The sequence below is a fragment of the Bubalus kerabau genome, chromosome 1, assembly GCF_029407905.1.
Source record: "Bubalus kerabau isolate K-KA32 ecotype Philippines breed swamp buffalo chromosome 1, PCC_UOA_SB_1v2, whole genome shotgun sequence".
In the NCBI taxonomy this organism is placed as follows: domain Eukaryota; kingdom Metazoa; phylum Chordata; class Mammalia; order Artiodactyla; family Bovidae; genus Bubalus; species Bubalus kerabau.
Genome location: NC_073624.1, coordinates 12,276,213 through 12,517,220, shown reverse-complemented (window position 1 = coordinate 12,517,220; position 241,008 = coordinate 12,276,213). Strand labels below are relative to the sequence as shown.

At 42.5% G+C, this 241,008-nt stretch overlaps 2 protein-coding genes, 1 long non-coding RNA gene and 1 other non-coding gene across 23 annotated transcripts; 2 read left to right on the top strand and 2 right to left on the bottom strand.

The window, feature by feature from the left end:
• Positions 1-37,323: 37,323 nt before the first annotated feature.
• LOC129642476 (U6 spliceosomal RNA) lies at positions 37,324-37,430 on the bottom strand. The gene has a single exon (XR_008709746.1). It is a non-coding gene; the product is annotated as a U6 spliceosomal RNA (small nuclear RNA).
• Positions 37,431-55,532: 18,102 nt separating this feature from the next.
• Positions 55,533-68,301, top strand: LOC129643539 (uncharacterized). Its single transcript, XR_008710356.1, has 3 exons — positions 55,533-55,743; positions 65,881-66,340; positions 67,955-68,301. It is a non-coding gene; the product is annotated as an uncharacterized LOC129643539 (long non-coding RNA).
• Positions 68,302-70,561: 2,260 nt separating this feature from the next.
• Positions 70,562-199,199, top strand: WNK1 (WNK lysine deficient protein kinase 1). 16 transcript variants are annotated; one of them, XM_055568044.1, is made up of 30 exons: positions 70,562-72,099; positions 126,541-126,713; positions 134,370-134,590; positions 136,483-136,640; positions 154,802-154,890; positions 156,699-156,918; positions 158,195-158,528; positions 159,278-159,465; positions 167,409-167,492; positions 173,821-173,967; positions 175,149-175,625; positions 176,342-176,620; positions 177,294-177,391; positions 177,704-177,866; positions 178,381-178,497; positions 178,804-178,977; positions 179,208-179,265; positions 179,403-179,525; positions 180,012-181,414; positions 182,511-182,594; positions 184,056-184,139; positions 184,803-184,863; positions 187,172-187,254; positions 188,549-189,195; positions 189,926-190,125; positions 191,482-191,676; positions 192,530-192,622; positions 195,087-195,128; positions 197,452-197,639; positions 198,067-199,199. In XM_055568044.1, the coding sequence occupies exons 1-30, from the start codon at positions 71,338-71,340 to the stop codon at positions 198,382-198,384; spliced, it is 7,263 nt and encodes a 2,420-aa protein (XP_055424019.1). In that variant the 5' UTR covers positions 70,562-71,337; the 3' UTR covers positions 198,385-199,199. The 16 variants fall into 16 exon arrangements, with proteins under 16 accessions (XP_055424019.1, XP_055424003.1, XP_055424047.1 ...); XM_055568028.1 differs by having other exon boundaries at positions 173,818-173,967; XM_055568039.1 differs by having other exon boundaries at positions 70,563-72,099; positions 173,818-173,967; positions 179,406-179,525.
• Positions 199,200-201,353: 2,154 nt separating this feature from the next.
• Positions 201,354-227,928, bottom strand: RAD52 (RAD52 homolog, DNA repair protein). 5 transcript variants are annotated; one of them, XM_055568198.1, is made up of 15 exons: positions 227,789-227,926; positions 218,598-218,668; positions 217,817-217,968; positions 212,451-212,537; positions 211,511-211,608; positions 210,413-210,514; positions 210,220-210,313; positions 210,019-210,086; positions 207,812-207,930; positions 207,090-207,165; positions 203,907-204,103; positions 203,611-203,756; positions 202,793-202,882; positions 202,287-202,502; positions 201,354-201,860 (listed from the first exon to the last, which is right to left on the bottom strand). In XM_055568198.1, exons 5-15 carry the CDS (start codon positions 211,589-211,591, stop codon positions 201,799-201,801), a joined length of 1,251 nt encoding a protein of 416 aa, XP_055424173.1. In that variant the 5' UTR covers positions 211,592-211,608; positions 212,451-212,537; positions 217,817-217,968; positions 218,598-218,668; positions 227,789-227,926; the 3' UTR covers positions 201,354-201,798. The 5 variants fall into 5 exon arrangements, with proteins under 5 accessions (XP_055424173.1, XP_055424181.1, XP_055424165.1 ...); XM_055568206.1 differs by lacking the exon at positions 212,451-212,537; XM_055568190.1 differs by lacking the exons at positions 212,451-212,537; positions 217,817-217,968.
• Between the last annotated feature and the right edge of the window lie 13,080 nt (positions 227,929-241,008).

Genomic DNA, 241,008 nt, shown 5'->3' with positions numbered 1-241,008 from the left:
CAATTTCTCTGCTTGTATGAAGTGATATAATGTGTTTATAAGTCCCCTTCCTGCTGGACAGGTGCTGAGAGGGAGGGTGGACTGTGGGATGAGGGCTGTATTTCCACCTAATCTAACAGACACACTTGCATTTAATTTAAATAGCAAACAGTCCAGCCGAGATAGAATACACAGTCTTGGGACTTCCTTCGTGGTCCACTAGCTAAGACTCCGCGTTCCCAATGCAAAGGGCTCGGGTTCCATCCCTGGTCAGGGACCTAGATCCCACCTGCTGCAACTGCGTCTGCATGCCACAACTGAGACCTGGCACAACCACATAAATAACTATTTTAAAAAAGAGAAGGCACAGTCTTTCCAGTTTCCACTCCCGTCCCCCACAGGAGAGGGGTGTGGTTTCTGTATGCTTGTTGGCAGAGGGGTGATGGCCTGTCCATCTCTGCTAGTTTCTACGCTGGAGCTGCTAGGCAGAGCCCGACTCTGCTCCTGGCTCCTGCTGAACAGCCTTGGTGGCTGGTGTCTGTGGCCGGAGTACCTCCTGGTCCTTCTCTCTTTGCTCTTAAGGACTCCAGGGGCTCCCTTGCTGACTCTCCCCATCTGGACTCCGGTGGTGACTGGACCGCCTGAGACTTGCTATGACTCCCATGAGCTCCTCTCCGGGTGGTCTCAGATCAGTGGTCTCCTCGCCCCTCTCCCCACCCCCCAAGATGGTTCCCTCTGGAAACCCTCCTACCAGACACCTGGCTCTTGGTCCTGAGTTTCTGATGAAGGCCACGCCCATCCCCACTTCTGGTGAAGAATTTGCTTTGACAGAACTGCTCCAGGTTGGTGTGGGGGCAGTTTAGGGTGACTTCCTTCCAGACCCCAAAGTGAGAGTGAGAGACAGAGTCCACCATCTGCTGAGCCTTCCTTCCAAAATCTACAGCAACATCCACCCCCCACATCTCCACTACAATGCCACTAAGTGACCAACACTATTCTAAGCACTTTAGCATTCACGCAGTCACTCGGTTCTCATTACAGCTCTGCAGGGCAGGTGATCGGAGAAGGCAATGGCACCCGACTCCAGTACTCTCGCCTGGAAAATCCCATGGACAGAGGAGCCTGGTAGGCTGCAGTCCATGGGATCGCTAGAAGTCGGACACAACTGAACGACTTCACTTTGACTTTTCACTTTCATGCATTGGAGCAGGAAATGGCAGCCCACTCCAGTGTTCTTGCCTGGAGAATCCCATGGACAGAGGAGCCTGGTGGGCTGCCATCTATGGGGTTGCACAGAGTCGGACATGACTGAAGCGACTTAGCAGCAGCAGCAGCAGCAGCAGCAGGGCAGGTGATACCACAACCCCTGTTTCACATACAAGGAAACAGAAGCACAAAGAGGTTACGCTGCCCAGGGTCGAACCAAGATTTGAACCCAGGAGATCTGGATTCAGAGTCATGCTCCCACCCATGATTCAGCTCAGAGAGGGGAAATTGGGACTCACATCTGAACACCTGCCTTCTCTTTCTCTGCTTCCCTTCTTCCCATAACCCACATAACCTTGGGTCAGAGAAGGTGGACTTTCTCTTCTTTCTCTTTCTGTTTGATTGGGACTTGCCTTATGTGGAACACCTTGATAATAATTCAAAAAGGAAATAAAGACATTTAGACGATCCTCATTCTTGGGACTTCCCTGGAGGTCCAGTGGTTAAGAATCCCCTTTCTAATGGAGGGGACATGGATTCCATCCCTGGTCAGGGAACTAAATTCCATATGCCATGGGGCAACCACTGAGCCCGCATGCCACAACTAAGCCCTAATGTTGTATGTGTGTTCAGTCACTCAGTCATGTCCGACTCTTTGCGACCCCGTGGACTGTAGCCCGCCAGGCTCCTCTGTCCATGGAATTTTGCAGGCAAGAATTCTGGAGTGGGTTGCCACTGCCTCCTCCCAGGGATCTTCCCCACCCAGGGACTGAAACCATATCTCCTGGGGCTCCTGTATTGGCAGGCAGATTCTTTACTACTACCCCAACCTAGAAAGACCCAATGCAGCCAAATAAATTAATATTTAAAAAAAAATCCTTATTCTCAACAAAACCTGGCTATCAAAAATATAGTCTCAGTGGAAAACCTTATTTCGAATGTAAGAAGCAAAATATCAATTATTCCTTTTTTCCTTGCAGTTCTGTTTGTAACAACCTCAGTCATCCTTTAGACGATATGACACATCTGGCTAAATAGAGGGGAAATCAGAACAAAAAAATGCAAAAGAGAAAAGCACCTGAAGATATTTTCCCTCCAAACCCCTATTAAAAGCACATTGGTTTTAAAAGGAAACAGCTGTAATTGGCTACAATAATGGTTTCGGTTTGGCAAGATCTTCTTGGATTTGGACTTTCCCCACCTCATAAGCATCGTTTGGAAGTAAATAGCAAGCAGGATTTGGGAGATGGCTTATCTCTTCTGACTGGACCAGGGCTCAGCAAACTTTTTCTGTAAAATGATAGAAGGGACAGAGAACAAATATTTTTTACCCTTGTAGGCCCTCCAGTTTCTGTTACATCTAGTACATCTGTCTCAGCTCTGCTATTGCAGCCTGAAAGCAGCCATAGACAATATGTAAATGAAGAACTATTGCCATGTTCCAATAAAACTTTATTTACAAAAACAGAGTGGACCTGACTGGGTCCCTCGGGTTGTATAATCTGCTGACTTCTGTTTCTAAACAGAAAGAGGATCTAGAGTCTTCACTATCACAGCTAGGTCCAAGTTCCCAGACCATGTCTTTTTTTTTAAAAGAAAAATTTATTTATTTTCTATAACCTTAAGAATATTGAAACATAACTAATTTACAGTGTTGTGTTAGCTTCAGGGGTACAGGAAAGTGATTCAGTTATACTATATGTATATCCATTCCTTTTCAGATTCTTTTCCATTATGGGTTATCACAAGATATCGAATGCATGTATTCTATTTCAGATTCTTTCCAATTATAGGTCATTACAAGATGTTGAATATAGTTCCCTGTGCTAAACAGTAGGTCCTTATTGTTTATCTATTTTTATATAGTAGCCTGTATATATTAAATCTAAACTCCTCATTTATCTCTCCTTCCCCCCCGCCGGCCATCCCCCTTGGTTACTGTAAGTTTGTTTTCTATGCCAGACCAGGTCTTTCAAGTCTTAGTCCCACTGGAGAAGTGACAGCTGAGCCCCTACTGCAAAGATGTGAAACTGCTAGTCCCTCAGTCATGTCTGACTCTTTGCGACCCCATGGACTGTAGCCCACCAGGCTCCTCTGTCCATGAAATTCTCCAGGCAAGAATACCGGAGTGGATAACTGTTCCCTTCTCCAGGAGATCCTCCCCACCCAGGGATTGAACCTGGATCTCCCGCATTGCAGGCAAATTTTTTTTTTTTTTACCATATGAGTCACTGGGGAAGCCCTGGAAAGATAATATGATATCAAATAAAAATACATGCCCTTGTGAGACACACATGGCAAGTTAAGTTATAGTGAAGAGTGCTTCTGACCTTTGCTTGTAATACTGAAACTGTACCTACACAGAGGCTGTTCAGTCTGTTTCTCTTTACTGCCAGGGTGACTTCTGCAGTGGGAAGCCCATGGGACATTTTTAGGGAAACTGTCTCTTGGAAAGTATGTATTTTTTTTTTTTTAATGTGCTTAAACTTATATGTAAGTAAACACTCAGCAACTCAGAAAGTGGTCATGGAGTAGGAGGCCCACAGTGAGACCCTAGGGCTATCTTGCTATGTAGGAAGCACAGAGAGCTATTGGGTCCTGCAGTGAGGAGACCCCTTAATGCTGAGTTGGTGAGACAAACCCTGGGTGAAAACTGGGTGACCTGGGATCGTGTGTGCTGAGTCACCATGTGTTCTCAGGCACATCACTGAACCTCTCTGGATCTTACATTCTCCTTCATGAAAAGTAATGCTGTCACAAAAGAGGATTCCTAACATCCCTAAGGCAACGGCGACCCACTCCAGTATTCTTGCCTGGAAAATCCCATGGACGGAGGAGCCTGGTGGACTGCAGTCCATGGGGTCACTGAGAGTCAGGCACAACTGAGCGATTTCACTTTCACTTTTCACTTTCATGCATTGGAGAAGGAAATGGCAACCCACTCCAGTATTCTTGCCTGGAGAATCCCAGGGACAGAGGAGCCTAGTGGGCTGCTGTCTATGGGGTCGCACAGAGTCGGACACGACTGAAGCGACTTAGCAGCAGCAGCAACATCCCTAAAGCTCTTAAATTCTGTTTCTAAAGTGTGTTTATATCGAACACTTCCTGTGTAACAGTATATGATCTCAGATCACAGTCTGAATTTTAGTAAAAGTTAAGAATCTCTAAGGGCTTCCCCAGTGGCTCAGTGGTAAAGAATCTGCCTGCCAAATGCTGGAGATATAAGAGACCTAGTTTCAATCTCTGGGTTGGGAAGATCTCCCTGGAGAAGGAAATGGCAACCCACTCCAGTATTCTTGCCTGGAGAATCCCATGGACAGACAAACCTGGTGGGCTACAGTCCATGGGGTCACAAAGAGTTGGACACAACTGACCAATTGAGCAGGCACACACCAGTGCAGGGACTGATGAGGAGCCCAGCTGGCCAAAGGGGTCATTAAGAATGAAGTCGGGTTGCTCTGGCACCATCCAACAGAGCATTTCCATCTTCAGAGTTTGGTGAAAGCAGCCATTAGCCACATGTAGGGACTGAAATATGACTCGAAATATGAAATATACATGAAATGTGACTAGTGTGACTGAGAGTCTGAATTTTAAATTTTGTTTAATTTTAATGCACTTACATTTAAGTAGCTGGTAACTACCATATTGAACAACAGCCAGGAGCTTCTGAAGCAAAATTCACATATTCAAAGCATTACTGAGCAGTGGCCACTACTATTAAACATTCCCATCCTGGACACGCATCTCACAATGGATGTTCATTAGGTGAAGGCTGATTTGACATGAGTAGGAACCCAGGGCACGCAGGTCTCGAAGGAATGCCCCAGGAGGCCTGGGGATGCTCTTGATTGTGGTCAGTAAAATTCCCCTTTGTTCTTTTGCATTCAGAGTACGGGGATTTTAACTGTGACTCAGACCTCCATGAATGATTAATACCTGGTTCTCCTCGCACTGGCGCAAAACACCTCTCATCTCTGTGATGAAAAGGCTCCTGGCACTCTTTTGGTGGCTCAGGGGTGAGAATAGCTCATCTCTTCTTAGTCATAGGAGAGAGAGACTTCAGACTCTTCAGAGCAAGGGGATCTTTTCTTAAATGAAACCTTGTAGAGACATTACTGTCAAGCAGCTTAAAGGGAAGCTGTTGGGACCCTAGGATCACATCACTCCTGTCCCTGCTGACCCACCGTCTGTTTCTGAAGTTATCCCTAAGGTGCTTCCTGGGAACCACTCGAATTCCGGGCAGGTAGCGTGGTTTATACGCCTCTAAGCACCTCTGGGTATGTTGGGGCTGTGTAATCACAAGTCACATAGGATCACGTGGGGTTTTTCAAGTCTTGAAATGACACAATAGGAAAAAAAAAGAGAGAGAGAGATAAGGGGAAGAAGGTGAATGTAAAAGCACAAAGTTATGACTGCTTACCCCAGCAGCAGGTGGGACACTGGTCCACAGGGCCTCGTTGCTGACAGTGTCCCCAGACAGTGACATCTGCATGTTACTGTCATACCAGGACTTGGGTAGGGTGTGGGGAGGGTGAGGCCAGCAGGTGCCACAAGGGAACAGGGGTGAGGGTGCAAGGGCTGCGCACAGTGCCCCGAGACCAGCGGGAAGGGCAGGGGCGGGGGCTCAAACGGTACCACTTCGGGTTGTGAGTAGATTGGAGGTCAGAGCTCACAGACTGAGATGGAAGTGCCAGTCCAGCCACTCCGTGTTACAGGTGGCCGGCGGCTCAGTGGGGAAGGTGGAAGCAGAGGTTCCTGGTTACCCCTCAATCACATGGATGTGAACATGTGAGTGTGCGTGGGTATGTATGGGTGTGTATGTGGGGGGCACCAATATGGGGAGAGTTGCTTATGATTTCAGAGTACTCTGTACACACTTTATTTCACTTGAGCCTCCCAACGACCCAGTTGCAATTTACAGATGGAGAAATCAAAATCAGAGTGACCAACCCAGGATCACTCTACTTTCCTAATGGAGGCAGGACTCAGTTTAAGATTTCTCTTTTCCATTTCTTTCTCTTTTCTCCGTGGTGACTACTTAACATGCACACAGACATACCAATGTGATCTATAATAGGATGTCACACACACACACACACTATCATTATTTCTGCCTGTGCAATGTAGCTCAATGAGTTTTTGAAGATAGTATCTCACCATCACCTAAGGAGACAGACCTAGTTTTCTTTTGTTGCTTTTTTTTTAAACTTTTTATTTTGTAATGAGGTATAACTGATTAGCAAACAATGCCATGATGGTTTCCTATGAATAGTGAAGGGACTCAGCCATACATATACAGGTATCCATTCTCCCCTAACTCCCCTCCCATCCAGGCTGCCACATACCGTTGAGCAGAGTTCCCTGTGCTGTACAGCAGGAGACAGACCTAGTTTTAACTCCTGGTCCTTACTAGTTGTGTCTGTCTGTGTTTAATAGACTTTGTTTTTTAGAGCATCTTTAGGTTCACAGCATAATTGAGTGCACAGTGTGGAGAATCCCCATAGACCTCCCCGCCCCTCGCCCACACACACACAGAGCACAGTCTCCCCCATTGTCACATCCCTGCTGTTGGGGTGCATTTTTTACAAACAATGAACTTATGTCACGTGTCATGATCACCAACGTCCGAGGTGTGAAATCGGGTTCCGCGTTGGTGTTGCATGTTCTGTGGGTTTTGACTAGCTGTGTCTTGAACATGTTACTTTGCCTCTTTCATCTGGTAAGAATGGGGGCCTTAGTACCTAATTTATCAAGATCATGGTGAGGATTAAACTAAGTCAGATCATGGGTGTAAAGCCAACTACCTGCCTGGATGGTGTGAGAAGGACTCCATAATGGAGCTAATGTTAATTTTCATGTGACTCTCACCAGCGTGAGCCTGGCTGTCGAGCTCCCCTGAGTCTTTCCTTTATTCTCTTGATCTCAGCCCAAAGCCTCGAGTCTGAGCCTAGAAAATTCTACCAGAGATGAGTTCTTTTTTTTTTTTTTTTGGAGATGAGTTCTAATGGTTCGTAAAGATTGCTAGTCTGTGGAGATTCAGGGGGCTGTTGAGAGCAGGCTTGGTTCTTGGAGGAAGAAGGGTTGGGTGAAGTAGGAATGAACTGTGAGGACCTTCAAGAGGCCTTCATGGGGCGGGGGTGGGGAAGGGCACCAAAAATTCTGATTTGGATGCTTGCCAAGAGACATAGGAGGGGAAGAGAAAGTGCAGGAAGGAAAATCAGAGCACAGGGGAGGCTGGGCTTTTGTGAGCGTGAAATAAAGAAACCATCTTGGTGGGATTTTATTAGAGATGTTTAATACTGTGAACTGTGGGGAACACAGTGGGATTATCCCTTGTGTTCACACACCCTGCTCCTTCATACTGCTCACCTCTGGACACCTTCGGGGTGGGGAGGGAGGTTCAGAGGAGCCTTTATATTTTCCGTGTGAAGAACCTGACTGAAAAGACTGCTCAGTGCTCTCAGTTGCCCTTTTTTATTTTTTTTTAAATTATTTATTTGGCTGCACTGGTCTTGGTTGTGGCATGCGGGATCTCCATATTCACTGTGGCATGTGACATGTGGGATCTAGTTTCCCACCCACGGCTGGAACCTGGGGCCCCTGCATTGGGAGCACAGAGTTTTAGCCACTGGACCCCCAGGGAAGCCCCTCAGTTGCTCAACCAGGTCCTCCCTGCTCTTCTCACAGCATCTAGAGTGTGCACAGCCACCTCATGCACAACTCGGCTGGGAGCCCTCTGGGAGCAGAACCGTGGCATCTGCTTTCAAAGCTCTGAAAGCAGTCAGCCTGTGCGCATGCTCACAGGCCAGGGATCTGGGGCTCCCTCTGCAGAGTGTGGAGCTGGTTCCCCAGACCAGGTCAGACGCCCAGAGACATTCGTGCTGGAAACGCTGTGTAACTCAGACCATTGTGAGGGGAGCAGGACCAGAAGGGGTGCGCTTCCCCCATCCTTGTCTTAATGTGCCCTGGTGTGAGTCATTTCCTATCTATCTGCTACCTTGGTTTCACTCATCTGCAAAATGGGGAGAACTGTTTTATAAAAGAACATGTGTTCACTTTTTTTCTCTCGGAAACAAAGTAATATATATTCAAAATGGAAAATGTAGACTCTACAGAAGAATAAGTAATGAAATAGAAATCACCTTTAAAATAACCCGAAGATAAACTGTTAACATTTTGATGTATTCCTTTTCAGTCTTTTCCGTGTGTGTGTGTGTGTGTATGTATTTTCTCAGAACCAGTGATGTAATTTGCAAGTCCCAATGTGAAAATGTGGAGCCCCTTGTTAAAAAATTATTATGCATTTTAAGATGGCCGCAGCCCAGCTTTAAACCAAGTTCAGAGCGCTTGCCAGGTACCAGGCGTTGTGTGGCCCCAGTTGTATGCTCATGAATCTGGCTCTGTCTAGTCCCTCCTCAGAATAATAACAAGATCAGTTACTGAGTGCTTTCTATCGTCAAAGTGTTTTATTTAAATTAGTTCTGATTTAATTCAACTTTCCTGAAATAAATGTAGCTCTTTCCCCACACTGCCCATGTTGCAGATAAGACAACAGGGGAGCAAAGCGTTTATGCAGCTGGTAAGCAGCAGAGACCTTCTGACTGCAGGCCCATGCTTTCTCCAACTACAGCACACTGCTTCTCATACTAACTTATAAATTAGTAAAAAAAAGTTTTTTTCATAAAATTGAGAATATACTATATGTAAAACCTTGTATTCTTTCTGTTTTTGTACCACCAGTACCTTTTTCCTGAGTCTGTTTTGTCTGAGTCCGTTCCGGCTGCTATAAGAAAATACCACAGACCGGGTAGCTTATGAACAACGGAAATTTGTTGCTCTGTGTTCTGGCGGCTGCAGGTCTGAGATCAGGGCACCAGAGTGGTCGGGTGAGGGTGGACTTCCAGGGTGCAGAGACCTTGCTTCGTAACCTCACGTGGTGGAAGGGCCAGGGGCCTGTGTGCTTTTTTGGTTTGTTTCTGGCTGTGTCGGGTCTTAGTTGCCACACTCGGGATCTTGGTTGCATCGTGCAGGACCTTTCATTGGCGTGCAGGCTCTCTAGTTGCTCCAAGGTATTTGGGATCTAGTTCCCAGACCAGGAATCGAACCTCTGTCCCCTGCCTCGCAAGGCGGATTCTTAACTACTGGATCACCAGGGAAGACTCAGTGTTCTTTTATAAGAGCACTGATCCCACCCAGCAGGCCTCCGTCTTCATGCACTAATCACCTGCCAAAACTCCCCCTACTGGTATCCCCTTTGGGGGTTACAGTGATTTCAGCCTGTGAGTCTGGTAGGAGACACGGACATTCAGACCATAGATGGTGGCATTAGATGAAGGAGAAAAATAATGGCTATTGGTAGGCAATAGTTCCGGATGACACAATACTGAGAACAATTCCATTGCAAGATGCTGTGAAATACAAAGTGTGAGTGAGCCAGAGCAGGACCACGTGGCCAGTGGAGACGGCACCTACCCCCTCATCTGATAAACAAACCACGAACACCTCACTGTCTCTGCTCTGGATGCCCTCCATAGTAAGGAAGATGTCTTTGCACGTCCGCGAGAGCCAAGAAGAGTTCTATCAGACTTTATTTTCTACAGTTTGCAAAGGAAGTCAGTAGGGTTTGTTTTCCAAGCACTCATTAAATTATTATATTGAATATGATTTCAGCATTCCCCTTACACACACACACACACACACAAATATCCCTCTAGGGGGTGTGCACTCACCCTCCCACCGCTGGCAATCACGGAAATACATGTAAAAAGAACCAGTTCTGAAGCTCATATTAAAAGTCTCACCATATACCATTCCAGACTCTGGGGAATTCAGTCTGAGTCTCAGTAGCCACAGAGGTAACATGGGGCTCATATGAGCTACCCCACCAGTGTAATCAGCCTTTTCCCAAAGCAGGGGATTTCTAAGAGCGAAGCAGAGGTCACTGCAAATTAGAATTGCTTTGGAGGCCTTAACTCTTCATTGAAAACTGCCACCATATTTGTGGTCCCTGGGATTAGGAACTGGAGGTGGGGTGGCAAGTAAGGCCTGTTACTGTACACACTTCCTCTCACATGTTACAATTTGGGGTGTGTGTGCTGGTGAGCTGTGGTTTAAAGGAAGACAGTGTATTTCAGGGGAAAGAAAGATCACCCAGTGCAGCCTTAGGGGTGTGTGAGAGAGAGAACACAGGTCATCATGTCTGTCGCTGGGGTCAGTGGAATCTTGGGAGGCTGAGCAGCTGAGTGAGGGACACCAGCCTGAGGCCAGTTTCTTTGTTAACAATATCTGGTGGTGTCACCCCTCCCCTCCCGAAGCCGAGGGCATTGGGGTAGGAAAAAAGCCTTCCTCGTTTGGCTTTAAGTTTCCACCTGTCAAAATGCATCTTTCTAGATGACATGGTGCCCTTTTAACCCAGTGTCGCACAAAGAAATTTAATGAGGGGACTTCCCTGGCAGTCCAGTGGTTAAGACTTTGCCTTTCAATGCAGGGGGGTGCAGGTTCAGTCCCTGGTTGGGGAGCTAAGTTCCCACATGCTCAGGCCAAAGAACCAGACATAAAACAGTATTGTAACAAATTCAATAAAGACTATAATGGTCCGCTAAAGAAAAATCTTAAAAAAAGACTTAGGGAGGAATAGCATCATTAGACTTTAGACACAACACAAGAACAAAGTATTCTTACCCAAAGTGCCATGTCCTAAGGGTGTCCCCCAGGAGGATGGCCCTGGGTCAGTCACAGCGAAGAAGGTGGGACAGGCGTGGGTTGGTTCCTGGCCCTCTTTCCCTGTACCTGCTGCCCTGCTCAGGCAGGCGTAAAGACTCCTCCCGGACCCCCTGAACCTGGCCCCCTCGCTCCATTCTGATCCCCCTCCTCCATCACAGCACTTTTTCTCCGCGCTTTCTGTTATAGCATGTGCCCACTTCCGCCCCCATCCTGGGTGAGCCTGCAGGTTTCTAGCACTTTCAAATTGACTTTGAAAAACGTACAAATGGGAAAGGCCCTTAGACTTTTCTGCCTTTGATTTCTCCCTCCTCTTGAGGTGAACACCTACTTGAGAAACCAAGAATCCTTGTAATCACAGTGGGTCACATTTTGGTTTTGTTTCTCATGATTTTTTAATGATTAATATTATAGTATGTAGGTCTACTGTATCCACGCTCTAGGCTCAGACACTAAAGAATCTGCTTGCGATGCAGGAGATCTGGGTTTGATCCCTGGGTTGGGAAGGAACCCTGGAGAATGGAATGGCAACCCACTCCAGTATTCTTGTCTGGAGAATCCCATGGACAGAGGAGCCTGGTGAGCTACATACAGTCCATGGGGTCACAAAGATTCAGACAGGACTGAGTGACTGACACACACAGGTCTATTATTAGGATATTTGGAGACTAGAGAAAAGGACAAAAAATGCTGTAAAAACGTCATAATCCTAACATATGACTGCACAGAGTCAACTTTAATAATGATGTTTTAGGAAAAATTGAAACTCTTCTTAATCCTATAATTTTGTTGTTGTTGTTCAGTCACTAAGTCGTGTCCGACACTTTGCAACCCCATGGACTGCGGCATGCTCGCTTCCTCTGTCTTCCACTATCTCCTGCAGTTTGCTCAAAGCTGTGACCATTAAGTCAGTGATGCTATCTTAACTATCTCATCTTTTGCCGCCCCCTTCTTTTGCTTTCAATCTTAACCAGCATCAAGGTCTTTTCCAGTGAGTTGGCTGTTCACATCAGGTGGACAAAGTATTGGAGCTTCAGCTTCAGCATCAGTACTTCTAATGAATATTCAGGGTTGATATCCTTTAGGATTGACTGGTTTAATCTCCTTGCAGTCCAAAGGACTCTCAAGAGTCTTTTCCAGCACCACGATTAAAAAGCATAAATTCTTTGGCACTCAGCCTTCTTTATGGTCCAACTTTCACATCCATACCTGACTACTGGAAAACTCATAGCTTTGACTATATAGACCATTGTTGGCAAAGAGATGTCTCTGCTTTATAATACACTGTCTAGGTTTGTCATAACTTTTCTTTCAAGGAGCAATCATCTTTTAATTTCATGGCTGCAGTCACTGTCTGCAGTACTTTGGAGCCCAATAAAATAAAATATGTCACTATTTCCATGGTCCCATCTATTTGCCATGAAGTTATGGGACCATGATCTTTTTTCAATGTTGAGTTTCAAGCCAGCTTTTTCACTCTCTATAGTTTTACCACACTATTATTTGCTCTTAGAATGTCTTTGCAAGATACTATTGTTCCCTTTGCAAGATACTATTGCCAATGCATGAGCACAGGGCACTGTTGACTGCTCTGTTGGTCTGTTAGAGAGTAACCACAAATCAAGTTTCATTTAAAGGACTGTCACTCCAGTACTCTTGCCTGGAAAGTCCCATGGATGGAGGAGCCTGGTAAGCTGCAGTCCATGGGGTCGCTGAGGGTTGGACACGACTGAGCAACTTCACTTTCACTTTTGACTTTCATGCATTGGAGAAGGAAATGGCAACCCACTCCAGTGTTCTTGCCTGGAGAATCCCAGGGAAGGGGGAGCCAGGTGGGCTGCCGTCTATGGGGTCGCACAGAGTCGGACAAAACTGAAGCAACTTAGCAGCAGCAGCAGCAGCTCATTTTAAGCAGTTCTGTTGTCCAGTAGGGCAGAGAAAGCCTCTGTGAAGAGGGAATTTGCACTGGCTGATCTTCAGGTAACAATAACTGTAACAAACACAGCCATGTCCAGATCTGGCCATTCCAAAGTTCTTTGTAATTTAGGCAAATCTAGAATATGTCCTCTGTTGAGGAAAGAGGTTGCTTAAGGATGGAAGGAATATATATAAAATGCATTTGTGTATTTAGTAAAACTGTTTGCAACTTGGTTTAAAATAACTTAGCTTTGGGTGTATATATGTATCTGTATCAAGTCATGACATGGATACATAAAATGTTAGAGATGAAGATGACTTAAAAAAATGAAATAAATGACTTTAGTGGTGGTGGGTTATGTGTAGGCAGAGAATGTACTAGAATTGCCTCAAGATGCCACTTAGTAACAGACGAATCATTAGATTCAAAATGTACAACAAATACTACAAATCCACAGGAAAAACATAAACCACTCAAAAGAGAAATGGGCAAAGACCTTGAACAGTGATGCACAAGAAAGAAATGCAACTGCTAATTATTAAAAAATGCTCACTAAAAACAACAATGAAATGCCGTTTCCAACTCATGAGATTGGCCAAAAGTAGAATGTCTGACAATAGCAAGTGTTGACATAGGATCCAGCAATCCCACTCCTGGGCATAAATCCAGACAGCAACTATAATTTGGACCCGAGTGTTCATAGTAGCGCTAGTTACAGTAGCCAAGATATGGAGGCAACCTATCATCTATAGGTGAATGATAAAGATGTGGTGCTCACATACAATGGATATTACTCAGCCATACAAAGAATGAAAGAATGCCATTTGCAGCAGAGATTATCATGCTCTGTGTCTCAACCCCAGAGGATTTGATGAAGGGTGTTATAACACTTCAAATGTGGAGTCTGACAAGATCAGGGTGTGAGCAAGGCTTTCAGTCCCTTAATCTCAGGTGGTTGGTCTCCTTGTTTGTTCATTTGTTTTTTTTATTCAGTCTCCTAATCCTGATGAGCTTCTCTGGTTGCTTAAATTTTGCCTCAGGTGTTTCCTGGCTGCTCCTCCCTTTATTAGCAACTGTTGAAATCCAAACTGGGTTCTTCCTGTGAGCCACAGTGAGCACAGACAGTTATTTTGGTGACTTTTCTCAACTCTCCCAAGGATTATGCTGATCTGATATCATTCTAGATACTTGCTGTTGTCGTTCAGTTGTGAGAATCGTATGGACTCTTTTTGAAATCATGGCCTGCAGCACGCCAGGTTTCCCTGTCTTTCACCAACTCCTGGAACTTGCTCAAACTCGTGTCCATTGAATCAGTGATGCCATCCAACCATTTCATCCTCTGTCATTCCCTTCTCCTGCCTTCAGTCTTTCCCAGCATCAGGATCTTTTCCAGTGAGTCGGCTCTTTGCGTCGGTTAGCCAAAGTATGGGAGCTTCAGCCTGAGCATCAGTTCCTCCAGTGAATATTCAGGATGCTTAAGAGAGAACTTAACTCATTACACATAGCGATTGCATTTTGACATTTGTCTTGTTAAACCCAGCTGAGAAAGACTGCCAGGGGATGCCCCCAAGTATGTTTGCAATACACACTACCAGTAATTATAGAAAGTTAGAAACTGTGTGTTCCTGTGTAGGGGAGTGAATAAATAAATCCCAGTCTGTGATAACATGGAATTCAATGCAGCAGATTAAATAAATAAGCCAGATCTATATGACTCAGCAGAAATAAATCCTGAAAGCAAAATGTTGATTTTTAAAATTGTAGGGCTACATAAAGGTGTGATATCTTCAACCAGTGTTTTGTAAAATACCTAAAGTGGTGCTATACTATTTATAAATGCTTGTTTGTAATAAGAACGTAAATAGGATCTAGATATGCCCCTAGTTCATGGCAGTGACTGCCTCTGAATGGAGGGGGAAGCTTGATCTGGGGATATTCATCATTGGTCTGTCCATGAATATTCTGGCTTTCCTCCAAGGCGCAGGGGAGACCGTACTTGCTCACATTCTCAGCAGGTAGGCATTATCCTATGACTTACCTTAGCTAGAAAAATGTGAATAGAGGTGCTACTTCTGGGTGGAAGCTCTTTTTTTTTTGTCTTTTTGGCTGCATTGGGTCTTAGCTGTGGCACATGGGATCTAGTTCCCTGACCAGGGTTCAAACCTGGGCACCCTGCATTGGTAGCGCAGACACTTAGCCACTGGACCACCAGGGAAGTCCTCTGGTTGGAAGATTTGAGAAGCACATGGACATGACTTAGCGACTGAACAACAACTTCATCAAAGACCAGTCTGCTGCCATAGCCACTTGACTTTGATATAACAATCTTAACTCCAATCCAAACTTGTTATAGGAAACAGTCCTATGAAAACATTCTGCATTTATTGTAAACCTACTGTCCTGGACATTGTTCATTATATTGCATGCTGCTGCTACTGCTAAGTCGCTTCAGTCGTGTCTGACTCTGTGCGATCCCATAGATGGCAGCCCACCAGGCTCCACCGTCCCTGGGATTCTCCAGGCAAGAACACTGGAGTGGGTTGCCATTTCCTTCTCCAATATATGAAAGTGAAAAGTGAAAGTGAAGTTGCTCAGTCGTGTCCGACCCTCAGCGACCCCATGGACTGCAGCCCACCAGGCTCCTCCATCCATGGGATTCTCCAGGCAAGAGTACTGGAGTGGGGTGGCATTGCCTTCTCCATTGCATAGTAGTCCCTAAAATAAGGTCTTAGGTAAAAAGCACTGAGCCAGGCCTGTGGGCTCGCTCGGCCATCTTGGCCTTTGTCTGTGTCTGTCTGTCCGTCTCTCTGTTGACCTGGTGCCCTCCCACCTGGTATCCTGTCGCTGAGGGTTTGGTCAGGTGTATATAAACGTCCTTTGTGCCGCGGGTGAAGAGCGGCCCAGCCCCGCCTGGTCTGTTGACAGCACTCTGTAAATAGATTGTTAGAGTTCAGCTGAATTTTAGCCTCTAATGTTTGAGAGCTAGATTAATAAAGTCTATTCCTTTAAAAAAAAAAAGAATTTAATTCCAAGAAAATCTTTTTCTAATTAGTGGGTAATTAGTAGGCATCCACTTTTCTTTATTTTTTATTTATTTATATTATTGTTGTTATTTATTTTATCTTTAAAAAAAACACTTATTTTAGCCCACACCCCATGGCATGGCACGTGGGATCTAATTCTCTGACCAGGGATTGAATCCATACCCGCTTCATTGGGAGTGCAGAGCCTTAATCACTGGACTGCCAGGAAGCCCCACTATCCAACTATCCACCTTTGTTTATGACATGTTTCCCCTTTTGCTGTGGTTGCCAGGAAGCTCAAAGACAAGTGTATCCTCAGTAGGTATGGTGGCCTTCCTGCTTCGCTTCCTCTTACTTTCAGAAATCCTGATACTAACTTTATGGTGTGCATTGTCCTTTTTGAAAGCTGTCTCACACCTCTTGAGAAAACAGAAGTGCATGGAGCATGGATCCTCTGTCACACCACCTCCACCGCAGGCGCTGTCTGTTGACTATGCTCCTCTTCTCCTACAGGGCGGGAGCCTCAGCTGCGGGAGGCGGGGGCTGCTCACTGACCCTGAGCACAGCCACTAAGCTAAGGAAGAGGCTGACGCAGCCCCAGCAACTCTCTGTTGGGACTGGTGCTCACCTTTCACAGCAGTATAACAAGGCGGTTCCCCTGTGGAGATGTATTCTGGGGTCCATTCATATTTCTAAAGCAGATATTTCCTTGACTGTCTCTTTTTCCCTCCCCATGCAGTACTTCACACGAAACATCAGATGAGAGACACAGAGTCCACGTAATTCAGAGGGCTCTGTCATACCCCTGACCTGCACATTTAAGCTGAGGAATCACTTCAGTTGTATAAAGCAGCCTTGTGCCCAGAGATAGGATAGTTCACTTCTGTTTCTAGGAATGCTGTGGTCTTGCTGTGAGACTCGGTCTCCCTAGGATTTGGCTTCATGTCTTTGTAAAATGGCATATCTCCTATCTCTATCAATATTTTATTTTTTAAAACTAGAAATAATTTTTATTAAAATAATAAAATCATGCTTATAAACATTAATATACTATATAATTATATGTTATTATTAAATACTTTATTATATTATTTTAAGTTCTTAAAATAAAAAATATTAACAAAATTTTAAAGTTGGGGGACTTCTTTGGTTGTCTAGTGGCTAAAACTCTGTGCTCCCAATGCAGGGGGCCCGGGTTTAATCCCTGGCCAGGGAACTGGATCCCAAAAACCACAACTAAAGATCCTGTGTGCTGTAATTAAAGAACTGGCATGCCTCAACAAAGATTCCACGTGGTGCAACGAAGACCTGGTGCAGCCAGGTCTTATTTATTAAATAAGATCTGGTCTAATTTATTTTAAAAAATAACTTTTTTTAAAAAATGGAAAAAAAAATTTTTTATGTTGGTTTTTTTTTTTCCTTTTTCTTTTTAAATTTTTTTGGCCTTGCTGCACATCACGTGGAATCTTAGATCTCCCACCAGAGATACGACCCATGCCCCTTGCAGTGGAAGCTAGGAGTCTTAACCACTGGACTGCCAGGGAGGTACCTAAAGTTGGTTGTTTTTGATTTTAAAAAGGACCAAATAAAGAGTTGACATATTGCACACTAGCAAGCATGTGACCGAGGTGAGCTGTGGAAGGGACTCAGCTCCTGGGGTGTATAATGGGGTGTATAATGTATACAGAAATGAGACCATAGTCTCTGGGGTGCGACCAGGGGGATGTAGGGGTAGAATAACTTCAGACATGGCTATTTTTCAGTGTTCTAAGAGTAGCTTAATCATATAAGGGAATCAGATGAGTAGCATTCATGCCAGTATCATCAGCTCAAGCCCTGCTTCCAAACAAGAGCTCTGAGGATATGTATCATAAGAATTGCTAAATAGGTAGGGTTGTGGTCCGGAGAAGGCAATGGCACCCCACTCCAGTACTCTTGCCTGGAAAATCCAATGGATAGTGGAGCCTGGTGGGCTGCAGTCCAGGGGGTCACTAAGAGTTGGACACGACTGAGCGACTTCTCTTTCACTTTTCACTTTCATGCATTGGAGAAGGAAATGGCAACCCACTCCAGTGTTCTTGCCTGGAGAATCCCAGGGACGGGGGAATCTGGTGGGCTTCTGTCTATGGGGTCACACAGAGTCGGATACGACTGAAGCAACTTAGCAGCAGCAGCAGCAGCAGCAGCAGGGTCGTGGTCATTGGAAGGACTGATACTAAAGCTGAAGCTCCAATACTCTGGCCACCTGATGTGAAGAGTGTACTCATTGGAAAAGACCCTGATTCTGGAAAAGATTGAAGGCAAAAGGAGAAGAGGCTGACAGAAGATGAGATGATTAGATAGCATCAATCATGCTACCGATTCAATGGACATGAATTTGAGCAAGTTCTGGGAGATAGTGGAGGTCAGAGGAGGCTGGTGTGCTGCAGTCCACGGGTCACAAATAATCGGACACGACTTAGCGACTGAACAACAACAACAGGGTTGTGGTCACATGCACAAAAGTAAGTTCTCTCTGTCTCCCTGTTGAAGAATCATCATGCATATTAGCATATGAACAGTTGAAGTCTTGCAGAAAAGAAACCTGTCTTAACTGTGTTTGATTCAGCGTTCCTATATATTTTTAAAAATTTGGCTACATCAAGTCTTAGTGAGGCATTTGGGATCTAGTTCCCTGATCAGGGATTGAACCCAGGCTGCCTTGCACTGGGCATGTGGAGTCTTAACGACTGGACCACCAGGGAAGTCCCCAGTGTTCATATTTTATTTGTGCATGGAACCCCCTGCCTGCTCACTTCCAGAAGGCTCACAGGACCTTCCATGTCATGTGGGGAGGCGGTATGGCGGCCTCTGAAGGGGGTCCTGGACTCTTCTGTGAGGCTCTGCCACTGTTGCTGAGTAACCAGACCAGGCCCATTAGGGTCTTGATTCCCACGCCCGGTAAAGGAGGAAGTTAATGCTTGTCCACACTTACTGGGGATGCATTCAATAATGTCTGCGTGGCTTTGAAAACCTTCAGAACAAGGTTCTGTGGAGGCCATGTCATTATCTTGGCCACTGCATCAGGCAGAGTAATAAGTCATGTCATTAGCTGCCACCAATCTGGACCTCTCGGAGGCTGCGAACATAGCTTTCTATCCTGGCCTCTGGGAGGGATCTGTATAAATTCCCTATACTTCAGTAAACAAACCCACTTCATGCTGGTGCCTTGATTGAGATGAGAAGAAAGGGAGGAAAGAGGAGCTAACGTAGTGAAGAAGTGGGAGGGGCAGGGCCAACAGCCGTACCAGGCAACATCCCCCCAGCGTTTCCTGCGCGCTGGGTACCATCCCGCACAGCTGAATACACTGTACGTACCACTGCCCCATTGCATCCTCACCAAAACCCCAACGAGGACACATGCTTTTATTGTTGTTGTTGTTTTAATGTTTATTTGTTGTTTATTCACTTATTTTTTATTTGGCTGCGCTGGGTCTTAGTTGCAGCAAGTGAGATCTGTAGTTGCGGCCTGTGGGATCGGGTTCCCCAATGGGGGTTCCCTGTCCCCCTGTATTGGGAGTGCGGACTCTTAGCCATGGACCAGAGGGGAAGTCCCTAGACAGACTTATTGTGACAAAATTGAAGTTTACAGAGATTGAGTGACTGGTCCAAGGTCATGCAGGTATTAAATGGCAGAGCTAACACCTGAACCAAGCCTGGCTAATCCCAAACCCACATGATAACTAGTGTTTCCTAAGGTGGTACACACAAGATGATCTTAGGTGGTTAAAAAAAAATACCTTTTTTTTTTTGTAATAGTTTTGCATTTAGGTATTTATTAGAAAAAATATAATATACATTATAAGCCCATGGTTTTATTAATGAATATTACAGGTTAGGATAAACAAAAAAATATATATATATATATATTTTAAATAGTAAGGAAAGTATAGTACCAGTGGTATGTAGAAATATCAAAGATCAGAAAAGCAGTGCTGGTGACTGAAGGTGGAGAATCTCTGCTCCCAACAGAAGTTAGAGGCAAAAAGCCAAAACCAGTTGGATTCCCTTTTTTCTTTTTTTATGTTTATTTATTTATTTGGCTGTGTCAGGTCTTAATTGCAGCATGCAGGATCTTTTTTTTTTTCTTTCTTGTTTTAGTTGCAACATGTGGACTCTTTAAGTTGCAGCATGCTAACTTAAAGCATGCTAACTTTAGTTGTGCTTTGTGGGCTCTAGTTCCCCAACCAGGGATTGAACCCGGGGCCCCCCATATTGGGAGTGTGGACTCCCAGCCACCAGACCTCCAGGGAAGTCCCTGGATTCACTTTTATAAGGTTTTGGGCTTGCTTCTGTCCCTAAACAAGCAAAAGTGTCTTCTAGGTGCTTCAGAAGGAAGTTCATGAGGGGAAATTAAGTTCTGTGAATGCTGAGGGCTGGCGACCGCTGCTCTGTTTACCTGGATGGGGGTCAGGGTGGACAGAGGAAAATATCTCAGGTTGAGAGTCCCGATGCACAGAAAATCCAAGCTTGACCAGCACTACTGCCTACAGAGAAGGAAACAGTCACCACCTTCCAGTCCTTGGCCAGATGGCCCTGACCTCCCAGCCAGGGTCGGCTGCCCAGTTCACCTTTCAGCTCTGGAAGGGAAGGGTCTCAGTCCAGACTTCTTTGTTGCAGAGGAAACCCACTCGACTAGTTTAGGCCAAGCAGCAAAAAAAGAAAGAAAGGGGAATAAACAGGTTTGGTGGACTTACTGGGTTTCCTGCAAACCACAAACAGGCTTCCCAGGTGGCTCAGTGGTAAAGAATCTACCTACCAATGCAGGAGACACAGGAGATGCAGGTTTGATCTCTGGGTCAGGAAGATCCCTGGAGAAGGAAGTGGCAACCCACTCCAGAATCCCATGGATATAGGAGCCTGGTGGGCTGCAGTCCATGGGGTCACAAAGAGTTGGACACATCTGAGCATGCATGCATACAAGTCACAAAGAGGTGGAACCAGGAATGGGAATCCCAAGGTGCCTGTCTATTTCTTTGAGTGTCTCACCTCTGCTTCTCTGAGGTTCTGCTTCACTCCCTCGTTCACAGTATCATCAGGCAAGGCCACTTGGGCCCTAACTTTGCATCACTGCACAATTCTAGCCTCCAAAGGACACATACCAGTGTGTGAGGCCTCAATTCTAAATTGCCATAAGAGAGTCTGATTGGCCCAGCTTTCGGCCGGAGTCCTTTGCTCCCAGTGTGTTATAGCTGGGTCATAATGGCTCTTCTGAAGTCTGGCACTTTCACACTAGTGGGTATCGGGTCCTGTGAGTCCTATTAGAGGAGCCTTGAGTCAGAATCCACAATATGATGTCCCCTGTGAGCCCTATCTGTCAGGGTCTTCCAGTTCAGCTAGCTGTATTTTGATATTTCATGTTTCAGATAAAGGAGTGGATTTCCTGCATCAGTAGCAATGTTTCTTTTGTTGTACCAACTCTGGCCTCCTTGAGGCTTGAGGGGGCTGGACTCTCTTTGGAGGATAAAGCTAGAGTCATTTGGGACATAAGGAGAAAGAATTTAGGGAGTGGGCCATCCGCAGTAGTTCCGGGGTGCCACTGTGTGTTCCACATAGGGTACTCTGGGGAAATGCTGAGTCATGATGTCAACTGGGATTTATCATGTCACCAGTAATGATGACAAAGGAAATTTGAAGAAACAGCCTCATGTAAAGATATAAAAAGAAGAATATTTGGACTTCCCAGAGAAGGCAATGGCAACCCACTCCAGTGTTCTTGCCTGGAGAATCCCAGGGATGGCAGAGCCTGGTAGGCTGCCGTCTATGTGGTCGCACAGAGTTGGAATACGGAATGAAGCAGGGCAAAGACTAATAGAGTTTTGCCAAAAAAATGCACTGGTCATAACAAACACCCTCTTCCAACAACACAAGAGAAGACTCTATACATGGACATCACCAGATGGTCAACACTGAAATCAGATTGATTATATTCTTTGCAGACAAAGATGGAGAAGCTCTATACAGTCAGCAAAAACAAGACCAGGAGCTGACTGTGGCTCAGACCATGAACTCCTTATTGCCAAATTCAGACTTAAATTGAAGAAAGTAGGGAAAACCACTAGACCATTCAGCTATGACCTAAATCAAATCCCTTATGATTATACAGTGAAAGTGAGAAATAGATTTAAGGACCTAGATTTGATAGATAGAGTGCCCGATGAACTATGGAATGAGGTTTGTGACATTGTACAGGAGACAGGGATCAAGACCATCCCCACGGAAAAGAAATGCAAAAAAGCAAAATGGCTGTCTGGGGAGGCCTTACAAATAGCTGTGAAAAGAAGAGAAGCGAAAAGCAAAGGAGAAAAGGAAAGATATAAGCATCTGAATGCAGAGTTCCAAAGAATAGCAAGAAGGGATAAGAAAGCCTTCTTCAGCGATCAATGCAAAGAAATAGAGGAAAACAACAGAATGGGAAAGACTAGGGATCTCGTCAAGAAAATCAGAGATACCAAAGGAACATTTCATGCAAAGATGGGCTCGATAAAGGACAGAAATGGTATGGACCTAACAGAAGCAGAAGATATTAAGAAGAGATGGCTAGAATACACAGAAGAACTGTACAAAAAAGATCTTCACGACCCAGATAATCACGATGGTGTGATCACTGACCTAGAGCCAGACATCCTGGAATGTGAAGTCAAGTGGGCCTTAGAAAGCATCACTACGAACAAAGCTAGTGGAGGTGATGGAATTCCAGTTGAGCTATTTCAAATCCTAAAAGATGATGCTGTGAAAGTGCTGCACTCAATAGGTCAGCAAATATGGAAGACTCAGCAGTGGCCACAGGACTGGAAAAGGTCGGTTTTCATTCCAATCCCAAAGAAAGGCAATGCCAAAGAATGCTCAAACTACCGCACAATTGCACTCATCTCACATGCTAGTAAAGTAATGTTCAAAATTCTCCAAGCCAGGCTTCAGCAATACGTGAACCGTGAACTTCCTGATGTTCAAGCTGGTTTTAGAAAAGGCAGAGGAACCAGAGATCAAATTGCCAACATCTGCTGGATCATGGAAAAAGCAAGAGAGTTGCAGAAAAACATCTATTTCTGCTTTATTGACTATGCCAAAGCCTTGGACTGTGTGGCTCACAATAAACTGTGGAAAATTCTTCAAGAGATGGGAATACCAGACCACCTGATCTGCCTCTTGAGAAACCTGTATGCAGGTCAGGAAGCAACAGTTAGAACTGGACATGGAACAACAGACTGGTTCCAAATAGGAAAAGGAGTTCGTCAAGGCTGTATATTGTCACCCTGCTTATTTAACTTCTATGCAGAGTACATCATGAGAAACGCTGGGCTGGAGGAAGCACAAGCTGGAATCAAGATTGCCGGGAGAAATATCAATAACCTCAGATATGCAGATGACACCACCCTTATGGCAGAAAGTGAAGAGGAACTAAAAAGCCTCTTGATGAAAGTGAAAGTGGAGAGTGAAAAAGTTGGCTTAAAGCTCAACATTCAGAAAACGAAGATCATGGCATCCGGTCCCACCACTTCATGGGAAATAGATGGGGAAACAGTGGAAACAGTATCAGACTTTATTTTTCTGGGCTCCAAAATCACTGGAGATGGTGACTGCAGCCATGAAATTAAAAAACGCTTACTCTTTGGAAGGAAAGGTATGACCAACCTAGACAGCATATTAAAAAGCAGAGACATTACTTTGCCAACAAAGGTCCATCTAGTCAAGGCTATGGTTTTTCCTGTGGTCATGTATGGATGTGAGAGTTGGACTGTGAAGAAGGCTGAGCGCCAAAGAATGGATGCTTTTGAACTGTGGTGTTGGAGAAGACTCTTGAGAGTCCCTTGGACTGCAAGGAGATCCAACCAGTCCATTCTGAAGGAGATCAGCCCTGGGATTTCTTTGGAAGGAATGATGCTAAAGCTGAAACTCCAGTACTTTGGCCACCTCATGCGAAGAGTTGACTCATTGGAAAAGACTCTGATGCTGGGAGGGATTGGGGGCAGGAGGAGAAGGGGACGACAGAGGATGAGATGGCTGGATGGCATCACTGACTCGATGGACATGGGTCTGGGTGAACTCCGGGAGTTGGTGATGGACAGGGAGGCCTGGTGTGCTGTGATTCATGGGGTCGCAAAGAGTCGGACACGACTGAGCGACTGATCTGATCTGATCTGAATCGACTTAGCAGCAGCAGCAGCAGCAGTGGTCTGATGGCTAGGACTCGGTGCTCCCAATGCAGAGGGCCTGGGTTCAATCCCTGGTCAAGGGACTAGAAGATCCCATGTGCCACGACTAAACACAAACAAAAAAGATCCCACAGGGGGCAACAGAGATCCCAAATGCAGCAACTAAAACCTGACACAGGCAAGTAAACAAGTAGATAAAGAAAAAATTTAAAAAGACATTAGAATATTGATGGAGAAAAGAAACACAAATAGACACTTTCATGTAATGAAAACAAAATCCTGAACTGTGGACTCAGAGACGTGAATTTTAGACTTGACTTTGTTCCTTAACCAGCTTAGGGACCTCTGACTAATGACGTAGCTAGTTGGGGTCCTTATCTATTAAAAACTGGGATAATCCTCTAAGTCAGAAATTTCGATGGTCCTAGTGTATCATTCTTTGCTTGAAAGAGAAAGAGGATCTTGGAGTAAATGGGATGATCAGAGTCTGATGAGGATCAGAAAGGTCTGATTGCTCAGAGAAGCTGAATTTTCAAGAGATTTGAAAGGTTTGAGGACAGGTTTTGGTAGAAAGGAAAAAGCAAGGTTTGGGGTTTCAGGGTGGAGAAGGAAATGGCAACCCACTCCAGTATTCTTGCTGGGAAAATCTCATGGCGCCTGGCGGGCTACAATCCATGGGGTCACAGAGTCAGACATGACTGAGCAGCCGACCACACACAGGAAAGGTTACCGGGAAGGCCTAAGACAATGGTTTAGGGGTTGGGAAGAGAGGTATAATGCTGGAGAAGGAGTCCTCAACCCAAACATGATCAGGATCAGTCGCCTCTCTTTGTTGGGTCTGAGCTGCCTCCAGCTCTGTTTTCAGAGAAGAAAACTGCATCAGGAAGGAAATAGTAGTAGGCTTGTCTAGCTGAAGCAGAGCCTGAGTTGACGTATAAAACAGTTAAGGTGAGGAAGGCTGATGAGACATCTCAAAACCTGCATTCAGGAATCTCCCTGACTCAGAACAGGGCAGCTGGTTTTAAACCACTAAATTCCAAACCGTAACCTCTTCCTCACTGTAAACGTTGGTTAGTTTGCTGAGTGTTACCACTGCTCGGGGGCCAGGAATCAAGACTGTGACAAATTATTTTAGATACTGGCAGCAGCAGCAGCAGATCTCTAGAAAGATAGTGTATGGGAAGGCAGTCAAAGAAAGACTGCAGTCCTAGGAGGAACCAAAAAAAAAAAAAAAAAAAGTCAACTTTTGGGACTTCCCTTGTGGTCTAGTGGTTAAAAATATGCCTTCCAATGCAGGTGATGCCGGAGAAGGTGATGGCACCCCACTCCAGTAATTTTGCCTGGCAAATCTCACGGACAGAGGAGCCTGGTGGGCTGAGTCCATGGGGTCACTAGGAGTCAGACACAACTGATTGACTTCACTTTTCACTTTCATGCATTGGAGAAGGAAATGGCAACCCACTCCAGTATTCTTGCCTGGAGGATCCCAGGGACAGCGGAGCCTGGTGGGCTGCCGTCTATGGGGTCACACAGAGTGGGACATGACTGAAGTGACTTAGCAGCAGCGGCAGGTGATGCCGGTCTGACCCCTGGTCAGGAAACTAAGATCCTGCATGTCATGGGGCAGCTGAGCCTGCCTGAGCCTGTCTGTCGCAACTAAGACCCAGTGCAGCCAAATAAATAAATAATTAAAAAAATTTTTTTTCCAACATGCGGTATTAGAATCTCTGAATACAACACCTTGCTAGGCTTCTCTGATTTTGCGTGCTGAGTCGCTTCAGTTGTGTCCGACTCTTTGCGACCCCATGGACTGTAGATCCCAGATTCCTCTGTCCATGGGATTCTCCAGGCAAGAACACTGGAGTGGGTTATCATTTCCTCCTCCAGGGAATCTTCCTGACCTAGAGATCAAACCTGCGTCTCCTATGTCTCCTGCACTGGCAGGCGGGTTCTTTGCCACTAGCGCCTCCTGGGAAGCCCCTCCTTTGTTTTTAGTGACTTCAAACTCAGGATGAAGGAAGGGCTGGCGAGTTGAAACCTGGATTCTCCCTCAGCTCCATCTGGGGAGTCACAGGGGTGGTTGGCAGTAATCTGCAGTCACCCATTGTTCAAATAAAGTCTTTGAGGATCCTAGCAAGCCAGCTGAAAGGAGTTTCTAGTTCCTTAGGCTGAAGGAGAGAAGAATGAGGAATTGCCTGGTGGAGGCAGAAGACAGGACGGAAACAGGAAGGATGTAAGGAGTCTAGGGACTGGCTTTTTCACTGTTTATGAAGGTCAAGGAGCTCAGTAAAATAGTCTGAGTTCTCTTTAAAGGACCTCAGTGTGTTTTCCCCCCTCTAGCCGTACTGACACGGGAGTCTCAGCTTTCCAAACACACACACACACACACACACACACACACACACACACACACACGGGGTAGTGGGGGGAGTAGGGGAGAAGCGGAGTGGAGGGAGAGAGAGAAATGAACATTGTAATTGTTTTCTCTGAGATAAGCCCCAAGCTCTGTTCTATTCTAAAGAAATAACACTGTCTCTCTGTTTTTTTTTTTCTTTCTTTCTTTTTTTCCTTCACCCTTCATGTTTTGTTCAGGGATGAATACTGAAAGGGAGGGAAAGAAAAGAAAGCTAACATTTTCTGAGGGCCTCGTGTGTGCTGAGCACTTTTTCTCATCTACTATATTTCTTTTCATCTCCATGTTTTCATAAATGAAGAAGCTGCAGGGTCAGAGTATTTCAGTCCTTTCAGGTCTCCCCGTTGTAAAACGCAGAAGTGGGATGTGAACTCTGTTCTGACTTTTAAGCCATGACTCTTCCCACACGGAAGGAGAATGAGTCAGGCCCACTGCAGGCCAGGAGCCACTGGGGACCAGATGAAGCTGCATGACTTAGAGCAGTGTTCTCAAACTTCTGCACACAGCAGGGTCTCCTGGAGGGCTTCTTAAAACCCAGATTGCTGGGCCCATCTCCAGAGATTCTGATCCTGTAGATCTGAGTGGGGCCCGGGAATCTACATGTTCTTATTTAAAAAATGTTTTAGTTGGAGTAGAGTTGATTTTCAGTGTTGTATTTATTTCTCCTGTACTGCAAAGTGATTTAGTTATAGATATGTGTGTGTGTGTGTGTGTGTATATATATATATATTTTTTTTTTTTTAATTTACTTACTTGTTATTTTTGGCTGTGCTGGGTCTTCATTGCTTCCCAGGCTTTTCTCTAGTTGGGGAGCACAGGCTCCAGGGCATGTAGGCTTCAGTAGTTGTAGCTCTCCAGCTCTGGAGCACAGGCTTAGTCGTGGTGGGGCATGGGCTTAGTTGCTCTGATGCAGGTGAAATCTTCCTGGACCAGGAATTGAACCCGTGTCTCCTGCATTGGCAGGTGGATTCTTTACATGGGACCACCAGGGAAGCCATATTTTTGTTTCTTCATAGTCTTTTCCATTGTGGTATATCACGGCATATTGAATATAGTTCCCTTTGCTGTACAATATGGACTGTAGCCCGCCAGGCTCCTCTGTCCATGGGATTCTCTAGGCAAGAATACTGGAGTGGGTTGCCATTACCTTCTCCAGGGGATCTTGCTGACCCAGGGATCGAACCTGGCTCTCCTGCATCACAGGCGGATTCTTTACTGTCTGAGCCACCAAGGAAACCCATAGTAGGACATTGTGTTTATCTTATAATTGTTTGCATCTGAATTTCTAAAAGTTGCATCCAGGGCCATACTTTGAGAATCGTTGACTTTGAACCAGTACATGGCCAGTAACAGAAAAGTATCTCCCCATAGGTGGTCTAGTGACAGTGGAGTCGGAACATGGCAGTGTCACTTCTGTGCACAGAGGCCAGTGCATCCCAGGTGGCCCCGGAATAGAATTCTCCACATTCTGAAAGCTGATAGAACCAGGATTTCTTGATTTCAGTTTCCATACGGGTTCGCCCACAGGCTTCCCTGGTGGCGCAGAGGTTAAAGCATCTGCCTGCAATGTGGGAGACCTGGGTTCGATCCCTGGGTTGGGAAGATCCCCTGGAGAAGGAAATGGCAACCCACTCCAGTATTCTTGCCTGGAAAATCCCATAGATGGAGGAGCCTGGTGGGCTACAGTCCATGGGGTAGCAAAGAGTCGGACAGGACTGAGCGACTTCACTCATGGGTTCGCCCACAGGACATTCTCTACTCCATGCAGTTCCAGGATTCTGTACCTGTGAATTTGTCTCCTTGCTAAAATGTACTTGTGACCCCAGAGTCGCAGCACGCTGGCAGGGCTTCTGAGGATGTTTGCAGATGCGTACAAGTGCTGCCCGAACACGTGCGTGCTCCCAGTTGCAGTGGAGGGTGGTGGGGGCGATGCTCACCTTCTCGGTTCAGCCTCTTCTGGAGACAAGTGTCCTACTCCATGTCTACTTGGTGCCGTGTTTTCATAGTTGTATACTTGTCGTTGATGTTTCTGCTGTTGAGAATGGGTGTCATGGTAAAGTGCTGCCTGGTGTTCTCAAGTGCAGAAAGGCTGGGCCAGGCCTCTTGGAGAAAATCTGTGTACCTGGTAAACACCAGTTGTGTGCTGTGGGCCCTAGGTTCAGTGTTAATGACCCAACAACACGTGTCTAAGAAGATGTCTTTAAACAGAAATACACACAGATGGTCAGTTGACAGAAATGCCGTGGCAAGAGACTTGCAGGCCCCTCACCTGGAGTGACTTCACAGAGCACGCCGACCCCAGGAACTGCGGATTTACTAGGTATCTGAGGAATCCGAGGGGTAGGGGGCCACGAAAGTTAATTAGAGAAGGAGAAAAACTTAACCTTTGACTCAGAGACTACATAAGGCTTTGTGTGTGTGTGTGTTAGTTGCTCAGCCATGTCTGACTCTTTGCAACCCTCCAGATCCTGTGGAGCTCACCAGGCTCCTCTGTCCTTGGGATTTTACAGGCAAGAACACTGGAGTGGGTTGCTGTCCTCCAGGGGATCGTCCTGACCCAGGCATTGAACCCAGATCTCCTGTATTGCAAGCAGATTCTTTACCATCTGAGCCAGGCAGATGCAAATACACATATATAAATTATGCAAAACTATGTCGTTCCTCTAGTTACTGCATGTGCAGAATATAGGAAAATATTAGTGATGACGGCTGATGTAACTGCCCAGCCTTTCCCTGCAGACGATGTTCTGTGTTGAACAAGTGGTCTGATGTCCCCACCTCCTCAGCTCTCTTTGGAGAGCGGTCAGAACCGGCTGTACTAAGGCCAGGCTTCTCACATTCCATACCCGGGCCTCCGAGGAGGAAGGGCAGGGGCCTCGCAGCTGCTGTTTATCCCACTCTCGTTTGCAGCCGGAGGACAATGGACCTGCTGGTGGAGGGAGGAGAGGAGCGCTCCATTGTTGGCGCGGTGGAAAGCGGGGCTCTGGGCGTGGGGATCTCTGCGTGCTCCTCTCCTCCCATCCCGAGTTCTCTCAGGAGCTCAGCCGCTTTTCAGAGATGTGCTGTCATGCTGGGAAGTCAGGGGAGAAATCTGCTGTCAGTGAAATGCTGAACCACACAGGCGCTAGGGACACAGTCTAGAACTCAGAGCGCACTTAGCCCAGAGGAGCCCCTCTCGCAGGCCTGGGTGGGCTCGTTGTGCAGGGGTGAGGCGTCTGCAAGGAGAGGCCCTACTCACGTGGATGGGATGGAGCAGCAGGACTCCATCGAGTCAGGACAATGAAAGGTCATCTGTCAGTTCAGTGTATGTGAGCGCTCTCACTTCTTCCTTTTATTTTGTTTGTGTTCTATCTTGAAGGGTTTGTAACTTTTATACACATTGTCCATCTCTGATCCATCCCAGCAGCAAGGCTGACTGCGCTCCTGGCTGTTCCCTTACTCCCACCTTTAGGGGCATCTGATGGCCAGTGTGGAAGGGGCTGCATGTCATGCTCCTGGGTTTCACTCCCATGTGCTCGTTTTGCCTGGAGCCCCTACTTGACAGAATGATGTCTTAGTCTCTTCTTTTGTGCATTGATCTTCTCGTCCCATCTCTCCCTGACCTGCTGCATGGCATCATCCAAGTCCTACTACAACTTGTAATAGATGTGCCTACAAAGGTGGTCCCCCACTATGGATCCGTCGGGGTTGGGACTTGCAAAGCCAGGAGGAAGAAAGAGAAAAGCAGTGGTGTCACTGGAAAGAGGAGAGGGAGCCGGAGTAAGAAGAGATTTTGCTACGAGTAAGATCCCAGAAATATTCAGAGAACCAGCTCCCAGCTCATGTTTCCAAATTGTTTTGTTTGTTGCCCTTTGATTTTGAAGTTCAATCGGACACGGTCTTCCCAGCCATTTGTGTTATTTTCTCTGAGTGTCTCATTTCTTACCTCTGTGCTGCCTTGCTCATCTTTCATTGTTCATTTTAGCCTCCCTCTCTAAATCCTCACCCTCCTAGTTTCCCGCTGCTTCCACAGGTTCTAGAGCCCCATCTTCACTCACAGCATCTGCGGCGACAGTTACATGTACGGACCTGGTTATGGGTGTGATGCGACGGTGAGTGCCTATATGAGGCTGATTCTAGCATGACCCCGTCACAGGAGGAAGCTGGAGCACAGCGGGGTCAGTAACCTCACCAAGGTCACCCAGCTGAGGAGGACAAAGCCGAGGGTTCCTACCTAGCTGCTCTGTGCTCGTCACCAACCCACACAGACCCTCTTCCAGCAAATGACCTGCTTTGTACTAACATGGCCCCATTTTTTAAAAATTTATTGTACTGAAGTATAGTTGATTTACAATGTATCAATTTTTTCTGTACAGCAAAATGATTCAGTTATACATATATATTCTTTCTCTTTCATATTCTTTCCCATTATGGTTTATCACCGGATGTTGAATATGATTCCCTGTGCTATACAGTAGGACCTTGTTGTTTTTCCATTTTGTATGTAATAGTTTGCACCTGGTAATCCCAAATTCCCAATCCGTCCTTCCCCCAACCCCTGCCCCCACCCCCTGCTTGGCAATCACAAGTTTGCTGTCTGTATCTGTGAGTCTCTTTCGTTGTTGTACTGTCTGACTCTTTGTGACCCCCATGGACTGCAGCATGTCAGGCTCCTCTGTCTTCCACTATCTCCTGGAGTTTGCTCAAACTCATGTCCATTGAGTCAGGGATGCTGTCTAACCATCTCATCCTCTTTTGCCCCCTTCTCCTTTTGCCTTCAGTCTTTCCCAGCATCAGTGTCTTTTCCAGTGAGTCGGCTCTTTGCATGAGGTGGCCGCAGTACTGGAGCTTCAGCTTCAGCATCAGTCCTTTCCCCCGGCTTGGCACTCACACACCCACGCTGTGTCTGTGAGTCTGTGCCATAGACAAGTTCATTTGCGTCATGTTTTAGATTCCACATATAAATGATATCATATGGTAGCCTGGCCACCTTCTCGTTGGTGTTTGTGGTCAGCAGTCTTTCTCAGAAACTACTACAGTGGACATGGTGATCTGCCGCACAGACTCCCCTTCAAGGATGGAGATGTGGCCCCAGCTTCTGGTTTCAGAACCCATCTCAGCTGCAGAGGGTACCCAAGCTCAAGGTCATGTTCTTTCCAAGACAGCCCACATCCAGTGACCAAGGAGGCTGTGTAGACTGCTGTTCTGGCCCAGCACAGAATTATGTGACAAGACCTTTTGGTTCCTGAGTGTCCTGCCGGGCTGGGCGAGACTGCCATCAACGCCTGCATGGCAGCTCAACTCCTCCTTCTGCTCAATCCTGCTTCCTCCTCCACTATGGACCCCAGAGGCATTCTCCAATAAACTGAGACTGTTACCATGGGCCTCGGGCACTTGGAGAAGAGTACCATCTTCACTCTGTAGCCTAAATTAAAGGAAAGGGACAGATCTAAGGAAAAGCCAAGGCCAAAGAAAATATTGATGATGAGTTTTAAAGATGCCAGACTTATCACCTTGTATCACTTTAATCCAGTCTTCTCCACTGATCATTTCTGGGTGATTTTGTTATCCTCTGAAACTTTTATGTAACAGTATGGCAGTTCCTCAAAAAAATTAAAAATAGAATTACCTTATGATCCAGCAATCCTGCTTCTGGGTATGTACCCAAAGGAAGTGAAAAATATTTAATACACCCGTGTTCACAGCAGCATGATTCACTGTAGCCGAAAGGTGGAAGCAACCCCAAATCCATCAGCAGATGAATAGATAAGCAAAATGTGGTGTATGTGCATGCTGGAGTATTATTCAGCATTCAAAAGGAAGGAGATTCTGACACATGCTGCAACATGGATGGACTGTGAGAGTATTATGTCAAGTGAAATAGGCCAGACACAGAAAGACAACTATTGTATGATTGCCCTCAAATGAGGAAAACCAGTCAGATTCACAGAGACCAAAAGAAGAATGGTGGTGCCAGGGGCTGGGTGGGGGGAGGATAGTTGCTATTTAATGGGGGCAGAGCTTCAGTTTTACAAGACGCAGAGGGTTCTGGGGTTTGGTTGCACAATAGTGTGAATATACTTGATACTACTCAACTGCACACTTAAAGATGCTTAAGATGGCAGATTTTACGTTTGGTCTACTTTACCGCAATTCAAAAAAAAAAACAAAAACTTTCATGTGGCAAGATGTCAAAATTAAATTTCAGCAAAGGAGCATTTTAGAGAGCGTGTCTCAGACTTTTTCCTGTGTACACAGTTCTCTGAAAATGGTCACGATCTGAGATCCTGCCTGGCGTAAGCCTTTGAAGGAGAGAGATGAATCCCCCCACAGGATACAGCGGGAGAAAGACAAAGCCCTGAAGAATCACGGAAAAGAACAAGCAGGAAGTTCTCAGGGGAAACAGTGCCAAGTGCAGGAGGGCCTGCCACAGGGTTGGCCGTGCCGTGGCTGCAGGGACAGGCGCTTCTGGTGTCCAGCGAAGACGATCTGAAGGCAGGAATAGAGCGGGGAGAGCGCCTGGGTTCCTGGCTGCACTCCCCCTGGAGCAGGGGGTGCACCATGTTCAAAGGAAGTGGCCAGGAAGAGTCATTTTCCGTGCCCGTTGGAGGAGGGCAGTCACAACAGCAGGTGCTAAACAGGAAGAAGCAAAGCAATGGTTTTGAAGTCCATTCAGCACCTAGAAGGGCTCAAAGACTGAGGTTTCAAAGGCAGAGGTGACAGGAGGGTGGAGGTGGGATGAATGGAGAGGTTGGGATTGACATAGATACTCTACTATGTGTAAAATAGATAACTAACAAGAACCTTATTAGTTAACAGGAGTTGGTGATGGATAAGGAAGCCTGGCATGCTGCAGTCCATGGGGTCCCAGAGTTGGACCTGACTGAGTGACTCAAAATTCTCCAAACCAGGCTTCAGGAATATGTGAACCGTGAACTTGCAGATGTTCAAGCTGGTTTTAGAAAAGGCAGAGGAACCAGAGATCAAATTGCCAACATCCATTGGATCATTGAAAAAGCAAGAGAGTTGCAGAAAAACATCTATTTCTGCTTTATTGACTATGCCAAAGCCTTGGACTGTGTGGATCACAATAAACTGTGGAAAATTCTTCAAGAGATGGGAATACCAGACCACCTGATCTGCCTCTTGAGAAACCTGTATGCAGGTCAGGAAGCAACAGTTAGAACTGGACATGGAACAACAGACTGGTTCCAAATAGGAAAAGGAGTTCGTCAAGGCTGTATATTGTCACCCTGCTTATTTAACTTCTATGCAGAGTACATCATGAGAAACGCTGGGCTGGAAGAAGCACAGGCTGGACTCAAGATTGCCAGGAGAAATATCACTAACCTCAGATATGCAGATGACACCACCCTTATGGCAGAACTAAAGAGCCTTTTGATGAAAGTGAAAGAGGAGAGTGAAAAGTTGGCTTAAAGCTCAACATTCAGAAAACAAAGATCATGGCATTCGGTCCCATCACTTCATGGCAAATAGGTGGGGAAACAGTGGAAACAGTGTCAAACTTTATTTTGGGGGGCTCCAAAATCACTGCAGATGGTGACTGCAGCCATGAAATTAAAAGACGCTTACTCCTTGGAAGGAAAGTTATGACCAACCTAGACAGCATATTAAAAAGCAGAGACATTACTTTGCCAACAAAGGTCCGTCTAGTCAAGGCTATGGTTTTTCCAGTAGTCATGTATGGATGTGAGAGTTGGACTGTGAAGAAGGCTGAGCGCCAAAGAATTGATGCTTTTGAACTGTGGTGTTGGAGAAGACTCTTGAGAGTCCCTTGGACTGCAAGGCGATCCAACTAGTCCATCCCTAAAGGAGATCAGTCCTGGGTGTTCATTGGAAAGACTGATGCTAAAGCTGAAACTCCAATACTTTGGCCACCTGGTGCAAAGAGCTGATTCATTTGAAAAGACCCTGATGTTGGGGAAAATTGAGGGCAGGAGGAGAAGGGGACGACAGAGGATGAGATGGTTGGATGGCATCACCGACTCAATGGACATGAGTTTGGGTAATGCTCCAGGAGTTGGTAATGGTCATGGAGGCCTGGTGTGCTGCAGTTCATGGGGTTGCAAAGAGTCAGACACGACTGAGCGACTGAACTGAATTAAACTGAGCAACTGAACTGAACTAAATGAGAACCTGCTGTACAGCACAGGGAGCTCTACTCAGTGCTCTGTGGTGACCTAAATGGACTTAGTGTTATTTGCTCAGTCGTGTCTAACTCTTTGCGACTCCATGGACTGTAGCCCGCCAGGCTCCATGGAGTTCTCCAGGCAAGAATACTGGAGTGGGTTGCCAGTTCCTTCTCCAAGGGATCTTCCCAACCCAGGGATTGAACCAGGTCTCCTGGGGCTCCTTCATTGCAGGCAGATTCTTTACCATCTGAGCCAGGGAAGCCTGACCTAAATGGGACGAAAATCCAAAAAAGAAGGGAAATATGTATACATATAGCTGATTCACTTTGCTGCACAGCAAAAAACAATAACATTGTAAAGCAACCATACGCCAATAAAATTAGTAAAAGCAAACAAAATGATACAAATAAAATAATACAAAAATATACAAATAAAAGCAGAGATGACAGAGCAGGATGGGTAGTCAAGTATCAGATTGAGGATTCTAGCCGCCTGTGGTAGAAGCTGAAGAGACACCTGGGTGGTACGTCTGAGCGTGTCTCCTGAATCAGGCGGTAAGCTGGCCTTGGCCTTGGCTCATTACAACCAAAGAGCAGCCAAACAAGGAGGTCAAGAGGGGAGCTCAAGCTTGAAGGAGTTGGATTTCAGAGTAACCGGAGCCAACAATCCAGCCTGAAGCTGCTTTTCTCAAAGCATCATCACCACCAGGCACGGACGGCAGCTGCAGATGCCCCCACTTGACACACAGGTGTGTGCTCATCACACACCTGTCATTCTCATCACTTTGCCTTATCACGTATTCCAGAGGCCTGTAAAAAACTGCTTTATTAAAGATGTTATCTGGATGCCCTGGATGTTACTGAAGGGGTTCCTTTGAAGGGCTTTTAACATTATTCTCTTCCATCCTTCTTTCCTTCCTTTCTTTTGGCACTGTTTTCTTTTTTTTAAATTGTGACAAAATACATAAAACATAAAATTTGCCATTTTAGTCATTAAAAATATATATTTATTTATTTGGCTGCACTGTGTCTTAATTGAAGCATGCAGAATCTTACCTGCAGCATGTAGAATCTAATTCCCAGACCAGGAATTGAACCTGGGGACCCTGCATTGGGAGCACAGAGTCTTAGCCATTGGACCACCAGGGAAGTCCCTGTTTTAACCATTTTTAAGTATGTAATTCAGTGACATTAATTACCTTCAGCATGTTCTACAACCATCACCAATATCTATTTCCAAAACTTTTTTGTGACCCAGCATGGACACTCTGTACCCACTAAACGGTAACTACCTCTCTCCCTCCCCAGACCTTGGTATAACGTCTGGTCTACTTTCCGTCTCTAGGAATGTGTCTACTTCAAGTAACTTATACAAGCACATTTGTTCTTTTGCTTCTGGCTTAGTTTACACAGTCAACTTCTTCAAGGTTCATCCCTGTTGTTGCCAGCACCAGGATCTCCTTCCTATTTAGGACTGAATAATATTCCTGTGTTGGAGAAGGAAATGGCACCCCACTCCAGTACTCTTGCCTGGAAAATGCCATGGACGGAGGAGCCTGGTAGGCTGCAGTCCATGGGGTCGCTAGAGTCGGACATGACTGAGCAACTTCAGTTTCACTTTTCACTTTCATGCATTGGAGAAGGAAATGGCAACCCACTCCAGTGCTCTTGCCTGGAGAATCCCAGGGACGGGGGAGCCTGGTGGGTTGCCATCTCTGGGGTCACACAGAGTCAGACACGACTGAAGTGACTTAGCAGCAGCAGCAGCAATATTCCTGTGTATGGATGGACCACATTTTGTTTCTCCATCCGTCTGCAGAACTCCTTTTGACTACAGTGAATGATGCTGCCATGAACACGGGTGCAAAATATCTGTTTGAGTTCCTGCTTTCAATTCCTTTGGGTGTATACCCAGAAGTGGAATGACTGGATCATATGGTCGTACTATGTTTAGCTTTTGAGGAACTGTCAGACTGTTTTCCATGATGGCTGCACTATTTTACATTCCCATCAGCAATGCGCAAGTGTTTGAATTTCTCCACGTCCTTACCAACATTTGTTACTTTCGTTTTTTAAAAGAATACGTATAATAACCATTCCAGTGGCTGTGAAGTGATATCTGATTGTGGTCTTGATTTGTTTTTCCCTAATGACTAGTGATTTGATCATCTTTTTACGTGCTTACTAGTCATCTGAGTATATGCTTTGGAGAAATATCTACTCAAGCCTTCTGCTCATATTTATATTGAGTGGTATTTTTTTGTTTGTTTGTTATTGAATTGTAGTCATTCTTTATATCTTCTGGATACTGATTCCTTATCTGATATATGATGTGAAAATATCTCCCCCCGCCCCATGTTTTTTTAAATGTTTATTTGTTTGTCTGCACTGGATCTTAGTTGCGGTAAGTGAAATCTTTAGTAGGGCCATGAGACTCCTAGTTGCAGCATATGGAATATAGTTCCCTGACCAGTGTTCAAAGCCGGGGCCCCTGCACTGGGAGCGCAGAGTCTTAGCTACTGGACCCCCAGGGAAGTCCTTCCCCCCATTCTGTAGCCTGTCTTTTCATTCTCTTGATAGTATTCTTGGCTGCACAAATGTTCTTTTGTTTGTTTGTTTCTGAAAAATAACTTTTATTCTGAATCAGTGATAAGCTACATATTCATCTGCCACTATTTCAAGTCACAGTTATATTGACATCTGTCCTTTGAAACACTGAACCGTTTTTTTCTACAAAAAATATGGAACGCTTCACAAATTTGCCTGTCATCCTTGCGCAGGGGCCATGTTAATCTTCTCTATATCGTTCCAATTTTAGTATATGTGCTGCCGAAGCGAGCATGCACAAATGTTCTTAATTTTGATCAAGTCCAATTTATTAACTTCTTTTGTTGTTTCTGCTTTTGTTGTCAGGTGCCAAGTCACTGTCAGATCCAATGTCATGAGAACTTCCTCTATGTTTTCTTCTAAGAGGTTTACAGTTTCAGCACTTATGTTTAGGTCTTTCATCTATTTTGAGTTAGTTTTTGTGTATGGAGTAAGGAAAGGAGCCAATTTCAGGCATGTGAATATCTAGACTTCCAGCACCATTTGTTGGAAAGACTCTCCTTCCCATTTCTTATTTTCTTTTATGTTTACATATTTTTAAGATCCCTGCTAAGGTAAGGAAAGTGGGGATTACTTAAACTGTAAGCAGCTGATGAGCAAAATATATTACATTTAGGTAAATACAATATTGAAACCAGATAACTCTTCTGTGGATCTGTGTTAATATTACAGATCTAAGTCTCACCTCTTCCATGATGCCCTACTTCTTCAGCTTGAAACAATTCCATCCTGTATCAGACTCTTAGCTTTCATGGCCTATATTTTTTTGCATGAATTTTTATTTTTAAAAAAGTAGTCATTATTATTATTATTTTAATGTTTTATCTAGTTACTTACTTATTTGGCTGCACCAGGTCTTTGCTGCAGTTTGTGAGATCTTTTTTTAGTTGCAGCATGTGGATCTAGTTCCCCGACCAGGGGTTGAACCTGGGCCCCCTGCATTGGGAGTGTGGAGTATTAGCCACTGGACCCCTGGGGAAGTCCCTTGTGTGGATTTTTAAATTGGAATGTATTTGACATTAGCACTGTGTAAAGTTAAGGTGTTTTAATTTTTAAAAAATTATCAATTGGCACTTTTTACTCCAGGGCCCCAGTTATTTTTCTCACCAACTATAGAAGTTTATTTTTCACAGTGTTTGATGAGGACTCACTTCCTAGACTACACCTTCTCTGTAGCTGGCAGACTGATGCTGGCAGGAAACCTTAGCTCCTCTTCGGTTTTCTCTGTAAGGATTCTCAAGTGTCCTCATGATGTGGTACCCAGCTGTCCCCAGAGGAGTGATCTAGGAGACCACGGAAGAGGCTCCCATGATCTCTTGGACAGCTCATTATGACTCACTGAATGTCAGGCTAAGGATCCACGTTAGGCATGACTTTACACTGCAGCCCACCAGGCTCCTCCATCCATGGGATTTTCCAGGCAAGAGTACTGGAGTGGGGTGCCACTGCCTTCTCCAAGGATCCATGTTAGGCATGACTTTACCCTGCAGCCCACCAGGCTCCTCTGTCCATGGATTCTCCAGGCAAGAAGAGTACTGGAGTGGGGTGCCGTTGCCTTCTCCAAGGATCCACGTTAGGCATGACTTTGCACTGCAGCCCACCAGGCTCCTCTGTCCATGGATTTTCCAGGCAAGAGTACTGGAGTGGGCTGCCATTGCCTTCTCCGCACATGCATCCAATGTCCTCTAATGCAAGGTCAGGCTGAGAAGTCTCGCCGTCTGACGTCTGCAAGGCCCCGGAGAGCTGTGCAACAGCTCCATCCAAATCTGAAATCCCAAGAACCAGGGGGGCCAATGGTGTGAGTCCTGTGGAGAAGCCACTGGCTCTTCTTGGGCACAGTTCTTGGGGACTGAGATGGGGGATACCCCCAGAATCCCTTCGGTGCTCAGGCACACACTGCCTGGGAGTGCAGGTGAGTCGGTGCCCCGTGGGGCGAACCTTGACCCATGGGATCAGGAAGCAGTCCTTACTGAGCGAAGGCGGTGGATGATTCTGAGGCCCTTTAGCACAGCTCCTCGGAAAGTGCTAAGGACACGCAGCCTCAGTTCCCTACAACAGTCTTCCTGAAAACACACCTTTGTATTGGTTTTCCTCCTTTCCTGTCTCACCCTCCCCAGTTCCTGCCCACCTACCCCCACCCTCTACCACCAACGCTTCTACTCAGACTTTGGTCTCAATCCTTGCTTTTCAGGAAGAACACAAGCTAACACAGTAGCCCTAGTCTTCTGATAGGTCTTCTTCTTCTTCTTTTTTTTAAAATCAGAAACAAATGATTTCTTGTAAGCAGTGATACAAGACAAAAGGAAAGTAAATGTTAAGAGTCAGCAAGGAAGGGTATGGCTCTGTGATCAAGATAGAAATACTTGGTTTCTGTATCAGGCTCAGCAAAGGCGATAGCCTGAAAATAGCCGCTCTTATGGAATCAGCTGTTCTGAAGTCACTGTCAGTTGACCGGAAGCTGTAATTTCCCTGGTCTGTCCTTACAGCGCCTCCGCCCAGGGCATCATTCTGTGCAGAGGCCGCCGGTGTGATAACTCCTCCTGTGTAACTGGGTTACATGCCAGCCTTTTGGTGTTCTAATCAAAGGTTTATTTCCTTATTTATTTCTTGGTGGCCGCAGCATGTGGCATGCAGGATCTTAGTTCCCTGACCAAGGATCGAACCCATGCCCCTGAGCTGGAAGTTTGGAATCCTAACCACTGGACTTCCAGGGCAGTTCCATTCCTTATTTGTTTTTAAAATGTACAATTTAGTGGTTTTTCAGTATATTCACAAAGTTGTACAATCGTCTCCACCATCTAACTCCCAAATCTTCTCATCTCTCCAAACAGAAACCCGTGTCCATAACCCATCACTCTCAGATCCCCACCAACCACTAGTCCACTCTCTGTCTCATAAATTGGCCCATTCTGGACGCCTAATATTAATGGAACCGCACGTGACCTTTTGTGTCTGGATTCTTTCACTTAGCCTAATGGTTTCAGGGTTCATCTACATCATAGCCTGGGTCAGTACTTCTGAGTTCTTACTTCCTGACACCAGCCAATTCTTTGCCACCAGGTGGTTGCCCAACAATTTTATTCAGTTATTGCACTAACTCCTGGAGTTAGCTCAGACACCACAGATGAAGTACTCAGTCCCACAAGACTGCCCCCACATGAGAAACCAGCTGCACATTTCTGCCCAGGCAGCTGCAAATTCGGAGGGTCCTATGACCCCCTCCCCCACTTAAGTTTGATACCTCACTGGGATGACTCCAGCTCGCAAATCAGGAGACCGCTTGACTTACTAGTTTGTTGTTGGCACAGACATGGAAGAGGTGCAGGCGGTGAAGTGTGGTGAGGCCTCTCAGGGCACACCCCCTGCCAGCACTTTGATGTTTCCATCAACCCAGAAGCTCTCTAAACCCTATTATTTAGGGGGTTTGGGAGAGTTGATGATGCGATTGATTCAATCATTAGCCGTCGGTCATTGAACTCAATCTCCTGCCCTTCTTCCCTCACTGATGTTGGGCATGGACCTGAAAGCTCCAACCCTCTCACCATAGCTTGGTCTTGCCTGCTGTCAGCTCCCATCCTGAAGCCACCTAAGAGCCGCCAAGAGTCAGCTCATTAGCATAGACCCAGATATGATTGAAAGGGGATGGTTATCAATAACAGAAGACTCTCCTATCACTTAGGAAATCCCAAGGACTTTAGGAGCTCCATGCCAGGAATCAGGGACAGGGACCAGACATATATTTACTATTGTTCCATAATACTTTATTCCTTGTTGTGGCTGAATAGTATTCCATTTGTTTATCCATTCCTCAGTTGAGGGACATTTGGTTTGTTTCTACCTTTTGGCTATTGCAAATAGGGATGGCAGAGCCTGGTGGGCTGCTGTCTATGGGGTTGGACAGAGTCAGACATGACTGAAGCAACTTAGCAGCAGCAGCAGCAGAACAGAACATTTATATGTAAGTTTTATGTTTTCTTTTCTCTTGGGTAAATACCTAGGAATAGAATGGCAACTCCCATGTTTAACTTTTTCAGGAACTGCCAAATGGTTTCCCAAACACTTGTATTTTTTTTTTTTTAATAATAACTCTCTATGTACATTATTTTGGGCTTTCCCAGTGGCTTAGCAGTAAAGAATCTGTCTGCCATGCAGGAAATGAAGGAGATGTAGGTTCGATCCCCGATCAGGAAGATCTTCTGGAGAAGGAAATAGCAACCCGCTGCAGTATTCTTTCCTGGGAAATCCCATGGACAGAGGAGCCAGCGGGCTATGGGCCACAGAAGAGTCTGAAGCGACTGAGCGCACACTATTTAGGCTTTATCTCCCCATGAACCTTATAAACTCTCTGAAAGAAGGATCAGTGTTTTCCACTCTCCTGAAAGCACCACAGTTTTTCTCCTAATGCCTTACACCTCAGTATTTGTGTGTGATCATTTAATAGGACAGTGTGCCCTTTAACTTAGTTACTGTTGTGGCCTCCCTCAGTTGTGTCTGACTCTTTGCGACCCCCTGGACTGCAGCACACCAGGCTCGCCTGTCCTTCTCCATCTCCCGGAGCTTGCTCAGATTCAGGAGCAACACCAGTCTTACTATCAGCGGGTTGGTGGACGTATACACGGCTTTCTTTGCTTCCTTGCTCTCCTTGCTGGAGGTTGCAGGCAACGGTTGGTGTGTGTATGTTGTAGAAACAGTCAGAGTGTGGTGATGGTATTTGGGTGGTGGCTAAGAGGGAGTGGGCTTCCCTTGTAGCTCAGTCAGTAAAGAATCTGCCTGCAGTGCAGGAGACCTGGGTTTGATCCCTGGGTTGGGAAGATCCCCTGGGAGAAGTAAATGTCAGCCCACTCCAGTATCCTTGCCTGGAAAATCCCATGGACAGAGAAGCCTGGTAGGCTGCAGTCCATGGGATCACAAAGAGTCGGGTATGACTGAGCGACTAACTCTTACTTAAGAGGGAGTGGGATTAGAAGGAGTGGCTTCTTCAGTTCACGTGCTTGTTCAGACCCCGGAGAATGTTGATCAGTTCTCACTCAAAGCGATGTGTCCACTCACGTGAAATATGTGTACTTTGAGGGGATCTATTTATGTTCCACCGGGAGTCATCCTTTCCTGTTAGGAATCTCACCTGCTGCTTTGTCTGTTTGGTCAGATTCCTGGCACATTTTTGTTTCCTGTTGTTTAGTAAAGGTGCTTTTTCTGGGATGTACCAAACCTGGTGATTTTTTTTTTTTTCCTTTTGATTCAATATATTGAGAAAGAAATGGGAAGGTCAGATCCATTCTAGGAGTGCTTCGGGTTGAAACACAAGGACAGGATTGTAATAAAAGGACATGGAACAGTAAAAACAGAAACAAAAACCCAACAACAAAACAAACAACAAAAACCAAAGTGATGTGTCCGGTTTCTACTGTACTCATGTTTGGCAGTATGTTCCCTGTACCATCAGCTCATCTTAGCTCTCCATTCATGCACATCTCAGAGCCTCAGCCCAGGCGTTAATCAGGCAGGACTCTTTCATTGGCATGTGACAAAAAAACCAACTTCAGCTTCCTCGTGAGAAAAGACAAAAGCAGAGGAGCAGTTTCTTGGCTGTAGGTCTCAGAGTTATCATCTTCAGCAAACTGGGTCCACCGTTGTCAGACCGATTGCTCATGTGCACTGTCCCCCTGAGTCTGTGGGCTCTGTTTTCTTCTGTCTTGATTTTATTCTCAGAAAGATTCTTTCCCTGGCAGCATGTCATCCCCCGGAAGCTCCCTCTGCCGCTCACTGTGTCTTTGACATAAATCCTGGGAAGCGAGGCAGTGACCAGGAGCTCGGCTGGTCAGAGGAGCCCATGGAACTCACACTCCTTGTCCCACCACCCACCCGAGAGGGAAATGGGAGTGAATGAATGAAAGAAAGAGGGGGCTGGGAAGAAACGAGGAGAACCAGCAGGGCTTTACTTGGCAACCAAGCCAACATCTTGGAAACCACCCTCTCAAGAGAAACGTGGCTCCTTGTTGACCTCACTGTGTTAGAGACAGGAGGCTCCGTGTGCCAGGCCCGTGCTGGGCTTTGGCAGGGGCGGGCAGGACACTGGAGCTCTAGGGAGAAGGACAGCTGGTTGCTGGTGAGGCTGGAGGAAGGCCCGGAGCAACTCCTTTGTCTCTGGGAATCCGAGCCCCTCGGGATCAGTCACACGAGGATGGCCTTGGCTGGGGATGCGCAGAAACTGGCCAAGTTCACAGTCGGCCTCCCTCAGCCTGGACAACCTTTGAGAGAGGCGTGTCTCTCTTAAATTTGCAGAAATGAGCTGCAGCAGAGGGGAGAACCAACATTTCTCATGGTTGCAATGTGCAGACTGTGTCAAAACGTGTTGCTGCATCTATGTTGCACTAACCTTGAGAAAGCAAGGCTCAGCTCAGCCATGAACAGAAGACGTAATTTTGGGGTTGAGAACTTAAGGAGTTCCAGAATGGCTCCTCCAGATAAATTTATCTTTGCTAGTCATTGTTTACTCCACTGCGTTTTTTACTTTTTTTATTTGAGTGGAAATACAGATTTTCCTGGTCATTAAAAAAGTAAGATGTACAAGGTTTACAATTCAAGCAGTACAGAAGGGTCAATGCTAAGCAATGATATGGACATGGAGAGTCTCCATTATACAAACATGTACAGTCTTGCTCATTCATCTATATATTTGGTGTTTAGTTTAATAGCTAAGTCATGTCTGGCTATTTAATTTAATAGCCCACCAGGCTCCTCTGTCCATGGTATTTCTCAGGCAAGAAAACTGGAGTGGGTTGCCATTTTCTTCTCCCGGGGATCTTCCTGACCCAGGGATCAAACCCATGTCTCCTGTGTTGTAGGTGGATTCTTTACTGCTGAGCCACTGAATGCTATTCCAATGAAAATGCTTTCAGAACTTTTTTTACAGCGAAGATGTACAGAGAAGGTGATGCCAAAGTAAATGCTGAAAGGTAAAGGTGCAAAAATTGTAATAAAATTCTGAAAAAGAAAAATAGGGTAAAATTAGCCCTAGAAGATTGAAATATATTATAAAATTACCATTATTAAAAGTTTGCCAGTGACACAGATATAGACAGATTAGTGGTATAAACTAGCTATTCATAAATAGATTCAAACATACATGTGGGCTGTATGTGTTTAAGATAAAGGTAGATATTTATATCTAAAGATAGAATTTCAGGATTGGGGTGTGGGGAGATTACTAATAAATGGAATTGAAACATTTAACATACTATCTAGAAAAACAATGCCTCCCGCATTGCAGGCAGACTCTTTAGCCTCTGAGCCCCAGGGAAGCCCTAGAAAAACAAAACAAAACTGGATCCCTACCTCATTCCTCATATACCAAAACAAATTCCAGATGTGTCAAATGTGTTAGTGTTAAATTGCTTCAGTTGTGTCCGACTCTTTGCAACCCTGTCGACTATAGCTTGCCAGGGTCCTCTGTCCATGGGATTCTCCAGGCAAGAATACTGCAGTGGGTTGCCATTTCCTCCTTCAAATACTTAGATGCTAAAGTATCAAATACTTAGATGTTAAAAATAAAACTGTAAAAGCAAAACATTGGGAGAATTTAAGAAAATAATCTTGGGTGATATCATAGGCTGACCTGTATTTCCTCAGTATTCATATTTTGAAGTCCTAACCCCCAGGATCTCAGAACGTGACTGTTTGGGGAGATAGGGAAGGTAATTAAATTTAAAATAAGGTCGAGGTAGTGGGCTCTAATCCAATATGTTGCTGCTGCTCCTACTCAGTTGCTCAGTAATGTCCGACTCTGTGTGACCCTGTGGACTGTAGCCCACCAGGCCCCTCTGTCCATGGGGAGTCTCCAGGCAAGAGTACTGGAGTAGGTTGTCATTCCCTCCTCCAGGGGATCTTCCCAACCCAGGGATTGAATCCTGGTCTCCTGCATTGCAGGTAGACTCTTTACCACTGAGCCACCAGGGAAGCCCAATCTGATATAACTGGTGTCCATATAAGAAGAGATTAGGACATAGACACTCATAGAGACAAGACACGGGAAGAAGGCAGCTAGCTGTTTACAGCCAAGGAGAGAGGCCTTAGAAGAAACCGACCCTGACAATGCCTTGTTCTTGGACCTCCAGCCTCCAGAACTGCGAGGAGATAAATTTCTGTTGTTTAAGCCACCTTGTCCACGGTACTTTGTTACCGGAGGCTTGCAAGCTCATACAGGTGACTAAAATATTTTAAGCAGCGTATGACATTCAGAAGCTGTAGAAGAAATACTTGATAAATTTGATTACTTAACAATTTAAAATTTCTGCAGACGTCTCCAGAAGGGAAAGAGGAAACAGGAGAATTTGTGATCCCCAGGAATCCCCTTCCCTGAGCAAACATGAGGTGAGGGGAGGGGCAGTGTGCTGTCTGTGGGGGACAGGGAGGATGAGTGGGTAAAAAGGCACACTTCACACGGTTAACTGTGGTTAATCTCGGGCAGGGAAACTTGGAATGATTTTGATTTTCTTTTTAATTTTCTGTATTTTCTAGGGTAAAATTGGATTGCTTTTCTAAACATGATAAAGAACAATAAATGTTATAAAAATCATTTTGTATGTGAATCTTATCTTCCTAACTAGACCATATAAACTCTGTAAAGTCTTGACTGTTTCCCAGACTGAAGTCACTTGGGCAGAAGATGCTTTGCCTGGGGTCAGAATGACCCACGGAGCCATCTGGGCAGCAGGATCGGGGGACTGGGTGTGTGTTACCTGCATCTGATCTCAGAGGCATGTTATCGCCCCCAGTGTGCACCTGGCCTCACGGTGCAGTGTTCCAGGGCTCCGTTACTTGGTGGTGTTTTTTGTTTTATTTTATTATTTTTGTCTGTGCTGGGTCTTCGTTGCTATGTGCAGGCTTTCTCTAGTTGTGACAAGCGGGAGCGGGGGCTACTCTTTGTTGGGATGCACGGGCTCCTCATTGCAGTGGCTTCTCTTGTTGCTGAGTGTGGGCTTCAGTGGTTGAAGCACTATGGGCTCAGTAGTTGTGGCTGGAGGGCATTAGAGCATGGGCTCAGCAGCAGCATGCGGGCTCAGCAGTTGTGGTGCACAGGTGCAGTTTCCCTGCAGCATGTGGAATCTTCCTGGACCAAGGATCAAACCTGTGTCCCCTGCATTGACAGGTGGATTCATTACCACTGAGCCACCAGGGAAGTCTGGTGCTGTTTTAAACTTTGGGTGGTACTTCCTGGTCCATTAGAAGGTTGCCACTCACAGGTTTAACATTGGTTGGTGTGAATATCATCCATCATCTTGAATGTTATTTTATGCAAGACGTCTTCTCTGATTTCCTCACCGAGAAGTAATCATTCCTTCCTCTTAAGTTTCATCACATGTGATTCCTACCACCATAGCATCCATCACCTTCTAAGTTTGTGTCAAGTTGTGTATGCACACATCTTATCTCCTCTCCCAAATGATGTGTTTCCTGAATCAGGATCCATCCTTCTCTTTACAAGGACACCACCCTATGAGGTAGGCGTGTTATCTCCTCTTTACAAGTGAGAAACATGAGGACCCAGAAGGTTAACAACATCTAGTACAGTAGGTTAGTATCTAGTATAGTAGATCTTTGGGCTTCCCAGGTGGCACAGTGGTAAAGAATCCATCTGCTGATGCAGGAAATACAAGAGACACGAGTTTGATCCCTGGGTCAGGAAGAGCCCCTGGAGAAGGGCATGGCAACCCACTCCAACATTCTTGCCTGGAGAATCCCATGACAGAGGAGCCTGGTGGGCTACCGTCCATGGGGTCACAAGAGTTGGACTGAACACACACAGCACACACATAGATCTTCAGTAGGTCATGCTGCTGAGTGATGGAGGCTGGATTCACATTCAGGTTGTCTGACCCAAGTCTGCACCCTTCCTTCCTGGGCCTCAGCATCCCCCAGCCATGCTCCCTGCACACCGAAGGCAGCAACAGTGCAATAGATACTCATCAAATAAGTTCATTAATCTGTGATACAACAAGAAGGCTGGGCAGCTGGTGGGAGACCCTCCCAATTTCCCATGCCTCCTCTGATGGCCAGCATTAGGACAGTTTAGACAGTAAAGGATCTCAGAGTAAAGTCAGGGGGTACTAAAGGGCTAGATCTGCCTCCAGACCACCATCAGACCAAGTCTGACCAATGCGGACATGAGTTACATTAACCTAGGACACTGCTTCACAATCATATGGAAACCTAGCTAAGCCAGCAACTTCCTAAAGAGGAGAGGTTACACATCTCAGAGAACAAAATTATGTCACTCTTTGAACCTTGGTGTTGACTGTGTGTTGGGGGTGGGGAAGGGCATATATATTGTACATGTTATACACACATACTGGAGTAGAAAATATTCTTGCCTGGAGAGTCCCATGGACAAAGGAGCCTGGAAGGGGTTGCAAAGAGTCAGACACGACTGAGCACACACTATACACATGCACGCATGCACACACACACAAACACACACATACACACACATATATAGTGAGGTTTAATGAGAGCATGTGAAGGGCCCAGCACAGAGTGTGGTACACAGAGGAATTGCACACCTATGAGCCCTGCCCTCTGCTCCACCCTCATTTCCCAGCTAAGCCGCAGGAAGGCACAGAGCCCGGGGAGAGATGAGTGCCGGTGATAAAACAGACGAGGACAGCTGGTGATGAGAGAGATGCTGGTCCAGCTCTGCAGGACTTGGCGGATGTGAATCAGAGGTGATGAGGTCCACCGCCAAGACCCCAGAGAGCAGCTTTTATTCTTGTGAGAAAGGTCTGTCAGGAGACGGGTGAGGGAGAGATCTGCTGGAGGAAAGTGGAGGTAGTTTTCTCCCAGCAGAGGGTGAAATCAGTTCCTGGGATGTGTTCCCTGTAACAAGTGACTGGTTTGTTAGCCAGGACTGGATTAGGTCGGGGTATTTAGCCATCTACATCTCTCGCTGGGTCCTCGGCACCTTAGTGAGGAATAACAGGAAGATTAATTGCAGGCACCTGCCAGTCTGCTCATCCCACACAAAACAACCAACGCTGGATGGTTGCTCTGATTCCAGAAACTGCTTGGTCTTCAGCCTCTGTGAAGTGTGCCCATCTGTCTGGAAGAAGGCAGTCCAGGCCATGTTTTTCCCCAAGCAGTAGAAAAAGCCAGGCTGAACAAAGCAAGAAGTTTGTCCTAAGAAACTGGAAGTTTACTTAAGAGATATTTCAACAACCTATGTCTTTGGTAAGCCTCCCCTGAAACAGACTCCTAGGAGGAGACATGCATGCAGGGTGTTGGAGTTGTCTTTATTTTTGAAGTTTTATTTTGATATGGACTATTTTTAAAGTCTTCATTGAATATCTTACAATATTGCTTCTGTTTTATTTTATTTTTTGGCCGTGAGACATGTAGGATCTTAGTTCCCCAACCAGGGATTGAACCCGTACACTGAGTTGGAAGGTGAAGTCCCAGCCACTGGATCACCAGGGAAGTCCCAGTTATTTTTGTTGTTCTTGTTGTTGTTTGGGAGGTGGAGTGTCCTCTCAGGAACGACATGTGAACAGCGGTAAGGGAAGCAGGTTTGGGCAGAGGGAGGAGGTGAGTTTGCATGCTGCAGCACCAGGCCTCTGCTGAGCCCACGGTGGCTGGACAACAGTGCAGAGTTGTCTCCAGTAAAACACGGTGTGGTCTTGCATCCCCAGTGACCAGCCATTGCATGCTGGCCGCCCCAGAGACGGGTAGAACCTTGGGCGAGGCAGCTCCCTCACCCTCCCTGAGCCTTCGGAGGGGGCTCAGCTGTGAACCACCAGCAGCTAACACCTCGGTGGCTGGAAGCTTCTCTAACCCACCACGAGGTGGTGAGCCACGTTCAAAGTTCAAAATCTAGGGAAAGTGTCGGACTGTCATGATTTTAGAGAGTAGTCATGAAGGAAAAATGAAGAGAAGCCCACTTAGGAGTGGAGATTTGGGAAGGGCCATCGTGTAATTGGCAGCTTTCCAGAGTGCTGACGGGCTAGAGCCTGGCCCAGGTGGCCTGAGTACAGGCCAGCGAGGTCTGGGGTGTGATGGGGAAATTTGCATGTTCCTTGTCAATTAAGGAAGTAGAATCAATGGACTGCAATACCTGGGAACTTACCCCGTAGACCGGAATCAGAGTAGTCACTCAACAGATGTCTTTTTGAATTGAATAGTGATTCACTGGTTTGGAGTTGCTGTCTGAGGGATCCATTGGTGCTCTTTGTGGAAAGTGTGGGGGTTTTCCCCAGAGTGTGCATGCACCAGTATGCTCACCTTGATTTAACCGTATAGGGGTCTAAAAGTCCTATTCATAACACATGTCAAGTCCTAGGAAGAAAAGGTAAGAAGATGAGAGTTTGCTAGATCTTGACAAAGGAAAACAAAAAACCACAACTGAACAAACAACCTTATCCATCGAATGGCTCCCTCTGAGGCTGACCCTTTACATTCCCCAAAACAGGCACCAACCAAATCCAACGGACACACGTCTCGGCAATTGTACAGCTATACTGGTGCACATGGCTGAGTATCTCTTCTGCACACGGAAGGCTTCCAGTAAATGATTGTTGGATTGAATTTCATTGCTTTGGTAATCCTGGCCTTGGCATCTGATGGCTTTCTTTCAGAAGTCAGGTTACTTTTTCTTGCCAAAATATGACCATGACCATTTTTCCTCCTTAAAATAATCCAATGGGAGTTGTTGAGTAATTTTGAAGAAATTCAGGGCAGTCCATTCTTACCTGCATTGTCCAATGTCACTAGCCACACATTTAAGGTTGCTGGATAAAAAACAGGACACCAGTTAATTTGAATTTCTGATAATTAAAGACTAAATTTGTAGTTTAATTGTGCCCCATGCAATATATGGGTTATCCTTACACTACAAAATTATTGGTTGCCTACCTGAAATTAATAATTAACTCTGCATCCTATATTTTTATTTGCTTTTTCATTCCAATCCCAAAGAAAAGTAATGCCAAAGAATGCTCAAACTACTGCACAATTGCACTCATCTCACATGCTAGGAAAGTAATGCTCAAAATTCTCCAAGCCAGGCTTCAATAGTATGTGAACCGTGAACTTCCAGATGTTCAAGCTGGTTTTAGAAAAGGCAGAGGAACCAGAGATCAAATTGCCAACATCCGCTGGATCATAGAAAAAGCAAGGGAGTTCCAGAAATACATCTATTTCTGCTTTATTGACTATGCCAAAGCCTTTAACTGTGTGGATCAAAATAAACTGGAAAATTCTGAAAGAGATGGGAATACCAGACCACCTGACCTGCCTTATGAGAAATCTGTATGCAGGTCAGGAAACAACAGTGAGAACTGGATATGGAACAACAGACTGGTTCCAAATCGGAAAAGGAGTACATCAAGGCTGTATATTGTCCACCCTGCTTATTTAACTTATATGCAGAATACGTCATGAGAAATGCTGGACTGGATGAAGCAAAAGCTGGAATCAAGATTGCTGGGAGAAATATCAATAACCTCAGATATGCAGATGACACCACCCTTATGGTAGAAAGTGAAGAAGAACTGAAGAGCCTCCTGATGAAAGTGAAATAGGAGAGTGGAAAATGTTGGCTTAAAACTCAACATTCAGAAAACTAAGATCATGGCATCTGGTCCCATCACTTCATGGCAAATGGATAAGAAACAATGGAAACAGTGAGAGACTTTATTTTGGGGGGCTCCAAAATCACTGCAGATGGTGACTGCAGCCATGAAATTAATAAATGCTTGTGCCTTGGAAGGAAAGTTATGACCAACCTAGACAGCATATTAAAAAGCAGAGACATTATTTTGATGACAAAGGTCCATCTAGTCAAAGCTATGGTTTTTCCAGTAGTCATGTATGGATGTGAGAGTTGGACTATAAAGAAAGCTGAGCACCCAAGAATTGATGCTTTGGTGTTGAACTATGGTGTTGGAGAAGACGCTTGAGAGTGCCTTGGAGAGCAAGGAGATCCAACCAGTCCATCCTAAAGGAGATAGGTCCTGAGCATTCATTGGAAGGACCGATGCTGAAGATGAAGCTCCAGTAGTTTGGCCACCTGATGTGAAGAACTGACTCATTGGAAAAGACCCTGATGATGGGAAAGATTGAAGGCAGGAGGAGAAGGGGATGCAGAGGACAAGATGGTTGGATGGCATCACTGACTCAATGGACATGAGTTTGAGTAAACTCTGGGAGATGATGATGAACAGGGAAGCCTGGCATGCTGCAGTCCATGGGATCGCAAAGAGTCGGACATGACTGAGCAACTGAATTGAAGTCTGGTAACCCTACACATGTGGATAGCTAAACTTAAATTAATTGAAGTGCATAAACATTTTAAAATTTATTTTCTCAGCCTTGCTCACTATATTTCAAGAGCTCAATAGCCATCTTGAATAGCACAGATATGACATTTCTGTCATTGCAGAAGGTTTTATTGGACCCTAATCTGCCAAGCAAAAGATCACAGGAAAGGTTTCTTTTTACACACTTAAAAAAAGTTGTATTTGGAGCCTAGAGGACCCCTTGTAACATAGCCAAGAAGCCTCAGTCTCCGTCTGTTACTTTTCCTGAACATGCAGGGTATTTATTTATTCCCAACAAGTGGGTCTCTATGACGGAAGCAGTTCCTGAACACTGACTTTTGTGGAGGCAGGCATCCTGCTTTTCTCCTGGGGCTACCAAGAACTAAGTCATGTCTCTCAGATCAGAGCAGATCAAAATTTAAAGTGTCCTAAATGAAAAATTAATGTGTTGTTATTTGACTTATCAGTCTCCTCACTCACAGATTTTTCTTAAATTGATAATCAGATGACATTACCACCTAGATTATCTGTTTATAACCCAAGTCTGAGATGAGCTTGGAAAACACAGCAGAAGTCTTCCCTCCCTTAATTAGCCTTTTGGGAGAAAACCTGTTTTGCATCGCTGCCTGCAGTGCTGGGAGTCTTACAAGGACCAGGAACCAATTAAACTTCAGAAGAGACACTTGCCAAAAGTTGATTTTTTTACATATGACTCGGTGGATCTCAAGTAGAAACTGGCTAACATGCCAAATGTGACCAACTTAAAAGTGAGAAGACTATATCAACATAAAGGTCAGGAATCTAAAGGACTTTACATAGTCAACAGTTGTACACTAAAATATTATAAAAAACAAAATTAAAGACAAATGACTTAACTTTCAAAATATTGCTACGTGTGTGACAGAGTTGATGCCATCTATATATGAGAAATTCTCATGGATCAATAAGCAGAAGAAAGTTCCCCAGTAGAAAAATGACCAAATGATTGGAAAGTCAGAAAATAAATACAGAAGTCTAATAAACGATTAGTGTCTAGGATAGTGACTGTCACACAGTGGACATTCAGTAAATACCCACTGGATGAATGAATGTCTATGAAAAACACTTGATTTCAGGAAAAATAAAAAACTGCAAATTAAAATAACAGTGAAATATCATTGGTCGTTGCTTGTTGGGTCAGCCTTTTAATGTACCCTCCAGGACTTAGTGGTTGGTACCTAGACATGTGCATGCATTCTCAGTCACACAGTTGTGTCCAACTCTGTGACACCATAGACTGTAGTCCTCTGGCTCCTCTGTCCATGGGATTCTCCAGACAAGAAATACTGGAGTGGGTTGCCATTTCCTCCTCTAGGGGATCTTCCCGACCCAGGGATCGAACCCACATCTCCCACGTCTCCTGCCTTGGTGAGTGGGTTCTTTACTGCTAGCACCACCTGGGAAGCCATACACAGACATGGGATACATCCACATCAAGCCCTTTCTCACACTGGATTGTCCTAGTTGGAGAAGGAAAAGGAGGTCTGTCTTTGTCTTTGGCATGCTGGCTGTCAGGGTGGGCTCTAGAGCCAACAGTGGCTGTAACTCCCACTTGAATGCAGCCAAAATACAGAAGTAGAAATGAGACGGAAAGACCGAGGGAGAGAGAGAGAAAGTGCTCTGGTGAAACTTGAGTCCATATATCCAGTCAGCTTTAAGGCTAGTGTACTTTCTTCCTTTCTGTGGTTTTGTGAACCAGTTAATTCTACTTTTTTTTTTTTTTGCTAAATTTAGCATGAGCTTGGACTTCCACTTCCTATCAAGATGGTGGTCAAAGGGACCAAAATTACCCTCCTACCAGAAGCAACAAAAAAATCTAGAGAAAGTATTTTAAGTAGCCATTTTCAAGATATTGGATATCAACACACTGCTATATTCAAAATGGAAAAACAAGGACCTATTGTTTAACACATGGAGTTCTGCTCAGTGTTATGTGGCAGACTGGATGGGAGGCAGGTTTAAGGGAGAATGGATCCATGTATACTTATGGCTGAGTCCCTTCACTGTTCACCTGAAACTAGCACAACATCGTTAATCGGCTATACCCCAATATGAAACAGAAAGTCTAAAGTTTGAAAAAAAAAAAAAACAAGATATTGGACATCAGACCTGATTAAAGGGGAAAAGAATGAGGTAAGCCCTATGCGCGCCCAGCCTACTGCCTTGAGAGATTTTCCAGATGGTGACACGGAGACGTGGAATCTGGGTAGAGCCTGGAAGATTCCCTGAGTTGAGAAGTTGAGCTAGAGTCCAGGGAGACCAAGACAGCCAGAGTTTGCAGGGCAGAATATCAGAGAGGAGAGCACTACACACACACACAGAAAAAATGACAACAACAACCAAAGTCTAGAGATCTGCAAGGGGTCCCCCTCAGCTGTCAGCAAAATTGTCACCAGCACATGACTGCGAGGGAACTGTTCAAGACCAGGGAAAGAGCCACCTGAAGGTGCTGCAGGAACAAGAACTCATCCAGGGCCTGCAGAGTGCCTGTTCCCGCCAGCCAGACTGGAAATCTTATAACTCACAGATCATTAAGCAAAGTACTCAGAAGGATTCTGCCTCAGTTGTAGGGACAGAGTTGGCTCTCGATTAAATACAGGTCTGGTCCTGCCTAACAGATTTTTAAAAATAAGACGAAAGGATCAAATTGTTTCCAAGTAACTGTGCTGCAAAATCACTGCAGATGGTGATTGCAGCCATGAAATTTAAAAACGCTTACTCCTTAGAAGGAAAGTTATGACCAACCTAGATAGCATGTTAAAAAGCAGAGACATTACTTTGCCAACAAAGGTCCGTCTAGTCAAGGCTATGGTTTCTCCGGTGGTCATGTATGGATGTGAGAGTTGGACTGTGAAGAAAGCTGCTGCTGCTGCTAAGTCGCTTCAGTGAAGAGAGCTGAGCGTCGAAGAATTGATGCTTTTGAACTGTGGTGTTGGAGAAGACTCTTGAGAGTCCCTTGGACTGCAAGGAGATCTAACCAGTCCATCCTGAAGGAGATCAGTCCTGGGTGTTCATTGGATGGACTGATGCTGAAACGGAAACTCCAATACTTGGGCCACCTCATGCAAAGAGTTGACTCATTAGAAAAGACCCTGATGCTGGGAGGGATTAGGGGCAGGAGGAGAAGGGGACGACAGAGGATGAGATGGCTGGATGGCATCACCCACTCGATGGACATGAGTTTGGGTAAACTCTGGGAGTTGGTGATGGACAGGGAGGCCTGGTGTGCTGTGATTCATGGGGTCACAAAGAGTCGGACACGACTGAGTGACTGAACTGAACTGAACTGAACTGTGCTCCAGAACATACTCAAAAATTGAAACTACAAAACTATCCAGCACTCAACAAGGTAAGTTCATGATGAATGGCATTAATGAAAAATTATTGGGCATACACACAATAAGTGGAGAATATGACCCATAATGAGAAAAGTAAATAATCAAACTGACCCAGAACTGATGCAGATGTTAGAATTAGCAGGCAAGGATATTAAAATAGTTATTATAACTCTGTTCCATAGGTTCAAAAGGCTAGAGAAAAGGTTGAATATGTTAAGTCGAAACATGGATGATATTTTTAAAAGACCCAAATTCAACTTACAGAAGTACAAACAATAGTGTCTGAGATAATGGGTATATTGGGTGGGATTAATGGCAGATTATTCATAATGTTTTCAAAGTTTTTCCATGTTGTAGCATATATTAGTACTTCATTCATTTTTATGCCTGAATAATATTCCATTGTATGGATATACCACAATTTATTTATCGATTCATTAGTTGATGGACATTTGTTTCTACCTCTTGGCTGTTATGAACAACACTGCTATGAAAACTCATGTACAAGTTTTTGCATAGGCATGTTTTATTGCTCTTGGGGATATACCTTGGAGTGGAATTTTCCTAAGCTTCTTTATCCTCTTATCCCCATTTATGAAGTACATAAATAGTCCAGTTCCAGCTGGAATTGCTGGAATTACAGGGTAACCCTGTGTTTAACCTTTTGAGGGAGCAGCTGCACCACTTTACATTCCCGGCAGCGGTGAGGTCCAGGGAATCTATTTTTTGCTGTTGCTGCTTGTGCTTTTGGTGTCATATCTAAGAAACCAGTGCCCAGCTACAGCTCATGAAGATTCACGCCTAGGTTTTCTTTTGCATTTGGATCTATGATCCCTTCCAAGTTAATCTTTGTGTGTGGTATGAAGTAGGTATTCACTTTCTTTTTTGTTTGTTTGCCTGTGGCTAGTTGGTTGTCCCAGCACCATTTGCTGAAAAACCATTCTTCCCCATTGAGTGGTCTTGGCATTCTTGTTGAAAATAAACTGATCACAAATGGGAGGGATTATTTCTAGTCTCTCAATTCCATTGAGCTGTATGTTTATCTGTATGTCAGTTCCACCCTACCTTGGTTACTGTAGTTTTGTAGTATGTTTTTGAAATCAGAAAATGTGTTTTAATTTTACTCTTGTTTTTCAAGATAGCGTTTGCTATTCCCTTGAAATTCTGTACACGTTTTAGGATCAGCTTGTCAGTGTTTGCAAAGAAGCAAGCTGGGATATAATAAGGACTGTGATAATCTGTAGCTTAATTAGAGAGTATTGCCAGCTTAACAATATTAATTCTTCCAATCAATGAACACAGAACATCTTTCTGTTTATTGAGGTCTTCCTTAATTTCTTTTTGCAACATGAGTACAAGTTTTACAGTTCTTTTGCTAAATTCTAATTATTTTATTCTTTTTGATGCTATTGTAAATGGAGTTGTTTTCTGAATTCAGTTTGTTCATTGCTAGTATATAGAAATACAATTGATTTTTGTATGTTGTTTGTGTATCCTGTAAACTTGCTGAATTCAATGTTAGTTCTTATCATTTTTTACTAATTCCTTAGGATTATCTATATCATGTCACTTACAAATCAGCATAGTTTTCCTTTTTTCTAATCTGTTCTTATTTAACTGCCCTGGCTTGAACCTTTCATACAATGTTGAACAGAACTGATGAGAGCGGACATTTTTGTCTTGTTCCAGATCTTAGAGGAAAGCATTGTCTCTCACCGTTGAGTACAGTGTTCGCTGTGGATTAGAATTATGTTTACTTTTAATTAAGCATTTTTGTAAATTCATCCAATATTTTACACATAGTTTTGAAATTTACTAATCTCTCAATTATCTATTGAGAGTGAACAGAGCTAGTTTTATCTTCTGAATGTGACTTACAAACAAGTAAGCCCTGCTGCAAATTTGTTTCTATTTGGTGCTGGCAGTAACCAAAGAAAAAAGATATTTGGCCTTACATTAACGTTCCCTGAGGCTGTCTTAAGCCTGATGCTAATTTGATGGAGTTAATAGTTAATTTTTATAATCCCTCTAATGGCTCTGTGGATGATCACAATGCTCTGTGCACAATAGGTTCTCAATAAATATTGATATATTGTTGGGAGTTAATTGATCATAGGAGAAGGGATAACATGGAAAAATAAAACCCAAAGAAAATCCAACATTCAAATTTTAGCCACTAATTTTTATCCCAACATCACTCTCCAATTTCCCCTCTAAGCTTCTATATCCTTTTGTGCTCTTTATCGAATGTATACGTAGCCTAGACAATAGACACTCTGAGAAGAGAGGAGAAAGTTCTGATTAATCTGCAGACACTCCAATTCGAATCTGAGTTATGCAGTGGGGTTTGTACACAATTCTGTGATCTTAAAACAAATCTTTATCATCGGGAAAATTAATTCCCTATTGGCACTCAACAAATACTTGGCAGTTTAAAAAGTAATGTTCTAGATTTAACAAACCTGGCTAGTAGACGAATGTAAGATTCTTGGCATGATAGTTTCTTTAGGCCATAGTTTCTAAATCTATTTTTTAAAGTGGGGTGGGGTAGGGTAGGGTGTGGTGTGGTAGGGGATGGGTTTCCCAAGCGGCACCAGTGGTAAAGAACCGACCTGCCAATGCAGGAGCCACAAGAGATGTGGGTTCGATTCCTGGGTAGGGAAGATCCCCTGAAGGAGGGCATGGCAACCCACTCTGATACTCTTGCCTGGAGAATCCCATGGACAGAGGAGCCTGGTGGGCTACAGTCCATAGGATCACAAAGAGTTGAACAGGACTGAAGTGACTTGCCACACACACACAGGGTGGGGAATAGGACCAGATTATCCCTAAGGGTTTTTCAATTTTCTTCTAATACCCTATTTTATGATTCTATTTAAGTCATCTTTCTTTCTTGGAAGCTACTACTTTATATGCTCCATTAATTGTAACCAAAAAGCACCAGGTAGATAAAAACACTTCTCATTCTTATTTGGGGGTGGTGTAAAGGGGTGCTAAGGAAATCTGCCTGACATTGTCAAGGATCAGGGAGTGAAAAAATTATTAAGAGTTGAGAGTCCTTAATGGTCATCCAAATCAATCTACCATCCATTGTGGGAATTCCCTTCAATATCATGTACAGATCAGTCATCTAGCTTCTGTCTGAATGTTTCCTATAGTAGGGAGTTCACTGGCTCACAGGACAGTTGATCCCAATTTAGGGCAGTTTTAATTATTAGCAAATTCTTGCTTATATTAAGCTGAAATATGTCTCCTGGTATCGCCTACCAGTCTGGCCTTTGGAGACACCCAGTTTGTTTGCCTGGAGAATGCATGTGCTTAAACAACCTTGTGGACTTTTGTTGTTGTTTATGTATTTGGCTGCACCATGTGGCATGCAAGAGATTTGTCCCTGACCAGGGATCGAACCCATGCCCCCTGCAGTGGAAGCACAGAGTCTCAACCACTGTATGGCTGGGGAAGTCCCCCAGCCTCGTGTCTTAAAAATCCCAAATTCAGTGTTAAGGAAGTCTTGGATCATCATCTGCAGATGTAGTTTCCTCTCTCAGGATTTCAGCTCTGGTTCCAGATTGCATATCAGTAAAAGAGAATGAAAGAACAACCTTGGCACTTGCTATTTGCCCAGAAAAGTTTGTTTTCAGTTCTTTCTCACTAGCACGTACAAGGGGAAAAAAATATCCATAAGCTATACTAAGATCCAATGCCTTGGCCTAGCTAGATGTGATAATTTGGACTAAGAGAGCCCACTGGTCACTGGCTGGATGACCAGGGCATCACGCTTCCCTTTCTGTGTATTCATTTTCTCACCTGTTTTATCTGCACCCATCACCCCTCCTCAAAGGGAGTTCAGGAAAATGACAATAATAGTATGACTATGTGAAAAGCTTTGAGTTTGAAAGATTCTAGGGAAATACAGGATGCTATTAGAGTGGACCTGTCCTGAGAAATAACAACTAAAGGCCAATGAACACACTTAAAGAATTAAAACTACGGTAAAATAACTGTATGTCATTGCATCACCTTTCAAACACACAGACATGCAAACCCAGCTGGAAAACCATCTCATCCTAAATTAAATGTGAGGGTTAGGACTGTATTCAGGTTGAGTCACATGGATCACCCCTGCAAGTTCGGCGACTACTGTCAATCTTAGCTGTGCAGTGGACTCTTGTCAGGATTAGGCACGTCAGACTTCACTGGACACAACATTGACTGTTCCTGGTGCCTGTATTTTTACCTGAAAAAATAATCAAGGTCTTAAAAAAAAAAAACCTCCAGTTAATACTAAATAAATACTGAAAGATTACAGTGTGTTAGATGCTGACAAGATATCATAATATCTAAATGAATTTATTGACCTTTAAATGAAGCTTGGCCCACATGTCTGTCTGTCACAATTTCCTACTTATTTCCTTCCTCACTTTTCCCCATTGTCAACTCTTGTTATTCTCAGTGGTCATGGAAAAAGAAACATATTATTTTGAGTGATGAAAACAACACAGGCTGGCAGGTTCTTTCTCTTCCTTTACTGAACTATTTTCTTTCTTTTAAGATATAATTGACATACAACATTATATCAGCTTCAGGTGTCAACATAATGATGTGGTATCTGTATATATTTCAAAAGGATAAGGGTAGTAAGTCTAGCTAACATCTTTTAAGAGAGCTATTTCTAATCAGACTCATTACAGAGCTTCTAACAGTAAGAATCGAAGGCTCTGACACAAGCTTGTACTGACAAACACAATCTCACGAAGAAGTTCACTTTGGTTCTCTCCCCAACTCCTCTAGAGAATGTGCTAGTGATAATATCCAGTGAAATAATACCCAGATAATATCCAGTGAAAATATTACATATTTTCTATGTGTAATTACAATGCAACAGGACTATCAGATTGCATTAAGTTTGAAGTGTTCTTTTCATGAAGGAAATTGGCATTTGTATTATTGGAGAGAGAAACCAGTTTTGGGGAAGGAGGAATGAATATAAAGATGTAGGGCAAAGTGGACAAGTGAGGTTAGAGAGGTAAATAAATTGAAGCTTTATATCCTATAGGTAGTACTTAAATAATAATAATTTTAAATGCTGTCTTAAGGGAAGTCTATTGATGTGCTAGTCCTGGAAGAGAGGAAGGAGGTCTCTATTACAGCGGGGTCAGCTCACATTTTACCCTCTTTCTATTCCCCACCACAAGTAGCTTCCCCTATGGGCCTGGGGATAGTGACAGACCCTCCAAAGGCATCTTGTATGTGCTTGTATATGGGGGTGAAATGTTGGTAACAACTTCAAAGTCCAAAACTGAAGTTCAACCATGTGATGAAAGATTATTCTGACACTTAAAATAATATTGTGTATTTAAAAATTAATGATAATTTTGATGGAAATATGATTAGTGTTAGGTTAAAAATAAAACAACACATACATTAAAAAAAAAAGAAAGTAAGAAATATACCCACAAATAAAAGCACAGATAAAATATTGGAAGGGAATATACCAAAATATTAGTGTGGTTATTTCTCTATGGCAGAATTATGAGTGATTTTTACTTCCCCCCCCCTTATATCCTATTTTTTAAATTTTCTAAAAATAACATGTATACTCCTGGAATAATAAAACAGTGAAGGTTGGTTTTTAAAGAGTGTTAACAGATAAATAAAATGGTTTTCCATTCTTTAAAGAGATAAAATAATGTAATTTAAAAAAATATGTCCTTTGTTGTTCCGATGAATAGAATTTATTATAAACCTGGTTTGTTGTGTGTGTTTATAAATGTGAGTGTGTATAAATATGTGTGTGTATAAATGTGTACAAGTGTGTATAAATGTGTCTGTGTGTGTATAAATGTGTGTGAGTGTGTATAAATGTGTGTGTGTTGTGGGGGAGATCTTGGATACACAGAGTTAAATTTAACCTTTCAAATTAATCACACGGTTGACATCTGCTATGACCAGGGCCCCATCCCAGGTATTGTACAGGATACGGTTGTTATGGAGCACACACCTTGTTTACAGAAGGCCTACATCCGATGTGGAAAAAAAGGCTTAAATATGTGGAAAAGTCAGTAACAATCCCCATGACAAGCCGATGGGTTTTTCTGCCAGTTGTTACATGATGTTCTGTTCATGTAATTTGATGATCAGAAGACGCTGCTTCTTTTTTTTTTTTTTTTTTAGAAGCTGCTTCTTGAGAGGACCCGTCCACTTGAAAACATCTTAGTCAGTGTTTTTTGGGATGTTATCTGTCTTTAGGTAATAACCATGTGTCACAGGAATCTGCTGACTTAAGACATTTTCCCCCACTTATAAAAAGTTGAAATAAAATTGATTTGGCAATAAGATAGGGGCTAAGTCTTTACAAGGGTTTTAAATTTCTCTTCAGGCCAGGTTCAGCCTTTGGGCCTCCTTCTAATTACTACCTGTGACAATTTTTTTCTAACCAGGGCCTAGCACTTATGTCCCGATTCTTGGGTAGCTAATCCAACACTTCAATCTGTCCTGGTTTGTTATAGGCAGAGACAGGTGATAAGATTGCCCAATCGTGTTATGTCATAACTTAATACCTCTGTTGAAGCTCGGTGATCAGGGCTGTAGAGATGCGCGGACAGACAGCTAAATCAGCCTAGGAGTTGAAAAGGTCTGCTTTGACAAGCTGCTCCCAACATGTGCTAAGCTATGAAGCAATAGCAATACTGTCTTGTCTTTTTCTAGGAAACCCCTACATCCAAATTTAGATACCACATGCATATCCCTAACCCAGCCCTTAGTAGAATCATGACTTTTGTTACTGTTTAGCACCCTTATTCAAGAATTAAAATCATATTGCATATAAAGTATGAAATCAGACATACTCTTTCTCCAGTGGGAACCTAATCAGGAGATGCACATAAAAGAAACTGAGAAGTGCTTTAGGGGAGTGTGATGGAGGGGGAGTCTTGGAGAGGGAAAGAAAGAATCATTTTAGGATTTTCTTAGAGAAATTATAAAGAAACTTCACTGGAAGTCCCAAGGGGAATAGGCTGAAGTAACTTGCCACTCTGACAAAGGAAAACCAAGTTGTTATGAATGCAGTTAGAGGAAGAGTCCAGCTCTGCTCGAGTCTCATCCACTACAGCCCTAGGTGGTCCAGGTTCCTCTTCCTTCATCTTTCCCTATTGTTGCCTTGTGCGTGCGTGTGTGCTAAGTCGCTTCAGTTGTGTCTGATTCTGTGCGACCCTATGGACTATATATAGCCCGCCAGGCTTTTCTGTCCATGGAATTCTCTATGCAATAATACTGGAGTGGATCGCCATGCTCTCCTCCTGGGGATCTTCCTGACCGAGGGATCGAACCTGCATCTCTTGCACTGGCAGGTATGGTCTCTACCGCTAGCACCACCTGGGGATCCTTGTACTGTGTATAATTTTAGGAGCTTTGTGATTAAACTGGAGAAAGATGAGACTACTATTTAAGGACTACTAGTATTGTCTTAAAATAATGTATACTTCTGTCTACTGTAGATCATTACTCAGTGTAGAACTTGGAGCTCTTTTCCTAATTCTCAGCCATCCTAAGAGAGCAAATTTTACAACGTCTTCAATTGGTCTAAACGCATACAGACATTTGGAAGATGAACTATTATTGCTGTTGTTACTGAACTTGCTAAATATTCTTTCTAGTTACAGAGTTAATCTGACTGTGGAGATTAATAAGCAAATTATGTTCAGCAAAATCATCATCTTAAGAGAAATGTTATTAAATTATGAATGTTAAAGTAGCACATATACTTTTCCTTGATCATTAATGACTGGTTTGGCAGAATTATATGCCACTGAAAAAATCTTCTTTGTGTATTTTTTGTTGTTGTTCAGTCACTAAGTCATGTCTCATTCTTTGTGACCCCATGGACTGCAGTACTCCAGGCTTTCCTGTCCTTCACTATCTCCCTGAGTTTATTCAGGTTCATGTCCATTGAGTTGGTGATGCTATCTAACCATCTCATCCTCTGTTGTCCCTTTTTCCTCCTGCCTTCAGTCTTTTCCAGCATCAGGGTATTTTCCAGTGAGTCAGCTCTTCACATCAGGTGGCCAAAGGATTGGAGCTTCAGCTTCAGCATCAGTCCTTCCAATGAATATTCAGGATTGATTTCCTTTAGGATTGACTGGTTTGATCTCTTTGCACTCCAAAGGACACTCAAGAGTCTTCTCCAGCTCCACAATTCTTGATTCTAAGGCATCAATTCTTTGGTGCTCAGCTTTCTTTATGGTTCAACTCTTACCTCTGTACATGACTACAGGAAAAACCATAGCTTTGACTATGCACACCTTTGGTGGCAAAATGGTGTCTCTGCTTTTTAATACACTTTCTAGGTTTGTCATAACTTTCCTTCCAAAGAGCAAGTGTCTTTTAATTTCATGGCAACAGTCCCTGTCCAAAGTGATTTTGGAGCCCAGTAAAACAAAATCTGTCACTGCTTCCAGTTTTCCCCCATCTTTTTGCCATGAAGTTATGGGACCAAATGCCATGATCTTCGTTTTTTGAATGTCGAGTTTTAAGCCAGGTTTTTTTACTCTCTTTCACCCTTATCAAGAGGCTCTTTAGTTCCTCTTTACTTTCTGCCATTAGAGTGGTATCATCTGCGTATCTGAGGTTGTTGATATTTCTCCCAGCAGTCTTGATTCCACCTTGTGATTTGTTCATCCAGCCTGGCATTTCGCACAATGTACTCTGCATATAAGTTAAATCAGCAGGGTTTCAGTATACAGCCTTGACGTACTCCTTTTTCAATTTTGAACCCATAAGTTATTCCACGTCCAGTTCTCACTGTTACTTCTTGACCTGCATACAGGTTTCTTAGGAGACAGGTAAGGTGGTCTGGTATTCCTATCTCTTTAAGAATTTTCCACTTTCTTATTTATTTTCTGGCTTTTGAGGTATAATTTATGTACAGTTAAAATTCACCTATTTAAAGTGTACTGTTTAATGAGTTTTGAATGAATACAGCCCATACATACCACCAAAATCAAGATAGAAAATATTTCCTTTACTTTAAAAGTTCCATGTTCCTTTGCAGTCAGTCCCCTTTGCACCTTCTTACCCCTGCCCCAGGAATAGATCAGTTTCTATAATTTTACCTTTTCTAGATTCACATGTAAGTGAAATCAGTCACCTTTCACGTCTGACTTCTTTCAGCTAGCATCATGCTCTTGAGATTCATCCATATTACTGTACACATCAGTAGTTTGTTTGTATAGCATTCCAGTACATGGAAATACCAATTTACTTATCCATTCAATTGCCTGTCAATAGATATTTGTTGTATTTCCAGTTTGGGGCTATGGTGAATAAAATTGCTCTGAAATGTCTTTGTGTAGACACATATTTCCATTTCTCTTGGGTGGGTATCTAGCAGTGGATTTGTTGGATTATATAGTTAAGTGTATGTTCAACTTGATTACAAAGTCACACTATTTTCCATACTGGCTATACCATTGTATGTGTGATAGAAACAGATACTTTGCATTCTCGCCACCACTTGGTATTCTCTGTCTTTTTAATTTTAGCCATTCTAGTAAGTATGTGATGATATTACATTGTGATTTTAATTTTCACTTCATCAGTGACTATGATGCTATACATCTTTTCATGTGGTTATCTATCATCCATTTATCTTTTTTGGTAAAGTATCTGCTCAAATCTTTTGCACACTTTTATTGCACTCAGTGTTTATCTTAATGTTGAGTCATAAGAGTTCCCTACATATTCTGTTTACAAATATTTTTCCAGATATTTGTTTTGCAGTATTTACTCTAAGTCTGTGGCCTTTTCATTTTGGTAACACTTCTTTTGAATAACAAATTGTTTAAATTTTTATAAAGTCCAGTTTAACAATTTTTCCTTTATGTGCATTTTGTGTCTTAAGAATTCTTTGCCTAACCCAAGGTCACATTGATTTTCTCCTATGTTTTCTTTTGGAAGTTTTATAGTTTTAACTTATATTTAAGTGTATGATCCATCTCGAGTTAATTTTCAGTATTGTATGAGCAAAGGATTAAGACTCATTCTCTGGCATTGGGGTAGGCCTGGTCCTGGGACTTCAGTAAAGTTAAGTGTCATTTCATTCCCTTTCTCCAACGGGGAAGGTATCTCTCTTCACATTGGGCTGCCTGGGATTGGGGAAGGGGTGCTAAGGATGAGGTAAAACTGTTTTTCCTTCCCTCTTCAATGCATCTTATTTCTCTGCTTTACCTGGGTGCTCTAATTGCCACTTAAAATCCTTAGCTCTTGTGAAGGTATTTTGGCATGTGGATATTCGTTCAAGTTGATATTTCTGTGAGGGAGCAGTCATTGGAAACTTGCTGAAGTCTGAAAGCCAAATGATATGTTTTAAAATTTTTAAGTTTTAATTGTCCATTGCTTGTATATAGAAATGCAATTAATTGATTTTTGTATATTGACCTTGTATCCACTATCCATGTTAAATCATTTAGTTCTAGTAGGGCCTTTTTTTTTCTTTTTGCATTCCTTGGGTTGTTTCTTTACAGTCTGCATGTGTCTCATCTTTTTTCCTCTCTTAGTGCATTGGTTAGGACTGCTAGTACCATGTTATATAAAGTGGTGGGAATGAATATTCTTATTTGCCATCCTAGAAAGCATTTGTTCTACCGTTAAGCATGATGTTGGCTCTAGGTTTTTTGTAGATGTACTTTATCATGTTGAAAAAGTTCCCTTTTATTTATAGTCAGCTGAAGGGTTTTATATATATTTATATATATATATATATATATATATATATATATAAAATGAACAGTTGTTGAGTTTTTTGTTTCTTTATTTTGGCTATGCCATGTGGCTTGCAGGGCTCTTAGTTCCCCAGTTAGGGTTTAAACCCTCAAGCCATGGCAGTGAAAACCTGAGTCCTAACCACTGCACCGCCAGGAACTCCTAGTAGTTGAGTTTTGTCAAGTGATTTTTATGCATTTCTTGAGGTGATCGTATGATTTTTCTCTTTTTTGTTTGTTGATAGGGCTTCCCTGGTGGCTCAGTGATAAGAATACGCCTGCAATGCAGGAGACACCGGTTTGACTCCTGGATTGGGAAGATCCCCTGAAGGAAATGGCAGTCCATTCCAGTATTCTTGCCTGGAGAATCCCATTAACAGAGGAGCCTGGCAGGCTACAATCCATGGGGTTGCCAATGAGTCGGACATGACTTAGTGACTAAACAAAAAATTAAGTATTTTCATCCTTAAAGAAGAAGGAGATCCTGTTATATGCTACAAGATGGGTGAAACTTGAGGACATTATGCTAAGTTAAATAAACTAACCACAATAAAAAAAACAAAAAATGGCAAATCACATTGATTACTTTTATGTTTACTATTAAATCTTGAGATAAACCCAACTTGGACATGATGTATTACCCTTTTAGAAAAAAATCTCTAGATTTACTAAAATTTTGTTTAGGATTTTTGCCTCACGTTCATGGTAGGTATTGAACTGTAGTTTTCTTTTTGTGTCATATGTCTGGTTTTGCTAACTAGGTAATGCTAGCCTTATAGTATGAGTTGGGAATTGCTTCTACTCTTCTGTTTTTAGAAAAGTTTTTGTATAGAATTTGTATTATATGGCTATATTTCCTTATGTGCTTGGTATAATTCACCAATTAACTCATCAGGTCTGGAGTTTTCTTTGTGAGAAGATCAACTATAAATTCGGTTTCTTTGATACAGGGCCACTAAGGTTTCTTTTTTTTCCTAAGTGAACTTTGATAGTTTGTGCTCCAACATACTTGTTCATCTTATTTGTCGATATATCAGCATAAAGTAGTTCAGCATGTTCTTCAATTATCCTTTTAATTTCTGTAGGATTTAATATGATGGCCCCTCTTGTGGTCCTGATATTAGTCAGCTTAATCTTTTCTATTTAGGTATTGCACAGACTTTAATATTCATACATACAGAAACAATTTTAAAATATAATATATGATCTAATACCTATTATTCTGCAACTTGAGTTTTTTATTTACTATTGTTATGTGACTACATATTTACTTTGTGCTCTTCTATGGCTGTATGGTATCAAAATTTATACCATACTTTATTTTCTTGTCAACATACATGCAGATTGTTTCATTTCTTGGTTATAGACAAAGCTGTAGTGGACCTTCTTAGTTATTTTTAGTGCATATGTGCAAGCATTTCTCTAAGCTGGGTACCAAGAAGGGAGACTACTGGGTCGATGGCTATGCACACTGCACATTTTAATAAGTACTAACAAACGGCCCTCAAAAAAAGTTGTACTAATTTATGTTATCATTAGCAGCGCATGAGTTTCTCCACACCTCTGTCAACCCTTGATATTATAAATCCATAAAAATTTTGCCAATTTTTTTGAGGGAAAAATACGTATCTTATTTTAACTTGCAGTTCCCTAGTTACTGGATTCGTTTTTTTTTTTTTTTTTTTGCCATATGCATTTCTTCCTACCTCAGTTTTCTTTTCCTAATTTCTCCCCCTTTTCTATACAGCTGTCTTTCTTTTTCTTTATATTTAAGGTGTTATTTATGTATTTTGGCTATCAGGGTTCCGGTATACAGGTTCCAGGCTTTTCTGCCAGCTCATCCTTGTGCTTTATCGATCAGCATTGTCAATTCTAACATAGTCAAATGTTTTTCTTTATGGCTCTTGGCTTGTTCTTTGAAGTCCTTTCCTATCCCATGTTTCCCTATGTTTCAAAAATTCTTAGAGTTCTTAAAAAAAATTAGCTCCTTAAACTGTGTGCATATCAATTTGTAAATGGTGTGAGGTAGACATCTAATTTCTTTTTCAAAGGAATAACTAATTGTTCAAGCACTGTTTATTAACCTTTTCCCACTGACCTGAAGATTGCCATCTTCCTCATTTATGGACCTCCTATGCACACGTTTCTGTATTCTCTTCATTATCTATGCTTATCACAATAAGCAGATTTAATCTTATGATTTTCCAATATGCTCTGATATGGGGTAAGTCCCACCCCCCCTTTATTTCTTTTATAATAAAAAAGGTTTCAAAATCTGTTCTTCATTGTTTAACTGCCTGATTCTCTTTTCTTCCTCAGGTTGCAAGTGACAAAGAGGTGAAATAAGAATTACCATAGGCAAGACAAGGAGCATGAAGAATGGAGAAAGAGAAAATCTCTTAATATGGGTTTTTTTTTTCCCCCTCTACACTTCAAGATGCTATCCTATGAATATGCCAAATAAACATGAAATAAGTTTGTGTGTTCAGCCACTGTCTGAATCATTGGTGCCTTTCATTGCTGTCCAGTTACCAATGGCAGGGACCACGTAAACATCAAATGGGAATGGATGGGAGCTAGAAAGAAACATGAATCAGGGTGATAAAATGAACAGGGATCTAAATGAGTAAAGAACATGGTGAGAGAAAATAAAAACTTGTATTCTTATGGACCCACCTGCCAGGCAGTCCAGTCTCTGCTTAGAGCATCCACTGGGTTCTTTCTGCTACCTCTTGATGCTTTTTATATTTGGATTACAGAGAGGTCGGTTCTTTACTGGACACCTGACTTTACAGAGAAAGGAAAAGAACGATTTGGGATATAATAATAATGACTCATAGCAAATACCACTGAAAGTGGGTAGGTGTTAAAAAGGGAGCCCAACAAACAAGTGTGGTAGTGAAATTCACATACACAGTTTAATCTTCAAATCTAGCACTGTACCTGTTTTCCTGGTGAAGCTACCATTACACAAGTCGGAAAAGCCGTCACATGGGTTTTGAGTTAACAATGAAATTATTTACAATGAATTTAGCTGTTCCTGACTGTCGATAGGGCCTGGTGGTTGTCATGTGGCTTGTGTTCAATGCAGTGTGGCCAGAGCTTCATGGTCCAGTAAGTACGACCAGGTAGTAACAAAGGCTTTCAATGGCCGTTCACATAAACATCCTCATTTTTTATGTTCCCAAAACACGAACTTTGTGAGTTACTGATCTCCTTTCAACTCACCAATTTATAATCTATTGTCTCATTTTTAAAGTAGGCTATTTTCCCTAGTAAAAAGCAACAATTGCGTCAAGTTCTAAGGAGCTGCCTCAAGAAGTCCCATGTAAGAGGCCATTTCTCCCCTTTGCACCAAGTTTACAAATGAAGACAAACCACTTAATACACCGTAATGATATTTACCATTACTAAAGCAAATGAAGGAAGGGGATAGTCTCTAAAACAATGGAATGCGAACACTAAGACTTCAGTGGCCCCTACTGAACTGTTTTAAAATGTTCATAATCTGCTAGCTTCATGAAACCTAATAACCGCCGGCTTTACAACAAACTTTTTTGTATACCTAAAGGGTAGCTTTTGATTAAAAACATTAAAAAAAAATAGAGTAACTATTCTACGTATCAGATAAATCGCTCTGGATTGTAGAGCCAGACTTCTCTCTCTTAAGTGGAGCTCATGCAGCTAGCTTTGGGCATTTGCTAGGAAACGAAGCGCTAACCAATCTTCCATCCGGCTGCTTCCAACCGCTGCTCTTCCAGTGCGGCCGCACGGCCCGTGCGCTCCGGAGCCGGTCAGCCGCGGGCGCGGGGCCGGGGCCGGGGCCGGGGCCGGAGCCCTGGCGGAGCGCACGCGCGCTCGGAGCGGTTGCGCACGTTTCAGCGCTTCCCGCTCCTACCGTTGGGCTTAAGACTTTCAACCGCCGTCTGGGTCCGGCTTCCTGCTCCGTCGGGTGCCCCCTGGTGCTCATCACCTGCACCATCTTGAGTGGCGGCTGCTCGGAGCAAGGGGTCCAGGGAGCCCGAGGATGCTTTCGAGAAAGCCGCACGTCCAAAGCCGGGGTGTCGATCACACGGGCACACTCAGGCACCTCTAAAGGAAGAGGGAGGCTGTTTTTACTAAGCACCAAGAGAGACAGGAGCACATTAAGTTTCATCCAAGTCAACTCAGCTCCTTCAAGTTTGTGGTAAAAGCCGCAAAAATACGTAGACCTCGTTTCTTCTCGAATCCACCCCCTCCCGCGCGCTGTGCGCTTTTTCCGGGCGGAGTTCGCTGTGACCCTTGACTGCAGTGGGGCGGCCCGTCTCTGCGAGTCAGAGAATCTGTCCTGGGCTTGAAGCCCAGGATGCGGCCTTAAGTGCCATGGAAGGGAGCTTCCCCCCTCCCCCAGCCAATCAGTGTTATGCACAAAGTCTGTAGCCCGAGCCTAGGGGTCCGGCTCCTCCCGGCTCTCCGCCCACGCTCCGGTCGCGCCACCGTATTTAAATAGGAACAGCAGCTCGTTTTCCATCCATGGCAATCCCAAGAGCCTGTTCTCTCCTCAGCACAGCATGGTGGGAGCCTCTCCCCTCTTCCTGAGTCCTTCTCCTGTTTTCTCTTCCCTTCTTCCACAATTAATGCCCAAGTCATGCTTTTCCTAGCTAGCGCCCACTAAAGGATGAGGCTTAGCGACCCACGGTGACGCTCCCATCCGCCTTCCAGAAGAGGCGGTTTCAAAGGGAACTACAGCTCCCGTGGGGCCTCAGGCTAAGCCACCGCAGGGCATCACGGGAGTCGTAGGCGTCTTCCTGCTCTGTCACGTTCATTCCTCAAGGTGTCAACTACAAGTCCCAGAGCGTCTCGGGGCAAGACAGCCTGCGCGAGAGCCCCGCGAGCGGAGTGGGGGTGGGGCGCCCCGGGCGGCGGGGGGCGGGGCCCGAGCGGGCTGTGTGGAGGCTTCAGATTCCCGGCGCCATTTAGCGCGGAGTTTCGCCGGCGGACGCGGCTCTTCTTCCGCGGCCTCTCTGCACTCATCTCCGTGACAGAAGGCGCCCGACCGGGTGACTGCCCTTACTTCTCCCGGCCCTCCTCGGCCCGGAGGAGCACCGGGCTCGGGCCCTCCCACACCGGCTCTCCCTCCGTCAGCCCCCGGCCCCGGCCCGGAGAGGAAGGGGTCCGCCCGGCCCGGGGCGGGCGGTGAGGCCCGGGGCCGGGGGCCGCTCCTCCGTGTCGCGCTTCGGCCCCTCGCGTCTGGCAATGGGCGGCCTCTGAGGCCGTCCAGCAGGGCGGGGAGGAGGAGCGGCCGCCTGCCTGGCCGCGAGCCCTATCGCGGCCTCGTCCGCCTCCGCGCCGAGCGGCAGCAGCTGGGGGGTCCAGCCCGCCCCGGGCCTCAGCGGTGGAGAGCCGGCCGCCGCCTCCTTGACTCGGTGCGGGCCGCCGCGCCGCCCCCATGACCGCGCGCCCCCCGCGCTCCAGCCCGCCCGTCCGCCGCTCGCCGCACGATGGGTGCGGGCCGTGAGGCGCCAGCCCCCGTGCCTCCGCCCCGCCGCCGCCCCCGACAAGCGCGCCTCGAGAGCCGCAGCGGCCGCCGCAGCCGGGCCCGCGGGCCCGCCTCCCGCTCGGGCCGCCGAGTCAGTGCTGAGTGAGGGGCCGTCGCCCCGCCGCCCCGGGCCGGCCCCCTTCTTCCGCGAACTCGAGCACCCCGCCTCGCTCCCGCTCCCACCATGTCTGGCGGCGCCGCCGACCAGCAGAGCAGCGCGCCGGGCTCGCTGTTCCTCTCGCCCCCGGCGCCTGCCCCCAAGAATGGCTCCAGCTCGGACTCCTCGGTGGGGGAGAAACTGGGCGCCGCAGCGGCCGACGCCGCAGCCGGCCGGACGGAGGAGTACCGGCGTCGCCGCCATACCATGGACAAGGACAGCCGGGGGGCGGCCGCGACCACCACCACGGAGCACCGCTTCTTCCGCCGCAGCGTCATCTGCGACTCCAACGCTACGGCCCTGGAGCTGCCCGGCCTCCCTCTGCCGCTGCCTCAGCCCGGCGCGGCTGCCGTGGTCCCGCAGCGGAGCCCCCCGGAACCCCCGCGCGAGGAGACCCTGATCCCCGCCGCTGCCGCCCAGGTGGCCCAGCAGCCGCCCGCCCCCGCCGCCGCCGCCCCTGAGGAGCCGGTCGCCGCGGGCCCGGCCACCTCTTCGGCCCCGAGCAGCGCGGGTAGAGACCGCCAGGCTGTCCAGCCCGGCCCCGCGGGGAGCCGAGAGGAGCCTCCGACGTCGAGAAGTGGCAGCGGCGGCGGCAGCGCCAAGGAGCCCCAGGAGGAACGGAGCCAGCAGCAGGATGACATCGAGGAGCTGGAGACCAAGGCCGTGGGCATGTCCAACGACGGCCGCTTTCTCAAGTTTGACATCGAGATTGGCAGGGGCTCCTTTAAGACGGTCTACAAGGGTCTGGACACCGAGACCACCGTGGAGGTCGCCTGGTGTGAGCTGCAGGTATACCCCACCTTCTTTCTCTTACAGTGCTGTGGGTCCCACATTTGGCTCGGCCACTTGGCCGAATTTTCCCTTTACGTGTCTTCCTCTTAACTGTTCGCTGCGAGCGGGGGGAGGCCAACTTTCGAAAGAGTCACCAGGATTTGGGGTGTTGGCACAGGTGAGGCGTTAGTATTTGTAGCCAGAGATTCGCTCCTAGGGAAGGAGTGGTGAAAGTCATCCGGATACCAGCGCGTTGCCTCCTCGTCATTGTTTTAGTGTCTGGCAGGAAACGAAATGAGCGGGGAAGTTTTTGAGTTCGGAAAGTACAGTCCTCTTGCCTTGTGTTCATCAGAGGTCTGCAGTGATGAGCTGCTGGTGTGTTAGATGCGTGTTTCCATTCCTGAGAACAGGCGGTCTTCTTAAATTAAGAACGACCTTGCTCACGAATGACCTTCTTTTCGACGAATCTTAGTTGGTGGTCGCACCGGCATCTAATAAACTAAAAAAGGCTTCCTTCACTGGATAGTTTGAGATTAGAAAGTTACAGTTGGGTGTTTGATATCGTTCCACCTGATGATGTTTAAGCAAGTTTTGATAACCGTGAGCAGACGTTGTTATTAAAACTAGTGTGTCTTTAGCCCACTCGCTGTTCTGTGGGTAATACAGGAGCTTATGTAAATTGTGCTTTGAGAGTTGTAATGTCATTATCATTGTTTTAATCTTGTAAAAGATTTTTAAGGTGAACTTTCTCAAGGGTACAAATGAGTGACAAAGGCTTCATTTTTAACCTCTAGGAGGTTTTCATGGTGTAAATAATGGTGTGTCATCCTGGTTGACAAGGTTATAACGGGGTTTGGGCTACTTGTTGCTTGATCTGTAGCAGTTTGACTGAAGTTGTCCTCACCTATGTGTGTTCACATAGGTTATTGGAAGAAGCGGAGTTGAACTGAATAAAAAAACCACTGACATACGTGAAAAATGCCAGTATCCATATTCTTCTGGCAAAGGAAATGAACCAAGCTGAAATAGGATATGAAAGTACCTGAGTGATCTAGGAATTTATCTATTATCCGTGACCCAATATGTTAACATTTAACCTTTTGAATGTCACCTTCCAAATGACCAAGGTCATATCAAGTGTGAAGGAAAATTAACATGTGGAAGGAAGTAAACTTAAAAAGCTGACATATTTTTTAGGAATATAATTTCTTAAATTTTATAGTTAGTCATACAGAACTTCTAAAGGCATTGTGAAATAAAAACTACTCAATTTTGTAGTGTTTTAGAGTTGGGAAGGTGGTAGACCTCTTTTTTTTTTTTAATTGTCAAGTTATAACTTTATTCCTTGGTCATTCTTACTCAGAAACTTTGATCTGATTTGTTTTGGTTTACAGGCAGAGTATTAGTTACAAGCAAACAAACACCTGTTGCTTTTTTAATACCTAAGATGCTTATTGCTACTGATCCTGCATTGTATTCTTTTATTGTTTCATATTTGAATAGGTGCTTTTTAATAATTTTTTCCCCTCAATTTGTTACCTTACTCTCAAGACTAGACCCAAGTAAGTGTTGAGCACTTTATGGATTAATTTTGTTAGATTCAATTTTTAACTTTTAAGACTTCTCAGAATGTATGTTTTTTTTTTTTGTCACCTGGAATCTTCAGATAGTTTATTATCTTGAAACTAATGATACAGTGGGGGAAAAAACCTCAATTTGTCTAATGTCACGATTTTGTCTAAGCTCATTTTTTTTTCTAGAACTCATGAATTTTTGATTTTTGTTCTCTAGGCATGGTCATGGTTAAACAAAAGAATATCTTCTCTCTATGTATAACAGTGCCATATTATTTTTATGCTAGTTTGGAATTTGGCTGGAGAACCAAATGAAAATGCATTTGAGTGGTACCCTGCTTTGGAACCTTCCTTATATGATCCTACTTTGACACTTTTGCATTTTTGTTTTTAAAATGTGATTATCTTAGTCCCAAGATCCTTTATGGCAGTAGTTGGACAGTATTTATGATGTTTTGGCCGAAACACTTGACTGACTAACCTACTTAGTAGGTTAGTGTTTAAGTTATTGTCTTTGGATCTAAACTAAAGGACAAGCCAAAGGATTACTAAATCATTGGGGAAAAAATAAAACTTTTTCACTAAATGTATACTTACTACAAATTTTTCTGTAGGAAGACTGGAGAAATATTGTGTTGTTGAGTTAAAAATGTCATGTATTAAAACTGGAAGAAATCTTAGTCTATTCTGCCCAGCTTCGTATTTGATAAATGAAGAACCTGAAGTAGAGTAACTTATTTGTAAATGACTTGCTTGGGTTGATAAGGAATAAAATTAACTGGTTAGGATCTAATAATTTGAGAAATGTTAAAGCATTTGTAGTCTAGTAGATGGTTAATTAGTAAATCTCAAATGAAGCAGTTCTGTTATTGATGTGGGAGTTACTGTCAGATTTTTGGAGAAATCTGATCCTGTAACCCTGGCAGATTCCAGACTTATGATATGGGTAGCGATTTTATCACTTCAAATGGAGAAATAAATAGGCTTTTGGGGATGAAGGATGGATGGATGTGGTATGTGAGTCAAATTTGTTTCCATCAAGCCTATTTTTAGAGTCACAATATGCATAGTTATCTATTAAAACAAATACTGACTCTTAATATGTGGGTAGTACTTGGATACTACAGGATCTTAAGTGATAACTGAGATCCATTAAGATGCATATTTCCTTACCTGGTTTTACTAGGCAGGTCTTTTGGCTTCATCAGAAAATGTTGTTACTGCCGGACTTTACAGAATTTACATTGCCTTTTTTAGGGAGGATTTGTTTTTGTTTTAAAGAAACATAGCATAATTGCTTTGATAAAACATAATTATACACTGCGATTCATTTACTTTAAGCACTTTTCTGCCCATGCTGCTTCTAAATACAGAGTTCACTGAATATATTGATAAGATTGTTTCCAGATCTGCCTGAAAGGCAAAGTCAAATCATAAATTTTGATTAAACTCCAAAATACTTAGTGTATGCTTTTTTCTGGCTTTTAGCAAGTTAAGGCTCATGTCTCATCATGAGTATATGATATCAATGTTTTATGAAAAGTTTTTTGATGGTGTAGAAATTTGTTGTGGTTCTGTGATTAAGAAACCATAGCTTATTCTTTGTTCTTAATTCATTGAACTGTTATTCCCGTTTTGAATAGTGAGGATTTTTCTTACCTTAATGTTTTAAATTTGTGCCACATTCCTTGGTTTTTAGGAATCTGTACTAACTTTTAGTCTCAGAAACTTAATTTCAGAGAATAGTTTTCGGAGTGTTTTTGCTTTTAAATTTTCAGAGCCACTGATTTGTTGGCGTATGGGCCAAAATTCAGGTAGCTCAAGGGTAGCTGCTGTGCAAATTAAAGAATGGTGACTTGTTTAAAGTAATCCTTTGTCCCTTCTCAACAGGACAGAATAATAATTAAAGACAGAATAATTTTGGCTAGGTAAGAGTTAATTTAAAATATATGTAGACTTGTTGTTTGAAGAAATAACCTTTGTACAGGACAAAGATTATATTTAGGTTGATTTTTTTTTTTTTTTTTTTAAATATAGTTCTTTGTCTTAGGGGCTTAAATGTTTTCCATTTTTCTTACCTTTTTTCAGATCTTTAGTATTACAATTGTTTGTAGTGTAAGAACTTGGAAAGAGAGATTGTTTTTGTGTAAATCAAACTGGGAATCTATTGTTGCCTGGTGACTGAGTTCATTTCTTGACATTCAGATTCTAGTGCAAGATCCTGGTCATTTAGAGTCATCTTGGTTAATTCCTGTGGAAACATTCAGCTAAAACTGGGCTCTCATTTTCAGAAATCAGCTTGATTTCAGTAATCAAGTGTGTTATTTGTGTTTCCTGATAAGTTAGTATTTTAGATAAAGCTGTAAAAACTGCAAGAATGGTTATGTTCAAATTATAATTTCTGAAAATGTTCATATACTGTGAAAAATTCACAGTAATTGGTTACTAGGTTTTGCTATGCCAGTTCTTTATATTTACTTATTGTTCGCATTTTATATTTTTTTTGGTCCTGTATTAAAAATCAAGAGTGCAGGATTAGGTGAGACTTAGCATGACCTGCACTTGGATTTGGAAAAGGCACTCTTTTTCTGCAGCATAACACAGTTATTAAGAACTAAAATGCCTGACTTTCCATTCAAATCCTGGCTCAGCTAATGATTGTGTAACCTTGGGTAAACTTCTTTGTTAGTTCCTTACCTGTAAAGTGAAATGTAATGAGTGCCTATTTTACAGAGTTGTTGTGATGATTAAATGAATTAGGGTATATAAAAAACTTTTAGCACCGAGCGTGGCACATATATATATTAACTGTGATGATGCAGCATCTTTTTTTTAGGCTACCTTTTTGAGGGTACTGATGAAAATTTTGATTTGTTTACATTTATTCTTGAAAAATATAGCAAACCTCCATACTGTTGCTACCATTCTTACAGGAGAAATGTTGGAATTGAACATGGTGTCATCAGTGTTTTCACATCCCTTAGCTTTACCTGTCCTCTGCCTAACTTCCTCTTGTTAATTTCATAACTTGTTGCTCCCAAATGTCAGTCTTTCTGAATGACTAGTTTCCAGAATTGGCTGAGATCTTTGCTCTTGGGATCATTCTTTCTTCACATTGATTAAAAATCATTTACATTCTTTGTCTATTCCATTAGTCTTTGAGCTCTTTGAAGACGTAAGTAGATGCTCCATATACTTTGGTAAGTATTAAATTTTTTCTGTTACCAAGTTAGAAATAGCTGTAGATCTCCGGGTTTTTTCATCCATATTCCTTGCCTCATTGGTCCACAGCAGATTCTCTAATCTTGTATTTTGAGATTTCACTCTGGTATAATACAACACATATAGCAGAAACCAGCTCTGAGGCAGATAACTTGGATTCTGTGTTACCTAATTATCTGACCCTGAGTAAGGAACTTAACTCTGTAAGACTGATTTTTAGTAACATGTCTTATTGACTTCACAGGATTGCTGAGGAGCAACTGAAATACTATGTGAAGGTACTCTGAAAAATGTAAAGTATGATACTTCAGAGAAAAATCCATTTCGAAGGCTATTAATTATCACTTGTTACAGATTAATTATTTTAAACTTCGTAGTTGGGTTTTAGGAGCATTTTGTTCAGTTTAAGGGTTTTATTAATTCTTAAGTTGAGTTTAAGGGTTTTATTAAATCTTAAGACAGCTTTTAGACTTAACAGTTTTTGGACTGAAAGAAATTGCCAGAAGCTTTTCTTAAGAGTGTTTTTGTTTGGAAGAGGATTATGCCTTTGACAACTGGCAGGCTTAATTTTGTGTGTGGCTCTAAAAAGATTGGTTATTGATATGTTCTTCAGGAGAGAAGAAACTTTAGTATTTGCTTGGTTTTGTGGTTGACTTCATTGTAGACTATCTCTACCTTAATTTGTATTAATTTAGCTTTTCGAGTGGGCTTTCATAAAGAATTCAGTTTTTGATGTTCTGACTTGAGTCTTTGCATTGTTAAGTTTGACATATTAAATGTGCTGTGCTAAGTTAATGTGCTTAATGATTTTTAGAAAAGAATCGTCAGATAAGCTTTGTCATCACAAGCAAATACAGTTTTCCCTGAAATTTAAGAAATATTAAGAAATTAAGATTTTAAGAATAATTTAAGAAAATGTTTGGAAATCTGGTTGGTATAATCATATTCAGGTTAGTTAAAAAAATCCACTGTTTTTGTAGATGCCTTTTGAGCTGCTAGGTTGTAGTTTCTCAGACACAGATGATGTGTTTTGGTCATTAGGTACCTGGTGAATGGTGTTGAGTTAATCGAGCACTAATATATAAACCAAACAGTGAGAAGTGAAATGAAGTAGTGAAGCACATCATTACTGTTGTGCACATTGTCTCTATTAGTTGACAGAAGTTGTTTGAGGTAATGATAGGATTCTCTTCATGGCTAATGGTTTTGAGCCAGACAACATGATGTACAGTCACTCTCCATATCTGCAGGTTCCGCATTCACAGATTCAACTAATTGTAGATGGAAAATATACTGGAAGAGAGAAATACCAGAAAGTTCCAAAAAGCAAAAGTTGAATTTTCTGCACTTGTGGCAACTGTGTGTATTATATTGTGTTTACAACTATTTATGTAGCGTTTACATTGTGTTAGGTATTATAAGTGAGCTAGAGATTATTTAAAGTATACGGAATATATGTATAGATTAAATGCAAGTAATGCACCATTTTATAGACGGGACTTGTGCATCCTGGGTGGAGGCTGGGGAGCGTCCCTGGAACCAGCTCCCTGAGGACCTTGAGGGGTGACTATATTCATCTCTGTGGATTTTCTCTCTGCTTGGACTGGTCACTCATCCTCGGTTATGGTAGACTTGGGAAATGCAACATAACATCTCTTTAACATGCTAAAGAGTTCCTAGACATTATCATATTTACATGCTCTTTGAACTGTCCACACACCCTTCCCACACAAATACTCGGCTGTAGGCAGTGGAGAGAATTTGAAGCAGAGAAGTATAAAATTAATTGTGGAGAATTATTTAAGGAGTACGAACATGTAGAGTTTAGTTTTATGTGTGAGTGTGAGATTTCTAGGGCCTGAACTAAGACAATAGAAGAGGAGTGGAATTTTTAAATATTTAGTAGAGAAAATGGGCAGGGTTTATTGATGAAGTGGAATTTGGAGGAAAAATGAGGCACAGGCAAGAGGGTGGGAATAGAAAATGGTACTGTCAGCTGAGGGAGGGAATAGGAGAGAATGGAGGGGAAGCCTTTGAGGGGAAGGGGTGTGGAGGTATATTCAGTTAACATGATGAGTGTGAGGTGCTTGTGATACCTCCAGGAGGAAGTTCAACCAGGCCACTGGATACATTCCTGAAGTGCAAAAGAATGGGTCTGAGGTAGAAATAGAGGCTGTCTATATTAGTCATAGCTGAAATAATGGAAGTAAATGCAGTTATCTAAGGAAAGGATATATATGAAGAGAAACAGAGGAAAAGACAGGGAAGAATAATGGGCCTAGGGCAAAACAGCAATAATTAAAGGGTGGGCAAAGGAAAAAGGAGCCCAGGGAGACTAAACAAAACAGCAGAACAGAACAGAAAGAATAAAATTTCCAGGAAGGAATATAGCAGAGAAGTTCAATTAGCATAGTAGTAGTTGTGGAGAGTGGATGTTAGGAAATGTAGGAAAAAAGTGTGGAGATAAGTTTAGGCTGTTGAAATTGTTTATTGTTTTTTGCTGTTAAGTCATTTACAATATTCTGGATGGTACCTAAATGAGAGGGGAGGTTGCATAAGGCAGGGCGCACATACGTATCTCTAAGTCGCCGATAATGTCCAATAAAGTTCTTTATCCATAAAGCCTTATGTGGCTATTTAAATTTCAGTTCAGTTCAGTCGCTCAGTCATGTCCGACTCTTTGTGACCCCATGAACTGCAGCACGCCTGGCCTCCCTGTCCATCACCATCTCCCAGGGTTTACCCAAACTCATGTCCACTGAGTCGGTGATGCCATCCAACCATCTCATCATCTGTTGTCCCCTTCTCCTCCTGCCCTCAATCTTTCCCAGCATCGGGGTCTTTTCAGATGAGTCAGCTCTTGGCATCAGGTGGCCAAAGTATTGGCGTTTCAGCTTCAACATTAAATTTAAACTAATTAAAATGAAACAAAAACTTTAAACTTAGTTCTTCAGTTTTACTGGCCATATTTCAAGTGATCAAAGCCATGTGTGGCTACCATATTGGATGGCACATATAGAACATTTCTATCATGGCAGAAAAAATGTGGGTTAAGTTATGCTTTAAAAAGAACAATAGTTTTATTGAGATACAGTTCATAGCACAAAGACTATACAGTGTGATGCTTTTATAACTGAAGTTATACATTTAAAAAGCTGTATTCTATTAATAAATTCTAGAATAGTATTTCCTTTTTTGGAAAAGATATACAAAGGACATTACCACAAATTCACATACACATGCAGAATTAACAGTAACTAATGTTATGTCACATTCACTCTATATATTTGGTGATCTTACAGTTTCAGAGGAGTGGAAGACTTGCAGTGAGTTTAAAGAGTGGCTGAGGAAGAAGGGCATGGCAACCCACTCCAGTATTCTTGCCTGGGAAAATCCCATGAACAGAGAGAGGAACCTGGTGGGGCATGGTCCATGAGGTTGCAAAGAGCTGGACATGAATGAAGTGACTGAGCACACATGCACAAGGGAGGTTAAGAAGTAGAGATGGTAAGAGTAGGCCATTTCTTTAAACAAGTTTGAACAAATATGGGGCAAGAAAGATTGGGTAAGTAGAAGGCATGATCTTGGAGAACATGGATAGATGAGCAGGGAAAGGTCTTTAAAAGTTAAAACATTGAAATATAATAATTTGTCTGCTTTCTCTGCCTCAGATAAAAGTCTGTTCTAAGGCAGTTACTGTTTTAGTTTTGGTTATTCTTTATGGATAGTTAAGTCAATCCAAAATAGGTTTTCATACTTCATATGCTGTTTGTCAACTAGTTTCTACAATTCTCAATTGTTGGGCATGATATACTGATTCTTAAAACAGCTTGTTTCTCTCTGTAGTTAGTCTCTGGCATTAATGCTGCATTTGCGTGTTAATCTGGTGATACAGACTTTTTTAGTGGGGCATCTCTGAAATGACTGTCTTTGTGTGTCACCTGAGGAAGCAGATTTCACATGAAACTATTACAAGAAAGATTCTTAATTATTACACTGTTTTTAGAATGTGGTTGAAATGGACGTATCTACAACAAAAAGCCTAAATAACTTCTTTAAGCCCTTGTCTTTTTGAAGAGTGTTCCTTGCTAATTAAATTAATCTGGAAGTATTAATAATTACTAATACTTACCTAATAGGATTTTTTTGGTGATAAGCATAGTTTTATGCCCATAGCATATTATTTGTAATTCTCAGAGGAATAGTACAAGGCAGATTTTTAAACATTTTATATTTGAGGAAACAAACGCAGGTTTAATAACATGTTTAAGATCACATGGCATCTGAGTCCTTGTTTTTTTCCACTGCAAAATACTTCAGTTAAACTAGGAAGAAGTTTGAGTTATAGTGGAATTGAATTTTTTTTGTTCTGTTTAGCAATTACAATTTGTTATTGAGCAACTTACACCTTTTATACTTTCAGTTCATGAAGTAAATCTCCATTTCAGTAGCCTTTTAACCAGTTTACATTAGTAGATGCTATAAGGAGGGAGATGGTGTGTTTATTAACTTCCTGGTGTATCCTAAGTTACTTACATTGGTTATGATATACAGTGTCTGTTTATTTTTTATTACTTTTGTTTATTTTTAATTTTTTGGTGGCTCCCAGCAATATGCTGGATTCTAGTTTTCTAACCTCGTATCAAACCCACAGCCTTTGCAGTGGAAGTGTGGAGTCTTAAGCACTGCATCACCAGAGAAGTCCCTTGAACGTCTGTTTTAGACTTAAATTTTTGAGACGGGATATTATTTTTAGTGGCCACCATGTATCAAACTTCCACCTAATAGAGACAGATTGATGGTTACAGTGCTGGTGTGTCCGCAGTCATGCGGTCACCTCCAACTCTTAGTCGAGAATACTGGAGTGGATTGCCATTTCCTTCTCTAGGGGATCTTCTTGACCCAGGGATTGAATGCAAATCTCTTGCTTGGTAGGTGGGTTCTTTACCACTGAGCCACCTGGGAAACCCCTATAGTGTTGGTAAGATCTGTCTGTCTGTTGAAAGCCATGAGTTCACATTCATATCTCCAGTTCTAGAGTTCTTTCTAGCTTTCCCCTTTTCCATTTATATACACATCCTACTTCTGAGAGTGACAGACTTGCTTCTTATTATCCTAAATGTATGTATGAATTGGCATAATCTAGAAATACGTATGTGGTCTTTGTTCCTGATTCCTGACAGAGCTCCTAAAAGCCTTGAAAGTTTCAGGAGGATGGGAGTATCTTTAGTTCTAATGAGGTGACTCTTGACTGACTGGCTCAGATAGCTTCAGGGTAGGTGCTGGTCACCAGGAAGACCATGCCAAAATTAGAGGGCTGGAGCTTTCAGCCCTTCTCCCACCCTCAACTTCTGGGAGTGGAGGAGGAGAGGAGCTGGAGATTGAGCTACTCACCAATGGCCAGTGATTCACTCAACCATGCCTAAGTAGTAAAACCTCCACAAAACCCCCTGATTCACAGAGTTTAGAGAGCTTCTGGGTTCATGACCACTTCCAGGTGCCAGGAGGGTGGTACACTGTAGAGGGAGGGCATGGGAGCTGTGTGACCCTCCTCAGAGGCTATACCTTGCCCTGTGTATCTCTTGTGTTTGGTGGTTCCTGAGTTCTCTGAGCCACCCTGGCAAGTTCTCAAACCTGAGGAAGGGGTCATGGAAACCCTGGATTCATTGGTTGGTCAGAAGTGTAGGTGGCAACCTGGGACTTGCAGCTAAGCTAGTGTCTGAAGTGAAGGCAATGTTGTGGAACTTAGCATCTGCAGGGGTCCCTGCTGACTCCATGTAGTTAGTGTCAGAAATGAGTTGAATCAGTAGGACACCCAGTTGGTGACCAAAGAGCTGAACCATTTGTTGGTGGTGTGAAGAACACTGTACAGTTGGAGTCAGGGATTTGAGAATAACAGAGTTCAGAATAGCCAGTCTCTTGGCTCCTCTGGATGGAGGTCCCTTAGGCAGCCTTCTCACTCCAGCAAGGCTATTTGAAAATTAATTCACTTTCTGTCCTTTTATATTCTGTCTACTGCTGCTTTTGGGGATATGGTACAGCTTTTTTTTTTTTTTTTTTTTTTAAGCCTACAGTAAAACAGGTGACATAAATTGCTATGAATTTGCTTTAAGAATATTTCAGTAATCCAGGAGAGTTTTTCCCTCACCACATTCATAATCATTTCCTATAAATACAGATAATGTCTGTATTTAATTTCTACTAGGAATTAATTACATTAATTCCTATTAGGTTGGTGCAGTTTCAGACATGAATTTTAAGTCATTATAACTGGGCTCAAACACATCTTTATTAATCTAAATAGCAACCATTACAATCAGCACGTTTTTGTCAGTGAGAAGTAAGTTTATTCCTGTAGCATAAAAACAAAACAAGACCAGGAGCTGACTGTGGCTCAGATCATGAACTCCTTATTGCCAAATTCAGACTTCAATTGAATAAAGTGGGGAAAACCACTAGACCATTCAGGTATGACCTAAATCAAATCCCTTATGATTATACAATGGAAGTGAGAAATAGATCTAAGGGACTAGATTTGATAGAGTGCCTGATGAACTGTGGACGGAGGTTCGTGACATTGTACAGGAGGCAGGGATCAAGACCATCCCCAGGAAAAAGAAATGCAAAAAAGCAAAATGGCTGTCTGTGGAGGCCTTAACAAATAGCTGTGAAAAGAAGTGAAAAGCAAAGGAGAAAAGGAAAAATATACGCATTTGAATGCAGAGTTCCAGAGAATAGCAAGGAGAGATAAGAAAGCCTTGCTCAGCAATCAATGCAAAGAAACAGAGGAAAATAATAGAATGGGAAAGACTAGAGATCTCTTCAAGAAAATCAGAGATACCAAGGGAACATTTCATGCAAAGATGGGCTCGATAAAGGACAGAAATGGTTATGCACCTAACAGAAGCAGAAGATAGTAAGAAGAGGTGGCAAGAATACAGAGAAGAACTGTACAAAAAAGATCTTCACGACCCAGATAATCATGATGGTGTGATCACTCACCTAGAGCCAGACATCCTGGAATACGAAGTCAAGTGGGCCTTAGGAAGCATCACTATGAACAAAGCTAGTGGAGGTGATGGAATTCCAGTTGAGCTCTTTCAAATCCTGAAAGATGATGCTGTGAAAGTGCTGCACTCAATATGCCAGCAAATTTGGAAAACTCAGCAGTGGCCACAGTACTGGAAAAGGTCAGTTTTCATTCCAGTCCCAAAGAAAGACAATGCCAAAGAATGCTCAAACTGCCACAGAATTGCACTCCTCTCACACACTAGTAAAGTAATGTTCAAAATTCTCCAAGCCAGGCTTCAACAATACATGAACTGTGAACTTCCAGATGTTCAAGCTGGTTTTAGGAAAAGCAGAGGAACCAGAGATCAAATTGCCAACATCTGCTGGATCATCGAAAAAGCAAGAGAGTTCCAGAAAAACACCTATTTCTGCTTTATTGACTATGCCAAAGCCTTTGACTGTGTGGCTCACAATAAACTGTGGAAAATTCCGAAAGAGGTGAGAATACCAGACCACCTGACCTGCCTCCTGAGAAACCTGTATGCAGGTCAGGAAGCAACAGTTACAACTGGACATGGAACAACAGACTGGTTCCAAATAGGAAAAGGAGTACGTCAAGGCTGTATGTTGTCACCCTGCTTATTTAACTTCTATGCAGAGTACATCATGAGAAACACTGGGCTGGATGAAGCACAAGCTGGAATCAAGATTGCCAGGAGAAATATCAATAACCTCAGATATGCAGATGACATCACCCTTATGGCAGAAATTGAAGAAGAGCTAAAGAGCCTTTTGATGAAAGTGAAAGAGGAGAGTGAAAAAGTTGGCTTAAAGCTCAACATTTAGAAAACTAAGATCATGGCATCTGGTCCCATCACTTCATGGCAAATAGATGGGGAAACAGTGGCAGACTTTATTTTTGGGGGCTCCAAAATCACTGCAGATGGTGATTGCAGCCATGAAATTAAAAGATGCTTACTCCTTGGAAGGAAAGTTATGACCAACTTAGCATGTTAAAAAGCAGAGACATTACTTTGCCAACAAGAGTCCATCTAGTCAAGGTTTTTCCAGTAGTCATGTATGGATGTGAGAGTTGGACTATAAAGAAAGCTGAGTGCCAACAATTGATGCTTTTAAACTGTGGTGTTGGAGAAGACTCTTGAGAGTCCCTTGGTCGGCAAGGAGATCCAACCAGTCCATTCTGAAGGAGATCAGTCCTGGGTGTTCATTGGAAGGACAGATGTTGAAGCTGAAACTCCAGTACTTTGGCCACCTGATGCAAAGAGCTGACTCATTGGAAAAGACCCTGATGCTGGGAAAGATTGAGGGCAGGAGGAGAAGGGGACGACAGAGGATGAGATGGTTGGATGGCATCACTGACTCAATGGACATGAGTTTGGAGGAGTTGGTGATGGACAGGGAGGCCTGGTGTGCTGCGGTTCATGGGGTCACAGAGAGTCGGACATGGCTGAGCGAACTGAACACGGCGACTGAACTGAACTGTAGCATAAAAATCCATACTTCAGGATTCAGTTAATTCTTGGAAAGCATTTTTTGCCTCCTGCTGGTTGTGGAAGTGTTTTGCCTGAAGAAAGTTGTTGAGATGGTTGAAGAAGTGGTATGGTTAGCAAGAGGTCAGGTTAATATGGTGGATGGTAGCCCAGGTGATTCAACTTTTGAAGTGTTGTTGGTTGTGCCATGTTCGGTTGGTGGTGGTGTGGAGAAGAATTGGGCCTTTTCTGTTGACCAGTGTTGGCTATAGGTGTTGCAGTTTTCAGTGCATCTCATTAATTTCCTGAGCGTACGTCTCAGATGTTATGGTTTCACCAGGAATCAGAAAGCTATAGTGGATCAGTCAGGCAGCAGACCACCAAACAGTGACCACGACCTTTTTTTGGTGCACGTTTGGCTTTGGGAAGTGCTTTGGAGCTGCTGCTTTGTCCAGCCGCTGAGCTGGTCATCATGGATTGTCGTATACAATCCACTTTTTGTCACTTGTCACAATCCAATTGAGAAATGGTTCATTGTTGTGTAGAATAAGAGAAGATGACACTTCAGAATGCATCTTTCCAATTTGCTTCAAATGCCGAATGGCCATAGAATGGTTGAGTTCTTGGGCAACTTCTCTTGTAGTTGTAAGAGGATCAGCTTCAATGACAGCTCTTAATTGGTCATTGTCAACTTCCCATGGCCAGCCACTGTGCTTCTCATCTCCAAGGCTCTCGTTTCCTTTGCAAAACTTCTTGAACCACCACTGTACTGCACTTTTGTTAGCAGTTCCTGGGCCAAATGTGTTCTTAATGTTGTGAGTTGTCTCTGCTGCTTTATGACCTATTTTGAACTTGAGTAAGAAAATTGCTCGAAATCGCTTTTAGTTTAACATCATTTCCATAGTCTAAAATAAATGGCAAGTAAAAAGTCTGTCGCAAAAACAAAAAGAGAAATATGCATTGAAATAATGTATAACATAACCACATTTATTTAAGAATGTATTCCAATATCAAATGGTAAATTTCAACAATGCAAAAAATGGCAATGACGTTTGCACTGACTTAATAATTAGTGTTTTTTTTCAGTCTTTTTCTGATGAAAATTTAGCATCCAAATTAATATATTCTGAGTATAAAAAAGAGCTTCCCTGGTGGCTGTGTATAAAAAAAGACTCATTGGATTTTGAAGACTTTGTATTTTTTTTTTAAAGTTAAAATATTCCAATTTAAAAAATTGATTACATATTAAAATGATAACGTTTGGGTATATTGAGGAAATAAATATTAATTTTTTTTTTCTTTTTTAAGTGCGGCTACATGAAAATTTAAAATTGAAAAATTGCAGCATAGTTCACATTATATTTCTCTTGGCTACCACTGACCTGTACTGTTCTGTTAAAATGTTGTAAGAGAGCTGATGCTGCAGTAAATTAAGTTTACTACTTCCTTTAAAAAAAAATATCTTAGCACCTTCCTTTTTGTGGTTTCTTTCATTAGCACCCTTTGCAAAGCATAATTCTTTTGCTGTTGCTGAACACAGAAATTTGGGTTTTTAATGTCTTTTCTTTTGGGCTTGTGGTGCTTTTAATATCTGGTTATTATGAAAATTGGCATCCAGTTCATTAAAATTTTATCTTGTCTTTTGCTATTTACCAACATGTCTATATCAGAAATATTTCTTGTGATCTTACTCTTTGAGTACTTCATTTAGTTGTTGCAAGGAGAATGTTAGAAGTCAGTTTTTCAGCAAATATCTTGAAATATTTTCTGTAAATATTTTATTTCAAATAAAATGCATGTTTGGATGTATATTGAATGTGTAAACTTGCTGCTTTATTTATATTCTTTGATCATTAATAGCCACTGTGGTTTCTTAAAGTTGTTGGGTATTTAGTGTCCATATTCCTAGTTTAATGATATTGATAAATAGGTTACATTGATTTATTGGTATCTTTTGTTTATAAAAAGAGACATTATTTATAGTTCAACAACTTATTTGCATTAAGTTTCTCCAAAATACTTAATGTTTTGACAAACTGTTCCTGTACAGTAAAGAAGGTTGAAAAGATTAGTGAAGATATAGCTACCTGCTTTAATAAAGTTGTAAAATATTTGAGATAGCAAGACAAAGCTTTTCAAACTCTGTATGGTAGTTTAATGACCATGGAAACCAGTTTTCCTTTTTGTTTAAGGACGTTTTGGTAGTCATTTTTTAGAGCTACCTGTTAATTTGATTTTGACTTAGTTATCTGAATTATAAGCTTCATTTATTTCCACCATAGATTTTACAACCTTCCTTAAGTCACAGACAAAGGCTTACAAGAAAGTTTTATAAAAGTAATACATTCTCATAAAAATTAGTAAATTAGAGGGCAAAGAGGAAATATAAATTACCTGGAATGTGCCACTTCATCTACAGATAAGCATTGTTAGGATTTCTAACAGTCTAATTTCTGTGTGTTGGATTTTTGTTTTTATAGCGGTGATCATATTGTATGGTCCTACAGTTTGCTAGCTTCATTGCATAGCATAAACGTTTTCCTTAAACATTTGAGGTTTTTAGATCAACCAGCAAATTCTGTTCATAGTCATAATTGGTGTGTGTGTTAATGTCGCTGTTAATATACTGTTAAGGTCACATAATTTTCCTGATTTATATAGAAAAGAGCATTTCGTATGTTAAAAATTTAAATTTTAGATTAAAAAGTACTAAATATTTAGATAAAAATATTATTTGTGCACTGTTATAATTGTTTTTGATGCTTTTTAACCACTGTACCTGCAGTTATGACTTGAGTTTTGGAACTCATATTTTAATCATAAGTTAGCATGTAAAACACTTGAATTCCTACTTGAGTATGTATTAATTCTTCTTAATTCTCAATAAGAGAAAATCAGTTAGGATGTTTGGCTTACAAATACCTGCATTTAGTGATGGCTAAATCTTGGAAACCGATCACTGATGGATTTGATCACTCTGAACAGAAGTTTAAAAGTCACGATTGATATATTGCAAACCTGATTAGTTTTTCACCTTCAGCCTTTGTCAAGAGATTAGCAGAGAGTTCATTCACGGCCTCTTATGATTTTGGGCATGGTCAGAGTATTACTTTAAATCAGGCATTTGCTTCTAGAACAGTTACTATGGTTGAGAAGTTTGTAAAAGTTGAGTATTAGGGGCTTTAATAATAGTACATTGAAAGTTCTTTGAGGAAGTTTAGTTTTGTACATTGACTAAATTACAGGGGAAAAAGCCTTAGTGTGCTTTTTTTTTTTTTTTTACTTCCTACCCACTTCAGATAACTTAAATCTGCTTCCTTTATTTAAATTTTTAGCAAAGTCTACTCCCAAGCTACTGTAGAGCTCTACAGAGAAGTTTTTAAAGTACAGGAAATTCTTAATGCATTTAAAGTGCACTGCTTCCTAATTGCTTTTTCCATTATACAAGTTGTGTATGCTCAAAGACATCTTAGAGAACAGGGAAAAATTGAAACTAAAATAACCCTGCTGAAATTCCATCACTAAAAAAGTAATGCTTATGTATCATTTGGAATACTTTCCTTTTGTTTCTCCCTGCCCAAGGTGGGTTTTATATTTATTCAGCAAATATCTACTGATAAACTCTTATGTGCCAGGTACTTAGTTGGCAAATAGAGGAAAAATCCTGCCCTCATGGAACTTATGTTCTGCTGGGGTCATAGGTGTGTGTGTGTGTGAGCATCCTGTTCACTGGTATAATTGCTTTTGCTTCTTAGTACTGCTGCATATGCTTTTGTGATGTCAGTTTCAGAACTGACATTTTGATCTTAAGTTAGTATGTACAACACTTGAATGACATGCTCCTTTATGTTAAGCCTGGAAGGTTCTTTTGAAGGCCAGGTTACAGGGACTGTTGGGTAATAGGATCTTCTCTAGAATTTTCTGAAGCAACGTTACCATCATTTTCTCTCCCCTTACCAGCTCACCTCCCAGTCAGTGTAAGGGTACTGATAATGGTCTGGTGAATCCTCCTATCCCCTTCTTTCCCTCCCATCTCTACCTCCTCAAACTCCTTCTCAGTGCTTTCACCACCTCTGCTTCTGGTGTCTGTCTTTGGGGTGTGCTTTCTCAAACAGAACCCAGTTGAAGGGATTGTCTTCTAATTGCTGGTTCTAAAATAACACAAAAGACCTGGAGGCTAGGGACTTCAAAGGCTGGGAATTGAGGCAAAGAATTTACCTATTGGTTTGTAAGCAAAACACGAATTAATACCTCAGATTTCACTGTTCAGAGCTATTTTCTTAGTATTAAATTCAGAAATGGAATTACTGGTTCTGAGAGTATGAATGTTTATATACTTTCTACACATGGCGAGATTATTTTCCAAAAGAGATTTGGTGACCTCACTGAGACTTTCACTGCCCTTATTATCATGAAACTCTCATTGCTTTATATTTTTTGTCTTCAGAACTTGACTTTATTCTTTTGTTCTTCATTACTTTTTAATTGTAGCAAGTCTTCCCTCCAATGTTAGGTAACTATTTCTAATTTCTTATTTTTCTTTTCTTAGTATTAAAATTTGTTATGTTGTGGACATATTTATACTGTTGTATTAAGATTCAAATTTTAATTTATACAGATTTTTGACAAATGTATAGCTTCTCATCAGTGTTAAAAATTCTACTTTTGCAATCACATTAATGGTTATTTCCTCATTTCTATTTTCTTTCATATAGTATTTAGAGAGTAAATTAAGGCATTACTTAATGTGATGAGTTAAATGGCATGTCAGGTAATACTTTTGTGACACAATGATTTTTAATTCAGTTTGCTTTAGATTTCTGTGTTTTTATGACGAGTTGTGTTTTCATTAACAGTTCTTCTAGGGTCTACTTTTTATCGACCAGGCACTATGTTTTATATACACTCTCATTTAGTTCTTGTGACACATAGAGATCAATCACCATTTGCAGGTTAAAAGACTGGAAATTAAATAATTGGCCCAGATCACAACTGGTAAGTGATGGAAGTGGGAGTTAAGTCCAAGTCATTCTTATTTCTGTTTTTTTCTTTTTGTTCTTGTTTTAAAAGCCAGTATGCTTCTCTTCAAACTTTATAATTACCTAGTAGTGCACATTAAACTGGATACTACTATGTGTGACCCAAAAGCCAAATTGATAATTTTTCAGTTTTTAACCTGGCATTTGATGTTGTGTCTTAAGTACATGTGGTCAAAGTTGAATCTCAATGTATTGTTCTTGCTTTGTATGAAATTTGTAACAGGGCAGGTGCTTTGGGAGAGAAATTACTTACTTTCCAAGGACTTCCAAGAGGCAGTAAAAGAAAATGGGATTTAGAAAAGAATATGGACTATAGAAAATTAATTGGTAATCCTGTATATGAGAGTCGTAATTGTTGACTAGAATGCAAAGACCTAGTCATACAAAGTAGGTGCTCATTCAGAAGAAATGTGGAAGGTAAAGGCTTGGATTACATGACCAGAGATGGCTCAGCGGTAAAGAATTGGCTTGCCAATGCAGGACACAAGGGTTCGATCCCTGGGTCAGGAAGAGCCCCTGGAGGAGGAAGTGGCAACCCACTCCAGTATTCTTGCCTGGGAAATCCCATGCACAGAGGAACCTGATGGGCTACAGTCCGTTGGGTCACAAGAGTCAGACGTGGCTGAACAACTGAGCATGCATGCACACAAATATAAACCTAGAAAAGTTGACATATGTGACTAGATTATCATACCAGGTGAGTAATTTGTTAAAAAGTGATTTGTTGAAATTGGAAGGAAACACTCTATGTGATTAAGGTTTAGGATTATGAATGATTTAATAATATAGGATAGGACATACCCACTTTGTAAAGAGATTAACATAACCAAACTATGGAAAAATAAAAGATTTTAAGAAAAAACCCACTAGGAATATATATTCTAAACTGCAGAACAAAAATTTTAAATTCTTAGTAATACTGGTAGTAGTCTAGTAATAGGAGAAAGCAATGGCACCCCATTCCAGTATTCTTGCCTGGAAAATCCCGTGGACGGAGGAGCCTGGTAGGCTGCAGTCCTTAGGGTTGCTAAGAGTTGGACACGACTGAGCGGCTTCACTTTCCCTTTTCACTTTCATGCATTGGAGAAGGAAATGGCAACCCACTCCAGTGTTCTTTCCTGGAGAATCCCAGGGACAGCGGAGCCTGGTGGGCTGCTGTCTGTGGGGTCGCACAGAGTCGGACATGACTGAAGAGACTTAGCAGCACCAGCAGTCTAGTAACAGGTATAACTTCTCCCTGGTAACATGGCGAACCCCACCACAGGGCCAGGGTGGGGTTCAAAAAATATTACTATCAAAGTCACATATTGCCAGGAAATTAAAATTTAGGAAAATCTTGGAACTGAGGGAGGAATAAAAATGAGAGAGGAGTAAGCAACAGTGGGGAATACTGTTGGAGGACTGGAAATTGGCAGTTCTGCCGATTTTACTACTATAAAATGGAAAATGGATTGATTCCTCCTCCTCCTGCCCCACCCCCACATTCAGGAGGATAGCATTCTTTTCTGTTAAAACTGCCACTGATTATATATTTCTCCTGACAGTGATGATCATATTGTCAACTCTCTCAAAAGAGTTGAACACTATATTTATTTTTGTTATATTTTAGAAAAATTAGTATGTGAACTTTAGCAACTCTTATTTGCATATGAGGAATTCCCTGCTGGGAAAATAAAATATGTTGCTGTGAATATAATTTTAAAATATACACATACATATATTTATTTATAAATTCTCTTTCACTTGATATTCTAAGAAAAAATTCATATACAGTCTTGTGAATCGAATGGACTGGAATAAAAATACTGTTTTTAAAAATATCTCTACCACTACCCTGGAAGTTTGAGAAGTAGAGAATAACTAAGATATTTCCTTTTGTTTGAGTGTGAAGGACACTACATCAGTCAACTCCCATTTTCTCTTCCCTGCATTTGTTTGAAATAGTCTATGTACGACACTAATTTGACTACTCAGCGTAAGGCTCAGAAATCAGAAGAAATAACTTCCAGTCTCAACCATTCCCAGTGTTGAGCAGTTTTTTAAATCTGGAATTTTGATGTTAATCATTAATAGAATTGTTTAAGGGTGAGCAGTTAATATTCTTTAAAGAAATAATTTTGAGGTATCTTTTTTGGGGATTCCTTGTGGATGATATTATGACTTTATGGGTATTAGGAAGAAGGATGTGGAGACTAGTCATTGCTTGTGTGACCACTCCGATATGGAGTGATGATGATCTGCCCACCATGGGCAGGGTTTAGTGTTTCTTGCTCTTTCTAGAGAGATCACCCTTGTTTAGACTGCAGTCCTTGAATGTTTCTTTTCTTACTGACTCAGTTGATGAAGATTTGTTAGTAGATGGGAAGTCTTTTGTGTTTACATCCAGGTTTATTGTTCTGAATGAGACCACTTAAAATATTTATAATGTTTCATACTGAGTGAGATACACAGATTACCAAAAACCCCCATTTGAATTTTGTAGTACTTTGCTTCTAAAATTGGGACAGAATGTAGAAGTTCAGGAAATTTTCATTTGTATTGTTGCCCTGGCCATGCATTTTCCAAAGCAGTGGAGTTGCATTCCTAAACTTAGTGTGTTGCATGCACTGCTGAGCATAATGGGAAAAGGAAAGTGCCATAAAAAGCTAAGTACCAGGTAACTAGCTGGGAAAAACTCTTAATGGGAGAGCTGGTGTGGTCATTAATCCACTAGAAGAGTGCTTGAGGAAATGGCTGCATGTGTTAAACTGCAGTTTCTTTTGGTTATTAGAAACCAAAATAGGAAATTCAGAATTAGCACTTACATACTGATAACATTTTTTCTGCTGCCTAATACAGTGCAAAGAGAATTAAAATGGGAAATTTGGTTCTAATGCTAACTATAGAAGAATGACCTTGGGTGAGTATGTTGTCTTACTGATAAAATGAGTGGTGAAATTGTTTAAGGGTCCTTTCAGCTTTCGTTTGTTGCCTTAAATATGCTTCATTTCCGCGTGAACAATCAAGAAGGAAGATTTTTACTTTGAGCCTGATTTCCCCGACAGCTCCTCAAGTCACTTGATGCCTAGTAGATTTGCTATACACAGACTGCATTGCAGTGTTTTCAAACCTTTTTGTGTGTGAGTCGCTCAGTCATGTCTTACTCTTTGTGACCCCCATGGACTGTAGCCCTCCAGGCTCCTCTGTCCATGAGATTTTCCAGAGAAGAATACAGGATTGGGTTGCCCTTTCCTTCTCCAGAGGATCTTCCCAACCCAGGGATTGAACCCCCGGTCTCCCTCATTGGAGACAGACTCTTTACCGTCTGAGCTACCAGGGAAGATTCCTTTTTAACTTTAAAAGATTTCAAACCTTTTAAACTGAGCTCTATTCTAAGAAATACATTGTACATTTAGACCAGGCGCATACACATTTTAAAAGACAGAAGTTTGACAAATTACCTTACCAGTGAAGAGTTAACGTATCTCTTCAGTTTCATCTGTGTGTGTGTGTGTGTGATTTACAGTGTACTCTTTGAAAACACTTGATTTAAAGTATAAACTTGAAACTGGGTTCTTTTTTTTTTTTTTTTCTTAATAAACTGAATTAGTTAAATAAAGCAGTAAGTTGTTGATAAATATTTTCCCCAAAATGAAAAATACAGTGGCTGTATAAATTTCAGCTCCTGCCGGTAACACAAGCTCTGAATATAGTGTTCATTCTTAGGGAGGAACAGATAATGATTTTTCATAACAGTTGGAAGTTAGGCATATGTAAAATCTATAGTTGCTTAGTCTTCAGTGCAGATAATTTAATGATCTGTTAGTTTTATTTTGGCTTTTTCTTTAGTCCCTTATTAATAGATTGGCATTAGCTATGACACAAACTGGTGGCACGAAAACCCTTAAGCACCTTTTTGTGTTTGAGTTTTTAAAGGTATTTTGTAGAAGACATATATAATTTTAACGCATACATGTGCTGCTATTTTAAATAGGTTCTTTCTTTTTGGGTTCTAACCCTCAAGAGAGGTAGAGAGAGAGATTTAACTCAAACTTGCCAGTCTTTTAGTCCTGTCAGATTCCTTCTCTCCCTATCCTTCTGCTCCCAGGTTTGAGTTTTTATGGAATTTGTGGCTTGCTTTTTTAATGTAAGGATTAAAATGAAGTTCTCTTGGAATATACTTAATATTGGTGACTCTGGACCTCTCATTTCCTTAAATTCTAAGTCTTTTTCCTCATCTCAAAATGATAATTTGTATACTTGACTAGGTTTTTTTTTTTTTTTTTTGACTGGGTTATTTTAAATACTGAGGAAATAATGGCAGTATACTCATAGTACAGTGTGATATTTTATGTAATTAAAAGTCATTATCATATGCTTCTCTGGTGGCTCAGACAGTAAAGAATCTGCCTGCCTGTGGGAGCCCCCGGGTTGGGAAGATCCCCTGGAGAAAGGAATGGCAACCCCCTCCAGTATTCTTGCCTGGAGAATTCCATGGACAGAGGAGCCTGGCAAGTACAGTCCGTGGGGTCACAAGGAGTTGGACACAACTGAGAGACTAACACACACACAATATGGAAATTAACTTCTGAGGTTAGACTTTGGAAATTAACTTGAGGTTTTTGATTGGAAGTGACCCTGAAAGTTCATGACCTAGTTTTCATTTCACTGAGTCTTAGATTTGAATCCTGAGAGAAAATTGTATAGTAGCAGTTAACGCAGCTAACTAATCTAGTGGCTCTGTAACAGTACCACTTTACATGTTCTGTAGGGCATCATTTCATTCAGTTCTCTAAGTAGCCCTGTATGTAGTATCTTGTCATTTCTATTTTATAGATGAGAAAACCAAGGAAAATATTTGGTGGAATAACGTTTCTAAAATTGAGGATCCTTCTATGGGGCTTTGGTGTGTATCATTGAGTATATCACTGTGGGGTTCCTAAGTCAGTGAAATGGACTAGAATTTAGATGTGGAAGTGAAATTCAAGGAAAACAAGGTGGAAGTAAAATTGTAGTGAGAGACTTCATCTTAATTATATTTATGTATGACAAATTGCACTCATTTTACACTCTAGTAAAGTAATGCTCAAAATTCTCCAAGCCAGGCTTCAATAGCATGTGAACCATGAACTTCCAGATGTTTAAGCTGGTTTTAGAAAAGGCAGAGGAGCCAGAGATCAAATTGCCAACATCCATTGGATCATCGAAAAAGCAGTAGAGTTCCAGAAAACCATCTATTTCTGCTTTATTGACTATGCCAAAGCCTTTGACTGTGTGGATCACAACAAACTGTGGAAAATTCTGAAAGAGATGGGAATACCAGACCACCTGACCTGCCTTACGAGAAATCTGTATGCAGGTCAGGAAGCAACAGTTAGAACTGGACATGGAACAACAGACTGGTTCTAAATAGGAAAAGGAGTACATCAAGGCTGTATGTTGTCACCCTGCTTATTTAACTTCTATGCAGAGTACATCATGAGAAACGCTGGACTGGAAGAAACACAAGCTGGACTCAAGATTGCTGGGAGAAATATCAATATCCTCAGATATTCAGATGACACCACCCTTATGGCAGAAAGTGAAGAGGAACTAAAAAGCCTCTTGATGAAAGTGAAAGAGGAGAGTGAAAAAGTTGGCTTAAAGCTCAACATTCAGAAAACTAAGATCATGGCATCTGGTCCCAAAACTTCATGGCAAATAGATGGGGAAACATTGGAAACAGTGGCTGACTTTATTTTTGGGGGCTCCAAAATCACTGCAGATGGTGATTGTAGCCATGAAATTAAAAGACGCTTACTCCTTGGAAGGAAAGTCATGACCAACCTAGACAGCATATTAAAAAAGCAGAGACATGACTTTGCCGACAAAGGTCTGTCTAGTCAAAGCTATGGTTTTTCCAGTAGTCATATATGTGAGAGTTGGACCATAAAGAAAGCTGAGTGCCAAAGAATTGATGCTTTTGAACTGAGGTGTTGGCGAAGGCTCTTTTTTTATGTTTGTTTAAGAAATGGAATAATCCTGTTTATTTTTTTTTAATTTTATTTTTTATTTTAATTGAAGGCTACTTACTTAACAATATTGTGGTGGTTTTTGCCATACAGTCACATGAATCCGCCATGGGTGTACATGTGTTTCCCATCCTGATCCTTCCTCTCACCTCCCTCCCCATCCCATCCTTCAGAGTCATCCCAGTGCACCAGCCCTGAGCACCCTGTCTCATGCATCAAACCTGGACTGGCCATCTATTTCACATATGATAATATACATGTTTCAGTGCTACTCTCTCAAATCATCCCATCCTCGTCTTCTCCCACAGGGTCCAGAAGTCTGTTCTTTATATCTGTGTCTCTTTTGATGTCTTGCATATAGGGTCATCGTTACCATCTTTCTAAATTCCATATATATGCATTAATATACTGTATTGGTGTTTTTCTTTTTGACTTACTTCGCTTTGTATAATAGGCTCCAGTTTTATCCACCCAATTAGAACTGATTCAAAGGCATTCTTTTTAATACCTGAGTAATATTCCATTGTGTATATGTACCACAGCTTTCTTATCCATTTGTCTGCCATTGGACATCTAGGTTGCTTCCATGTCCTGGCTCTTGTAAACAGTGCTGCAATGAACATTGAGGTACACATGTCTTTTTCAGTTCTGGTTTCTTTGGTGTGTATGCCCAGCAGTGGGATTGCTGGGTTGTATGGCAGTTCTATTTCCAGTTTTTTAAGGACTCTCCACACTGTTTGGAGAAGACTCTTGAGAGTCCCTTGGATTGCAAGGAGATTCAACCAGTCCATCCTAAAGGAAATCAGTCCTAAATATTCATTGGAAGCTGAAATATTCATTCAGCTGAAGCTGAATCTCCAATACTTTAGCCACCTGATGCAAAAACTGACTCATTGGAAAAGACCTTGATGCTGGGAAAGATTGAAGGCAGGAGGAGAAGGGGATGACAGAGGATGAGATGGTTGGATGACATCACTGACTCAAGACATGAGTTTGAGTAAACTCCGGATGTTGGTGATGGACAGGGAGACCTGGCGTGCTGCAGTCCATGGCATCACAAAGAGTTGGACACGACTGAGTGAGTGAACTGAACTGATGACAAATTTAGATGTAAAAAATTAACGTCCTAAATCAGCACTGTCCAGTAGAAATACAGTGACTACCACATAATGTGGTTTAAATATTCTGGCGCATGTATGCTCAGTCGCTCAGTTGTGTCTGACTCTTTGTGAACTTGTGGACTGTAGCTCTCCAGCCTCAGGGTTTCCCAGGCAAAAATACTGAAGTGGGTTGCCATTTCCTACTCCAGGGGATCTTCCTGACCCAGGGATCAAACCTGCCCTCCTGTATTGGCAGGTGGAATCTTTACCACTGAGCCATCTGGGAAGTCCCACATTTTCTGGTAGCCACATTAAAAGAAAATAAGAGGTAGAATTAATTTTAACAATATATTTTATATAATCCTCTATATCAAAATTTCATTATAGCATTAGTCTATAAATTATATTTTGTATTCCTTTTTTCTATTAAATCTTCAGAATTCAGTGTATATTTTTTAGTATCTTGTGTATAGCAGAAGTGATTCAGTTGTGCATACACACACTAATCAGCTTCCCTGGTAGCTCTGCTGGTAAAGAATCCGCCTGCAATGCAGGAGACCCGGGTTCGATTTCCTGGGTTGGGAAGATCTCCTGGAGAAGGGATTGGCTACTCAGTCCAATATTCTTGGGCTTCCCTGGTGTCTCAGACAGTAAAGAATCCACCTGCAGTGTGGCAGACCTGGGTTTGATCCCTGGGTTGAGAAGTCCATGGAGGCGGGCATGGCAACCCACTCCAGTATTCTTGCCTGGAGAATCCTCATGGGCAGAGGAGCCTGGCGGGCTTCAGTCCTGGGATGACAAAGAGTTGGACACCACTGAGCGACTAAGCACAGCACACACATAGGTATATATTGTTTTTTTACATTTTCTTCCGTTATAGGTTATTATAAGATACTGAATATAATTCCCTGACAGCAGCATTTCAAAGTAGTATTTTACTAGCCATGTTTGGCTAGTGGCTACCATCACTGGACAACTCAGTTCTGATAGTTCAAAAATTTTTTTTTTATCTTCTGAATTAGGACCTCTTGTTAAACTGTTCTTGAGCAAACTTTCCCCACCATCTCAAGAAGTTAGTGATAAAAGTTTTAGATTATCCCAAATGATAGTGAGGCTGTGATTGCAAGCATAGATGAAATTTGATTCTCCCAAGTTCTCCTCAGTTTCAAGTTGAAGAAATAGTAATACTTTGTATACACATTTTGGAAGATCTAGAGATTAAAAGAAAAACACTTGTGTTATATAGAATGAAATATTGTTCATAAAAAAGCATGAAATCTTGCCATTTGTGGCACCATGGGTGGACCTTGCAGGCATTATACTAAATGAAATGAAGAGAGAAAGTGAAATACCATATGACCTCATTTACATGTTGAGTCTTAAAAAGAATAATGGAAATTGAACTTGTATATAGAACAGATTGGCAGTGATGACGAGAGTCAGGGTCGGGGGAGTGAGTGAAACAGATAAAGGGGATCAAAAGGTACTGACTTCCATGGTGACTATAATGAATAATATTGCATTGCATATTTGAGTATTACTAAGAAAGATCTTAAAAATTCTTGTCACAAGAAAAAAAATTTTCCTGTGTTTGATGATAGGTACTAAGTAGATTTACCGTAGTGAACATTTGTCAGTTTATACAAATATCAAATCATTATGTTGTTTACCTTTGTGAGCCACTTCCAGGTGGCTCAGTGGTAAAGAATCCACCTGCTAATACAGGAGACACGTGTTCGATCCGTGAGATTCTCTGGAGGAGGAAATGGCAACCCACTCCAGTGTTCTTGCCTGGGAAATCCCAGAGGAGCCTGGCGGACTAGAATCCATGGGGTCGAGAAAGAGTCGGACTCGACTTAACGAATAAACAGCATATTGTCTGTATGTCAGTTTTTCGTACAGTTTTGTTTGTGTTTGCTTTTCATGTGATTATGAGTGTCATATAATTCATCACTTTTTCTGTTACATTTTCATGTTAAAAGTTTTATGTGACATACAGTAAACTGCACATGCTTAAAGTGTATAATTTAATAACAAGCTTGGGTGTATGTGTAGATCCATGAGATCATCTCAGCATTCAGGATAAGGAATGTATGTATCATCTCCAAAAGTCTCCTTGTGCCTCTTTGTTTTTTTTTTTTTTCCACTCACTGTAACAGTTTAGAGTACCATCAATGTTGTGTGGATCTGTAGTTCATTCTTTTTTTATGACTGAGTAGTATTTTGAATGGCTGTATCACAGTTGGCTTATCCATTTACTTGTCGATGAATATTTGGGTTTCCACAGTCTTTGCTGTTTCACATAAAGCTGATATGTATATTTGTGTTCAAGTTTTTTGTACGGTTACGTGCCTTCATTTTCCTTGAATAAATACTGTTAATGGAAAGGTGGGATTATATGTTAGGTATATGTTTAATTTTTTGAAATATTGTCAAGCCATTTTTTTAAAGTGTGTTATTTTACATTTCTGCCTGCAGGATATAGGAATTCAGTTGATACAGCATTCTCCCTAATACATGGTATGGTCAGTCTTTAATTGTAGGTATTTTTATAGGTGTGTAGTGGTATGTCATGGTTTTTATTTGTGTTTCCCTAATGACTAATGTAGTTGAGCGTCTTTTTCTTGTGCTGCTTTGCCTTCTGTGTATTTTTGGTGACACGTCTGTTAAAATATTTTTCCCACCTTTTAAAAAATCGGTTTGTTTTTCGAGTCCTTTATGTATTCTAAATGCAAGTCTTTTAATAGGTGTAAGAATTTATAAGTGTTTTCTTACAGTCTGTGGCTTTTTTTTTTTTTTTTTTTTAATTTTCTTAACATGTCTGTATGGAGAAGGCAATGGCACCCCACTCCGGTACTCTTGCCTGGAAAATCTCACAGATGGAGGAGCCTGGGGGACTTCAGTCCATGGGGTCGCGAAGAGTTGGACATGACTGAGCGACTTCACTTTCACTTTTCACTTTCATGCATTGGAGAAGGAAATGGCAACCCACTCCAGTGTTCTTGCCTGGAGAATCCCAGGGACCGGAGCCTGGTGGGCTGCCATCTATGGGGTTGCACAGAGTTGGACACGACTGAAGTGACTTAGCAACATGTCTGTAAAGAATCAGTAGTTATTAATTTTGGTGAAGTCTTGTCAGTTTGGTTTTTTGGATTATCCTTTTGGTGGCATATCTAAGAAAGCTTCACTTAACCCAGTTTTAGAGATTTTGTAATTTTAGGTTTTGCATTTAGGTCTATTTGAATATGGTAAGAGGTATAGATTGAAGTTCATTATTTTGCACGTGGCTATCTAATTGTGATAGCACCATTTGGTGAAAAGACTGTCCTTCACTAAATTGTTTTTGTACCTGTGTTCCTCATTCATTTTTTCGGTAGCTTTACTGAGATACTCACATACCATAAATTCACCCATCCACAGTGTACGGCTTTGCTTTCAGTATATTCACAAGGTTGTGCTGCTTACACCACAAGCAATTTTACAACATTTTTATCACTCCAGAAAGAAACCCTGTACACATTATAGCAGTCACCAATGAATTTTTGTAGAAATTAACAACTTTTTGCAAAAGTTGAAATACTGTTACCACTTCTACCCCTTCCTGCTTAAATTTAAAACTTGATAATTTTCTGTATCACACTGACAATTTTGCAGCTTTCAAAGTATAATAGTATAACCATATCATAAATTACTTAATCATTTTGAGGGAACATTTAGTCCATGTATTCAGATTATACCATAGCAAACATATATAACTGGGGACGCACATTTAATTTTATGATAGGTTGCTTGCTTACATAACTGGTAGAGATAAATAGTTCTGTGAGGCTTATTGCCGAAAAAGCAGCCACCATTCTCTTTCCACCTTCCTCTTCCTATTTCCTAGTCCTCAGAGATACCTACTTAGAGGGTTCTTTTTTTTTTTTTTTTTTAGTTATTTCTTTAGATATTTACTCCATATATCTATTTAACATACTGCAGTTGTAGGTTGTTTTTTTTTTTCAATTTTTGATACCGTCTTTTTGATTCTCTCCGTGGGTTACTCCCACATCCGTCATGTATCCTTTTCTGTCATCTCCTGCAAAGAAGTTGAAATATTTAGTGTTTACATCCTTGTTCAGTTGCCCAGTTGTGTCTGACTCTTTGTTTACATCCTTATGACTATGTAAATGCTCTGCAAAGTTGAGCCTAGTAATATATGATTAGTTTTCATTTATTGTACAACTTTTTGCTTTCTCTGGAGTTAAAAGTCTGAGTTTTTGTTTAGTTTCTATGTATTTCATTTTCCCCCCTAAAGTTCTTCGCCTGGTTATTTAAATCTTCTGTCAGTGTGTTGAATCTTCTAGATATTCTTCCATTTTGGAGATTCCTCTTTTAGAGACTTAACAACGTTCACCAATCCATATTGCTTGCTTTCCAGGTTGATGCCCGGGTTAGGGGTCTCCTTTCGCTCATTCACTCAATTCTTTTATCTCTAGCTAATGGTGGGTCCTGTTTACAGAATTCCATTTCTTTCTCTTGGTCTCTTCCCTCATTTTTGAAGTGTACCTTAATATTTGAGAAAGGGTATTTGGGAGATATATATATTTTTGAAACCTTGCATTTCTGAGAGTATCTTCACTTTTCCTCCCTTCCTTAATTGGCAATTTAGATACCAAATTCTAGATTGGAAATAGTTTTCCTAAAGAATCTATAATTTGTTTTAACTTTAATGTTGCTGTGAAGTCTGCTGCTGGTAGGATTCTCTGTCCCTTGTAACATACTTTTTCTCTAGCAAAGACTTTAGGTCTCTCAGCTTGTCCTCAGTGATGTGCCTTGCTGCTGCTGCTGCTAAGTCGCTTCAGTCTTGTCTGACTCTGTGTGACCCCATAGACGGCAGCCCACTAGGCTCCCCCATCCCTAGGATTCTCCAGGCAAGAACACTGGAGTGGGTTGCCATTTCTTGGTGTGGGCCTAATTTTTCCATGTGGCTCTTTGTGTCTGAAAATTCCTTGGCCATCAGCAGATAATTTTTACTTTGTTGCTTTATTTATTACCCTTTATTTTCCATGAAGTTGGTAAAGGACAGGGAAGCCTGGCATGTTGCAGTTCATGGGGTTGCAAAGAGTCAGACATGACTGAGCAGCTGAACTGAACTGATTTTCCCTGTTGCTCCTTCTGAACTCCTGTTATTACATATGTATGTTGGTTCTTCTAAAACAATGGTCTGCTAATTTCCTTGTCTTTTTTTCTCTTGTATTTTAATTTTTTTTTCCTCTAGTTTGCGTCTTAGAAAATCTTGGCTTAACCATGCTATTGCATTTCATTTTTGCTGTCATATTTTTTAACTTCCAAGGGGTTTTATTTAAAAAAAATAATAAGTCATCTTGTATCGTGTATACAAGCTTTTCTCATTTGAGAATTTTCTCTCTTTTTTCCTTGAAGTTTTCAACTCTTTTCCTAGCTTCTACTTTTTCCCAGGTATTTTTTTAATTGAGTTTAGTTGCTCCTTAATTTTAAATGTTTTCTTCAAGTTGATGAGCCTTAAGGTGCTTGCTGGCATTGGAATTAGGCATTGAGAAACGGATAAGCAGTTTAATGGCTGGGGCTTGTTTACTCTGGGTCTCACTGTGATCTGACCGGGCTGTTGGGGAATCTTTTGGAACTTAGATGTTGGTATTTAGATGTTTTCATTTAGGCAAATCAGAATCCTAGGTTTATTGCATATGGCCAGAGAATAACTTATGGTTGGTTTCTGTCATCTCTCCTTTAGAGGAAGTTGAAGTTCTATGATCATGTGCTCTATTATTTATTAGAGGAAAATATTCTGCATTTGTTCATCGTGTTGCTTAAATCCATATATTCTTGCCTTGTTAGACTACTTGATTAGCTAATGTTTGAGGATCATGTATCAGCCCATTGCCTTCACGTGGGCCGCCATCTCATCCTGATGTTTGGATAATCTGACTGACTCCTGCATTTGGCTGCATTAACCCTTGCATGTACCCACCATATTTCCCCACCCAATCATACATAAAAATCTTCTGTTTCTGTGCTGCCACGAGTTGTTTTTATGAAACAAGTTGATATTCACTTTACTTTCCATTGCCTGAAATTGCTTTTTCCTAATATTTGGGAGTTGAGTGGATATTGTGTATTGTAGATTCATAAGAAGTCCTGCATTAAAGAAGCCTTTTTAATTTAGTTTTTACCAACATTTCCCAAATGTATTTGGTACTCTTTCTTGGTATGTTTTGTAATATGTCAGACGTACACCTTACACACATACACCAGCGCAGTTATTCACAGAACATGTATTGAGGTTATATTCTCAGCTCATACACTGAGAAAATCAAGGAGGCATTCTAAGTCGCAAATAGTCTGTGATAAGTCCTGTGATAGTGTTTTTAGATACATCTACTTTGATAAAAGTGTCTTCTGAAAGTGCTGAGAGTTTTCAGGATGTTTCTGGCAGCAAGTAGCCAAAAGGCCAGCTTTAGTGAATAAAGATTTATAATCTTTCATAAAAGGGCATTTCCAGATAGGTTGATTCAGTCATGTCATCAGCAGTATCTTTGCCGTTCTCGGGCCAGTGCCCCTCGGTGCCAGTCTCAGGCATCACATGTGTCCTGGACGGTATTCAGCAGCAGAAGAAACCATTTCTTTCAGATTGTCTCTTGTCTGACTGGCCAGAGTTGTGGTTATGTGCCCATGCCTAATTCAAGTCTTGGGAATGGGACTCTGCGACTGGTTTAGGCCAGTCGTGATTCCTTTCCATGGACTGGAGGTAGGACCTGCTTCTCTTCTGTTGCAAGATGGATGCTTGAACCAAGTAAGTGAACACTGTTAGCAAGGAGAAGGAGTTTGGGAATGGTGAGTAGGCAGTGGACAATGCCTGCTACTTAGTCTTGAGGGATGGGAAGGAACTTTAAGTAGGAGGAGACAGAACGCTTGTGGATAAAGTGGTTTCTAAACTGAAGTTTTGTGAACAGGGAAGGTTGGTAGGGAGACTTTCCCTTAGCCTTCTAAGCCATCCTCTTTGTTGTTTGTCTTTTCTTTGTTAAGAATAGTAAACATGTTTAATATATTTCCCTGTGAATCTGTCTTCACTTTCTCTGTCTAAAAGCTGTGTGGTGAGCTTTAAAAGGAACATGTAGCAGTTAGTTGAAGGAAATGTTTTCTGTGAGACAGAGGCCTTATAGGAAACTGCTAATCACTGTTTTAAAGTGACAAAAATCTTTCGATGTCCCATACCTTAGTATTAACATTTTTTTTTAAAACTTTGGGAGATTCCAGTTTAGGGCCTAAATGTTACTTTGTCTGTTTCTTTCTTCCTTCCCTCGCTCATTCCCTTCCTTCCCTCTTTCTCTTCCCTTCTGTTCATTTTCTTCCTTTCTCTCTCTCTTTTTTTGGAATGGAACTTTAGTACATCTTTGGCACTGGCTGATCTTGTCCTTCTAATTTTAGAGGTGAAGATTTAGAAATCCCTAAAGATTAAATTATTTGCTTGATATTATTTGGTGAGTAGAGCTAGGTTTCTACAGTCCATGGGGTCGCGAAGAGTCGGACATGACTGACGCGACTTAGCAGCAGCAGCAGAGCTAGGTTTACAAACTGTGGTGTTTAGGGTGATGAATTGCAGCTGCAGTGGAAAACTAAAGAAAATCTTCTGTTAAGATGTGAAACGTGATTATCTTTCAATCTTTTTAAATTATAGAGAGCTAATATTTTAAAAAGGGACATAAAATTGTTTCTGTTAGGCTTGGTGGGGTATTATAAATTTTGTGGATGGCATAATACCATAGTATATTGTTAATGAAGTTGCAAACTTGGAAAAGAAATCTAGAAATGTCGGTAATAGAGTTTTATTGTTTTTAATTATGAAACATATTAAAAAATGTTTCTTGTAACTAAGAAAAAGAGGCAATTACTACACAAATAGGCTTAAGTGGAAATTTTCATGTGTATACTCAAAATTTTAGCCATATCAGAATGCTGTTATAAACGTTGGTTGTTTGTAAAACTTATATGGTAAGAACTTTTTGTACAACACAGTCCTTAATTTACCCAAAATCTAGATCTGTGCTTTTCTGTAATTCTGGTTCAAGTTTATATTTGGCCAGGTGGTACTTTGCATGAAAGAGGTGTTTTGTTTTTGTTTTTGTTTTTAAAGAAAAAAGCAAAAGGAGGAGGGGGAGTACATTTCATGCATGCAGTGTTAGTCGCTCAATCGTGTCAGACTCTTTGCAACCCCATGGACTGTAGCCTGCCAGGTTCCTCTGTCCATGCAATTTCCCAGGCAAGAATCCTGGAGTGGGTAGCCATTCCCTTCTCCCAGGATTCCTCCAGCCCAGAGATTAACCCTGGGTCTCCTGCACTGCAGGCTGATTCTTCATTGTCTGAGCCATCGTGGTGGTGGTGTTCAGTCACTAAGTCATGTCCAACTTTTTGCCTCCCTGTGAACTATAGCATGCCAGACTTTTCTGTCCTTCACTCTTTCCCTGAATTTGCTCAAACTCATGTCATGATGCCATCCAGCCATCTCATCCTCTGTCACCCTCTTCTCCTCCTGCCTTCAGTCTTTGCCAGCATCAGGGTCTTTTCTAAGGAGTCAGCTCTTTGCATCAGGTAGTCAAAGTACTGGAGCTTCAGCATTAGTCCTTCCAATGAATATTCAGGGTTAATTTCTTTTAGGATTGACTGGTTTGATCTTGTTGTCCAAGGGACTCTCAAGAGTCTTCTCCAACACCACAGTTCGAAAGCGTCAGTTCTTTGGCACTCAGTCATCTTTATGGTCCAGCTCTCACATCCATACATGACTACTGGAAAAACCATAGCTTTGACTATACAGACTTTTGTTGGTAAAGTAGTGTCTCTGCATTTTAATACACTGTCTAGGTTTGTCATAGCTATTCTTCCAAGCATCTCTTAATTCCACATTTTCCCCATCTGTTTGCCATGAAGTGATAGAAATGGATACTATGATCTTAGTTTTTTGAATGTTGAGTTTTAGGCCAACTTTTTCACTCTCCTCTTTCACTTTGATCAAGAGGCTCTTTAGTTCTTTGCTTTCTGCCATATGGGTATTGTCATCTGCATATCTGGGGTTATTGATATTTATCCCAGCAATCTTGATTCCAGCTTGTGATTCATCCAGCCTGGCATTTCACATGATGTACTCTGCATAGAAGAGTACATAAATAAGCAGGATGACAGTATACAGCCTTGACATATTCTTTCCCAGTTTGGAACCACTCTGTTGTTCCATGTCCAGTTTTAACTGTTGCTTTTTGTCCTGCATACAGGTTTTTCAGGAGGAAAGCAATATGGTATGGTATTCTCATCTCTTGAAGAATATTCCACAGTTTGTTGTGATCCACACACTCAAAGGCTTTTAGCATAGTCAATGAAGCAGATATTTTTTTGGAATTCCCTTGCTTTTTCTGTGATGCAGCATATGTTGGCAATTTCATCTCTGATTCCTCTGCCTTTTCTAAAACCAGCTGGTACATCTGGAAGTTCTCGGTTCATGTACTGTTGAAGTCTGGCCTGAAGGATTTTGAGCATAATCTTGCTGACATGTGAAATGAGTGCAATTGTACATTCTTTGGCATTGCCTTTCTTTGGGATTGGAATGAAAACTGATCTTTTCCAGTCCTGTGGCCACTGCTGAGTTTTCCAAATTTGCTGGCATATTGAGTGCAGCACTTGAACAGCATCATCTTTTAAGATTTGAAATAGCTCAGCTGGAATTCCATCACCTCCACTAGTTTTGTTCGTAGTGATGCTTCCTAAAGCCCACGTGACTTCACACTCAAGGATGTCTGGCTGTAGGTGAGTGATCACACCATTGTGGTTAAGTGGATCATTAAGAGCTTTTTTGTATAGTTCTTTAGTGTATTCTTGCCATCTTTTCAAAATCTCTTCTACTTCTGTTAGATCCTTCTGTTTTTGTCCTTTGTTGCGCCTATCTTTGTATGAAATGTTTGTTCCCTTGGTATCTCCGATTTTCTTAAAGAGATCTCTAGTCTTTCTCATTCCATTGTTTTCTTTCTTTGTGTTGGTCACTTGAGAAGGCTTTCTTATCTCTCCTTGCTATTTGCTGGAATTCTGCCTTCAGTTGAGTATATCTTTCCCTTTCTCCTTTGCCTTTTGCTTCTCTTCTTAGCTCTTTTAAGACCTCCTCAGACAACCACTTTGTCTTCTTGCATTTCTTGATCACTCTGTCATCATAACTTGTCATAAAATGGTCAGCCATTTTAGTTTTTAGGTATTTATTATTTACTTTGTGAAAAATATTGAGTGGGGCAGATAAACTGGTCTGTAGCTTATTTAGCACAGAACACTGTACTAAAGTATATAACATTAACTATTAATATGATTGGGCTTCCCTGATGGCTCAGATGATAAAGAATCTGTCTGCAGTGCAGGAGACCCGGGTTGGATCCCTGGGTTGGGAAGAGCCCCTGGAGAAGGAAATGGCAATCCACTCCAGTATTCTTGCTTGGGAAATCCCATGGACAGAGGAGCCTGGCAGGCTACAGTCTTTGGCATTGCAAAGAGTTGTATACGACTGAGCAGCTAACACACATTAAAATGACTAATATGTCCTTTCCTGATAATTTTCTCTCCATTTCTAATTTTAAATTGCAAGAGTGTTGGCTGTTTTTAGTCTTTGTATTTTTATACGTGTGGTGATACAGGAATCATTTGTTCAGTTCAGTTCAGTTCAGTTGCTTAGTCGTGTCCTACTCTTTGCGACCCCATGAGTCGCAGCACGCCAGGCCTCCCTGTCCATCACCAACTCACAGAGTTCACTCAGACTCACGTCCATCGAGTCAGTGATGCCATCCAGCCATCTCATCCTCCCAGCATCAGAGTCTTTTCCAGTGAGTCAACTCTTCGCATCAGGTGGCCAAAGTACTGGAGTTTCAGCTTTAGCATCATTCCTTCCAAAGAAATCCCAGGGCTGATCTCCTTCAGAATGGACTGGTTGGATCTCCTTGCAGTCCAAGGGACTCTCAAGAGTCTTCTCCAACACCACAGTTCAAAAGCATCCATTCTTTGGCGCTCAGCCTTCTTCACAGTCCAACTCTCACATCCATACATGACTACTGGAAAAGCCATAGCTTTGTCTAGACAGACCTTTGTTGGCAAAGTAATGTCTCTGCTTTTGAATATGCTATCTAGGTTGGTCATAACTTTTCTTCCAAGGAGTAGGCGTCTTTTAATTTCATGGCTGCAGTCACCATCTGCAGTGATTTTGGAGGCTCTCCCCACCCCAAAAAAAAAACTCTGAATGCAGAGTTCCAGAGAATAGCAAGAAGAGATAAGAAAGCCTTCCTCAGCGATCAATGCAAAGAAATACAGGAAAACAACAGAATGGAAAAGACTATAGAGATCTCTTCAAGGTAATTAGAGATACCAAGGGAACATTTCATGCAAAGATGGGCTCAATAAAGGACAGAAATGGTATGGACCTAACAGAAGCAGTAGATATTAAGAAGAGGTGGCAGGAATACACAGAAGAACTGTACAAAAAAGGTCTTCATGACCAAGACAATCACAATGGTGTGATCACTCACCTAGAGCCAGACATCCTGGAATGTGAAGTCAAGTGGGCCTTAGAAAGCATCACTACAAACAAAGCTAGTGGAGGTGATGGAATTCCAGTTGAGCTATTTCAAATCCTAAAAGATGATGCTGTGAAAGTGCTGCACTCAATAGGTCAGCAAATTTGGAAGACTCAGCAGTGACCACAGGACTGGAAAAGGTCGGTTTTCATTCCAATCCCAAAGAAAGGCAATGCCAAAGAATGCTCAAACTACCGCACAATTGCACTCATCTCACACGCTAGTAAAGTAATGTTCAAAATTCTCCAAGCCAGGCTTCAGCAATATGTGAACCGTCAACTTCCAGATGTTCAAGCTGGTTTTAGAAAAGGCAGAGGAACCAGAGATCAAATTGCCAACATCTGCTGGATCATGGAAAAAGGAAGAGAGTTCCAGAAGAACATCTATTTCTGCTTTATTGACTATGCCAAAGCCTTTGACTGTGTGGCTCACAGTAAACTATGGAAAATTCTGAAAGAGATGGGAATACCAGACCACCTGACCTGCCTCTTGAGAAACCTATATGCAGGTCAGGAAGCAACAGTTAGAACTGGACATGGAACAACAGACTGGTTCCAAATAGGAAAAGGAATACGTCAAGGCTGTATATTGTCACCCTGCTTATTTAACTTCTATGCAGAGTACATCATGAGAAATGCTGGGCTGGATGAAGCACAAGCTGGACTCAAGATTGCTGGGAGAAATATCAATAACCTCAGATATACAGATGACACCCTCCTTATGGCAGAAAGTGAAGAGGAACTAAGAAGCCTCTTGATGAAAGTGAAAGTGGAGAGTGTAAAGGTTGGCTTAAAGCTCAACATTCAGAAAACGAAGATCATGGCATCTGGTCTTACCACTTCATGGGAAGTAGATGGGGAAACAGTGGAAACAGTGTCAGACTTTATTTTTTGGGGCTCAAAAATCGTTTGTTAGTCCAGGTTTAAATATGCGTCATAATATCCCACTTCTGGGCTTCAGTTGGGAATAGCAGTTTGATTTTACTCAGACTTGTAGCCAGAGTCCACACAATGGAAGAGAAGAACTGTGGGATTTCCCATTATACTGAACTGTCTGTCTTCCTAAGAACAGGAACTTTCTTAACCATCTGAGTAAATCCGAAGCACTGCTACTTCCTACCTCCCCGTCAAAGTGCAAGAGTTTGTCAAGGATGTTTTCTGGCGGAAGAAATTAGCCACGTGAAGGTGGGGAGGGAAATACACTTGTTACAGGCTGAGGAAGAGCAAAGATACAAAGGTGAAAGAGCTTAGCACAGAACCATAGTAATTTTACTTCTGGTTAATAAGACTTTTTTATTCTTATTATTTTTGTAATCTGTGATTCTTGTAAGAGAAAACCATGCAATTAGGAATAAATTTGAATTGTTTAATAATAAAGCTGTATGCACATGTTTACAACAGAACCTGAAAGTTTCTCCTTGTCTGTGTCGTCCTGCTTTCACTGCTTTTCCCGGAGGCAACCATGTATTTTTTGCATTTTCATGTGCTTCCAGTTCTCCAGACCTTTGCACAAATATATATTCATCTTTTAAAAATGGTAACCATTTTTCTGTGACTTTTCTGTCCTTGTGGAGTTTTTACGGAAGTCTGAGGAAAAGACTGGCTGGATGGCATCACTGACTCGATGGGTGCGAGTCTGAGTGAACTCCGGGAGTTGGGGATGGACAGGGAGGCCTGGCGTGCTGCGATTCATGGGGTCGCAAAGAGTAGGACACGACTGAGCGACTGAACTGAACTGAGGAAAAGAGACATGATTTGGATTCAGATTCCAGCTAGGTCATTAAAAGCCTCTGTTTTCTTCATTTGTAAGATGAAGATAATGATAGCATTTCCCTAAAAGGGTTGATACACAGAATAAATGGGACTACATATGGACTCTTTAGTATGGTAACTAGTTCTTGGTGAGTAATACATTGTAGCTACTGTAATTGAGAAATAAGGCCAAGACACTTTTGTGTCATCCTCCTACTGCTAAGGGATAAACTTGAAGCAGTGGAGCACAGCCAGCCCTCTCCATCTAAAGAATACAATCTCTGGGGTCTAGCAATGATGGCGGTTGCCAAGTGATTAAAGGGCTGTGTCATGAGGAACAAATCAGACCTTTTCTTTGTGGTTTTTAGAATCATTGAGGTACCAGATTGTCAGCTGTCTATGAAAGAACTATTTAAGGCAGAGCTTAGCAAAATTGGATGACCTGAAAAATCGATGAAATGAAGGACAATGTGTTATTATATTGGTCTCCCTGTTGTCTGTTAAAATGAGACATGTACAAGAGAACTAAATAGTAAATTTAGGATAAAAATAATTACTGTCATACTAAGAAAAAATGGTTGATTTCCTTTAGAAAAGATTATGGAAAGAATCCTAAAACCATAATATCACTCATGTAAATCCTTTAAAAATTTGTTATCAGCCTCTGTTAACTTGGAATAATTGGTTCTCATGAGCATCCTTTTTGTTTTTACCTTTTCTGTGCCATCCTTTGTGTTGGGCTGTTTGTTAATGGACCCTTGTAAATGTTTTCCTGCTTTGGGGAATGTGCTGATTTTTACTCCTGTTTTTTTTTTTTTCCTATTCTCTCTCTCTCTCTTTTTTTTTTCTGGGGCATATTTATTTGTATGGTGAAAGGACTGATGCTGAAGCTGAAACTCCAGTACTTTGGCCACCTGATGCGAAGAACTGACTCATTTGAAAAGTTACCCTGATGCTGGGAAAGATTAAAGGCGGAAGGAGAAAGGGACGACAGAGGATGAGATGGTTGGATGGCATCACCGACTCAATGGACATGAGTTTGAATAAACTCTGGGAGTTGGTGATGGACAGGGAGTCCTGGCGTGCTGCAGTCCATGGGGTCGGACACAACGACTAAGTGACTGAACTGAACTGACAGTTCTAAATCTTTTTCTCTCTCCCGCCTCTCCCCTCCCGCCCCACATTTTTGGCTTCATCTTTTTTGATCACCTTGTAATTTGGCAATGAGTTTTTAATATTTTAAAGAGAAAAAATATAAAATCATCGAGCTTTTCTCTAGCATTCAGGTTTCCTGCTGCATGGCTGTCAATTTTTTTTATCCCACCCAGTAACCTGCCTTCCATATGTGTGGCTCACAGTGGGGCTATAAACGCAAGTTTGGAAGATCGATCTTCGTTCAAGAAAGAGCCAAAAGAAAAAAGCATGGGTATAAGAAGAGAATTCGGAAGAATCATGCAGGATCCAAAAGTATAAATTAAAATGCTAATGTATTCAGTAAGATGCATGGAAACTTGGATTTCTGGCATGAGAGAAAGAAGATAAGACTACTTTAAGGAGGGTTTGAGAAGACAATTCAAGACAACAATAGCAGAATTTAAATCTACATTGAATATCATTTTAAAAAAAAAGCAGATGCCACAGAAAGTCAATAATAATGAGAAGTGAATTCAAAGAAGAGAGAAACAATTTATGGATAGTTTGAGTTTCTAAAGGGACCGATAATTGATACCCTAGAAGATGATTTTTCTGAGTTAAAAAAGTTCTTTGCATACAGAAAGAAAGAACTCATTACTTCATTCTCATCAAAAACCAACAAATACACATCTTAGACAAAGACTCTAGCAAAATAATTGAACTTTAAAGATTGGGAAAAAGGGCAGCTTATAAATGTCCATGTGGAGAAATATAGTTATTTATTAATACTAAAGATCCAAAGTCAGACTCCCAGAAGACCATGGCGTGTACTATTTAAAGGAACTAGAGTATTGAAATAGGACTTAAGGCATCAAGAATTGAAGCTATTTTATAATGACTGACAATATAAATGAAGTTGTTAAAAATGTAAGCATGGCTGTAAAGGAAATTTGTGATGAATAGTCTATGGAATCAAAAAGGAAGCACTAATCAATTTCCAGATAACTGTAGCAAGAAGAGGTAAGGAAGGTGGTAAACATGGTTTAAACTATTGTGAGGCACTCCAGAGAGCCTGACTCTAGATGTAAGGCAAAGAGTGTTGTTGGACAAGTAAAGGAAACTGATAGAATGAAATAAGGTACCTTCCACACTGCTGGGAGAAGACATGAAAAGGAAAATAATTCAGTCATACATAAGATTGACTCATACTACTGTATTCAGTCATTATGACTGACAAATATGACAGTTTTATTTGGTTCAATAGTATTCTACATATTTACCAGGTTTTGTTTTCCATTCATCTGTTGTTGGGCAGTTGGGTTGTTTCCACACTATGTCTACTGTGAATACTGTTGCAATGAACAGTGGTATAAAAGTTGTTATCTGTGTGAGGCTCAGCTTCAGTTTCTTTGGGTATAAACCTAGAGGTGGAATTGCTGGATTATATGCTAATTCTGTTTAGATTTTTGAGTAAATTTGCCAGACTTTTCCACAGTGGCTATACCATTTTATATTTCTATCAATAATGCCCAAAGGTTCCAGTTTCTCTGTATTTTTGCTAACATTTGAATTTCTAAGTTGTTTTTGTTTTTTGTTTTTATGGTAGCCTCCTAATGGGTTTGAAGTTAACTTAAATTGTTAACATATTATTTGTGTAAGTAGAAAACAATATATATTCCTTGTGTTTTATAGATCTTATACAACTATAAAATCAAAATATACTTTCAGTTTTGCAAATTAAACTGAAATCAAATTGTTTATTTTGCAGTTATAATGCAGTTTTCCTTTATAAATACTTTATTCCTATGAGAATGTCTTTTTAATTACAAATGATAACTGCAGAAATACTCCCTTTAGCTGCTAAAGGAATTCAGAGTAACTAATTGGGAAATTTGCTGACATTTTAGGGCATGCCAGCCTGCTTACAGCCAAACTTAATTTATTAACAAAATTAACAATGACTTGAATTTATAAACTGCCACTTAGGTTATCATCTGGTTGCTAATGTAGTTAATTAAAAAAGCAAACCGCCTTAAATCTTTTGTTCAACTAGTTGAACCAGAATATACATATATAACTTGGGAAACCCATGGCTCAGACAGTAAAGAATCTGCCTGCAATGCAGGAGACCTGGGTTTGATCCCTGGATCAGGAAGATCCCCTAGAGAAGGAAATGGCAACCCATTCCAGTATTTTTGTCTGGAGAATTCCATGGATAGGGGAGTCTGGTGGGCTACAGTTCATGGGGTCAGCAAGAGTCCAACACAACTGAATGACTAACATTTTCACTTTCATATGTATATAAATTTGTAATTCATTCTCTAAGTTGGAGCACAGAATTCTTTTCAGTTCACTTCAGTCGCTCAGTCGTGTCTTACTCTTCATGACCCCATGACTGCAGTATGCCAGGTTTCCCTGTCCTTCACCAACTCCTGGAGCTTGTTCAAACTCATGTCCATTGAGTCAGTGATGTCATCCAACCATCTCATCCTCTGTCATCCCCTTCTCCTCCTGCCATCAGTCTTTCCCAGCATCAGAGTCTTTTCCAATGAGTCAGTTCTTCACATCAGGTGGCCAAAATATTGGATGGAGTTTCGGCTTCAGCATCAGTCCTTCTAGTGAATATTCAGGACTGATTTCCTTTAGGATGGACTGGTTTGAACTCCTTGCAGTCCAAGGGACTGTCAAGAGTCTTCTCCAACGCTCCAGTTCAAAAGCATCAATTCTCCAACGCTCAGCTTTCTTTATAGTCCAACCTTCACATCATACATGACTACTGGAAAAACCATAGCTTTGACTAGACCTTTTAATATGCTGTCTAGGTTGGTCATAGCTTTTCTTCCAAGGAGCAAGCATCTTTTAATTTCATGGCTGCAGTCACCATCTGCAGTGATTTTGGAGCCCCCCAAAATAAAGTCTTTATCACTGTTTCCATTGTTTCCCCATCTGTTTGCTGTGAAGTGATGGGACCAGATGCCGTGATCTTAGTTTTCTGAATGTTAACTTTTTTTTTTTTTGAATGTTGACTTTTAAGCCAACTTTTTCACTCTCCTTTTTCACTTTCATCAAGAGACTCTTTAGTTCTCCTTACTTTTTGCCATAAGGGTGGTGTCATCTGCATATCTGAGGTTATTGATATTTCTTCTGGCAATCTTGATTCCAGCTTGTGCTTCATCCAGCCCGGCATTTCACATGACATACTCTGCATGTAAGTTAAATAAGCAGGTTGACATTATACAGCTTTAACATATTCCTTTCCCAATTTTGAACCAGTCTGTTGTTCCATGTCCACTTCTCACTGTTGCTTCTTGACCTGCATGTAGATTTCTCAGGAGGTAGGTCAGTTGGTCTGGTATTCCCATCTCTTGAAGAATAATCCACAGTTTGTTGTAATCCACAGTTTGTTGTGATCCACACAGCCAAAGGGTTTGGTGTAGTTAATAAAGCAGTAGTAGATATTTTTCTGAAACTCTCTTGCTTTTTTGATGATCCAGTGGATGTTGGCAATTTGATCTCTGGTTCCTCTGCCTTTTCTAAAACCAGCTTGAACCTCTGGAAGTTCACAGTTCATGTACTGTTGAAGCCTAGCTTGGAGAATTTTGAACATTATTTTGCTAGTGTGTGAGATGAGTGCAATTGTGTGGTAGTTGGAACATTCTTTGGCATTGCCTTTCTTTGGGATTGGAATGAAAACTGACTTTTTCCAGTCCTGTGGCCACTGCTGAGTTTTCCAAATTTGCTGGCATATTGACTGCAGCACTTGAACAGCATCATCTTTTAGGATTTGAAATAGCTCAACTGGAATTCAATTCCGTCGCCTCCACTAGCTTTGTTCATTGTGATGCTTCTTAAGGTCCACTTGACTTCAGATTCCAAAATTGTTTTACCCATTCTTGATATGTCTTGCAGTCCCAAATTAAGAAAATGCTAACTTGTCCGGATGACTTCTTCAGTAGTCTATTCCACTGCAGTGTAAAATTGTCCAACTGTGAATTGTATTCATGAATATATATCGAATAAATCCCTATGAATGGAGTATCTGACATAAAAATTCTGTTCTTTTGTGTAATGATTTTCACAGTTTTAAAAGTTTGCATGCAGTATGTCAATTCCTCAGAATAACTTAGTCAAGAAGGATGATGTTTGCATTTTACAGCAAGGAAACTCATGGCAGTTTCTTTAGTTACAGGAGTGCAGAAGAAGAGATGAGTATGCTGTGTGGATTACAGTATTCGTTCCTACCTGTATGGATTGTTTTGGAAAGTGTAGAAGAAAAGTTGGATCTGAGTGGCTTTGGAACATGGATTTGATGTACCCGAGGGTTTCCCAAACTTAGTGGTTGTAAGAAATTCTTTCCCCTGTTGATTGATTCACTAGGGTGAGGGCAGTGCCTGAGAATCCTTGGCTACCCCAGAGGATTCTTGTAATGAGGCAAAATTGACTGGCTAATTTTACACTCACTATTTCAGAGCAGGGGACTTGGTGTGATTAAAAAGTATTTTGGAGAACATATGAATCTGAAGGATAGAATGAGGTGATAAAAGCGTAAATAGGCGATAGATTTTTTGATAGGGCATAGTTATACCTTTTACTGGGTTGCAGTAATGTAAATGAAATGTGGAAAATGATGAAATTTCAGAGATTAAAGGAGATTCCACCTTTACTACTTGGAAAGACAAAGAGAAACAAGGAAATTGAAGTGGATAAGCTGATTTGTGGAAGAAACTTTGTAGAGTAGGAGATACATCGAATTTTTGACCGTAAAATGTCCAGTAGACATTTGTAAATAATAATTTGTATTCCAGAATTGGTAAAACAGTACATTAAAATAGTCCTGACCTTGATAAGCATGAGGATATCAAGTATTCCTTTTCAATATAAAGCTCTAAAGATGGATGTACTTGTGCAAATCAGGCTTTCTGGGTTTGTTTTTCATTCCTTACTCTTCAAATCTTACTGCTGTCTGTACTTTTGAGTTTCCTTGTAAAGTTAAGTATGTATTCACTGCCCCTGAAGTGGGTATGGTAAAGAGAGAGGTGAAGGCTGAGCTAATGAGAGGATTTTAGAAAAAAAGAGGGTATATAAGTATTTAAAGCTCATATAAATGGCTGTGTTAAAGAGTCTTCTCTCCTTTTTTTTAATGAAAAGTTTTTTGGCTTTGTTCTAATTTTCTTGGATTAATATCTTGTCAGGCACACAGAAAAGCTCATGCATTGTATTTTTACATGTGTAGTCGTGTCTGGCTCTTTGTGACCCCATGGACTGTACCAGGCTCCTCTGTCCATGGGATCTACCAGGTAATAATACTGGAGGGGGGTGACATTTCCTTCTCCAGGGGATCTTCCCAACGCAGGGATGGAACCCGAGTTTCCTGCATTGGCAGGTGGTTCTTCATCACTGAGCCATCAGGGAAGCCTATGTTCTTATATGCTGGACTTTACTTTATTGACTTCTTTCCTGAACAAAACAAAACAGTTCGGATATCAGACTCTGAATTCTGTGATGAAACTCTTGCGGTTTTGTGATGTGTACCCACCACATTTAAGTTCCCAATGCTGGCCAGTTCTTACCAGGATGACCCACTAAGTTTTGTTTCGTTGGTCTCTCCCTTGGTGACCATTCATCAACCCTATTTCATTTGGACTTTGTTTTCGGTATCCATTGCAGAGTAACTTTTGTCTCTGAAGTGTAAAATTTTCTTCCTGTAAATAATCAAGAGTTTTTTGATCTTTGCATCCACCTTCAACTCTCTTTGTCTCCCCTTGGCCTTCTTCTTTTCTTTGCTTAGAAAGTTTTAGAATAAGTTCCTACCCTATAACCATTGGAATTTAGCCCTCTCAGTTAACTGCATTCACATTCAGATAAATCTAATTTATCTCAATGAAACCTATTTATGAGACTAGGTAGTGTTCTGAATTTTGCTGTATTATAAACAATAGATATTGTAAGTCATTTAGTGAAAATAGCTATTTTCTGATAGGACTAAATATGTTTATTCTTTTGTGGTTCAGCTGTTACAAGTGTCTGCTACATTTTTTAGTCTTAACATAAAGCTTTCTATATGTACCAGGCTTTAGATATTTTTTATTTCCTTTTAGTTTTGTGCCTCTGAAAAGAGAAGGGTGGTGAGAATCTTAAGCCCCACGTTTACTTATTTGTGGCCCAGATTTGGGGTGACGTGGAGGATGCTTAATGGTAGAACTACTAAATAAATTAGCACAAGTCTGGTTTGAGAGAGCACTCTAGACTTTCTTGTGTAAGTGAATTATTTTTTCTTCCTGCTTTGAAACAGAGAACGTTTTGTAAGAAAATAAAATGCAAATAAAGATGAGCCAGAGGGAGAAGGGAACAGTGGAGGAGGAGTTAGATCTGCTAGGTTCTTTTTTGCTCTTCTTTTGATGACTTGACCTATTGAGGAAAATTGACCTATTGAGGAAAATTCAAATAGACTCTCTTCTCTACTGGATAGACCCTGTTCCTAAGGGTATCATATTGGAAGATCATAGTGAAACTTGTAGAAGGAATTTGTTGTTTAGTCGCTCAGTTGTGTCTGACTCTTGCGACTCCATGGACTATAGTCAGCCAGGCTCCTCTAGCCATGAGATTTTGTAGACAAGAATACTGGAGTAGGTTATCATTTCCTCCTCCAGGGGATCTTCCCGACCCAGGGATCAAACCCATGTCTCCTGCATTGCAGGCAGGCCACTGAGCCACCATGGCTTTACTCTGTAGATTTGGCCATGTAAAACTCAGGTTTAATTTTCACATGGTATTTCACAACACCTTAAAAGCCCTATTAATCTTTGTTGTTGTTGTTAACAGTTAAGAGTTTTTGCATGAGTATCATTATTTTACTTCTATTAGTTATTTTCCCCACCTTTCCTCAAGCCTCAAGTCTGATTATTTGGGGATTTTCAAGAAGAAGAAGATGTTACCTGTAGTTAAAAAGCAAAGTATTTAGTAGATAGAAGTCTTTAAGAGTACAAAATACTTTTCTTTGTTAAGTATTTCAATTCAAATGCTATCTTTGAATTGTTATTTTAGACCATGAAGGCCTGTGTGAGAGAGGAATCTGGACTTAGTCATTTACGTGATAACTTTATGTGATAACTTTCTTTCAAAATACAGAATAATAATTTAAATTTTTGGTAAATATTTACTGGAACCCGTGCTGCATGGGCCCAAACAGTGGTTCAAACTGCTGTTCTCTATGCCTGAAGACAAGTTTTTATTTCCATATTCCAACACCCAACAATTCGTATCACTGTAAAAGATGGAGTAGGTGCTCAGGGCTGTGCGAAGTCAGTGTGGTGCAGACAGTGATAAACAGGGAGGACTCCAGCATTGACCTCACATACTCTAATCAAGGAGCTCCAGACACTGCTCTCCACCCATATTTTGATGTGTAGACTTATCATATGTGTTCTTATTTTAGTAGTAAAATTTTGAATATTGCTAAAAATAAAATGCATAGAAGTTTAAATGTTAATAAGTCTCAAGTGTCAAATTTTCTGGGGGTACAGATGTTAATTAATAAAGGAAATATTTCTGATTTGATTTTATGAAAATCAAGCTCACTGTTTCAGTTAAGCAATTTGTTTGGAAGGTTTGTTTCTGGGGCTGATAAAATAATCAATAGGAAGGCATAGGATTGCTGTTTTAAAGAATACTGACATTTAGGGAATGAGAAAATGCTTCCAGAGGATGTTTAAAATATACAGAGCAAGGAACTGGAGAGTCAAATTGCTGTAGGTCATTCTACATTGCATTTCTCACCCAAGAAGAAATTGCATCAGCAAATAATCTCCTGAGCACTGTTATTTGGACGGCACTGAGATGAACGGTTGTTTGACTTGTTGTTAGGCTCCCCACCTCCACCCCCAGCTGCCTGGAACTGTGCATGTTATGGGAGGCCATGTGACAGTGATCCTTGGTTTTGTTCATTTAGCCTGTCAAAACAATTTTATGTAGGTGGAAAGAAATGAATGAAACGAATAGAGTGGGTTAGCTGCATCAGCTCTCATTTACACCGAAGGTAATGAGGGTTGCAGTAGGGATAGTGTAGCAAGCCCCCAGAAATACCCAGTTTGATAGTATTGGAGAAAAAGATGCCAAAAAGCAACAGCTGTGTTAATCTGCTCGAAATTTTCTTTGATACTTACAGTTAGAAATAAGGACTTCCCTGGTGGTTAAGACTCTGCTCCTAATGCAGGGGCCTTGAGTTCAGTCCCTGCTCAGGGAACTAAGATCTCACATGCTGCACGGTGTGGCCAAAAAATAAAATAAAAAATAAATTTTACCATTGACTTCATGATAATTTGATTGTCACTTAGCAGTGTTTTTTTTAAGTGTCCAAGTCTCTCTTTTTTATATAACTTTTAAAGGTTACAGTCCATTTACAGTTATTACAAAATATTGGCTGTATTTCCTGTGTTGTACAACACATCTGTATAGCCTGTCATATATGCAGCAGTTTGTACTTCCCACCCCACCCCCCACGCCGTACCGGCCCCCTCCCCCGGTGGTAACCACAAGTGTGTTCTCTGTATCTGTGAATTTACTTCTTTTTTGTTATATTTGACAAATGATAGTATTTAAACAATATATACTCCTTTTATTTTACCTTCAACTGTAGTTTTAATTTAGTAAAGTGCCTAGTTCTTTTCAATGATTCCTAGTTAATAACAAATATCAACATGGCTCTTCTGAGAAGAAAAATGTTCTAGGAGCTATATAAAAATTAAGATATGTTTGTCTAGTTTAGTGAATGGAACATGAGCTATGAATCAAATCTTCATTTAATTTGTGCTTTTGCTTCTCGTGAATTTGAGGGAGACTCTAAATTTCTGTATCTCATGAGTTTTCTGAGAATGGGAACAGAAGTAAAACAACCAGTTAGTGCAAATAGCAAACACTTGACAAATACTAATTAAGAAGCCCCAGGTGTGCTTATGGTCCGTGTGCTTCTGTTAGTTTTGATCTCTTTTACATTGTTTTACAAATTCTTGTGAGTGCTAAAATAGTGTAGTTCTCTGAGATGTGAAATTGTCCTAGATTAAGAAGTCTTATAGATAGAACAAGTTAACAGATTGTTTGAAATAAACACCAAATTACTTGGTTGGACTTTTCCCCTACTGAGTTGGTAATATGTATTCATAGTTTTTTTAAAATTTAATCTATATTAATTTGGGGGTGTGGTGAGTGTTACATTGCTGCACATGAGCTTTTTTCTAGTTGCAGCAGGTGGGGGCTACTTGATGGTGTGTGGGCTTCTCATCGTGGTGGCTTCTCGTGTTGCAGAGCACAGGCTCTAGGGCCTGAGGGCTTTAGTAGTTATCAGGTGCTGGCTCAGTAGTTGTTGCAGGTGCTCTCAGTAATTGTGGCTTATGGGCTTAGTTGCTTCTCAGGATGTAGAAATCTTCCTGAACCAGGAATCAAACCAATGTCCCCTGCATTCCAAGTTAACCTCTAGACCACCAGGGAAGTCCTGTACTCATATTTCTAATGTTAAAGAAGGTTCCCTTAAAATGAGTCATCAATAGCTTTCAGGGAGGATAAAAATCTATAATAGACACATAAAATAGTGTCCATTTACAGTATAGATGACTTTGAGGCAAAATTAGATAAAAGTTGCAATCAGTGTATTTATTCTGTAGAAGAAAATTGGTTGTAGATTTTTGTTGAGGAAGAAGTCCCTGTTTCGTTACTAGCACCCCCTCCCCCCTTTATATTTTCCTATAAATGAGTAGTTGGCAGACTTTTTACAATGGCTTTTAACAAATCCTTTTAAAAATCAAAATGGTGGCAGCCTTGACCTTTGCAGATTGGTCATAGTGTTTGAGTTGTGTTAAGTTACTGAGTCTCAAGAGGCCCAAATTTAATCCTTACCTTTCTTTTAAGTCATAAGAATTTCTTTTATTCCTGAGGAAATGCTAACTACTTGTGAAGAATGTACACACACTTTAGTTTTTGGAAAGCACATTCATGAATTCATTTAACACATGGCAGTGAACAATGCTAGGTTGTCAGATGCTAAAGATAGAACACTGAAAAGGCATTTTGTCACTGCTTTTAGAATAAGCCTCACTATAGTATTACTTGTGACTAAGCTCTGAAAGAGGCATATAGATAGTTCATGTCACTGTACAGATAGGCAGGAGGGGATGATTTAACCTAGAGTAGGGGGCAGTCAACAGTGCTGTCCCTGTGTGAATGACTGGACGTTAACCGGGCATAAAAGGCCCATGGGAGAGCATCCTGTATAGAAGGAAGCATGTGTGAGGGACCTGAATGGGAAGAGGCATGGCATGCTTGAGAAAGGAAGCATGAGAGTGACAAGAAAGAAGGCTCTGAGAGTGGGCAAGGGTTGTATTGTGTAGGACCTCGTAGGTAGTGGGGGTTTTCCACCTTTATCCTAAAGGCTGCAGAAAGCTAGTAGAGAGTTTTAAACAGGATTATGACATACACTACTTCACTGAGTCTAAGATTCCAGTTGTATGATGCACTCTAATTTCACAGATGTTAAAAATGTGGAAAATGACATTTCTAAGAATCAATGAAGTGGGCATACCATAGAATTGATTAAATTGATGTTAAAATATTCTGACTGTATTTGGACAGAGTGTAATACACATTGTACAGGGGTAATAAGATTAGATGTGTGGAAACAGCTAGTAGGTTTACTGCAGAAATCCAGAGGGAGATCGTGACAGCTTGAATGAAATAGGATGGAGGCAGTAGAGAAAGACATGAATAAATTACTTTGGTTTGAGTTTTCTGGAGAAAAGGTTTACAAGTCTTTTATACGTTAAAACACTTGTGGATATCATAGAAACAATCTTTATGTAGATTATAAATTAAAATTTAAGTAACAATGTAGAGTGATTATGCTACGGTCTTGGTTAACCTCTAGTGACAGTTTCTGGCTATACCAGTTGAGAGAAAACATTTTGTTTACTATTAAGTACTGTAAACTACCTTATCCTGTACAATGTAAATTCCAAGTTTCAGCTGCAGTGGTCTACTGTAAGTGATACACTTTCCAGAGGCTCTAAACTCTGGTTGAATAAACACATTTAAGTAAATAAGTTTAAATTTCGTAGCGCACTGTTATTAAAGTTCTGAGCCTCCTTGCCTCCAGTCTGTATCCTGCATTTCCAAGTTTGCCTTTAGCACTTTCTGTACACTCTTGCGGTCTTGAGCATTTCGGGTATTCTAACACTAGAGCTCCATGCCCATGATCTCAGTGCTCAGGGTAGCCTGCTATGGTGGGGGACAACACTAGCTTGTGCACACAGAATTGGGTCTTATATCGAGTACTTGCTCTGGAAGTACTCTCTTTATAAATACAAATAAAAATGTTTTCTCTTTTTAATATCTAGTAAGTTAATGCCTCTGCCTCTTACATTGGAAGGTCTAGACTAGCAGGAAACTTGTCTCTTACGTTTGTCGTATCCTATTGCCTGACATAGGGTACTCAAGTATTTAAAATTTAATTAACCATTTATGAAGAGAGACAATAATCGCTAAAACTGAAATGAATGTTGCATGCCTCAGAAAATAAGAGTACTTACCAAGACAAGTAGTAGACTATATATGAAAATATAAAAATTAAATATTACTTAATGGTAAGTAGAATATTATAATTCATTTGGCTCGTGTGTGATTAGTCTTCTGATTGTTCTGAGAGTAGATTAATGTACAGTTTCTTTAAGTTTTCATAATTCAGCAGTAATGTATGAGAGTTAACAGGTGATCTAGGTTTTCTTTTTGGAATAGTTTCCTGAAATGAGGACGTGTAAGAATATATGGTAAACAATATTTTTTTAATAAAACATACATTAATAAACACTATTGTCAGTAAATGGAAAATGAAACAAGCTGAAAATTCTTCCCACTGTATAATACCAGATACTTTGAAAATTTTAATGAGAAGAACTACAAAATCCTATCCTTTAAAATGCATAGTTGAGCTTGTGAGGATGTCAGGATGATTTCCAAGGTTTAAAAACTAAGAAGAAACTAGAAACCAGAGTAGAAAAAGTGAATTGACACTGGGGTTTTTCTGGGACAGTTGCCAGTCTTGTTGACTAAGAGGCATGGTTTAAAAGGAAAGATATACCCATTTGAATGCAGAGTTCCAAAGAATAGCAAGGAGAGATGAGAAAGCCTTCCTCGGTGATCAGTGCAAAGAAATAGAAGAAAACAGTAGAACGGGAAAGACTAGAGATCACTTCAAGAAAATTAGAGATACCAAATGCAAAGATGGGCTCAATAAAGGACAGAAATGGGATGGAACTAGCAGAAGCAGAAGCTGTTAAGAAGAGGTGGCAAGAATATACAGAAGAACTATACAAAAAAGATCTTCATGACCCAGGTAATCATGATGGTGTGATCACTCACCTAGAGCCAGACATCCTGGAATGTGAAGGCAAGTGGGCCTTAGGAAGCATCACTACAAACAAAGCTAGTGGAGGTGATGGAATTTCAGTTGAGTTATTTCAAATCCCAAAAGATGATGCTGTGAAAGTGCTGCAGTCAATATGCCAGCAAATTTGGAAAACTCTGCAGTGGCTGCAGGACTGGAAAAGGTCAGTTTTCATTCCAATCCCAAAGAAAAGTAATGCCAAAGAATGCTCAAATTACTACACAATGGCACTCATCTCACACACTAGCAAAGTAATGTTCAAAATTCTCCAAGCCAGGCTTCAACAGCACGTGAACCATGAACTTCCAGATGTTCAAGCTGGTTTTAGAAAAGGCAGAGGAACCAGAGATCAAATTGCCAACATCTGTTGGATCATTGAAAAGCAACAGAGTTCCAGAAAAACACCTATTTCTGCTTTATTGACTATTCCAAGACCTTTGACTGTGTGGATCACAACAAACTGTGGAAAATTCTGAAAGAGGTGGGAATACCAGACCACCTAACCTGCCTCTTGAGAAATCTGTGTGCAGGTCAGGAAGCAATTGTTAGAACTGGACATGGAACAACAGGCTGGTTCCAAATAGGAAAAGGAGTACGTCAAGGCTGTATATTGAAAACAAATTGTATTAAAATAGTTATTAAACCTTTTGAATTTGTGATATAGTATGCATTATTAATGTATATATTTATAATTATGCTCTCCTAGAAGATCTAACGACTAGTGTAATTTCCGAGAATGCCTAGTGTGGTATTTTAAGATAGGAATGGTATATCTAATCAGGGTAGTAGTAGTAGTAGTAGTCGTGGTGGAAGTGGGTACTAGTACTGGTGGATCAAACCCAGGTCTCCTAGATTGCAGTCAGATTCTTTACCAGCTGAGCCACAAAGAGAAGCCCAAGAATACTGGAATGGGTAGCCTATTGCTTTTCCAATGGATCTTCCCAATTCACGAATCAAACTGTGATCTCCTGCATTGCAGGCGGATTCTTTACCAAGAGTTATTCAAGGGCAGCAATGGGAAAGGCTATCTAGTTACACAGGAGAGTTTATATTACGTCTTTAGTGTTTAGACACATTATGTTATTGTATGCCTGGAATAGTTTGTTAAAATATGTATTACGTGCTTTGGTAGTTGACAGTTTCAACTTTAATTTACAGGGCAATGCAGAGTTTGTGTGTTTGATGCTTTGTCAAAGGAAGGACATCAGATTAAGTGCTTTTCTCCATTTATCTCAGATAAGAAGTGAATTAACCTGTAAAGTGCCAGGCACTTTAAATATGTGATAGAAACATGCCTAGTAGATTACTTCTTACAACAGTCCTATGAAGTGAAAGCATACAGTCATCCCTCAATTTCCTTGCGGGGGAGAGGGGAGAAATTAAGATCTCACTACTTCCAAATGCAATCTTGTTTCGTTATTAAATTGCATGTCTCTGTCAATAGGTGACTTACCTTGGAATTGGTAAATTAACTGTACCTAAAAACTGTGTATCTGAAGCACACATTAACCGTGAAGATAGTAAAATAATCTCAAGCGTGACCTTATAATCGAGAGTTTTCTTAAATACAGTTTAGCCTGTTCTCATACTCCCCGTAACAGGCTGATGAAGTTATTATTAGTAACTTCAGTGTTGCTGCGGCTGCTGCCAAGTCGCTTCAGTCATGTCCAACTCTGTGCGACCCCATGGACTGCAGCCTACCAGGCTCCTCCATCCATGGGATTTTTCAGGCAACAGTACTGGAGTGGGGTGCCATTGCCTTCTCCCAACTTCAGTGTTAGGATGTTTTATTTTAACATTGTTGGTCATTTTAATACATGTTTAGCATCTAAGTGTGACTATGTGGCTTGGTGTGTTTTTTTTATTTTAAACCATATTCTGTTTTTTTGTTGTTTTTTTTTAAGTTTCAGATATACAGCAAAGTGATTCAGTTATATATGTATCCATTTTCAAGTTCTTTTCCTTTTTGGTTTACTACAGAATATTGAGCAGAGTTCCCTGTGTTATACAGTAGGTCCTTTGGTTATCTGCTTTAAATATGGTAGTGTATACCTATTTTAGTCCCAAACTCCTAATGTTAAATCATATTCTTTTGCTTTTTGATTATAGGATCGAAAGTTAACAAAGTCTGAGAGGCAGCGATTTAAAGAAGAGGCTGAAATGTTAAAGGGTCTTCAGCATCCCAATATTGTTCGATTCTATGATTCCTGGGAATCCACAGTAAAGGGAAAGAAGTGCATTGTGTTGGTGACTGAACTGATGACATCTGGAACTCTTAAAACGTAAGTTTATCACTGTTAGAAAAGCTGACCAGGAAATAGAAGAGAACTTGAATCTCTTATTTCAGACCTTATCACTTCTTGTTGTTGCCCAACATGGTAAGGAGGAAATGTTAGTATGGGAGCACATTCCCTGCTCACAAGGTCCTCTGGTGTATAAAGTGGTCTGGTAATTATGTGTTGGTAAGTATTAACTGAGAAGTCGCAGAATAAGCCTAGTTACTTTTAAGTCATGGTGAATGCCGTTTCTAAAGTTGAGCGGCTGAGAGATCAGAAATCAAGTGACAAGGGAGCCCTCTAGTGGTTGAAATGAAGCTGAAGCTTATTGACAAGTTTTACCGATTTATTTTATCACTTCATATTGGGCAGTTTTTGCTATGTCCTTGCAAATTTTGTATTGAATGCCAATTGTATTGTGACATTTATACAGATAATTCAGTTTCCCACAGGAGCATCAGAAATTGAAGCCAAAACAGTTAGATCAATCACCTCTTCCAGGAATATGGATAGGTCAAGTGTGGATAGCCCTGTGTCTCCTGGATGTACCCCTGTGCCTGTGCTCGTGGATGCATAAAAGTGACATGTGAAAAGCCAACAGATTATCTCTTCCTGCAAATTCTAATTTCCCTTCCAGCTTTTCTAATATTTATGGCAACATACTAAGTTGTCCAGGATTCTTCTTATTCACATGTCTTTTTCTTTTCTTAGACTGTGCTCGCTGGTGCTGTACCTGAGACTTGATAAATATTTGAATGAATTAAGGAAATTTGTGAAATTAAGGAAAATTATGTGGTAATAGTTGTGTATATCTTCATCTTGAGATTCTTTTTCTGGTTTGAATACTTAGTGGGTTGTCATTCTGTCAGTACACAGTAGTTCTTTTAATTTTGATAAAATACATACAACATAAAATTATCCTGTTTAAGGTGTACAATTCATTGGTATTTATTACATTTACAGTGTTTTATAACCACATCTGTCAAGTTCCTAAACATTTTTGTCACCTTAAAAGAACACCCCATCCCCCTTCACACGCAATATGCTGCTACTGCTGCTAAGTCGCTTCAGTCGTGTCTGACTCTGTGCGACCCCATAGACGGCAGCCCACCAGGCTCCCCATCCCTGGGATTCTCCAGGCAAGAACACTGGAGTGGGTTGCCATTTCCTTCTCCAATGCATGAAAGTGAAAAGTGAAAGTGAAGTCGCTCAGTCATGTCCGACTCTAGCGACTCCATGGACTGCAGCCTACCAGGCTCCTCCGTCCATGGGATTTTCCAGGCAAGAGCACTGGAGTGGGGTGCTATTGCCTTCTCCCACACACAGTATATTTTCTCTTTAATTGCACATAATTAAGTTTTTAGGCATTTTTTCTTTTAAGTTTAACGTTCTCTTTTCCCATCCTCATCTGTATCAGTTTCTGAGCCTCATAGCAAAGGCAGCAAGAGGTAAAGTAGAAAGACCTCTGGACCGTAGTTGGTGTCTGCTCCCTGCTCTGACTTTGGCCAGCTGGGATTTAGGGCAATGAGAGCCCCTTCTCTGGGCCTCAGTTCTCCATGTGTGAAATGCATGGTTGGACTAGCTGATCTCTAGGATTTGTGGGTGGGAATTTTTTTTTTTTTTTTTTTTTACTGTGGTAAAAACACATAAAATTTACTGTCTTCATCATTTTTAAGTGTATATAGTTTAGTACTTTAAGATACATTCATGTTGCTATGTAAACAAATCTCAAGAATTCTTCATCTTCCGAAACTAAAACCCATCAAACAACTCTCCATTCTCCCTACCAACTATTTTTGTCTCTAAGGGTTTATCTGATCAAGATATTTCATATAAATGGAATATAAAATATGTGTCTGTCCTTGGCTACTTTCACTTACCATCTTTTCATGGTTCATGTTGTGGCATATATCTATGCTTTATTCCTTTTTATGACTAAATAATGTTTTGTGGATAAACCACAATCTGTTTATCCATTCACTTGCTGATAGATATTTGGGCTGATTGTACCTTTTGGCTATTGGGAATAATGCTGCTCTGAACATTTGTGTACAAGTGTTTGAGTACCTGGTTTTATTTCTTTTAGATCTATGTTCCTATGAGTAGAATTGCTGAGTCATATGGTAATTCTTTACCTTTCTGAGGAACCACCAAACTGTTTTCCACAATGGCTGACTCATTTTATGTTCCTGCTGACACTCAATTCAAAAATGGGCAAGTAATTTGAATAGATATTTCTCCAAAGAAGATACAAACATAGCTAATACACGCATGAAAAGATGCTCAATGTCCTGTCATTAAGGAAACACAAATCTAAACCACAATGAGGTAACCTGTTAGGATGGTTGTTATCAGGGCTTCCCTGAGGATCCAGTGGTTAAGAATCTCCCTTGCAATGCAAGGAATACTGGTTCAATACTGGTTCAGGAAAATCCCACCTGCCATTGGTGACTGACCCTGTGTGCCACAACTAATGAGCCAGTACTCTGGAGCCCACGCGCTGCAACTGCTGAGCCCACAAGCTGCAGTTAGTAAAGCCAGCATGCCCTAGAGCCTGTGCTTTGCAAAAGAGAAGCTACAGCAATGAGAAGCCTGTATGTATACTGCAACTAGAGTAACCCCTGCTCGCCACAGCTAGAGAAAGCCCATGTGCAGTAACAAAGACCCAGCAACCAAAAATAAATAAATAATTTCTTTTTTTAAAAAAAGAATGGCTGTTATCAAAAAGACAGATAACAAGTGCTATGGAGAAAAGAAAAAACTGTTGTGCATTGTTGGTGGGGATTAAATTGATGTAACCACTATGGAAAACAGTACAGAGGCTCCTCAAAAAATTAAAAACAGGACTACTATATGACCCCACAATTCAGTTTCTGAGTATTTACCAAAGAAACTGAAACACTGACTTAAAAAGATAATATGTACCCCCATGTTCATTGCAGCATTATTTACACTAGCTAAGTCAAGAAAGCAACCTACATGTCTATTGATGGATAAATGGATAAAGAAAATACGGTATGTATATCTATAATGAAATACTATTCAGCCATGAAGAAGAAAATCTTGCCAAAAACATCGATGGACTCTTGAGGGGGTTGTGCTAAGTGAAATGAGAAAGACAAATACCATATGAACAACACCAAAAAGCCAAACTCATAGATAACAGAGAACAGACTGGTGAGGCAGGGGCAAGTGCATGCGAGTATGAAATGGGTGGGTGGACAAAAGGTGCGAACTTTCAGTTGTAAATAAAAGTCTTAAGAATGTGATGTACAGCATGGTGACTACAGTTAATAATACTGTGCTGTATATTTGAAAGTTGCTAAGAGAGTAGATCTTAAAAGTTCTCATCACAGTAAAAAAAAAAGTTGGAGTTTTGTGATGGATTTTAACTAGACTTACTGTGGCGATCATTTCACAATATATACATATTTGAATCATCATATTGTATACCTTAAACCGATATATGTTAATTACATCTCAATAAAAGAATAAAAATGGAAAAGAATATGAAAAGGAATATATATATGTATAACTGAGTCACTTTGCTGTGTAGCAAAAATTAAAGCACGTTATCAACTATACAATTTATTCAGTAAAATAAAAAATATATAATTAGCATATGGTTCAACAATTCCACTTCTTGGTATTATGTACCCAGAAGAATTAAAAGCGGGGGCTTAAAGACATACTTGTACACCCGTGTTCATAGCAGCAGTATTCACAATGGACCCAAAGTCGAAGCAATCCACGTGTTCATCAGTGGAAGAATGGATAAGCAAAGTGTGGTGTATATGTACAATGGAATATTTTTCAGCCTTTTTAAAAGAAGGAAATTTATGGTATATGCTACAACAGGAATGAACTTTAAGGGCATTGTGCTACCTGATAGAAGCCAGTCACAGAAAAACAAATACTGTATGATTCCATTTACATGAGATACTTAGAGTAGGCTACTTCATAGAGACAGAAAGTTGGGTGATAGTTGCATGGCCTCAGGGGGAGGGGAAGTGGAGTGTCACTGTTTAAAGGGTATAGCGTTTCAGTTTCACAAGATGAGTTCTGGAGATGGATGGTGGTGATGATTGTGCATAATAATATGAACATGGCTCCGACAGTAAAGAATGCCCTAAATGTGGGAGACCCAGGTTCAATCACTGGATTGAGAAGATCCCCTGGAGAAGGGAACGACAACCCACTTTAGTATTCTTGCCTGGAGTATCCCATGGGCAGAGGAGCCTTGTGGGCTACAGTCCATGGGGTCTCAGAGTTGGACACAACTGAGTGACTAATACTTCAACAACTTCAGGTGGTACATTTTATGTTCTATGTATTTATCATACTTTATTTTAGTGGAGGGGGACCAAGTGTGTTGACTTTTCTCAAAAAACAGAGTGGAAGAATAGTGTCCAGTTCCTTTTTGAAGCCAGCATAACCCCAATGCCAAAATCCTAAGATACAGCAAAAGAACTTGATAGAGCAGTGTCCCCCGTGAATATAGGTACCAAATTCCTTTACAAAATAATAGCAAATTGGATTCTAGCCATCACACTGTTGTTGTTCAGTCGCTCAGTCATAGTAGACTCTGCAACCCCATGGACTGCAGTACGCCAGGCTTCCCTGTCCTTCACTGTCTCCCAGAGTTTGCTCAAACTCACGTCCTTTGAATCAGTGATGCCATCCAACCAATCTCATCCTCTGTTGCCCTCTTCTCGTCTTGCCCTCAGTCTTTCCCAGCATCAGAGTCTTTTCCAGTGAAACGTCTCTTCACATCAGGTGGCCAAAGTATTGGAGCTTCAGCTTCAGCATCAGTCCTTCCAATGAATATTCAGGATTGATTTACTTTAGGATTGACTGGTTTGATCTCCTTGCTATCCATGGGAATTTCAGTATGTCAGTGACAAATAGGGTTTATCCCTGGATCGCCAAGTTGGTTTAACATAGAACGGATTAATGTTTTTCAACACATAAACACCCCACTCCAGTACTTTTGCCTGGAAAATCCCATGGATGGAGGAGCCTGGTAGGCAGCAGTCCATGGGGTCGCTAAGAGTTGGACACGACTGAGCTACTTCACTTTCATGCATTAGAGAAGGAAATGGCAACCCACTCCAGTGTTCTTGCCTGGAGAATCCCAGGGACAGGGGAGCCTGGTGGGCTGCCGTCTATGGGGTCGCACAGAGTCAGACACGACTGAAGTGACTTAGCAGCAACAGAATAAAAACTGTATGATCATTTCAGTATATGTGGAAAAAGTATTTGACAAATCAGCATCTATTCCTTACTAACAACTCTTAGCAGACTTGGGGTGGTAGGAAACTTCCTCAGACTGCTAAGAGCATCCATGAAAAAGCTTTATACATCACTGCTTCCCGGGAGGTGAGGAACACAGCACAGATGCCTGCTTTCACTGCTTATATTCCGTATTGTTCTAAAGGGACCTGCCCAGAACAAGAATGGGGAAACCAGGAAAAAACAAAAAGATGGGAAAGGAAGAAATAAAACTGCTCCTGTTTGCAGATTATGTAATTGTTTACATAGAAAATTCCAGTGATTCTAAACAGATTTAATAAGGTTATAAGATATAAGGTTAATAGACAATCTATTATATTTTATCATTTTGTAGATGTGAAAGAGATACAAGCTAGCCTCATCTTTTCCCCAATATTTTTTCTCTTAAAAAGTCATAATTTTAATTCTTATTTTTCATTGTTTCTCATGCATATATAAGCTTAAATGTATATATTGATATATGTGTGTGTTCTGTGTTTTTTCTTCCAGTTGTAAGGAGAGATAATTGACATTTCCCAACATTTTATTCTAAAATTTTTCAATTATACATAAAAGTTGAAAGAATTATATAGTGAACACATACATAAGTCTCTCCCTAGATTCTTTAATTTGGTTAACCTCTGTTGTGTCTGCTTTACCAAATATGTTCATCTAGTCATCCCCCTTTTTTTCATTCCAGATTAAGTTGCAGACATCAGTAAACACTCGGGTACATACACATTTCATCGAAGTTCCATTATTTGTATGCTTGATTTTTCCTTATAATGAAATTTATAAGCAGTGAAAATATTAATCATAGTTCTGTCATTTGATGAGTTTTGATCAAAACTGTTTTAAAAAAAAAAAACAACTGTTAACATACAGAACACTTCCTTCATTTCAGTAAATGCCGTACTCTTCTTTGACAACCTTTTCCTCATCCTCCAGGATTAACTCTTTATATATTTTTAAACCATGAAACCAACTTTCATCCTAAGTTTTCTTTAATTATCTCTTATCCACCCCCCAAGTGAAGCAGAATTTCATTTTTAAATTTGTTTTTAAAATTTCATATTAAATTCTATATTAGCTTTTTAGTTAATCTTCCTTGTGTGTATGTGTACATTTTAGGTATTTTTTTAGCAGTTTAAATCCTTATTTAAACTTAAATCTTTAACTTTTCACAGCATGCTTATGGTTGATACTGTACAATTTCATGTAAAATAAAGAAAACTTGCACAAATACAGGCCCATTTATCTCTAGTACTTACAATTTATGCTATAAGCTTTATGTATGTCTGTTGTATAGATCCTGTAACACAGTGTTATAAATTTTCCTTTAGGTAGTCACATGTAACATAAAGATAATGCTAGGAAAGTGTATTCTTTTATATTTACCATTTGTGTGCTTCATTTTTTTCTCTATTTCCAGATGAAATAGCATCTGACCTCAGTTCGTCAGAAAACTCTGTTCTTTTAGCTTTAGCTGGGTTGCTTATAATCTGCTGCATACACACATATTTGAGAGGTTAGCCAGAGATTTGGGCAGAGTGAATATGCAGAACTTGGAGTGCCCCTTCTGTACCTCCTTTCTGGATTCCCCCACCCCTGCCACCTTTCAGGATCTCTGCTGTTCAGCAGAACTTTCTGTGGTGATGGAAATGTTCTGTAATCTGCACCGTCCAAAATGGTAGCCACTTGCCATGTGCAGTTGTTGAGCACGTGAAATGTGACTGGTGCAGCTGGGAGATGACCTTTTTAAGTTTAATGTATCTAATTCATTTAAATATAAATATTCTCATTGTCTAGTGGGTATTGTATTGGACGGACTTTTATTGTAGAAAGTTGTATTGAACACACTGTTTTAGGTGCTGCAGTCATCTTGAACTCTGTCCTTGTATTTATTCCTCAGCCAATAAAGCTACAGGGTTGTGTCCAGGTTTGAGCAACCTGCACAGACTAGTGCTTACCCTTTTTTCTCATGTGTCCTCCCTTCCAATTTGTGCCTGATTTTGATTGGTCTATAGAATCCTCAGGTGTGTGTGTGTGTGTTCGCTCGCGCACGTATATTCACTGGAGTTTATATCTGCATCCAGTAAGGGTTGCTCCACCATTTACCAGAAGTCAAACTCTACCTCTTGTCAATCATCTTGGCAGTGATCTAATTTTAAGGAATTTGCTTTTTGTGCTTTGTTATCAGAATTTGCTTGCCAACTACTTGTTATCCTATCCCCTTTAACCTTGCTAAAAGTAGTACTAACCTTAGGTTACTGAATCTTAATATTCTAAATTTGATATTCCCATCTCAGATATGCTAGAATTTAATGGAACTCTTCAAAGCAGTAAACGCATATCATCGATAACCTGTTTGGTATACCTTGCCTTCTCTAGGTACCTGAAAAGGTTTAAGGTGATGAAGATCAAAGTTTTGAGAAGCTGGTGCCGTCAGATTCTTAAAGGACTTCAGTTTCTTCATACTCGAACTCCACCTATTATTCACCGGGATCTTAAGTGTGACAACATCTTTATCACTGGCCCCACAGGCTCAGTCAAGATTGGAGACCTAGGTCTGGCCACCCTGAAGCGGGCTTCTTTTGCCAAGAGTGTGATAGGTATGTTTCACAGGTACCTTGTGAAAGTCTGACTGGCTTTCTGACATTCACTTTTATTTAGCAACCTGACTCTGTCAGAGCTTTTATAATGTGAAATAAACCTTCAGAAATTCATAGCTTGAACCCAGGAAGTGATATGGAGTTCTCTGCATTTATGCCTCTAGAAGCATCCTGAAGACAATTGTTTTGTGAAGTTACATGAAGAGAAGTAAGGTGAACTTGGTTGACAAAACCTTATGTAATAGCACTATCACCTTCTTGGGTCATTTTGTTGATGCTTAGTATCATACACTTATATATAAACTATGTTAACTTTCCCCATGAAAGAAACTGAATTTATATATAATTTAATTTCTGAAAAGGTCTGTTGTATATATTTGTATTCAAAAAATCTGCCTATTAAAACTATTTTAAAATGTAAAAAGATAATGGTTCGTTATCAACTTTTTCTTCTGCTCTTCAAAAGATCTGCTTAAAACAGTTTTCTGTCTCAGTGCTAGTTACACTTTGGTTTGGATGGTTCTTTGTCATGAGGACTGTCTTGTGCATTGTAAGATGACTTAACAGCATCCCTGGTCTCTGCTCTCTGGATGCTGGTAGCATGCCCATTTGTCCACCTCCCTCCAGTTGTGACAGCCACATATGTCCCCTGTGGGGCCAGTTGCCCTCCTCGACAGTCATTGATTTACAGGACAAGGCTGTGTGTCAGGACATTGCAGCTGGAAATATAGTTTAATGCCTATTGTTTTATAAGCTTTCCCTTCTGAAGAGGGTGCGACAGTTGGAAAGCTTGAAATCTTCATCAACTCTATTCTCTCAAAAGGTGACAATGACAACAGCAAGAAAACTGCTCATTTCAAGTGGGCTAGAATCCTATGTTTTAGTAAGATAGAACATAGAATACCAGTAATTTGCACATCCTGATAAAAAAATAGTGTTCTGGGGAGTTATTTAAAGCTGAATTTCCCTTCTGCCTTCCCTGTTGCCTATAAAGGAAACAGTTCTTTGATTGTCTCTGGTATGTTAATCTCTGGCCCAAGAGTTTTTTCTTCTTTCTTGTTTAAATTGTATTGTGCAAGCCTGTTCTTAGAAATGTTCTGTAATTTGAGGTATCTGGGCTTAATTTCTTTGGAAACATTGGAAACTTGGTGTGTGGAATCACACACTCCACACTCTTAATTCAGTATGAGAACACAAATGCAGACTGACTGGTGTGTGTGTGTCTGTAGGGTGTCCCTCACATTTCTTACACCTGCAGTAGATTTGCAGACTACGGGGAGGGTGAGTGGCCTCACAGACGTTTACACTGTATTATTTTAAAAATGCACTGAATGTCAGGTTTTTTTTTTTTGTTTTTTTTTTTACTGCAAAGCTGCCTTAAAAGTGAAGTTGATCAATGGACTGTTATTGGCAAGAGACTAGCTCTAAATGTTAACTTTACAGCTCTCATACAGTAGGGGGCAGACAAGTATTTTTATCTTCTTAACCTGTCATCCTGTCTTACAGATAGATGCCATTTTCTCTGCTTTACTCTTTGCTGTTCTCTTACCTTTTTCTTCCATTTGTTTTCATATGAGTTATATCAGTTTATCTTTTATGTGAGGCTCTATTTTGACATTGTGTAACAGTAATCCACTTGAAACAGTAAATAAACAGATGCATGGTCCTCTTCTTTTTATAAAGAAATTGCTGTGAGAGGTCTGTAACAGATTTGATGGAGCAGACTAAGGTGATTTCTCTCCTCTCCCCCCACTTCCTACCTGTCTTTCTTTCATCTTTACCCCTTCCACATACTTTTCTCTCACAGGTGAGCCCCTGTGCTGCCCCTCCCCCCCTTAAGTACATCTGCAGTTTCTCCTCACATTGAGTCTTAATCATTCTTTTAATTTAAGGTACCCCAGAGTTCATGGCCCCTGAGATGTATGAAGAGAAGTACGATGAATCCGTTGATGTTTATGCTTTTGGGATGTGCATGCTTGAGATGGCCACGTCTGAATACCCGTACTCAGAGTGTCAGAACGCTGCACAGATCTACCGTCGAGTGACCAGCGTAAGTCCTGTCAGAACTGACTGGTGATCTTAGGCCATATCTAAGAAGCTGGGTAACGTCAAACTATGCAGAAGGGAACAACAGTAGAAAGCATCACACGGTGTTCACCCCTCATCTCTCTGTGTCTCCTCTTTTTATAAGGACGCTGGTCAGATTGCGTTGTGTCCAGCCCACTCCAGATTGGGCTCTTCTAACTAATTGCACCTGCAGTGATCCTGTTTCCAAATAAGATCACATTCTGAGATACTGAGGGTTAGAATTTTAACATATCTTTTTGTGGGGGTGACACTGTTCAACCCATAATAGCTCATGGTTTCATCCAACAAATATTGAAATCTCTGTTATGTTCCAGACTTCTTTCTAGATCCTAGGTATTGAATATTATTGCTAAGTAAAAGACAAACCTGTCTATCAAGAGCTTACTACTCAGTGAAGGAGAACAAACAAGTAAACCAGACAGTTACCATAGGGTATAAAAACAGTTTTCCTAGGGTCAGTACGTAACAAAGCATGTAGTAATTGTGCCTGATGGAGTTTGAACAGGTGAGGGAAATTATGTGAAACAGGGAGCGACTAAAATAATACTGCATGTGAAAAAAATCTGTAATTTGTGTGTCTGCAGTTTGCAAATAGGAAAAAGAAGAGACAAGGGATAAGGGAGGAAAGGAAAGTTGAGACTCGCCTTGAGCACTGGGGGAACCATTGCAGCCACTGTAAGACGTGGTAGGTGTCATGGGACTCCGTGGTCCAGTGGTTAGGACGCTGCGTCTTCACTACTAAGAGCATAGGTTGATCCCTGGACTGGGTACTAAGATTCCACAAGCCACTTGGTACAGCGAAAAAAAGAAAACCCCACACTTGGTAGGTGTTATAATATCAGACCTAAATTTTTAAAAGATTATTTTGACTGCAGGATAGAGGATGGATATATTAGGAAACTAATAAAAGTTGAAAACCCAGTTAAGAAGTATTGCAGTAATCTGAAGGAATAACTAATAGGCTGAAATAAAGGATTAGAGGTGGCGACAGCAGATGGATGAGAAATCAGTTTTCTTTATAGATGAGAATTTGGTTAAGCTAAGGTGTTCTTTTCCACTTAATCTTTATGAAAACAAATAATAATATGAAAATACCCTTTGTAAATACATATCCTTTGAATGGAGATCAAACTGAATATTGAACTTGATTATGAGGTTAAATACCTTAGTTTTAGGACTATAAAATTTACAGTTTGTATGTAGAATGGTTTGTGTAATTTATTTACTCACTTAAACCATCTGTAACTTTTCTTCATTCCATTATACTCTAAACCAGGAATTAGCAAAGGTTCATGGGCCAAATCCATCCTGCTACCCATTTTTATACAGCCCATGAGCTAAGAATGTTTTTTGCATTCCTAAGTGGTTGAGGGGGGAATCAGAAGAAGAATAGTATGTGATGGCATGTGAAAATTATATGAAATTTAAATTTCAGTATCCATGAAGAAAGTAAAGACAGCCGCTCATTTGTTTCTGTATTTTCTATGTCTGTTTTCACATATTACAATAGTAGAGTCGAGTAATTGCAACAGACTGTTTAGTTCCAAAAGCCTAAAGTATGTACTGTTTGGCTCTTAACAGAAAGTTGTCAACTCCTAAACATATGCCACCAAAACTTAAAAAGTTCTCTGAAGAGTTCTGTAAATAATTACCGATCTGTCGAAGTAGCGGTGATGTTCTGTTAGAATGCCATTAGCCTCTATACTTGGAGTAGACAGGAGAATCTCAGTGTACACAAGTAGTTACTTCAGTAATCAGCTCTGATAATTTGTAAGCAGTCTTTTCTCTCTCTTAAGAGAAGAATTATCACTTCAGTGGTGAGAACATAAGAGATTTTAATGTAATAACCATTTTTCACTGGCCATATTTATTTTTTCTATTGCCAAAGAGTAGATAGCATGTTATACCTAGCATTATTGCTTGAGATGATAATTCTAGATTTTAAACACAAATACCTATTCACAGAAATACTTTGTTTACCTTCCAGCAATGCTGAATGTTTTGATAGTGAACAGACCAGAAGAATGAAGTACACATAAAGCTAGCCAAATAGTTAAACATTCTCTACTGTCTCTTTCAGCTACTGCCCTTCTTTGTGGATCTTGCAGTATTTCTAACTTGAAACTTGGTAGATTTTGTTAAGAATTATCAGATAGTGCTTTGCTGTCAGAGAGACTGCCCAGGCATTACTGGTGGTCTAGGGGTAGGGGTGTCTGATTAATCTTGTGAAGTCAACTCCTGATTATTTCTCTAAACAAATAAAGGTTGGTACTTAAAATATCTCAAAGGATCATGGAATTTTAGTTTCTTTTTGTTAAATGAAGTCCAAAAAATAACTCTGCTATGTAAAGAAATTAAGTTATAAATTACATGGTAGTACCAATTTTTTTTTAATGCAGAATGAAAGGGTGACCTGTATTAAATTCTACCCTGTTTCATACTTACCCACCAAATATGCTTACCTAGTTAAAATAATGACTAAGTAAGATGAGTACATGAAGGATGGAGTCAGCCCTATTGGGTAAAAAGCTATTCACCAGAGGCTCAGGGCTAAAACCAATGGTTTGAGTTCTTTGACTTCAGACTGTCAGGCACAGACAGCACTGCCATAAAATTAGGTAAAAGTTTATGTAAGCAGTTATTTGGTAAAAGTAAAGAAAACAAATTAATTTGATTTTAAGATAATGCATATGAAACACTGTAATCAATTAACAGATGAATCTTTATTTGCAAATGCGAGCTCTAGCTCAGTTGAGAGGAGAATCCCCTTCTCAAATAAAAAAGTCTGGTGTTAGCTTAATAGACCCTAAGAAGACCAACATCTCAGTTTCCATAGTCTTAGTATGGTATTTAACGTTTTTTTCAGTCTCTCAATGGGTTGTGTGGGGGTTTTTTTTAAGATAAAAATTTACATACCTTAAAATTAACTGTTTAAATCATTTTAAGGTGTAAAATTCAGTGGGTTTTAGTGTTTTCAGTGTTCTGCAGTTACCACCACTAATGCCAGAACCTTTCTGTCACCTCAAGAAAGAAGCCCTATACCCATTAGCAGTCGTTCCTCTGACAGCCACTAATGTGCTTTCTGTCTCTGTGGATTTGACCTGTATTGCACATTTCATACAAATAGAATCATTAAATATATGTCCTTTTGTGTTACACTTTGTTTTTGTGTTATGCTTTGATATAGCATAGTGTTTTCAGGGTTTATCCATGTTTTAGCATGAGTTGGTTCTTCAGTCCTTTTTATGGCTGAATAATATTGCATCGTATGAATGTCCTTTATATTTCTGTAGTTTCTTCCTTCTTTTCTCATTGTTTAAACTATTTGAACCTATAGCCACCCTCACCTGGAGAGGAGTTGGGAACAGAAGGGATGAAATATACAGTGTTTTAAAAGGTACTGTCCTATACAGTGTTTTAAAAGGTACTGTCCTAGAGCCTGATTTATTAAATCTTTGCTTACAGTGTTGTGTTTGTAGCATAGCATTCAGCGTGTTGTAGGTACTCAGTGATATTTTAAAGAATAAATGATTCAGTTAAAGGAATCCCAGATAATAGTCAAGTCGGACACTAGTAAGTTTCGAGGAGTTGAATTTACCCTGCGAATAAGATCACCTTAGAAATATTAACTTTATCCTACTGATGTGAAATCAAGTAGTGGCTTAGAAACTGATAAACTTTATATATGTACATACACAATATATTCTGTAAAATGGGGAAAACTACTTGGTATAAATCAAGCAGAAAACAGTAACTTTGACAGAGTCAGAATTCCAGGATTAGAAAGGCATTTGATAAAGTCATCTATTCATGTGTTCTTCCGTCAGTTCTCACATCACTATTTAGATATTTGCTGTGCAACATGCAGTCCCCAAAAATGTAAAATTTTGGCCCTATCCCAGACAGATTGGGTCAAAACCAGCATTTCACAAGATCCAAAGATACTTTGTGTGTATGTTAAAGTTTGAGAAGTGTAAGCTGGAACAGTGATCACCACAGGTCCCTTCCAGGTCTGTATACCTTATTTTTGGTTAAATTAAAAAAAAAAAAGACTATTGTAATAGCAAACATTATTTGAATAAATTTTTGTTCCATTGTTCATGGAACATTTTTACTAACATTATAAGTAAACAAACTGACTTCGAAATCTAACCCTATTTAATTGCCTTTTTTTTTTTTTTTTTTTTTGGTCTTATTCAGTAGTTGCTTTTTAAAAATGCAAAATAGTAAATAAGTCAAGCTGCAGAAAAGTTGGAATAAAAAGCTTGAGGTATTAAGTCAGTTGAACTGTTGGAATCCTTAATTTCTAAGAATACTGAAAGCATTTACTTGTTCTTTATTTTTCCTCTTAGCTTTGAGAATTGAGTTCCATATTATCCACAGTTCATTATTCTGTACTGTCAATTATTATATTTCTTATTTGGGAAGTGCTGTCTTGGTTTCACCAGCCTCCATTCCCATCTTCTGACTTCCATTGAAGAAATAAAAGGGGCAGTTTTTACTAGTCCTTTTTAAATTTTCTAGCCGCCCCCACCCCCCCCCCCTCCATGTTTTGGGTGCTGAGATAAATGTGTGGGGAGTTTTAAGCACCTAGGTTATACAGTGATTTATATGATTATATAAGCAATAGTGCTGACTCTACTGAAACGCACCTTGAAATAGTGTACTGCATGTCTGACCTTGCAGTGGCACAACTGCCACGTGAACAGCAGAGGTTAGCAGTGTGTTAACACATGTACATGCTAGTCTCAGACATTGCATTAAGCACTTTGCATATATTATGTAATTTAATTCTTCCAACAACCCTGGCCAGGAGCGATTTACTAGTAGTATTATCTACATTTTGTAAATAAATAGTCTGAAGCTCAGAATGGATAGCCTGTGATTACATACCTAGAATATAACAGGATTATTTGTTACTCTGTTATTCCAGGTCCCCTGCTCATATCAGAATTCTGTACTGAATCCATAAATGTCTAGTGCAGTGTCAGTGTGTGACCTGAGGGCCTTTAAACCTGTGTGTAACCGCCAACGTGAAGGGTGGGGATGTGTAATTTACCAGTTGAATAATTACATTCTGTGGTGCACTGATGATAAACTGTTGTGTGTCATTGTTGTACACATGCATTTCATTCAGGTTCTACTCTCTGTGCTTGCTCAGAGAGGCCTTCCCTGTCCATCCATCTAAAATGACCTTACAAGTGCACACACTTCTGTCTCCTTATGATTTTCTTTTTTTTCATGACTTTTGTCACAGCCTTACCGTTTTTACCTAAAGCCCCAATTAGAACATATTCTTGGGCTGGCGGTGTTATTTGGCTTATTCTGGGCTATATTCCTAGTGTTTAGACCCAGTGGATACAAGGCACTCAGTATTTGTGAGATGAATGCATGAATCCAGAACTATAGGGAGTGAAACACAGTGTTGCCATGGAGGAAGTGGGCTCTGGAGGTGGGTCTACCTGTGTTCAGATCCCGGCACTGTCATTTCCTGGCTGTGATACCTGGGGCAAGTTAATTAACTTCTCTGAGCCTAAACTAGTACTGAGGATAAATGAGAAAAGTGCCTAAATATAGTTAGCAGTCAGTACCTAACTCACATGCTAGTAAAGTAATGCTCAAAATTCTCCAAGCCAGGCTTTTAACAGTACGTGAATCATCAAGTTCCAGATGTTCAAGCTGGATTTAGAAAAGGTAGAGGAACCAGAGTTCAAATTGCCAACATCTGTTGGATCATCAGAAAAGCAAGAGAGTTCCAGAAAAACATCTACTTCTGCTTTATTGACTGTACCAAAGCCTTTGACTGTGTGGATCACCACAAACTGTAGAAAATTCTTAAAGAGATAGGAATACCAGACCACCTGACCTGCCTTTTGAGAAATCTGTGTGCAGGTCAGGAAGCAACAGTGAGAACTGGACATGGAACAACAGACTGGTTCCAAATAGGAAAGGGAGTACGTCAAGGCTGTAATTGTCACCCTGCTTATTCAGCTTATATGCAGAGGACATCATGAGAAATGCTGGCCTGGAGGAAGCACATGCTGGAATCAAGATTGCCAGGAGAAATATCAATAACCTCAGATATGCAGATGACACCACCCTTATAGCAGAAAGCAAAGAAGAACTGAAGAGCCTCTTGATGAACGTGAAAGAGGAGAGTGAAAAAGTTGGCTTAAAACTCAACATTCAAAAAACGAAGATCATGGCATCCGGTCCCATCACTTCATGGGAAATAGATGGGGAAACAATGGAAACAGTGACAGACTTTATTTTTTGGGGCTCCAAAATCACTGCAGATGGTGACTGCAGCCATGAAATTAAAAGATGCTTACTCCTTGGAAGAAAAGCTATGACCAGCCTAGACAGCATATTAAAAAGCAAAGAGACATTACTTTGCCAACAAAGGTCCATCTAGTCAAGGCTGTGGTTTTTCCAGTAGTCATGTATGGATGTGAGAGTTGGACTGTAAAGAAAGCTGAGCGCTGAAGAATTGATTTCTTTGAACTGTGGTGATGGAGAAGACTCTTGAGAGTCCCTTGGACTGCAAGGAGATCCAACCAGTCCGTTCTAAAGGAAATCAGTCCTGAATATTCATTGGAAGGACTGATGCTGAAGCTTATGCTCCAATACTTTGGCCACCTGATGTGAAGAGCTGACTCATTTAAAAAGACCTTGATGCTGGGAAAGATTGAAGTCAGGAGGAGAAGGGGACGACAGAGATGAGATGATTGGATGGCATCACCGACTCAATGGACATGAGTTTGGGTAAATTCCAGGAGTTGGTGATGGACAGGGAGGCCTAGCGAGTGAACTGAACTGAACTGAACTAAGTATTACCATTATTATTAGCATTAGCATCATTATGGCAGGTAGTAAAATAAGCTGTCTCTTGTTCAATTCTTTTATCTAGTGACATTCAACAAACAGCAGTGTTTAAAATGTGTTTAATGAACTTAACACTAAGTTTTAAATGAGTGCAAATGAGCTAGCATTTATTATCTTGCCTCTTGCCAATCACCTTGCAAAGTGCTTTACATATACTATCTTATTTTAATCTTTTGTATTCTGATAAGTAGATAATACTTTCATTTCACAGGTAAGAAAATAGATTCAGGGGTTAAGCATTTTGCCCAAGGACATGAAGGAGAAATACTAACTGTAGGATCAGAAATCCTTAATGTTATGCATGTTAAATGCATGCATAAAATCCATGTTAAATGGAATTTAATCCATTTAAGATTTAATCTTAAAATGCATTTTAAGCATCTCTTAACTAATACAAATCTTAGAATTTATTCCTTTGCTTGCCTTTGTTTTTAAACTTTTTCCCCCTAGATTTCAAGGGAGAAAACCTGAGAGTACATGGGTTCGGTTCAGTTCAGTCGCTTAGATGTGTCCAACTCTTTGTGACGCCATGGAGTGTAGCACGCCAGGCTTCCTTGTCCATCACCAACTCCCAGAGCTTGCTCAAACTCATGTCCATTGAGTCGGTGATGCCATCCAACCATCTCATCCTGTCGTGCCCTTCTTTTCCCACCTTTATTCTTTCTCAGCATCAGTGTCTTTTCCAGTGAGTCAGTGCCTCGCATCAGGTGGCCAGAGTATTGGAATTTCAGCTTCAACATCAGTCCTTCCAATGACTGTTCATGACTGATTTCCTTCAGGATTGACTGGTTTGATCTTCAGTCCAAGGGACTCTCAAGAGTCTTCTCCAACACCTCAGTTCAGAAGCATCAGTTCTTCGGCACTCAGCTTTCTTTATAGTCCAATTCTCATATCCATAGCAGACTTCTGGAAAAACCATAACTTTAACTAGACGGACCTTAGTCAGCAAAGTAATGTCTCTGCTTTTTATTACACTGTCTAGGTTTGTCATAGCTTTTCTTCCAAGGAGTAAGCATCTTTTAATTTCATGGCTGCAGTCACCATCTGCAGTGATTTTGGAGCCCAAGAAAATAAAGTCTGTCACTGTTTCCATTGTTTCCCCATCTATTTGCCATGAAGTGATGGGACCGGATGCCATGATCTTCGTTTTTTGAATGTTGAGTTTTAAGCCAACTTTTTCACTCTCCTCTTTCACGTTCATCAAGAGGCTCTTCAGTTCTTCTTTGCTTTCTGCTATAAGGGTGGTGTCATCTGCATATCTGAGGTTATTGATATTTCTCCCGGCAATCTTGATTCCAGTTTGTGCTTCATCCAGCCCAGCATTTCGCGTGATGTACTCTGCGTAGACATTAAATAAGCAGGGTGACAATATACAGCCTTGAGTCTAAGATTGGTAAGTCTAACATTGGTGTCATAGGTTTGAGCCCCTGTTCAAAAGAGAAAAACTTCAAGTGATCTTGAAATTTCCCACTGGCATTGAAAAGATCCAAATAAGAGCGCTCATGTACTTAGCACAATTTTTGTCTGCAAGTAAAGGAATCACAGTGGTATCAGTTTTTTATGTGGAGGATAGTGCATTTGTGTTTGGAGCAGTGCACAGGCTCCCATGGATCCAGAGAGTAATCAGCCTCAGGGAATCAGGAGGTCAGCTAGTTGCCTTGGATAGAGCCAGTCAGATTTGGTAGGGAGTTTGAAAAGGCTTGTTTTCCAGTGGGATCATAAGGTTTGTTCAAATTCCTGTAAACTAATGGTTCATACAGTAAGAATCTGGCTGAATCCAGCCTTCTGACAACCAAGGTAGAAATAATGGGGATTTTTAATTACTTTGTTTGTGTAATTTGACTTTGTCACTGATTCCATTAGCCTTTGGATTGCAAGGTTTGAACATTCTGTCTGGGAAAAACAGAATTAAAGCAGTTGGAGTGAAATTCCTTTTGGTCTTTATATAACAGATTGCATTTCAGCGTACTTTTTTTTACAGAAACACGTGAAGCTGATTCCTGATTAGATAGGGATTGAAAAGTTGAGAAAAACGTTGTATTTTTTTCATTAGCAGTTGGAATTTTTTGGTGATATCCCCAAGATCTAAATCCACTTGGAATTAGCTGAAATGATTGCTTTATAAATTTTATTCCTATTTCCATCTAGTAAATTTAGCTTACACACATAGGCAAAAACTTTGTGAATCATCTAATGTATCCTGGGAACATTTTGCATGATTTTCAAAGTCATTCTAGTACTCTCCTATGATTTGATTAATATTAAAGGATCTTAATATCCAGACATAATAAATCAGACCATTAATCTTAAACCACAGAGTTGGAAATCATTCCCAACATTTTAGATGCTAAACAATAGTCCTAAAATCCTTGTTAGAGAATTTCTCAGAAAAACTAATTTTCCTTATCCCAACTAAATGTTGTTCTGTAATTCTCACAGCATTAGACTACAAGTAAAAACTGTAGTTTTTACTACATCTACTTTCTACATCTATTTAGGATGTAGAAAGATGGTTGCTGCTGTTTTAAGGAGAAGGCAGTGGCACCCGACTCCAGTACTCTTGCCTGGAAAATCCCATGGATGGAGGAGCCTGGTGGGCTGCAGTCCATGGGGTCGCTAGGAGTCGGACACGACTGAGCGACTTCACTTTGACTTTTCACTTTCATGCATTGGAGGAGGAAATGGCAGCCCACTCCAGTGTTCTTGCCTGGAGAATCCCATGGACAGAGGAGCCTGGTGGGCTGCTGTCCATGGGGTCACACAGAGTCGGACACAACTGAAGCGACTTAGCAGCTGTGTTTCAAGTGCAGCATACAGTGTTGAGCTTCTTGGGATCTTGTAGATAATCTGTGTGCCAGAAGGTTGATACAGATACATTGTAGTTGTTCCTTGTCTCTGGGTGGTTTGAGGTGTACCTTGAATACTGAGGTAGGACTCAGTTGACTAAAAAAGGGGGCAGTAGAAAGAAAATGCTTGTGAAAATGTGTAGTATTCAGTGAAAAAGTAACCAGTTTCACTAGACTTACTTGGGGAGATAGGAATAAGTAGAAGTTGGCTTGTGAGGGCTTTCTGCCCCAGATTAAGTTAACTAAAAGTACTGTAATATGGACTGAAACATTGAACTAGACATTATTGAATTTGGATTCTCGTTTTTACTTTATCATTGACTAGGCCCTTACTTCCTAGAATATATTCTGTTGTATTCCAGGTGCTACTGATGATGCAGTATATCTAGTAGGTGTCTGATACATACCAGACTGGACTGGACATGACTCCTCATAGGTTCCATGAGGTATTGAATTCTGACCTTGACATGGCATTAATCTCTCTGGCGTACAGTTGTCTTGTGTAAGCAGGTAGGGACTCTAGCTCAGATTCTTTCTAGCTCTCTGATCCTATGGCCATCTTGTAAGGGTGGGGAATTATTAACCATATTTGAGTCGTGTGATACGAATTAAATGATATCAGACAATTGGAAATGGTTAAGTGTCAGATGATTGGATGAAGCTAGGTGATTGAACAGGCCGTGGTGTAAAATAAATACTGGAGAGAAAAGCAGCAGTGAGGCCCATCTTAACTTGGTCTTAGTTTAAGGAGGTGAGATGTTGACAGATATAGATGAAGACCTACAAGACCTTCTAGAACCAACACCAGAAAAGATGTCCCTTTCATCCTCGGGGACTGGAATGCAAAAGTAGAAAGTCAAGAGATACTTCTAACAGGCAAGTTTTGCCTTGGAGTAGAAAATGAAGCAGGGCAAAGGCTAACAGAGTTTTTCCAAGAGAAAGCACTGGTTATAGCAAACACCCTCTTCCAACAACACAAGAGATGACTACACATGGATATCACTGGAGAGTCAATAGTGAAATCACATTGATTATATTCTTTGCAGCCGAAGATGGAGGAGCTCTATACAGTCAGCAGAAACAAGACTGAGAGCTGACAGTGGCTCAAATTGTGAACTCCTTATTGCAAAAACCAGACTTAAATTGAAGAAAGTAGGCAAAACTACTAGACTGTTCATGTATGACCTAAATCAAATCCCTTAGGATTATACAGTGAAAGTGACAAATAGATTCAAGATATTAGATCTGATAGACAGAGTGCCTGAAGAACTATGAAGGTTCGTAACATTGTACAGAAGGCAGTGATCAAAACCATCCCCAAGAAAAAGAAATGCAAAAAGGCAAAATGGTTGTCTGAGGAGGCTTTACATATAGCTGAGAAAAGAAGAGAAGCTAAAGGCAAAAGAGAAAAGGAAAGATATATCCATCTGAATGCAGAGTTTCAAAGAATAGTAAGGAGAAATAAGAAAGCCTTCCTCAGCGATCAATGCAAAGAAATAGAGGAAAACAACAGAATGGGAAAGACTAGCGATCTCTTCAATAAAATTAGAGATACCAAGGGAACATTTCATGCAAAGATGGGCTCAATAAAGGACAGAAATGAGATGGAATACCAACAGAAGCAGAAGATGCTAAGAAGAGGTGGCAAGAATACACAGAAGAGCTATACAAGAAAGATCTCAATGACCCAGATAACCACGGTGGTGTGATCACTCATCTGGAGCCAGAAATCCTGGAGTGTGAAGTCAAGTGGGCCTTAGGATGCATCACTGTGAACAAAGCTAGTGGAGGTGATGAAATTCCAGCAGAGCTATTTCAGATCCTAAAAGATGCTACCGTGAAAGTGCTGCACTCAATATGCCAGCAAATTTGAGAAAACTCAGCAGTGGCCAGAGGACTGGAAAAGGTCAGTTTTCATTCCAATACCAAAGGAAGGCAATCCCAAAGAATGTTCAGACTACCACACAATTGCACTCATTCTCACATGCTAGCAAAGTAATGCTCAAAATTCTCCAAGCTAGGCTTCAACAGCATGTAAACCGAGAACTTCCTGGTGTTCAAGCTGGATTTAGAAAATGCAGAGGAACCAGAGATCAAATTGCCAACATCCATTGGATCATAGAAAAAGCAAGGGATTTCCAGAAAAGCATCTACTTCTGCTTCATTGACTATGCTAAAGCCTTTACTGTGTGTATCACCACAAACTGTGGAAAATCCTTCAAGAGATGGGAATACCAGACCACCTGACCTGCTTCCTGAGAAACCTGTATGCATGCAGGTCAGGAAGCAGCAGTTAGAACTGGACGTGGAACAATGGACTGTTTCAAAATTGGGAAAGAAGTACTTCAAGGCTGTATACTGTAAATGTGCCTGTTTAACTTATATGCAGAGTACATCATGCGAAATGCTGGGCTGGATGAAGCACAAGCTAGAATCAAGGTTGCCAGGAGAAATATCAGTAACCTCAGATATGCAGATGACACTACCCTTATGGCAGAAAGCAAAGAAGAACTGAAGAGCTAGGAAAGATTGAAGGCAGGAGGAGAAGGGGCGACAGAAGATGGGATGGTTGGATGGCATCACCAACTCTATGAACATGTGTTTGAGCAAGCTCTGGGAGTTGGTGATGGACAAGGAAGCCTGGCATGCTGCAGTCCATGGGGTTGCAACGAGTCAGACATGACTGAGTAGCTGAACTGAACCGATGTTATCAGTCTGAATTGGTGGTCACAGTTATGCAGAAAAAGCAATGATGTTGAGAAATAACAAAGAAGCCAGTAAAAATCTCACTTTTGTCCAGCCAGAGACCTTTAGCCATTGGAGGGGAAGTAGGAGTACTAGCAGCTCGCTGTTACCTGCTGTTTTAAATGTTTCTCTTTGTTTAAGGAGCTCCCAGAGAATAATAGTACTTAAATGTTGTGAAGACGCATCTGAGAATGAGTAAGGTTTCTATTCTGGATCATGGAAATAATGATGCCTTTAAAAGAAATTGGTGAAGTCCAGAGAAAGGCAGAGTTGAAGAGAAGGACGATTTAAACCTATAAACTGTTACACATATGTGAATGGTATTTTATTGTACATAGTGAAAACTCTTTTTTAATTTTGGTATGTTAAAAAGACTGGTCTTCACAGAGTTAGATATTTGTCCCTATATTTTACCTTTGTCCAAAAAAAGCTGCCTCAGTTTTGGTTTTGTTTGTTGCACAGTAAAGTTTAAAAACATTCTCACATACTTATATCTGATAAACCTGTGAAGCAGAGAACATGATACCTGTTTTCCTCTGTTTCGTTTTCATTATCTAATCATAGTCTTGAGCAGGCTTGCTCACACACCGAAGCTAAAGGTAGTGGTGGACTACCTGCTGTAGTTAGGACTAGTCTTGGCCTTCTGCACTACCTACTTGGTGTGCTTGGTAGTGATGAGTTATGTTGAGCAGGAAAATTGTTGGAATTAAGTCATTTCTAGCCTTTAGAATAGAGATATTCCTATCAAATAACTTCTAAGCCATTATGCTACTGTTGCTGAGTGATTGAAGCCTTAGTATGCACGGCCTTAATGGGGATTCAGGCCTACCACATTACAAGGGACAGCACTTTGTTATGTTACCCATCGTAACACTGCCAGGAGCAGTGCTTTTTCTGTCGTCTTTGTTAAATGCTATGAGGAGAAACCTTTCTTTAATCACCAGGATCAAAGCAGGAGTCATTTGGGTCCATGAGCTCTTCCTGGCAAATGGAGATGTCTTTAGGTAGATCTATATATTAAGGCTTTTAGGAAAGGAAAAGGAGAAGAATAAATTCTTGCCACTTCTGTGTACTAATTCGCAGCTGTTAAAATTTTTTTAATGTACCATGAGACTGTGGTAAGACAGTTTACCTTAATGTCACCACTTTCTAAATTAGGTAAACAGGAACTGTTACGCTCACTTTTCAAGTGAGTTTAAAGAATATGGCTGGTCACACAGACTTGGTATCTATAGGCTGAACTCTATATACTGGGAGCTCAACCCCAGTATTGGGGTTTTCTTGTCCAGTGTTCTTTAGGTTGTATATTCTGAGTTTACATTTTGGTCACTGAATTCATTCCGCATTTTCTTTTGAAGCTTAGTGTTAACAGGAGTAGGGGGAAGCAGGTGTTCAGATAAACAGATTTCTAGTGTAGGTGTTAGTGTCAAGGAGGTGGAACCTGTGGACATGGCGAGGGTGGAGCTTTGAGCAAGTGAAGAATTGTGTTTGTGTAGGGACCTGCTGCTGTTGAGGGAGAGGCAGGGGGAGGAGAAGCAGAATAAGTTTGCCTGCTGTTCAGCATGTAGTTGTGTTTAAAGGGCTGATCAGTAAGTAATAAGGAGATTGTTGGCTGAGCAGAGCAAACCCATGTTTGAGGGTCGCAGAAGCATGGCTAGTGTTAAACAGAAAATTAATCTTCAGCCTGATTTTGATGTCTGCCTTGCTTATGCTGTGGGCTAAGTTATCCTGTTAACTTATATCCTATACAATTCCCTCCCCCCCATTTTCCTCTAACAAGTCTGTTTTGCCTTTTCTGATGGATTCTACAAAGAGAGATTTTTGCTCAGTGTTTGTCTTCATAAATTCTCATTGCTGCTGCTGCTCTCAAAAGGATTGTATAAATGAGGTGGGTAAGAATTTCCAATATATAGCAAAGGTGTGTTGTGATATTTATGTATGGAAGGTTTCAGTTAAAGTATTGGGATTGTTAGTTCAGAATGCTTTTCAAAATAGATTAGTTCTGCAGTTAACTTACACAGCATTTTCTATGAGGAGGAAGGAGACTTTTCTCAATTCTGAGTGGTTAGGAGAATTTTCACTCTCAGGAAGAGAAAAATATTACCTTGACACACACTGCAGCTTAAGTTTTTAAGAAGCAAGTGCTGACAGTTTTTAAGAGTGAGAAGATTGAACTGGAGAATACTATATTATGACTCACTTTAATTTTTATTATGACTCACTTTTATTTTTTCAGCAGATTAGCTGCAAACTATAAGTATATAGAATTGACAGAAAAACTCAGTCTGTGAGATGCATATAAGTTTGGAGTTTTTCTTAGTTTAAATAAAGCAACATATTTTATAAAGATTTATGTCAGTTGTTTTTTTTTTTAAATATCAACTCTGATGTACCCTTGGAGAATCACATTTGTTTTTTTCTATTTGTTCCCCATTTAAGATTGCATAAAAGTTACCTTTTGGTTTCATTTATGAGAATATATAATTTTAATCTCAAAGGTGTCTTAAATGGATATACATTAGCTGTTGAAGAAGTACTTGTGTGTAATGCAGAATAACAAGCCACTGTTTCATGTCAAAGAAACATTTTACGGCACTTCTGCCTGAAGAGAGGTCTTGTGAATCACAGCAGTGAGGAAGAGTGTTTCTGGAGTTGGCAGGTTGCTAGCTCTGGAAGGGTGAAGGGACAGGGTGCCAGTCTTTAACTTAGGTTTTCTTATGTGTAAAACATTAGCTCAATTTATCTTCCTTAGTACTCTTTTCTCTTTTGTGTTCTTGAACCTCATTCAGAATAGATGAGCAAAACTTTGCTTGTGTTGGTCAGAACAGAACTGAAATAAGACTGTGTGGGGCTAAATCAGAGAGTATAGAAAAGAGGTGTCATTTGAAGGATTTTTAGACTCTTAAGTTAATCATCTTTTTTGAAATAAATTCAGGGAAAAAAGATGAAATATTATCATGAAAACATTTTCTTATTCTGTCTAGTGCTTAAATCATGTTTTGGAATAATCTTAAATCAACTTTTTAATTTAAAAAATTATCAGTTATTTAAAAAACAGTTCTCTTAGATAGAACAAGAAGCTTCTGAGTATGATGCATCTTGTGTATTGAAACATGTGCTTGTTGATTTTAAGTGGCTTTCCATCAGGTGCCCCAGATGACTTCAGTAGGTCACATTCAAGGTCCATTGACGTTTTATGCTTATTTTTCCTTTTTTGGGGGTCACTTTTAATATATAATTCCTATATGTCCTTGCTTCTTTCCACATGATTAAGAATACCTCTGTTAGATATTTTGATAGATATTTGGATAATCCTGATTTCTTGGTGCTTGGTGAAATTTCTTCTTGTCTTTTTCATTGTTCCAGTGGGTGATGTCTGAATACAAGCTGCTGGACTGTGTCTGTTGTATTGGCTGTCTTAGTGCCTGCAGTTTTCTTTAAGGCAGCAGTAGCAGCTGAATATGGCAGTGGCGGTGGCAGTTGTACAGCAGTGGTGCAGAGTTTTCTGTACCTCAATCTTGGCTATACTTTGAGAAAGCAGCTTACCCTAGTAGAGTCAGTGTGTTAATGATGCATAGTTGCTGGTTTTGCGACTGTGATCTGGTATCTCGGTTGTTCAACTCGCTTTTCTACCTGTAAATAGAAATTCCTGTTGTGAATGTGTTTGTCTGCATAGGTCGGGTTAACAAGAGGATTATTTTTAAGGATAACCAAAGCTGAAAGCATGTTCACTGTGGATCTTGGTGATTATTTTTCAAAGAGAATTGTATGCTTTCTTTTTAACTCTAAGCCTTATTACCTTTGGTGATTACTTTTGAAGTCAAAGGTGCCTTAGGTCAGCAAACTTAATAATCCAGAGCTTTCAGCTTGGATAGTCACATATGATTCTAGTTCCCGTGAATATAGTTAAACAGGTATTATCCCCCTTTGCTAGACAGGGAAACAAAGCTCAGAGCTGCTTCTGCTTGTCCAGCTCACACCTAATTCAAGTCTTATGCTCTATCCTTTCGTCTTTCCAGTATGCCTATGCTAAATTGAAATGGAGGAGTCTTGATATAGTCAGTATATGTGTGATTTATTAAGTCAATATGTAGAGTTGCCAGAAGGTCAGACTCATTCCTCTAAAATGCGTGTGTTTATGGAAGTGGGAACATGTCTTCTAATCCTGTTCTATATCCTCTTTAACGTCTTTCCTATAACATTTGAAGTGTCCTTACATGAAAGGCCAGCTGTGTATTAGTGTCTGATTTTACCAAAGAAGAATCTTTCAGATACTTTTCTGCCAGTAGTGAGTGTTCTAGGAACTTATAATATACAGTATCTTATTTTATTTTTTTAAAAGTATTTTAGACTGTTCTTCCCATTATATTTATAATTGACATCTTAAAAGTTTGCTTTTATACTTTCACATGTTTATTGTAAAAATTATAAGCAAATATAAAAGATCTCCAGTGTTTCTGCTGTCAGAGAACTTTTAGTGAGCATCATCCTTAAAAAAAAAAAAAAACAAAACACAGTTCCTGTTTTCTTTAGCTTTAATTTAAAAGACCATGCCATACCATACCAGCTTGCTCAATTAAAGCAGGCTTTTCCTTCAATGACATTGTTTTTTGTTTTTATTAGAATAATTATGTGAAGACAAGGACTGGTGGGGAAGACTTAGCTAGACTTGAAAAATAAGAAGATTGAGGAAAAATTCAAATAATATGTATTGTCACTGAGACATTAGATGATTAATTCTAGTCCCTCTCTCCTCCTTGCTGTGTGTTAGGTGGTCATAGACTTACCGTGCCTCTTGGAAAGTATATTGTGTTGCTCCTTCAGCTCAGTCTGTGTGACTTAGAAGAGGCAGGAATAGATAATGAGATGTTCTTCTCCACACCACCTCTCAGACAGGAGTAGGTTGTTATTCTTCTATCTTATATACATTTTCCACACACCGCTGAAATTTTTGTTGGCAAAGAATTTACCTTTTGTGAAAATTCTTTAACTATTACAATGGTGCTATTTAATATAATAGTGATATTAAATTTTTTCTGAAATTAATTAGAAAGTTTGTCTTTCCGATGTGTCTGATGTGTTGTCATTTTATGTTTTCATATGTACAAGACAATTTGCTCTTCAGTTACTATACCAAACCAGTCTTAATTCTTCCCTTCTTACTGAGTTTGTTAAGGAGTACTGTAATGATAGAATACCTGCCAGACTAAGCATGTGAATTCATGCCCACACATGGGTTCTCTGTTCAAAAGAGTTGCATGTTATGTTGATTAATGTGTTAGGGAACAAGGTTGAACAGAAGATCTTCTAACCAATTAGAACATTTGGGCTTTGTTTTAGCCAAAATTTCCATTACCTGAAACATAGCAAAAGATGCTAACGATTGTCCGCTTTTGTCACTAGCAGTGTCGTGGCCATGGAAGTAAGTGACTCCGCTGTCTTAACTATTCCCTATTGTTACCTTGGAGGGGCTAAATTGCTACTACCCAGCTTTGACCCTGCATGAACTAGATCCTGCAGGCAAACCAGGAAAAAGCCAGGATGGTGAGAAGGCAGTCTAGTAGAACCTTAGGAGGCAAGTTCAAATTCAAGTTCAAAGTCCCTGCCTTAGTTGATGTGTTCCTGTTGCCATTTTTATGATTTTCAGGGGGTGAAGCCAGCCAGTTTTGACAAAGTAGCAATTCCTGAAGTGAAGGAAATTATTGAAGGATGCATACGGCAAAACAAAGATGAAAGGTAAGTTGCCTCTTTTGACCTGGATATTGCTTAAACAGAAACTTCAAGTATAATGTGCTCTGAATAGAACCGTCAACCTAAGGTGTATGTAATACTTGACTTGTGCTTAGTTTCTCTGTTTATGTCTTGTAATATCTTTGAAAGTAAAGTTCTGTCCACTGGAGGTAGGTATTCAGATTTAGTATACTGAAATATCGTAAAAATGTGGTTGGTAGACTGAATAAACCAGAACCACTTTAAATGTAGCTTCTACATTCAATAAGAGCTACTTACTTATAGCATCTACCTGATTTGTAAAACTCACTAGGTTCTATCCTGATACAGCAGATCTCTTCCTTAGCTGTTTACCAGTTAAATTCTAAAGATGAAGTAAAATTTTGGCTCTTTAAAATCAACTCAGCTATGTTGGTCTTGATTTACTGTTGCTATGCCAGAATTGAAGAAGAGCAAAATGTCAAAATTCCTTTGAGTAAGAAGAGACAACTTCACCCAGAGCTTGGGAGGAGATCTGGCTTAGTCATTATGCTAACAGAGGGCTTTTCTCAGAGGAGTGGCAAGTACCTGATCTGCCATATAGCTGATTCATCACCCGTTAGGCATGGCAAAGGTCCAGTGTCTGTTTTTGAAAAATAATCTACCTTCACCATCCCCCCGTCACTCTCCACAGAAGAAAAAGTAGACCCACTAGTACAAAGTGTAAATTGAACATAATCTACCTCTTGAAGAATGTGAGTGATCAGGTATTTCAGCCAAATTAAAGAATTCCATATCTTCACTTCTCCAGTCTCATATTCTTTTCATAACTTTGTTATTTGGAAGAGCTTAATAAGATCTTGATCTTTAAGGCTTTTTAGTAGAAATTTAGTTTGGGTTTCTGTTTTTATATACACTGATTGAAAAGGAGACGCCTTAATCTCTTGAAGAACATTTTTTTAAAAAACTATAAAGGAATATTTGTCTCCAGTCATAGAATGTGGTACTCTTGTTTCTTGTCTGGATGGAACAGTTTACTAGATTACTGGTATTTTGAGACCATTTATCTAGAGAAAACTGTTCATAATCAGACTTCTGCTTGCCTAGTACACTAGGTGCTGAACCAAGAATTGAGAGGATTTATTGTGTAAAGAAAAATTGCTGTATTAGAAGGTAATGTACTATAGAAATAAAAGGTTTTTGAGTTTTGATTCCATGATTTATGACTTTTATAACTGAGCAGGATGGTCAGTCTTTCTCAGAATCCATCCATTTCCTGCTGATCAGGAAATGGTATCTCATTGGATACCAGAAATCAGATGAGATCATACATACAAGACTTTGGTTAACTATTAATATAAGCAGTATATAACACATTTAAAAGTATCACTTCCAGGGAGAGTAGCACTTACATATATACACTACCATGTGTGAAATAGGTACCTACTAGGAAGAGTGTATGGCACAGGGAATCCAGCTGGGTTCTCTGGGATGACCTAGAGGGGTAGGAGTCTCAAGAGGGAAGGGGCTGTATATGTACATATAGCTGATTCACTTTGTTGTACAGCAGAAACTAACACAATGTTTTAAGGCAATTATACTCCAGTAATAAAAAGTATCACTTTCAGCCCTTATTCATAAATGAGATTGTTTTGATCTTCCATAACTTGAATAAAACTATAATCAATGCTTAAATGAAGCAGTATAGAAATGAATTAGAAAATTCCTGTTCTTTTAGTAGTCCTTTTTCATTATTCTAAACATAACATATTTGAGAAGTATCTTTTAAATCTAATGGCATTTTGTTTTTTGTTTCTTTCCCTTCTCTTTTGAAGATACTCTATCAAAGACCTTTTGAACCATGCCTTCTTCCAGGAGGAAACAGGGGTACGGGTAGAATTAGCAGAAGAAGATGATGGAGAAAAGATAGCCATTAAATTATGGCTACGTATTGAAGATATTAAGAAACTAAAGGGGAAATACAAAGACAATGAAGCTATCGAGTTTTCCTTTGACTTGGAGAAAGATGTGCCAGAAGACGTTGCTCAAGAAATGGTAAATTAACACTGATCAAGCCGTTTAAGTTTTATGTTGATACTATTGATCAGAAAAGCAATTTATGAAGCAGTGTGTATGTCATATTCTATTGATATAAAATTAATGGTTAATGGTTCCAAGATTTATTCTTATTTTAGAAGACATGTATATTCATAGATATGTATAGTGATAGGTGGATGGACAGACAGGCAGGCAGGCAGATACACAGAGAGGGAATGAACTGGAGGACATTTTGAAGTCATTTTCAAAGTCTGTAAGGTTGACTGACTTCTAATTAGTGTAACCTATTTAGTTAGAATAAAAAATTGTTTTTGCATATTGATACATTAGCCTTTGGTCAGTCATCTGGGTAATAAACCCAATAAGCAGATCACACATTGTTTTTACGTCAAAGAAAATTTTCAGGATAGATCGTTAGTAGGCAGCTTTTGGCCAGTCGTTTTCAAGGAAACGTTTTGCCAAGCTTAGGCTTTCCATGGTGCCCTAATAGCCATTTACTGCGCAGAGATGCAGACAGTCTCTGCCCGAATGTGTCAGAGCCATTCAGTACTTACATCTGAGAAGCGGTCAGCATGAGAGAGGTACTTATTTTTAATTGTCAGGTTTTTATATTATTTGAGTTTTTATTTTTAACCTTCATATATTTACCACAGTTATTTTGTTTGGTTAAGTGGTTGTCTAGTGAAAAGATGGTAAAGCGTCTGCCCACAGTGCTGGAGACCTGGGTTTGATCCCTGCGTCAGGAAGATCCCCTGGAGAAGGAAATGGCAACCCACTCCAGTACTCTTGCCTAGAAAATTCCATGGATGGAGGAGCCTGGTGGGCTGCAGTCTGTGGGGTCGCAAAGAGTCAGGCATGACTGGGCGACTTCACTTTCTTTTCTTTTCTTTCTTTTCTAGTGAAAAGAAGTAAAAGCAACACAGGTTCATACTGATGGTTACGTGTGAGAGGGAAATTGAGTATAGTAAAATGAGCCTTTTGGTTTTACCACTTGGATGCTTAGGTTCCCTGTTGATTTGTTACGATTAGTGAAGGTACATGTACTTCATGAGTTTGTATAAAGATAACAGCATCCACTCCATGAGTATCTGCAAAAACGGTGGGCAAGTGCATAGTGCAGACCAGTGGTTTCACTGTTTGGTAAAGGTCAGTCCTCGGACAGTTCTTTCTCCCTCTCCTCCTCTGTTTTCCTTTCCCCAAAGGCTGTTGTTTGTGTTTGGTTTGTTTTCTTTTGCTATCCTGCTGCTTCCTGATGTACCCTTTCATCCTGTAGGTAGATTCTGGGTATGTCTGTGAAGGTGATCACAAGACCATGGCAAAAGCCATCAAAGATAGAGTGTCGTTAATTAAGAGAAAACGAGAACAGCGTCAATTAGTGCGGGAGGAGCAAGAAAAAAGAAAGCAGGAGGAGAGCAGCCTCAAGCAGCAGGTGGAGCAGCAGCCCAGCACTGCCCAGGCCGGAGTCCAGCAGCCCCCTGCCACCAGCACTGGTGGACCCGCTGCCTCTGCTGCGTCTGCGTCCGTCTCCACGCAGGTAGAGCCAGAAGAGCCTGAGGCCGACCAGCACCAGCAGCTGCAGTACCAGCAGCCTGGTGTGTCTGTGATATGTGAGTATCAGGGGCCCAGTGAGGTTGCTAGGCACGCTCTTAGCTGACGCTCTGTCTTCCTGGTCATCATTTTGCACTGGCCTCTTGGTTTTGAATTGTGAATCTAACATATAATTAAGAGGTTTGAAATGGTTTCTGTCTCCTTTTCCTTTTGGTTCTTACGTTCACAGCTAATAGCATAGAAGAATGGGACAGTGGAGAAATGGGATTAGGATGTGAGAAATTCTGCAGGTTCCAGCATCTTGGATGTTCTATTTGTAGATTCCTACCTTTTACAATTTCTTAATAGTGAAATGTGACAGGTTTATCTTAGCTACTTAATATTGAACCGCTTAAACTGATTTCAGCTCTTTTAGCAAAGCTGAATAACGTATAAACTAGAAATTAATGAGGCCACTAGTTAACTAATTAGAGCCCGCTGGTCTCCATGGTTCAGACTTTGGAAGCTGTGTCAAACTTCAGGCCTATTAACAACTGTTATGTTTTATTCCCCCTTGTTCATCAGGTGGTAAATTCTGTGAAGGCCAGGGGATTTTTTTTTTTTTTTTTTTAAGATGAAACTTTTCTATATGGATTCCTCCGTTAAACAAAGAAATCTACTTAGTAAAACTAGTCATTCTTTATTTAGTTCAGGTCTGTGCAAAGATAAGACCAATTAACTCTAAAATCAGGGGTTTGTGCTGGGAAAATGTGAATCTCCTTTTCATGATTTATCTCTCTGTCTTGTATCTTGGCAACTTCTCCTTCAGCTGACGGGACGGTTGACAGTGGTCAGGGGTCTTCTGTCTTCACGGAATCTCGAGTCAGCAGCCAACAGACAGTTTCGTACGGGTCCCAGCATGAGCAGGCACCTTCCACTGGCGCCCTCCCAGGGCACACAGCATCTGTTGTCCAAACGCAGGCTCAGCCCCATGCGGTATATCCACCCTCAAGTTTGGTGAGTAACTGCGCAAGAGCGCGCACGCCTGTAACATGCTCAGGGCACACTCTGCCACTGAATGAGCGACAGCATGAGTCCAAAGTGAAAAGTACAAGTGGTGCCTTTCCAGAAGAGGCAGGTTATTTATTATAGAGTGCCATCGGAGTGGTTCAGGCAGGGTGGGATACATGCATTACTCTGTGAAGATACCGTTCACAGGATTTAAACTAATCAGCATTTGATTAAAGATCATGCTCTCTAGCACTTTAAAGTTGAAACTGTTCAAAGCAATGTAAGTTAGACATACAAATGGTTTGGGGGTGGGGGGCAAGGAGAGTTTTTCAAGTTACTTGAAGGAATTACTATTTTCTGTAAGATGTCTTATTGTGTAAAACACAGGTAAGACCTTCAAACCATTATAGAATGCTGCATGTGAGTACACCAGAGAAAAGGAATGACCATTTAATTTAGCGCTTGTGTTTAATCATCAGTTGCTATGCGTGTTCTTGCCTTAAAGTCTGTGTTGGACACAAGTTCCTTCCCCAGTATATGTTCATTTGCTTCTCCCCTTTATTTTGGTATCTGTTTTATGACTGATTTATTTTCAGATTTAATTTGTAGCAATTATATCCTGATGTATATATTGTACATTTGTACCTATGCATATATACACATACACACACACATTACTACCCATGTTTTACGTTAGCCACTCTTGCTTCTCATACAGAGAATGTTCAAATAGACCAGTAGATAATACCCCATTTCTTTGGTCAACCTTCCATGAAGTCTTCAGAAGTGAACAAGATGCATCTTCTGCCTCAGGACAGAATTGAGAATAACTGGTCACTACAGTGCTCTTGTTTAGTGAGATCTTTAGGCAGATAGATTGCCCCTCTGTTTCAGAAACTTTTAATCTGAATTTGTGGAACTCTTGTTCTTCATTGAATGAAACTCTTTCTCTGGTAAGAAAATACTTCTGCTTGTTCTGGTCTCTTACCCTACAGCTGGAATAAAAGGTGTTTGCTTGTTTGAGAGTCAGTTAGTTAGTTCTGCATTGGCTACATCTTAAGATGAATGGCCACAATTACAGAAAGAAAACTTCCAGTTGTAATAGCAATCTACTTCTCTGACCTTTAAAATAAGTAGGTAGGGAAGAAGAGTTTTATACAGACTGTACAAGTGTATTTTTGTGGTGTAACAAATATTATTTGTCAGCATTTCTTATCAGTTTCTATTCTAGTTGATTTCTTCTGGATCATCATAACTATAGATTTTTTAAAAAACTTTTTAATCTCTTGGCTTCCTGCATCACAGGATATGAACTTTGGGTCTCTATTTAGAAATGGAAAAGGATTGACCATTTATGAAGATGCTAAATATTTAAGCCACAAATATAGCTATGTTTATTAACGTTCTAAAAACACACCATTAATGAAATGAAAAAAGGCAAACATTCCTGCCTTTTAATGATAATATTCTATGGAAGTGTCATGAAGAATTACTAAATATTGAGGATTTTTCAAAGCTTTTGTAATCAGTCCTAATTCCAGGAAGTATTTACCATGGCTTGCAATAGCATATTGATTACGAATAAAATTTAAAAATACAAGAGAAGCAAGAGTGGGGAAAAAATGTAATTAATTAAACAGTTCACAGTTTCTAAAAGGAAATAACAGACATGCTCAGGACAGCCTTAGAGCTTTAGATTTGCTGCTTTGTAGCTATATTGAAATCTTAAGATGCTTTAAACTTTTAAACCAAAGTTGAACCTCTGATATGCCTGAAAAAAATTTAACGTTATTCTTTAGAGATTCACAGTTTAGATATTTTTCCATTGACTACATTAGTAAAAATACAGAATATTTCCTGTACCTATTACGAATTATGTCTAGAAAACTAATGTTTTTCCTGGAATATGACTTTTAGCTTTATAGACAGGTAGGCAAATGTGATAAACTATTCTATCAGCCAGCAACTTTTTGTCTACTGTCTTCTAAAATCGGATTGAGAAATCTTGTATGTCTGAGGTTCCCAGAGCTCCAACAGAGCAATCCAGTCTTAAGATCTTCTGCATCTTATAATGTGCATTAAACTGATAGAATTTATTAACAAGTTTGCAGAGACTACAAGCCAGTACTCATCGTTTTCCCAGTCTGTTCTGCTGCCTCATTTGGTCATTCTTATTCATACACTCATAACAATTAATGTTATTTCAGAATGTTTAGAAAGATACTTGATCATTATTTTGGTGGTTAATTTTAAAAAACCTGTATTTGACCAACAGTGTAGAGAGAATAGTATGGTCTTCCAAGTGTGCTTTGTGGAATTCTGTCTCCTCAGAAAATGACTTCGTGGAATGGGGGGAGGATGGAACATTTCTTTATGTCAGCTGTGCCCTGTTACCATTGTACATTTTGTTGTTTTGTTTTCAGAGTGCTGTGTTTTTCATGTGTGTGTTTGTTTTCCGTTTAGCCTCGTCGTGGCCGTAGCATGTCGGTTTGTGTCCCCCATCTTCCTGCTGTCCCTTCTCTGTCCCGCATCTCTCCCAGTGCTCCTTCCACCCCACCACCAGTGCTGTCCGCACCTCTTTCTCCTTCCCTCCTCCGGACTGCCCCCGAGGAAACTTTTGCCGAAAAGCTTTCTAAAGCATTGGAGAGGGTCCTGCCTATGTACTCTGCCTCTCAGCGCAAGTGCCGACGCTCCAGCCTGCCTTCCCTCTTTGTCAGTGCTGTATGTAACATCAACTTCCTGACAGATGAACATTTATCACCAATGAATACATCCAGGCATCAGGAGTTGTAATAACGATTAAAAAGCAGGACTGAACTTAGTACACTTTTAGGAAATAGGTTTTTCCTGTAATTTGTTATAAGGCTGTAATGGGGAGAAAAGCAAGGAGGCAATCAGAGAGAATGCTTATAACACCCTTGGCACATAGCAGTTTGTGAGCAGCAAAATTTAGCCTTTATTATAATCTCCTATCCCCTACCAGTGTATTAAACTCCTTGCATTTTCATATTTTACCAAAGAGTATGTGTATTATTTAATTTTAAACTCGTTGGCTTTTTCGAAAGCAAACTTTCTCTTTATCAGAAATTACCGAAATATGTTTTCACTTTGTTCCAGAGAGATACCAATAATGCTGCATTTTTTCCCATAGTCAGTGAGGAATAATTGAAGAGAGAAAGTTGCTTTTAATTTGATACCTATTTAAAATGAGGGATCAACAAACTAAAAGGCCGCATAATGTTCCCTCTTGGCAAGTTTTTTTTTTTTTTTTTTTAGATTGAATAATGGACCTTGACTCTGGCAGTACGTTAGATGCACGTAAAATCCATGCAGTTTGCTTTGGCCCATTAATGTCTGTAGATGTGTTTATCTCTTAAGGTTATTTCAAACACTGTGGGACTTTGCTGCTGCTTTTCCAGATAGAGGGTTTGGTTAGCATTCTGATCTAGGAATCCCAAAACCTTCAGATTTGTACTTAGGAGAGTGATTAACTGTATAGTGTCTTGTGGCCTCGGAATACTCTTGAATAAACAACAATAAACCAGAGCATTCCGATTCAAAATAGAAACCTCATTTTAACTGTTGTGAAGAAGTAACAGTGGAGCCGTTTTCCGATTTTGATAGGATCTTTCCTATTGAAAGAGTGAAACTGATCTGCCCTTTAAAAAAGGGCCCATGAAAGTGAATTATTACAGTGTGTACCATTTGCATTTGACGGTACAATTCTCATTTTTAGAGTGTTTAACCTAGAACTGCTTCTATGACCAAAAAATGCTGTCAAATCAAGTTGGCTGTGTACATTACCCTTTTCACCTGATTTGAACAGCAAGTTAGTTGACCCTTAAACTGGTATCAGAAAAGTGGGCATTCAGTGGTTTGGCATCTGTGACATGTTTCATGTAATAAAACTAACTGCGTATGGTTTGGGGCAGACAGGGGAAAGACATGATGGTCACTAGCCAAGCTGTGTATCTTTCACTACCCACCAAAAATCTCTTCTGATTTCTAGTTAGAGGACATGACAGTAGTTAATCAGAAATGAACCCTGGAGCCTCTTAACATAGCAGAAGACAATAAGGCTTCAGGGTAGGAAGATTTGGTACAGTCATAGGTGAGCATGTTACTTGTGGGTAAAAGCAGAATAGTCACTAGGAAGGTTAAATTCTTCTTTTCCTTTGAGGAGGGGAGCGTTGTGGAAAAGCAGCTCTTATCTAATGCAAAGATCCCCACAGAATAGTTTTATTGACCCTGGATGTATTTAATGGGTTTTTACTATGCACATAATTTCCAAAAGCATTGTATTTCTTTATTAATTATAAATTTGGTGTAACCGTTTTGTAGGGTTACACAGAGCTGCCCAGTTGTGCATGTCTGATGTAATTTCACTTATGAATGTATGAATTACTTGTCTTATTCATGTTGATACAGCCTCAGTCCATGGCGCATCCGCGTGGGGGGACCCCAACATACCCAGAATCACAGATATTTTTCCCAACTATTCATGAACGTCCAGTTTCTTTTTCACCACCTCCCACCTGTCCACCGAAGGTGGCCATTGCCCAGCGGCGTAAGAGCACCTCCTTCTTGGAAGCCCAAACTCACCAGTTCCAACCCCTGCTGAGGACTGTCGGGCAGAGTCTTCTTCCACCTGGTGGCAGCCCACCTAACTGGACTCCAGAGACTGTAGTCATGTGGGGCACTGCAGCCAGTAGAGTTGCTGGAGAGCTGTGTGAGGTGCAGGCCCATCCTGTGTTCGAGCCAGCTCCAGTTTACAGTGACTACAGAGCTGGACTGGTGCTTCCAGAAGAAGCTCACTACTTCCTCCCTCCGGAAGCAGTGTATCTAGCCGGGGTACATTACCAGGCCCAGGTGGCAGAACAGTTTGAGGGTTTTCCATACAGCTCACCAGTCCTGTCAAGTCCTATGAAGCAGACACCTGAGCAGAAGCCAGTGCACGGGGGCCCCACCTCCAGTTCTGTCTTTGAATTTCCATCGGGACAGGCTTTCCTGGTAGGACACCTCCAGAATGTAAGATTAGATTCGGGACTGAGCCCAGGCTCTCCCCAGTCTAGCGTTTCTGCACCTATCAGTACAGATGCCACACGCTTGAAGTTTCACCCTGTCTTTGTTCCTCATTCTGCACCTGCTGTGTTAACTCATAACAACGAGAGCAGAAGCAGTTGTGTGTTTGAGTTTCACGTTCATACTCCAAGCTCCTCTTCAGGAGAAGGAGGGGGAGGAGTTTTACCTCAGCGCATTTACCGAAATTGGCAGGTTGCTGTGGACTCGAACCAGGAAGAACCACCTCCTCAACCTGCAGGATTACACAGCCGCCTGCAGCCTGTGACTGAAGAACAGCAGATGCCCCAGGCCCCAGAGTTGACCATCTCTGTGGTGGAGCCCACCGGACAGACCTGGCCCATAGGAAGCCCAGAGTACTCCAGTGATTCCTCCCAGGTCACTTCTTCAGACCCCAGTGAATTTCAGTCACCTCCCCCTACAGGGGGAGCAGCTGCTCCTTTTGGCTCTGACGTCTCATTACCCTTTATCCGCGTGCCTCAGACAGTGTTACAAGAATCCCCACTCTTCTTCTGTTTTCCCCAAGGAGCCACCTCTCCGCAGGTTTTATCCGCCTCATTTTCTTCAGGAGGATCTGCACTCCATCCACAGGTTATAGGAAAACTTCACGGTTCTTTTACACTACCCTGCTGTGACAGTTACATTTAAGTTTTCTGTCCCTCTTTTCCATTCATCAGGGATATTGTTTAATTTATTGTGGAGTTTCTCCATTGAGCGGGAAGGGTGATTTTAAACTACTTGTATTTAAGACCAAAATATGAAAATACAAGACCAAAATATGAGACCGAAGCAGCTTGATTGACCTATAATGTGTACAAACCCTTGGAAAAAAGAACACAAAAACTTAGAATTTTAATTACTTGTCAAAATCAGTTATTTCTGTCCATTAACGTATTGGGTTGGCCAGAAAGTTAATTCGAGTTTTTCTGTATGATGGTATGTGAAAACCCGAACAAACTTTTTGGCCAGCTCAATAGAATGGATGGAGTTTTTAACTAGTCGTGAGCGTGTTAGTGTCTATAAAGTTGATAGAGCATTGATTATTTACAAACAGTACCGTAAAATGTTTCTTTCTCCCTAGAAACAAACATGGCTAGTTTTTAAAACTTGGAGGAGATAATTTTTTTCTCCCTAAAATTAAAAGAATGGAAAATAGGGAATTTTTTTTTTTTTTTGAAGTAGTATTAGGAATATATAGAGTTTCCACTAATATGAAAGGATCTTAAAAGACAGGAAACACCTTAGGAATTTGTCTTAACAAATGAAGATGCCCTTTAAAAATGGCATCCAACAAGTCACCATGTATTATATGTTCAAATAAAATGTTAATCCATAAAATTGACTAATTCTAATTTTTAGTACCTAAATTAGAATCTAGTATGGGTAATGGGGCTTTTGTCTTAAGAATTTGTGATATATGTTGCAAGGTAAGGAGCATGAGATATCTCAGTTCTTAGATTTTTCCTCAACAGATTAAATGCTGTTTATGTATGTGAACGTATGCAGCCTCTTGCAACTAAAGACAAAGTGATGGACATAGTAGGATTCAAGAAGTGGAATCAGTATTGACTTTTATATATTGCCTTGATACATTTTGTCCAATGTATAAGTCTTATGTAGGAGACTATGCAGTTAATTAGGAAACTTTGCAGTTACGTATTCAGGATGTTATTTGGATGTTTTAAATGATCTCACTCTTATATAAATTACTGTATGTTCTTCATACTTTCTTCCTGTGTTCTTCCCTCATCTGAGGCAAAAGTATCCCCCAAAATATACATCACATACTAGTTACCTAGAGCAGTACTAAGAAGCAGAAAGATTCAGAGCTTGGAAATTTGTGCTGCGTGCACATGCAGTGTGATAAGCTCACGTTAACACACTGGTTGTCAGCTCTGCTCTAGATGTGCGCACTGCCACTTTCACTCTGAACTTCCAGAATGAAATTTTAAACATCAGGTACTCTACAGGAAAGGTGCAGCAGGAGTGGATGCTCAGGTGATTAAGATGCAGTTGGACTGGATGTCCTATCCAAGTAGGCTCCAAAGAAGTGCCTCTGAACTGAGATGAGACAGCAGAGGTGGGGCTTCTCGTCTTCATAACTCACCTCTGCCAAGTTCTTCTTTCACTCTCACCTTCTTCTTTAACTTAAGATCTCTTCTAGGTGAGAGTTTCTCAGATTCACCCTTATTGACATTTTAGATTAGGTGATTCTTAGTTGTGGGGGCTATTCTGTGCATTTGTTGGATGTTAACAGCATCTGTGGCCTCTACTCACTAAATACCAGGAGCAGCTTCCTCTCCCAGCTGTGCCAACCAAAAACACGTCCAGATGTTGCCGAATGTCCATGGGAAGGGTGTAGGGTACCCAAAGTGGCCCTGGTTGAGAACCATTGCTCTAGGTACTTGGCAGTTAATAGTAACAGGTTTTTGTTTTTTACATTTTTGACAAAAGTCATTATATAAGAAATAAATAGCAAAAGGAACCAAAGTCACATTATCTAAATACCCCCTTTTCTTTGTTCAGATAGGTTTTTCAAATTGATAGTCTGGTTACTTTTTTCCTGATTTTCAGTAACAATTTTATTATGAATCTTACTATTTTGATAAAAATTATAGCCTGAGCAGTGGGATAGGTTAAGTTTTAACCATCAGTGGTTTTTGCATGGTATGTTCTATAATATGATCCTTCTCTACCCTTCTCTTTAAAAACCTGCCCCAGCCATCTCTCCCTCCATACTTGATCAAGCTAATGTTTCATCTTGCTCAGGCAGACTCTCAGGAACTCATATGTTTATTGCAGAACCCTGACCTCTGTGCACGGGTACCTTTGGGCTGCTCTAATTTTTTGTATTCACTTCTTTCCTTCAGGCACAGGGGCAGAGCCAGGGTCAGCCATCTTCAAGTAGTTTAACAGGGGTTCCATCCTCCCAACCCATGCAGCATTCTCAGCAGGTGAGAGCAACTCATTGCTGCGCTTTATCCAGAACCCTGTTTACATCTTTCATGAATTGGGTTCCTGATGTAAGTGGCTTGCTAAGTTTTTGAAAGGAAAATCGAGAAACATAACATATCTTGTCTTCGGTAACATTTTAAAGAATCTTTTGTTTAATGTATTTTTGAACAGTCTATTAGATTAGACACATATTGAAATTCAAAAGAATTTTTCCTGAAATAATTTATGTGCCTTCTTAAACAGATGATTCTATGCTGTTTTAACAATGTGGTTGACCCTTGAGCAACACGGGGGGTTAGGGGCACAGGCCTTCTGTTCAGTTGAAAATCTGTGTAACTTTATAGTAGGTCTTCCCTATTCATGGTTACATATCCATGGATTCATTAATCTTGGATTGTATAGCACTGAAAGAAATTCACGTGTAAGTGAATCCGTGCCATTCCAATCCATGTTATTCAAGGATCAACTCTACAGAGAATATCAATTTTATTTCTGTATATTTCATGATTTGTTCTTTTATGAACGTTTTACCATTGCTTTCCTTGTGCTTGACTCCAATGATTCTACACACCTTTTTAATTATTTCTAATGTGTGGGATGGGGTATCAGATTTTATGCTAAAGTGAATGAAAGCCTAGGAACCGTTTTCAGAAACTTTTATAACATGTTCTAAACTTCTGATTGGGGGTGTTTGTTCCCCAAAGGTTCAGAGAGCTCAAGAGATTGGTACAGTGCTGAAGTATTCAACAGCAAAACTGCTGATTCTAAAATTAAGAATCTGTAGATCATCATTGCTATTAGTTAACAGTAGTTATTTATAAGGAAATAATGCTTTAGGGGCACAATTGAATATTTATTATCCGTTACAAATAAAATTTATAGTCACTACACGTGTCATAAAAACTTCCCAATGAATTATATTGTTGATAGTTCCCTACAAAGTGTGTTTTCAAACCACCAAATTCTGAATTGGCTTGTTTTTATTAATTTTTGAAACTTAAGTTTTTAATTCTTATTACAGATGGCCTGCTTATCATCCAGCATGTGATCATGTAGTCGTGATGCTGGCTTAAGATGAGGTGTTCTTTGTACAAGATTAACTTGGCTATATAGCCAAACCTTGTTTTATTGTGCTTCATAGGTACCACTTTTTTGTTTGTTTGTTTTAAACAAAAAATTGAAGGTTTGTGTTAATCGTGCGTCAGGCAAGTCTGTCGGCACCACCTTTTACAACAGCATTTGCTCACTTTGTGCCTCTGTGTCACATTTTGGTAATGCCCACAGTATTCCAAGCTTTTTCATTATTATTCTGTTATGGTGATCTGTGATCAGTGATCTTTGTTACTATTGCAAAAAGATTATGACTTGCTGAAGGCTCAGGTGATGGTGATCATCTGTTAGCAATAAAGTATTTTTAAGTTAAGGTACGTACATTGTCTTTTTAGCCATACTGCTATTTCACACTTAATAGACTACAGTAAGGTATAAACATAACTTATATGCACGAGGAATTCAGTCCAAAGAATTCATGAGACTCGCTTTATTGTAATATTCACTATATTGCAGTGATCTGTATTATCTCTGAGGTACCTACATAATCCATTTTCTCTGTGACCAACATCTCTGTCTTATAGAATGGAAGGGCTGGAAATAACTTGTTTTGTCTTGCTTCTGCCCTTTCTTCCAGACAAGTATCTTAATCTGTATGTAATTATAGTTAAATTCAAGTAGTCACATTTTTGCCACCCTTAACAGGTTTAATTATATTAACAACCTCTGATAAGAACACAGATTTAAAGTTCCATAAAGCTGGGTGAGAACAGACACTGTCGTTGGTACCAATTTCCTACCAATACCGGTAAAATGTACAGGTTTCAGTGTATGCTGTTTTTCCTTTTCAAAGGAATTGTTAGATGTCTCATATTCGGGCATGTAATGAAGCAGACAGCTCAGGAAGCCCTTGAGAGTAGCAGTGATAAGAGTGTGCGCAGTCGGGCGGGCAGCTCTGCAAACTCTCAGTTGAAAGGAATTAGGTGGCTGACTCTCTGGGAAAAGGTGTGACTAAATGGCTATCTCTGCGGTACAGACGAAAGTGCCTGTTTCAGTGATGCTTTCTTCAGACACTTTTATTTTAAACATAGGATGAATTAAGTAGAATCACAGTCTGCATGAATGTATGCAGTATGGACTGACTTTTCCAGGGTTGCATAGCCAATAGGCAGATAGAATGAAATGTTACCAGAACCTAAGATTTCTTCCAGTAGTTTTTTTTCCCCCCTATATTAAAGTTCTACGGGGACTCAGGATTATGCAGAGGTGCCCAAGAAGCTGCATTTAGTTAGTTTTATCTTCTGGGATTCCATATATAGAAAAGAAAGATGGTAAATCTTCTTTACTATTCAATTAGAGTCTCTTTTTAGATGTGATTTATGTTTTACATACTGTCAGGGCTCAGTGCCTCCTTAGGAAACCATCTCTAATTTTATTAGTGAAAGGAAAGAGATGAACTTTAGCTGAAATTTTCTTTATTTCTGTGTTTCTGAAATAAAATGAATAAGGCATTGCGTCTTTTCAGGTTTTCCTCAGGAATCTCTTCTAATGGTATGTTGTGTCTTAAAGTGGTACCAAAAATACCTTTTTCTTGGAAAACAGTATTTTGCCGCCAAGAAAGGTCATGAGCTACCCTACTGACTTAATTTCATCCAGCAGAACACATGTAGAGACTTAAGTATTTCTTACTTTCTGTTCAACTCAGGCTTAGGAGTATTTTTTTTTTTTTTCAAGCACCCTTGTCCAATAAATCGTACACAGTCTGTATAGGTTATGTGAACTGATTTCATGAGGCAGTTTTATGCAAAGCATGATATCAAGCTGTTATGCTAAAACAATATTTGTTTGGCTAAAGTGTTGATTATTAGCCATGGTGATTGTGCAAAAAAAGCACACCATATACTCCTGGCTTGTTCAGAGGTGCCACTTTTCTGTAAATTCTTTAAGGGTTAGCTGGCATACATGCCTCTCTATTACTTTAAGCAAGGAGTGAGGGTATGTCTATAAAACTGCTTATTTTTGACAGTCCACACACACACAGCAACTTATTAAACAGTTTTTTTCCAAACTGAGTTCGTGCTCTGAAGGACCATGTGCTGAGTGGGCAGTGATGGACAGCCCATCACTGGCCACAGGGCCAGATGGCCTGTGGAAGGCTAGTTTCAGGGAGCCTGAGTCATCTGGTAAACATGTATGTCAGCTGCTACAAAAGGAGTGAGGATAATAGTAACATTTTACACAATGTGCAAAGCACTCTACCTGGTTTTTTATTTGGTCCTTACATGAACCCTCCAAGTACCATCATTTCCATTGTACAGATGGGAAAGCTGAGATGAGAGCTGAAGAGGCTGATTGCTTTACCCAGATGTACACAGCTTCTCAGAGAGGGTATTTAAACCCAAGCAGTCTGACTCCATAAAAGGAGGAAATTATATCTCTTCTGAGCAGAGAGGGGGATATCAGTCGGTTTATGAAAGCCTTTGAACTGGACTGTGATTATGAGTTATATTCAAATGAAGGATAAGGAGTCTAGGGGGCAGTATAAGCAAGGTAGAAGGCAGAAAGGTAGACAGCTGTGAGACAGACAAACCAACCTTGGCTTCAGTGTAACCAGAATACAGATAAATCAGGACTTCCCTGGCAGTCCAGTGATTAGGACTCAGCACTCCCAACGCAGACTAGGATAGGGGTTCGATCCCCAGTCAGGGAACTAAGATCCCACATATGGCCTAAAACATAGCAGGGAAAAGTGAAGGTGTAAATTTTGAAAAGAGCTAATTAAGTCCAAACCTTGATGTAAGCGAGGTTCCACAATGATGGAGGTCAGGGGAGAAGTAAATCATATGTATAAATATAAGGTGGAAGTTTTCCTCAGATTTACCCCTTATAACAAAGGGGACCACTAGATAATCAGACCTTGATCCAGTGTTCATATCAGAGGGCTCTCACTGCTCTTTGCTTTGAACAATAACATAAAAAATACGAATGGACTAAAGTAAGACTGTTGAGAACAGATGTGCCTGTAAGGACCTCAAATGGTATGTGTATGGTTGAGAATGTTTGTAGGCAGTGTCTAACAGTTGGTTTTATATAAGCCGAGACATCATACATCTTATTCTTAGGGGAACAACCTCACTATTCCAGGTTCACTGTAAATAACTTAAAGGTTACATGAATATACTCCTGTGAAGCAATTGCAGAACACTACAGCTATCCTAATATTAACCAAACAGGTGTCAGACAAATCTACTATCACTGCAGATTTCACCTCAAGACACAACTTAAAGGTACTGTGTTGTGTGCCAGAAAAGTGAGACTGTTCCTGGTGTAGGTCTCTTCAAGATAAAGATGCTGATATATTGCATGTGAAGAACTGGAATGAGGCAAGGGAAGCTGTGTTTCTGAATTAGTCTGTTTATATAATGCGCAGTCTTACTTAGCTATGTAAATTAATGGCTTAGGTAACTTAGCCATTCCTTAGTGAATTCCTTAAAGTTTCAATATATTCAAGTTAACCAAAAGCATTTTCTACTATTTTAGTTTTTAGGGGGAAAATGGGCATAATTGTCTTATATTCAGAGTTGCCTTAAAGTTGGGTATTTATGATATATCTTAGTTGCTGAAAATAAATTTTTTATAATTCAGCCATTAGTCCCTAATTTTTTAAAGTTAATAAGGATACAGTATCGGAAATAAATAATAAAACGCAATTACTGTCACTTATTACATTTCAGAATTCTTTTGAAGGTTTTAATTGGTGTAATAAGAAATAAGAAATAAATATCATGGAGAACAGATATATTATTTACAGGTGATTACCTAACAAAATCTAGGATGCTTATTGAGGTGTCCAGATGCATAATAAATATTAAAACAAAAATCTTGGGAATGCAGTGTATAGCATCATGACTAAAGTTGATAATACTGTATTATATGTTTGAAGGCCACTAAGAGAAGATTGTAAAAGTTCTCATCACAAGAAAAAAAAATATGAATTATATGTGGTGATGAATGTTAACTAGACTTACTGTGGTGAGTGTTTTGCAGTATGTACATATATCAAATCTTTGTTACTTGTTAGTTGTATCTCAATTAGGTACATACACACAAACACATGCACACAGATAGCTTATCTTTGTACCAGCAATAACTACTTAGTTGTGTGGACCAGGACATATGTGGAAATCTGTTATTGTTTGTAGCATTATTTTAAGTAACAAAATTTTGAGTCAAGCAAATGTTCATCATTAAGATACTGGTACCATACTTAAATGAAAGTGGTAGGTCAGAGAATAGTATTTATAAAAATGGGCTTTTGTTTTGTTTTTCTTTTTAAATCAATGTGTGTAAGTGACCACTTACGCGTAGCAGAAAATCCATAAAGTAAGTGCACCAGACCACTAATTGTGGTTATATCTGGAGAAATGGGGTTGGGTGTTTTCATTTAACTCTATTAATGTAATGGTTAAAATTTTTATTACAAACAGGTGTTTGTTTTGTATTTAAAAATTAATTTTTAAATTACTGATAGGTATTAGAGAATCTTCAAAGTCAGCTGTGAAGTTCAGAGTTTCAACTAGAGGGGGCCATTAATTTTACTGCAAAATTTAGTATTTGGGTACAGTTACATGTCAGCTTTGAGTGTAGACGTATCATACCAGAGGGTTCAGCACATGCTGGATTCCCAGATGTCGTTCACTTTGCTGCACTTCAAATTGAGTGATTGTGCCCTTGTTTTCAAAGAAAGAAACCTCATTTTGGCAGTAAAATGAGCAATCACAAAGGTGTAAGAGCTAGTCTATGGTAGAGTTCAAAATTCAGTGGTTTTCTTCTATTTTGTAGCTATTGTCAGAGCTGTTCTTTAAGCAAATTAATTACACAGTTGAGAAACTAAGAAATAATATGAACCACATTGAGAGCTGCTATCAAGAAATGGGAGCAAAGAGGGGAGGGCATTTGGAGGAAAGAACATCTGTTTGAACCTGGATCTGAAGGTGTCTAAATATCTGAGCTGCTCCTGAGGCAAGAAGCATGTCAGGTGAAGAACCAGTGGTGACTCAGACTCGAAAACATGGGTTAGTTCTTGGTTGACCCATCACACAGAGCAGCAGAGGAAAAATGAAGATGTATAAAGGGGAATTGGTGAGTTTGACTTTGTGCATGTCTTGATTACTAAAATTGCCATCTCTTACAGACACTGATAAGCAGATGTACTGCCTTAGAAACATGCTGTTAATGACTTGAAATAAAACTGAGTGATGGTTTTCTTCTCAGCAGCAAGGAGTGCAGCCAACAGCCCCCTCTCAGCAGGCGGTGCAGTATCCGCTCCCTCAGACGTCGGCCCCCAGCGAGGCCGCGATTGCACAGCCTGTGAGTCAGCCTCCACCTCCACAGGCCTTGCCACACGTGTCCGCGGGAAAACAGGTGAGTGCCACACTTCTGGAAGGAGCACCGCATGACTTCTGCTTCCCTGGTGGTAAAACTGCAAAGTGGAATGAACATTACTTCTGTGCATTGTTCCCGTTCAGTCGCTCAGACTGCAGCCCGCCAGGTTCCTCTGTCTGTGGCGTGTCCTTTGTACATATGAATTGATTAATATAAATGGGTTTATAAAGCAGTGGTAATCCAAAAATGTTCAACTTTTAGGTTTATCAGCCTAAAATAAGTTTGACAGATGTAGAACTGATAAAGGGCTACAGTGATGACATTTTCTAGAATTGTCAGTTGTATCTGTTCTAGGTTTGCAGTTATGTCGTGTTTTCACATAGACTTACATGTTTTCCCTGCCCTCATTGTGACAGTCATAAAAAAACCCTATACGGAGTGATCCCCCCCCCGCCCCCCCCAAATAATCCTTCTAGTCACTTGAAAAGTAGCCCTGTTGAAGATACACCTTTCTGAGTGACATTTTTTCAACTTTAAGGTTGGGACTTGTGCTTGTATTTTGATACAATGTATTGTTCCTGTCATATTTTGTCACATCTGAGACTCTGTCAGTTGTAAAATGCACCGTTATTTTAGGTAACATTGAGAACTGACACACCATTAATTGTAAGTTATATCTTAATTTCATAAATGTTAAAATGACCATGTGGAAAGGCATGATTACATCCTGCAATTAGTGGAATATGGTCATAGACCTACTCTTACAGGCCTGGGTGGGACATGAGAACTGTGGAAGCAATATGGATGAGCTATAAGTCCACTGGGGAGAAAGTCCTTTGAATTTCAGCCATTACTATAATAGCAGTTGTAAGTTTAGCGACAGCAAACGTGCCAGTGGATTATGGCTTGTGAAACATGCCTCAGTCAGGATGTGCAGAAGACATTTCCTATGCAAGAGCTCTCTGTTGTTGATGGTGAAGTGTGAGTGGAATTTTCTAGCACAGATTTAGAACAGCAGCAGTCCATCAGCCGCCCGTCCGCAGCTGCCTCTCCCTCATCCTGTTGGCATGTTAACTTATTACTACTAATATATCCAGGGATTGGTGTTTGTTTTAATTTTCTTTCTTTTTGGCTAATAAACAAGTCTTGCTTTTGGCAGCCTTGCGCTTTTTTTTTTTTTTTTTTTTTTAAGTCTGTTTTGTTTTTCTTTACCTTCCCAGCTTCCAGTTTCCCAACCAGTACCAACTCTCCAAGGCGAACCTCAGATCCCAGTTGCAACACAGCCCTCAGTCGTTCCCGTCCATGCTGGTGCTCACTTCCTTCCTGTGGGACAGCCACTCCCACCCTCTTTACTGCCCCAGTACCCCGTCTCTCAGCTGCCCCCCGTCTCTCAGCTCCCCTCTGCTCCTCCTCACGTGTCTGTGGCTCAGCCAGGCTTCCCACCCCTGCCGGTCACGATGGCAGCTGGTGTTAGTCAGCCTCTGCTCACCTTGGCTTCATCTGCTGCGGCGGCGGCCGTCCCCGGGGCACCCACTGTGGTCCCTAGTCAGCTTCCTGCCCTCCTGCAGCCTGTGACCCAGCTGCCGAGTCAGGCTCACCCGCAGCTCCTGCAGCCAGCAGTTCAGTCCATGGGGATCCCCGCCAGCCTTGGACAGACTGCCGAGGTGCCACTTCCCCCTGGAGATATTCTCTACCAGGTATTGTGCTGGCTGGCAGATGAAGGGCCCCAGAGGGTTTGATCGTAATGACAGAACATCAGGGACTTAAAAACCGAGTAACTGAATATCATAATAACCAGCAATAACACAGGTTGTTGTTCTCAACCAGACATGCCAAAATAGTCCACATTTGAGAAAGGACCCAGTAGAGATGTCTGACTCATTTGCATCTTTTCCAAGACCCCTCCTTGAGAGAAAAATGGCTCTGTCCACATTCACTGTGAGCTGAGAGCTTGGTATGACTCAACAGTAGGTTGTATCAGGCTGCGTTTTTTTATGGGAGGAGTAATGGTGGGTAGCCAACATGGTGTAAATGGAAACCTTCAGGGTTTAGATTTAGAATACTAGCAAGTCGTTATGTGACTGGCATGACTGATACCTTCAAGAGTTTTTGCATTTTCATGTTGGACTGCCTGGAAAGTAGGTGGTTTTTTTTTGGAGGAATTATGTTTATTCTTCCTATTTAAAATGATCTCAGAAAAAGTAGCAGTTTAAAAGTTCAGTTAGGTACTGTCCTGTCCTCTAAATCGAAATCAATCATTTCATTTGAAAATCTTCTTTAAATTATTAGAGATTGGGCTACTTTTCTTTGCTGTGTGCTTTCCTTTCTTTTTCTTTTTCCCTTGCATGTCTTGCTGTTTTGCTCATTTGATGACCCAACCTGCACTAATTTCCCTTCCTCGTTTCTGTCACAGGGCTTCCCACCTCGACTGCCATCGCAGTACCCAGGAGACTCAAACATTGCTCCCTCCTCCAGCGCAGCTTCTGTGTGCCCGCCTTCTGCAGTCCTGTCCCCTCCCATGCCGACAGAGGCGCTGGCTGCCCCGGGTTACTTTCCTGCAATGGTGCAGCCCTATGTGGAATCCAGTCTCTTGGTTCCTGTGGGCAGTGTAGGAGGACAGGTCCAGGTGTCCCAGCCGGCAGTGAGCTTAGCACAAGTCCCCACCACATCCTCCCAGCAAGCAGCTCTGGAGGTAAATGGAGTTCCTGCATGTTTATATCTGAAGCATACACACAGTGGGATAGAAATGACAAAGAAGAAACATAGGTTCCCTGGCTTAGGATTCATTTGGAAACTATTTCAAACTAACTTGTGAATGACTTTTTCTTACAGCAGAATGAAATGCCAGTGTGGGGGCCTTGTTGCCACTGGCTGTTCTGTTGGGAAGTGAGTGTGCCTTGAGAAGAATAATGGTTGTTAGCACTTCACTTCTCTAGCTGGCCCTCTAGCCGTCGTTCTTAGCCCTTTCTTTCACAAGTTCCTGCCGTGGGCAGTCACCAGAATAGCTTCCCCCGCTATGCTCCCAGTGGCCCTTTCTGCCCCCTCCGAGAGAGCTCTGAGCGTCTTCTGCATTTGCTCTGCCTGCCCGGTTGCACATTGTGGTGAGATGCTGGCGCATGACAGGTTGTAGTTTCTTGCTACCTGGCCGCTCCTCTGGCTGATGACACCATGCAGTCTGTACCAGAGACTAGCTTTAGAAATTTCCTTCGCAATTTTAAGATGACTGTCTGTAGATGCTGAAATTGAGAGTTATAGTGCTTTTAGGACTTAGGGGAGGGATAAGGAAAAAAAAGACTAGCTAGTTGGGGATGGTCAGTAATAAACTGCTTTACGGCCGAGGTGTGAATTTCCCTTTCTGTTCACAGAGCACTCAGGTCGTCTCTCAGGTGGCTCCTCCAGAGCCAGCTCCCGGGGCTCAGCCACAGCCTGCCCAGCCTGCCGCGGTGGTCTCTTCTATAGACAGGTATGTGAAGGGCAGTTCTCCGTTCTTGGCAGGAGGATGGAATAGAAGGGAGGTTGAAGTGTGAAGGGCAGTTCTCCGCTCTTGACGGGAGGATGGAATAGAAGGGAGGTTGAAATGTGAAGGGCAGTTCTCCGCTCTTGACGGGAGGATGGAATAGAAGGGAGGTTGAAATGTGAAGGGCAGTTCTCTGCTCTTGACGGGAGGATGGAATAGAGGGAGGTTGAAATGTGAAGGGCAATTCTCCACTCTTGGCGGGAGGATGAATAGAAGGGAGGTTGAAGTCGCACCGTAAACTGCACGTTGTCTTTGCAGTGCACATTCAGATGTGGCTTCAGGCCTGAGTGATGGCAATGAGAATGTCCCCTCGTCCAGCGGGAGGCACGAGGGCAGGACCACGAAGCGGCTGCATCGGAAGTCTATAAGGAGCCGCTCTCGTCACGAGAAGCCTTCCCGCCCCAAACTGAGAATTCTCAATGTAAGTGTTGCTGACTTCTGGCCTCATGTAGTTGACTAATAACTTTTAAATATTTATAAAGCTTGGGTATATTGATGAAAGTTTGGGATCTTTTTTTTTAATCACCCAAATGATATTGTTACATTCGCTCTTTCTATGAGAAGGCACTGTCTTATCTTTTAGGGAAAAAATAGGGTTTTATTTGTAGAACAAAGACCTTACTTTCTTCCAGACCCTTTAGTGAAAGATGTATGCAAGTGCATGCTAAGTTGCTACAGTTGTATCCAACTCTTTGCGCCCCTATAGACTGTAGCCCAGTAGGCTCATCTGTCCATGGGATTCTCCAGGCAAGAATACTGGAGTGGGGTGCCATTTCCTTCTCCATAAGTATATAGCTGAAAGGCTGATACTTTCTTCAGGATTCCTTGCTAGTAGCATAAGAGGCAGTGCTTGGCCTGTGTTACCTGTCACATTCAGTCCCAGAGCTGAGTGTGGTGTTCTGAGATACGAAGTACCTTTCTTTTTTTCTTCTTAGGTTTCAAATAAGGGAGATCGGGTGGTAGAATGTCAGTTAGAGACTCACAATCGGAAGATGGTTACATTCAAATTCGATTTAGATGGTGACAACCCTGAGGAGATAGCCACAATTATGGTACGTCTCTGGAGTTCCAGACTTTTCCTATGTCCTTGATCTTTATATCCACTGCTGTAGGCGCATGTGCAGTATTCTGTGAACTATTTTGACAGTAACGTATTTATTTCAGTGTGAATTTAACTGGCACACCAAACCTGTGATTTAGAGGTGTTTTTTTCTAGGTCGTGTGTAACCAGGTTTTGAAGAACCGACTTATGTAGTAATCAGATCCAGCGTGGGTGTTACACAGATGGGCAGAAGTGGTGGTGGGATGACTAAAGCTCCAGCGCTGTACGGAAGGTTGACGCCGCGCTCCTCTTACAGGTGAACAATGACTTCATTCTGGCACTGGAGAGAGAGGCGTTTGTGGAGCAAGTGCGGGAGATCATTGAGAAAGCTGACGAGATGCTCAGTGAGGATGTCAGCGTGGAGCCAGAGGGTGACCAGAGCTTGGAGAGTCTCCATGGCAAGGATGACTATGGCTTCTCAGGCGCCCAAGTAGGTTCATCATTCCCATGGTGAAGCTCTGTTTATGGTAAAAGTATGCTGTATTTGCCTTGCAGAGTCTGAGCCGTCTAGTCTGACACTTTGCAAGTGTCCAGTGATACCACATCACACCTGTAACTACGATGATCAGCATTTATATTCTCTCTGCATGTGGCCATTTGCTTTGCTTGATCATTAAGATTGAGTTAGAGAACACATTTAATCCCTTTTGTTTGTTGTAGAAATTGGAAGGAGAGTTCAAACAACCAATTCCTGCATCTTCCATGCCACAACAGATAGGTGAATTTCTTTTCTTTTTATTGTTTATTCTTACCTTTTACCTAAGAAGGTGTGTGCTAATGATGAAAGTTTGAAGCTTTGTGTTGGTGACTGTGTATGTAATAATAGCACAGTTAAGTGGTTTGTTTCTTTTTAAGCAGGTGTTCCTGCCAGTTCTTTAACTCAAGTTGTTCATTCTGCTGGAAGACGGTTTATAGTAAGTCCTGTGCCAGAAAGTCGATTACGAGAATCAAAACTTTTCACTGAAATTTCAGATACGGGTAAGAAATTGTTTCTCCCACATATGTGTATAAATCCCATGTCTCTCCCTCCTAGATTGGAAGCTTGGTCAAATGATGACATAGACAGTAGAGAGGAGTAGAAAATTGAGATTAACCAACAGATAAACATATGGAGAAGGGAAATAGATGATGAATAGAGTGGATGTAAGCAAATGGGCATGGAAGGAGGGCCTCACTAGACATAGCCTGTATGACGGAAGCCGCATGGGTTCAGCACCATGTGTGTCTCCATGCCCACTACCACGGACAGCTTGCGGTCCCTCCGTGTCCCTTCAGAAGTACATATTCATACAAGTTGACCTACTCTGCTTGAGCTCCCCTGTCACATGCTGACTCCTGCTCAGGAGGGTTCACGTACCTTGTGGGTGTGTGGCACTGTTAAGAATCCCAAGGAATAGGTGAGGGCACCCTTCTGAACCGGCTTTTTACAACGGACTGAGTCTGAGTTTTCCTTTTCCTTTGCAGTTGCTGCTTCCACATCTGCTGGCCCTGGAATGAACTTGTCTCACTCTGCCTCATCCCTTAGTCTGCAGCAGGCCTTTTCTGAACTTAGACATGCTCGGATGGCAGAAGGGCCGAGTACGGCCCCTCCCCACTTTGGTCAGACAGGCCCTGTGTTTCCAGCAGTGCCTCCCACCCTGAGCAGTGCCCCTGGAGCCCCGGCCGCAGCAGCCGCAGCCTCGGTGTCAGCCCCTGCCCCGAGCCACCCTCTTAGTGACGTGACCACATCGGTCATTCAGACTGAGGTGACAGTGGCCCCTGGAACAGGTGTCATGCCTCCCAGTGGTCTCCCTGTACCCCCTGTGTCTGAGTCCCTGGCACCTTCCAGCGTGGCCCCCAGCGTCACCATCCCTGCAGTTCTCTCGGCACTACCAGCGCCCCAGGCAGCACAGGCTCCCACCCCTGGCAGCGGGGCCTCCAGTGCAGGCACTTTCCCCTCTGCACCCGCATCCCTGACACCAGCCTCTGCTGTGGGCAGCGCTGTTGCCTCGGCTGCTCAGCTTCCACCTGTGCCGTCTCAGCCCACGGTAGGCAGCTCGGCTGGGGTGGCCACACTGACAGCCGTGCCCGCTGCCGCTCTGGGCCCTAGCCTCACGGCACTGCCGTCCCTTGCTCTCAGCAGCAGTACCTCTGCCCCAGCTCTGGCAGAGACAGTGCTGGTCAGTGCCCACGCACTGGATAAGACGGCCCATAGCAGCACCACTGGCCTGGCTCTGTCCCTTCCTGCCACCTCATCCTCTCCCGCCCCTGGAGCAGGAGTGTCCAGTGCTGTTTCTCAGCCTACTGCTGCGGCTCACCCTTTGGTCCTCCCATCAGTCGTAACCTCTACTCCCGTACTCTCCCAGGCAGGACCCATGTCAACACCTCTACTGCCCCAGGTACCCGGTATTCCACCCCTGGTACAACCTGTTGTCAGCGTGCCTGCTGTGCAACAGACCCTGGTTCATAGTCAGCCTCAGCCCGCTCCACTCCCCAACCAGCCCCACACTCACTGTCCCGAGATAGACGCCGACACTCAACCCAAAGCTCCTGGGATCGACGACATCAAGACTTTGGAGGAAAAGCTGCGATCTCTCTTTAGTGAGCACAGTTCTTCTGGAGCCCAGCACGCCCCCATCTCGCTGGAGACCTCGCTCGCTGTAGAGACCGCTGTCACAGCAGGCCTCCCAGCCACTGCTGTTGCGCCAAGCAAGCCTCTGACTTCCACTGCCAGTACTTGCTTGCCACCAACCAGTCTGCCCTTAGGAACGGCTGGCTTGTCAGTTATACCAACGGTCACTCCTGGTCAAGTTTCCACCCCAGTCAGCTCTGCACCAGGAGTGAAACTTGAAACTGCTCCAGCAAAGCCACCTTTAACTAAGCCTCCAGTAAGATTCTTATTTTGAAATAGTTGGGAAAATATTGTTCTTCCCTACCCCCCTAAAGTACACTTTTTCAGTTCAGCCTTGTAGTATAGTTACAATGATGCTTGGCTTCCTTATAGTAGATGTTTATTAAATTAATTGAAGGTGATGTTAGAATACATGTTCATTGAACTTGGAGATTTTTCTCTTTTGAAATGTGGCAGGATTGGGGGTTAACTATAAGATTTTCTAAGAATGTATAGAAGGTAAAATACAGGCGTTGTTTCTGAACTGGTGCAGACTGAGACTGAAGAAGCCCGTACCCCGCAGGATGTGGGCGCTCCTGAGGCAGCTGTGCCTGGCCACAGCAGTTCACAGTCTTTGTTTCCGTGAGAATGAAGCAGGCTTTCTGCTTTGCTCAGATTCCATAGGCACACGATTTGGAGTTTATAAAAAGTTGGAAGTTGGTGGTAAATTTGATGGAAGGAGAAGTGAATCTAACGTTAAGGATACGATTACTAGAATGTGTTTGCTGGTTCTGCTGTGGAGCCTTCCTCTCATTCTGCCATCTTCAGTCTCTGCTCTTCTCCAGATAACAAGGCTGTGTTTCTCCTGTTGTGTGCTTCCCCCTCTTTCTGCCTTGCCTTCGGCGTGAGATCCCTTGTACAGTGGGGTAGTACAGTGGCTTCACTCAGACAGCATACAGATGACTTGATAGCATTAGATTTCTGATGCCTTTTGCTATCAGACCTGCCCCATAGTTATTTCTGAACTGGGCTGTGCCCTCAGACAGCCTGATGACACTGTGCCAGACAGGCTTGCGAGGGCCTGGCCTGTGCCTCATGTCCAACAGCCTTCATCTGCTCTGCTTCCTCTCGGGAACAGCCTTTTACTAAGTTCTGTTCATTGTATTGGTATATCATGGTAACCCTTCTAAGAGTGCCACGGTTATAACATCCTTTATTTACAGTAGGTACCACAGTGTAACCAAGGCAACAGAGTTCCCTTAACCAGATGCGTCCTGTTCCTACGCTTCTGCATTTGAATTTGTCGGTTTGCTCTCTCTATGCTGTCTCTGCTCAGCATCTCACGGACTTGAATTTCCCTTCATTGTCTGTAGGTGCTGCCCATGGGCACTGAACTTCCAGCTGGTACTCCACCCAGCGAGCAGCTGCCACCTTTTCCAGGACCTTCACTAACTCAGGTGCCCTGCAACTTGGCAAATTTCTGTTCGTGCCTCTCCTTTCTTTCTCAAAGCTTATTGCAGTTCTCCACTGCACGATCTTGCCTCTGGCTCCTGTTTGGTTTTAACTTAGTAACAACTTGCTTTTAAAACACTGTAGCTGATGATATAGGCCCTACTTAAAGTCAGAAGCAAATCATCTAGAAATCATTTACTGTTAATATTTTTTCATATCTTATGGAAAAAATAGCAAACGTGACATTTTGCCAAAAGATATAATTGCTTTGTCATTCATACTTGTGTAGAATACTGAAAGATTACACCATTGTGCAAGTGAAAAATTTTTATGTAATCAAAATTAATGATGAAAGTTCCTAAGAAAAGGGTGCCACCCTGATAACTGATAATGGCCTTTTTTTTCTTGAATGTTTGACATTTCTCTCAGTGACCTCCTAATGAAGTAAGTAATTGGGTATGAGAGGGTCATGGTTATGAAAAACAGGTATTAATCTTAAAATCCAAAACCCAACAGAGCTCAGCTAACATGAGATTGCTGAGACAAGTGAGACCAGTGACATAATAATGAGATCCCATCTCACACCCGTTCTGCTCACTCGGAGTCAGAATCACCTACAGTCTGTGAATTAATATGGCCTTTCCCAGTCTACCCCCAATACCATACATGAGTCAAATTCCTATAAAGTACTGGGCATGATCCCATTGTAGCTATGTAAGAGCTTGTGACACGGGACAAGCTAGTAAACAGTGAAAATAAATTAGGGACTTACTTTAGAATAAGATGTAAGAAAAAACATGGGAAATTGATCCCAGATACACAGTAAAACATAATTTAAGCAACTTGCTAAATAAAGTAATAACTCCAATGGAGAACCCACTCCATCAGCTGCTAAACTTTGGAAAAGAATGTGAAAGTCTTGAACCTATTTTCTCATTAAAAACATGTATTCCAGTTCCTCAGAAGGCCCAAAATGTGAAATGAGAAACTGCAAATTAGACCTATGGGAGTGAGGCTAAAGCAGAGGAAGGCTAGAGAGGCGCACGGTTGATAGAAGCCAAGGCAGTGATGGTGTGCTAATACCTACTGTTACTCACAAGGACAGGTCCTCAGGAAGAAGACCAAACTGAAGAAGAAAATAGGGAACGATACGGCTAATCTGCCAGTCAACCCTGTACATGTTTCAGAATATATTTTTATGGCGAGGACAGATATAAGAAAGAAGACCTCAAAACTGTAAAAACAAATGTAACTGGGTTTTTGTGTGGCTTGAGAACTTGATGATACTGTTTTGAGAGCTTGGTGAATCATTCAAGCAGGAAAGCTAAGATGAGTGTAGATTATTGGGTTTAGTACTGAGTGAGCAGAGAAGGACATGCCATGTGGTCTGAGCAGGAAGCAGTGTGTCCCGTGCGTGTTGGCACTGGCCGTGCCCAAGGCTGTGCTCACCATGCTGTGTCCTTCAGCCCCCGCAGCCCCTGGGAGACCTGGACGCTCAGCTGAGAAGAACCCTCAGTCCCGAGAGTGGCGTGCTGACGTCTGCCGTTGGAGTGAGTTCTGATGACCTTGATAAAATCTCCCCATAACCCTCATGTGTTATGTTCCTGGGATGTAAGCTGTGACCTTGACCACTTTGAATACCTTTAGCACCGAAGCAGAGTCTTTGCTTTTGTTCCAGTCAACAGAAATGAGATGGTTAATGAAGGAGTAACACTGACCTATCAGCGTAACCGAGCAAGACACTGGTTTTGATTTTCTCATCTTCCCTGTAGTTAGAGCTCTCCCACAGACCAGCCCTGTGGATTCTGTGTTTATGCCTGGGAGGAGGCCATACTTTTAAGTTTGAAGTCTTAACGTCTTCTTTTTAGGCTTGTGACAAAATAATGTTCTGATTTAAATTACCTTTCTGTGAATATCCACGTTTAAGCATTCCATGAGAAAAATTAAGAAAGGGATTTGGAAAGGTTAAGACTCAATTTCTTTTAAAAATCGCTAAAACATCTGTCTTTCTTTATATCAGACTAGTTTTTAGGTTACTATCCGTCTTTCTTTATATCAGACTAGTTCTTAGGTTATTAAAGAAAAATCACCTTAGACAAAAGCGTTTCTTCACACATCCTGTCTTTCTGGCCAGTGGAAAGGCAGCAGGGAAGAGACCCTCTTACTGAGCCTCTGACGCTAAAGCCGTGGTGGTGTCTGTGTGTGTCTTGCAGCCCGTGTCTGTGGTGGCTCCAACAGCAGTTGTGGAGACCGGAGCCCAGCTTCCGAAGGATGGTGAGAGCACCCTTCTTCCTCTCTGTTCCCACACCAGGCCTTCCTGTAGTTGATGGGGGGAGGCACACGTTCTTGAGAGTTTGCAGGTGTCCTTGAGACTGTCAGAGGACATTATTACGTATTTCCTGATTGACACGAACCGATACTAACATCTAGAGCAGTAGTAGGGTCATGAGGTTTTTACTTCTTTTTGAGTGGTGGCTTCCTAGGGGGTAATGATAGTTTCTTAGCATAAGACTCTTTGTTTTTAGCTAGGCCAGATCCTTGCTAAAACATAACAAGGAAATTCAAGCATATTGATAAAAGTTAATTTATTCACAGCCTCTTGGCTTTTGAGATGTATAGAAATATAGAAGCTTGAACAGCATGGATGGTGAAAATGCACATGGAAGAGTTCAGATTCTCAGTATTAAACGTTATTTGTCTATTTCTGAATTGTTTAGAATTGGCATGTCTATAAAATAATCTGTTTTTAAAAGACACATTTCCAAAAAAATTTAATTCTGTAAAAATTATCCATACCAACAGCTTAAATGTTTTATTAGAACTTTTATCATGATGTTAGTTGTAGGTTCATATCAACTATTGTTGTTACAAAGTTTTGTTGTAAATCTCTTTTCACCATCAGTCCCACCGAACATGGGAAATTTGACACTTTTTTTGTTGTTGCCTTTTCCCAGATAACCATCCTCCTCAACATCACCTGCCATAAGTATAATTCCCAGTATAACTATTAGTAAGATTGCCTGAATGCTCTTACTACTTCCTGTCTTCCTTAAAAGTGCTAAGTTTCACTTAAGACCTTTCTAAATTAAATTATTTTCAGGACAGTCACACTATGAATTGGCTCTTATTTTAAAAGAAGTGACTTGAAAATCAGTGGAATAGATTAGAAAGTCTAGAAATGGACAAACTAAAATGGAATGTAGAATATGAAAAAGGTGGCCTTTCAAATCAATGAGACATATGGGGTATTTCACTAAGTAGTTTGGACAACTGGACAGCCATCTGGAAAAAAGTAAAGATGTATCACTAGCCTAGGCCAAAATAAATTCAGAGTGGAACAGAGATGGAAAATGCTGCCATAAAGCAGGGCTGTAAGAAAACAAAAGGGATCTTTTTTTTTTTTTCCAACTATCTAGAGCAGAGTTGACAAACTTGTTCTGTAAGAGGCCAGAGAGGAAATGCTTCAGGTGTTGCTGGCCATCCAGTCTCTGTCACAACTACTCAAATATCTAACCTATTGTAGCTCCACAGAAGTAATAGATAATAAATGAATGAGCTATGTTCCAATAAAATTTATTTATAAAAACAATCTGTGGGCTAGATTTGGTTCACAGATCATAGTTTGTTACTCCCTGATACAGAGAAAGATGTTATTATTACATTTAATACCCAGCCCAGAAGCATTAATAGATTTTCAGTTTCTGCATGGGGGAAAAGTACTGTTACGTCCAAAGATAAAGATAAATGAAAACCTGGGCAATGTGTGTGTTGTATATGCCTGTCACAAAAAGGACTTTGTTTTGCCAGTATAAAGGATTTCTGTAAATTTGGCATAGACCAAAATTTAAAAAAAGATAACGGGGGAAAAAAAACCACAAAGATAGACGTGAAAATATTTAACTTCCTTTATGAAACAGAACAGTAGAATAAAACTACAAGTCATCATATTTTTCCCCTATCCTTGGTAAATTCAGAAGTTAATAGCCACTGGTGACTTGGTGTATATATATAGCCTTTTTGGAGATCAGTTTATGGTCTGTCAAAGTTTTAAATGGCAGTGATTCAGTACTCCCATTCTTAATTTACTGCACGGATTTTTAATATAAGAATATACATATTAGAGCAGTTGCTGCTATAAAAGTCTGCTATAGCTAGTACCCATTTAAAATGGGTCTTTAGTGTGCTCAACAGAATCTCATGATCTTTGAGTTACAGGGCAGAGCTATAGTGTCCCTGCCCGTCAGCCTTAGTATCTCTTCTCGTGTGAGCTAATCCAGGAAGCCGCGTTGCTGCTGTGTGGCTTTTATTCCTCCACGTAGTGTGCTGTCCTGTGTATGGTGTACAGGGGAGACAGAGGGTTTCACAGCCATGTAATCTTTACACAGAAGGTGTCTGGTAGGAAGGTGAGCAGTAACCGTTTCCCCTTGTTGGGCGCAGCGAGGGGGGACAGACAAAAGGAAGTGTTCCTCTCCTCTAACGAGTTTCTTCTTGGAATGCGCAGTTTCTGTTGACTATGCTTCTGGCTAGGGAAAGGAAGCTGCTAAAAAGATGCTGACATTCGTTCTCTTCCTCCTCCGTGTAGTTGTTTCAGTCTCTCAAGTCACAGAAGCTCCTGTCCTTGCGCCCACTTCCACAGCTGGTGTTCTGAAGATGGGGCGATTTCAGGTGAGACTCTCGCTTTTAAGGGGTAGTGTGTGTGTAACGAAGAAAGGATCCCCGATACGGTGAGTGGTGGTGTATGTATGATAAAAAAGGGATTTCCGATTCCGGGGTGGGAGTGTGTATATAAGAAACCTACATCTGTCTTTGGGGACCTAATTGCCATCAATGATATGTCTTTTTTAGGAGCACTTTAGAGCTGTTTATCATTTTCCTCTCTTAAAATAACACATGCTTATTCAGGAAAATGAAGAATACTCAGAGTGGTATTCTGAAGTACTCTGAAGAATACTTAGAGAAGCAGTGGACAGTTGTCCTCCCTGCCCATCCTCCTCTTTTCCTTTGGCCCTGTGCGTGTGTGGACCTGACGTTGACCCTGCTGCTTTTCTGATAGCTCTCTGTAGCTTTTCCCATTTAGGGGTAGGGTTACCTAGCCATTCTCCTATTTTCAGTCATTAGGCGGTTTCTAATTTTTTAATAAGTAACAGTAAACATCTTTGTATAAAAAAGTTTTCATGTTTAGGATAACTTAAGTTTGATTTCCATAGTGAAAATACTGAGTCAGCATCAAATGACACCATGTAATTATATTTTCCCAGTTGGGAAACAAGTGAATATTTTCTGGGTTAGTGATAGGGATATGGCAAAACCAATACAATATTGTAAAGTTAAAAAAAAAAAAAGTATGAGATAAAGATGCTTTGGGATTAAAAAATCTTTTTCTGTTTTCTTAGCTACTTTCTGGCTATTCTCAGTATAGCACTTGAAGCTGGGGGTATTGGATCACATTCTTCTCATTTGTAAGGTGTTCTCAGAGTTTGTGGCTTCCCTGACTTTATTTCTAATACATTGTTGAACTAGCACAGGAATCGGGATCCTTCCTTTAGCGCTAGCTAGTTGTCCTATTTCTTGAAGCTTAGCTGTCATTTAACATTTATTGGATGTAATCTTTGTAGTTTCTCTTGTTTACAAGCAATCGTCAATATTCTGTGACCTGTTGTTATTTATATTTTAACAAGATGTGATCTGAGTCCTGTGCACAACAGGAGATAATGGAAGTAGCAAATTTGCTTGGCTTAGCCAGCTGCTCAGAATCGGCATCTGACTGCACATCTCAGTGCAGACGTGTCATGCTCTGCAGTGCGGTTCCTTCTGTTTTCACAGTCTGAGGTGGAGGGCCTGTGTAAACAAATGATCAGCCTACTCAGACTGGGACTCGAAGTGCTTCACTGTTTTATCATCCGTTGTGAAAATGGAGTGTCTGGGAGTTCTTTAGTCTCACTTTGGTCTGTTGTGTCAGGTCTCAGTTGCAATGGATGACCCCCAGAAGGAGAGTAAAAGTAAGTCGGAGGATGCCAAGTCGGTCCACTTCGCATCCAGCACGTCAGAGTCCTCGGTGCTGTCAAGCAGCAGCCCCGAGAGCACCGTGGTGAAGGCAGAGCCCAACGGGCTGGCCGTCCGGGGCGCCTCTGCAGACATGCCTGACAGCGCCCACCAGCCACCTGCCTCAGAAGCTGGGCAGCCTAGCAAGGTTGGCCGTTTTCAGGTGACCACCACAGCGAGCAGAGTGGGTCGCTTCTCTGTGTCCAGAACCGAAGACAAGATGGCTGAGGTGAAGGGAGAGGAGCCAGTGGTCTCTCCTTTCATGGACTCGGAACACGACATTCCTCCCACCGTGACGCCAAAGAAAGAGAAACCCGAACTGTCTGAGCCTTCGCATCTGAACGGGCCGTCTTCCGACCTGGAGGCTGCCTTCCTCAGCCGGGACGTGGATGCTGGTTCAGGGAGCCCACACTCCCCTCCGCAGCTGAGCTCCAAGAGCCTTCCTGCCCAGAGCCTCAGTCAGAGCCTCAGCAATTCCTTCAACTCCTCCTACATGAGCAGTGACAATGAGTCAGACATTGAAGATGAGGACTTAAAGTTAGAGCTTCGCCGACTACGGGAAAAGTGAGTGTATTTCTCCCATGAGGGTGGCGGCAGAGCTGTGTGAGGACCCAGTTCCTGGTGCTGGAGAGGTGACGCAGGAGCGGGGCCTCTGGATGTAGTTCTCGGAAGGACTCAGGGCATCCCTAGTTACAGAACTGCCTCAGCACCTGTGCATGACTGCTACATGTGGTTTTTAACACTAGCACTTCAGCGTTATTAACCTAATCTTGACCATTTCTTAGCCTACTGAATGAATCTGGTAATGGCACTGGGGTGTAGAATACTTGAACAGGTTTTCTTGGTCACAGTTGACAAACTGGATTTGAGTTGCCAGTTCAGTATCCTGTGTAGAGCCTCAAAGTCAGGAAATCCTTCTGGAACATCATCAGCCATTTGTGGTTGGCTAGTAGCTTTTTCTGGAGAAGGAAATGGCAACCCACTTCAGTACTCCTGCCTAGAAAATTCCATGGATGGAGGAGCCTGGTGGGCTACAGTCCATGGGGTCGCAAAGAGTCGGACACGACTGAGTGACTTCACTTCACTTAGGAGCTATTTGGAATTGGCTTGGGTGGTAGAGGCCAGCAAGAAGAGCTGACAAACGAGAATCTCAAGCTGGTAAAAGTTAAATTAAGTGCATTTGAGGGACAGATTCATTAGTAAGTAAACCTGTGCGTGAAGGTGAAATCATGTTAATTCTTGTTGGAACAGAGGTGGTTATTCTATTTTTTAATTGTTTGGTTATCTTTTGTAGACATCTTAAAGAGATTCAGGACCTGCAGAGTCGCCAGAAGCACGAAATTGAGTCTTTATACACCAAACTGGGCAAGGTTCCTCCTGCTGTCATCATTCCCCCAGCAGCCCCCCTTGCAGGGAGAAGGAGGCGACCCACCAAAAGCAAAGGGAGCAAGTCCAGTCGCAGCAGCTCTTTGGGGAATAAAAGCCCTGGACCAGGTCAGCCGTGGCCGTCCTGTCTTGTGTTTCTGTCTCCATCTGTGTGTAGAAGCTGTTGAATATTGGCTACTTGAGTTGAATTAATTGTGAAGGAGTTTGACTTTCCCATAGTCTCACTTCCTTGCCTTCACTCCCCATGTTTATAGAACCTCTTTTTGAGCCTGGAAGACAGGGTAGTACTGTGGCCTTTTCCTGTGTTGCCTATATTGCTGTCTGGTGGTTTCCTTCATGTGTAGTTGTTCTTGACTCATAGAACTCACATGTCCCCAAACTCCTAGGCAGCTGGAAGAGAACACACTGTTCTCTCTTTAGTAAAGTCCAGGTCAGTTCTCTCTTTTTAATGAGTGGAGTGATCATAATCACAATTGGGATGAATGTAAATTTCATATAGGTATTTGGGTATGTCATGTGATAATGTCCTTGATTAAAGTTTTGTTTTATTTAGCTGTATGGGAATAAAGAACATGCTAGTATTTATAGTCAAAAAATAGTTAAATCATAATCTCTTATTTTTGTGGTTTGCCTATTTTTTCTCTATTATGTAGAGTTTTTCCCCTTCGGTGAGGTTATGGTAATGTTAGATAACTAGTTGTAAGTAAAAGCAGCTGGAACACACTTACATACTTACACTCCAGTACACTTGGCCCTTGCTCGTCAGCTCTCATGTTAACTGTATTGGACAGCACTTGCAGGCCTAACAGCTTCCCATTCCCTGCAAGTTTTCAGGGGCCCAAACCTTTTCTCTGGGATGTTAGAGCCAATTCATTATGAGATGTGAGATCATAAGTCACAGCAGCTAATTTAGATTCTGATCCCAATTTCAGCCTTCTTTTGGAGTGTACTTCTGTTCCACTAGTTATACTAAGGAATAGCCAGGTGTCCACTTCAGGACACCTGGCTAATGAGTGAAAGCCACCTATCAAAAATAACTCTAAATATGCATTACTCTATAATCCCTGTATCATTTTTTGACACCTCTTTGTACTTGATTTGACACATGGACCAGAAGGACTAAGGAGAGACTGCCTCTGGACCACTCTGAGCTATAAGAGGGTAAAAGGCAGGGCTGAGGTTACACAGTGGCGTTCCCATGTCTCCTGCACGTGCTGTCATCTTACCCAGCTTGGACTCCTGAGTCCCCCGGTTATCTGCAGCTCAGCAGCTTCAGGGACGGGGCCCTGCAGCCCTGTTGCCTCTCCTTCATCTCTTACTCCCCATCCCATCCAGAGGCTTTTGTCCTTTGGTCTGTAGCTTCTGACCCGTTATCACTCCCTTGGTGGGACAAACAGCAGACAGCGCTGTCCAGGGCAGGGGGAGAGCTGTGCCCCTGCCTCACACCCCTGTGTCTTCTGATAGGTACCCTGTCTGGCCAGAGTGCAGCTTCAGTCTTGCACCCTCAGCAGACCCTCCCCGCTCCTGGCAGCGTCCCGGAGACAGGGCCCAACCAGCTGTTACAGCCTGTGAAGCCATCTCCTTCCAGTGACAACCTATACTCGGCCTTTACCAGTGATGGTGCCATTTCAGTACCAAGCCTTTCTGCTCCAGGTCAAGGTGAGAGCCACGAGCAGCCACCATCCTCCAGGAGCCTTGAAATGGAGACACAGCCACACTCAGGACAGAAGCCTGGGGCAGGCGGGTGGCTTGGGGGAGCAGCTGACCTGGAACCTGCTGCCCACACGGTTCTTTGGGCTGCAAAGGGGGGTGGGTAGCAACTCGCTTGGGTGGGATCACTGCTCCCTTCTGGTGGAAGTAGGTTTTCTTCAAGGGATTACAGCAGAAAGTAGCCCTGTGACGCCTCAGTGCGGTGCAGGACTCCTTTGGGATTTGGAACTTACGATTTAATACTGGACTAGGGTTTCCTGAAACCAGATTCTTAGGTGTTTTAGCCCTTTCTGAAAGTTAATGCATTTGTTCAGCCAATGTAGACTTTAATAATTTCTAAGTGTGAGAGAGACATACTAAAGTGAATAGCCCTAAAATTCAAGTTGCTACCTTTAATCTACTTCCCAAGTATAGGTTGTTTAATAAACAGAGGTTTAATAAAATGATCACTCAGAACATTCCTGTAGAGGAAAGACCTTTTAGTAACATTAGACAAAACTTAAAAGCTGTTGGGCATCTGAGTGGAAAAGAATGAGGGGAATCTAGACGACAAACGGAGGTGCCTTTGCTGCAGCTTTGCGAAGGTTAGAGATTAGCCTGTCTCTGAGCGTGCTGGCGGGTGGCACAGTCTGGGCTGGTGGGGGACAGAACTGACCCCTGCCTCTGGCGTGCAGGCCTGTCCTGCAGGCTCGTCCCTCTGTGTGCCGTCCTAGCACATCTGGCTCTCAGCTCGGGTTCTAACGTCTCGTAGCTGTGTTCTGTCTCTTCTCTCCCTGTTCTCCCCGTTCTTCCCCTCTCACAGGCTGTGCCAAGTTTAACTGTGCGTCCGAGCAGGTGACGTTCAAAGCTGGCGGCAGGAGGACGCGATTTCTGAGTACGCCCTGCTTGGCTCTTTGTGTGTAACACCTTTACTCCTTCCTCGTCCTTGTGTCTGCCGCTGGGCTGTGGTTTCACGCAGTCCATCTTCATTTGTGTCTGCGCATCATCTCCGCAGTGGCTTGGCTGAACTAGTGTCGCCCTCAGAAGTTTGGGCCTCTGTTAATTACGATAAAAGATGGAGATCTGATCATAGGTTTCTGTAAACTTCAAAATGAATTTTCTGGTAGAACTGCCTCTTCCTCAGCCTGTGCCAGAGGGCAGCACGGTGTCCAGGGCAAGGGACTGCTGGGTCACTCAGCATAGTGATGTCTGCGCGCCCAGCCATGCATAGTGCTACCCCTTGCTCTGGCATTAGGAGTCACAGCAAGCTTCCTGACCACTGGTGCAGGGAAAAGTGAACCCCTGTTTTTGTATTATTTTTCAGAGTAGATTGAAAGTTGGGTGGGTTTTGGTTTTTGTTTTTTTTGTTTTTTTTTTTTTTTCATAATCTCAGTTAAGCATAACCACCTATCAATTGTAAAGATGCTGGAATCTCTTCACTGGATGTTTTCACCACCACTGCCCTCTAAGGGTTTCAAAGAGGGTTTCGGTATAGTTCGTCTTATAAATTATGCTCACTAAGACCGAGGGCCAGCACCTGCAAGCCAAGATGGGCTTTTTAACAAAATCGCTGGGACTTCTCAGCTTTCTTCCCCAAAACAAGGCTCCTGCCTCTCCAGTCCACCTCCCTGCATGTAGAGTGCGGGTGGTCCTGCACAGACCCCGTGAGATCACGGGCACAAGGCAGGAGCCCAGGGAATCACACATCTTTTCTCTCTGATCAGCCTGGCACATTCCGGTAGTTGATAAGCATATGTTGAAATGAGAATTTTAAAAACAAAACTGAGGTTTAAGTAAAAAACCTTTGTTAGAGCTTAAAACATCTTATCTGTTAAGGCCTCAAACTTCTGATGTGGCTGTTGACATACTTTTTAAGTGCATGTGCTCGGACTGTCATCGTCTCTTGAGTGTGGTTCAGAGATCCTTGGGCCTCATACAGCACTAGTCCAGGGCCGTGTAGCCCAGAGGGAGGTGGAAGGCATGCCCCGCTTGGTAGGGCAACGGCTTTCCTGGCAAGGCTTAGTGGGTGAGTGAAAGTCACTCAGTCGTGTCCGACTGTTTGTGACCCCATGGACTAAACACAGTCCATGGAATTCTCCAGCCAGAATACTGGAGTCGGTAGCCTTTCCCTTCTCCAGAGGATCTTCCCAACCCAGGGATGGAACCCAGGTCTCCCGCATTGCAGACAGATTCTTTACCAGCTGAGCCACAAGGGAAGCCGAAGAATACTGAAGTGGGTAGCCTATTCCTTCTCCAGGGGATCTTCTGGACCCAGGAATCAAACCGGGGTCTCCTGCATTGCAGGCAGATTCTTTACCATCTGAGCTGTCAGGGCCTGGCAAGGCTAGGCTGGACCAACAGTGTTAGCTCCTCGGCACTTAAAGTCCTGTGTCCAGTTAGATGACTGAAGAGACAGTAACAGCAGGGGACAAGTGTTTGGAGGTGTCGGTCCGGTGTTATGTGGCCTGTAGTCTCTCAGAGGGAAGGAGGAAGACCAGGGCATTTTTGTGAGGGAAGTATTGTGTGACAGGCACCTCTTCGGTTAGCTCAGAACATTCCCATTGCACTTGGAAAGGTAGGTGGTGTTACAGTGTCGTTCAGATGAATGAGAGATCCTGCCTCTGTTGAAGGCACGTCAGTGTCCATCATGTAAGCCTTTGTGAGCAGATGGCAAGATGCAGATTTAAAGCAAATAAACCCAGTGGTTTAGGACTGCCAAGCCCTGGTTCAGTCCCTGTCGGGGAACTAAAGGCCCACAAGCAGTGTGGTGTGGCCAAAAAGAAAAAAAAAGTTGAAAGAGCAAATATGGACAGAGATATTGGGCTCTCGGGTGTTGGGGTCTTAACTGGTCTGGGGTGCTTCACTCTGTGCTCAAAACAGATAATGGTTTGGAAGCACGGCTTGGCTTCATGCTTTATTTTTGTTTGAAAGTTGCTCGTTTTCCACATACTTTTAAAAGATTTTTCTAGGGGGGACGGGGTTAGTATGTATGTCCAGGGTTTGGAAATAGTGTGTTAGCCAGTTTAAATGAGAGCTGTAACGACGGTGCCACCTGTCAGCCTCCTGTGGTGGAACTGCGAATGCGTTTATGCAGTGCATCCTAACAGCCCAGCAGGAGAAGCAGGAGGGGCCAGGGCGTGGAGAGACTGCCTGGGTACTCGAGGTTCCAGCGGTGAGGCCAGAGCCCCAGAAGCCTGGTGCGGGGCTCGCTCCTCCAGACAGCGTGGGGTGGGGCCGTGGGCCGGGAGGGGCCCCCGCACAGCCCAGGCCCTCTCCCCTCCCTCTCTCCTGCTGGGCCCTGGTGTGCTGTTTGGAGAGTCTAATTATTTTATACTTCTGTTTCCTTATCTTTAACACACTGCTCTCTCTTTGTGCTTCAGGGAAGATGGTGAAAAAAGTCTGCCCTTGCAACCAGCTCTGTAGTAATTATCCTTTCTTTCTGTTACTTCTGGTCCCTGACTGTGAAGCCTGTCGCCCTGAGCTCTTTGCGCCCCGCAGCCTCTCGACTCCTGGACCCCAGCCCTGCACCCTTTTCTGGTGTCGTCTTCAACACACTCAGTGGTTGCCACTGGCTCTCCTTCCAGATTCCACGTCCCCTCACAGTCCATGCTCTCGGTGACAGCCCACACCCGGCTCTGTGACAGCTGTGGGTGGGGGCGCCCGTGGGTGTGTGTAGGGCGAGTGGGGCTGCCTCGCGCCCCCTGAGGAGTCAGCCAGCTGTGTAGACAGTGCGGACAATGGCAGCCGCCGCCAAGGGGCTCTTCCAGAAAACGGTGCTTGGGAGGCGGGCAGTAAGCGTGGCTCATAGTGGGCTCTTGTTACTAGAAGGGGGCAGGGGTGGGGGGCTGACTATGGCAGAACATTTTTGGCGAGAAAGCATGCACTCACTGCTTTTAGAATTTTTGAGCAGAACTGAGAAGGGTTTAAAGGACAGGGAGTGTCCTCTGAAGGCTGGCCGTGTTTCAGAAACGCCTGCTCTGCTGGTTTCGTCACCGCTTTCCTGCTGCCACCGACCACGTGCACCCCCATTCTCCTGGGTTTAGTAGCCAAGCCAGCTTTTCCTAGAATTAATTTCTGCTTGGAAAGCGGGGAGCGGGGGGTGTGTGTCACCCTCCTGTGGGAAGGCAGTTTGCAGAAGCCAGGATGAGAAGGTGGCCTGTGTGGCTGGCGCTCCCCCGTTGTCCACCCAGTGTCGAGGGGCCTCGGCACCCAGCTGAGCCGGCCTGTGGCAGCTGCGTCCCCTCCGTGGCTGCTGAGAGCTCTGCTCACTTGTGAGCTCTGTGTCGTCCTCATCGTCTCCCTCGCCACCAAGCTCACACCGCCGTGGTCACGCGCGCGGGGGGCGAGACGGTCCTCGTGCATGCGCTGACACCCACCCCCACCCCCGTCCCTGCCTGCGCTGTCTCCCTGCTGCCGTCCCGGAAGCCTGTGTCCTGTGTGTCCCACTGTTCCTCCTGGGTTCCGCCCTGTAAGGAACTCAGCCCCCGCCCCCCGCCCCCCACCTGCCGTGTTGCCTGGGTGCTGAGAAGCACGGGACCTCTGCGCTGGGCAGCCTCACCTCACGACAGCTGTTCCTCCCACACTCGGGCTTGGGTGCCCAGCCCAGGCGGGTGAGCCACCCCCGTCGTGGGGCCTGGGGGGTGGGGGCGAGTCGCTTCTGGCACTGCTGGACTGTGACAGCGGGCAGTGTCCGCATTTAGACATTCAGCCCTGGCCTTGACTGGGGATCTGAAGTCCTCTTGGCTCACGCCTTACAATGGCCGCTTACAGTTATTCTGCAGCACATGTGAGATCTGGTAAGAAAGTGGGGGTGCGGGGAATACACAAGACCCTGACTCTTCTTTCCCTCTTCCCTCAAACCTGCCTCTCGAATAATCGCCAGTGTGCCCTCCAGCAGAGCCGAAATCAGGCAGGACACAGACTCCTTTCTTCCTCATGAAACCATAGAGACCCTTCATCACAGCCCCAGAGCCTCTGCTCCCTGCACCCCCTGCCTCCCTGGGTGCACAGAGAGTGCCTGCTCTTTGGGGAGGGGCAGGGCGGGGAGAAGCCAGCCGCGGTGCAGCCGGTGCAGCCGTGTCTTCCTGGAGCCGAGAGGCTCGGGCGCAGCACAGACCTCCTCGTGCTTGCCTCACAGGGAGTTGGGAGAGGTTGAGCCTTCACTCTCCCAAGTTGATGTTTGCGTTCATGTTTATGGGCCCAGGCGAAGAAGCTTTCTGAACAGAGCACGCGTTCTCTCGTCTCCCTCTATGTGGAAGAACGGCTGAGCGTGTCCCGGACCCCATCCCCCCGCGGCTTGGGAGCCCAGCTCTCCTCAGGCCTGTGCTCGCAGTGCTTCGGCTCCCGCGGGGACCCTGCCCATGCTCGGGGGGGCCCTCGGCTCTTGCCCCGTCCTGCAGCATTCAGAGCAGCCAGGCTTGGTGGCTTCAGCACACAGCTCTCCTTAGCAGGCGCTGGGCACAGGCCCAGCACCAAGTGTCCGCACTCCCAACACCGCGGGGACGGGCGGAGCGAGGCCCCGGCCCTTCTCCCTCCCCGGCAGCTCCTGAGGAGAGCCTCCCCCAGCCCTGCTACGCGCCGCGGCATTTGGCTCCTGAGACCCTGAAACCTCCCTTCTGCATGGCTCCCTGGCTCATCCCCCCATCCTGGGCTTGCCGTTCATCATCGTGGGAGGTCTCTCCTCTCCCGAAGTCACCACCCAAGTCCCTTCTAACGGGTGTGCCTTGTTGCTTCTTCTGACCTCAGGGACCAGCAGCACCAACGCCGTCGGGGGAGCCGTGAGCAGCCAGGCCGCCCCGGCTCCGCCTCCTGCCGTGACGTCCAGCAGGAAGGGCATGTTCACGGATGACCTGCACAAGCTGGTGGACAACTGGGCCCGGGACGCCATGAGTCTCTCAGGCAGGCGGGGAAGCAAAGGACACGTGAGCTATGAGGTCAGCGCACCCCTCGTGCTTCCTCCTGCCTGTCCGAGTGTCGCTGAGCACGGGGACCCTGCCGTGACCACCTCCAGGGGCTCCTGAGTGCTAGCACTTCCAGGAAAAAAGACAGCAATCAGCTAGGTCCCTTTCTTAGTTTCTTTCCCTGGATTCCTTGCTCTGAACTGAGTCAGCCCCGTTTTTCTTCCCTTTTCCTTAACACTCTGAATGGTGTGTGCTTGCGCCACTCACGTGAGGCATGCGATGCCACCCACTTCCAGTCAGAACAGGTATGTGGTGAGTGTCAGGAGCCAGTGATGGTGATGAAAGGCTGTCTGGGAGTTGTTCTCCCGACCCTGTAAGGTCAGAGCAGCCCAGGCCTAGAACTCTCCCTCGCCCTGTACCCGTCCCACCCACACGGCTTCACCGCCTGTTCTCTCTCCAGGGCCCTGGCATGGCAAGGAAGTTCTCCGCGCCTGGTCAGCTGTGCGTCTCCATGACCTCAAACCTGGGCAGCTCTGCCCCCGGCTCTGCAGCGTCAGCTACCTCTCTAGGGCACTTCCCCAAGTCCATGTGCCCCCCTCAGCAGTACGGTTTCCCTGCCCCCCCGTTTGGCACGCAGTGGAGCGGGACAGGTGGCCCGGCACCCCAGCCGCTTAGCCAGTTCCAGCCTGTGGGAACAGCCTCCTTACAGAATTTCAACATCAGCAACTTGCAGAAATCCATCAGCAACCCCCCAGGTTCCAACCTGCGGACCACGTAGACCTGAGGCGATCCTGGGGCAGGTTTGGGGGCAGGAGATGGAATGTGGGGGGTCGGGGGCGTAGCCTATATGCTGACTACTAGTGCTGCATTTAACTGGTCATTTCTTGCCAGAAAGGAATGTTTTAACCCCGCTTAGAGCCCTTGGAGTGGAGGCCCCCTGCCCTCACTCGCCTGAGTGGGAGGCGAGAGGAGAGCTGTCTTGTGTGTGCTTTGTCGTCGCCCAGACCCAGCAGTGAGCCGCTGGGGAGTCGGGTTGGCCAGAAGGCTCCTAGAGAGCTCTGGAAAAGCAGAGCCGTCTGCATTTTCAGGTGGTGGGGCTCTTCATTTTGGTAGCCACCCCAACCCCTTACTCCCTCAAGAATATAAACCACAAGACAAAAAATTTAAACTATTGGGCTCTCTCCTACCCTGTCGCCCCCACTGTTTTTCTTTCTCCTGTCTCCCCCTACCCCCCCCCCCCCACCCCAATCCAGCCAATCTTTAGAACCCAGTGCAGACACCAGGGGAGGGATGGAGGTTTCAGCCCTTTCTTACAATAGGTCATTAGTGCTTTAAGCAAATGATATTCGCAGCTTTGACTGCAGCATTAGCAATTAGGAAAAAAATTAAGTTCCCTGCGGACATGTAACTTTGCCATCAGTTTTGATGTGGAAACACTGTGATGTATAAAAGTTGTTGGACAACAGTAGTTTAACAGTAAAATATGAAAGGCTTAAAAAGGCGAGCTCTGTCCTTTACTTACTGAGATTTCACTTTTCTCCTTTGTATTTCCATTGTATTAGATAAATAAATGTGAATGTAAAATTGTATAAATCACTCTACTTGAATACTTCCGTCCTCCCAGTACCGCTTGCTGGATGCTTAGTGCCTTGGACTTCTATCGCTTCTGCCGTTGCATCAACTTCTCGTCAGACCCTGGTCCAGCTGGTCAGCGAGGGTGTGTGGAAGGAGAGCGTGGGTCTGTGTGACCCAGCAGTGGACTGTGTTGTAAGGAAACTGGAAGGGTATTTTTTTCAAGTCATTTAACAGTTTTGTAAGATGAGCAGGGTGAGAAGTTAAGTTGACATCAGTGGTTAAAGCAGAAAACTGTTTCAGGACAAGTGAGGAGGGAGGCTGTCACCAAATCTGGCAGTTACCAGGCTGAGCGTGGCGTGCGATTGGTGCCGAGAGACTAGAGGCTGCAGAACAGACGTGTTTTGAAGACGTGGTGCTTGGCCAGCGGCTGCCCTAAGCCTTACTTTCCTGCGCTGGGCTTGAACTCAGAAGATTGAGAAGAAATGGCTGAAGAGAAAGGAAGGGGGTGGGGGGCTGGTTTTTAAGTTGGGAAATGTGATAGTGAAACGTCTCAGATGGAGAAAGTTGCTCTAAGAAAAATTGTTTGCCTTGCTTTCCTCTTGGGGCAAATGTACCGTGTATTTCTCAACGTGGGGTCCTGCAGTTGTGGCAAGTGGCCCCACATCTGAAATAAGCACTGTAGGAACGGCTGCTTGTTCCTCCTCACTTCTGTATAATGTCCAGAGGGTTGCAGGGTCATAATCTCCCGGCTACCTTTGTTTCTAGAGTGACAATGGATATTCTCATATAAAGAGACTCCCCTCAAGTAATAACTGCAACCAGCCAGTATTATTTAGTGCTATGCCTAGTTGTGATGGGCAGTTCTCTCTATTTTCAGAAACTTCAGGAAATACTCTCCCATTGCCTATTTTGGGGATCTCTATTCTCCCAGAAGATGGGGCAAGAAGCTAGGGCTCTTAATCTTGGGGTGCTTCTTCTCTTGACCCTGAGCCACCTCAGTGGCCCATCCCAGGAATCTCCATGACAGGAAGAGCCTGGCTGTCCTGTCCTTCGTTGCCCATTTTCTTTAAGTTAGCCAAGGCCCCAAAGATGCAAACGAAAGCTGAGGCTTTTAGGAAGGTAAGAGATGAGAAGGGCAGGTGCTCCAAGCTTTGCTTTGAAACTTTACTTTTTCTCTGCCTGTAATCCTTGAGAAATGGTAAGAGTAAGGACCGAACAAGAAGTGCCGAGGAAATGGGAAACGGACATGTGGACAGAGGGGACGGACTTTGTACCCAAGGAGGGAGCCAAGTGCAGCACGACTCTGGTCACTTTGGTTTAATGATGTTGAGGTCTCTTCACTCACATGGAAAGTAAGAACTGGTTTTACTTACTGTTGATTTTTTCCCCCTCCTGTGGATGAAATAACTGAAACCTAGAGGAATAAACCAGTGCTACTGAACTGTTTAAATTATTTTCGTGTTAATAGTACACTTTGAGTATCTTTTTCCACATTAAAAAAATCTTTCTGAATTATAAATGTTTTCCTTACATTATTTAACAATGTACACTGTTTAAAAAAAAATAAACTGAATTCAAACCTTGGGGATTCTTGGCAGCCGTCACTCCTGTTTGGCGCTGTGGGTTGCACTTCCTGCTTGTGGACATGTGATGAAGCCACGTGAATAAACCAAACTTGGTTTTGTTGAGCTGTGGGGATTCATTTTCAGCAGGTGCCTTTTCGTGATCGCATTAGCTGATATGACTTGTGTGCAATTTGTAACTGGATTCCTATCTCCAGAAACTTTTTCAAACAGTGATTCTGACTTTAACTAAGATGCTGCAGACAAGGAAGATAGCGGTAACAATAACCAAAACCAGAAAAAAATTTTCTGCAGCTCAGGTGAGGGGTCGGGGGTGCTGGGGTGGCCGAGGCCTGCCATGGGGCGCCTTGTCTCGGGCACCACGTCACAGGCAGGCCTGGGCTCCAGCTGCCACTGGACTGAAACTGTAAACAGCTGCTTCCATCAGATTTTTGGTTTTCGGATACGTATGAACACTGTTCACGTGACCCTGTAGTTGGAAGTGTGCACTAGCGCTGTATCTTAACAATCTTTACAATGCTCCCCACGGGGTGGCCAAAAACCTGTTTTTAAAAAACAATGTGAAGTGCAATAAGAAGAGGCATGCCTGTTATGTTGTTACAGGGTAGGATTTAATTTTGCTTTCTTAAAAATGTCTTTTCTTTGGTCTTAGGAGAAAAGGGAAGTAGTTTCATGAGCCAATGAACAATAGTGAGGAAGACTGCAATCTTGCGTGACAGCGTTAGAAAACGGGGGTCCCCGCAGCAACAGGTCAACGGTCACTGAGGGACGTACCACAGGCCGAGGTGATTTCTGTCTTCATTAACATAATAGCTTAGGAATAAAGAGTAAGGAGCCCAAGAAAAGGCACTGAGTCTCTACAGAGCGTCCCAAATGCCCGAGTTGATGTGAGCAGGTGCTGAGTCCTCAGGCAGAGTTCAGGATGAAGCTGGTGGAGCCCTGAAGCAGAGCGCACTCCTCAGGCAGGAGCAGTCATTTCATGACCAAAACGAAGTCCCATCAGGACAGAGTTCAGGAGGTGACCTGAGCCGTGGTTAAGGTGGATCCAGTTTCCTTTTCTTCATGTCCTGATTCTTCCTAGAGGAATCACAGTCGCCTGTGGAGGAGGAAACTGTTCAGACAGCTGCAGTGACTTTAAAATCAGGCGTAAACTAACAGCTGATGCAATCCAGAAGTCATTAGCTAACAGTCCTACTGGACCTACTTTAAACCACAAAAGCCCAAGAATGACAACTGTTAGGACAGATCCCTCCATTAACACAAGGCCAAGCTGCAGGAGAAATCGTGATGGGTCTGCATTTAACCACAGCTGTTAAATATAGCTGAAGAGTTAGCCCTCAGGTCGGGACCCCAGGGGAACTTCTGGCTTTTAAACTAGTTGTCCTCCACGTTCTTACACTGCTGCCCCTCTGACAGGAGTCCACCAGACTTCTTAAAATGGAATGTCATTCTGCTTTTACGACTCAGTGAATCACACACACCCAGGCTCCGTTTGGTGTTTGCTCCTAGAACACTCGGCTACCTGTGGTGTGTTGGTTAAGGCTGGGAGTTTGGAGGTGCCAGGGTCCAGACTGTGCCTGTGGATTCTGGTGGCAAAGGCTTGGTGGGATCCTGTTCTGGGTCTCCATGTGGTTCTTCAGGACCGAGATGGCAGGGGTCTGCGGTGGTTCTGGTTTCAACAAGGGCTTGAGCATGCTGCCCTCTGCATCCATAGCCATGTCCCACATTTCAAGACTGTCTGCAAGGGAAAATGTAACAGACAAAAGAGCAGGTCACGAGAAGGTTCTGCGTGGTGAGGGCCCCGTCCTGTGGAAGGACGGACACCAGGCCTCTCCAGGGTGCAGCAGAGGAGCTGCACATGCGAGAGCAGTCGACCCAGCATCGGGCCACTCACATCCCTTGGTGCAGAACCGACAGAAGTGAAGATCCCTGTGCCTCTTCTGAGGTGTGTGTGTGACGACCAGTGACTCACAGGCACCTGGTGTGTGTACTGACTGGGCCTTAGGTCACGCCTCTGGCTCCGCTTACCTGGGAGCAGGTCTCTCTGGGTGAGTGGCTCTGGAGGTGAGTGGGTCCTGGGGAGGCTGGGCTTGGCAGGAGGCACCGGTGGCGGCTGCGCTGCAGAGAGAGGGGCAGGCTGAGCTCCCGTTGTCATCGGGGGGCTCGGCAGCCTCGGGTGCGTGCAGAGCTGCCTGGTCACACCCCGCAGAGCCAGCATTGAGCTCAGGGCCCTGCGTCCAGTCCCACCTACTCATCTGTATAGACTAGGGCTGAAAACACCATATTCTTCTCATCAAACTAGAGAAAAAACTGAAAAGTCTGGGTTGGAAGCTAGAGACCAGAATAATTCTTACTAAGGACAGCCCCAGCACAATCCATTGTGGGCTTTTCCCTTCATTAATCTCAGCTGGCCAGTGCTGAGGGAGTTTTAAAGAACTAAACAGAAACCAAGGCCTCAGAACCTTAATTTTTAAGGAGAAGCTGGGAAAAATCCGTTTTGTCTTTGTTTCTAGTCTCTGGAAAAAGACTTCAAAACTACTACTCCCAGTGAATCTGGACTCAAAAAAACGCAAGTTCATGGAGAAAGAACTGCCAGAAGCCCCATCACCCGCACACCCAACTTTCTGCTTTACAAAGAGCTCATGTCCGTGTGGCCAGAGTAACTGAGGCCTGAAGCAGCTCTGGCACCGGAGAGGTCCAGCTCTGGTTACGTCAGGGGCTGTTTTCTTCACCCACAGGGAAACATGGGGCAGGACCCGGCGCTTGAAAGCCCTGGCCCCATGTGTGCCGAGCCCTGGTCTAGACCGAACCTGCCGCTCCAGGCAGAGGTGCCCCCAGCCTCTCACCCTGGTCGGTCCTTCCGGCAGACAGAGCAGAGGTGGCGGCCCGCTGCTGTCTCTCCATCTGTTCACGGAACTGCTGCTGCAGCTGCTTCTGCCGGAGCTTCCGCTGGAACGTGGCTTCGCTCTCTGTGGTACCGGGGGCCAGGCTTCTGCAACGGGAGACCAGTGAGGTGTGGGGGGGTGGGGTGGGTTCCGAGTTACCTGGTCAACAGCACACAGTTCCCAAGGGGGCTCAGGGACCCACGTGCTGCTGAGAAGGTGCAAGTGGGGGGAGGAGCAGAGAGGGCAGGCAGCCGTACCGGGAGCTGCTCTCCTTGTCCCCCTGCGTCACAGCGTGGGGGCCAGCTGAGTGGCTCAGTCTGCAAGGTGAGGTCACCTCCTGGGCTTTAGGGGGTTCCAGAGTCGCATTCTGTTGGCAGCTGCTGTATCTGGCTTGTTCAACAGATGGTTCAAAATCTTGTCTCTTTGCGTTAGTTAAATCCACTTCAAGAGGCGGCTAATAAGGAGAGAGAATGATTTCCTTCAGTTGCTCTTGCCCCTTGCTTGAACGCATTCCACAGTTCGCTGCCTCACTCCTTCGAGTCCTGAGAAGCTGAGCAAAGGATCCGCAAGTGCAAGTAACTTCAACTCGATGTGGAGTAAAACAGCTGCATTTTCCACCTGTGCCATTCTGTGTTAACGGAGTTTTCACTTCAGTTTTTATTTAGGGCAAAATGCTCTGTAAAATCTAACTTCAATCTTTCCTTGGCAACTGTGCCTGACACACTTTCCTATGGAAATGATCATGCATCATCAGTCACACTACAGAAACCCAGAGCCTGTGCTCCACAAGCGAAGCCTCACTCAGTAATGCAAGGCTCACAGAATAGCGGAGTATCAGGTTGAGATGACTACATTTGGGTAAAGATAACCTAAAAATGAAAATTACACTGTGAAATTTCTTATCTACATTGGGAAGTCAGTCAGTCAAAAAGAAATGAGCTTCTGCAGGGAGTTCCCTGGTTCCAGGCTTTCACGCCAAAGGCCCAGGTTCAATCCCTGGTCAGGGAACTGAGCCCCCACATGCCGCTGCCAAAAAAAGGGAAACTTTAGGGGAAATGAGCTTACGCTAGGAAACTTGAGGATGGTATGCGCAGTGAAACAGGCCAGGAACAAAGATGACTCCACTGACAAGAGGCACCAAGGGCAGCGAGAAGCAGAAACCAGGCAGGTGGTGCCGGGCTGTGTGGAGAGGGAGCTGGGGTCACTGTGCAGTGGGCAGAATTTGTTTTGTAACAGCAGAGAGTTACAGACACAGATGGCAGTGGTGAGCACCCCACATTAGCAGAGTGTTTTCTACAACTGAACTGCACCCTTAAAATGTCTGAGAAGGTAAATTTTATGTATATTTTACCACCACAAAAAAAATTGAAAATGAGCACTGAAAAAAATTTTAAGACAAAACTAAATGCTGTTGAATATACAGAATAATTGGAACTCACATACTGCTATGTGCTATACTGGACAACTGGAAGTAGAACCTACTAAAACCAAGCATATGCCCAACCCTCTGAGCTTCGCTAATAATTTCCACAGTAAATGCGTGTGTGCGCACCGAGGCATGCTCAAGAATGCTAACCGTGGCCCTATTCAACCAAAAGCTACGAAAATCTCCAGCGTCTATTAAGTCAGAATGGGAAAACCAACTGCAGACGCGTGTCACAGAAGGTGCCACTGCATTCAGCACAAATGAATCACACACGTGGAATGACAGCCAGACACAGAACAGTTCATAATGTGAGTCCCCAAAGCAAAGGACAATCAGAACTAGCCCGTGTTGAGCGTGGTTTCCTCAGCAGTGATGGGGGCACACCCGGAGACTCCGGGAAGCGGTGATGCTCGACCGGACTCAGGTGCTGGCTACGTGGGTGTGTTTGCCTTAAAATTCATCCAGCTGAACATTTATCACGTGCCCATTGTCTACATAGCTATGTTGTACTTTTTAACACTTTATATAAAGCACAAACCATACAATCCCATTTATATTAAGTTTAAAAGCAGGAATAAACCTGACTAAAAGACTAAAAAAAAAAGTTGCTTTAAAAAGAAAGTCAGCCTTCCCTGGTGGTTCAGTAGTTAAACTATGGACTATTGCAATGCAGGGGACCCAGGTTCAATCCCTGGTCCAGGAAGACCCCACATGCTAAGCCTGTGCTCCACAAGAGAAGCTACCACAGTGAGAAAGAAGCCTGTGCACAAAAAGCATGGGGTCCCGTGTTCGCCGCAACCGGAGAAATACTGACACAGCAACGAAGCTGCAGCACAGCCAAAAGTTTAAAAAAAAACTGCGTGGAGTGGGGGGAGCAGAAGATTTCTAGAGAGTTGTTATGTCCTGTTTCCCTAATCTGAGGTGTAGACAGCTGTGTTCACTTCCAAAAATTCACCAGGCTGTGCCATTATGACTTTCGCAGCTTTCTGTGTATATGTTGTACTTCATTTTAAAAAAAGTGAAAAAATACAGTCATGTCAACAAAATGGCTGCCTAGGAGGCTCCAGGCCCTCCCTCCCAGCGACACCAAGGTATCCGTAAACAGACGGAACTCCCCTGTAGGAGCTGCAGTGACCAGCTAAGAGGTGCCAGCACTCAGGCCACCGTGAAACCCAAGCGGGGTCACAGCAGCGGAGCTCGGCTGCTCGGGCCCTGGCCGGCAGCGGCCTGGCGCAGGGCAGCAGTGCAGCGGGCTGCCATCCGTCTCTCCAGGGCCCGCCTGCACTGGCGGGCAGATTCTTTACTGCCGCACCACTGGGGGCACCTATTTGTTTCTTACTATGACTACAAAACAAAACTACAATATCCCTCATGAAAAAGATGCAGAAGTCCTACACAATATTATTAATAGCAAACTGAGTCCAATAATAGTTTAAAAAGATTTTAAAAAAGGAAAGAAAGAAACGAAGTTCTGCCAGTTGACATACACCTCTATGAGGGGCAGCACAAGAAAAAGACCCCGAAGTACAGCAGAGGGAGGCTGCCGGGCAGGTGGCGGCTCTGCAGGGGCCCGAGGAACCACAGCCACACTCAGCAGGCCACAGGGCCGTTCCCGCGCCCGGCCAGCCCAGGTCACACTGGACTCCAGACCCCTCTCTCCAAAGGCAAGTGCGGTCACGTGACACGCACCCACACAAACGGGAATCCAGCCCCTCCAGGCGCAGAGCTGCAGAAGAGTGGAGGGCTGGGCCGGTGAGGCTCTGGGTGTCTGGAAGAAATGGCAGTGGGCTGGGAGGGCCCTGTGCTCCCATCTCTCCGAGTTCTGCCGAGCACACTCTCCACCGTGGACTCTGCTTCATCGTCCTCCGTGGTAAACGAGCCCACTGGTCCCTGCTAGCTCAAGACGGCGGAAGCGCACGTTCCCGACCCTCTACAGAGCCGGCCGACACGTCCCTTTCCATCACCACATACTCAGACACGAGGGGATCAGTCACCATCCCCACTTGCAACGTACCTGGCGTGGAAGCTTGTTCAGTGACCTCAGATAGTCTTTGTCCAGAATACAGTTTCCAAGTGCGTTCCCAAAACTTCTAAGGGTAAAACAGAGTGGAAGCGGGTTGAGAACACGGCAGTGAGCAGGACAGTCGCACGTCCCTGCCCCGGAGCACAGGGTGTGAGTCAGTCGTTCACAAAGCCGGCTGGTCCTTCCCACTGTGGAACACAAGCTCCAGGGCCAAGATCCCTTCCCAGGGACTGCTGCGACCCTCAGTGCGTGAGCACACGCGCTCAGGGCACAACTTGCACGACTAGACTTCTGTACTGAGAGGCTCAGATCCCCTACAGGCTGTGGCACTGCGAATTTTTAAAGCAAGTTTTATCTGTATTTTTTTCTGGTAATTCAATTCTCAAAGGCATCTTTAACCCCCAAGAAGATTAAAATCCTGCTCTGTGTAACTAATTGTGTTGCACGCACATAACAAAGAACTATGCAGGTGCATTACAGACAACGAGGAAGCAACCTGTGGGTTCATGTGGAGGGCAGGGGTGGGGAAGGCAAAGTCCAGCACAGAACAGGCTCCTACCTCGTATTCCCCAAAGAGGGCCTTGGAGGGCCTTGGAGTAAGGACGCAGAGGGGAAAGACAGCAGGAAACGAGCCGCCTGGGGCTAAGGGTGGGGCGGGGGCGGGGCCGGGGACAGCTCTGAAAGCAGCCCTGAAATGAACAGCGCCTGCCTACCTCAGCGCCCGCTTCAGCCCATCTGTTACTGCCTCCTTCCTGGCCTTTTCCAAGGACAAGGCTTTTGACTTGAGGCCCTCGCTGACACCGTAGCCCACGTCTTCATGATACGAGCCATCCTGGGGGCAGAAAAGGCGTTCAGGCCCCACCGTGAGGGATTAGAGCCCATCCCTCACAGCTCTCGTCATCAAGCAGCCATGCTCAGACTGGGCAACAGTCCTGCCGGGGCCGCCTCCTGGACTGGATCTGGGCCCACAGGTGCCGGGGCTCAGTGTCGAGACAGTTCTCTCTCTCTTCCTCTTTACCTAAGAAGGCACGTGTCTAAGCCAGCCCAAGTCTTACTAAGATGCACTACCACACAGGAGGAAAGCCTGTGGGGGACGGACAGAGAGTGGGATGGACATATACACACTGCTGTACTTAAGTAACCAACAAGGCCATACTGTACAGCACAGGGAGCTCAGCACAACACTCTGTACTAACCTAAATGGGACAGCAATTGGAAAAAGAACGAGGCATGTATAACTGAGTCCCCTCTGCTCTACACCTGAAATTGACAACATTATTGGTCAACTATACTCCAATATGAAAAAGTTAAAAAAAGAAAAACCTTGGGGATACCAAGAAAAAGGAAAATTTGAAATATTATATTTAACTGATTCCAGTGACTGGATAGCAAACCCTCTCACAAGTCAGGTGGAATATGCTTCTCGGCTTCCACCAAAAGCAAAGGTAGGCCTGATCAAACTGTCAGCTGACAGCCGAATATAACTTCTGATCTTAACACTGGGATTCTGAAATATAACTCAGAAACAGTCAAAGAAATGAATAGCACTATAATGAAACTCTTTCCAGTCCCAGCGAATGTGAATAAGTATTTCAATTTGTGTGTGTGTGCGCTCAGTCATGTCCAACTCTTTGCGACCCCGTGGACCATAGCCCACCAGGCTCCTCTGTCCCTGGGACTTCCCAGGCAAGGATACTGGAGTGGGTTGCCATTTCCTTCTCCACGAGATCCTCCCGACCCAGGGATCGAACCTGTGTCTCTTGCGTCTCCTGCATTGCGGGCGGGTTTCTTTACCACTGTGCCACCCGGGAAACCCAAGGTTTTCAGTACTATTTACAAAAATAAGTCAGAGCAGAATTAATTCTAGATGTTTAGGAATAAGTAATATTAACTATAGATATATTAACAATAGAAAAAACGCTTCATCCATCTTGTCAAGAAATGCATTTTCCATAAAATTTTATATTATGATGTAGTTTTGCTGTCTCTTCAAAATAAACACAATTGACTCTACTGTGTGTTAATAACACCTGTAATATTAATAGTAACTCAATCCAGAAGAAATGTTTTAATAGAGAGCCTTAAGATCACTGGAAATTTATTCCCCCCTCCAAATTTTTACACATACACAAACATACACAGGCAGAGAAGTATAATAGTTATTAATAAAAGATTTTCAATCATATAATATAAGCCAGTAGGGGACTTCGCTGGTGGTGTGGTGGATAAGAATCCGCCTGCCAATGCAGGGGACACGGGTTTGATTCCTGGTCCAGGAAGATGCCATGTGCCATGGAGCAACTAACCCGCTCGCCGGAGCCAGAGCCTGAGCCCACAGCCCCACTGCTGAGCCTGTGCTCCACAAGAGAAGCCACTGCGGTGAGAAGCCCAAGTGCTGTAACCAAGAGTAGCCCTGCTCACCGCAACCAGAGAAAAGCCCTTGCAAAGCAATGAAGACCCAATGCAGCCAAAAATAAACAAAGCATCACTTTGCATTATTTAAAAAAGCCGGTGGAGAAATGGGATGGAAATATGTATTCAAGAAGAAACAATGTAAAATTTCTGATGACTAAAGAGTAACTTGCTCAAATAAAAAGTAGCTTGTATACACATTTTTAAAAATAGATGACAGTATGTCATCTTCTATGGTATTAATATTTAGAATCCATTGGTACATTTTAAAAAGATGTAGCAGATTTATTTTAGAACGTAGAATTTTACAATATGCCAAAAAATGCACCCTTGCAACTGTTTGTCTATATGGTGAAAATTCTTAGTCACTTAAAAATGTGCAGGAGAACGAGCCCCTCAAAATTCTCTCGGGTGCCTGAGTAAGGCCCAGTGAATGCACAGCCCACTCTGGCCCAGAGCCTCCGCGCCCGCTCTCTCTCCCGCTGCATGTCTCCTCTGTCACCCTCACCTTCAGCTGGACTCGCACAAATGCACAGACGCCCACGTAGAACTTGCCATTGTTAAGGTCAACAAAATCTAGGGTGGGAAAGACAGCCAGATGAGGGCACGCCGACCTGCTCACCCGTGCTCCTCCTGCCAGGACGGAGCACATCCCCAGCCCTCACGCGCGCGTCTGCGGGAGGCGGCAATGCCAGGAGGGCGCGCTCACCCACGTTCTGCTGTGTGATGGAGTGCGCCCAGCCGTTGTAGCCAAACATCTCATTGGCCAGATTAATGACCCTGTGACCCTCGATGTAACACACCTGGGAAAAATAAAGAAGAAAAAACACCTTGTTAAAATCCCTCGCCGTCCAACAGTCAGCATCACGGGCCCCCACTTTTCAGGCAGAAAACTCGCCTACCTTCTGGCCTCCTCCAGCCATGCGGCTACTGATGTACTCTGGGCCCAGCCTCTGCCTCAGGGCGTTCTGGATAGCCTGGTGTTCTTCCACTGTGTACTGGTACTGGAACCAGAAAGGGGAAACTGAACCGACATTTCTGCCAACCCTACGCTCAGACGTACTGAGGATCCCATGAGCTGCTGTTCATGAGGGTTGTCTATCAATACAAGGAATTAAAACTTCACAGGCACACATTCCAGTAACTAGCAGAGCAGTGACATCGGCACATGCTATGCAGTCTCTGGAAAACTCCACCCTCACTCATGAAAGAATGAGGGTGAAAAAGGCAGAGTACTTTAGTAGTAGTATGCAAATAACTTTGATTTCACAGGCTCTGTCTGGAAGGTCCTATGGACCCAGGGGTCACTGGACCACATTGTGAGAACCACTGCCTCAGATGTGACTACCGTGTTACCACAACTCTCTCCAACCAAAACTAGGAGACTAAGACTTCCCATCTCAGAATCTCTCATGACCTTTATGTAGACGTGAAAGAGGAGAAAACAGGGCGGGAAGCCTTGCTTCTGTGTGCCCTCCAATTCAACCATTTCCCATCCTGCACATGGAGAACTGCACCACTCCGTGATTAGATTTTCGACGCCTTGGTAGTTTGCCCCAGCCCCATTCAAGTGGAACGATACACACAGATCTCTGCTAAGACAGACAGAATGTGGGTGGACAAAGCAAGAATCCCCCTTATATGCAAAGAGTATCCCCATAAACCCCAGAAACTTTGGATGCCTCCAAAAAGAGAGATCCAAGTGTCATGGGGACAGGAGTGACAGCAAACACTGAGACTTTTCACACAGAGTCTGCTCCACTTGGAATGTTACAGCATATGAAAATTGCAACCTATTCAAAAACAATTTACATCTAAATGTAGCCCCCAGCACTGCCGAAGCTCCAATACACTCTCAGAGCTCAACAGAGATGCCCAAATGAAGTCTCTAGATGAAAAGAACAGCTTACATGTATATGATGGCGCTGTACACACTGCTTCCCCAGACCGTCTTGGTTTTCACTTAACCTCATCCCTTCCAGGGAGGAGGACACACTCACCTGACCGAAGCATAACACGGGGCTGCCACCGGCAGGCCGGCTGTCATGGCCTCCAAGGACTGCTTCCTCAGTCCCGGACATGCTGGTTCAGGTTGACTCTAAATAAACAGAAGAGCAAAACAGAGATCTGAAAGAAGGCTAATGGTGAAAAGCAAGTCTCCGCTACAATCAGATAAAGTCACTTTCTCCACGGGCCTTAAACACAGGCCAGGGGCGCAGCTCCTCAGTGCCTGGCTGAAGCCGAATAGGCCTCTGAACCCCTCAGGGGCTGCTTCTACCTTTCCGCTGAGTTCTGCCAGCGTGGTGCTGCTACTAAAGGTGATTTTTGCAGTAAGAACGTGGTATATGTTATAATTACAATGTTTGCAATAGAAAAAACCAAAACTACAAAAGCACGCTAGGGAAGAGCCAATAACCAGCTTACGATCACCAACTATATGAGCATTGTGACCTTGACCTCTGTGGGGTCAAAGAAGAAACATAAGCCACAGCAGCTGAACTGTCATGGACCATGATGCCATGGAAGAGTCACATGGCACAGAAGACCCCGTGTCCACAAAGGACACAGCACTGAGCACCCATGATCACCGCAGCTTCTTTATCTCCTGGGACCTTGCTCAGGCCCCACCCTAGACCAACTGACTCAGAAACCAGCCCACCCAGCGATTCTGACATCAGCTCCAGGCTGAGAGCCGGTGTCAGACGGAGCCCACACTAGTGTGCAGGCTGGCCGAGCACAGCCTTACCTCGGGAGGCCCCGCTGCTACCTGAGGCCCCGCCCCTGCCGCCCACCCAGCAGATTCCAAGTGGGGCCTCAGCGGACCTGCGCGTGAATCTCTGCATATAAATCCTCAGATTACCTACAGAGCCACAAATCTGTGACCATCAAGTAGTATATGATTCTACACATGGCATTAGAGCACAGTGTTTAAGAGCTCACATTCCGAATGCTGACTTCTGGCTCCATCACCCATGAGGTCTTGACCAAGAGAAGTCTCACATAAGCTCTCCAGTGACATTTCATCATCTGGAAGATGGAGATAACAATAGTGCCTACACTTTCTAGGAGTTCTGTAAAGATTAGTGTGAAACTGCGTAAAACTGCATCAATGCAACTAGAGATGATCATACTTAAGTGAAGTCAGAAAAAGAAAGATAAACACCATATGATATCACTCATGTGTGGAACTTAAGACACAAATGAACCTATGTATGAAACAGAATCAGGAACAGAGAGAACTGACAGGTAGTTGCCAAGGTGGGGGGTGGGGCTGAGAGTGGGAGGCTGGGGTTAGCAGGCGTAAGATTTTCCACAGACTGGATAACAACAGGCCCTACTGTACGGCACAGGGAACTATGTCCAACACCCTATGATAAACCATAATGGAAAAGGATACTTTAAAAGTGTATGTATATGTATCAGCGAATCACTGTGCAGTACAGCAGTAATTCACACAACACTAAATCCACTACACTTCAGTTTTTAAAACCTGCCTTAGAAGAGTACCTGGCACATATGAAGTATTAAATAAACGTTAACTATTGCTGAATGCTTGTTAATTTCTTTATGTACATTATGAAAATGCAGAAAACTAAATGATCATAAAACGTTACCTTTCAGCTAAGAAATGATAAATTTATAATCTTGCACTAAAAAGAGTGGCCTAGTCAATAATTAGTGTCTAAAATTGTTAAAAAACAGTGCAGTGAGAATATTATTAGAATGTAGCGATAAATGCCAGAGAAGACACTTAAAAGGATGAAGCGTCCCTGAGGAGTGGTGCCGGTGTGAACAACAGTGCAGCAAGGCTCGTCTTTTTAAAGATAAAAATTTCAGTGTTATTTCCTTTTCAAATACATACATGTATTACTTAAACAAAAATTTAAAAAGCAGGGGTCAGCAAACTTTTTCCATAAAGGGTCAGGAGTAAACGTGTTAGGTGTGACAGGTTCTACAGTCTCTGTCACTGCTTCACTTTGACACTGCAGCTTGACAGCAGCCCTTGTCGGGTCATGGTGGAGAGTTCTGATGAAACGTGGTCCGCAGGACAAGGGAATGGCAAACCACTCCAGTATTCTTGCCTTGAGAACCCCATGAACACTATGCAATGGCAAAAAGATATGAAACTGAAAGTTGAGCTTCCCAAGTCAGTAGTGTCCAATATGCTACTGGGAAGAGCAAAGACAAAGCTCCAGAAAGAATGAAGACATTGAGCCAAAATGGAAAGGACGCCCAGTTGTGGATGTGTCTGGTGATGATGAAAGTAAAATCTGATGCGGTAAAGAACAAGACTGCATGGGAACCTGGAATGTTAGGTCCTTAAGTCAAGGTAAACTGGATGTGGTCAAAGGAGATGGCAAGAGTGAACATCGACATTTTAGGAATTAGTGAACTAACATGGATGAGAATGGGAGAATTTAATTCAGATGACCATTGGCAAGAATCCCTTAGAAGAAATGGAGTAGCCCTCAGTGTCAACCAGAGTCCGAAATGCAGTACCTGGGTGCAATCTCAAAAGCGACAGAATGATTTTGGTTTGTTTCCAAGGCAAAACAACTCATCATCACAGTAATCCAAGTCTATGTCCGAACCACTAATGCCAAAGAAGCTGAAGTTGAACAGTTCTATGAAGACCTACAAGACCTTCTAGAACTAACACCAAAAAGATGCCCTTTTCATCATAGGGGACTGGAATGCAAAGTAGGAAGTCAAGAGATACCTGGAGTAACAGGCAAGTTTGGCTTTGGAGTACAAAATGAAGCAGGGCAAAGGTTAACAGAGTTGTGTCAAGAGAACACACTGGTCAGAGCAAACACCCTCTTCCAACAGCACAAGAGAAGACTCTACACATGGACATCACAGACGGTTAATACAGAAATCAGATTATATTCTTTGTAGCCAAAGAAGGAGAAGCCCCATACAGTCAGCAAAAACAAGATATGGAACTGACTGTGGCTCAGACCCTCAGCTCCTTATTGCAAAATTCAGACTTAAAGAAAGTAGGGAAACCACTAGGCCATTCAGATATGACCTAAATCAAATCCCTTATGATTTACAGTGGAGGTGACGAAGATTCAAGGGATTTGATTTGGTAGACAGAATGCCTGAAGTGGATGGAGGTTACAACAGGTTAGTACAGGAGGCACTAACCAAACCCTCCCCAAGAAAAAGAAATGCAAGGAGGCAAAGTGGTTGTCTGAGGAGGCCTTACAAATAGCTGAGAAAAGAAGAAAGGTGAAAGACAAAGGAGAAAACAAAGATATATCCAACTGAATGCAGAGTTCAAGAGAACAGCAAGAGAGATAAGAAAGCCTTAAGTGAAGGCTGAAGTTGAACAGTTCTGTGAAGACCTACAAGACCTTCTAGAACTAACACTAAAAAGAAGATGCCCTTTTCATCACAGGGGACTGGAATGCAAAGTAGGAAGTCAAGAGATACCTGGAGTAACAGGCAAGTTTGGCTCTGGAGTACAAAATGAAGCAGGGTATTTCCTCTATAGAGGAAAACAGTACAACGGGAAAGACTAGAAATCTCTCCAAGAAAATTAGAGATTCCAAGGGAACATTTCATGCAAAGATGGGCACAATAAAGGACAGAAACTGCAAGGATCTAATAGAAGCAGAAGAGATTGAGAAGAGGTGGCAAGAAGACACAGAAAAACTGTATAAAAAGTGTCTTAATGACCCAGATAACCATGATGGCGTTACCACTCACCTAGAGCCAGACAGCCTGGAGTGCGAAGTCAAGTGAGCCTCAGGAAGCATAACTGTGAACAAAGCTAATGGAGGTGATGGAATTCTAGCTGAGCTATTTCAAATCCTAAAAGATGATGCTGTGAAAGTGCTGCACTCAATATGCCAACAAACTGGGAAAACTTGGCAGTGGCCACAGGACTGGAAAAGGTCAGTTTTCATTCCAATCCCAAAGAAAGGCAATGCCAAAGAATGTTCAAACTACTGCACAACTGCACTCATTTCACAAGCCAGCAAGGTAATGCTCAAAATTCTCCAAGCTAGGCTTCAACAATATGCGAACCGAGAACTTCCACATGTACAAGCTGGATTTAGAAAATGCAGAGGAACCAGAGATCAAATTGCCAACATCCACTGGATCATAGAAAAAGCAAGGAAATTCCAGAAAAACATCTACTTCTGCTTCATTGACTACACTAAATCCTTTACTATGTGGATCACAACAAACTGTGGAAAATTCTTTAAGAGATGGGGATACCTGACCACCTTACCTGCCTCCTGAGAAACCTCAAGTCAAGAAACAACAGTTAGAACCGGACATGGAACAACAGACTGGTTCAAAATTTGGGAAAGGAGTACGTCAAGGCTGTGTATTGTCACCCTGCTTATTTAACTTATATGCAGAGTACATCAGGTGAAATGCTGGGCTGGATGACTCACAAGCTGGAATCAAGATTCCTGGGACAAATATCAACAACCTCAGATATGGAGATGATACCACTCTAATGGCAGAAAGTGAAGAGGACCTAAAGAGCTTCTTGATGAAGGTGAAAGAGGAGAGTGAAAAAGCTGACTTAAAACTCAACATTCCCTGGAGAAGGAAATGGCAACCCACTCCAGTATTCTTGCCTGGAAACTTTCCATGGGCAGAGGAGCCTGGTGAGCTATAGTCCCTGGGGTCCCAAGAGTCAGACGTAACTGAGCAACTAAACCACTATAAAAAAATGCTCAGTGCTGCCATAAGCTGGGGCAGGAGGCACAACAGGGCAAATGGGGAGTAACTGCTATTGGACACAGGGTTACTTTTCAGGTGATGAAAATGTTCTAAACCGATGATGGTGATAGTTCACAACTGTGCAAATATAAAAGCTACTGAATTATATACTTAAAGTGGGTGAATTGTATGGGTGAACGTTAATAAAGCTATTAAAAAAAAAACACTCAACATTCAAAAAACAAATCATGGCATCCGGTCCCATCACTTCATGGCAAATAGATGGGGAAACAGTGGAAACAGTGGAAACAGTGACAGACTTTATTTTCCTGGGCTCCAAAATCACTAGGACAGTGACTGCAGCCATGAAGTTAAAAGACACTTGCTCCTTGGAAGGAAAGCTATGACAAACCTAGACAGCATATTAAAAAGGAGAGGCATCACTTTGCCAACAAAGGTCCATATAATCAAAGCTATGGTTTTTCCAGTAGTCATATATGGATGTGAGAATTGAATCATAAAGAAGGCTGAGCACGGAAGAACTGATGCTTTCAAACTGTGGCACTGGAGACGACCTTTGAGAGTCCCTTGGACTGCAAGAAGATCCAACCAGTCAATCCTAAAGGAAATCAGTCCTGAATATTCACTGGAAGGCCTGATGTTGAAGCTGCAGTACTTTGGACACCTGATGTGAAGAGCTGACTCCCTGGAAAAAACCCTGATGCTGGGAAAGATTGAAGGCAGGAGGAGAAGGGGATGACGGAGGATGAGATGGTTGGATGGCATCATTGACTCAATGGACATGAGTCTGAGCAAGCTTCGGGAGATGAAGGACAGGGAAGCCTGGTGCGCTGCAGAGCATGGGGTTGCAGAGTCGGACATGACTTAGTGAGTGGACAAAAAGCCACTGCTGCTGCTGCTGCTAAGTCACTTCAGTCGTGTCCGACTCTGTGCGACCCCATAGACGGCAGCCCACAGGCTCTCCCGTCCCTGGGATTCTCCAGGCAAGAACACTGGAGTGGGTTGCCATTTCCTTCTCCAATGCATGACAGTGAAAAGTGAAAGTGAAGTCGCTCAGTCGTGCCTGACTCTTAGCGACCCCATGGACTGCAGCACACCAGGCTCCTCCGTCCATGGGATTTTCCAGGCAAGAGTCCTGGAGCGGGGTGCCACTGCCTTCTCCCAAAAAGCCACTAACATGCAAATGAATGAGTGTGGTTGTGTCCCAATAAAACTTTATCACACAAATGAACTTCTTTACAAAACAGAAACAGATTCACATCACAGACTTTTAGAACAAACATATGGTTGGGGTGGAAGGGTAGAGGAAAGGGATAGATTGGGAGTGACATGTACTCGCTGCTACACTGATAGTTATCTATTAAAACAGAAAACCAACAAGGACCAGTTACTGTATAGCACAGGGAATGTTGCTCAAAATTCTGTAATAACCTAAATGGTACAGAATTTGAAGAAGAACAAATATATGTATAGGTATAACTGAATCTCTTTGCCGTCCACCTAAAACTAACACAATACTGTAAATCAACTATGCTCTAATATAAAATAAAAATTTTAAAAAACAATGAAAACCAAAAAGAAAGAAACAAAAACTTAACCACAGAAGAGGTGGCAGCTGTGGCCTGCAGGTCAGCATCCACCCCAGTGGTAAAGCGAAATATGAGGGTCGGAGTCCAACGTGGATCAGGACTGAGCTCCAAGGACTTAAACAGGACACTTCCTTAACCTCTCTTGGCCCCAATTTTCTCATCTGCAAAAGGGAATATTAATAAGACCACTCTTAAAAGTGTACCCTATTAAATGATGTGGCAATAACAGCATAATCATAATCCTACCAGACTTTTTTGCGGAAATTGCTAGGATGATAATTCAAACAAAATGCAAAGGATCTAAACTAACCAAATCAAATTTGAAAACCAAAGAAGTTGCTGACCTACACTGCATGACTTCAAGACTTACTATAATTAAAACACTGTGGGGATGGTGGGGAGCTTCCCTATTAGCTCAGTGGTAAAGAATCTGCCTGCCAATACAGGAGACACGGGTTCGATCCCTGATCTGGGAAGATCCCACATGCCATAGAGTAACTAAGCCTGTGGCCCACAACTATTGAGCCTGTGCTGCAGAGCCTGGGAGCCCCAACTACTGAAGTCCACATGCGCTAGCCTGTGCTCCCCAAAAAGAGAAGCCACCACAGCGAGAAGCCTGCGCGCCGAAACAGAGAGCCCCACTCACAACTAGAGAAAGGCTCGGCAGCAGCCAAGACCAGCACAGTCAAAAGTAGCTAACAGTGTAAAACACAAAACAAAAACAGCAAAAACACAGTGGTGAGGACTTAAACACTGGAACAGAAGAGAGGGTCCAGAAATCAATCGTCACCTGAATCCCAACAGAGGCACCAGTGCGGCACAATGGCATTTTCAACACATGATGCTGGAACCACTGGAGATCTGTATGGGAAGAACATTTAATATTTTTCACAAAATAATTTTTACATCATTCACAAAAACTGGAGATGGATTTTAACCTAGACACAAAAGCTAAAACTAAAACTTCTACAAGAAAATACAGAAGTATACCTTCACAACCTGGAGGCAGCCCAGGTTTCTTACTTATGACCTAGAAACCAATAATTATTAAAGGAAAAAAGACAATTATGACCACATCAAAATGCAAAACTCTACTTAGCAAAACAACTCTTAAGAAAATGAATGGGCAACCGCAAAGACTGATATCCAGGATATAAAAAGGACATATAAAGAACCCCTACAACTCAAAAATAAAAAGACAATTAACCCAATTTTAAATGGGCAAAAGATTTGTGCAGGCACTTCACAAAGGAAGATATAAAATGTCAATAAACACGGGAGAAAGTACTCAGCATTGTTCATAATCGAGGACTAAAATTAAAACCAACCATGATGACACACCACTTTCCACCCACCAGAATGGCTAAAAATAAAGGCTGACAACACCAAAAGTTGGCAAGGATGTGAAGCAGCCAGAACGCTCATGCACCGCTGACGGCTGTAAACACAGGGTACTCTTCACGGAAGAAGAATGGCTTGAAGATGAAGCCAAGCATCCCAGAGGGCAGAGCAGCAGGTGACAAAGGACTGCTTCCAGCCCTTGAACCCCAGTGGTTCTTTACAAACCCTGGATATCAGTGCTTTGTCAAACAGGTGTCAGAGCCTGTTCATTTGTAGAGTTACCTTAAATGAGAAGTTTTCACTTTTGATGTTATCCAAACTATTCTTTTTTTAAGAGGTTGTTGCTTTCTGAGTCTAACCTTTGCACCATTCCAGATTATGAAGCTATTTTTTTAATGTTTTCTTCTAGACGCTTTGTGGTTTTATAATTTTGCAAACAAATCTGATAACTTCTTTAGAAATTAAACATGAATTTTCCATATGACCCAAGAATTGTCTTCTGATAGGTATTTTCCCAAAGAAATAAAAACATACGACAAAAAAAAAAAAAAAAAAAAAGGCTCTGGGGGCTGGTAGGTAAGAGCCTGAACTAGGTACAGTGGTTGTAAGCAAGAAATTGATGGGGGGGGGGGGGGGGGGGTCCAAAAAAAAAAAAAAAAAAAGAAATTGATGACCTCAAGTGATATTAAGAAGAAAAGGAGTGCATCGAGGCTGTATACTGTCACTCTCCTTATTTAACGTATATGCAGAGTACATCATGAGAAATGCTGGGCGGGATGAAGCACAAGCTGGAATCAAGACTGCCAGGAGAAATATCAACAACCTCAGATATGCAAATGACACCACCCTTATGTCAGAAAGCAAAGAGGAACTAAGAGCCTCTTGATGAAAGTGAGAGAGGAGAGTGAAAAAGCTGGCTTAGAACTCAACATTCAAAAAACAAAGATCATAGCATTGGGTCCCATCACTACATGGCAGACAGATGGGGAAACAATGGAAACAGTGACAGACTTTATTTTCTTGGGCTCCAACATCACTGCAGATGGTGACTGCAGCCATGAAATTTAAAGATGTTTCCTCCTTGGAAGAAAAGCTATGACCAACCTAGACAGCATATTAAAAAGGAGAGACATTACTTTGCCAACAAAGGTCTGTCTAGTCAAAGCTATGATTTTTCTAGTAGTCATGTATGGATGTGAGAGTTGGACTATAAAGAAAGTTGAACACTGAAGAATTGATGCTTTTGAACTGTGGTGTTGGAGAAGACCCTTGAGAGTCCCTTGGACTGCAAGGAGATCAAATCAGTCAATCCTAAAGGAAATCAATCTTGAATATTCATTGGAAGGACTGATGCTGAAGCTGAAATTCCAATACTTTGGCCACCTGATGTGAAGAACTGACTCAGTGGAAAAGACCCTGATACTGGGGAAGACTGAAGGCAGGAAGAGAAGGGGACAACAGAGTGCTGGATGGTTGGATGGCATCACTGACTCGATGGACATGAGTTTGAGCAAGCTCCAGGAGCTGGTGATAGGACAGGGAAGCCTGGCGTGCTGCAGTCTGGGGGGTCACAGAGAGTCAGACTGAGTGACTGAACTAAGAAGATAAGTAAGATTGCCCCCAATGCCTTTATTCTTATCTATTTCCTTCTCACCTAAAAGCCCTTCTAATTAATGGTGGAGGGCAGAAGGAAGGTGGGAAGGAGACATGCCACATAAGGATGGCTTTCTCTTTTGTCTGGGCTTCCCACGTGGCTCAGTGGTGAAGACTCCACCTACCAATGCAGGAGACGCAGGAGACTCAGGTTTGATCCCTGGGCCGGAAAGATACCCTGAGGAAGGAAATGACAACCCACTCCAGTATACCTGCCTGGGAAATCCCATGGACAGAGAAGCCTGGCAGGCTACAGTGCATGGAGTCACAAAGAGTCAGACACAACTGAGTGACTGAGCCCACTCTCTTGTCTGACCTCGTCTCATCTTTATTAAAGACAAGACAGGGCATTACTGAAACAGAGCAGGGCCCTATGGTCCTTGCTCCCCACCATGTCCTCTGCCTGACTTTTGTCTATAGAAAACTTTAATCAAAAACTAAGTTTAATCAGAAAAGTGAAAAATGAGGAAACAAAGGAAAACAGTAAAAGGAGACTAAATAATAATAATGTAGTCCTTAAACACAAAGAGCTTTATAGTTCTTTTTCAAGGGCTATAGATATTATTCTGAGCCATATCCTACGAGCTGTCTTACAGATACTAAAACACCAGGTGGAGAAGTTACCTACATGATGACCAGACTGTACCCAGGACATGCGCTGCCACAATCCCGAGAACTGACCGCAAAGAAATGGGAACAAGCGGATCCTGGAACTGTACCTAAAACAGTCAAGGTGGTGCTGGTCAGACCACTGATGACCGACTGAAGACGACTGTCAGAGCGGACTGTGCTGTTTCTACATGTAGGCCCCCCAACAACTCTGTCTATAAAAGCTCTCACCCCCTGCTTGTGTGCTGGGGGCGGGGGGGATGGCCTTCAGACAGATGTCCTCCACTGCCCAGCACAGTTGCCGGCATCTGAAATAAAGCAAGCTTTCCGCCAAACCTGGCTTGTTTACTGACCTTTTGAGCAATGAGCAACCGAACCCCACCTTCCACACCCTTTCAGTAACAGATTTTGGTGCAAATTCGGGGCTGGCTCCTGTGCTTTCACAGCACCGGGCTCTCCTGGGTCTTCCAGAGGAGAGCTGTGGCCATGATGCTGTATCTACCTGTTCGTGGTGAGCGAGCCCAAGTAGGGCATTTGGGGGATATTCAGCAGCTGCCAAAACCTTTTGCTTTGAGGATCCTCCCTCTGCTCAGCACTGGCTGCCAATGTACACTTTTCCTTGGTGGAATAAAAACTTACATTTGGGACAAGCTGATGAGCCCTAAGACCAGGGAAGTCCACCAGTGTGCACACAGGCAAACTTCCCATTTGTGAGTGCTAGTAACTCAGATGGAAAAGCATCTGCCTGCAATGCAGGAGACCTGGGTTCGATCCCTGGGTCGGGAAGATCCTCTGGAGAAGAAAATGGCAACCCACTCCAGTATTTCTTGCCTGGAGAATCCCATGGACAGAGGAGTCTGATGGACTACAGTCCATGGGGCTGCAGAGTCGGACATGACTGAGCGTAGCACAGTGCTACGTGGGTGTTCTTGACAATCGGTTCTGATGTCCGACTATGAGGACTGTTTGTTCTGGGGAAGTGTTTGTTTGCGACTCCTTACTGGTCACCCTCGAAGAGGGTTTATGACAGATCTGTCAACTGGTGTGTGACTGTGTATTCCATCGGTGTGACTGGTATTCTTGTTGCCTTATGTAAAATGGAAATTCAGGTTCGATTCATTAAGAAAATTTTTAGCTGGAAAATTATGACTAAAGAAAGATGATTTTTTTTTTTGGACCATGTATGGCAACAGAATTCTTTAGACTCCAGAGAAGACAGGTTAAAATGGAACTCTTAAAATTCAAAAAAAGCCAGTTCTCTTTACATATACAGTTAGGAAAAGCTGGCTTGATAAAATGCTTTTTTTCAGACCCTGAGGAAACAAAAATACGCCTAGGGGAAAATTTGAGGTTAACACTTATCATGTCCCTGAAATACAAACATAGTCCATGTTGCTTGGAACTCCAGCCTTGGATTAATTGTGAAACTTCAAGCTAAGAAAAAAAAAAAAAGGAAAAAAACCTTTTAAAATTGAGTATGCAAATTTGGCTATTCTATTATCCATAAACTGGTAAGATTAATTGCAATGCCTAATTCATAAAGTGTAAAAAGATAAAACAATGAGATCTCTGGTTGGATGTTTGCATGTCTCAGTATGTGTTTTTGTCTTTGGATGATACTGCTGAGGTTAATTTGTAAAGAAGCTCTACTTAATTGGTTTAAAAAAATATAAGTGCTTACAAATCAAACAAATCTAAATTTACCTACTTTTGTTTTCCTATAAAACCAAGAGGAAAACTAAAGATGTTGGTTTATTAAACATACATGTACTATTAAAAAAATTATGCTATTAAAAGTGTATGTTTTTTGAGGTTATGGAGTATGTTCCTACATTTGCCAATCAGAAAATGCTGGTATAACATTTCAATTACCTGTTTCTTGGTTTTGTTACGGTTTCCAGGGTTAAAAACTGTGATGTGTAAAAATAATAAGGAAAGCATTCGGTATGTAAAAACAAGTAAGACAACGTGTTGTTGGCAAAAAAAAGGCATACAAAAATATTTTTATTGAAAAAAATGATGGTAATAATTTTGTCCTACAGCTGTTTCTCAATGGGGAAAATATAGGACTAATTTATTCAAATCCAAAAAATGATAAAAGATTTATTAAAAATTTTTTTGAAAAAAATTTATGTTGTAAGATTAAGATTAGACTAAATATAATTAGGTATATAAATTTTGCTATTAACAGTAAACTAAATACAAGACTTAACTTTCCTTTTCTTCCCCTCTGTTAAAAAAGCAAAGTTCTCCTGGAATATTGATCTGATTTTGGTAACAGACACTCAATAGAAAGTAATTGCTTTGTTTCTAATGATACTTTCGACACTAACGTTCAGGATGGAAAACTTGTCTAGTAATGTTGCCACAAAATCACGGCAGATGGTGACCGCAGCCATGAAATTAAAAGCCGCCTGCTCCTTGGAAGAAAAGTTATGACCAAGACAGCTTATTAAAAAGGAGACACAGTACTTTGCCAACAAAGGTCTGTCTAGTCAAAGCTATGGTTTTTCCAGTGGTCATGTATGGATGTGAGAGTTGGACTATGAAGAAAGCTGAGCACCAAAGAATGGATGCTTTTGAACTGTGGTGTTGGAGAAGACCCTTGAGAGTCCCTTGGACTGCAAGGAGATCCAACCAGTCCATCCTAAAGGAAATCAGTCCTGAATATTCATTGGAAGGACTGATGTAGAAGCTGAAACTTCAATACTTTGTCCACCTGATGCAAAGAACTGACTCATTTGAAAAGACCTTGATGCTGGGAAAGATTGAAGGCGGGAGGAGAAGGGGACGACAGAGGATAAGATGGTTGGATGGCGTCACGGACTCAATGGACATGAGTTTGAGTAAACTCCGGGAGTTGGTGATGGACAGGGAAGCCTGGCGAGCTGCAGTCCAAGGGGTCACAAAGAGTCGGACACGACTGAGTGACTGAACTGAACGTTGTTACAGGGTATAACTACTCATGATGTGTAGGACTGCTGGCTTTAAGTTTAATGCTTAAAGGGGGTGGGGGATTGCCCCCCACCCATGTCCTCTGCTTGCTTTTTGTCTGTGGAAAATTCCAAAGAATAAGTTTAATCAGGAAAGTGAAAAATGTGGAAACAAAGGAAAACAGTTGAAGGAGACTAAATAATAATGTAGTCATGAAGCATAGTCAAGGACCTTTAGTTTTTTCTCAAGGACTATAGGTAATACTTTGAACCATATCCTATGAGCTGTCTTACAGATACTAAAACAACAGGTGGAGAAGTTAACTACTTGATGGCCAGACTGAACCCAGGACTTAAGCTGCCACAATTCTGAGAACTAACTTCAAAGAAATGGGAAGAAGTGCACCCCAGAACTGAAGATTAATTGTGCCTAAAACCACTAAGATGATGCTAGGAAGACCAGTGAGGACCAATTTGAAGATGACTAAGAGATGACTGTGCTGTTTCTGCATGTAGCCCGCACCGCTCCCCCTCCAGCTCTAGCTATAAAAGCTCTCATCCCTTGCTTGTGGGGACAGAGGGTGCAGAGTCAGTCTTTGGACAGATGTCCACCACACTCCCCCTCAGTTGCCAGCATCTGAAACAAAGCAAACTTTCCTTTCCAGCAACCTGGCCTGTTTATTGGCTTTTGAATGGTGAGCAGATGGACGTCCCGTCACACACACCGTTCCGGAAGTGTTATCATGAATGAGCCACCTTTCAAAGCTTAAAACTTTAGTTTGCAAACATGGGGGAGCAGTGGAAATTCTAAGTTGAGAATTATACAATATTCTCGCCTGGAAATGTTCCTTGTCATCAGTGAATAACTGCAGGAGAGCACAGTTGGAGTCTACATTACAACAGTCAGCAGAGGAAACGACAGAGGCTCAACCTAAGTGACAGCCACAGATGACAAGCATGATGGATTCTGCATGTGCGTCACTGAGGCAGAGCTGACCAAGCTCAGTGATCAGTGAAGTGCTGACTATGAGGATAAAGACCAACAAGACTAGATACCAAAATTCTTTATTTTATTTTCACTTATGTACATGCTGCTCGCATGTTTGTAAAACTTTTCTTAAATTTAGCAAGAGTAGAAAAAGCATTATTTAAGAAGAAAAAAGACATCAAAATGTCCTCTCTTCCTTGAAACCTGACACATCTCACTACACTCTGAACAGAATGAATCCTAAATTCCCACAGCATTTAGACAGATATCACAGCACATGGGTTTCCAAGGTAGCTCAGCGATAAAGAACTGGCCTGCCAATGCAGGAGACGCAAGACACATGGGTTCCATCCCTGGGTCAGCAAGATCCCCTGGAGGAGGAAATAGCACCCCACTCCAGTATCCTTGCCTGGAGAATCCCATGGACAGACGGCCTGGCGAGCCACAAAGAGTCAAACACGACTGCACACAGCACAGGTAACACTATAATCCACTCTACTGCTGAGAACACAGGGGCCCTATACTAACTACTGACTGGATCTCTAGGACTTAGCACAGTCCCTACCCAACTTGTAGAATAAAGAGAATGGTAGCTTTATTTTAGCTCTTCTCCACTTCAAAACTGCTAGGGCTTTATTAAAAATGAATACCATGAGTGGAAAAATGTTAGAAGTCACAGAAATTGAATAAATATCCCCACAAAGCTTTCTGAGTAATTAAACTGGTCACAGAGTCCACTCTCACTGTTGGTGGCGATCTGTTCCACAGGTAATCTGAGCACTGACTGACCCAAGACCCAGCCACTGCTCCTGCAGAAGCACGGTTAGGTACCCGCCAGCGCGAGCCTCCAGTTGCTTCATTTCCATCAACCAGTCAGTACAAAGCCCTGCTCTGCATGTTTCAATTCAAGGCAGCCTATATAAGTAAGACACAGTGCTGGTTCCTTAACACTGAACTCACAGTGGACAGCACCTAACTCACACCTGAACAAAGCTCATCGGAAAGACGCCTGCCTTTCTGCATCAACAAGTTTGGAGGACCTTCTAGACAGGGATGGACTTGGGAGGGCGTTATACTAAGTGAAGTAAGTCAGAGCGAGAACGATGAACACCGTGTGATGTCACTCACAGGTGGAACTGAAACAACACAACAAACTAGTCAACAAAAGAGAAACGGACTCACTAGTGAGCTCAGCGGTGGTGCCAGTGCGGGAGGGAAGGATGGAGGGGCAGGGCAGGGGTAGTGGGAAAACGAGGGTTGTTACACAACCTTATGCGCACGATCTCGTGCGAGCGAAACTGGAAAATTGTAAAGAATTACAGAATTTAAAGAATCTTCCCATTTTTTAAAGATGTGCTAAAGAAACAGTGGGATCACGAATAAAAAGCGTAAACTGTGGCACTAAGGACAACGAGGCCGCTGGTTTACAGTCTGAAACAAGCTGGCAGAGGTGCGGCCTGCCGGACTTCAGCAGGGACAGCGCGAGGGTCACCCAGCACACCGGCCAGGCGCCCTGAGGGCTGATTCTGTTCGGGGACCGGTCCGTGAACACACAAAACACGGAAGACGCGCTAGGTCTGCTCGGAGATGAGCTCCCCCGCCCCCCGGCTCTGCTACATCATCCGTCCGCTCGTGTCCGCCCACCCGGTGCCCAACACTGGACTGCCGGCCTGGCGGCGTCTCCAGCGAGCCCCGCACACGAAGGCTGCTCTGCTCGTGACCGCCAAGTGTCCAGGAGTGCTGTACTGAGAACAGAAAACTGTACAAACCTTCCCGAAACAACCAGACCCGAGGCCGCCCAAACGCCTGACCCGGGCCCGGAGCTCCGGGTTGGGGGAGAATTTAGATTTCAGAAGTTTGTGCCTCGGTCTGTGAGTCCCAGGGAGGAACAGACCTTAAACGGGCTGGGAGACCAGAAAGCGCAAAAGCCTAAACGCCCATCAGTTAGCGGAGAAGGAAAGCAAGGTCCCCCCTCGACGAAACGCCGCCCGGCGGCCGTGCACCGAAGAGCGCCGACCCGGGCCGGACCAGGTGAGCCGCGTCCGCTTACTAGCTCGCGGAGCTCTGGGCGACCCACAGGCTCCGCACCAGCGGCGACCGCGGCCCGGCCCGGCGAACGCGCCGAAGCCACGCAGCCGGTCTCTTCAGACAGAGGGATTCCACCGTGTGTGGATTCCGGCTCGGTTGTTTGAAAGCGCCACAAGGGCTGACTACGCGCTGACCTGTCAAACTCCACCGAAACCCCAACGCCTTTCGGGCCGCAGCCGCTGCCGCCTGGGGTCGGCTGATCCCCCCTCGGTCCCTGGCCCGGGCATCACTGACCCCGCGGCCCCTGCCCTGGCTGCCCGCCCGCTCGCCCGGCCCGGCGCCCTCACGGCTTATCACACACCGCTGGACGCGGGACCGCTAAGCCGAGACCCGCGAGGCGAGCTCCCACCCGGCCGCGACTCCACTTACGCGCCTCAGCAGCGCAGAGCGGACAAAGGTCTGTCCAGACAGAACGCGCAGAAACTCCCTGGGGGCACGGCCACTTGGAGAACCCTGGGAAGAAGGTCTGGGCGAGACCGCGAGGGAGGAAGGGTTAGGGCAGAGGACTCTGGGAAGAAGCTTGGGCGAGACCACACCAGCGGAGGCGGTCCGAAAGCGCGGAAGGGCACTAGGCACAATACGCACAGGACCCTGAGGTCAAGGCGAGACCACTTGGGCGGAGGGCCTGAACGCGCCGAAAGGCGATAGGCACGGCCGCGCAGAGGATCCTGGGAAGAAGGTCTGGCAGAAACCGGTACAGTGGGGGCGGCCTCAACACGCATAAGGGAGCGTCAACGGCCGCGCAGAGGACCCTGGGAAGAAGGTTTCGGAGACACCGCAACGGAAGAGGAGGCCTGAAGGGCACGCAGAGGACCATGGGGAGAAGGTCTGGGCGACAACGCCCCGGGGCGGGGCGGCCCGAACCCGATCCTACTTAGGATGGCTGAGCAGAGGACTGTGGGAATGGAGTAGGTCCAACTGAACTCGCGCCGGACCACTGTGGGGCATAGGAAGAGGAGCCGCAAGTCAAGTCAGCAGATGGGAGCAGAGCCATCTGTTGAGAGCCATCAAGCAAGGTGGCAGTGCTACCCGGACCTCCGGGCCGGTCGCTTGGCTCCCGCATGCCCTGCGCCGCCGTGTCCTCTGCTGCCCCCTGGCGCCCTGCGAGCTCGCAGCACCGCCCTCTGCGCCCCAAGCCCAGCAAGGACTGCGCGGTTGCTTGGCGCCCCCGGTGCATCCAGGCTGCTGTGGTCGTCAGAGCCCGGCAGGGACTGCAGGGGGACGGGCCCTCCGGAACACGCCCCCTGCCGCTGGGTCCCCAGGCCAATGGACTGGTTTCAAATTGGGAAAGGAGTACCTCAAGGCTGTATACTATCACCCTGCTTATTTAACTTATATACAGAGTACATCATGTGAAATGCCAGGCTGGATGAATCACAAGCTGGAATCAAGATTTCTGGGAGAAACATAAACAACCTCAGATATGCAGGTGATATCACCCTTACGGCAGAATGACTTCCTTGGTGGCTCAGACAGTAAAAGCGTCTGCCTACAATGCTGGAGACCTGGGTTTGATCCCCGAGTCGGGAAGATCCCCTGGAGAAGGAAATTGCAACCCACTCCAGTACTCGTGCCTGGAAAATCCCATGGACGGAGAAGCCTAGTAGGCTATTATCCATGGGGTCGCAAAGAGTCAGACATGACTGAGCGACTTCACTTCCTTCCTTATGGCAGAAAGCAAAGAGGAACTGAAGGGCCTCTTCGTGAAAGTGAAAGAGGAGAGTGAAAAAGCTGGCTTAAAACTCAACATTCAGAAAACGAAGATAATGGCATCCCATCCCATCACTTCATAGCAAACAGATGGGCAAACAATGGAAACAGTGACAGGTTTTATTTTCTTGGGCTCCAGAAGTCACTGCAGATGGTGACTGCACCCATGAAATTAAAGACACTTGCTCCTTGGAAGCTACGACCAACCTTGACAGCATATTCCAAAGCGGAGACATTACTTTGCAGACAAAGGTCCATCTAGTCAAAGCTATGGTTTTTCCAGTAGTCATGTATGGATGTGAGAGTTGGACCATAAAGAAGGCTGAGCACCAAAGAATTGATACTTTTGAACTGTGGTGTTGGAGAAGACTCTTGAGAGCCCCTTGGACAGCAAGGAGATCAAACCAGTCCATCCTAAAGGAAATCAGTCCTGAATACTCTTTAGAAGGAATGATGCTGAAGCTTATGCTCCAATACTTTGGCCACCTGATGCGAAGAACTGACCCTTTAGAAAAGATCCTGATTCTGGGATCTTTTCTGGAATTGATGCTTTCAAACTGTGGTGCTGGAGAAGACTCTTGAGAGTCCCTTAGACTGAAAGGAGATCAATCCAGTCAATCCCAAAGGAAATCAGTCCTGAATATTTACTGGAAGGACTGATGCTGAAGCTCCAATACTTTGGCCACCTGATGTGAAGAGTCTACTCATTGGAAAAAACCCTGATGCTGGAAAAGGTTGAAGGCAAAAAGAGAAGGAGAGGGCAGAAGATGAGATGGTCAGATAGCATCACTGACTCAATAGACACACATTTGAATAAACTTCGGGAGATAGTGAAGGACAGGGGAGCCTGGCATGCTGCAGTCCGTGGGCTCACAAACAGTTGGACACGACCTCAATAACACATAAAACACATACAATAACAACAATAACACATAAAAAATAGGCAGATTAATATCTGACCTCAGAATGAAGAAAAGCCTTCTAACTGTAAAAGCTGATAAATTAATCATAAAGTAAAAGATGAATAAATGTAGCTACCTATATTTAACTTTAGCTTCTGAAGAATAAACAAGAAAAAGGGGGAAATATTATTGACATGTATGATGAAGTGAATTCATATATTAAAAGTTTTAACAACTCAAGAAATTAGACAAATGAAGTTGAGTGGCTATTTCGCAAAAGGAGAAAGATAATAAGTAGGAAAAAATGTTTAATAAAACCAAAAAGCATACATATTGAAATAAGTGTATAATTTCAACCATTTCTTTTTTACATTAGGAAATTAAAATGTTTTATAAAAATTTACATTAATACATTCTTAACTGAAAAACAAATGATAAAAATTCATCTAGCATTTTACATTACCACTTGTATGAAAAACCAGAACTATTCTCAGAGTTGACCACTGTTATCTAATGATATATATAGTCTTTCTGACCTTGTATTTATGATCATACATTGAAATATTTTGTCTGATAATATGCAGCACAGATGATACTTTAATACTGCTGGTAAGAATATAAACTGATGCAGGCTTGCAGAAAAGCAATCTTGCAATACATATCAAAAACACCTTCTTATCCAGGAATTCAGCCTCTAGGACATGAGCCACTAAAGAAAATATCAGGGATGTACACAAAGATTTCTTTATAAGAATATTCTATATAACATTATTTATACCTGGAGAATTACTGGACACAAAATGTTAACATTATGAAATCTGTTAAACAGGACACCCGTTAAAAATCAGGTTTTAAAAAATACCTATTGACATGGAAAAAAAATGTTCAAGATCACTTTCTGTGGAAAAAGCAGGGCCTAAAACTATACACATATAACTGCTTGCCCACTCATTAGGATGGCTACTATGTAAAAAAAAAAAAAAAAACACCAAATGTTGAAAAGGATGTACAAAAACTGGAATACTGTGCACTACTGATAGGAATATAAAATGGTGCAAATACAATGGTAGGCCTTCAAAAAGTTATATAGAATTACCACATGACGTGACAATTCCACTTCTAGTTATATACCTAGAAGAACTGAAAGCGGAGTCTTCAAGAGGTATTTGCACATAGCAAATACCATAGCAGCATTAGTCAAAAGACGGAAGCAACTCCAGTGTCTGTGTCATTGACAGATGATGTATAGACAAAGTGTGATGTGTATACACAATGGACTATGTTTCACAGCCTTAAAAAGGAAGTAAATTCTGACAAACGTTGGACAATATGGATGAACCTTGAGGCCATTATGAAGCCCATCAAAAGAGAGAGACACAGTACGATTGCACTTAGAGGACCGGAAGTAGTCAGAATCATAAAGACAGAAGTGGTTGCCAAGGTCTGGAGGGAGGGGGAAATGGACAGATGCTGTTAAATGAATATTGACTTTCAATTTTGCAAGAGGAGAAGAGCTGGAGTTTAACTGTACAACCATGTGAGTGTCCATAACACTTCTGAGATGTACACTTGAAAATATTATGATGGTAAATATTATGTGTATCTTATTGCAGTTTCAAATTTTTTAATTAAAATATTTTTTAAAAAGCTTGCCTACAGTGAGGCATAGACTTGGATTACTGTTATATTGAATGGTTTGCCTTGGAAACAAACAGAGATCATTCTGTCGTTTTTGAGATTGCATCCAAGTACTACATTTCAGACTCTTTTGTTGACCATGATGGCCACTCCATTTCTTCTAAGGGATTCCCGCCCACAGTAGTAGATATAATGGTCATCTGAGTTAAATTCACCCATTCCAGTCCATTTTAGTTCTCTGATTCCTCGAATGTTGACGTTCACTCTTGGCATCTCCTGTTTGACCACTTCCAATTTGCCTTGATTCATGGACCTGACATTCAAGGTTCCTATGCAATACTGCTCTTTACAGCATTGGACCTTGCTTCTATCACCAGTCACATCCACAACTGGGTATTGTTTTTGCTTTGGCTCCATCCCTTCATTCTTTCTGGAGTTATTTCTCCACTGATCTCCAGTAGCATATTGGGCCCCTACTGACCTGGGGAGTTCCTCTTTCAGTATCCTATCATTTTGCCTTCTCATACTGTTCATGGGGTTCTCAAGGCAAGAATACTGAAGTGGTTTGCCATTCCCTTCTCCAGTGGACCACATTCTGTCAGACCTCTCCACCATGACCCGCCCATCTTGGGTGGCCCCACGGGCATGGCTTAGTTTCATTGAGTTAGACAAGGCTGTGGTCCTAGTGTGATTAGACTGACTAGTTTTCTGTGATTATGGTTTCAGTGTGCCTGCCCTCTGATGCCCTCTTGCAACACCTACCATCTTACTTGGGTTTCTCTTACCTTGGATGTGGGGTATCTGTTCACGGCTGCTCCAGCAAAGCACAGCTGCTGCTCTTTACCTTGGACGAGGGGTATCTCCACACCACTGCCCCTCCTGACCTTGAACGTGGAATAGCTCCTCTAGGCCCTCCTGCACCCGTGCAGCCACCGCTCCTTGGACGTGGGGTTGCTCGTCTCGGACTGGAATGCAAGAGTAGGAAGTCAAGAAACACCTGGAGTAATAGGCAAATTTGGCCTTGGAATACAGAATGAAGCAGGGTAAAGACTGAGTTTTGCCAAGAAAATGCACTGGTCATAGCAAACACCCTCTTCCAACAACACAAGAGAAGACTCTACACATGGACATCACCAGATGGTCAACACTGAAATCAGATTGATTATATTCTTTGCAGCCAAAGATGAAGAAGCTCTATACAGTCAACAAAAACAAGACCGGGAGCTGACTGTGGCTCAGTCATGAACTCCTTATTGCCAAATTCAGACTTAAATTGAAGAAAGTAGGGAAAACCACTAGTTTTTGGGCCCTATGACCTAAATTCAGCTATGACCTAAATCAAATCCCTTATGACTATACAGTGGAAGTGAGAAATAGATTTAAGGGACTAGATCTCATAGAGTGTCTGATGAACTATGGACAGAGGTTCGTGACACTGTACAGGAGACAGGGATCAAGACCATTCCCATGGAAAAGAAATGCAAAAAAGCAAAATGGCTGTCTGAGGAGGCCTTACAAATAGCTGTGAAAAGAAGAGAAGCGAAAAGCAAAGGAGAAAAGGAAAGATATAAACATCTGAATGCAGAGTTCCAAAGAATAGCAAGAAGAGATAAGAAAGTCTTCCTCAGCGACCAATGCTAAGAAGTAGAGGAAAACAACAGAATGGGAAAGATTAGAGACCTCTTCAAGGAAATTAGAGATACCAAGGGAACATTTCATGCAAAGATGGGCTCGATAAAGGACAGAAATGGTATGAACCTGACAGAAGCAGTAGATATTAAGAAGAGGTGGCAGGAATACACAGAAGAACTGTACAAAAAAGATCTTCATGACCAAGACAATCACGATGGTGTGATCACTCACCTAGAGCCAGACATCCTGGAATGTGAAGTCAAGTGGGCCTTAGAAAGCATCACTACGAACAAAGCTAGTGGAGGTGATGGAATTCCAGTTGAGCTCTTTCAAATCCTGAAAGATGATGCTGTGAAAGTGCTGCACTCAATATGCCAGCAAATTTGGAAAACTCAGCAGTGACCACAGGACTGGAAAGGTCAGTTTTCATTCCAATCCCAAAGAAAGGCAATGCCAAAGAATGCTCAAACTGCCACAGAATTGCACTCCTCTCACACGCTAGTGAAGTAATGCTCAAAATTCTCCAAGCCAGGCTTCAGCAATACGTGAACCATGAGCTTCCAGATGGTCAAGCTGGTTTTAGAAAAGGCAGAGGAACCAGAGATCAAATTGCCAACATCCACTGGATCATCGAAAAAGCAAGAGAGTTCCAGAAAAACATCTATTTCTGCCTTATTGACTATGCCAAAGCCTTTGACTGTGTGGCTCACAGTAAACTATGGAAAATTCTGAAAGAGATGGGAATACCAGACCACCTGACCTGCCTCCTGAGAAACCTGTATGCAGATCAGGAAGCAACAGTGAGAACTGGACATGGAACAACAGACTGGTTCCAAACAGGAAAAGGAGTACGTCAAGGCTGTATATTGTCACCCTGCTTATTTAACTTCTATGCAGAGTACATCATGAGAAACGCTGGGCTGGAAGAGGCACAAGCTGGAATCAAGATTGCCGGGAGAAATATCAATAACCTCAGATGTGCAGATGACACCACCCTTATGGCAGAAAGTGAAGAGGAACTCAAAAGCCTCTTGATTAAAGTGAAAGAGAAGAGTGAAAAAGTTGGCTTAAAGCTCAACATTCAGAAAACAAAGATCATGGCATCCGGTCCCATCACTTCATGGGAAATAGATGGGGAAACAGTGGAAACAGTGTCAGACTTTATTTTTTGGGGCTCCAGAATCACTGGAGATGGTGACTGCAGCCATGAAATTAAAAGACGCTTACTCCTTGGAAGAAAAGTTATGACCAACCTTGATAGCATATTGAAAAGCAGAGACATTACTTTGCCAACAAAGGTCCGTCTAGTCAAGGCAGTGGTTTTTCCAGTAGTCAGGTATGGATGTGAGAGTTGGATTATAAAGAAAGCTGAGCACTGAAGAATTGATGCATATGAACTGTGGTGTTGGGGAAGACTCTTGAGAGTCCCTTGGACTGCAAGGAGATCCAACCAGTCCATTCTGAAGGAGATCAGCCCTGGGTGTTCTTTGGAAAGAATGATGCTAAAGCTGAAACTCCAGTACTTTGGCCACCTCATGCGAAGAGTTAACTCATTGGAAAAGACTCTGATGCTGGGAGGGATTGGGGGCAGGAGGAGAAGGGGACGACAGAGGATGAGATGGCTGGATGGCATCACTGACTCGATGGACATGAGTTTGAGTGAACTCCAGGAGTTGGTGATGGACAGGGAGGCCTGGCGTGCTGCGATTCATGGGGTTGCAAAGAGTCGGACACGACTGAGTGACTGAACTGAACTGAACAGTGAGGCAAATCAGAGAGCTTCCATATGAGCTGATGTAATACCTTGTTATTAACTATGAAGACAGTAAAGGATCACAAGGAATATCTTTGAGATAAAAGGTATTAAATGAAGAAAGAACCCAAGAGAGAAGGAAAACAAATTTTTCCAAAAATAATAAATAACATTCTAGGATAAGACAAGACAGTATGCTCTAAAAAAAGAAAAGAAAAAATATATTAGATAAAGAAGGCATTTAGAAACTTAAAATATAATATCCAACATAAAAATGTCACTAATAAGTTTGGAAGATAAAGTTAAAAAAATCCACTCCCAGAAAGTTGGTTGAGATGGATAATAAAAGAGAAACTATGAAAATTAAAGCATTAGTCAAGCAAGTCCAACATCTGAATATGTGTTTCAGAAAGAGAGTAAGAAAACACCTGGAAGAAATGAACAAAAAAAACAAAAAACCTCTTACAAGCTGAAAGACACAGGTCTTCAAACTGAAAGTTCCCACCCCAGAATTCAGTGGGATGAGTTAACAAGGAGCTACACTGAGAAATTTTAGATCATAAGAGGTAGAGGAAACAAGAATCTTAAATGAAAATATGCAGAATGAAAACCAAAACGATATACAAAGTCTCGGGTAACATCAAAAGAACCAGGAATCAGACTGGCTTTGGCTTCCTGTGCAGCAAATAGTAGAAGCTAAAACACACTGAAGCAATGTCCTCAGGAGTCTCGGGGAAAATGACTTCAAACCCAGAATTCAATACCCAAATTATCAATAAAGTGAGAGAAAAAGCAAAGACATTTGTAGACACACATATGCTCCAAAAAAAAAAAAAGGTTGCCTGCCTTTTCTCAGAAGGTTAGAGAAGAATGTCTTCTCTTCAAAACACAGAAACTATGAAAGAGGAAGGTGCAGGTTTCAGGAAACATGGTCCAACACAGGAGAAAAAAAAGAGGCATGAACTTCCTTAGATGGCAAGAAGTGAGAATCTCAGGGAGGCAGCTTTGCAGCAGCCAGCAGACCACAAGTCTGAAGTGGAGAAGAGGGGAAGAGCTCCAGGTGAAGGGTCCATAGGGGGAAGTGGTGCTGAGAGATTATCTGACTGTTTTGGATGTGTGAGAAATTGTATGGAGAAGAATTAATGAGTCCTTACCAATTAAAAAAAAAAAAGAGTGATAAGGGCCAACTGAAAAATGTTGAGGAGGCACTAGAGTGGATCTGGCAACTGTCATGGTCAAGGTTGAAGCAGGCAAGCATCATCAATGGATGCTAAATCTCAGGGAAGATTTTGAGGAGGAGCAGAATATTTGCATGATCCTAAACTGTCTCCCCACAGACATAAACTGCAAAGGAAGATTGGAAAACAAGCAAAAACAAACAAACAGTAATGGCACAGCGGAGAAACTGGGCAAACACAGGCCCTGACTAGGTGATCAGATTAGCGTCATCAGTGAGGAGAGCAGGGCACTGTCTCCAGGTGTGACACCCCAAGGAGGACACAGCTTCACCTACTCGGCATCCAATGGTGAATGCTAGCCTCAGTCGGACCACAAAGAAACCCCGGACAAATGCAGAAGAAGAACACTCAGTTAAGGGGAAAGCTGCGTGTTAGGGGGCAGGGGTGGAGATACTGCTTTCTTCAAACGGCAGTGTCACAAAAGATAAATATGTAAATATCCTGGCTTCCCTGCTGGCACAGTGGTAAAGAATCCGCCTGCCAATGCAGGAGATGCAGGTTCGATCCCTGGATGGGGAAGATCCTCTGGCAGGGGAAATGGCAACCCATTCCAATATTCTTGCCTGGGAAATCCCATAGACAGAGGAGCCTGGCGGGCTACAATCCATGGGGTCGCAGACTCAGACACGACCGAGGGACTAACAACAACATGAAAATGTCCCAGGATCAGGAAGGCTAAAGAGATCTGACAATGAAATGACCCTTGACTGGATCCTGTGCTGGAGGGAAAACTGCCATAAAGAATGTTTTTCACTTAATTGATTACATTGGGATATGGATGATAGATTCAATTTTTAAATCAACATAAGCTTATGAATCTGTTAGGCTGACAACCGTGGTCACATTAAAGGAGAAAAATCCTTTTCCTTAGGAAATACACACTGAAGTGTTTAGGGGTAAGAGAGCTTTGATAGAGGAAACTCACCCTTTAATTACAGATAGATGAATATATGATGGATGGCTAGCTGGAGAGAATACAGATAATGCAGATGAGGTGAGGGTACACAGGTATTCCTTGTGCTGTTCTATTTTTGCAACTTTGTGTTCTTTGAAACTATTTCAAGTAAAAGTTTTAAAATACTGTAAATACAATATGATACTAGTTTTGTGTCATATGTATTATGTATTACTTATCTTTTTAAGAGGAAAAAGAAACATCAAACTTTTCTGGGGGATGGGACTATATCAGTTCAGTTCAGTTCACTCAGTCATGTCCTACTCTTTGTGACCCCATAGACTGCAGCATGCCAGGCTTTCCTGTCCATCACCAACTCCTGGAGCTCACTCAAACTCATATCCTTCAAGTCGGTGATGCCATGCAACCATCTCATCCTCTGTTGTCCCATTCTCTTCCTGCCTTCAATCTTTCCCAGCATTGGGGTCTTTTCCAATGAGTCGGTTCCTCGCATCAGGTGGCCAAAGTACTGGAGTTTCAGCTTCAGCATCAGTCCCTCCAATGAACACCCAGGACTGATCTCCTTTAGGATGGACTGGTTTGATCTCCTTGCAGTCCAAGGGACTCTCGAGGGTCTTCTCCAACATCATAGTTCAAAAGCATTAATTCTTTGGTGCTCGGTTTTCTTTATGGTCCAACTCTCACATCCATACATGACTACTGGAAAAACCATAGCATTGACTAGACATACCTTTGTTGGTAATGTCTCTGTTTTTAATATGCTGTCTAGGTTGGTCATAGCTTTTCTTCCAAGGAGCAAGCGTCTTTTAATTTCATGGGACTATATAGGTGACATTATTTTTTTTTAAATTTACACATTTTTGTATCCTCCCATAATAAGCAGGTATTATTTTTATAATAATAAAAAATATAGTTTTATGGCAGTGGAGGCATTCACGCTTTCAGTGTCACCTCCACACCTGGAGCCTGATGCTTCTGCAAGTCTTCTCACAATGACTGAGTCAGCAATATTAAAGCACCTGATGTTTATCGAGCAACTTCCTTCTAAGATGCTCCAGGATTTTATAATTACACTTTATCCTGAGCCTGATTCTTCATGGTAGAGACAGGCCACATTGAATCATACCTCAAAACAAGAACATTATTTTATCAACTTGGAGCACACTCTGGCAAGTTGTGCAAATTCTCTGCTTCCCAATACTGCTGCTGGTTTTTGTGAACCTGCCTGCAAGCACACATTTAAACCAGCCATAATGAAAACTGATTTTCCTTACCTGGGTTGTCAATCTGGCATAAATGATGGAATCTTCACACTTTTCGAGCCAGAAAGGAGGGAGTTGGAGAAGGGTGGGTAGCAATCTAAAATACTTTCAGAGCTTGCTGGTCCTTCATGTCTTTACTCCCTTGGTATCCTGGGGTGAGAGAGCTGGCAGGTCTCCTGAGACCCTTGACTCCTTCCCCAAACCCTGGAGCCTTCCCCCATTGCTTGACCCTCATGAAGCTCTGGCAGAAGTGAACTTAGTCCTTGGAATAAGACAAGGGAAATTTTAACCAATGACTGGCTAACTGCTGTGTGCTGCAAAGCAGGGGCTGACACACTAGAAGATACAATATACAGGTGTGAGTCTCAGCCCAGGTGGTGACATAATAAGCCCTGGTTTCCTATGCATTCTACTGCCTATTTCTTAACAAGGAAGTAAGAGGCTTTGAGAACACGAGAGCAGCTGTCAAGGGGAAATCTCCATATTGTGTTCTTTCAATAATTATCATTTCATACCCAAACAGGTGTTCTGAGATGGAGCCAGCTGGTATCAGAACTGTTTCAATGCAAAACATCTTTTCCCAACTAAGCTACTTCCTGGGAACGGGGAGCTTTGCTGGGTCTGAGGCAGAGGCAGGCAAGGAAGTGTGGAGAAGCACTGGCTTTCTCCTGTTGCTGCAGGGTCAGTCGGGGTTTAGAGTGAAATTGCATCTTTTATAAGTGATAAATCTTATGGTGGAATCCTTGCAAGGCTGTGACGTGGTGGAGGGAAATGTGGGTCAGCACACAAGCTGCTGAGAATGAGAGAAAGAAGGCCGGTGCTGCCATAACCCTGATTTTTAAAATTTATTTTTGGTTACGCTGGGTCTTCGTTGCTGCGCCGGGCTTTCTCCAGTTAGAGCAGGGGCCACTCTCTAGCTGTGGTGCACGGGCTTCTTGTTGTGGCGGCTTCTCTTGTTGTGGAGCACGGGCTCCAGGGCACATGAGCTTCAGCAGTTATGGTGCTCAGGCTTAGTTGCTCAGCGGCATGTGGGATCTTCCCAAATCAGGGATGGAACCTGTGTCCCCCAGCATTGGCAGGCGGATTCTTAACCACTGAGCCAGTGGGAAGCCCCAATCTTGATTTTTTATTTCCAGAGTCTTCTTTTTCAATCAGTCTTGTTGAGTTTAAAATGTCTGGTTCTATAAAAACTTCCTGTATTTTCAGAGGCTTTCCTCAACTTCAGTAGCATCAACTCTGAATTTCTGAGACTCTATTTTAGAGAAACCTTGACTGTCCTTTCCCAATCTCCATGACCTTAATGCTTATGGCACCCCCTCAGAAGCTAGATGAGAGGCAGCAACTGTTGAAATCAGTGATGACTAAATATTTAAAAATAAAACAACAACAGTACTTTCATGGTGCTGACTTTGCACCAGGCCCCGTTCTAGGCCATTTACAGATAAGTGTTAATCCTTACAACTTTACAACCTTAATAATAACCTCACGAGGTAACTAGTGAGATGCCACATTCACTGAATATCAGATGCTGTCGAGTTCAAGACTTATCATTAGGTTATTAACCCTGAAGAAAAGAAAAAATCTAATCAACAGTAAACAGCATTCACTACTCTGAAATGTACACCCCACTGCTGTTCCCTTATCTTTCTGCATACACAAAAAATGTTAATTTTCAATACCGATCTATGCCACAGTCTTTTCAAAGACATTTTTTAAAAAGACAGTCAAGCTCAGTACACATGGAGTCCTACAACTGCACACAGCTCATTCCAAGTATGCCCAACATGGGCAGACAACTATGCCACTGCTGCCATCTGGCTGCCAATGACTGTGATAAGCATCCTGATTTAGAAATGCTGAAATAACTGCCTCTGAGCATCAAAGAAAGCATTCCCACGTTGTAGACACAGAGACTGGCACAGCCAGATTTACTGATTTGCCCCAAAACTTCCCAGATTGTAAGTGGCTTACCCAGACTTTGAACTGGGGTGGTCCAGCCTCAGAGCTGAGAAACATTCAACTCTCTGCATCTTCAGTGATCTCCCCGTTTCTGCTGGTGGAGACCTCATTCACAGGTCAGTAAATCTATCCTTGGGCAAGTGGAACTGGAAAACAGAGCTTCTCTATCAGAGTCCTGCACTTCCTGATCCGTCCTTTGGGACCACACAGAACAAGCTGAATGTCTCTTTCACATGACAGTGGTTTCGTTTTCCCAAATAAAAAATGAACCGATTGTACTGCATTCATTCAACAGATATTTATTGATCACTTAGTAGGTACAAAATACAGTGCAAGGAACTATTCATTTTATTGCTCTTCACTTATCTGCAGTTTGCAGATACTGCAGTTTTGTTTTTATAATTGAAGAACTGTGGCAACCTTGCATCGAGCAAGTCTATTAATACCATTTGTCCAACAGCATTTGCTGTTACATTTCGTGTCTCTGTGTCACTTTGGTAACTCTCACAATACTTCAAGAATGTTCACTGTCAATGTATCTGTGATGGTGATCTGTGCGCAGTGGTCTTTGACGTTACT

What these genes read in the sequence shown, in the direction of transcription:
- WNK1 (XM_055568028.1), top strand. Translation starts at nt 71,338, where the DNA reads ATGTCTGGCGGCGCCGCCGACCAGCAGAGCAGCGCGCCGGGCTCGCTG. An exon ending in CCCAGCAAGCAGCTCTGGAG is followed by an intron (nt 176,621 to 177,293) that starts GTAAATGGAGTT and finishes TTCTGTTCACAG; the next exon opens with AGCACTCAGGTCGTCTCTCA. An exon ending in AAGGACACGTGAGCTATGAG is followed by an intron (nt 197,640 to 198,066) that starts GTCAGCGCACCC and finishes TTCTCTCTCCAG; the next exon opens with GGCCCTGGCATGGCAAGGAA.
- RAD52 (XM_055568179.1), bottom strand. Translation starts at nt 211,591, where the DNA reads ATGTCCGGGACTGAGGAAGCAGTCCTTGGAGGCCATGACAGCCGGCCT. An exon ending in GACAAGGAGAGCAGCTCCCG is followed by an intron (nt 203,757 to 203,906) that starts GTACGGCTGCCT and finishes CTCCCGTTGCAG; the next exon opens with AAGCCTGGCCCCCGGTACCA. An exon ending in CCAGAGAGACCTGCTCCCAG is followed by an intron (nt 202,503 to 202,792) that starts GTAAGCGGAGCC and finishes TTTCCCTTGCAG; the next exon opens with ACAGTCTTGAAATGTGGGAC.